The sequence below is a fragment of the Pseudonaja textilis genome, chromosome 1 (genome assembly GCF_049901715.1).
Source record: "Pseudonaja textilis isolate UNSWEBS1 chromosome 1, rPseTex1.2, whole genome shotgun sequence".
In the NCBI taxonomy this organism is placed as follows: Eukaryota; Metazoa; Chordata; class Lepidosauria; order Squamata; family Elapidae; genus Pseudonaja; species Pseudonaja textilis.
The window spans coordinates 51,098,341-51,317,868 of NC_141990.1; the positions used below are offsets into that span (position 1 = coordinate 51,098,341).

At 37.5% G+C, this 219,528-nt stretch overlaps 3 protein-coding genes across 7 annotated transcripts; all 3 read right to left on the reverse strand.

Moving 5' to 3' along the window:
* Nucleotides 1-308: 308 nt before the first annotated feature.
* TLR5 (toll like receptor 5) lies at nt 309-37,983 on the reverse strand. 4 transcript variants are annotated; one of them, XM_026695697.2, is made up of 3 exons: nt 37,322-37,878; nt 18,378-18,514; nt 309-5,888 (listed from the first exon to the last, which is right to left on the reverse strand). In XM_026695697.2, exon 3 carries the CDS (start codon nt 5,868-5,870, stop codon nt 3,288-3,290), a length of 2,583 nt encoding a protein of 860 aa, XP_026551482.2. In that variant the 5' UTR covers nt 5,871-5,888; nt 18,378-18,514; nt 37,322-37,878; the 3' UTR covers nt 309-3,287. The 4 variants fall into 4 exon arrangements, with proteins under 4 accessions (XP_026551482.2, XP_087790169.1, XP_026551484.2 ...); XM_087934043.1 differs by lacking the exon at nt 18,378-18,514 and adding an exon at nt 32,476-32,624; XM_026695699.2 differs by lacking the exon at nt 18,378-18,514 and having other exon boundaries at nt 37,322-37,983.
* A 9,315-nt stretch (nt 37,984-47,298) lies between these two features.
* Nucleotides 47,299-114,294, reverse strand: SUSD4 (sushi domain containing 4). 2 transcript variants are annotated; one of them, XM_087934059.1, is made up of 9 exons: nt 114,036-114,294; nt 113,069-113,269; nt 84,187-84,399; nt 78,435-78,608; nt 73,008-73,196; nt 55,560-55,751; nt 54,956-55,100; nt 52,603-52,985; nt 47,299-49,192 (listed from the first exon to the last, which is right to left on the reverse strand). In XM_087934059.1, the coding sequence occupies exons 2-9, from the start codon at nt 113,232-113,234 to the stop codon at nt 49,164-49,166; spliced, it is 1,491 nt and encodes a 496-aa protein (XP_087790185.1). In that variant the 5' UTR covers nt 113,235-113,269; nt 114,036-114,294; the 3' UTR covers nt 47,299-49,163. The 2 variants fall into 2 exon arrangements, with proteins under 2 accessions (XP_087790185.1, XP_087790177.1); XM_087934051.1 differs by lacking the exons at nt 73,008-73,196; nt 78,435-78,608 and having other exon boundaries at nt 47,304-49,192; nt 114,036-114,278.
* Nucleotides 114,295-159,221: 44,927 nt separating this feature from the next.
* LOC113433241 (calpain-8-like) lies at nt 159,222-210,027 on the reverse strand. The gene is made up of 21 exons (XM_026695694.2): nt 209,694-210,027; nt 206,125-206,194; nt 205,134-205,252; nt 204,309-204,442; nt 199,995-200,160; nt 196,764-196,841; nt 195,542-195,627; nt 188,633-188,707; nt 187,138-187,298; nt 183,469-183,644; nt 182,961-182,972; nt 179,879-180,090; nt 176,822-176,858; nt 175,305-175,370; nt 172,702-172,759; nt 171,654-171,718; nt 170,788-170,856; nt 169,968-170,046; nt 161,287-161,403; nt 160,222-160,280; nt 159,222-159,480 (listed from the first exon to the last, which is right to left on the reverse strand). Exons 1-21 carry the CDS (start codon nt 209,928-209,930, stop codon nt 159,457-159,459), a joined length of 2,100 nt encoding a protein of 699 aa, XP_026551479.2. The 5' UTR covers nt 209,931-210,027; the 3' UTR covers nt 159,222-159,456.
* Between the last annotated feature and the right edge of the window lie 9,501 nt (nt 210,028-219,528).

Here is a 219,528-nt window from a genome sequence, read left to right on the forward strand (position 1 = left end):
TGTTCCAGTTTCCATATTCAATAAGATTAATATAATTCATTTAAAACACAAAATACTTATTTTCCAAACAGGCTCCACATTGTTTTACTGAACCGATTTGACATGACACGACTATAAATGTGTGTCTTCCATTTCAATGAAAATCATCACGAAATACTATTAGCAGTCATTTAAAAAGAAGGAATAAGAAATTTTCAATCTTCAATCAAACCTTAGGAGATACTGTATGTGTGGCATAAACATCACTGAAATGCTGAAAAACTTTCCTCTTGTATCTTTGCATTAGCATTTAGAAATAACACCCTTGCTTGTTTTGAATCCTTTAATTATATAAAATAAATATACACCTCATTATATAACATACAGTTAAAGTCATAATATGACAAAGTGAAAATCCAAAATATCCCATAAAATCAGTATTATGAAAATAATATTTTAATCAAAACACTTTACACTTTGGGAAAGTTATTGGAGAGAGAAACTGCCATTTCGCTCCTTTGGATCTTTTGAGGTATCCCAATTTGCACACTTAAAAAAAAAAAAACTGGAACAGCAGGAGAATGCCACTCAGAAATTAGTAGTACCATAGTAGATACTTCAGTACTCCAGATACACTCCTGTTGGTTTAAGATCATAACCCACCCTTCTATTTTCAGGGTCCCCCAACAAGGCATTAGGAGGGAGGCGATCTACTTGTGGGCATTTCTTTTGGTGCCCACCAGATGCCCTACCTCCCAGATTGTTTCTGTTAAAGAAAACTACAGTAGTTTTACCATGGAAAGCTAGCATGCTGGAAAGCAAAGGGCCAGCTCCCCTCATTCTGTGCTACATACAACTTGTTCTTCTCCAAGTTAAAAATCCATCAGGGTGAGAAAAAAGGCATTGACTTCTCTATCCTTCCACTAGGTGGATGTTCTCCTACCCTGGATAAGACAGAAAGCTCTGTTCTACATGTCTAGCAAAGATGCTGAGTAAACTAGCATTGCTGGAACAAATATTCTCTTTCCATTAACTGGGTTTCCATGTAGGTTGTTTAGGAAAATCACTTCCAATGTGAGAAAGGGAGCAGATAGTTTCTTGATGAAATGAATATTATTTTTCCCGCACCTCCAGCTCTCTCAGGTGGACTATTCTATACCATTCTTCAGCAGTCAATTTAACTTTTGCATTTCAGAGAGAAGAAAAGGGGCACATTACCATATTCCAGCTATTCTTTTCACAGTCCACTTACTGAACTTGTGCTTTCTAATCACCCATAGTAAGGCTAGCTGAAATATTTAAGACTTTTTTTGAGATCAAAAAGCATATCAGTGAATCACATACCAATTATACATCTATTGGAAATGCATAATGCCTCCTGATACCAGTTAACTAGTCATGTACTTTGTATTAACAGAGGCCAAGAATGCTGTTTTGCGTTAAACACTCCATATTTAAATTAATTCAGCCACATGTAAAATGATCTGGTATCATTAAAAAAATTAGTTTGAACATCGCTTGAATGTTAGAAGAATCTGTCATCTGTGAAACCGAATTAAATTCTCATGCACACCTGTTCTAAGGTAGTTAATATGAAACAAATTCTAGAGGCTCAAAATAGTTTTTTTTAAATAACATGTTTAAATATTTACTAACACTTTAATATGTATAAAATGAAAATAAGAATAATATGTAAGAGGTGAATACTGGGTTTCACTCTACTAAGGACTAAATTGTTTAGCCACTGAGACAGTTGTAACTTAAACCTTTATTATATATTTTCTTTCTATTCCATTCAAAATAAACAATGTTGGAAGGCCCTGCCTCAGAAAATTATACTATTGAAATACTTCGAACATTTCCCAAATTTGGCTGGAATTATGGTAGGTGCAATCCAACAAATCTGGACAGCTAAAGGAAGTCTGCATCAGAAAATCATGTTGGGATATCTTGTACACATGACCAAAACACACACAGAACAAAGGGGAAGAACTGGCAATGATGCAATCCTCCCTGGTGAGTGCTTAATTTCCAGGAATGAATAATTGAGCCAAAGGAAAAAAACAAAACCCAACAACCATCTTGATGGAAAGTGACCTGCTCAGTCAGATTTCAAAACATTGCTCTTGAGAAGAAATATGCGTGCAAAAACAGCTCTGCCTGAAAAAATGTACATTGAAAAAGTTTAGCCATTCCATATTTCAATTATCACTCTCTGCAAGCTTTCAGGATAAGCATGCACCCTCATCTTATACACCACACACTCCTGCGACCCTGTTTTTTTTTAAGTTGAATATAAACAAACCTCTCCATGAACAGGAAGTCTAAAAAGGATGGTCCCTCAAGACGGGAAAGCATGTGAATATCTTAAACTGAATCTGCAGGCGCTGATTGCTCAATGCACAAAGAAATTCGCATACTGTATTCATTACAAAATGCTGGGGACGGGGAGGAATGTCTTTATCTTAGCTCCTAATAAAATTAAGCCTCTATTTGAGTGTTTCTCAAGCTTAGCAACTTTAAGATGTGTGGAATTTGCAGAATTCTGGGAGTTGGAGTCCACACTTCTTAAAGTTGTCAAGGTACTGAATGTTTGCACAGATCTATTAACTGAACCCACCAAAGCAGAGACTGCAACATCCCCCACCTACCTATCCTTTTGGGCTGAGCAACCTTAGAATAGTCGCATTAAACTGCACTATTCCTTTATTTCAGCAGATATACATGTGCAAGAGCTTTCCAAAACAGTACAGATGGTCCTCAACTTACAACAGTTCACTTGTGATCATTTGAAGCTACAACAGTAGCTGCCGCATCCCCATGGCCATGAGATTTACATTTGGATGCTTGACAACTGACTCACATTTATGACAGCTGTAGTGTCCCAGGGTCATGTGATGCCCTTTTGTGACTTTCTGTCAAGCAAAGTCAGCGTGGAAACCAGAATCACTTAACAAAAGTTAACAACTGCAGTGATTCACTTAACAAATTGGCAAGAAAAGTCATAAAATGGGGCAAAACTCACTTAACAAATTTCCCACATAACAACATAAATGTTGGGGTCAATTGTGACTGTAAATTGAGGACTACCTGTATGGCTTCCACAACTTGGCTTTAACGCTATAATAAGTAAACTGACACTTTACAGTGAAAAAAATAAAGTCAAGTTTTGCCAGAAGCATCAATACCAGATCCACCTAGCTCATTGGGCAGAAAGAATGGCTCACTATGATATCAGAATGAATTGATACATTATCTGGAAAGTCAGCCTTCTTATGACATTGCATGGTGGCCAGGAACCACGCCTCTTAGGAAACCGTTACAACCTTCAATTCTAACTCAGGGGACTTCTTAATTTTCTTTTCCTTCATTATTTGGTGAGACAGTGTGCTTAAAAACCACTCCAAATCTTGATGGTCTTCTGGCCATCTCAAATACTGCCCCCTTTGTAAAAAGGCCCTGATTGGTTGATATTTCATAAGCTGATATTGAGAAAGAGATCCGGCTACCACCATTATAAGAATATCCTCCAGATCAGAGAAGTACCTGCTCTGGGCAAAATTAAAGGCTTCCACACACCAGCCATCCTTGAGAAACTGTCTTGTGACCACGCAAATTGTTTTCCTGCAGTTCCAGACAGCATCATGAATATTACTGATATGATCCTCCCCAGGCAGGAAGTCTCTGTCTTCAAAGCAGAGTGCAAACCTGTTCTTCTTAGAAAACTGAGAATCTAGATGCGTTATCAAGGAACTTTGGACCCACTCAAAGTCTTTACTGCTATAGCAAAGGTAAGCATCATACTTGTATCCTTGTTGATCCACTTCTGGTGGAAGCTCCTTCATGAGGAATTGTGTCAGTGTTTTATACCAGCGGAAACAAACTCCTCTAAAACGAGTAAAAACAACTACTGCTACTAGAAACACAGTTATGCTAACACAGGTCAAAATGAAGAGTGACAGCTGTAGAGGCTCCATGAGCTTGTGTTCATTGCAGTTCTCTGTATCTAAGACATGGAGAGGAACGTCAGCGAACTCAGGTGGTCCAGAACAAAATATGTTGTTGCGTGAGCCATCTAAAGTAACATTGGTTTGGTTTAGCCACATAATAAAGTTGCTTAATAGGCAATTACAGTAAAATGTGTTATGGGTGATATCCAGCTGGTCTAATGTTGCAAAGAGCTGAGGATCAGGGTAAAATAGCTGATTTGATGACAAATTAAGAAATTTCAGGTTTGTAGGAAAGGCATCTTGAGAAATGGAAGTCAATAGGTTGTTAGACAAGTCTAGTGTCTTGAGTGACATTAGCTCACTAAATATACCCTCTGGGATGAAAGTAAGGTAGTTGTTATTGAGATAGAGAATTTCCAGGTGGGAAAGTGCTTTGAACACATCCAAGCATAAACCTCTCTCCCATATAAGCTTTAGCATGTTGTCTCCAAGGTCCAAGTAAATCAACTGATTGTCTTTTGCTATGTCTTTATATTTGAAGCAATAGGATAAACGATTATTTCTTAAAGCAAGATATTTCGGGCCTGGAAATTGGAGAAGTTCATAAAGATCACCCAGATTTCCCAATCTGTTTCCTTTCAAGTCAAGAATTGTGGCATTTATAAATTGTATTTTCCAATAAGATGTAGTCTGTATCCGGTTGTCACCTAACATAACATTGATGAGATTTGGGAGAGAATCTATTGTTTTTAAAGCGTTATCCCTGAGATCCACGTGTTGAAGCTTTGGTAAGGATTTGAATGGATCTCTATCAATCACTCCAATGTGATTACGTTTTAGATCTATCTGAATCACATTAGGAAGACCTTCAAAAGTGTCCTTAAAGAGCTCACCAAGCAGATTGTTTGATAGGTATAGATGCTGCAGATTCTGAAGACCAAGAAACGCTCCGTTCCAAATTTTATTTATTTTATTATTATTTAGATTCAGCAGCTGCAAATCATGGAAATATTGAAATATTCGCGGTTGAAGAGACAAAATCCAGCCGTTTGATATATCAAGAAGGATGAGGCCACTGTCATTAAGACCTGCAAATGTATTATTATCAGGATCGGGAAAATTATTAAATCCAAATGATGCACCCAAACCATGAGAGGAAATATTCAAACCCAACAATGGGGACCCTCTAATAGCTGCACAGAATCTCTGTGTTAGAGTTGTACCCCAGCCATTACCCCCAACATCCAGTGTTTCTATGTTAACATTTTTTAAAGGATTCCCACAAGTTGCCCAATTCATGTATCCTTTATACAGATTAGTACTACGAAGGTTAAAGATTTTGAACCTTGCTCCTTGGAAACTATTAAGATCCCCTTCACAGATAGATGCAATAGGGTTTAATTTCAAGTCTAGAATGTCCAAGGATTTCATGTTATAAAATACACTGTGAGGGCGAACATGAGTGATTTTATTATATCTGAGGTCCAGATATTCCAATGAAATCAAATCTCTGAGGTAATCCTCTTCCAGAATGGATCTATCAAGATTATTTTGATACAGTTGAAGAATACGTACTCTAGACAAGCCCACAAAAGCATCAGGGTCTAACACTATCACTTTGTTGCCACCCAAATCCAATTGTTGTAAGTTTGGCAAGTTCCTAAAAGCATCTTTTCCTATGGTTAAGGGAAAGCGTTTTTGTGTCCCAAGGAATAAAATCTTCAGTTTTTCCCTCAGAGGGAAAGAGGTTGCATTAACTTCTTGGATGAAATTGAAGTTTAGGAATAGAATAACAACATCTTCAGGCACAGGTGGCACCCACGTGAGATTGCAGAAATTGTAGAAAGCTATCGTGTTTTCCACTGAGCAGCTACGACTTGCGAGTATTTCTTGGCACACAAGCACTGTTCCAACAACAAATATCATGTAGTAACAAAACATCGTGCTCTCAATCTGTGCCTAGGGGGAAAAGATGGGGAAAAGAAAAGCATTATCTTTTGCATTGGACTACAGAATCTGAATTAAACATAACAACATAGGTTATATATAGAGATCAAAGCTGATCTAATATTTTTTTAAAATGTTATTACGAATTCATAAAAAAGGATGCCATGTTAGAAGCGATCCTGCTTGTTTTCCCTTGCATCTTGTTTACATCCCTTGGTTATACAAAGTATGCTACTTTGGAAAAAGGGAAAATTCTGCATTTTCATTACATCCTAAGAAGAACATTATTCAAAATGAAACTTATCAAATGGTGTTTTCCTATTTTCCACAGAAATAAATTATATTGTAGCTACCAGTCACACTTTTCATGTCATTTTTGAGAGGAAGGCAGAGAAAAAAGATCTCAAACCCATGGATGTGCCACTTTTTTGAGCTCAGAGTTTCATTTGTCTCTTGGGTGTTATGCTAGGGCCTCATTTCACAAACAAAAAGGAGAACAAAACTACATCTGATTTACTTTCAATATAATGTAATTTGAATTAGATGCAGTAGTTATTCTCCCCACAAGTTTGATAATTTTTCTATTACTGATGGACACAAAATTGCACAAAATTACTGACTTTTCAAAGAGCCCGGAGATCTATTTTCAGGACTTCCAGGAATAACACTTAAGTCTGGAAACACAGGTTGTGGACCTGTATTTCATAGTACATTTGTTATTGTTATGTCCCAACTTTCTGAACAAGTAACGCCTAGGAGAAAATGTAACTCCGGGATGTCCTAACTATAAACCACTCTGATTAATTTTCTAAATTCGCAAAAAAGCCACTCATCCAAGATTTATTAAATTGCATTTGGTTTTGGACAATTCACAAATACTTGTACCTATCTAAGCCTTATTTAATTATTTGGTGGATAAACAAGATAAATGGTTTTCCATGCCGACACCACAGCAGATCACAAAGCTAAACAAGTTTAATAATTTAATAGAACACCACTAAGAAATCTGAGGGCTGAAGAGTAATTTTGGAAGTTATAAAAACATCCTAAAAAAAGTCAACAATAGCCCACTTCGATGCTATTGCCAAGAACATATTCATGGTGCCACTAGGAGTTGGATTTTACTTGAGGGAAATGTGGTGTTTTGGTTTTTTTAACTTTTGAGGGCATCTGCTTTTTTGTTGTTTTGTATTTGAATAGCAGAATAACAGAGTAGAAAGGGATGAGGTGTCCTAGATGCTGTTCAAACAGTAAACCCTGTACTGTTTCTGACAAATGATTGTTGATTAAAAACCTCCAGTGTTGAAGCAACCACAACTTCTGGCAGCAAGTCGTTCCACTAATTAATTTGGTTCTTCCCTATCAAAACATAATTCTAAGACTCCAGGGAGATTTCTAAATTCCCAAAGCTTTCGCTGCTACCATCAACCTTTTCCTGATTTGGAAATAGTTTTCTTTTCTCCTCTGTTTCTTTCTCTATAAAGATGTCATTTGTTGAAATGTGGAGAAGGCATAACCAGAATCACTTTTTAGATACAACATTTAACAGTGAATCAAATGAATTGTTATATAATTTGAAAAGAGAATTATTAATGTGAACACATAAAATTATAACTTATGATAACTTCAGCATCTTCCCCCTGGAATTAACTAGTGACAGTTCTGATAACCCAGTCATCACAGAGCCTTTATCATATGTAATAATCATATATAATAATCATATATTATTATAGCGAACATCCTATCCAAATCTCTCTCCTTCAGCGCAGCCACACGTTTGCATATACTACGCTTCTTAACTGACTGGCATTTTCTGAGCGCCCTCTTATCCATCTTTATTTCCTTGTGCAAGTTAGACAAAGACTTACACAATTCATGATAACAACGATCTAGTTGAAGCCTCATCTGCAAGATTTACCTCTGTAAGAAAGAGACTTCAGCTCACAATTTCTTAGCAGAGAAGATGAGGGGATAGAGAACTACTGTCTTGAATGCTAGTATGTGAGGTGGAGGACTGTTTCTCATGACCTATATTCCCCTTCTTTTTTTCTTAACAAAGCTTTGCCACTAGAAATACAATTCAAGATTCCTGATTCCCACATGGAAGATACATGTGGTTTGAATGCCTTCCTAAAATGCCTTAGATAGATTACAGCACTGAAAATATGAGTTGAGTCTCCCCACCTCCAAAAAACCCTTCTTATGAAAAGAGGAACATTTATGTTCTGCTCAGCATGCATAACTGACAACTTTGCAGAAGTCCACAACAGATATCCAGCAGTATTGGAATGCTGCTAGTTTAATGTCCCACAGAAGAACAATCTGCAAATGGAGATGAGAGGCACACCATACATAGCCAGTTATTTCTGTTTGTTCAAAGTCGTCCACCTTTGCTTAAGCAACAAGATAATTAGTACAATGTGCCCTCTTGCTCATAGTGTTGTGTTGTAGTTTGAATCAAAATGACAGAAGAATGACATAGATTTACATTTTATGCAGATCAATGAACTTAAGAATGAAACACAGCAGATTTGAATCAAGGAGTGAGGTCATGCTATATCACTTTCTTCCACAAAGAGTTGTTTTTCCAGTTTCAAGTTTTTTCCATCATAGTGATGGAGAAATTTGCTTCACTAATATACATCAATTCATAATAAAGCTAATCTCACCACACTTTTTTATTGAAATCCCCCCCTTTCCCTTTTAGATTTCAAATAGGAATCACCCTTTTAACACATTTATCTGAGAACTTGCAAAGGGGGAAAACATTCAAGGAGAACATGGAGTTGAAAATTGATCAGCAGGGAAAGGCTTCAGCCCTTTCACTCTCTACCCTTCACTCTCTACCCACTATGTTGATTAAAAATCATAACCCGATAAGCTGATTTTCTAATAAAATAAAAGTGTCATTTGTATGTGGTATGCCTCAGGCTTACATTATAATAATTTTTCTGGTAAGAAAGTGGTAATGAGAATTATCATTAAAGCTGCTCAAATTTGACAATAAAAAAAGGTGGAACACAGTCTATTTTCTCTCAAATCCAAACATGAGTAAGAAAGTAATTTATGTCTAAAAGCTTATAATTTTAAAAAAAGATGAGGGTGAAAGAAGAAAGGCTTGAATATATATTTTTTTCTCATGATTGCATGCCAGGTCACTAATCTATAATAATCAGAACTGAAATTTATGAAATTTGTTAATATTTGTTGCGATGAAGATGGTAAGTCACTTCTTTATATATTTTTTCTTTTTTTTCTGTTTTATTATTTATTATCTATCTATCTATCATCTATGATGAGTGGTGGTGGTGCAGTAATTAGAATGCAGTATTGCAGGCTATTTCTGCTGACTGGCAGCTGCCAGCAGTTCAGCCGTTTGAGTCTCACCAGCTCCAGGTTGACTCAGCCTTCCATCCTTCCCAGGTCAGTAAAATGACTCAGATTGTTAGGGGCCATATGCTGAACATACACTGTAAACCGCTTAGAGAGGGCTGTAAAGCACTTTGAAGTGGTATATAAGTCTAAGTGCTATTGCAATCTATCATCTCTATTTATTCTATCTATCCATCTGTCCATCTATCTATGTCTATTTGTCTGTCTGTCTGTCTATCCATCTATCATCTATCTATCTATCTCTATCATCTATATACCATGAGCCACGGTGGTGTAGTGGTTAGAGTCGGGGTAGGATGCTATCGCTTCGGCCCAGTTCTATAGAATTGGTAGCTCTGAAGAGCAGCAGACACTGAACCAGTTCGCTGCAATGACCTTTTGGTCATCTTTTGGTTTGGCCCACCTGCCCGCCCAGGCTCTTGGCTGTCCTTTATTTCCTGCTTTTTCAACCTCAGCTGCTTTGCGTGGCACAGCTGAGGTTGAAAAAGCAGGAAAGAAGAGGCTTTTCAAACATTGTGCACCAGTGTCCAGGCAGCACAGCTGATGGGTTTTTTTGCAAATGCTGTACATGCGCATGCAAAACCCACTCTCACTGAACGGTTGAATCCCACCCCTGGTTAGAGTGCAGTACTGCAGGCTACTTCTGCCACAGCCAGCTTGCAATTTGGCAGTCTGCAACCTCACCAAGCTCAAGGTTGACTCAGCCTTCCATCCTTCTGAGGTGGGTAAATGAGGATCCAAATTGTTGGGGGCAATATGCTGACTCTGTAAACTGCTTAGAGAAGGCTGTAAAGCACTATGAAGCGGTATATAAGTCTAAGCGCTATTGCTATTGTTATCTATATGCTATCTTTATTATTTTTATGTATAACTTATGGCAGTGAACATATCCAACATATCTTCCTCTCCTATTTTCCCCACCAGAACAGCTTTTTGAGGTGAGTTGGGCTAAGCAGACTCCCCCTTTCTAGCCTGGTGCCTCAACGAAATTGGTTATTCTTTCATCATTTAAAAATTTGTGTTAAGTTTTACCACTGTAATAATAATCTTTGATAAAATTGTTATAATTGTTATAAAAAGAAAATGGAAATATATTTTTGAGAAAGAATATTCAACGTAGGTCAACTATGATAAAAATCATCCTTTTAACATCAAGTAATGCTAGCAAACTCTCTCCAGCTGTCTTAAAGCAGTGGGAGTCAATATCAAGCAAATACTGCCCAGGGAGTTAATATAAAAGTTGCAATATGGAAAAGCAAAGTCAGTCAACAGTTTTTTTTAATCCCTTTCTAAATTGGCAGATGATTCATAAACTGCTTCTGAGTTGCTTCTTGTTCACAGTTGCTTTGATAATCTCAGAGAGGAAGAGGCAGCCATTCAGGAGGACCAACAGCTGGGAGTCAAAGGATTGCTTGAGATACTATCAAGCAGTCAAAAATGTTACCCACACAACAGGGGGAAAATGGCAAATAAAAGAAGATGGACTTGCAGTGGGATTATTGTTATAATGCACCAGAAAAAGGTTGAGACCTTTGACCTAACAGTGCTTACAAGCATAGAATTTCTGCAGGGTTTTTCTTTGAAGCGGTTACCAGTGATGCAGGACTTATAAATTGTGGAGAAAAATATGTTGAGCTTTTTATGCTCTTTGTCAAACCAGCTTTTGATGCTGTATCTTTGATATGGTGCCTATCTATTTTATTTTTATTGGTTAAAAAAAACTTCTGCAACCTCAGAATGGCTGTTATAATAGGCCAGGATGTGGTTTCCTGAATGAGACCTGAAATAGAATAGTGATTATTTAGAACAGATCATTTTTCTGTAGTAGCTTGGTTCATGTGCTTCTTCTCTTGATGAGGTAAACTCAGAGATGGCCTAAGTACAAAGAAAACTAGGTGGAAAGCTTAAAATTTAAATTTAAGGCCAGTAGCACATGATCATTATTTGGATGGGGAGGAAACATTGTTTATTAGACCAAACTTTGATAATTTTTACCCAAAGCAGAAGGAAAGTCTCCCAGACTGTCAACTGTTCAAGGTTTTGTTTACAATAAATAGTTCCAATGAATTAGACATTTGTGCCAGTTTAAACCTTGCCAAATTACTTTTAACATTCTTTGAAAGCATGTCCTAAATGATTAAATGGCAGCTTTGATATTTTGTAAAAAAAAGCCTTATAATTTAATTCCCTCTCTAGCATTTGAGTTTTCCTCAACAAGACTGTATCATTAGCAAACGGGAAATTAAATGAGCCCATTTAATTTATTTATATTAAATAAAGTGACACCATTTTCCAAAACAATATTGTGATGTCATACACTTCAGTAGTTATACAGAGTTAAATACATTTGAAGAAGAAAGCATCTATTAGATATAGAACAATGTGTTTTAGGTTTCTAGCAAACAGTATTATTTCTGAAGAACTATCAATGTATAGTCCTGAAATTTAATCAGAAAGATCCACCAAAAACTTAATTAATCCAGAATAAACTTGTCCAAGTGGGAGTTATAGTCCCAATGTATCTGGAGGATATCACAGTGAGGAAAATTGGAAAGCTCATCCTTGCTTCAGTTAAGAGAGATTCAAGAGAGATTCATTAACATACAAGATGTTAATGCCTACTAACTTTATTCATCTATAAATAATTTGGCAATGCAGACAGCCATTCTTCCCATTTCTAGACAGGTAACAGACTGTCCATCAGAGAACTTGATTGGATTGTGCTATGAATCAAACTCTTCTGAATTAATGCAGATATTTCAGCCCAAGGGACTCTGGTCCTTGCAAATATTCTTCATTTGCCTTATTATGAACAAAGAGATTGGGTTACAACAGCCTCTCTGTCATGCCCCTGCTGGAGACTGACTCTGAGGAAGAGGAGGAACAGCCAACAGGGAGTGGGAGTGTGGCTCCAGAGGTGGTGGAGGAGGCTGGGGAAGGGCAGAGGCCAGCTGAGCAATCAGAGGAGGATCCAGGCCCATCCCCTAAGCATCCTAGGTCACTCAGGGAGGAGAGGATCAGGGAAAAGTGAGGTCTACTCAGATTACCATGATCGTCCTCGTGGCTTGCAGCTGGGAGCTATGTATATAAGTTTGTAACTATGTAGTCAGAATTGCTGGAGTCAAAGTTTAGTTTAAAGTTTTCTTTGAAAGAGTTTTATCTTTGCTGGCGTTCTTCCCCTGAACTCTCGTCCCTTATCTTTCTGGAATGTATGATAAATTATCTCGGCTTGCTCCAGAACTCTCTTCAATGCAGTTTGTTTTGGTTTTCTTTTTGCCTCATTATTTACTTTTGTGACTTTAAACTGTGCCTAATAAAACAGTGAAGTTAAGTTGAAGGCATTACCGGACTTTAATGTATGTTTTGGGTTATTTTGAGAGACTATAGGTCATCACATTTTGACTCCAGCCACCCCTTCAACTTATTTTTGCTTTTTGTGGAGTGACCATGGATCAGCTCAGAGCAGAGATTGTCCAGTTAAGCCAGCAAGTGGCTTTTTTGACTGCACAGGTGGCACAAATGCAAGCTGCCCAGCCACGCCAAAAATGCCCAGTGGCAATGCCAGATAAATTTGATGGTTCGCTGGCCCAATTTCCAGCATTTTGGGGGCAGTGCCAGCTTTACATGAGCCTTCGGCCTGAGGACTTTCCCACTGACTGGGATAAGGTGGGGTTTTTGATTAGTTTGTTGTCAGGCTTTGCAGCACGTTGGGCAACGCCTCTGTTGACGCAGCCCAATGACGTGTTGGACAATTACGCCGAGTTTTGCCGTCAGTTTCAGGCCATGTTTGAGGACCCTGTTCAAAGCCAAACAGCAAACAGATGTTTGAGAGAGTTGAAGCAGGAGCTTGACTCACTCATGGATTATATTGCTAGTTTTCGGGTGGTTGCGCAGGATGTACAATGGAATGAGGCAGCACTATTAGACCAGTTCCAGGTGGGTTTGTTGTCAGAGCTCCTGGATGAGTTGGCGTGCACTGAATGCCCTTGCACTCTTCATGAGCTCATGCATCTGTGTCTTCATATTGATGCTAGACTTCAGCAGCGACGGGTGCGACGACAGAGACCGTATCTGTTTCCAGCAAGAGGGCACCCTTGGTGGAAGTGCCTTTGGAGGAACCCATGCAGTTGGGGGCTGGCCGCCCTCGCCTGACTCAAGTAGAAAAGGATAGACGTCATCATGATGGTCTATGCCTCTATTGTGGCAATCAAGGCCATTTTGCGGCCAAGTGTCCTATTAAGACATCCACAGCAGCTACGCCTGTGGTGGCAGGAAATGAGCATCTGTCGACCTATGGGGGTCTGTAGGTCAGGGTGTAAAGTCCTTAAGCCCACCATCTTCACCAACCTTGCCATCCTTGCCACCTTTGACATCTCTACCACAATTGTTATTGGTGAAGCATCTTGTGCTGACAGCAAGTGTGTTCATGCCTGGTGTGGGAGCAGTGGAGATCCAAGCCTTGGTCGACTCAGGGGCCACAGCCAATTTCATGGATGCTCATTTTGTCAAGCAGTGGTTCATTCCTCAGCAACAGGTGTCCCTGCCAGTAATGGTAGAGACGATTGATGGTCGGCCCCTTCGTTCAGGACCTGTGGTTGCTGCAACCAAACCCCTTTGCATGCGTATTGGGCAGCATGTGGAGGAAACCGTGTTCTACATTACCGCAGTGCCTCATTTTCCGGTGGTGCTGGGTTTGGAGTGGTTACAGGCCCATGATCCACAGATTGTCTGGTCGTCTGGAGCTGTGCAGTTCCTTGATAGGAAGTGTGTCAACCATTGCTTGAGCTCCTGTGCAGGGAGTGTGGCTACGCCTGTGGACCTGGAACTACCTGCGGAGTTGGTGGACTTTGCTGATATGTTTGGGGAGAAGAAGGCAGATCAGTTGCCTCTGCATCAGGCATATGACTGTCCAATTGACTTGTTGTCCAATGTAAAATTGCCGGTGGGTTGGATATATTCCCTGCCAGAATCAGAGTTGGCCATGTTGCGGGATTTTATTGACAAGAACCTACGGAAAGGGTTTATCCAGCCTTCTACCTCCCCATTGGCTGCACTGGTGCTTTTTGTAAAAAAAAAATCGGGGGAGCTACATTTGTGTTGTGATTACCGCAAGTTGAATGCAATCACAATGAGGAATCGGTACCCGCTTCCCCTCATCCCTGAACTGATTGAGCGGCTTCGTCAAGCTAAGACCTTTACAAAGTTGGACTTGTGTGGGGCCTACAATCTGGTTCGCATTCATGCAGGGGACGAGTGGAAAACAGCTTTCCAGATGAGGTACGGGCATTTTGAGTATATTGTGATGCCTTTTGGATTAACCAATGCCCCAGCTGTGTTCATGCATTTTATGAACGATGTTTTCCGTGATTTGTTGGATCAATTCATAGTCATTTATTTAGATGATATTTTAATTTACTCAGACTCCCTGCAGGAACACTGGCAACATGTGCGGCTGGTGTTGCAACGTTTAAGTGATAACCACCTGTTTGCTAAATATGAGAAGTGTCAGTTTGCACAAACCACGATTGACTTCTTGGGACATCGTATTTCACTTGCGGGGGTGGAAATGGACCCGGAAAAGATATAATTGTTGCAGGCACGGGAACCTCCACAGTGGGTTAAGGATGTGCAATGACTGTTGGGGTTTGCGAACTACTACCACAGATTTATTCCCTGCTTTGCTGCTTTGACTGCTCCCCTTTCTAATTTGCTCAAGAAGGGGGAGAAGTTCCATTGGGGTGCTGAGGAGCAGGCAGCTTTCGAGGAGTTGAAAGTCGCTTTTGCTTCCGAGCCTATCCTCAAACACCCTGATCCAGGCCAGCCATTTGTGGTGGAAACAGATGCTTCCGATGTGGCTGTTGGTGCGGTGCTCCTCCAGGCCTATGCTCCCACAGGCACCTTGTTCCCGTGCGCTTATTATTCCCAGAAGTTGTCAGCTCCAGAGTGCAACTATACAATTTGGGACAAGGAGCTATTGGTGGTTAAGATCACTTTTGAGACATGGCGGCACCACCTGGAGGGGGCTCATCACCAAATCGAGGTTCAAACGGATCATCACAATTTGGCACACCTATGTACAGCTCGGACATTGAACCAGCATCAGGTGAAATGGTCCTTATTCTTTGCTTGATTTGATTTCTGGGTGACCTATGTTCCAAGTGGAGGGAATCAACGCGCTGACACCCTATCTTGGAAACCCAAGTATACCCAAAGGGAGGATAAAATCTTGCCCTGGACGGTGATTCTGTTGGAGAGGTTTGCGACCACTGAGGAACCTGTGGACCTCCAAGTGAGGATTCAGGAGGTGTAGCGGCAGGACCCATTTGTGGCAGCTCGACGTCGAGAATTGGATGAGAATGAAGAGACTCTTTGGGAGTATATTGGGGACCTGTTGCAGTTCCATGATCGCATTTATGTGCCTGGAGGTCCTCTTCATGGCCTTATCCTACGTCAATGTCATGATAGTCCAGTAGCGGGACACTTTGGGGTGTTCAAAACACTGCACCTCATCTCTAGGACATTTTGGTGGCCAAGACTTAAACATGATATGTCGGGATATGTGGTGTTCTGTGGGATCTGTCGCCAAGCCAAGTATGCTCCTGGTGCACCCCCGGGTCTCTTGCAGCCCTTGCCCACGCCAGAATGACCACAGGGGGCAGTTTCATTGGATTTCATCGTTGAATTACCACCATCGAATGGTGCCACAACCATTTTGGTGGTGGTGGATATGTTGACTAAAATGGCCCACTTTATTCCGTGTGCAGATCTTCCATCAGCCAAGATAACGGCTCAATTGTTTATCTCCCATGTTTTCCGGTTGCATGGGTTACCAGAACGCATGGTATCAGATCGGGGGGTACAATTTACGGCATGCTTCTGGCAGACCCTACTTGCGAAACTGCAGGTTCAGGCATGTCTGTCATCTGCTCATCACCCCAAAACTGATGGGGGGACAGAGAGAGTGAATGATATTTTGGAGCAGTACCTCTGCTGATTCAGCAATACTCAACAAGACAATTGGGTGGAAGTGCTGCCGGTGGCAGAATTCGCTTATAACAATGCTCAATATGCATCTACCCATGTGCCCACTTTCTTTGCTAACTATGGGTTTTATCCATGACTTTTTTCTTTAGCCCCATCTGATTCCCCAGTTCCAGCAGTGGATACGTTCTTGCAGGAGTTAAAAGCTGTGCACCACAGAGTCTGCTATCAACTAGAGAAAGCCAAGGAGGACTATAAATGGTTTGCAGACTGACATCATCGCAATGTTCTGCCTTTAGCGATAGGTGATCGGGTTTGGCTCTCTACTTGATACTTAACAATGACGCGACAATCGAAAAAGCTCGATCACCGTTACTTAGGACCTTTTTCGGTCGAGGTGGTGATCAATCCTGTGGCTTATCATCTCTCCCTGCCACAGACGATGCATATCCATCCTGTTTTTCATTGTTCCCTGTTAGTCCCTGCCTTGGCCGACAGTCCGCATAGACCAGCTCCATCACAGCCAGCCCCAGTAGCCCCTCTGGGAGAGGAGGAGTACGAAGTGGATAGCATCTGAGATTCACGCCAGTTGTGAGGCCAATTTCAATATTTGGTGGCATGGAAAGGTTATGGACCAGAGGACTTCACCTGGGTCGATGCCACTGATGTTCATGCTCCTCGTTTGGTTTCATGCTCGGTTTCCTCAATGTTCTCATCTGCCTGGTCCCGAGCAAGGGGGCCATGTGTGGGGGATAGTGTCATGCTCCTGGTGGAGACTGACTCTGAGGAAGAGGAGGAACAGCCAACAGGGAGTGGGAGTGTGGCTCCAGAGGTGGTGGAGGAGGCTGGGGAAGGGCAGAAGCCAGCTGAGCAATCAGAGGAGGAGCCAGGCCCATCCCCTATCCATCCTAGGTCACGCAGGGAGGAGAGGATCAGGGAAAGCGAGGTCTACTCAGATTACCATGATCTTCCTCGTAACTTGCAGCTGGGAGCTATGTATATAAGTTTGTAACTACATAGTCAAAATTGCTGGAGTCAAAGTTTAGTTTAATGTTTTCTTTGAAAGAGTTTCATCTTTGCTGGAATTCTTCCCATGGACTCTCCTCCCTTACCTTCCTGGAATGTATGATAAATTATCTTGGCTTGCTTCAGAATTCTCGTCAATGCAGTTTGTTTTGGTTTTCTTTTTGCCTCATCATTTACTTTTGTGACTTTAAACTGTGCCTAATAAAACAGTGAAGTTAAGCTGAAGGCATTACTGGACTTTAATGTATGTTTTGGGTTTTGGGTTATTTTGAGTGGCTATGGGTCATCACACTCTCAGCTCACAACATTCTGTTGTAGACAACTGCAGTTTGTGGTTCTTCCTTTATCCCCTGTCTGCTTCTTCCTGAGGTTTTAATTATAGGGTTCTTGAGACATAGGCTCTTGATTTGACTTATGATTATATCTTTATTCCACTTTCCTCCAAAAAGTTTAAGAAGACATATATAAACTCTTTAGTACATTTTATTTCTATCCAAACCTGTAAAATAAATGAAGTTTAGGGATAGTCACTGAACCACAGTGAGCTTCATGGGTGATCAAAATCTCAGTCGTCCTGGTTCAAACCCAATCTTTCTATATCATTTTGGCTTTCGTAACATTGGATTATTGAACTATTTTTAAAATTGTTTGTATACACGTATATTCTCTCTCTCTCTCTCTCACACACACACACACACACACACACACACAAGTATATGCCTTTGATCCAATCTTGACTCTTGGCAACTGACTGAGCAAGTGCTGCAATTTTCTTGGCAAGAGTTTTGCAGGTAATTTGCCACTGCCTCTTTCTTAGGGCTGAGGGAGAGTGAATGGCCCAAGGCCACTCAGGTGGCTTTATGCCTAAGGCAGGACTAGAACTCATGCTCTCCTGCGAGGAGGTCAGGTAATAAGTAAAACAGACTGGCCCCAATCACCTCACTCCATATTACATCTTTTCAGAGCATATAGATGAGTTGTATGTAATGGAACATAAAGATTCCTGGTTTGATCTAGGAAGATTTTCAGGCAGTTTCCATTTTTATTTTTTACATTCACTGATTCTCATCCACTTGTAAGAGGAAAAAAAAATCTCTAAACCTCAGAAAGCGAGATGCTTTCAGGAAGAATGCTGAGTGGCTAGGACAGAAAAGAAACAATCCTGGTTGTACCCATCGCATAGTGACTTCCACTGTGGCGTCTCTGCAAGTTTTGGTCTAGACTTTAATATTACCCACCTAAGGAAGGAAAAAAAAGACAAGGTTCACTGTTAATGAACAAAAAAACAAAAAAGAACATCCGTTAGGATCTATGATTTGAAGTGCTTCCCAATAAAGCCAATCTGGATTTCTTTTTAGTTTTGTAATTCACAAATTTAATTACTTTTAAAAGAGGTTTTTTAAATCTGTAAATGAGCTATACTACATCTCCCATGTCTTTGCCAGGAAAACATGTACTCTCAATGATCCCTAAATTACTCTGGATGCCACGAAAAATGCCTTTTGCTTCAAAGACTGCTCTTGTCTTCTTATTGGTCTTCAGAAAATGTTGGAAAAGACTTCCACTTAATGTTGTTACCAGTCTTCAGTTTCTTTTAGATAGCTATATTTATGTGATGTTGGCTTTTACAGAAGTGCATGAACATCAGGTCAAGAGCTTCTGAACAGCAATTTGGGCATCTATTCAACTTACATTTTTCATTTTAGTCAAGGATAGGATTTAGTTTTGTCAAACAAAAAATAGAAATAGGAAGGAAGGAAAGAAGGAAGATTAGTATCTGAAAAGGCAAAAGATGTCTACTGTATAATAAACACAAATTATTCATGGAAATCTGACTAATTCACAAACTATATTAAATCTAGGACTTCTGTGCAATTTAGTAAATCTTAAACTGTGTCATATGTGTGTGTGTGTGTGTGTGTGTAATTTTATTCATATATTAGTTTAATATCTTACAAATGTATGTATGTATGTATGTATGTATGTTATTAAACTAATTTTGTATATGAGTAAAACTATAGTTTTTCTGGAGTAAAAGGCAATTTATTTTTGGGTGTAGACAATACTATCTGCCTATTGCAGCCTTGTAAGCAATCAAAACCATTATTTTTAAAAAGTGTTTCACACAGTGTATCAAAATACATTCAAATTTCCTGAAAAAAAATTTTGGGGGGAAAATTTTATTTGGGTTTTCACAAAAACAAAATACAAATAAAACATCTTTTTTGAAAATAGCATGGTCCCAGGGTATTACTTCTTCATACAGACACAAAACTCAATTTCATGCTCATTTTTATATTCTATTCCATATCTTATTACCATTTTATATTTTCTACATAGTTTTTCGCCTCTTTTAATTTTCTCAACTTTGTTTTACTTATCTCAGTTCAAATCATTATATTTATACTTTTGTCTGTCCTGTTACAATTTCACATTATCTTTTCTTATTAAGAAAATTTTTCCCTGTAGTTACCAATTAGAGTATGACACCTTTATATCCTTTAATTTTATCCATTCAAGCTCTTATTTAAGCTTCAATGTATAGCTTTAAGATTATAGCATTCAATATAATAAATAACTTCCAATCAAATTCTGCTTGGTACATTCTTAAAATAGACACTATATTCTTAAAAAGAAAAAATTATATATATATGTAAATAAAACACATTCCATTCCAATTCAATTCTATCATTAATATGCATTAAAATCTTAACATCTTTAACATTTCTTTTCAGTTAAATATCATACTTCCTTGGGAACACTTATAAACTTTCCATAGTTAATTCTTTTTTTCCCATATTTCTCACTTATATTTTTATAAATCATTATTAATAATTAAAAATGTTCCCTTTTAATTTTCTCAATCATTTTAATTCATTTATTTATTAACAAACATCCCACTGCATTACAATAAATATTTTATCCATCATCATATTTTCTAAAGTTATTTCTATTTGTAATATAACAAAGCTATCTTATATACCTTTGCAGAATCCCTTTTACAATTAAATTTTCACCCATTATCTCTAAACAAACTTATGGTCACAATCCTTATATCTTTTCCCTGTTTCTCCATTTCTTGTTTCTGTCTTTTACAACTTCTTTTCTTTGCCTTCTTCCCCCTCTTCTTTTCCCTCCCCTTTTTACCCCCTCATCTCTCTACTTCTAACTCTCTCATCTGTAATCCCCTCTTCTGTTGCTTTCTAATATTATACTTATCTTTCAAATTGTTCTTCTTCTTTTTGGTTGTTTTTTCTAGTCTTAAACTTTCTTTCACTCTCTTTCCCCCCTTTTCTTTTTTCCCAACACTTAAAATTATTTGATCATTAAAGATGGCTTCTTCTTTGTCCCAATCTTCTTCTTCTCCAAGCGTTTCTTGTTGCTTCTCATAGTTCCAGATCTCCATTTCTAAGAATTGAAAAACAAAGCCAAAAGAACTTCTCCCTTCTTGTGCGTCTTTTTTCCATTTTTTAAGTTCCGTTTTCAGTTCTTCTAAGAGTGATACCATTTTTAAAAGCTTTTAAACAACCACCCAATTAATTTTAGTCATCTAGATGCAAAAACCAAAAATCACCAAGTAATCCAAATAATCCAAGGCTGTTTCTACTTGCTTCTTTTTTCCACTCTCTCTTCCTGTGGTTCTATTATTTTGTTACCAAGTTTCCATTAAAATGTATCTTTGAGGAATCTTGTTAAAATTTCACTGTAAGTTCCTTTTAATTACAGTTCCATTCCTTAATTCCAGGCAGTCTCCTCCATTTTTCCAGATCCTGCCTTCTATTCTTTTTTTTTCTCCTTTCCAGCTTTTAAAAACTTTTAAATGTCCAGAAATCTTTATTATCCCCTTGACTTTTTTTTTCAGCTTAGATGCCTATGAATGTCAAAGTGGGTTTTTTTTCAGTTTCTTGCTTAAGTCTCTTAGCTGTCAGTATAAGGAAGGGAAGAAAAAAAAAACCTAATCCTTTTCCTTCTCTCTCTCCTTCGCAGCTTCAAAATCTTCTTTGGGAACAATGTTGTTAAGTTTAAATTCCAGGGTACCTTATTTGTTACTTTTGCTGTTTGACCCGGTCAACCAAAACTTTCTCTTATCTTCCTCCTGTACATTCTTTTCCGGTTGAGTTCTTCTTTGTGGTGGCCATTTCTGACCACCGCTACAACCGCCTTTGGGAAAGGGAGTAATGGCCAGCTGGGGAGGAGAGATGCGGCTCTCCTCAACCCTGCAGGCAGTCTCCCCCCTCTTCACTACCTCTACGGGGTGGCTTAGCCACGAAACCAGCCGGCTCGGGGCGCTCCAGCAGCGAGCACGGATCAAAGCCTCGGAGAGATGAGGTTTCAGTCTGTCACTGAAGAAGCTCAAACCGGAAGGGCTAAATTTCCTGAAATGTTTATCATAGTACTTCTACAAAGACATGCAAAGATAAGGATTTACCAATAAAGCCACTGCTGTAGTAGAACTCTGGGCTCACTGTATTTGTGATAACTACAATTGGTTATCAATCAATCAGAATAGAGCTGGAAGGGACCTTGGAGATGATCTATCACAACCCACTGCTGAAGCAGGAGACCCTATACCATTTCAGACAGGTGGCTCCTGTCTTGGACCTCCAGGGATGCAGCACCTACAATTTCTGAAGGCAAGTTGTTCCACTTGTGAATTGTTATCTGGGTAGAGATTCTGTTCCAAGTACCGCCCCCACCCCCACCCCCCAAAAAATTCTGAGAACCTCATGCTTTATTTTTATGAGTTTTCAAACCATCAAACTGAGATGAAATGCTTGAAAATGTGTTAAAAATTCTTTGGGTGAAATTCTCCCATGAGCTGTTCAGAGCATCCAGTAGCGAGAGGTGCTTCAGTCTCTGCATGTCTAGGCTGGGATTAATTTGTGGAATGCTCCTCCTCCTCCACGGGACTCCTCCCCAGCATTCCCCAGTTTTGGCTCAGCCTCATTGTGGATAAGCAGTGCTTTTTGTTCTTCCTTGGCCGAAACAGGAGTATTACTCAGCAGGTTTGGATATAGTCCAGTTCATTTTTTTCAGGCTTTTAGCCTCCAAATCACTTTACGATCACCTGACATTAGCTCTCTCCATCTGGTCATTGGAGATCATTTGCATTTTTGGGTAGTACTGTTTCACGCCCGAAGTGGCAGGCAGCTTCAGCATTGCTCCGAGCCTCCCCCACATCTGCTTGTTCTACCCCGCCATTGTGAGTCCGCATTGCCTTTCTCTATATCGGCAATAGTGGCGTGGGCATTTTTGCTCTCATCCAAGTCATATCATTTGAGTTTTCCCCTCAGAATGCCGTCTTGGTGTGGAAAGCAGTAAGAATTATTTCCACCCCTTCCCCCGCCGTTCCTTTTAGCCACAAGGAGAAGCCGTCAGAGGCATTTCCCCACATGGCAGGAGTTTGTTGCTGGGAAGCACGCATGTGCCCAAAAAAACGGCCATTGTTTTTGCCTTTACTTTAAAAAGAAACAAACTGCGTGTCTGCTCTATTTGTAATCGAGCTGTGTGAGGTAGTTTTCCTTCCCGATCAGAGGTTTTTCCTTCTGATAACCTAAGGAATTATTACACCTCATTTTCTAATTAGATTCAGGGCCATCCATGTATTATTGTTGGCTTAACCCTCACAGCCTTACCCAGAGGCACAACAGCGAGCATCCAGGCCTGTGTCCGCCTGTGCAGGGAAGCTATTGAAGGCCTCTCTTTATTATCTTGGCCTTTCAAGCATTCTTAATTTGGCTGTTTGGATATTCACTCTATCAAGCTGTTTCTTTATTAAATTAAATACCTATCTATCTACCTACCTACCTACCTATCTATATCTATCTACCCATCTACCTATCTATCTATAGATATCTATCAATAGATAGATAGATAGATAGATAGATAGATAGATAGATAGATAGATAGATAGATATTGGTGACTTTCATTCACTCCAATAATAACAACAACAACAAAACAACAACAATAATAATATAATATTCAGTATTAATATCTTAATAAGGAAAGATATTATTACTGTGATACGACTCATTATATACATATATCTTAATTGAAAAAAGAAAAACCCAGAGATAAGATATTATCAGGGCAACCGGTCCCTTCTTGGATCAGGCCCCTGGGCGTGCCAACTGCCTCAACAGTATCGCTGTGAATAACAAGCAAACTGCATCTCTTTCAATTCAAAATGGCAGGCAGTAGTAGCTCTCAACCCTCAACATCAAGCGTCAAAGCTAAATCTCAGCACAAATCCAAGCAGACAAAAGGTCATTCTAAAGCTTCAGTAAAGGATGCCAACAGGCGCCATAAAGCATTAAAAAACAAATAGATAGGTGTGCAAGGGAGGCACACAGGGCCTCACAGGACCTTCTGCCCCCAAGTCCAGTACCATCTAACTCTTCCCACCCTTTTCCTCCCCTAGATTTCTCCCTCTCATCCAGACACAGCTTGATTTCCCAGACTCAACAGGCCAATTACCTGGAACACAGACAATGCGAAGGGCTCCTGAAGCTACATTCACTCCGATGGCTGCCGGTCTTTGACAGGATGACATTCTTCCAAAGGAAGTTCCAGAGAGAATGAAGGCGTGGATGGAGCTGGCAATCCACCAGGGAATTGCAGCAGGTCTTCAACACACAGTTCTGACCAGGGAACACCCGGTAACCACTGACTATGATTCTCAATCTCTAAGGTTGTTAACCAGATCGGAGCAACACTATAACCAGGTACAGTTTCAGGGGGACATGCCCCTCCAGGGGCTGCAGGAGGAGGAGGAGGAGAAGGCAGAAGTGGATCACATTGATCAAATGGAACAGATTGGGTCAGGATCAATACATGACAGTGACCCGGCCCTGTCAGAAGCAGACCCCCTAGAAAGTGGGATGTCTGAGAATGAGGGCCTTATTCCTGATCAACCGGTATTTTCAGGGTTATTCCGCCCACAACTATTCAGATCACTTTTGTTTAAGGCAAAAAACATTGCACACCTGAACAAGTTGGCCCCTTCTACCACTCCAACTCCTTCAGAAGTGGGACCAAAAGATCTAATTTACAACCAGAAGTCGAGGCAGATGTGATTCCAGTTCCTCACATGTTTTCAGACCTGGTACAGAAACAGTGGGTGTCTCCAGCGGTGTACCCTGCCCCACGGGATATGACAAGAAATGTTTTAATTTGGCCCCTAATTTCTCAAAATTGTTGAATACTTCCGAGGTAGACGAACCTATAGTGGGATTAGCGTCCTTGTCCTCCATTCCCAGTGAAGCGTTAGAGGCATTAAAGCCGGAGGAAAAATGGGCCGAGCTTGCCCTACGCAGGGCCCATCAGTCTGATGCATGGGCCATCAGAGCGGCCATGGCCACTTCCTTCTTTACCCGTGCTTCTCTCAGTGGCTCCGTCTCTTATGGGAGCATGTCCCTAATTCCAACATTAGAGCACACCAAGATATTACAAAACTTATAGCAGCCACTGAATTCTCAACTGATGCAACTTATCATGCAGTCAAGTTTTCAGCCAGGGCCATTTCCTCACATGCCACAGTGTGACGCTTACTATGGTTAAAACATTGGCAAGCGGACATTAAGCACAAATGCAAGCTGGCTTCATTGAAGGCCCTGCCTTCAACCCGCTGCTAATCGAAACCCGAAACAAAAAGAAAATTCTACCTTCTCTTTTTCAGAAGTCAGATTCTAGAAACCCTCAGTCCTTTCGGAGGGGATCCTTTTGGGCCTTTTATCAGGGATTCTTCTCACCCAGATACCAGAGACTCCCATCTTTCATACCAGGGCAGCAGTCAGAGAGGTCTGACTTTGGGGATAGGAACAGAAGGGGTGGCCAATCCAAGAGATCCTTTTGAGGAGCAGGAAATAGGTCTTTTTGGCATCCAAGATAACTCCCTGGACCCGGCTCCCGTTGGCGGATGCCTTAAATTATTCATGGACCAATGGGACTCCTCAACGTCGGATTCCTGGGTCAGAGACATGATCAGATTTGGTCTTGAGCTGGAGTTTCAATCCACTCCCCCTTTTTCATGTCATGCCCTGTTTCCAGAGATCCAGTTAAACATAATCTTATGGAAACAGCTATCCATCATCTACTGGACATACGAGCCATCCAACCAGTAGCTACCAATCAATGAGGGTGAGATTTCTATTCACATCTTTTTGTTGTTCCCAAAAGTTCGGGGGGTGGGGGGTGGAGAGCAATATTGGATCTGAAATGTCTCAACCATAGTATATTGCAAGTTTAAAATGCACACCGTGCAATCTATCTTAGTTTGCATCAGAAAGAGTGACGTACTTATGTCCATAGATCTGATGGAGGTGAACCTACATATCGCTATTCGGCCTTCCCACTATAAATTTCTTAGATTCTGTTATAATAAGCACCATTTCGAATATGTGGCCCTTCCTTTCAGACTAGCTTCTGCCCCCAGGACCTTCACGAATGTTCTTGCAGCGCTAGCTGCTCATCTCCGTGATATCCCCATATGACTCCAGTGTTATCTTGATGACATCTTGATTTTTTAATCTTCCAATCATCAAGCAGAGATACACAGAACACATTACAATCCCTACAACAACATGGGTTCTCAATAAATTGGAAAAAGAGTCATTTAACACCATCGACTCGGTTAACCCATCTGGGGGTAGTCATAGATACGGTGGAAGGCAAAGTTTACCTGTCACCAGATAGACTAAATAGCATTCAGCAATTAGTTAAGGAGATCAGGGGTCTTAAGAGGGTGTCCCTAGTGGAACTATCAAAATTGTTAGGCAAGATGATCTCATGTGTATCTATCATCCCTTGGGCCCGGCTCCACACTCGATGCCTCCAGTGGTTCCTGCTCCTGTACCAGCGCGCCGGCTGAAGCAACTCCAAATACAAGGTCAAGGTACCATCAAAGGTCCTCATATCTCTCCTCTGGTGGACCAGACCAGTCATCAACAGAGGCTGCCTCTTCAAAGAGCCACACAGACTTACCGTCACCACCGATGCCAGCCTGTTTGGATGGGGAGCACACGTTCAATCGCTCACAACCCAAGGCCGCTAGTCTGCCATAGAACAGTTGTGCAGCATAAACTGGCTGGAGCTTCAAGGAGTACGCCTGATTCTCTGCAGCTTCCTTCCACAAGTACGCAATCAGTACATACTAATATTGACCGACAACGTAGCAGCCAACGCTCACATAAACAAACATGGGGGCACACAGTTGAAACATCTCATGCAGGAAGCAGAGTGCTTGTGTCATTGGGCGGAGAGCAACCTACTTTTCATAAGAGCAGGGCACATTTTGGGCCTGTCGAATACACAGGCAGACTGGCTAAGCAGGGCCATGATTGATCAATCGGAGTGGCGCCTCCATCTGACCCTGTTTCAAGAGGCGGTCAGGACATTTGGTGGTGGACCTGTTCGCTTCCCCCCTCAATGCTCAGCTCCCGAGATTTTTTTCCTGGTACCCCTCACAAGGAGTGGAGAACTTCAATTCGCTCCACTGTCGTTAGCCCCCGGGACTTCTGTATGCATTCGCAACACTTCCACTGCTTCCCAAGATCACTCAGAAACTGCTAGATGAGAGGGCGGAGCTGCTTCTAGTAGCTCCTTACTGGCCCAGGTGGCCGTGGTTTGCAGACCTCCGCAGTCTAACCATATCAATACCATGGAGAATTCGCCAGACAGGGTCTTGCTAACCCAGGGACCCCTTCAACATCCGGACCCTCAATGGTTGCACCTGACCTTCTGGAGGTTGGCAGAGTCATCTGAAGAGTGAAAAGTTTTCCAACAGAGTTATCGCCACCTTCCAAGCCGCCTGACACCCCTCAACAACTTGCATTTACAATGCCACATGGTCCAGTTTCTGCAAATGGTGTACCAAGTCTCGAATTGATCCCATCTCTCCATCTGTGGCTCAAATCCTAGAGTTCTTGCAAGAGGGACTTGACAAGGGATTATCACCTAATACGTTGAAAAGACAGGTGGCAGCCTTGGCGTCAGTTCTCACTTGTGAAGGTCTACTATCTCTTTCCCATCATCCACGCATATGGAGTTTCCTTCGAGGAACCACAAATTTATGCCCTCCAGTGGTACACCGTTATCCCACCTGGGACCTTAAGAAGGTCCTCGTTGCACTCACCAAGGGCCCTGTTGAACCCTTGAAATCGTCAAGTCTCCAATTTCTGACGTATAAAGTAGTTTTCCTTGTAGCGATCACTTCTGCTCATTGTATTTCGGAACTTGCAGCTTTGTCTATCAGACAAGATCTTTGTGTTTCCCATTCTGACCGGGTGGTCCTTTGTCCTGATCCTACATTTATTCCCAAAATTAACTTTGTTTTTCATAGGGCACAAGAACTGATACTTCCTAATTTTTGTCCCAGACCATCCCAAGGGTTGGAACTACAATGGCATAGGCTTGATGTGAGGCGAACATTGCGAATATATATTAACCACACAGCAACTTTCAAAAAACCGGAAGCCTTATTTGTGTCGTTTCAGCCCAACACTCAGGGATGCAAGTGCAAAATAATTAGTATTTAGTTCAAATAAAAACTGTATTTTACACATTGACAAGACATTAAATATCTGTCTCAGGCTCTCAAAAGAGAAATCACTCTGAATTCAGAACTAGTTACAGAGGAAAATATGATTAATAAGGGACCAAATGAAAATTGATTTCCCACTTTTGAAGAAGGTTTTCTCTTTTTTTTCTGGTTATGTATAATGATAATGGGAGACCGGAATTTTCTTGTTTCAATGTTCCTGGTTTTAAGTGGCGGGCTTATCTGAACATTTCCTTTTTATAAACAAGTTGAATAATTGATTATGTGCAATCAAATTGGCAATTTCTCACAACTGTAGTCTCAACATAAATGGAAGCTGTTATGCAGGCATTCTAATCCCAAACCTTTTCACTTCCTGACCTCCCTGCTAAGGTTGCAAGTATATTATTATATGAAAGCATCAGCTGTGACATTCACAGCCATTGGAGATAAGGGGCTGGCATGTGTGATGCTCTTTCCTTGAGGGCAAAACCTATATAGCCCAGAAGCAAGAGTCTTCAGAGAACTGAATTGGGGCTTAAAACTGCTAAGAACAGATAATAGAAATAGCAATAGCACTTACATTTATAAGCACTGCTTCATAGTGCTTTAGAGTACCTTCTGAGTGGTGCTCTAAAGCACTAAAGTGTCAGCATTATTTGAGTATTGCCCCCGAACTGGGTCCCATTTTACCAGCCTTGCAAGAATGGAAGGATGGATGAATCTTGATCCGGTCAGGATCAAATTCCTGGCTGTGGGCAGAGTTTGTCTGCAATATTGCATTCTAACCACTGTGCCATGATGGCTATTATGGTCATGCATGTACGGATGTCTGTTTCCCAGTTCCTACCTGGCAGAAGTTCCTACAGTGTGTTAGTGTAATCAACCAAATAAAGACATGTCACGGTCCTATCGGAACCTGGTTTGGAGGAGGAACTGGAATTGGGACCGTCCAATGGGAATGGCACATCTCCCTTGGAATGTTTGGAGAAGCCAGGGGCTAAGGATGTCGCTGTCCCAGGCCCTCAGGCATTGGGAGAGATAGATGACCTGATGGAGAACTGCCTGCCTTCACAGACACATTGGAGGATCAGCTGCTGACAGGTAGTGATGTTGATAGGTCACAGATTCCCTTCTAATGAGACATACATTTCTAATATTTTATATTTTGTATTTTTATCTCTTGTATTTTTTATTGAATACAATAAAAATAATAATAAATAATAATCTTTATCTTTATACTACAGTCACATGCAAAGAAGTTAAAAATCTCATTAAGCAAATTAAACATGGTAAAGTCCCTGGGAATAATATCCCCCCCGCCCCCGAGCTAATTAAATCCAATTCAAATTGGTGGATCCTGCTTTTCACATATTAATCGCACATATTAACCACAGCTAAGATTACAGGTCTTGGGGGAAGCTGTAATTGTTCCCTTGTGCAAAAAGGATGATAGGAATGCCGTGGTTGATTACAGACCAATTAGTTTATTGAACATGATTACCAAATTATATGCCATGTACCTATTCACCAAACTTCAAACTTGGATAAGATGAGGGAATAATTGACCCTGAGCAAGCAAGATTTCAACCAAAATGATCCATTGTAGATCGCTGCCCAGTACTTCAACATCTAGCAGCCAAATATACAAATCTGGAATCCTACTGTAATGAAGAACAATTAGTAACCAGCTATGACAAATATATATATATATATATTATTATTTTCCAACAAAAGACAAAAACAAAGTGGACAATTGGTTCCCACAAATTAGAGTATATCAAATGTTTTAATACTTGGGTGTAATACTTCAGACCTGTAGGAAATTATCAGCTCAGATAAATTATGCCATTTCTATTGCCCAAAACAGCATTCTAGCAATAACTAAAATTTAAAGGCAATAGGGGGCAAATTACATTCTGGCAACAATCAAACTCTTATGGTTTAAACAGTTGCCCAAGAGTTAGTTCTTGATTTACACCTACAATTGAGATCAGAATTTCTGTTATTAATTACAATTATGTTACCATGGGGGTGGTACAATGGTCCTAACTTTCAGGGTGAGTTGTAAGTCATTTTTTCTGAGACCACTGTAACTTTGAACTGTTGTTCAAACAAAAGGTCGATGCATACTTAAGAGGCTTATGAATTTCATTAAGAGTTAGTTTAGTACCCCAAAATGCACCCCTAATGCAGTCTTGAGGCTTAAAGCTAATAAGCCAAATATTAAGGTTCAGGTCTGGAGTAAGATCCTAATCTCAGGACTCAGAATCATGTTTGACCTACACATGTGATACTTCTGCTGTTGTTAGACAGCTACCATATTGGCACTGTACCTGTATAGAAGAACTTCACAGTCTTTGACTCTGCTGAGTATTTTGGACAATTAGCCCTTGAGGAGGCCAAATCAACAATAAAAGAAAGAATTAGGGACACTGATTGGCCAAATGATTATCACCAGTGCTGCCAAATCCTTTTACCAAATATTAGATAGATACAAGTCTTTTACTGCAAGGTATCTATACAATCTAACCCAATGCAAATATAGAAGGGCCTTTTCCAAAGCCTGCTTTGATGTCCTCCCATCGACTCTAGTGTCAGGAAGGTTTTATGGGACTCTTTATTTCAAGAGACTTTGTCCTTGTGGATCCAGTATGGGATACCCTCTCACATGTCCTCAAATGGTGTCCCCCAACATGTGCTTTGATCGCTCCAATCATTTCTAAATTTGGGGTTCATACTGATAAATTTTATGCTTATTACTTTTGAAGGAATGCTAACTCAATACCTCTTAGCAAGTGGTCAAATACCTTCATCAAGTAATTGCATACAACTTTTAATTAAATGTTTTATTTCTTGTTCCATTGATAATGAATTCCTACACCAAACTTTCTCTTTTCTCACTGTAAAGGCTGGTCAAAGACTGTACGAAACATGATTTGATTTGAAACTAAATTGTTACTTTTAAGATGCTATGGTGTCGGGCTTCCTTGCACACAGAGAACATTCAATACTCAGACAGGAATCTATAGACCGCTTAACAACCCCAAAGGTCTTGTGCCTATCAGTGGGAAAGATCCCGCTATAGAACATCTGTTCACTGGACATGCATATCAAGCTAATGGAAAATGTTATCTTTGACCACAGCTGAAGCACGATTATTAATATAATTTAAAAAGCACAATGTGATAAAAATGACAGGACCATAAAGTCAACCATCTAAAAATCAACACCACGATCAATTAAATGGGATTTGATATTCATGCAAACAGATTTACTATTGCTGCCATTTCCAATCTCTGCAATAGCCTCTATCAGGAATGAGTATAAACATAAATACCACACACACACAGCAACATACAGGCCACACTTCTCCAATGTTTTTTTTTTCTCAATCATGTTTTATTTAACTTAAACTAATGTAAATATATATATTTTGGTCCTAGGTCCTCTCTAATCCCTCACCGCTGCTGAAACTTTGATAATTACCTGTTCTTCATTACATTCATTGACCAACCAACATAAAATATTGAAATAGATTGGTAAGTCAATAGAAAAATAAGATAACATATCGTTTTTATGGTAACGTATTAACCTTTGCCAAATGTTCATAAACTATAAAAGAAAAAAATTGCAATGTTTAGCAAAATCAATATATTTTTCTTGGAGAATAAATAATTCAAGCAGAACAAATATAAGTGCCCTGAGAATATTATTATTAAAGGGGTAGAGTCAATGTTCCTGAAAAATTGATGGTTTAAACAGTGTTTTTCAAGCTTGATAACTTTAAGGTGTGTGGACTTCAGCTTTCAGATTTCCCCATCCACACATCTTAAAGTTGCCAGATGTGAGAAAAACAACACTGATTTTAAAACAACACAGTCTATCCCTTTAAGGGCTTCACCAATATTGACACAAAGTCTACTTACATAAGGAATTTCTTATATTTCCCTTCCATGACTGCCAGGGAAAGAACGTTAAAGCAGAGTAATTATAGTGCCCTTCTGAATTTTGGATCTCTACTTTCACATAAATATTAGGTTTGTGTGATGATTTACAGAAACATTTCTAAGCAGAAAGGCCTAATCCCTATGTAGAACCTATCGTGCAAGAGCTTGACGTTCTCAACTTCCAATAAGAATGCAATTCCTAACTGAATAATTTTTGCCATTTGATTTTAAATTATTGGTGAGATGCCATTGGCATCTACCAGACGTATCTGACCAAATGATTACTTTGCACAAGAAGCAAATAGATTTTACAAGAGATTTAGTCTCTACTTTAGTATTGCCACTTTACTGATCTAATATCATATCTGCTACACAGTTGGCAATCTGGAAAATGTTATGGAGAAGTGTGGATTGCTCATACTCTAAAAGAGCCACCTTGTTATACGAGCCCAATTGAGCCCCATACAGCAACCAGATATAAGAATTGGCTGTAAATAATTTTAGTGCCACAGGTATAAATTTTGTGCCTCTGGTGATAAGAAAAGGGTTTTACAGCTGAGGCTGATCTTAAGGTTTCATCGTTCAGGTGGGCACACTATCTCCCTGTTTATTTGGGGGCACGGGGAAATTCCTACAATTAAAAGTTTTAACTTGTTCTCTAGCTGCAATGTCCAAGCTTTGAGGTAGCTAGAAAAAGAGTGTTGGCCTTACCTGAAATTTGCATCAGCGGAAGCATCCTATGGAAGAAGGGTGTTACAAAGAGTTCACATGGAGTTGGAGGCTCGGGACAAGGAGTTGGCCTACCCTCAGGACATTTAGCTTGGGTACGTCCCATGCTTTGGATTCTCCGACCCGTATAACTGAGAAAGAGCATTGGCCTTACTTGAAACGCATCTTCTAGTTGTACGGGAGGAGATTCCAAATCCCACCCTTAGATAGTAAGTCCCAAGCACGGAATGGTCAAGAAAAAGTACCAGGAACTCTCCAAGTCAATCATCAGCCTTCATCAAAAACTGGGCATGCGCAGTGGAAAGGGGGCTGGACTAAACTTCGATTGACTCCGTCTTTAAGCAAGGAAGCAGGAGACAACTGCAATGATTGGCTTTCATAAGCTTTTGTGATACATGTCCTGATCCATCTGTCTGTCATTGATGATGAAACCTTTTGTCTCAATGAGCTCAGTCTAGATGAAGTGAACAATGCCTCCATTTTTCTAATGGGCCCACGCTTTGGATTCTCCGACCTGTACAACTAAGAATGGAAGGATTTTGTCTTGGAAGAATTGACCTGTAAGACTGCCTCTCTGAAATACAGGGGCAAGAGAAATAATTTCAGCCAGGGATAACAACAGTATTACTGCATCGCCTGTACACAGTAAGATAGAAATATGTCTATTAACTAGCCATAGGAAGATGGTGAAAAGCTTGCTTAAGTGGGTTCAGTTTGAGTTTATATAATGATAAAAAGTACAGCATCAGGTTATAGTCAATACAATACTGTCTGACGCCATCTCTCTACACGAATTCATTTTGTGAGACACAAGGAACCACTGCATCTAATCTTTAGTAGTGGGTTTCTAGGGGGGTCTAAATAGTAAGGCCAAGAGTCATCCATCAGTAGAAGAGTTTTTCAATTTCCACCTTAGCTTGTCTCTTGGGAATGAGTCAAAGTGAGCCTAAAGCCAATAAACGAAGCATGCAGTACAGAACAGGGTCTGACAGGGTATTTCTCAACTGAGTGCCATGGGATTTGATGCAAGGAGAAACAACCTGCCCTAAAACCTGCTTGTCTCTCCAAGATACACTCAGATTTGTACCAGTCTTGTAATTACCCTTCTTGAAGCTTTGCATACATTTTGCTAATTATGCTCAGGAGACTGACAAGGAGATAATCAAAGCTTATGCATCCCCCAGGACAGGCAGAAAAAATATACCTTCATATAACCCCCACCCCCACCCCAATTGAAAAAGAAAAGCAGCTTGGAAGACAATAATGGAGGGGGGGGACTATTAGTAGAGAATGGTTTAAAATCCTGTTCAACAGAAAATCAAGCGCTTAAAAATCTACACACACAAACATATTGGTGAAAAGTCTCTTTAGATTTATATTTTTCTCTGGTGGTGGTAGTGGGAGCAGCTGAGAACCAGTCTCATTTCTATGCATTAATAATACACCCCAAAGCACCTGCCTTTTTCCATCAATAAAAAGTAACCATATCTCCTTTTACTTCCGAAGGCATTGTTCTCCAGTCTAGCTGTTGATATGGCTTCGCATTTTATTATAGTTAATAATACAGAATGTATTCCATTCAATTTCGCTTCTAGGTGCAATCTGCAAGTATACATTATTTTTACAGAGCTATATCCTGTATTAGTATTCACTGAAACTTTGAGGACTTAAAACAGGTTTGGCAATTTTTTGGGCCAGGGAAATAAGGTATACCTGGCCAACCAACTTGCCGATGCAGGAGACAATCCAGTGACACTGCCAAAAGAGACAGGGTTTAAAAAAAACAGACCTTTTCCTAACAGGCTAGGCTGAGGGGAGGAGAATGGGAAGATTAACAGCAATAATGGGGGCAGATCTCCTTCAAGGGGGCACATTATCACTTTTAATTTTAGGATCTTAACCTGAAAAACCACATCACAAACATTTGGTAGTTTTGCTGCTAAGTTGCTGCTGTATTCTGTAATCTAAGTGGAGAGGAGTCCCATTGGCCTGGTGTGAGTGTTACAGTGAATTGCTTTGCCAATGAGATGGGCAGCCTCTAAATTTGATACATAAATAAATAAAACAGAGATACTGAGAACAGGTTTCTACCTACCCCCAAGCCTGAAATGCCCAAAGCAAGGTGCCCACTAAGCCATTGGAAACTTGAGAAAAATAAGTACCAGATTCAAAGTGCCTTGGCCTATGGAGGCACTGCCCTTCAACTGTTGGCTCTAGCCTTCTCTAGCTAAGCTATACCCAGTGTTTGGGAATCTTCCGCTGAGTTCAGCCTGGAGAGCTCAACACTGTGGGCCATTAGACCGTTCACCTTTGACAGAAGAGGGCAGAGGGAATGGCTTTAAGGACAGGAGAAAGAGTCACTAGGAGAAAGAGGTCAGATACAACGGCCAAGCTTCTCCTAGTTCACATGAAAATAAAGGGAACGGGGAAGTGCTTTCCAACTTGTAAGATTGTTACTATAACTTTACAATAAAGGTACTACTAACTTACATGGTATTGTTTTCCTAGTCTGGTCTACCCTGAAGGGTTGGCACTGACTCGAGAAGTAGGAGAAGGGGAATGAAAGAAATAACTCTTTTCTAATTTCTGAATCATTTCCACCCATGCAGTTCCTATTATCAGCAGTAATCCATGAGAGCAAGTGACTAATCAAAACCCAAGTCATATGTATTTTATACTATATGGTATTTAACTAAACCTGTTCATCTTACAAAAAAGAAAAACCTCCAATGCACAGGAAACTCCTGGTAACTTTACTTACACATCACCTACTGTTCATAGCAAGGATAGATACAGCAAGAGGCTTGCTATTGCTTATCTTATTGAATGTTCCCTGAACTAAAAAAATGATTTATGGGGACTTTTCATCAAGATCCCAAACCGGAGATGATAATATTTAAATTTTTGATAATGATTGTTTTTAAATATTTCTTTTATTTGATTATATTTTATTTTATTATATGTACCAATATGTATATGTACCAATATGTGTACCAATGGTACTATATGTACCAATAACAACTCCCCAAAAACCAGAAAAAAACAAATTACCCATAACAATAAGGAAGCTTCAATCCAAAAAGAATCACTCCGTCTTACATATCGGCAAAAAAAAAATCAGAAAATAAAATACAGGCTGAATAGTCAAGACCTTGTTGATGATCTAAACTCTGTCAAGGATCTTGGAGTACTCATCTCTAATGACTTAACTGCTAGAGCCCACTGTAACTACATAGCCAAAAAGGCATTAAGAGTTGTTAACCTAATCTTATGTAGCTTTTTCTCTGGTAATATTACACTAATAACTAGAGCATACAAAACATTTGCTAGACCAATACTTGAATGCAGCTCATCAGTCTGGAACCCACATTACGTATCTGATATTAGCACAGTTGAGAAAGTCCAAAAATATTTCACAAGAAGAGTTCTCCACTCCTCTACTCGTTGTAGAATACCTTATGTCACCAGACTTGAAACTCTAGACCTAGAAAACTTAGAACTACACCGCCTCCAGTCTGATCTAAGTATGGTATATAAAATCATACATTGCAACGTCCTACCTGTCAATGAATACTTCAGCTTCAACCATAACAACGCAAGAGCACACAATAGATACAAACTCAAGGTTAACCGCACCAAACTTGATTGCAGGAAATACAACTTCAGCAACAGAGTGGTCAATGTCTGGAATACTCTACCTGACTCTGCGGTTTCTTTCCCAACCCCCAAAAACTTTAACCTTAGACTGTCTACTATTGACCTCACCCCTTTCCTAAGAGGTCTGTAGGGGGCGTGCATAAGCGCACCAACGTGCTTACTGTCCCTGTTCTATTGTTTCTTTTATTTTTTTTATTTTTCTTACATGTATCCATGTATTCATAACTATATTTTTACTTCTACCTATTATCTTGTAAGCAATTGACAAAAATAAATAAATAAATAGATTGTTGTACACGGCCCTAAGTTACTTCTTGTGAGATTGGGGTAAATCAATAAGTGTTCTAGAAGTGCTTAAACCAATGAACAGCAGATATATCTTTGAGGGTTCCAAAATTATGCTAAATATTTAGATTAAAAAAGGACGTCAGGTAAGCTGAGTAAGACCAGGATATATTATGTCAGAATTTTACCCATTTCATTAATAAAACCTGGAAATCTGGTTTTGTGGACTTTATACAAAAGGACAAAAGATTGCAAAATTCACAAATGTGTATTTAACCCAGGCCAAATGACATTCAACTAACAGGACAGAGTTGTTTAAACTGCTGTGTTGCAACAATTTCCTTTTAGGAATTCACAGTTGCAAAATAATTCAATGATTATTGATCGTTTTTAAGAAACAGAGTTTTGTTTCTGAAGTTTCCTGGATCCCCAGGGGCTGACCAAAATGAACAAACCACAACTAGCCAAGCATTCCACTCTTTAACAGCCAGTTAATGGTTCTGGGTGTAACAGTGAACTCCAAAATGGGTAAATTGATTAAACAGTGATAGGATGGAAAAATGTATTATGTGAATACTTGTGCTCTGAAAGCAAAACCCAAAATTTTATCATTCATCTTTTGAGGGAGGGAGGGTGGGAGAGAGAGAGAGAGAGAGAGAGATGAAAGCAGAAATATTTTTAATATTACTGAGCAGGGCGGCAAAAGCAAAGTACTCTGGGAACGCTCAGAAGCACTGCTTACAGATCCTCCTGAGGCTATACTCTACTCCCACTGAAGAGAGAGAGAGAGAGAAAGAGAGAGAGAGTTTTGCTAGTGTTACAAATCTCTCTCTCTCTCTCTCTCTCATAGAGAACGGAGCCAGAGACAGACGATGGGCTCGCTTACCTGTCCGGGCCGTTCGATCGAACAGAGAAGAGGGACTCCCTATGTTGGGTCAAGTCGATATTCCATTTGTTCAGCACCGCCTATGCTCCCGTCCAGCAGCTGGCGATATTTTTCGCCCTCCCAGTGATCGATCGGCTGCCCGGCCCAATAAGGGTGGGGCAAAAGGACGTCTCACACCCCCTCCGAATTTGCATAGCGCGGCTCGGGTCTTCAGCGCTTACAGCAGGGATCCCCAAACTTGGCAACTTTAAGACTTGTGGATTTCAACTCCAGCTGGCTGGAGAATTCTCTGGGAGTTGAAGTCCACAAGTCTTAAAGTTGCCAAGTTTGGAGACCTGTGGCTTCGAGTTTGCGGCCCGGTTCTGGGGACGCTCATCTCGCCAAAGTCTTCCCAACCCTTCCACCTCTCCCTGGATTGTTAGTCCCGGAGACGAAAGAAATGAAACAGCAAACGCTCACGGCTGATCCTTCCTGCCCGTAGCAGCTTCAAACAAACAAACAAACAAACACACAAACAGCAATCCTCAAACATGGCTTTTCCGCTAAAGTCTTGCCCAACTGGTAACTTTTCCGATTACTCAACCAGTTCTTTAAAAAGGACATGTTTCTCCATGCTTAGCATAAACGCGTGGTCTTTGTAATTGGATACTTGTTTTGTCAACTTTCACCCGGTTGGTTCCTGTTTTTTTTTTTAACTTGGTCTCCTCCAGGCTAGCGTCTTTGCCCCTGTCCTCAATTTCCCATAATTCCCTTGGCCAAGCCTATCAAATTACATGGGTTCTCATTCTCATTAGACAGTGCTAAAAACAAAGCAAAGAAGTGCCTGCCAGATCAGATATTAAAATTTCAGATTGAATTGTCTGATCCAGGAAGGGATCCAGGAAACGTTTCTTGGAAGAAGCATCATTTTGTTCCAGAAAATAAAAATAACAAAAGAGTACCTGTACTTACTTTTGTGGTCATTAATTTTTTTAATTTTTTAAAAAAGAAAAAGAAAGAGGAAAGGGATCCAGTTGGAATGAAGCAAGTAAAAGGAAAATAAATGAAAAGATTTAACACTTACATAGAAAACTACCAAAGTTAAATGTTTAATTGCAGATTGTTGCCTAAACATGTATCTATTTCTAATAAGGCAAACCAGATCCTTGAAAAAATGTTTTTCTTCTGGTTCTCCTTTACTTAAAATTTTCTTTTTTGGCCCCCGGAAATGGTTAATTCTGAGAACTGTAACATCCCAATGTTCCCTACTGTGGTCCAGCTCTTTCTGTCTGATTGTGAAATAAACTCCAAGCTAGAAAAAAGGGAAGAACTTTGTTAATCTGAATTTGCACATAGCTGTATATGTGCAACTGGCATTTGTAAAAAGAGGTGAATTACGTGGCAGAGATGAATCAACATGTCTGCAACATGCCTGCAGGCTTCCGGGCATGCATGCAGCATGCAGTTTGGTGTACTGAGAATGCAGCTTTGCTTCGCAAGGGGATTCAGGGTGATTATTTATTTTTAAATTTTATTTATTTATTTTTGTCAATTGCTTACAAGATAATAAAACAGTTTTGAATACATGGTTACATATAAGAAAAATAAAAAAAATAAAAAAAATAGGACAGGGACGGTAGGCACGTTGTTGCACTTATGCACGCCCCCTACAGACCTCTTAGGAAAGGGGTGAGGTCAGTAGTAGACAGTTTAAGATTAAAGTCTTTGGGGTTTGGGAAAGAAACCGCAGAGTCAGGTAGAGTATTCCAGACATTGACCACTCTGTTGCTGAAGTCGTATTTCCTGCAATCAAGTTTGGCGCGATTAACACGTTTGTACGTGTTGTTTGCTCTTGTGTTGTTATGGTTGAAGCTGAAGTATTCATTGACAGGTAGGACATTGCAATGTATGATTTTATATACTATACTTAGATTGGACCGAAGGCGGCGTAGTTGTAGGTTTTCTAGGTCTAGAATTTCGAGTCTGGTGGCATAAGGTATTCTGCAACAAGTAGAGGAGTGGAGAACTCTTCTTGTGAAATATTTCTGGACTTTCTCAACTGTGTTAATACCAGATACGTAATGTGGGTTCCAGACTGATGACCTATATTAGTCTAGCAAATGTTTTGTATGCTCTAGTTATTAGTGTAATATTACCAGAGAAAAAGCTACATAAGATTAGGTTAACAACTCTTAACGCCTTTTTGGCTATGTAGTTACAGTGGGCTCTAGCAGTTAGGTCATTAGAGATGAGTACTCCAAGATCCTTGACAGAGTTTGGATCATCAACAAGGTCTTGACTATTCAGCCTGTATTTTATTTTCTGATTTTTTTGCCAATATGTAGGACAGAGCATTTATTTGTTGAGATTTGAAGTTGCCATTTGTTTGACCATTCTGATACATATTCAAGGTCTTTTTGAATGGTAGCAGTATTGTCTGTGGTGTTGAATAGCTTTACATCGTCAGCGAAGAGAACACAGTTGCTCTTGATATCACAGAGGTCATTTATGTAGAGTATGAAAAGAGTTGGTCCTAGAACACTGCCTTGGGAGACACCACTGTTGACAGGTACAGAATTTGATATGATGCTCCCAATTTTGACCATTTGTTGTCAAAATTTATCAAAATAAATTTGCCATTTATTCCAGGGATATCTGGCAGAGAACCATTGCAATACTGTGGGTATAGTTATATTTTAGGATTGGGGCAGGAGTATTCTCTAGTTGCTTTAGACTGTATTTGCCCGACATTAGAACCAAACCCAAAATTCACATTTCCCGCTTATTCCGTCTGTAGAGATTCTCAGTCACCCAGGTGATGATTGTCCCAAAGCTGCTTTTGTAGGTGGCAAACTGGACTTTCTTGTTTTTCCTTACTCTGTGTACTTGAACAAACCAACAAGGAATAGCTCTGCGTGCTCAGAGTGTGGACATTGAATGCTCCATGTTTTTTCTCCACGAAAAGCTGAATGCCTTACAGAAAAAGCAATCCATGTATTTCAGTGAAGTTCAGGTAGTCCTTGACTTATGACCACAATTGAGCCCAAACTTCCTGTTGTTAAATTAAATAATTGAGTTTTGTCCCATTTTACGATCTTTCTTGCGATAGTTACTAGGTTAATAACTGCAGTTGTTAAATTAGTGACACCGTTGTAAAGTGAATCTGGCTTCCCCGTTGCCTTTGTTTGTCAGAAGGTCATAAAAGGAGATCACATGAGACTGGGACATTGCAACTGTCATAAACGAATCCGTTGCCGAGCACCTGAATTTGGATCACATAACCATGGAGATGGTCATAAGTGTGAAAATTGGTCATGTCACCTTTTTCAGTGCCCTTGTAACTTCAAATGGTCACTAAACGAACTGTTGTAAGTCGAGGACTACCTGTAGTCAAGAAATATGCTGCAGACTAGCACTTGGTGGAGTGGTCATGAAGGCTTTGGAAAACATATTCCAATACTATGATGGGTCTATACCTACAAGGATCAGAATAATACGGCCAATACTATTTTCTATGGTACTATGAGATTGAAAGTTGGATTTTAAAATTAGCAGGATAGGAAAGAGACTCTTTTTTTTTTTTTTTTGCAATCTCTTTATTAAATTTCAACATCAAACATTAAAATACACGCTAACATAAAGGGGAAAAAATAACATTGAGGTTTTCGAAGTCTTGATATTGGAGAAGGCTCCTGAGAATAGTGGACAGCCAAGAAAACAAAACCTGGAATTCTCATTTGCAATACAAATGACCAGACATTAAATATCATAATTTGGACACATTAAGTGAAGACCTAATTCTCTGGAGAATATTCTCTTGCTCAGAATAGTAAAGAAAAGATAAGAGAATAATCAATAGCAACATGCATGAACTCAAGCTACATTGGTGCTAAGTATATCACTGGAAATTCTGAAGGACCCAGATTAGGGGAAGATTGTCATGAAAAAAATCTATGTGATCGCTAAGAATTGACACTGACTTAATGCCACATAATAAAACAAATTGCCTGTATATAATCAAAAATGTGGAGTTTCTAAACCTCAAATACACATTAGGGATTTAAACATAAGGGCCAGCATTTATCCCACTTTAATTCAGCTGGTGAGTTCTCCATGAATAATTAGATTATTATTAAAAATAGCTCTTTAAAACAGATGCTTGCTATATATATTTTTCCCACAGTCATGGCAATATATTACTAAATTTAGACTCTGAATTCTCAGAATTAATTTAGGAAAAAAATGTTTTCCTTGGATGATGTTTTCTTCCATCTATCCATCATCAAGTTTTGAAAGTTTCACTTAATTTTTTTTGTCCTGAAATATATAAACAGATATATTCATACGTGTATATTCATACATGAGTTTAACCTACCTACACAATTTGTTAATTAGTTAGTTTTTAAATAATTCATATGGCCACCCAACTCAAACATTGTGTCTGGGTGATGTAGAATTGTTCAAAAATAAAGCTAACAATCTATCAGAGCAGTGGACTAGTAGATGCAAACGCAAACACACTTGAACAGCACAAATGAGAAATAACAGCATAAATGAGAAAGGACGACTTTTGTGGAAATGGTAAGTCTCTGGACAAGGCTTTGTTGGGTTGGTAGTATCTTTTTTAGTAAGGTATAAAGTGCATCAAGTATAACATTCACCAGGCATAAAATTGCCATGCTAAGGTTTTGGGTTTTTTTCCTTTCAGGTTGTACTGGGGACTAATCCACAACAACATAGTCAGGGTTTCACTTGTTGCTTCCCTGGGGAATTCAACCCATTTTATAACATCTAAACAGAGGCTTCATCTCTTTCCTTACCCCATCCAGGTACCTCTTCTGTCTCATTGCAACCTCACCCAGTTGGACCCTCTCTTCCTCTTTCCTTTTCCTTACTGGCAACCAGTATCCTTCCCCTTTTCGTATCTCCGTCAAGGCTCTTCTTGCTTCCAAAATGTTGTGAAAGAATCTCAGACGGGTGCGATCAGCATCATTTAAAGCAACTTAGCTTTTTCATGTATCTATCTCAACCTAAAAGTGCTGCTTCCCGAGTTGGATTAATCTTAATCTCTGGATTACTTAAAATCTGAAGTACTTTATCCAAATCATTTCCAAAATTCGTATCACCTTAGTCTCCTTACAATTTTTTTTGCTCTTTCTGTTGGAAGGAGGAAAGGAAATCCATGTGTTTCTGTGTCTGTATGTGAAAGTGGCTTATCTAGGTATAAGCTGAGAGGAACAATTTTGAAAATTATAAACAAATTTATTTTGTAAGCAATTAATTTTAATCAGAAGGTATTTATTTATATATATATCCTGGTTTTACCCCTTGCTTTATTTTTGAGAATGTGTGCTCTGGAAAATGTTCAGGAGCACTGCAGAGGATTTTTATACATTTATAATTTTCTGCCTAAGCATCCTTTTTAGGAAGTGTCATTTGATATTAAATATTGACTTTCTTTCACCTAAATATGGTAGCAATCATTGTTGAAATCATTTGCAAAGGCAAATATTGCCTATTCACAACCTGTCAATTGAAACAGTCTAAATTTGATTCTTGAAGGTTTGTTCCTATCTACAGCTTTCATCTCATCCATATTATTTCATGTTTTTGACTGATGATACTATGCTTTAAACTCATGTACACATCAGTCTGAATTTTAACCTCTGCCTTATGTGACAGAAAGTAGAGAGGCAGACAAGTTTTAGTGATTTAAAATTCTAATCAATACATTTAACCTATGTTTAATGTCACAAATCAACACTTTACATCTCCAGGCTGCTTTACAGTACATTGGTCTGGAATAAGGATCTTGCTAAACTTATATTCTACATCCATCAGATTATAAAGACAGGTATATCTTTAGCTTTGCTGAGTGTTACAGTTTCTAAGCTGTAAATTCAAGTGCATTTATATTATTAGGCTTTGAAAGTCTGAGTATCTTCAGTTCTGGTATTATATTTTGTACATTATTTTTAAAAGGGAAATGTATTTAGTTTTCAAAAGCCATTATATTCACACAATCCAATAAACAAGCTTTTATGCAACCGAGTAGGTGGGGCTATTTGGTGTTCTTAATTAGCTTTTCTTATTAAGCTCTTTCTTTTTGGTACTCAACTGAGAGTTTCACTGAACAGAATAAGATAATTGGAAGAGACATTGGAGATCTTCTAGTCCCATGATGGCGAACCTATGGCATGCGTGCCGGAAGTGGCATACAGAGCCATCTCTCTGGGCATGCCAGCCATTGTCTGTTGCACTTCCATGTTCTGCCGTGTGCATGCATGCCAGCCAGTTGGTCTTTGCATGTGCGGGAATGCCGGAAACAAGAAGAGCAGTTCCTCAGCATGCATGCGCTCACCGGGAAGCTGAGCTTCTAGTTTCCGGCACGTGCATGCGTGCTGGCCATCACATGTGAATGCACGCCAGAAACTGGAAGACCAGATGGACGGCACACATGCATGCGCCAGAAACCAGAAGCTCAGCTCCCTGGCACGCTTTTCCAGTTTTCGGCGCTCCTGCACATGCTCCCGTTTCAGCACTTGGTTCAGCCAAAAAGATTCACCAATACTAATCTAGTCCCACTCTCTGCACAAGCAGGAGACCCTATACATTCTGGACAAATGGCTGTCCAATTTCTTTAAAACTTTCAATGATGGAGCTTCTTTAATATATTGGACAGCCATTTGTATAGTCGAGCACCAGAAGAGAACAGCTTAATAAGAACAGCTAGTTAAGAACACCAAATAGCCCTACCTACTCTGCTGGATAAAAGCCAGGCTTGTTTATGAACAAATGAAGCTTCAGACATTGCAGGTACAGATTCATCTGAGGCCCAGTTGTAATCCATAGCCACCAGGGTAGCTGTCTGGGTGATTTGTGGAGTGTTTTGTAGTTGACATTAACAAAGAAATTGCTGCGGGCACATGCTGTGCTGTTTCAGCTCTTCAGCACACCAGCTTGAGAAAAGTACAGCACATCAGTCTATAGTTACTGTAGCACTAAGGAAAAATAATCACCTTAATGGATGTAGATTTTAGATGTAAAATCAGCCATTTTTATTATAGCACAAAATCTATTATAATATTTAAAAAAGAGCTTAGTTAACTAGCCTTGTTAGCTTTCTCCCCCTTCCCCCAAATGTATTTCCAAAACATTTTGCTGTTTCCCCATTAAAATGTAGAAATGAGTCATCGTTGAATGATAACTTATGTCAGCACATACTACAAGAAAATCTTATTTTATGCATGTGTCTATTGTTGTCAGACATTTAATATGGAGTCCATGGTACTCTCTGAGCTTTGTTATTTGACTGCAGATATTTCATTACCTGATTAGTTAACATCATCATTGCTAGTAATTGTGGGGTTTGCTCTGTTTATACAGTAGCTTGTCCTGTATATATATAGTACTGTATATGCTGTATAGAAACAAGGAGCAAACCTCATGGCTACCCAAGCTCAAAGATCACCAAGGACTTAACAATTCAACCTGAGCTACATACATTCTCTTCTGTGGGAAGCAATGATCTATTATACAATATATGATATAACTATTAAACCCTATCAAAATGTGTCCAATACCATCTTATTGAAGAGGTTAATTAATAGGCAAAAATGGAAACATTCCAAATAAATCAAAGTGAAGCAGTGCCTTATCTATACTGCTTAAGCTTGTTAGAGGAAAAGGTAAAATATAAATTAATAATGTAATTACTTGTGCATCCCACATACCTAAAAAAGTCCCATTACTGTATTTGCTACAAATGGCAAAGGTGGCAACATGACAGACATTCACAAGTAATCATTCAGAAGCACCAGATAATAGGTAACTATGTCTTCAAATGGCTTAATATTAGATGCAGCAATTTGTTGAAGAGCAACAAGGAGAGCAAGTTAAACAATGTTTTTCCAATCTAAGCAGGAGTCAGCACAGTTCACAAAAATTTCTGAGTCAGAAGTACAATATGGAATAAGCAACACTTAGCTGCAAATTATTCACTGAAAGCCAAATCGTGCAAAGAATACTGAAAGGATTTCTTTAAACTAGCTAATGCAATGTTTGGCTGGCTGAGTGGGGAGCCTGAAGTCTATATATCTTAAAATGCTTAATTTTGTAAAACTGATTTAAACTGAGAACACATGACAAAAATTAGAGTTAGTGCAAAGTGCAGCATCAGTAACAAAATCCAAACCTGGAACATCAAACAGGGAACATGAACTCGAATCAGGTAGCAGGAAGAATCATCAAGAGACTGTATCTTTCCCAACCCCATTTGGGACTGTTGGCTGGAAATTCAGGGAGCCATAGTTCCATTATATTTAAAGGAAGCAGATTTTGTGCACTGTAATACAATTTTGTAAATGTAAACGTTTTGTAAGAATATGAATAGAAAATGAAGAATGTATGCCCAGTTTGAATCTTAGTATAATTTGATCTGCCATTTCAGAAGGAAAGCATTTTTTAAATTTAAAGAAGTATTTAAAGCGATATTCAATCAAGGATATGTTGCTCCATAGCTCTCATAGTATCATTATATTTTTCTTAAACGGTCTGATCACCAATGTAGGATTAGATCCAGAAAATGTTCCTCTCAGCGTGTTTTAAAAAGTGGAATGTATTATAAAAATGTATTCAATAAATAATAATTGTTCAATGTATATAGAAGCATGTACTAATATATTATTTACTGTATAATAGAAAGTTATCTAAACATTCATGGCTCAAAAAGTCTCACTGACATGTAGTGATAGCACTTACATCCCTTAGATTCAGTTTGCAAATTGCATGCAATTATCTTTATGGCCCTTTGAAAGATAACTTTAATAAAGAGTTTGCATTTTCAGACTTTGGCAGGGCCTTAGTACTGAACATTTCTGGGCTTATCAAGATAACTACCGGTAATTGAAAACATGCATGTCATAAAAGAAGAGGAATAATTATGAATAATTTAGTTGTAATGGAACAAGAGCTTTTTGTCTTCAACATTGTTCAAAATCAAAATAAATGTAAAAATTAATATGTATGCATTTCCCCCCCTAATCTGTTCTTTGCAACAAATGTAGGTCTTGGTTTATTTAGATTCTTACCAAGCAGTCAGAAAACAAATATTGAAAGAAAACCAGCAGTGTAACTGTGTTAAATATATATTTTGCAGACAAAGAAATAAAGGGAGACTAGTATCCTTGGAGCTGAAAGGTGAAAATGGAAGCACTATGCTCCATCCCCATTGGGTAGATCAGGTTGCCCTGATAGACCGGTCCACTGGAGAAAAAACAGCAGTGTTACTGTTTGAGGACATAACTTTCTGGTATAAGCATCCATAGTGTTTAGACATGATTATCCAACTTTTTGGCTTGGCTGAATCACATTAAGTGAAGAGGAATTGTCTTGGACCACATGTAAAATATGCAATATAGTTAATGTATATAAATAACAAATTTCCTTTATTTTTTATATGATCTTGTGGGGCAACATTACTAGCTGTCCAGGGCCACATGTGGCTGATGGGCTGTGGGTTGTTCATGCCCAGTTTAAGACACTGAAAGCAGCCACAGTTTTGAGCCAATGACGGAGTTTTCACTCTATCTAAGTGCTTATTTACATGAGCCATTATTCTGAAATGTTATATCTGCCATTGTCATCTACATATCCTGGACTGTTATTTACACTGTGGATCCTTCAGAAAAAAAAGTGATTTACTGAGTGTTTTATTCCCAGAAATCTTAGACTAAGCTGTACTGGCAATTTTATTAACTTTTGCAAGATATTACTAAAATATGAATTATTTAGGTAGCAGGAATGGTTATTTGAAAACAAATTTAAAAGGCACTAACAATTTATTTCTGTTTTGTCTGAAATAATCTTCTATATAGTTTATTGGTTTATTGTTTGAAGGATTTCAAATTTTAGAAAAACATTTTCCAATACTATAGCTTGAAGAATTGAGTGTTAGCATTATAAAATGTTTATTGCATACCCTTCTTGTCATGGTTGCTGTTAAATCAAAATAGCTCTAACAGTAAGATTCAAATGTCATAAAATGCATATAGTATATTATTTTTAATGTTGTTATAAAATGAAAGAAAAATTATCTGCAAGAGATGCAAAGCTCTCTCCCCCCCCACAAAAAAAAATCTTGTAGTTTCTAGCAGAAGAAATAAGAGAAGTAAAAACAAAATCAACATGATTGGTGTGGCTTCAAACATCTCTTTTATATCAATTTGACATTTACTGAATCCAACAGTAAATTTATCCTGAAAATAATATTTGAGTTTCAGTCCAAATATCTAGATTTGGAATCAAGAAGTCCATATTCAGTGGCTGAAACAACTATTTGACATGGCAAAGAAGACATTATCTTTCCCCAAAGCAGGTGGGTAATGAAAGGAATATATTTTTGATGGGAAGAGGGCACAAAAATTGACCAACTTTCTGAAGATCCTAGGATACTTAAAGCTGCTTTTAACCTCAAATGTGTGCTTAATATTGTTGTCCTATCACATCCTAAATTTGGCTTAAATTTCAGTTGTCATGACTCCTTTAGCTGCTTTCTCATAATATAAGCTTCTCTTTGTCCTGATTCTCTGTTCAGCAGTACTGTAAGACTGAAAGATGTGTCTATAGGCAACCTTATATAAAAAAGCAATCTTTTCAAGTTTGTATTCTTCTTAAGCATTTTATTTATTTTACCCACATCTTTAAATGAAATGAAATGAAGTTACTTTCAGCTATAATTACTGTATTGATAGCTCACTCTTTTAAAAATTCAGCCGTATTTTTACCCCATAGCAATGCTATTCTTTACACAATCCAAATGACTATACAGTAGAAAAATATATAATGAAAATTTATATATACAAAAGTTACCTGTATATGCAATCACTTCCTGATCAGTGTCACCCAACTAACAGCATTTTCTTCTGTGATATTCAGTCCAAAAGCACTCAAACAGTTCATACTCAACTTAGTTTTCTTGTTCTTTCATGAGAATAACCATTCTATAACGTTTAGATGCTACTGATCCCAGGTCTCATACTACATATCTGAGGATAAAGATTTCCCAACATTTGCTTTTTTTTAATCAAAACATTTCGTATTTTTATATGTTCCCATGTTCAACAAAGTATTTTAATGACTCTTTTCCCCTGGTCCCCATATGCAATAATTAGGAAGTATCAATATCTCATCATTTGCCTGGGACATATTGTGTTCTTTAGTTTACAGTATCACCTAAAGTACTGTTACTTAATTTCAATATAATCTTCAAGTTCCTTCCAATGAGTTTCAATGATTAAGCTTTTCCTTGAGTCCAAGGTTTTATTTCCTTGCAGTAAGTTTCCACCTTGAATTTCATGAAGAAATTTAGAAGTGACCCTCTTTGATTTCAATTTCAACTGTTTATTTCCCCCTCAATAAATTAAATTTGTAAATCATGGTCCATCATAAATATGAAGCAGCTTTGATAAAACAGAATTTACATTATCTGAAATACTTCTATTATGACCTTTGTCTACCTTCATTGGTGTTTTAAAACATCTGTTAAAGCTTCCTGCGATGCAGATACACTTGTCACTGTTCCACAAACGTGTAATTCTCCTGTAATGTTTAGTCTCATCAAATCCTCAGGATTCATTTTGTAAAGCTGCTGTTGAATAGCTGATGCTCTCAACCCAAAGTTGATTTAAGATATGCACACAAAATCTGATGACATAATGAGGAAGATTTATAAAAACAGAAAATATCCTTGCCTCCATCTGTAATCAGTCTTTATATAGAGATTCATACAGATATATAGATATGTATACATATGTAAATGATTTATTCCCCCACCCCAACAAGATATAAGAAATATTTGTGCAGATTAAGGGTCTTCATCCATCAATGGAATTTCTAGAAAATAAAAGAAAGAATTAATGGACTTTAATTGTGAACTGTCATATAAAATTGTCCTGCAATTTTATTGTATTATAACATATCAGCAATGATCCTGCCAGTTCTTAAGATAATTCAGTTAAGCAGAAATTCAGGCAATCTTGTGTATTTATTCTCTGCACAGTTACTTGTATAATCAGAATCAGTGACTTCACAGAATCAATAATTCAAGGCACTTTATAAATGGCAGTGTGATGAAGCAGTTTTCTGGCCAATGCATCTTATGGCAGATGAATTCTCATATATCTTAAATTTGGCATACAGATAGTCTGCATTTAGTGATCACAATTCAGTCATTAAGAAAAGGGTAGTAGTATGATCTTTTTTTGGTTTTCTTTTGAGTTTTAGACTTTCAAAGGTCAAAAATGTGAGGGCTGACTTAAAGCTACTTTTTTGTCATTGTCCATTTACTGTCCGTTGTCTGTATACTGTCCATTTAATTTCATTGCATTCTGCTTTGTTCCAGAATGTAAGGGATTTCAAGATTAAACTGTTTTAGGGCTTTTAGAGTAATTCTGTGTCTTTAGGGAAATTGGATATGTCGCTGCCCTGATTTGTTTGTAAAAATAATAAAGGATGAATACAAATAAATAAGCAAATAAACAAAGGAGAATATAAGCAAATAAACTCTACAGTTTCAGGATTCAAATGTTATTTTCTCCATATACCCATTTCAACTGGAACACAATGTGAATGATTAACTAAAGATTTGCAAGATTTGCTTCCCCAAATTTCCAGACTATTCCTGGAAATGGCTGGAGAAGCTCAATTTAGAAAAACAGACTATCCCTGAGAACACTCAATTCCTGGAATGATAGGTTTTGTGTAATTTCCTGTTTCACTTATAATGTATTACAAACATTTAATTTTCTACTTTCTTTGATATTGTAGAAGATGCTGTTAGACTACAGCCCAAATTATATTCAGCCCATTGAAATGTACATACTGGTATTAAGAAAATCCATATTCTGCAAAAAACATGATTTTTATAGGATCTTAAAATATTAATTGGATAACTTGAATGTTATGATTTTTTTAAAAAAAAGAATAATCTGGATGTAACTAGGATATCAGCATGACTTTTTTTTCATCCTGCTTCACTTCAAACAAATTTAAAAGTTATAAAACCAAGTACCAGAACTTTCTTTAGTCACCTAAATCCAATAGAAGGGAATATTTGTAGCTCAGCATTGAACTATGGGTTGGTCACTTTCCCCTTGAGGATACTTATGGAATTTAGATGAGGTGCATGGTGCTCCCTGAACTTTGTTGGCAGATATTTCATTGCCCAACTAGGTAACATCAGTGCTAGGTTTTTGCCTTGAGGTTTTCTGTGATGTGCTCTTATTTGCTAATCAGTGGAACAATTTTGCTTCCAGAAGTTGTTGGTGCTCCAATGCTGGAGGTTTTTAAGAAGAGACTGAACAATGATTTGTCTAAAATAGTACAGGGGGTTGGACTAGAAGACCTCAACTCTGTTATTTAATCTGAGGGTACGCTTCCATAATCATTAGCTATACAATTTTCCACCCATTTTCTTGGGCTATTTTCCATCCTAGCACTGATATTACCTAGTTGGTTAATGAAATATCTGCAAGAAAACAACTAAGTTTAGACAGCACCAAGGACCTCATCTAAATTCTATAAATATCCTCAAGGGGGAAGTGATATAGGTAACTTCAGCCCTGGCTTTCTCTGTAAATTTGCTCATGTAACCCCAAGATGACCCTGAGTATCTTAGGAGGATAAAAAACTCACCCACTACACTCCTATTGCACCAATTTTTATAAAAATGCAGCCCTTTTCTGGAAAATAATTCATCTGATTGATTACCAAGAATCTGAAAAGTTTTAAAGCTTGAAATATTTTGAATTCAAGTGGGTTTTAAATCTCTTTCTCCTGAAATTCTATCCTGAGCTGGAGCAAAATTGGACATTCCATTTTATTATGAGTGTTCCAACACTCCTCCAAGAAATGGAGTCTTAAAGACAATATTAATTAATAAAACAGCAGGTATAGATCCCATCTCATCATGGAGAAAATCTATGTGATCGTTAAGAATCAACTACAACTTGATCCAATTCTGTAAAAAATCAGAATGACCTATGCTGTACAATAAGTATAGCATTGTACAATAGGGAGTTGGACTAAAAGATCACCAAGTGCCTTCCAACTCTTGTTATTGATAGCATTGTAATTAATCATCAATCAATTGTTTCCATCTCTATTGGCATTGGCTGGAGATAATTGAGGGACAGACACAGTGGGAAGAGACTAAACATGGGCTTTATAGTAGGTTCACTGAAGGTCCTATGTGTACATAGAAAATAGATTGCTACATTCCAGAGTGTTAAAATTATCATTGTTCTAAATTCCTTGTTACATGAAAATTATGGACTGCAACAAAAATTAACTGGCAACCTACTTGAAAAGAAACCCCAGCAAATGCAAAATATACAGTAAGGCTATTCAGCCACATAGTGTCGCTTTGGAGACCGAGACAGGTGCCACGTAAATTTAATAAATAAATATTTCGCTTCAATACTGAATTATTGATTTTTTTTATCTTTGGAGTTTCTTGAGTTTTCAAGAACTCAACATAAAAATTTTACTTTTTTCATTGTCAAAATATAGTTTTTTTAAAAAAATTCTGGGTTTGAAATTTTTCAAAAATTGGGGGCACTCACAATATACCCTCAAAACTTCAAATAGGAACCTAACCATTGGAGGTTTTGGAATATGGGCTCATGAGATAGCCACATATCTTTATATTCTACACCTAGATAACTATTTTAAGTTCACTAATTATTTACTGATTCTATGAATAAATAACTGTCTATGAAAACTAGCCAAACAGAGTCTCCAACATATATTCAGGAACTCTGTCATGACAAAAACATTAACAACAATAAATCTGGTTGACCCATAGTATTGATTATGAACAATAATACTCGCTTTGCTTGTCCCAATTTTTTGAGATGAATCAGAACTGCACCTTATAATAGACAGAATACAATATTAATAAAAGTATTTCAGGAACACAATCAGACATTCAGACTCTGAATGGCATAATTAATTGGTGTCCTCCAATTAACACTGTATGATGAAGCAAACACATCATCCACCAATTCATTTCCTGCCAATAAAGGACAGATAGATGCTTGCTGGGTCGGCAGTGAAAATTTGGCTTATAAATAAGCTCTGCTAGGAAAAAAAATGGAGGAGAAGAGAGAGAAAAGCTAGAACAAAAACACAGACCACAGATCTGAGGATAGTTTGCTTCTCCCAAGCACAATCTCATGGCTTTTCCATATGGAAAAAAAACTGACGTAAAATAATCCTACATAAGGTTCAACATTCAAAATTACCATCAGCAATATCAATGCTTGGGCTGGTTGATGCAACTTCTTCAGTGGTGCTGTTGATAACATCAGTTCTGTCTGAGACAGGATGAGCTCCCATCTGACATGCAGAAGATGTGTATAAACTATGTAGAAGTTCTGAAGAGCCTGAAATGCTGTCACAGGTGTCAAATTCAGCTGGCAACCTGTTCAAATCATCTGGTCCAGGATAAGCTGGAGGATTCTGATCATCAGCTTGAAAAACATATCCCTGGCCTGCAGGGGGCGCACATCCTGATGCCAACTCATTTATGCCATTACTCACAGCTTCATCATAAGAAGGAAGCATGACAGGAACACCATCCACCACCACAAAGTCTGGGCCATTGTTGCAATTCTCTTGAGTATCTCTAGATCGGGAGGGGGGGGAGAGAATGTATACGTATAAAAATGATGTTGTGAATGGCTAAACATCCTTTGCTGAAACAGAGTTCTTCAAGAACAAAAATGTAAGCCATTTGAAATTCAGTTACTATTGGATAGGGGCCAATGCTCAAGTCTGTAAAGACCCTTCTGAATCTTGAGTCTATCTATCTTCCAAAGTGTTAGCTATTCCCCCAACTTGGTGTCATCTGCAAATCTGATGAGTTATAATTTTATCTTCTCTAGATCATTTATGAAGATTTTGAACAGTACTGGGCCCAGGACAGAACCTTGAGGTACCCCACTGCAAGCTTCTCTTCATGCAGATGTAGTTCTATTTAAGGATTATACACTGGATATGGTCGGTCAACCAACTGAAAATCCATTTGGTGGTGGTACTGTCTATCACACATCTTATTAAGATAGAAAACTGTAGAAAGTAGCAAGGTGTCATCTACTTGTCAAATGCTTTAGTGAAGTCCAAGAATACTATGTCCATAACATTTTGCTGGCCCACTTTATCAAAGATGGATATAGGTTTTGCCTGGCATGAACTGTTTTTAACAAACTTGTACTCATTTCCTGTAATCACCTTGTTCATTTCTAGGTACTCACCAATCATCTGTTTAATTATTATCTTTTCCATGATGTCAGGCGGATTGGCCTATAATTTCCTAGATCCAGGAAGTTGCAACTCCCTGGATCCTGGGCAGCGGTGGAATTCTACTAGTTTCCCTTCCATTTTGGTGATCGCGCACTTCGCACGTGCGTGCTGCATACATTTAACATGCATGCAACTTTCCAAACACCAGCTGAGGCTCTGCGGTGCCAATCAGCTGAGAGGATAAAGAACAGAAAAGTGCCGAGGTAGGTGGGAGGGCCGATTTTGTGCTTTTCTCTTCTTTCTCCTCTCAGCTGATTGTTGGAGCTTTTTTTTACTACTGGGTTCGGGCCGAACCAGTAGCATTTCACCACTGATCCTGGGAGTTGCAATCCTAATGCCACTAGAAGAGTCCTGCTTAGGGAATATGCTGTACATTTAAAAAACCAAAACAGATTTGGCCTCAAAAATGAAATAGTGTAGTCAGTGAAGCTTTTTTAAACTAGACATCTGCATTTGCTAGCAGAATGCTTTACCCACTAAAACATTTCATGCTTGTATGGGCCTACCTCCTTGTTGAACAAGGAAAAGCTATGTTTACCTTTGAAACTTGTAATTCACTTACTGTATCGGAAGTGTACAGTTTTGCTTTTGCAGCCAATGAAAGCAGTCTGTTTTCCATTGTAGAATTCTTGCAGTGCCTGTTTCACTTGCTTCTTCCCCACCCACCCCCAATCAAAGAGAAATGAATGGCTAAGTAACTGATCAAGGTAGACGTGCTTGATGGGGGAAATGAAAGCTGTACATTAAATTGTGAAAAGTTAGAACGAGTACATGAGTTTTGTATCTTGCTGGAATGTGAAGATGAATGAGAAGATGAATATAATACTTTTAAACACAAAATCTGATTATAAAATAAAGGTTACTATGGTGTCTATCACATGGAATAGGTGTTTGCTTAAAGAAATGAAAGTGTCTGTATATAAACAACTTGCTTCTGTCCACTTCTGTTATACGAAAATAAATGTTTTCTAGGTCAAGAGAAATGAAAAAGCAAACTAATAAGAGGAAAATGTTATTTAAAATTATATAACATGAGAAAAGTTATGGTCAAAAGTAAATATGTACTGAATACAAAAGTGAATGATTAGTACAGAATGAAATAAATATATTTAGATGACTTGGGAATATAAAATGAAGTTTTAATTATAAAACAAATATATGAAGAAAGAGTGAAAGGGCTGAAAGGAAGTGGGAAGGCCAAAATAATAATAATTGGATGCAACTGATGAGAACATTTTGCCTGACTCTGAAAAATGCAACACTACTACTTTAATAGGATACATTAATACTAACCTTGGAAGGAAATGTGCCTTAAATTTGGTTTGGAACATTCTGGCAAGAATAACTAACAGAAGTATTAGAAGAACACTAGTAGCAGTGAATGCCACAATCTTCCATGTTCGCAAAAGAGTTTCCTGGTTATTTGGCCAGGCTTGTTCTGTGAAATAAAGAGTAATAGGAAAACTAGTCACACTAGATAATAATGGCCTTTTATTGTACACAAGAAGAATCAGAACCAAACAACAAGCTAAGTTACAGAGCTACAAATGTAACATATATGATTGCTTACATTTATTTATGCTTTTACAAAATTATTTCCAATCTAATAAATTATCACACACGAAAGCAGTGATATCTACAGATGGAAACAGAAAGTTGATGGCCATGGTCGTGGGAGCTAAACCACACATTGTTTATATATCTATTGATGTTGCCCACATAAAAAAAGGGAGCAGGGTTTGGATTGGGACACCACCCGTGGATACTTCTGTTCTGAAAGCAAAGTAAATGCTACAAATAATAAAGTATTGTGGGGACAGTTTCAAGTCAAAACATACTTTTATTTGAAAATTTAATGTTTATATTAAATTTAATGTCCAGATTCCTTAGTTCTTACCTGTTTTGATACAGTATACTTGATATGATGGAAACCATTTTCCATACTGGCAGGTGATATATTTGTAATCATTACTGAGAGTGTAGCCAGGATCACAATAGAACTCAACCACAGTTCCATGGTTGTAATGTTCACAAGGCCGCGGATGGCAGATATAATCTCCATGAGTCACCATAGGAGGTAGCGGACAAACTTGGACATAAATAAAATATTTTTAAAAATGTGAGTTAATTATAGTAACTCCCAGCATCAACAGAAATAAGAATGTAACAATATTTCTACATAATGCTACCTCAGTCAAAACATAAACATATCTAAAATTTTAAGCCACAGGCACCAATATATTACACATCAACAGATTAATTTCTGAACAATGGCAGGTGAATGCTGTGAATAAAAATGAATGAAACAATTACAGTTGCTGAAAACACTGTTGTGCAGACATTAGCATCAGGTTTTATTTAAAATAACAGAAATAAACTTTGCACAAATTATATTCTCAGTATTATGCCTCTATTTCATTCTTACAATTTTATAAAGTACTTTAAGCATGCTTCACGTTTAGTCAATGAAATATATGCTAGAGTCTACAACTAACCGAAAGTGTAACATTTCAATAGGAGCATAAAAATTGGAAAAAAACCCAATCATTTTTATTGCAATAAACATTCCTGCACCTACTGAAACAAGCAACTGCTTAATTTAATTTAAAAATTCTTAATACAAGATATATCAAAATAGTTAATAAAAATTCTTAAACAACCCTTAAATTTCTGTTTAGAGAACTACATAATGAATGTGATCTACCCAAATATCCAAATTTCTTTGAAGTCAATGAAATTGTGGTGCCTAGTGTATTTGCTCAAATCTAACATACAAAATTGTCTTTGGTGAAAAGGCAAGAGTATTGGTTTATATTAGTGGCTTTGTTACCAGTATATGATGAAGAAGTAATCATCAATATTTACATATTAACACAACTCCATTCTAGTTTATCCAGACCAATGTTCTGCTATTTTCAATATTCCCAGCTAGCACAGTGACAAATTGCCAGCAGTAACTGGCAAAACCTTATATTAGTATTTTGTGGTCCTACATTGAAGCTTCAGAGACCTGCTACACTACCCTTTAGCGAAACCAGGAGTTATTCACACAAAGTGTATGCAAGACTGTACAAATGGTTGAAATAGCAATAGCACTTATATACTGCTTCACAGTCTCTAAATGGTTTACAAAGTCAGCAAATTGCTCCCAATAATCTGGGTCCTCATTTTACTGACCTCAGAAAGATGGAAGGCTGAATCAACCTTGAGCCAATGAGAATTAAACTTCTGAACTGTTGGCAATCAGCAGTCAGCAGAATAAGCCTGCAATGCTGCATTCTAACCACTGCACCATCATTGCTCATATATAACTCTTAGCTAGCTGTTTTTTACTAAATTATGTTTGGATCTGGTGAAAAGATTCTTTGCAGCATAAATAGTTCTCAATACACGCACTGGTTATTATTCTGTGGTGAATGTCTGCTTGTAGAGTAGAATTCATAGTTAACAGTAGGTACAACCAATTGGTAACATCAGGTTTGAAGCAGTTTCAAATTTTGTCATCATTATTCACCTCTGTTGATGCATAGGCTATAAAGATTTCATTCTCAATGGAATTGCATCGATTACTATCTTTGTAGCCTATGCATCAACAGAGGTGAATAGTGATGACAAAAAAAACCTTTTACATTGAATTATACATCATTATAAATGAAGGCCATAAAGAGGACTCTTCAAGTTAGCAGGTGATCTAAATGCACAGATTGGTAAATTGCAGCTTGGCTGGGAAGATGTCTGGTAGCATGAATAATAATTGGTACAATTAAATTCAATATTCATTTGCAATAACCTATTCAGGGACTGGCCTGATCATCAATTAACTTGGTAGTCATAAGCACTAAATGTTGCTTCTATGATCATTTATTTCCTAACAGGAAGCTACTTTAAGTCTGCTATTAATGATGTCAGGGTTTTGCTGAAGTATAGTCATGTCTAACCATTACCTAGTTCAATGCAAGATCAAACTGAAATCTGTGCTAACCTCTGATCTGCCACTCAGTTTCAGTTGAACTTACTGATCTGAATAATGCCAAGAAGCCATAGACCTCACACTCTGTAACCAAAGGAGCATTATGTCTGTGTAGAGAAGCAGTGATTTGAAGTTGGAAACACCATCAACATGGCAATAAGAATTATCTGCCCTTTAGGACTTCTGGTTTGAGTTTCTTCGGCGACAGACTGAAACTGCATCTCTGCACGGTTTTGATCCGTGCTCACCGCTGGAGTGCCCCGAGCAGGCTGGTTTTGGGGCTAAGCCACCCCATAGAGGTGGTGAAGAAGGGGGAGACTGTCTGCAGGGTTGAGGAGAGCTGCATCTCTCCTCCCCAGCTGGCCATTACTCCCTTTCCCAAAGGCGGTTGTAGCAGTGGTCAGAAATGGCCACCACAAAGAAGAACTCGAACTAGCATTGGTGGTAGTAATGTGCTAGGGTGAGTGGCTAAAATGCAAGCTACCACACTAGAAATAACACTTTGACTTGCTTTTAAATTGTGAGGCACCAGCCGCATTAAATCAAGACCAAAGATCTAGATCCATTCTCCGATACTGTATGTGAAATTATACATAAAACAGAGATTATTGAAATTACAGTATCAAAAATGGAAAAAATGGAGAAGCTGCAAGGAAGGTCTGTAGTGATTATATTCACAGAATCTATTCAGGCAGAAATGCTGTCAGGGAAATGGGGGTGAACATCAAAACCAACACTCCAAATTTGAGGGGAAATGAAATATTCAATATTCCATTGTTCTTTATGGCCATAACATTTTTTATATCTTGAATGTGTGTGAACTGTACAGTGGGCAAGAAAAATAATCATACATTTTAGATGTGAAGGTCAAATTGATGTCTACCACTTGTCCGCTTAGAAATTAAACAAGTTCTGTTGCCTATTATACCTGCCACTTCTGTCATACGATGAAAGCAAATTCAAATGGCTGTCATTTAAAGAAAATGAATGGAAACATAACAAATCTTCTTTACTGAATTTCTGTTACTAGAATCTATTTTCATAGGCTAACTTGTAAAAATAAATTATTCAACTGCCAGATGTCAAATTTCCAGTTTTAGGTTTGTTAAAACTCCCGGTTCCTTCCCTTCTGAGGAAGGGGTAATCTTGTCCCTTGTTCTCCCCATAGGCTGTTATGCTTATTTCATGGCTCTGTTACACAGTAAAGACCTACTGCATCAATATAAATAATACATGCACCAATTCACAACAGTGTATTTTAACAGAAATCACAATTCAGTAACTTCTCCCCTTCCACCTACTCACATAAATAATGCATTTCAAAAGTAATTCCAGCCCTCACTCTGAAAGAATACAATCAAACACTAAATGAATCTTCAAAAAGAGTTGATTGTAATGTGCAACACTCTCCCACAAGCTTTAAAGCATGGCTTTCTTTGCATTTTTACTGGTTAATACTGTATATACTGTAAAATTAGAGCATATAATTCACACAGAAAACTCTTCCAGCAGGAATCAACCTAAGGAAATACTAGAAGTTTCATCAGGAAATCAGCAGGTCTTAAACACTTTCCTTGTTTGGTTTAAAATAACACTGTAAATAGTTTTGGTCAAACAGATCTTTTTCAATAAGCAAATCACAGAAATTAACTATAGCTGATTAATGGACATTTTATCACTCTAGCAATGGTCTCCAGTCATTTCTCCTCTGTTATTTTTACATATTTTTTTTGCAGGTTGCAGAAATCTAATGTAAGTAACTGTTAAGTCTTCCCAGTGCATTGATTTAACAGCAAGTAAAATGAAAAAAAATTCTATCAAGAGATTAATTGCTCTAAAAAGAAAAGTTTAAGCCAAAGTAATGCCATCTCTAGTCATCCATAAATATTCAACACATTAGGGGCCACGATTATTACGACCTGAAAAGTAATATTAAGAAAGGAAGAGAAACAATTCTACACAGTTAATTTGATCTATACTTAATCTAAATAGAATAGGAAAAAAAATCAGACAGACATAGGAAAATTTTTGCCTTAGAATATAGGCCTAAATATGCTAGATACATTGGAAATTTATTGGAAGTTTTTAAAACATAAAGTGATACTATGTCATATTATAAGCCTTCAGTATCAAATATAAAAATACCAAGAATATATAACACATTGTACAATGCTGTAACAAAGAAATTAAATATGTTTTCTGAACAAGGAATTATATTCAATCTATCATAGGAAATAGAAATATGCCCTAAAACATAAAAATAATTAACATATGGAATAAGGTTGTGATCCACTGTGAATAATGGAAACTGTAACAGGAACAAAATAAGAGAATATAAAGTCATTATTATAAGATAGAAAGGTGGAAATTGGCTAACCAAGCCATTAAAACAATATTGATTCCATATTTATACCAAATCCATTAAATATTTATGGTAGGTACAGTATGTACTGTATATAACAAAGGATGTAACTCAGTAACATGTAATATAAACAAAATATAGAGATCTCTTCAGGTATCAATATGGAAGTGATTAAACTTTACTCTTTGGGGAAAGATGAATGCTTTCAATATGAATATTATTCTCAGATTAATTTATACTTTGAGAGGAATTGCAGTTTTACATGTGGATAATATTTTTAGAAAATAAATTCTTTGTTTAAAACATTTCTATGAGGTTCTTTGATTCTGAGAATAAATTTACAGAAAATGCAATTACCAATTAATGATGGAGCATCTGGCTTTCCAGAACTGGAGGTATAGCATCATGCTTACCTATTGCCAAATATTAAATATTAATTTAATATTAAATATTTTACTATTCAAAATATTCAATACAAATATTAAAGCCTACAATTGGTGTTTGTACAATTTTTGGATTTGGTAAACTTTGGAATATACATATATAACACCTTTGGTTGGATGGACAGTATTAGGATAAATATACTGTATTAAAACTCTGGTATCTCTGGAAACAGTTATATCAGTTAGAAAGTTATGGAATATATTATCTAATTTTTAAAAAGATATGGCATTTTTCCCACACCAAATTGACTTTATTGGAAAATCTAACTTTAAAAATTGGGAGAAACATGGAGATATAGAAAAATTGGACAGATTGGGGATACTGAATTAGAACCAATTGATAAAGGTATTTTTTTAACATACTCTGTATTAAAAGATAAATATCATCTATCAGATATAACCCAATGGTAATATTTACAATCACAATATTTATTAGCAATCTGTTTAGACCAGTCAGCATTTTCAGATTCAGAGACAACTGAGAAACTAGAACTTCTTCTTCTTCTTCTTCTTTTTCTTCAGCGTTTGTCTCGCGCTCGGGCGAGGTCCGCTAATGTCCTTGAGTACTGCTTCCACACCTCTCTGTCTGCCACGCGTGTCGGGTCTGCCTTCGCGATCTCTAGATCGGCCTTGATCGTGTCCATCCAGCGTTGTTTAGGTCTACCACGCGGTCTCGCTCCTCCGACAGTCACCTTCATTACAGATTTGATGATGGATTCTTCCTTGGCGCGGCTCACGTGGCCGAACCATCGTAGCCGGGACTGCCTCATGACCGTGGGGATGGGCACGACGTTGAACCGTCTACGCACTTCTTCGTTCCTGACGCGATCGAGTAGGGTGAGGCCTACCGACCATCGGAGCATTCGCATCTCCATTATCTGGAGTCTGCTTTCGACTTCTTTGGTCGTCGGCCAGCACTCTGCGCCGTATATAGGCCACGGGCGCACCACAGAGTTATAGATTTTCGCCTTCAGGCGCATCGGCATCTTCTTGTCACAGAGGACGCCCGTGACGGACTTCCATTTGCCCCACGCTGCATTGATCCTGGCTGCCACCTCAGTTTGTAGTAGGCCTTCTTCCCCAAGAGTAGTTCCCAGGTACTTGAAGGTGGAGGCGCGCAGTAGCTCCTGCCCGTTCACGTGGATGGAGCCTGTCATTTCATTGTCAGTGGTCAGGTATTCGGACTTCTTTAGGTTCAGCCGAGCCCGAACTGCTCGAGGCGGTCGTGCCACTGTTGGACTCGGTGCTCGAGTTCAGCCTTGCACAGGTTGGCCAGGAACACATCATCGGCGTAGAGCAGCGTCCATGGGGCGGGCGTGTACAGGTCGTGTGTGTAATTGTGTCCATCACCAGAATGAACAGCAGTGGTGAGAGAGCAGAGCCCTGGTGTACGCCGACGGTAATATTAAACTCCTCTGATATCCCAGCTGCCGCTTTACACGGCTTTTGTGACATCTGTATAGGAGTTGGACCCATTGTACGAGCAGCTCAGGCACGCCGTGATCTCGCAGTGCGTACCAGATGAGATCGTGCGGGACTCGGTCGAAGGCCTTTCCAAGTCTAGGAAGGCGGTGTGGAGCGGGATTTTCTTCTCTGTGAGCCTCCATCAGCATCCGCACACCGAAGATGGCGTCAGTGGTGCCGCAGTTCTTGATGAATCCAGCCTGGTTGACGCTGATGTCGATGATGTCCCGAATGCGCTTATCAAGGACGCGTTCAAAGATCTTCATAGTGTGTGACAGTAACCTGACCGGTCTGTAGTTGGAGCAGTCCGCTGGGCTGCCCTTTCCCTTCCAGATCGGAACAGTGGTGCTGCGGTACCAGTCGTGTGGCACTTTTCCCGTGGAGACGATGTTGTTGAACAGCTCGCACAGCCACAATGCCGAGCCCGGTAGTGCCTTTTTCCAGAAGTCGGCAGGGATGTCGTCTGGTCCTGTTGCCTTACCGTTTTTCATGGCCTTGATGGCGTCGGCGACCTCGCTGGCATAAATGCCTGAGACTGGGCCTTCAACTGGGTCACCTCGCGGGTTCGTGGGTGTGGGAACTCCTCGGTGGAGATCTTCTCGAGTATTGCCGCCACCTCTCCGCAGCGTCTCTGGGGTTGACGATCAAATTTCCCCTTTCGTCGTTGATCCCATGAAACTGGTCAATGTCCAGGGTCTTCCTGTGTCTGCTTTTGGCTAGGCGGTAGATCTCATTCTCGCCTTCTCGCGTGTTCAGCTTCTCGTAGATGTCATCGTAGTGGGAGCTTCTGGCTGTCGCTACTGCTTTCTTGGCTGCCTTTTTGGCCGTCTTGTATTCGCAGAGCTTCTCGCTGAGAAACTAGAACAATTTGTTAAATCCTTTAAAACTAAAAAACAACCTATTAGTTTTTATAGTTATTTGTTTTTGATAAATCAATTAGACATACCGATGTTTAAAAAATCAATGTAATAAACAATTAGAGATTTCTATACAGGGTTAAATGAGTAGTGTAGTTTAATTTAATTTATAATGCAGTGAAACTTGACAGTGAAGTTCACAGTGGCAGTAGAACTTTTTGTGGGAAGAAATGTACTACATTTCACACAGGTAGGTTGAAGGATTTTGTGCAAAGAAAAATTGTATTTTTAAGAAATGATGCCTTTTCCTGAATGAAATGGAGCTGTTTATCTCAAGGTAAGATTAAAATAAAAAGAGGGATATGCAAACTTTTGGTGCCCTTTAATAATAATAGAGAGGGATTATCCATTCAAAGAAAGGATTCAGTGAGGAGAAGATTGTCACATAAAGGAAGAGCCAAAATTTTAGTTCCCCCACTCCAAACCTTTCTTTAACTGTGTTAAATGTATTTCATAGCATACAAGATGGGGGTGGGTTATTTCCCTGCCATAAAATAGCAGAAGCAGCATCAACTATTCTTCATACCAGTGATAGAGATCACCAAAGCAGAATTAGGGGACTACAGCTAGATCAGCCTTATAAAATCAACTGCAGTTGATCCAAAATGCATCAACCCATTTATGTTTCTATGATCATTTCACACCCATTTTGCATGTCTTACATTGTGGTCATGAATAAACAATAAATAAATAAAATAATAATAATAAACTTTAAACAAAAAAAATAGCAAAAATCCTTTTGCTCCTGTCTACAACAACTTATTGCCCTGAAAATGAATTTCAGGATAAGTGCAAACAATACAATACAACATTGGTCTTTATTCTTATTATTTCTGCTGCATCAGGAATCTTTTACACTTAAAGGAATAACTTAAAGACAAATCACTTCAATATCATGAATAAAAAGGAAATTAAAAAATGGACAGAGTATAGGAAAAAATGAGGTGAAAACAATTTTTGAGGGGTCTTAGGATGCATGCCATCATTATTTCTAAAGGTAACATTTCAATAAGCAAGCAAAGTTTAGTAGGTTCCAGGGAAAATTTCTTTACTAATTAATTACACAGCCCCAGATTTCTAATTTAAGGATAAATAACAATTTTAAAAATAGCTAGAGTACAAGTGCCCCACTTCCTATGTATACACAATTACTTTAATAGCAGAAGCACCATTACCTTTTCCCATTCACCAATCTCTCTCAAGAACAGTTAACCATGGGAATAATAATTGTATATTTGTATCCTGAAGATCATAATGATCCCAACTGATTCTGAAGAAACTAAATCAGGCTAAATTTGGAAATTCAGGTTATTGCTGAACAGTCATAAGAATACTTGCTCAAAAGAAAGGAAAGATAACGGCAAAGCACCCCACTCCCACTTCTTCCCACTTGACAACTTGTATGTTCCTGGGATCAGGGTGGCAACTGGGACTGCTGGGATTAACATCCCTAAGCAATACAATCATGCGACATCACACTTTATGATCATACCAGTTACCAATGGGTTCCAGGCTAGATTGCCATCATAATCCACAGACTAACTGTACTTCCATAAATAAACCCATGTCCCATATTTCTATCAATTATCTGTTTGCATCAATGGGTTTATAGACAGCTTCAAAGCAGATTTGTCACAGCTGGGCAAGGATATTGATTGTTGCAATCATCTGATGCTTTTGTCTTTGATCCAAAACTAAGGACTTTCACCAGTGTGTGTGTGTGTGTTTTGTATCCACAGTCAAAATGAAACAGGGCAAGCTGTTGTCAAGACAATGATAAAGTCCACCTTGTTGACCTCTATTTCTTCAGTGGAGATATTGAAAAAAATTAAATTCAAAATAGAGTCCCGGGGCCTCAAAAGTTTAACTGCATGCAACAAAGAATTGTCTTTCGTAAATTTCAGTGTAACAGAAAAAGAATAATCCTCCTTTTTGTTAGTCCTATTTGGTTGTATTCTTATACTTAATTTACTTGTTAGCAAATATAGTAATTTGCTCTGGAGGCTATTCGAAGCTCCCACTACGATGACATCTACGAGAAGCTGAACACGCGAGAAGGCGAGAATGAGATCTACCGCCTAGCCAAAAGCAGACACAGGAAGACCCTGGACATTGACCAGTTTCATGGGATCAACGACGAAAGGGGAAATTTGATCGTCAACCCCAGAGACGCTGCGGAGAGGTGGCGGCAATACTTGAGAAGATCTCCACCGAGGAGTTCCCACACCCACGAACCCCGCGAGGTGACCCAGTTGAAGGCCCAGTCTCAGGCATTTATGCCAGCGAGGTCGCCGACGCCATCAAGGCCATGAAAACGGTAAGGCAACAGGACCAGACGACATCCCTGCCGACTTCTGGAAAAAGGCACTACCGGGCTCGGCACTGTGGCTGTGCGAGCTGTTCAACAACATCGTCTCCACGGGAAAAGTGCCACACGACTGGTACCGCAGCACCACTGTTCCGATCTGGAAGGGAAGGGCAGCCCAGCGGACTGCTCCAACTACAGACCGGTCAGGTTACTGTCACACACTATGAAGATCTTTGAACGCGTCCTTGATAAGCGCATTCGGGACATCGTCGACATCAGCCAACCAGGCTGGATTCATCAAGAACTGCGGCACCACCGACGCCATCTTCGGTGTGCGGATGCTGATGGAGGCTCACAGAGAGAAGAAAATCCCGCTCCACACCGCCTTCCTAGACTTGGAAAAGGCCTTCGACCGAGTCCCGCACGATCTCATCTGGTACGCACTGCGAGATCACGCGTGCCTGAGCTGCTCGTACAATGGGTCCAACTCCTATACAGATGTCACAAAAGCCGTGTAAAAGCGGCAGCTGGGATATCAGAGGAGTTTAATATTACCGTCGGCGCACACCAGGGCTCTGCTCTCTCACCACTGCTGTTCATTCTGGTGATGGACACAATTACACACGACCTGTACACGCCCGCCCCATGGACGCTGCTCTCGCGCCGATGATGTGTTCCTGGCCAACCTGTGCAAGGCTGAACTCGAGCACCGAGTCCAACAGTGGCACGACCGCCTCGAGCAGTTCGGGCCCGGCTGAACCTAAAGAAGTCCGAATACCTGACCACTGACAATGAAATGACAGGCTCCATCCACGTGAACGGGCAGGAGCTACCGCGCGCCTCCACCTTCAAGTACCTGGGAACTACTCTTGGGGAAGAAGGCCTACTACAAACTGAGGTGGCAGCCAGGATCAATGCAGCGTGGGGCAAATGGAAGTCCGTCACGGGCGTCCTCTGTGACAAGAAGATGCCGTGCGCCTGAAGGCGAAAATCTATAACTCTGTGGTGCGCCCGTGGCCATATACGGCGCAGAGTGCTGGCCGGCGACCAAAGAAGTCGAAAGCAGACTCCAGATAATGGAGATGCGAATGCTCCGATGGTCGGTAGGCCTCACCCTACTCGATCACGTCAGGAACGAAGAAGTGCGTGAGCGGTTCAACGCCGTGCCCATCCCCACGGTCATGAGGCAGTCCCGGCTACGATGGTTCGGCCACGTGAGCCGCGCCAAGGAAGAATCCATCATCAAATCTGTAATGAAGGTGACTGTCGGAGGAGCGAGACCGCGTGGTAGACCTAAACAACGCTAGGCCGATCTAGAGATCGCGAAGGCAGACCCGACACGCGTGGCAGACAGAGAGGTGTGGAAGCAGTACTCAAGGACATTAGCGGACCTCGCCCGAGCGCGAGACAACGCTGAAGAAAAAGAAGAAGAAGAAGAAGAAGAAGAAGCTCTGGAGGCTATTCAATACTATACTTAGTCAATTTTTTTTCCTAAAGAAGCATCTAGGAGATATTACACGAACACTTTTGCCTGCAATTTAACCAAAGCAGATGGCATCAGTTTGAAAGGCAAAAGACAATCTCTTTATTTTATGAATGTCAGAACAACATAGAAGACTGTGAATTTATGTGCCTTTTTCTTTCTTGAAGATTACAAACTTTAAATGAGTATAAAAATTACAAATAAAATATGTTACATTTTCCTCAGATTCAGATTAGAAATGTCATTACAAACCACTATAAAATTTCTATTCACATATACTCTGGAAATTACAGGATACTTTTTAGTACAACTCTTGTATACTGAATGGTACAAAGGACAAACAGCATTTTCTGCAACAATTTGACTTTTCATTCTCATTTGCCATTTTATGGCGCCAATCTATTTCATTTTTCAAATACAAATGTACAGAAAATCCTTAAGAAAAAAAATCTAAAGGAAAAACATTTATTTCTTAACAATGCAGAAGGAAGAATGTAGTTCTATATAGGAACATTTTATTGGGAAATGTGTTTTTTTCAGATCTCATTTGCAGTTAATCAATAAAGTCTAAATTGTTATTTCTTCATTTAAATAGAGATATATGTCTGCAAGAGTTTATAACAAAGGACCAGCTTCTTTTCTATACTTTTTATTAAAAGAGCATGGGAATAAAGAGCCAACGTTTTGAAATAAGGAAGGCAGAACCTCCCTCTCTCTCTCTATCTTATATGCTGCTCATCTCACCAAAGGCAACTCGAGGTGGACTAAAAAATCATTCAATAAAATGCCATATAAAACATTAAAACAATTGAGATTTTATATTTAAAATTCAGTTAAAATTAAATTGACCAAGGAAGGGAGCAAATCCACAGGTGGAAGAAGCTGGGTGTTATCTAATCCATTAGCAACCTCCAGAATGTCACACCCCAGGCCAGTTGGCAGAGCCGTATCTTCAAAACCTTTCAGAAGACTGAAAGGGTAGGTACAGATTACCCCTTTGGGTTCATGATATTCCAGAGGATGGGTGCCATGGCAGAAATGGTCTGTTCTGGATCCCACCAGCCAAAATTTCTTTGGAAGTATTTGGAAGCTTCAGCTGATACAGAATGCAGCTACATGGGTGATAAATAGTGCCAGTTATTTGGCACATATAACACTGCTGCTTTGAGGGCTGAATTGGTTGGCAGTGTGTTTCTGAGTGCAATTCAACATGCTGGTTGTTTTTAAAGCCCTTCGTGGTTCGGGACCAGATTACCTGAAGGACCATCTTTTCCCAGTTGTTTCTCATATCCAATCAAGTCTGGCAATATCCTGCCTCAAGCAAAACACAGACAGACACACCCAAGAGGCAACTGCAAACTTATTTATAACAATCAACAAAAAGCCAGGTGCCAACGCACTTGAGGTAACCAAGTTTCTATCAGTCTAACAATTTGCATTAATAAAGAGTTCCAAGTCCAGGGAGTCAGGCACAAGAGTGGCCAAATGATTCTGGAATCCAATGCACAGAAAGGGTTGTCGATCAGTTGTCAGGGCAAGGTTGGCAGGCAAGGCAAGGCAACGCATAGAGTCAGAGTAATAGATGGTTGTTTCCACTATCAGTCTTAAGTCAAAGCTCCTCTTAAATAAAAACATCCTGATGTTTCTCATTTAGGAAGGCAGGACTGGTTCCCTGTCATCATCAGACTCAGATTCCAAAGCCTCCATAACAGGCAGGTTGGCCAAGGAATCATGGCTGTGGAGACCAGGAGATGTCTCCACAGCCATCCACTTAGAGACAAACAACCTACTCTCTAACAAACAATTTGGTTTCAGAAAAAAATTATCCTGCAATCTGCAACTCCTACACTGCAAAAACATATGGACTACACAACTTGATCAGGACAAAGCAATTGATGCTATTTACATAGATTTCTGTAAAGCCTTTGACTCAGTGGTACATGACAAGCTAATCTTAAAACTAAAATCTTATGGCATCTCCGGACACCTGCATAACTGGATAGATGCATTCCTGTCAAACGGGCAACAAATGGCCAAAATAGGGAACACCCTATCAAATCCTGTACCTGTCAACAGTGGTATCCCCCAAGGTAGCGATCTAGGACCAACTCTCTTTATACTTTACATAAATGACCTCTGTGATCATATTAAGAGCAATTGTGTTCTTTTCACTGATGATGTAAACCTATTCAACACCACTGACAATACCGCTACCCTTCAAAATGACCTCAACTATGTGTCAGAATAGTCAAACAAATGGCAACTTCAAATTTCAACAAACAAATGCTCTGCCTTACATATCAGCAAAAGAAATCAGAAAATAAAATACAAGCTGAATAATCAAGACCTTGTTGATGACCCCGACTATGTCAAGGACCTTGGAGTACTCATCTCAAATGATCTAAGTGCTAGAGCCCACTGTAACTACATAGCTAAAAAGGCATTAAGAGCTGTTAACCTAATCTTACATAGCTTTTTCTCTGGTAAGATTACACTAATAACTAGAGCATACAAAACATTTGCTAGACCAATACTCAAATACAGCTCATCAGTCTGGAATCTGCATTACATATCGGATATTAATACAGTCAAGAAAGTCCAGAAATATTTCACGAGAAGAATTCTCCACTCCTCTACTTTTAGCAGAATACCTTATGCCACCAGACTTGAAATTTTAGACCTAGACAACCTTGAACTATGCCCCCTTCGGTCCAATCTAAGTATAGTACATAAAATTATCTACTGCAATGTCCTACCTGTCAATGAATACTTCAGCTTCAACCACAACAATGCAAGAGCACACAATAGATATAAACTCAAGGTAAACTTCACCAAACTTGACTGCAGGAAACACGACTTTAGCAACAAAGTGGTCAATGTCTGGAATACTCTACCTGACTATGTGGTTTCTTCCCCAAACCCTCAAAACTTTAACCTTAGACTGTCTACTATTGACCTCAACCCTTCCCTAAGAGGTCTGTAGGGGTTGTGCATAAGCGCACCAATGTGCCTACTGTCCCTGTCCTATTGTTTCTTTTTTTTATTCATATCCATTTCATGTATTCATAACCATGCTCATACCTGTTATCTAATACTTGCTTGATAAATAAATAAAAAATGTGGCTTTTCTGGATAGTACATGCCTTCTAAAATATCCTACCTCCTGAAATTAGGATGCCCAACCTCATGATCTTTCAGAAGGCCTTGAAAACCTAGCTATGTGCCCAGGCCTGGGGTTCCAAGTGTGGAAAGAACACTGTTTTCTGGCTATGTTGAAGCTGACAGATTATAGTATCTCTTGGTTGCTATTTGTGTTTAAGTGTTTTTGTACTGTGTTTTAACTATTTTAATTGTTTTTATGATTGTTTGCCATGCTAGTCACTCATTTTAGATGGTAACTTTACAAATCAAATCAATCAATTAGTAAAGTCAACTTCAAACGAAGCCTGATATCTGCCAGTTTACACTGATGTATTTATGTAATCCAAAAATTATAAAAATCGGAAGGATGTGGAGAGGTCAAATAGAGTAACTTTCTCAGTGCAGAATATATTAAAGTATTTTGCAGAGATGGTTATCTCATCTCTATTTAATGATCTGCAGTAAAATGCAACAGGGCTTCACCAAGCAACCTGTCCCACTGGTTGATAGCTCTTACAATCACGAAATGCTAAAATCTAAACTGGATCAACTTCTCTGCCTTCTGAGCAAAATACCTGCACCCTACTCTATATGACAATCTGATAATCTGAAGACTGCTATTATACTTCTCTTCAACATTTACTTCTGCAGATAAACATATCAGGTTTGCTGAACCATTCCTCACAGGACAAGATTTTTAATTATTGGTTCACCTTGTTACCCTTTCTTTGAACTTCCTCCATTTGTCAATGTCCTTTTTAGACTGCTATGCCTAGAATTAGAAACAGTATGTCCAATAGGGCCTGACCACAATTGATTAAACTGGTCAGTCTTTTTGTAATGCATGTTATTAAAAACGTTGATTAGCACAGAAACCAGGACAAAGCATGTAGCACTTCACAGTACTACTCTGGAAGCTGATGCATTTATTATGTGTTCATTCAGTTATGAATCCATTTAACAGTTACATCTTCTAGTCCATAGGTACCATTTTACTAATGAGGGTATCATTAAATAAATAACAGAAGGAGGAAGAATTAGAAAGCTGTGGATAGAATAGAGTTAGTGAGATCTTCAGAAAGATAGAGATGAAAAATTTAAAGAACAAAAAGCAGTGTATAGAAGTGATCTATGAATGTGGTGGAAGCAAGGATGGTTTGTAGGTGACAGAAGATACAGAAGGCATAATGAGCAGTGTAGGTATAAACTAATCAGTTATATTACCTTTTCTTATCTTGTGCCTTCAAATACTTCAGTTTACTATTTCTTATTCTTTTCTGCCCCCTTCCATAACACTGCTTACCCTGAAAATGAATAGCATGATGGATAGATGCATATGTAAATTTCATTTAGAAGCCTGGTTAAAAAATTTTAAAAAAATTTCAAGGCCATAAATGAACTATCTGTATGAATTTCTAAAAAGGGACAATTACACAATTTAAAGACCAGAATGGAAAGATAGCTCTATTATTTTGTGTTTATACTAAATATAGTATACAGTATAGTAAATATACTATGCTATATTTTGAAGGAAAGGGAAAGAAGAAGAATGTTTTTGGCAAATCAAGATGATGCCAAAATGATACACATTCAATAACATACTCATACAAATGATGCTATTATAAATTTGCATCCGAACATCTGACCCAAGAACATATGTCAGAATTCACACAATGATATCATTACACAAATATCACTACCCCTACTCTCATGGATGTATATCAACTTATACAAGAGGGTAAATGATGATACGTGTTGTGACACAATTTCCTTTTTTTCTTGTGATGTCATACACAAGAATGAAAGGATAGAACTGGAATTGTCGAGTCATAATGCATGTTTTATAATTTTGGTACTGTTGCGATTAGGTACAGACATTTTTGTCCACCTATTTCTATGGAATTCTATAACACTTTTTTTTTAAACTCTGTTCCAAAAAGTTTTCACATCTTCTTTCCTCACGTTCCCTTTCCATTAAACTATTTTCTAATACTTTTTTCTAATATATACTGTGACTTCCTAGTTTCTCTCTACATTATTTGAGCTATTTGCCCCTTTTTTCTATTTTTCCCAATATCCATTCTGACACTAGCATACAATAGTCTACCCATATTCAGAATAATTAATCATCCTTGTATCTTTTGCTAATTCTCTCAGGTTTTTATCATAAATAATTCAATAAATTGTGCTTTTACATTTATATTCTTATTTCCCATAAATACATATGAATAGACTCATATTTGAAACTAACATAGTTTTTCTAAATATATACTTACCAAACAATCACTATTCTTGTTTATTCTTGGATCTCTGAATGCCCCAAATATTATTTTCCCCTACTTTCTTGTTTTGATCGATTCATATCATCTACCAGAATACTTTTTTGTTCCCAAATGATACTCTTCAGAATTTTGCAGTGTTTCCCAAAATTCACCTGTGATTCTTCTATATCCACAGGTTGGTTACTATAATCTATTTGTGATTTTTTTTACTTCGATATGTGCCCCATGATAATTGGGTTTACACCAATTCATACTTTCTGACAATGATGTTGTTATGTCTTTGGGACTGGTTGGAGTCCCCAACCAGGTCCGCTGTTTGAGCGGGAGCACCAGCTGCTCCCATTGGCTGACACCGTTTGACAGCCGGCTATAAAAGGCGGCTGTCAAGCGGTATCAGCCCTGTTGCCGCCAGCTAACCTGCCTAGTTAGAAGGCAGACGCGGCAACCCTTTATTCTTGGAATAAAGCCTTTAACGTTCACTCTGGCTCAGCCTCGTATCTCCGCCGCTCCACAACAGATGTTATCCTTTTATTCCTAATCAAACCTAAACCTTCGTTTTCCTGCACCTATTTATCAACTTTACTCCACAAAATCAGACCACTTTCATTCAGATATGTCCTTCTGCTTTCTTTTAGTTTCACAGACATACATCTCCATTTTCCTTTCATTAATCAATTAATTCATGCAATATGCATTTAATTAATACATATTGTAAGCAAGTAGTTTTACACAATTTCAAACAGCCTAGAATTATTTTTAATAATATATACATACATAAGTAGGCCTGAAATTTTATATTTATTGAACTGAATGTAGTACTTAATTCTAAGCAGACATGTACTGTATATAATTTATCTGTAAAACACATTGTTTATGTACTGAGAAAAAGACTAAGATCAAGTAAAAAGTTACTAGACCAAGTACAACTATACTGAGATTTTATCAGTATTTGTCTGAATATAGAAGATGTTTTACCTTCCACATCAAGGCACCTAGGTGGACTATCTGACCAGATAAGATTATACATGCACTCAAGGAACTCTGCACCTTCTAATTTATCTCCAGGAAAACACTGAAAATATATCATTGATCCTACTGGGAAGGAAGACTCGAACTGAGATATATTAGTGAAACTATGAGGAAGCAGCAGTGGTCTCAGGCAACCTGCAAATTAAGAAAAAGTAGGTGTCTTATTAGGAGGTATTTATTTTTTAAAATAGCTACTTAGCAATAAATTTAATATAGATATTCCTTTATCTGAACAGCAAATTAATACTTCTGCTGATTCATTTTTGAATTCCCTCATTCCCATCATATATGCTAGATCATCACTTCTAATTGTTCAGCATACACTTTGTAACAAAAGTACTAAATTCAGCATAGGATTATTTTAATATACGATTTTCTACATTCTTTATTCTGGCCTTTATTTGGTTTTTCATTTAGATTTCTGAAGTTTCCCAATCATCTTTGAGTTTGGTGGCCTTAGAAATCTAAATTTTTTAAAAAACAGTACCTATTTAAAACAATTGTTCCTTTCCTTTGAAACTGTTATGCTAATGTTACTATCATTAGTATTATAAAACTATAGACATAAACAAATGGATTTTTAATCTATTTTAACCCATTGCAATGGTTCCGATAGTCAATATAGAAGCTTTTCAGTTATTAATTACTTACAAAATTGCATAATGTGTTTTTCTAGGAGAAAACATGATTATTCCAGGAAATACTACAGAAATTGTGATAGCTACATATTACTCCCAGGACATGAACAGATGGGCTTTTGTTCTGGAAAAAAATAATCCAAATCCCAGGTTATTTTATACATATTTAGAACTAAGTAAAACCTTCCCTGTCACAAAAAACCACAGTATTTATTTAACTCGTGTTTGGATATTTTATTAAAAATATAAACAAAAATCATCTAGAGCAGAAATCAGATTTGCACAGCAGAGAGCAAAATGAATCAGATTTACTCTGATTTTTACTTTCTTAATTTATTTAAAGCAAGATATTTATACACAGTATGGCCACATTGCTCCAACAGAAAATCTCCAGTGCTGTGAAATTGAAAGGTATGTGAACAGAAGACTTTCCTGGCAGACTGAGGATAAGCACAACTTATTTCTAGTATATTTTCCATAGATTGCCAGTGTAGAATATAGCCCTGATATTGCCTATGATCTCTTATGCAAAAATCAATAATCTCAACAAGATTAGCCACCTGAGGAAATTGTTCCTCTTAGATACCAACTAATACTCAGATCTTGGAAATATGTGGGCAAAATGTGTATTCTTAATCCCCATGCTTTTTATGGTTTTGTATTTTAATATGGATGAATTGAGTGGATAAGACTGCAGTTTGCAGGGAATTAAAAAAAAGGCAAACTACTTTACAGTATCTATCTGCAAGACTCTCTCATCTAATTTACAGCTGATGAGAGACTGCAGATATTTACTCTAAGTCTGTTGAAGGATTACCATGTAGTTTCCTATTTTTACAACAAAATTCACCGATAGTTTCCTGCAAAGGACCATAATTTTATTCTAGTGTCAAAAGATAGTCATTCTCTCAAAAGAAGAGACTTCTAAATCATGATTTTACATTGATCATGATAGTGTAGCAACATCAGTCTGGTTGTTGTCCTAATAGTTTTTTTAACAACTCTTCACAGATAGCCCTCAATTTATGGCAACAATTGAGCCCCAAATTTCCATTGCTAAGCAAGACACTTATTGAGTTTTGTCCCATTTCTTGCCACAATTTTTAAGTGAATCACTGCAGTTGTTAAGTTAGCAACATGGCTGTTAAATTATTCTGGTTTCCCCATTGACTACTTGTCAGAAGGTCACAGAAAGTGATCACATGACCCTGGGACACTGCAAACATCATAAATACTTGACAGTTGCCAAGCGGCCACATTTTTCATGTGACCATGGAGAAGTACAATGGTCATGTGAAAAAATGTCACGAGTTTTTTCAGTGCCGTTGTAACTCTAAAAGGTCACTAAATGAATGGTTGTAAGACAGGGGCTACCTGTAATCCTCACTTATCAACCACAATTGGAATCAACTATTCCATTACTAAGCAATGTGGTCTGAAAATGAAATTTCATGTGACCATGTCTAGTTTAAGACATCAATTCAGACAGCAGTCATGAAGCAAATCACTTGTGGTTGTTAAGCACAATGTCATGTGATCGCAATTTACAATTTCCTGCCATGTAACCGTGAGATACTATAGTCGTCATAATTGACAAGTACCAAATTGCAACCATGTGACCAGGGGATGTTGCAACAGCTGAAAATTTGAAGACCAGCAAGTCTATTTAAACGGCACCTGCTTCATAAATTGTAATCCAGCAAATGGCTATTTTACATGCCCACATTATATACAGTATCAGCAACAACTGTAGCACCTATCCACCTATCTTTTAAAACTACATATTCATTCAGAAAAATAGTGGAAGGAAGCTATGGTCAATGCTAAATTAGTTAGTTAACTAACTAACAAGATTTAGTTAGTTAAATAGTTGAACAATGCACTAACCACCTCTGTGTTACAACACATTTCAAAAGAAACCAGAGTCTATCAACTTCACATTTTCACCATTATGCTACTAATATCGGAGAAGAGGGGACTCAACTGCAGAAAGTGTTAGTGGACTAACACTTAGGTGATGGTTAACCTACTTATTCACTGATTCAGCTAAAAGCATGACTTCAAGAAGTATTTTCCTGAAACTAGAAAAAATCAAAAGAAAAAATAAATTTGTGAGGAAGTAAAATTGGTTAAATGGGGCAGCATCCTTGCTTTCTGATTCCCCCCAGCAACAGACCCCACTTCACTCACATAAAAAACAGAAAGAGATTTGAATCTTTGCTACTCTCCCAATAAAGTCTTTATTTCAGTATAAGTACAGAGCGATACATAGTAGGCAAAACATCTTAACTCCTCCAAAGTGTTGAAAATTGGCTTCAACTATTTAAGAAAGTAGTTCTTGATAGTAGATAATTCAATGGAATAAAGAAATGCACATTTAGCAGGAATTGCTAAATGCTTATTTTGTTAGGGATTATTAGAGAGCCCTACAGGGCATGGGCCAGGATACCCGAGGAACTATCTCATTCCAATAGGATGGGCCCACTGTGAATCCTGTAAACTAAGGAATTTTGGCTGGTGGGGTCCCAAAGATCCTTCTCTGCCATGGCTCTTGCCATTCCCACTTTCCTGACCTTCCATAAGAGCCTGAAGACCTTGCTGTGCTAGTTGGTTTTGGGCCCAATGGGGGAGTGTTACACTGAAGATGGTTAATGGACTAAGAGTTAGATCTCACTTCACCCCCTGCACACACTCTTCCCTCCCTTCCCCTCTTTTTACTATAATTTATAATTTTATTGCTACTGGATATATTTATATAGTTTTATTGCTTCTAATGTTGTAAGCCTTGTGTTGAGATAGGTGGCAGACAAATTTAACAGACAATTAATAATAATAATAATAATAATAATAATAATAATAATAATAATAATAATAATAGAAAATAATTTGAAAATTAAACACACTTGAAGGCAGAACAAGAAACAACAAATGGATACTAATAAAGGAGAGAAGCAAGATATAATTAAGGAGAAATTTCCTTATAGTTAGCACAATTAATCAGTGGAATGGCTTGTCTTCTGAAGTTGTGAGTGTTCCATCACTAGAGGATTTTAAGAAGACATTGGACAACCATTTGTCTGAAACAGTATAGGTCTGCTTGTATGATGTGACTGTATTTCACAGTTTCTGTTGCATCATTGTAAAGAAAATTACTAATAAAGCATCATAATTTAAAATTTTTAAAAATTATAGAGAAACTACAAAAGAGTTAAACATTGACAGAAAAATTGGAAAGCTGATCAATTTTCTCCCTCTCAGATAAGTCACTTGAAATATTTAAGTACTGAGTTACTTTAACATTGTGGGGTAAAGTTACAGGGACATTATAATTTTGTAATAAGATATATATTCTGTGGTACAGACAATAACAGTTATCCTTATGCAACTGAATCTGAAGTATACACCCAAAGTAAAATAGCTGCAGTCAAAGCTGCAACTTATATACCCACGATTCATGAGAAAAGAAAATTAAGAACTTCCTTATTATTCCCCACCTGAAGAATTTAAGACCTAAAGTCCATTGTTTTTTTATCTTCAAATCAAATGTATTTGTTCTACCAATCTTTCAATAGCAACTCATAGGATAAAGAATTATTATACAAAATATTTAATGGTGGAATAAAAACAAATTCCCCCTGTCTAAATATACCTTGTTCCAAAACACAGAGAGTAAGTGGATACTATGGTGCTTGCCTCGCTAACAAGAGAAACACAAATTATAGTGGCATGATATGGCATAAATGTAGTCCAGAAGAACCATCATTTTCTTTCAGACTTTAAAAATTCTATTTTACCCTGTTTGTTTTATAAGAAAGGTTCACGTTTCTGTATATTTTACTATTTTGGGTAATTTATTAACATTACTTTTGAAGTTAATGTTTATTTCTCTCATGTATTTGAGGTTGATGTTTATTTCTCTCGTTGTCTTTTTATTTATTTTATTGCATTTGTGTTTTGTTATTTATATTGAGAGCTGTCCTTTGCTGATATAGAAATGGGTGCCACCAAAACAAAATTTAAAAAATGTCATAATTATGGATGTTTATTCGTTAAAAGTGACAAGAGAGATAGAATTCAATAAAAAAGAGCTTAGTTCCCCTGGAAAAAAAAGTTTGTATGTCTATGTGTTTGATGGACTTTCTTTCGTATAATATATAGCTGTATTTGATTCAGGATTTTCTTATTTCTGCAAATGAATGAACTGGATCAAAGGCAAAAATAATTTGAAATTTTATGACTCCATGCTATATATTTCTTTTAGTGCTCATTATCTGGAATATGTAGGATAGCACCTTCAGTGAAGTTTTATTTAGGACTACAGATGCAAGAACAATTTGTAACCTACTCTTAATGTCAGAAAGTTTCATTTGACACCAGAACCAAAGAAAATAGATAATTATCCTGATTTTAATTACTTTTCAATTAAGTAATGAATTAGTTCTTTAATTGAAGGAAAGGATTCAATTAACTTGACAGCTTAATTATTTACATTGGCAAGTTTAAAAAGAAATTAAACATACAAAACATTTAATTTTATCTCTCAAATGAAGCAAACAATAGACTAATCACATTAAAATGCATTTTGGCCATTTTAATTGCAAAATATCTCTAATAAAGGTAATGCTGTTCTAGAAACTATAGTTAATTGTCATGTCCTTAAGATGCAAGCCTTGTGCCCCCCTTCCAATCTGTCACTACTCAGATCTATAAGGTAAGATGCTCTAGTGTACTAAACCTTGGCAAATGGGCAGATTATCCCATGTTCCATCATCTTGACGTATTGATACCAGGGTGGCCAAATCAGAGAAATGGATCTGGAATCCTTCATGACAGCTGATTATTAATTTATTTCCAGTTCTGTATGTCTTGTTCTGAATCTCGGCATCTTCAACAGTTGGAGCAAGCCAATCTGTAGCTTCATAAAAAATGTATTATTATCTTAAATTTGAAATGTTGGCTAATGTAATGCAAAAAGTTTTATTTGTATGCAGGTAGTCCTTGACTTACAACAGTTCATTTAGTGAATGTTCAAAGTTACATGGCACTGAAAAAAGTCACTTATGACCATTTCTCAAACTTATGACTGTTGTAGCTTCCCCACGGTCATGTGATTAAAATTCAGACTCTTGGTAATTTGATTCATATTTATGATGGTTGCAGTGTCCCGGAGTCATGTGAACAATTTTTGCAAACTTCTGACAAGCAAAACCAATGGGGAAGGCAGATTCACTTAACAACCATGTTACCAACTTAACAACTGCAGTGGTTCGCTTATCAACTGTGGCTCGAAAGGTCATAAAATGAGGCAAAACTCATTTAACAAATATCTCACTTAACATAAATTTTGGGCTCGGTTGTGGTCATAAGTTGAGGACTACTTGCAATTTTCCACACTATGCTACATTTCCTACACTATGTTAGGAAATTTACCATTTTTTTCAAAAAAGTGATTTATTATTTGACCATCAATACTGTATCAGGATCAGTATACAACTATACCAGAATACATTTATTATTATTGTCCATTTCTTTCCCCCCATAAAGAATTGGTTAAAGCATTTTTTTAAAAAGAAAAAAGAAACAAAATTTGATATATAAACATATTTATAACAATATAAAAGCAGCAAACAGAAAAACACAAAGATTTAACAGCATAAACGAACAAACAAACAAATGAAATTGAGTCGTATGTGAAACTGACAATTACTGTAAAGATCAGTTTATTTAATTGCTGGCAAAAAGACACAAATAAAGAGGAAGCTGACCCATCTCCACGTGTAGGATTCTGCCACAAGAAACAGTTGTTCTTAAATAGCAGTAAAGTTCAAATAACAGGAAATTACTACTGAATTAATTATGTGATTTAAGCTAGTAATCAGTACATTAAACTATGCATATAGCCAAAATGGTAGCCAGTAAATTATCTATAATAATGAAATCATATATAATATACCCCAGTCACCCTAGTCAAAATAACAGCAGGATTGTGCACGGGTTGAAATTTCCTGGTAGTTATCAAGGGCAGCACCAATTAGACCATTTACAGCAATCTGTGTGGGAAATAACATTATCTATTTACTGAATTTATGCCCCATATTTCTTTTAAGCAGCTTGATGCGATACAAGAGGTCAATTTTTTGCAGCTGCTAGGATATACAAAAGATACTACAGTAGTGAGAATTTATGAAAAAGATACATGCCACGAAAAGCTAATCCATGCTTGTTTTTATTTATTTAATTGACAGATTGGCTGCTTGCTTCAGTTGTAACCAGCTCTAAGATCATTGGCTCCTGTGTCCTTCTTTAATACTATTTTATTTATTAGTTTATTTGTTTGTCAAACATTAAAAGATAGCAAGTGTAGGTATGAACATAAACATGAATGAAGGAAGTAAATACAGCGTGGTAGGCACGCTGGTGCGCTTATGCACATCCTCTTTAAGGACCCCTTAAGAATGGGGTGAGGTCCATGGTAGACTGTTTGAGATTGTAGCAATGGAGTCAGGTAGAGCATTCCAGGTATTGACTGTTGCTGAAGTCATATTTTCTGCAATCAAGTTTGAAGCAGTTTACCTTGAGTTTGTATTGATTGTTTGCCCATGTAGTATTGTGGTTGAAGCTGAAGAAGTCGTTGACAGGCAAGACGTTGTAGCAGACAATTTTGTATACTATGCTTAGATTGGACCGCAGGTAGTGCAGTTCCAGATTGTCCAAGCCCAAAATTTCAAGCCTGGAGGCATAGGGAATTCTATTGTGAGTAGAGGAGTGGACTACTCTTCTTGAAAAATACCTCTGAACCCACTCAATTGTGTTAATGTCCAATATACAGTGTGGGTTCCAGGTGGACGAGCTGTATTCAAGAATTGGTCTGGCAAAGGTTTTGCATGCCCTAGTTAGCAATTCAATGTTACTGGAGAAGAAGCTTCGCAAAATTAGGTTAACGACTCTTAATGCCTTTTTGGCAATGTTTTACTATTGTTTTACTCATCACATGTTTTTACAGAAGCATTCATATTTTTCTATACAAGTTGCATTTTTGATATTTTTATGAGCTAAAACAAGGAGGTCCCAATCAATCAGTAACTTGATTATTTTACCAATGTTTATAATTACTCTGATGCATATTCACTATTAAATAACAAAAATAATTAATGCTTGATCATTATAGCCATTCGGATAGCCAGACTGAAAATAATGTAAAAAACCAAATTATTTTTAAATGTTTAAAAAAAAGAATAAGATTGCATTTTAAGGGATCAATGGATAATTTGTTCTCTCTCCCTACTAAAAAGAAATTAGTAGTATGTTTTCATTAAAAAGTATTTGAATAGATTTTACTCCCTGCTGAACTATATCTGATTTATCAATTATTAATTTCATTTTCATATTTCTCCTTATTACCTTTCTCCATTGAGTAAATAATAGATCTTTGTGGAGTAGTGTCCGACAATCTAGGAAAATTATTTAAGCCAAGAAGTGATAATTTTGCCCAAAGCATTCAATGTTCTTCTCAGTTGATTGGCAATTATAATTATATAATTATTCAGGTTTTGCATGAGGAAAATCTCTCTCTTCTTCTTCTTCTTCTTCTCTTTCCTTACCTTCCCCTTCTCCTCCTCTATGCATCTATGGTAGGGGTGTCAAACTCGCGGCTCGTGGGCCATATGTGTCATGCGCTGGCCATGCCCACCTCTGTTTTAGCGAAAGGGGGGAAAGTTGTGATACGTCACATGAACAACATGTCATTGTGAATTTGACACTCCTGATCTATGGTATTATTAAAAGGATTAGAAAAAATAAATAAATATGTATATTTGTATATATCGGTCAAATGACAGCTACATGCATGTTGTACTATAAACAGTCCCTGGGTCAGCAAAATTCACCAGACAGTATTTAGGTTGTTAAAAGTAAGGATGCATATATCATGTTTTTCTTAAAAATCAATGTTTGCTTTGATCAATTATTGCAGTAGTAAATTTGATTTGACAGAAACAGCAATTATAAAAGGTAAAATATAATAAAAAACAATAAACTTAACTAAATGCTTCCTTAAAGAGCAACTTTTCATACCATTTAAGAAATAATTATATCTAGATCACACCAAGTTGATACATATATATAACTGGGGTTAAAACCCATAACTATAAACCAAATGCTGCTTCAAATAGAAGTTCTAAAGCAATGCTCTTAACAAGAGAACAAGTGGGAAGATTGCTATTTAAGAGGTTGATTCTTAAAATATTCAGGCCCCAAGCCATGTGATCCTTTCAAAACCAAATAGCAGCAATTTGTATTGAGCTGGAAACAGATTTAGTGTAAGTAAAATAAAAGAGATATGATGTGATCATCCAGTCTTTTGCATCAAATATCAGATTCTTTTCAAGAGAAATCTCATATAAAGTGAGATGCATCTGGAAGGAGCTATTTAAAATTGAGTAACTGCAACATGTGTTTTTGTTAGAATGGCAGCAAATAGGAAACCAGGTGAAGGTGGAAAAAAGAAATACCAGAAAGAACAAAGAGCAACCTGAACTACTGTACAAATCTGTTATTTTAGGAATGTGAGTCCTCAAAATAAATTGACTTAGACAATCCATTTACAAATGGTATTTTCATTTTATGCTTATATACTTCTGTCTCTGAGATCAGATAAAGTGAATGAAAGAGCTTGTATCATCTGTATGTTATTAATATCAGAGCCCGAATTCCCCAAAACTTCACCCAGAAATTTCATGCAGATAATAAATATATGGAACTTTTGGAACATTTTATTGATTAAGAGCAAATAGTCCCTCCCTCACTTCCCACTCAAGTAGCTTTGCCTGTCAAGAATGAAAGAAATAACTTACACAATGCTACCACCCATTACCCCAGAACAGAACACAACCGAAATATTTAGCAAAATCAGTAGGATCCCACTCTTTCAACTTATTTCCAGAGGCCAGTTATACATGATAAGCTTCAAGGTAAATTCTGTGTTAAACCCAGAGTAGAAAAGAATCTAGCTTTATTCTACATCTCCCACAAATTATTTACTCTTACTTTCTCCTTTGCTAAAAAGATGAAAAACGTTAATAGTTCAGCCTGCTTCTAAACAACTGTTTGCTAAAGGATGACACCATAGACCGCATTATAGTTAAATGATGGCCCATTTCCTGGCAATGCTGAGCTATATAGACTGATGACCATATATATATTACAGATAAAATTGTGACAGACTCTAGAGGAGAGAGAATTCAAAATGAAAATACATAAAAATGAAGAAGCTTTATGGCACCCATTTTAAAAATAACCTTGCAGAATTTTTGTGAAAATTTCACATATAAAATATGCTTAGTAATTTTATTAAAATATGTAAAATATATAATCTGCTTATGTGATAAAAAGATAATGCTTATTCTTATTTAATATGGTTGATGCTAAAAAGTTTTGTTCATTATATATTTACTTTTACAACTAAAATATCACACAATAAAGATGAAGTATTACATTTATGCCAATAGCAAATTCATTCCCGTCTAGGGTCCCCTCATACCTCAGGGACATGCTGAACTAATATTAATGGTCACAACTCTACACATAGAGCAATGCCTGAGTTGCCTTAAACTACTTCAATACACTGAAAAACAATTCATCATCAGAACTTATCCTGAACATTTTGAACAGAGTTTCTTCTATTTGCGAATAAGCAGTCTTTCTTTTCTATATGTATAGTTTTAATGATAGCAACATCACTAATATTAATACAGCAAATTAATACAGAACACAATGTTTAATAGATGTTGAAAATTTCATTTTTACATAGACTGACATGGATAATATATTGATAATTTCCATGTCTAACTCTGCTCCTCTCAAAGATTCCATAATAAAAAAATGTATGTAAGAAATAATTATGCAGAAAACAGCACCCATATATATGGTCCTAATACAGAAATAATAGTTTTAAAACAATTTTATGTGCCATTCCTTTTAACTTCAAGTTAAATTTACAACATTCCAGCAACACATAACGGATTTCATATTCTGATTAACATCTACTTTTATTATAAGTTAATCATCCTTTTCTTAAAATAGAACTTCAAAGTTATATAACTAACATTGGAAGAATAATTAAATACTAATTTTGTATTTATTTTATTTGGATGTACCACCTGCATCTTTAATCTACAATTTTCCTATTATATAATTATAAAATATATCACATTTGTCACATACAAAAGTATTTTAAAAACAGCTTCTTTGGTAATAGCTTCTGTTTGTGGACAGAGTATTTAATGAATTCTGATTTTTAGTGTCAAAAGAAATGCATATTTTTATTTGACTCAGTGATGCCATCTCTTTCTGAACAAGCAGTATTAAAATAATTATTTTAAAATCTTCTCAGAAATTATAGCACAATCTCATACACCAGAAGCACAGTGATAGTATAACCATGGAGGTTTTTTTACAAATGAAATTTGCTAACAGTAAGTTAGACTTACCTTCTTGTAGGCACACAGGTTTATCACTTGGCTTCCAGCTTAGGGAACCATTAAAATGTCTCTCACAAAGCTTTTGGGATGGACCCTTAAGCCTGTATCCTTCTTGGCAATGAAACCGGACAACTGAACTTTCAAAGAAAACACCTGTGCTGGGCATTTTATATCCATATTCAGGGAATCCAGGATCAGAACAAGCATGGAGTTCATCAAAACCTACATCAACAAAGATATAAAATATTTATGTTCAGTCAAACAGTTATACCCTATTCTTTCTGTCTCTAGTATTTGCTAAACTGAGCTGAGATACAGATTTCAAAACATAACTTGCATGGAGTATTTCCAAAGCTAATGGGTAGAGCCTAAAACAAGATATCTCAGTTGATTCCCAAGCATGTGTTTAACTTGCCTTTTGCACACACACAATGCACATTATATTTTTATCAGTGGGGGAATTCAAATTTTTTTACTACTGGTTCCGTGGGTGTGGCTTATTTGGTGGGCATGGCCTGTGGTCATGTGACTGTGTGGTGTGGCTTAGTGGACATGTGACTGGGTGAGCATGGCTTGGTGGTCATGTGACTGGGTGGGCGTGGCCAACTCAATGTCACTCACATCAAGGGGTGTCTCACCTGGCCCCTCCCCTCCCAGCCATTCCTTGTCATCCAGCCTCAACTTATCTATAGTTCTGTAAAAATGTTGTTCACCTTTTTTGACTTTATTATCTGCATACTATAGATGTACTTTCATGGACCACTGAAAGGAGGAAATGGCTCACATGCTTTACTCAAGAGTGTGATAGGCAGCAGGCTTTTACGGGGCTGCCACAAAGAAAGGGGGACAATGTATTTTCCAAAGAAGCAGAATGCAAACAAGAAGCAATGGATGGAAACTGAACAGAGAGAAGCAAAACTAAAACTAAGGAGAAACTTTCTGACAGTGAGAACAATTAACCAGTGGAACTGCCTGTCCCTAGAAGTTCTGGGTGCTCAAATCACTGGAAGTTTTTAAGAAAAGACTGGACAGCCATTTCTCTGAAATGGTATAGGGTTCACCCCAAGGTCCCTTCTAAGTATTATTCTGACACTTTAACCAGGATTTCTACTCAGAGTTTGGCATCCTCAGTTTTCTTGCCTGAGCTGGGGGTTGGAATAGAAGACCTCCAAGGTCCCTTTCAACTCTTTTTAAACACGTGTATTTTATGCTCTGGACTATTGACATTGAATGCATGTAAACCCTGAAAATATGTGGTAGCTCTGGGCAAAAGAAAGGCAGAAAAATCACTCCAGGTGTAGGGACAGTGTAAAATATTAACACATGATAAATAATGGAACAATTAAAAATAATAGCAGAGTTTTATCTCTCTCTGTTTTCCTATTTTTTACTTTCTCTACCTTCCTCTTTCTTTCTTTCTTTCTTTCTTTCTTTCTTTCTTTCTTTCTTTCTTTCTTTCTTTCTTTCTTTCTTTCTCTCTCATACACACACACACACACACACACACACAGCACTTAACAGACAAGCATTTTGGAAGCAGCTCCTTTAAATTTCTCCAAAGCTTGAGTTGATTCTTTTATGTTGCAAAAGTGCTCCAAGGCTCCATTCACACCCACACCCTCTGTCAGACTGCACCCCTTCTCACTCCAGCACTTTAACTCATAAGGGGAAAGCGATACTTGCAGCGTTCATGAGGAATCCTTGGAGAAGTTTTTTTAAAACCTGCTTCCAAAATGCATTTCTTTTACGTTGCAAAAGTGCTCCAAGGCTCAATTCACCCCCACCCCCTCTGTCAGACCGCACTCTTTCTCACTCCCAACACTTTAACTCACACAGGGAAAGTGATACTTGCAGCGTCCATGCCTTTCTTCCTTTCCCCTCCCCCCAGGGAGAAAGAGAACGTGGGGAACAGAAAGCTAGGAGAGCGATCGCAAGTGAGTGACTGGGGGACCTGGTTGGAGGCGTGGCCAGCCAGGGATTGCCACCGGTTTGGCGACCCATGCCAAATAACCGCTACCGGTTCGCCCGAATAGGTGCGAACCGGTCGAATAGCACCTCTGATTTTTATAGCACCAAACAGTGCTTAACATTACTAGCATTTATTTTAATTCTTTTAGTCTTAACTCCTTATGACCACATGAAGAAGTCCATCCACATTCTAGGCAATGTTTTTGGAAGTGATTTGCATCACCTTCTTAGGACTGAACATCTGGCCCCAAATCTCCCAGCTGGCCTCTATTCTAAAGTAGGACTATGATTCAGATCTCCAAGCTCCTAGTCTCGCACTTTAACCATTAGACTACAGTAAATTGATTTCGAGCAATAAAATACAAAATAGCAAATTAAAAAGTTAGCAAACACAGACAATATAAAACCAGTAAGTTGATAAAGTACAATACTTTTTACACTAATCATGGAAATTTATCATGACAATTCAGCCATTTCTGAGCTTAACTTCATGGAAACTCTTAACACAGCCAGTTTGCCATTTTTTTCTCCTGGAATGCTTTCTCTATTTCCACCCTAGACTACTTCACCAGTATTCTCCGAGGACTTTCTATTCAAATAGTAACCAGGTATGATTCTACCAAGCTTTTTGAAGTCAGCCAAGATAAGATGAGGAACCAAGAGTTTCTATCCACCCAACTCAATCCAACAAATTGGACATGCTGCAGATCCTGTCAGCAAGAGTATCAACTGATGGGAACTAGAAGATGGTTTTTTTTTTCCTAATGTAATCCATGGTGGGCTTCAAAAATTTTAGAAAAAGGTTCTCTGCCCAGTTGTTGGGTGGGTGTGGCCAATGGTGGGCATGGCCTAGTCAGCCTCCTGCACCACAGCACGGGGGGGATTTTTGCCCTCCCTGGGCTCCGGAGGTTCTCTGGAAACAGGCCCCATTTCTAGCCTTCCCAAACTTCCAGGAGGCCCGTTTTTTGCCCTTCCCAACCCTCGTGCATGCCCTGCACTTACCTGCATCCAAAATGGGCCACGTGGGGGCTCCTGGGAGGGGTGGGGTGGGCAGAGCCATTCAGGAGTGGGATTTGGGGGGATCTCCAAACTGCACAGAATCTTAGCTAGGGGCTATCGCGAACCCCTGCAAACCCCCAGCAGCCCACTCCTGATATAATCCCTGCCTTATGGAATATCCTCCCCACAGAGATTAGAATGGCCCCCACCTTGTTGTCCTTTTACAAGGATTAAAATTTAGCTGTGTACCTAAGCCTAGAGCTCAGAATGTGTTAATGGTCTCAATGCTGGTTTTACTTTTAGTTAATCATCATTTGTATTTATCTATTTGTATTTATCTTTGTGCATGTTTTTACTGTTTAATTTAATTGTTTAATTATAATTTTAGAATTGTACACCATGGAAAGTTTATAATTGTTCCCATAGAAGTATGATATTTAATTGAAAAGTAATGTAAAAAATGTTAAGACTTTAATGAATATTAATATTAATGATAGAATTGAATTGGAATGGAATGTTGCTTTAATTATATACATCTATAATTTTTTTCTTTTTTCAAGAATACTGTGTGTAGTTTAAGAATGTACCAAGCAGAATCAGAATGGAAGTTATGTATTATATTGAGTGTTATAACTTTAGGGGAAAGATAAAAAGGTGTCATACTCCAATCAGTAACTACAGGAGAAATTTTGTTTAATGAGAAAAGATAATAGACAATTGAAACAGGACAGAAAAAAATATATAAATATAATGATTTGAATTGAGATGAAATTAATAAAATAAAATTGAGGAAATTAAAAGAGGGGAGAAGCTAGGTAGAAAATGTAAAATTGTAATAAGATATGGAATAGAATATAAGAATGAGCATGAACCTGAATTTGCGTCTGTACGAAGAAATGTAACCCGGGATTATGCTGCTTTCAAAAAAGATGTTTTAATTATATTTCTTTTCTTTTTGGGAAAACTCAAATAAAATTTACACACAAAAAAAGAACTATATTAAGGCAGCACATAAAAATATATTAATTTTAGAGAAATAATGATACAAGTTTTATAGATAGTGAAATAGGTGGTATTAGCAAGAGAAAGAACAAGGAAGTGTGAAAAGCCAAAACACAAGGATCATCTATTGGTCACAAAGTCATATTTGCCAACAAACCTAGTCTTTCTTGTAACAAAACCACAAGCTAGGGAGTTTAGCAAGATGGGTTTGTGACATCCAGCCATCCTAACCTAGCAACAGAGGAGGGGGAAAGTTGTGTTTCAAGTAACCAATGAATGACTGACAAGTTATATTTCTGTGTTTTGCCCCTTCTGAAGAAGTATATAGGCATGTGCTGTTCTATAAGAAATTTGTTCAGAAGTGACTCACTAAAATACTCTGAACCTGTTTGTGCAAATAAAATCAACTTATTTTTGGATTCCAAGGTCTGAGTCTCGTAATTTCCTGCAACAATATGAATATTACGCATCCCTCTTATAAAAGCCTGTTTGATTGGCCCCTAGCATTTGATTTTTTTTTTCCCAGGCTTCAGTTGTTTCCACTCAATGCCTAGATGTACAGGTCTTCTAATTTTCTTTTAGCCATTAAATATTTGGCCCTTTTGAAGAGAAATTTCCCTATATGGTGGTCCCAGTCTCAGATTTTATTTGAGTTAATGATTTTGCTATTTCAGCTACATTAAGGTATGCAAGTCAGCCAGGACCCAATTTTTTAAATTGATTAATTCAAATCAATATTGTGATGAATTGTTTATTCACAAAGATTATATGCAAAAATTTACAAATCACCAAATCAATTTGAAAACATTCAAAGAGAAAATTTTATTGCATTGTTTGAATCAAATATTTGTACAGCCCCTAGGCTTTACAAGTATTTTATGCATGTTCAAATTTTATTCAAATGTTATTATACTTATTCACAATAATCTAATGACCACAGAGTTATAACAAGTATGTCATGTGGCACAATCATGGAAAGCATGCAAGATTTCACTTCCGTAAAGTAGGAAAAAGAGATTGAGGAACTATCTTTCAAACTGAGTCAATTATCGTTAAGGGCAATGCCAAGTTTCATTTTCATATATGCAATTATTTATTTAGCAATTGTGTCTTTATGAAACTTATTGAAATATGTATAGTGCTGTTTATAAAGAAGTGTAATACAAAATGAAAATAAGCATTCCAGAAAATGAGGCTATTAAACTGAATATTTGCTAAATACCAAAACAATTTCTTAACTGACATAGCAGGAGAGCAATTGCTGTAGCAGTAAGAAAGAAACCTAGAATTTTTTTTTAAACCAGATATGCAGTTTACTATTTTAATTATGTCTTAAAGAATCTGCACACTAAGCATAAATGTTTTCCATTCTGTATGGTTGTGCATTTATTACTGTGTTGGTGTTACTGCCTGGTGAAACATTTCAAACAGTCTGTATCTCATTATTTAAATATGAAAAAAGAAATGAAGCATTTACTATTCATGTGGATGACACCTTACAGAGAACCTTTAATTCCTATGGACCACATAGAGCAAATGATCTGGATATACAGTATTTGCATATACATATATTGGAATATATAACAGAATATACCTACAACTAGTAGGTGATAAATAATGATGGTGCAAAGTACATTAGTAGAGCAATATATTGTTATTAGCACTGGTGATAATCCAGTTCTGCATGTTCACTTTAGCTTTTCCCCAGATCTAATACTTGCAATCTAAGTTATGTCAATTTGTAACTTAATCAATATGATTTGCTATTTAACTAAGTACTATCACTATGATCTGTCTGAATATTTGTAAATGCAGTAGATCACGGACAACAAAGCTATGCTTCAACTTATTAAAATAATTTTTATTACAAGAAGATCTTACTAAGATTTTAAAAACTACAAAAACATAAAAGAAATAGCAATAGCAATTATTTCCATTTCAGCTCTTCCATATTGTATATTATAATTTTCTTCTTCCTATAAATAAATCTTTTAAATTAATAAATCCTGAAATCACAGTTCATTTCTACCCATTTTCAGCAAAAATTTATAAAGACGTTTCCAGTCTTTTATAAGTGTAATTCCCTCCTATGATCAAATAAGATCATAGTTTGAATTTTGGGTTTTACTTCTGCTATGACAAAGTAATAGAAGATTTTTAAACAAATCATTATGTTAGGAATGCCACAGTGTGAATATGCTATATATGCAAATCCATGCTAAGCCCAAAAATACTTTTGTTGGCCTCAGCTCAAGAATGCTTTATACAAAAGAAACAGCAGGCAAATACAAATGATTAACATATACAACTTGCTAATACAGGAAACTGGTGGGGCTTAAGATGAAATCAAGAGCATAACAGACTACAAAAGGATTTATCTTTCAATGATTTTTCTATGCACAGTTAAGTGAAAGATTTAATATAGATTTTAAAGATACCAGAAATGGAATGCAATAATGAATTGTGTACAAATGATGAACATGATGTGATTGCTAAAATATATAAAGATTTGAAACAGAGGAAGAGCAACTTAAAGAATATACGGTGAAATGGCAAAGATTTTGGTTTCATATCCAAGTGGATCAATGGAAGAGAAAAATACTGTTTAAAAAGTCAGAAATTCACATTGTCTTACAATTTAAAAAGATTTTTTTCAAATATGTATCAGGTTGAAAACCAATAATCAAAAACACTTTGCCAATGTGAGCCTAGGAATGAAGTCAGAAAGATCAGACTAGTAATTTCAAAGACAAAGAGCAGGCAAAGTGAAAAACAAAAGGACAACACAGAGTCATTCCTAACTATCTAGATCACAGCTGTCAAACTCATGGCCCACGGGCCGGATGCATCACACACCGACCATGGCCACACCTGGTTTAGCGAAGGGTGAAAAAGTCCCAATATGTCACATGACACTGCCATGACAATGTAAATTTGACACCCTGATCTAAATATATCCTAATGAAAGGAAGGCCAGATCTAGCCTATAAAAGTAGCAAAGATAACAAAACAGATAAACACGTAACCATGTCAGACAACCAGACAACCAATTCAAAAAGATTTATAACCACCTGACTGGGCCACCAAGGTACAGAACCTGCTGGAAGAGCTAAATTCCTACAGCTTTAAAAAGCTCAGTAGAACTGAGACCATATGAATCTAGGGCGAATGCTGTTTTACAGAAAAAGCACATCTCTTGATCCCACAAGATGGCGATGCTTAACAGCTAGGGACTGGAGTACACCTACTTTTTCAGATGTTACAGGTTTGGCAGAAGCAATAAAAGGAAAACTATCTTAAAGATGCCCATTCCTAAGCTATGTAGGAATCCATACTTGAGTTGCTTCAGGAATTTCATACACCTCAAAGAGGAAAAGAGTTACATGGACTATAATTGCCTGCATTCTGGAATTAATAAGGGCACTGTATTATCAAACAGGAGGTGATTAGGGTAAGAGTGCTTTGGAGAGAGATCTCTCAAGCCAGCAAATAAGCAATTGGCACAGAAAATAAATTGGACCCGCAAATTTTACACCAGTTCTGCCTGGTGCGATCCTATCCTTAAGATGTTCCATTTGTATCTCAACCCTTATAAGGATTCAAGTTGCCTTAAAAAGGGTTGCCAGGTGGCATTCTGCAGATGCAATAAAGGCAGAAAACAATTATATTTTACTAATCATTACAACAATGTTAATTTGAGCTTGTACAAGGGTTCAATCAGACTTATTTCAGACAGGGATAGACAGCCTGTGGCCAAGAACCCTTAAACTGCATGCCTGCCTAACATTAAGTTAAAAACTAAATCAAAAACAAAGCCAGCTGCTTACATACTAAGACCTGAAGCATACTTCCTGAAATAGCCAATGGCAATACATGAAGCTACAGGACAATGTCTGATCCTCTAATTAATGACTTTTTAAAAGCTGGCATTGCATCTCAATGGGCTGCTCTTTAAGATCTTCTTTCTTTAAAAGCTAGGAGAAAAAGCTTACAGTTCAGCATTAGTTATTCTACTTTACTCTATATTGTTTAAAACAGTTCTCCATTATGCATGTTATAAATCTGCAATGTACCTTGGACTTCAACTTTTCAACAGTGTAGTTCACCATGTGGACATAAAAAATATTCCCTTAGATTCTAAGCTTGTTATGTAGAAAAACATTCTATTTCCAGCATCAAATCATTATATTTCAAAATTTTGAAGAGCTATTAAGTACCACCAGAGGCAGCCCCCTTTTAAGGAGAAGGGGAAAATCTGTCGCACAGTGACTTAATTATCACAACATTACCAGTGAAGAAGCATATTTCTTAAAGGGAAAACAAAGTATATTTCTTAAAGTGGAAACAAAGTAACACAACACATTAAAAACTAATGAATTTATTGTCATATAAAGTTCATTGTTTTCTTTGAAGTTCTTAGAAGATGTGCACACAGTGTGATAGAAGGAATATAATCACTGCAGGCAAAGAAAAATGAAATGCACAAGACAGAGATAGTGATAATTAACTTTTAACAGCAATCATTTACAAAGAAATGCTGGATAGGATATGCATTCTTACTCTGATGAAGTGATTAACACATGCTTATAATTCTCCCTACTTCAGGAAACAGAACTGAACATTTTCTTGAATTCTATTTTCTATATTGTTATAACAGCTATAGTTTTAAAATGTGTTGCTCAATAATTAACGTGCTTATAACAATAGATGCTACTGTTACGTACTTAGAAAATCATAAATGCAACATGTCACAACATAAGAATGCATTTTTGCTGGAGCATATTACATAAACTATATAGGACATTATTATCATATTTTTAATGAATTCCACGGCCAATTCAGTCGTTTTGACTCAATTTGTTTGTTATAACATTTACAATGTGATCTACTCCAAATTGGCATCATATTTTGAAGACACCATAATAGAAAAAAATAGCTAACATTTATTAGGACTATCCATCAAATTCTGCAAATCATACCAGACATAATTAGACTTAAAGCTCACTTCACAGCTAAAATAAGATATGCCAAGTAAACAATGGTTTACTGTATTCTGCAACTAAGCCTATAACCACTTAGAAATTTTTGTGTATGGAGCTCTATAAATAATATAATTGCATATTATTTCCCTGTTTTTTCTTCTTTATGCTTGTCTCCAATAGAGTTAGTTCAAATTAAAAAGCAGAGTGAGTTCACATCTCAAGAGAAATGGATAATCCCACTGAAGAAGTTGAAAACAAATCAAGAAAGCAACTTCTCAGATCCTGAAATCAGTAATACCAACTACTAGAATGAGGAGTCAAATCCTATAAGTTGTTGAATATAATGGTCTGGTTAAAAGCTGAAAGTTCCAACACTGCTAGGGATGTAACACCGCTAAGCTCTTTTCATTAAGACTTATAACATAGATGCAAGAATCAATAGCTCATTTAAGAAAAGAGCAATTTAAAATAGGAAACCAGAGTGTAGGCTGGGAATGAGGTTATTTTGTCATTCTTTCCCAAGCTCCAAATGATCTACAAAAATATATGTCAGTTTCCATATTACATGCATTATTTGATTAAACTTAGAAACAATCTCTATATGAAGTTTGATGAACCTTGTTCTCCTGAAACCAGCCTCATCTGAGCTTTCAGTCTGCCTTCCTACCTGGTCCATGGCATATCTTCTACAGAGATAAACCTGAAGGTCAACTCCTGACCGTTATTAATAAATACTAAGCTTCCGACTTTGCTATTATGCTAATGTAGTATTGATACAAACAAATCTAAAGAATACACGTATAGCAATAGCACTTAGACTTATATACCACTTTATAGTGCTTTACAGCCCTCTCTAAGCAGTTTTACAGAGTCAGCATATTGCCCCTAGCTGGGTCCTCATTTTACCCACTTCGGAAGGATGGAAGGCTGAGTCAACCTTGAGCTGATGAGACCTTAACTGCCAAACGGCTGGTAGGCGGTGATCAGCAGAAGTAGCCTGCAGTACTGCATTCTAACCACTGCACCACGGCAGCTTTGGGGACAGGTCATAAGTAGCTTTTTAGAAGTCTGTTGTAACTTCAAATGATTATTAAATGACTTGTCATAAATCAAGGACTATTGTATTACACCAAGTTCTTTCTTCCTGGAATACAAAGAAGACTGTCATATATAGAGAAATATTTGGATTCCTCACAATGTATGCATTTCTATTTTAGCTATCTAGTTGTTTTATTTGGGTTTTCACACATACAAAATACAAGTAAAACATCTTTTTTGAAAATAGCATGGTGCCAGGTTGAACTTCTTTATACAGACACAAAACTCAATTTCATGCTCCTTTTTGTGCTCTATTCCATATCTTATACTATTCTACATTTTCTACATAGTTTTTCCCCTCTTTTAATTTTCTCAATTTTATTTTGATTATCTCATCTCAATTCAAATCATTATATTTATACTTTTGTCTGTTCTGTTTCAATTTCATATTATCTTTTCTCATTAAACAAATTTTCTCCTGTAGTTACTAATTGGAGTATGACACCTTTATATCTTTTAATTACATCCATTAAACTCTTATTTAAACTTCAGTATATACCTTGAGGTTATGACCTTCAATATAATACATAATACATAGCTTCCAATCGAATTCTGCTTGGTACATTCTTATAATACACACTACATTCTTTAAAAAAAAAGGATTATAAATATATGTAATTATAAACCCTCATTCCATTCCAATTCAGTTCTATCATTAATAATCATCAAAATCTTAACATCTTTAACATTTCTTTTCAATTAAATATCATACTTCCTTAAAGACAAATATAATCTCCATAATTAATTTTTCCCTTATTTCTCTTCACATATGTTTTGTAAATCATTAAATATTCATTTTGTTACATTTATTTATTGACAAGCATTCCCAGTGAATTACGATAGCTATTTTATCAAACATTTTAATCATGCATTGTTTCATATTTTCTAAAATTATTTCTATTTCTAATATAACAATACTATCTTATGTACCTTTGCAGAATCCCTTTTTCCATTAAATTTTCACCCATTATCTCTAAATAGGCCCTGTTTTTTATTGTCTGTTTTAGCCTCTTGTTCCACATCCCATATCCGTTAGAATTGGGATGAGCCATAAATACTGGGAAATAAATATGTGAGACCACACTGCTTGTTGGCCTTGCAACTGATGCAGAACAAGGCCTGCGAGGAGGTCAATGCAAAGTATTCAAGCCTATGCCTCATGGACTGGAAAAAAGGCATTAAAAGCAGCTGTCAGGAAAAGCCTTTACTCTCTTTAAAAAAGAGGCTGCTGATGATTGGTAGATTCCAGCTTAGTGCTATGGCCTGGATTCAGTGCTTTCATATCCTATATTGTTAATTATTAAAACCCAACTGGTTCTTTCTCCTTTATACCAAAATAATGATTCCTGCTTAGAAGTCATGCAGATCTTGGAAATCTTTGGTCAGAATTGATAATGCCAAGTATTTATTTATTTTATTTATTTTGTCAAGCAATTATAAGATAACAGGTATAAGTATAAACATAGCTTGAATACATGAAATGGATACACATAAGGAAAAAAAAAAGAAACAATAGGACAGGGACGGTAGGCACATTGGTGTGCTTATGCATGTCCCTTACAGACCTACAGACAAAGGGGTGAGGTTAATAGTAGACAGTCTAAGGTTACAGTTTTGGGGGTTTTGGGAAGAAACCACAGAGTCAGGTACAGTATTCCAGACTTTGACCACTCTGTTGCTGAAGTCGTATTTTCTGCAGTTAAGTTTGGTGTGGTTAACCTCGTGTTTGTATCTATTGTGTGCTCTTGTATTGTTATGGTTGAAGCTGAAGTATGCATTGACAGGTAGTACATTATAATGTATAATTTTATATACTATACTTAGATCGGACCTAAGGCGGCGTAGTTCTAGGTTTTCTAGGTCTAGAATTTCAAGTCTGGTGGCATAAGGTATTCTGCAATGAGTAGAGGAGTGGAGAATTCTTCTTGTGAAATATTTCTGGATTTTTTCAACTGTGTTAATATTAGATACATAATGCAGGTTCCAGACTGATGAGTATTGGTCTAGCAAATGTTTTGTATGATGTAGTTAGTAGTGTGATATTACCAGAGAAAAAGCTACGTAGGATTAAGTTAATAACTCTTAGTGCCTTTTTGGCTATGTAGTTACAGTGGGTTCTAGCACTTAGATCATTCGAGATGAGTACTCCAAGGTCCTTGACAGAGTTTGGATCATCAACGAGGTCTTGACTATTCAGTTTGTATTTTATTTTCTGGTTGTTGTTTTTTTTTTGGGCCAATATGTAAGACAGAGCATTTATTTGTTGAGAATTGAAGTTGCCATTTGTTTGACCATTCTGATACATAGTCAAGGTCTTTTTGAAGGGTAGCAGTATTGTCAGTGGTGTTGAATAGCTTTACATCAGGCTTGTCCAACCCGTGGCCCAGGGGCTGCATGCGGCCCAGGTCGCCTCGTAATGCGGCCCAGTGCCCACCCCAACCTTCGTGCCAGAGCCAGTGAGGAGGAGGAGGAGAGGCAGGCGCGAAGCGGGGCGAGGCGAGCGCCAGGCCAAGCAGCAACAGAAAAGGCGGGTGCCGTCAGAGCGCCACCTCCTGCTGTTGCTGCCTCCACTTCTGCCCCCGCCGCTGCTGCTACTTCTGCCCCCACCGCCGCCGCTGCTTCTGCCTTCCAGTCCTGCCTCATCCAGCTGGGCCATTTGCAAGAGGAGAGGTAGGCGCGAGGCAGGCAAGCTTTCTCTCCCCCGCAAAATTTGGCCAGAAAATAAACGGTGATAAAAAAACCGTGATAAAAAATAATTTTTAATAAATAATAAATAATAAAAACATCTCACTAACTTCATTTCCAAATAAATTTAATATGTTAACTATGTTTTCTACGGTTTATTGGATGATCAGGTATCGTTACTGTTATTTTATTTTATGTGCGGCCCAAACCAAATTTTCATCTTCTAATGTGGCCCAGGGAAGGTGAAAGGTTGGACACCCCTGCTTTACATCATCGGCAAAGAGAACACAGTTGCTCTTAATATGATCACAGAGGTCATTTATGTAGAGTATGAAGAGAGTTTGAAGAGAGTAATGGGACTAAATAGCCTGAATTAGTACAAGGAATTTCCTATGTCCCAGTCAGTCTTGTTAAGGAGAGGAACCTGAGAAGTACTCACATATTTTTATTTTGAGCAGTCTCTTTAACAAGCTAAAATATATAGTGCAAATTAATATGGTTAAAGGGTTTTTATTTGAGGGTTTCTCCAATAGGAAGATCTTAAATATATTTCAAATTCTGTTTCCTAAACTGACCCCAAGCACAACTGGAAGGCATCCTACGTTTCTAGTTGCAATTGTATAGGATTAGCTTTAATGACAGTGTTTAAAAGTTCAGAAAATAAACTTAGTAAAGCAGAAACAATGAAGAACCAACCAGGTTAGTCTTGCTTTGTGAGAATTAAAAAAACAGATAGTCAAATTGACATATATACATACTACAACTGTATCAAATCTTGTATCTTCCATGTTTTCTACATTATATACAAAGCCGTGAAAGTGAATGTTAATTCTGGTGATTCAAGAACCGGAATGGATGCTTTCCTAACAGTACCCATTGTTCCAAATATAAACTAATCCATAGTTGTCATTAGTACATAGTGCAATCAGTGTGAATTATGGTCACAACATGAAACTGAACTGTTTTGCAGTCAGAGAATGTTCGGATCCACCTACAGAGAAATGACTCTAGTTCTCCTCCTACAGTAATGTTTATACATAATTCTAAAGAGGTAAGAACAATAAAAACATGAAGTGAGACAGCAAAGAACACCTACAGATAGCACATTTAGCTGTTGATTCACTATATTCTTTCTTCACTGCAGAGGAAGCTTTAAAAATAGCATGGTTATAGTTAACCTCTTCAACTTTTTTCTAGGGTCGATGCACATGAAACTTCCATTTTTTTGTTCCTCGTGTAAAAGTTGATTTTTACAGATACTGTCTAATCAATAATGGGAGATGGAAAAGATTCAGTATTTTTAAAAACTATATTTGTTTTCAGCTTGCGGCATACATTTATTTATTTATTGCCTCTAAGCACTACAGAGATAGCAGTTATAGAAGAAAAACAAATTTTTCCTTCTATTTATATCTTAGCCTATCAAGAGAATAAATAGTATTTTATAGTTTGGTTTAACTGTCAATGCTCATGAAATGAATTATTTGATTTATATGAGACAGTCCAGTGATATTTTCAAGACTTTACTAGACAGACAGTTTTACAAGTGGAGAGATAATAATAATTAGATAAATGTTATATGTATATAAAAATATTGTTACATTTTAAGCCCTTTAACTTCTACGCAAATTGGTTAATCACATATTTTACTTTTCCATAAAAACAAAACATATTAATGAAGAGATAAAATTGTGGCATTGATAAAATCAAACCACTGGATTTGACAAAATCTTTACCAGTCAATTTGCAAAAGTCAGCTTTACTTGGAACAGCTTACATCCTTTAATATTATTCAATAAAATATCTGCCTTTCCCAAATCAATTAAAAATCAAATCCAGTCTAAATAACCAAAAGTGCAACCAACCATAATAATAATTATGAGCTGTCAGGATGAAGCCTACAAGTACCTGGATATTTTAAATTGGATAATATCAAGCATTGGCAAGTTAAAAATGGGCATTGGTAGAAGTTACCATGAATGCCCTTTCTATCTATGCTGCGAGAGAGCCCAAGATGGCTTGATTCCTTCCTATGACATCATTTAGTTGAGTCTGTACTAGGATATAAAAGCCAGCTCCCGGGAGAAACCCCAGCTTTGGCAAAGATAATTGACAGACTGAAAGGTGTCTCTGAAAGCCCAAAATAAATACAGAAATATGTCTTACCCTCTCCGGACGAATCAAGGGAGGGGCTGGGCTCTCTCGCAGCATAAATAGAAAGGGCATTCATGGTAACTTCTACCAATTCTCCTCCATGCTATATTGAGAGCCCAGGATGGGACATACCAAAGCTTGCATGTCCATGGGCAGGTCCTTGTCCGGCTCATCACACCGACTGTGGGACCACTCATTGAAGCACCTGTCTGCTGAAGGCTGCAGTTGCCGAGGCAAAAGCATCCAGACGGTAGTGTCTGATGAAAGGAGATGGGGATGTCCACGTGGCTGCACAACATCTCCTCCAAGGATACTTGGGTCGCCCAGGCAGCAGAAGTGGCCGCGCTTCTGGTAGAGTGCGCCGTCAGACCTCGGGGAACTGGAGGGGCCGCAGCTTTGTAGGCCTGCTCAATGCAATTACATCTAGCGTGTGCCATTGCTGCTCTAAGTCATGGTGCGGGAGAGGACAGAAGTCAGGCAAAACAATGTCCTGGGACCTGTGAAACCAGGTGTTAACCTTCGGAATAAATGAGTGGTCCAGAAGAATAACCCTATCATTGTGAAAGGAATAAAGGTCCTGTCTGATGGAAAGCGCAGCAAGCTCGGAAACCCAGAACCGGAATGTCAACAGAAGGCACTTCCAGGGCATTGTCCAGAGCTGCACTGACATTGTAGAAACACTTATCCAGAGAAGATGGGAGAGGACCTGCTGAAGGAGAAGCACACTGTTCCTTGACCATGTCCAGGAACAAAATGGGAGAAGGTAAAATCTCTGCATGAACTACAGGCTTGGAGAAGAGCGAATCCCCTTGGCTAGAGGGATTTCCTTGTGGCTCAGGAGCCACTTCCTCTGGCAACAGCATGGCAGTGACCAAGGCCTTGCTGAGTAATGTCCTGAAGAGGGTAGGTTTGAAGACCAATGCAGAGGATGTCTGCTCTGGGCGAGAATCCTCTTCCTCTGAAAGATTTTGGTCAAAAATCTCACCCTCTTCACACTCTGAATGAGAAGAGTAACTGTCTTCAGATGGTGAAGGCCTTCCTTCCTCATCAACCTTCTCCCATTCTGATAGAGAAGAATGGACCCTGAGGTCCTGGGGCCTGTGTATATCAGGGTGATGAGGCAAGGAACTTATGGATTGAGAAGGGAGAAGGGCCTGAACCATTTCCAGAGGGTGAAGAGTTTGCTTGAAGCCTTCGGCCAATCCCTGCCTAATGGCTAATGAGACAACATCTTGGATATCCCTTGGTCGATGCTCAAAGGTAGAGGCAGAAGGCCAAAGGCCCGCTGCTGTGGGAGTGAAGGTGGCTTCAGGCTTAGATTGAGGAGAGGTTCGAGGCCTGGAGGGAGGGGAAGGAGCATAGGGCACAGAAGCCTGTTGGAAATAAGGCCCAGATCTGCTTATATCCTGAGGATCTGATTGTACAGCAAGAGCCTCGGGAGACCAGGATGGAGGATGGAAAGGCTCATAGATAACTTCTCCTCCCCTGGGAGGGCTTGTTTGGGGCCCATGAGTATCACCTGAAACACGCTGTAGTTGCACTCCCTTCTGTTGAATAGGTCTGTTGAACTCTCTCTCTAGAGCTGCATATCTGCGCTTCTCTGCCTTCAATTCAGCCTGAGTTGCCTTCTTAGGGGCTAGAGCCTTAGCTCTGATTTTAGCAGCCACCTCCCTCTGGACTGATTGGGTGCGTTGTCTACGTCTTTTTCTCTTATTGGGCTTAAGGGACTGTTCCACTGCGGGGAGGGGGAAGCTCTGCCTGAGCCTTATCTTGCTCCATTTGTAGAATAAAGGCTCTTGCATTGGAAAGAAACTGTTTAGAAATTTTTCTATTAAGCCTCTTAGGGTATAAATGGCCCCCAGGCTTACAAAATGGCCGCTCACCTCGTGGTGGAAGGCTTCAATCCAAGATGGCCACTGACTACAGGAAAACAGGCTTCAAGATCGAAGAATTGCTCCTTAGGCTATACAGAGCCCCGAGCAAAGTCAGCAAGGGAAAAATGCAGCAACCAGCCACATAATCAGCTGGCTTGTGCTCTTATTAGTTTGCCGAGCTTGCCTGCACAGAGCTCTGTAATGCTGCTCCCAACGTTGCAGGAGAGAGAGCCTTGCTCTCCTGGAAGAACAGCTGCCCTGGGAGCTGCTTGAAGCGAGGAAAAAAGTACTGAAGATCGCTGTGAGTGCTGTCTAACAGAACACTTTCAGAGACACAGCTACTGACTGAAAGGAGCTGAGTCAAAGGCTGGGGTTTCTCCCAGGGGCTGGCTTTTATATCTTTGTACAGACTCAGTTAAATGATGTCATAGGAAGGAGTCAACCCATCCTGGGCTCTCGGAGCAGCATGGAGGAGAATATGATTACTAGAGAATATATGCAAAGAGTGAGAAAAAAGCTACATGTAAAATTGAATAGTACAAACATCATAAAAGCTGTCAATACATGAGGCACATGTGTGGTACAATACACTGTTAGAACTATTAACTGGACACAAGATGCACTGGACAGTTTGGACTAAAAACAAGAAATCACATGACTATTCACTATACATCCCTATAGTGATATACAAACTGATAAAGTCTTGTCTCATAACATATGGTTGTGTTTGTAAAATTTGACAAATGGTTGAAAAGTAAAAAATGTGAATAATTGTTTCAAGAGATATAGAAGAGAAGACAAAGAATTAGAGATCACAAAGTATCTGAAATATGAAGTTGAAAGATTATGGCATAAACTGGCTATGATCATTCCAGTGGCTATGGCACACTGAATGCCATAGCAGAAAAAATCTTCAATTTTTAGAAAACTTAGAAAATATGCTCGTTGACAAAATTTCCATCTGTCAATTAAAAAAGAACACACTGCTTGGATCCACATGTTTTCTATGCCCATATGATGATATTCTAGGTTCTAGGGATAAACTTGTTATGTATGAAAGCCAAGCTAAAGAACTGGCAGCTGTAATTTCACATTAGGTATATAGCAACAACTTGGGAAGGGAACTCGATATGTGGACAGAATTGCCAAATCCAATTTAAATATCTTGTTGGCAGTGTGACCAACCATATAACTAATGTTACAGTAGTATTATTTAAAATTGTATGAAGTTATCACTCAAAAGTTCTTCCCTTTTTAGTAGTATAGGTTAGTTTAGAATTTACCATTCCTGGTCAAGGTGATAGTGGATTATAACTGAGTAATTCCAAATACTTCTGAGTGAAACTGATTTACTACTTTCATTTAAATCCAGTTTTGGACTGGAGCATCAGAGAGAGAGACTACATTGGTCACTTGGATTATCTGCTGAAAAAGCATGATGAGGAAGTTGTGATCTTGTTTGTGCTCTTAGGTATCTTGGTAGTTTTTGACATCATCAACCATGGTATTTTGTTGAACTTACTTAGGGAAGAGGAGGCACAGCTTTATCGTAGTTTGGCCCCACCTCAAAAAACTGGGGAAGGGGATTACTGTTCTATTCTTGTATCCCAAGATTCCATTATATCTCCAGTGTTTTTTAACATAACTATAATGTGGCTGGGGATGATCACTAGGAAGAGGGAACCTGGATGCCATCTACATATTGATAGCACTCATGTCCTAACTACTATCTTCAAGTGTGTTGAGATTCTGTTTGGATCATATTGTAGACTATTATCTAAAATTAAATCCAGACAACACAAGGGCATGTCAATATGGGTAACACTTTCCTTATGGCAAAGACTGTAACAGCAATCAGTGTGGTTACATTGTCCTAAAGGAACAAATTCAAAACTCAATGTTACTCTTTGAACTTGCATTGTTCTTGGGTGCTCAGGTCAGTATAGTAGTCTACATCCTGCTGCAAATGCATGATCAACTTCTTTCCTCTTTGGAGAAGGGTATTTGGATGCTATTATCTATATGCTGTTTACCATTTGAGTAGATTACTTATCTTTATTTTATTTTGTGCTTATAACATGAAGCAAAATCACATGAGTGTCCAGGCTTAGCTTACACACACTTAGCATAATATATAAGCCACTGTGTAAATATGGGAAACAGAACTGAGAAGATCAATCAGTCCGTATCTGCAAGGCTGGTTATGCAACAATAGGTTTCATTATTTCTTGCTTTGTTTTATTTTCAAATCTATCTTATTCATTTCTGTATCTTCTCCTAACAGAAAGACAAGGTGTAAATTTAGTAATAAACAACAAAATACTAAATTTCCTGACAGTTAGAACAATTAATCAGTCGAACAATTTGCCTCCAGAAGTTTCCAACACTGGAAGTTTTAAAGAAAAGATTGGACAATGATTTGTCTGAAGTGGTATAGGGCTTTCTACCGGAGCAATGGGTTGGACTAGAAGACCTCCAAAGTCCCTTCCAACTCCATTATTCTGTTATTTGTCATTGCAGAATTTAATAGTGTAATGCAAGCCAGATTTTCAGTTTCAACTAAGTATTTGTGCAAGTGATAAAGGTAGAAGTTGCATGGTGCCAAGTCTAGTCTTTATAATGAGAAGGGTAAAGATGGTAAAATCCAGCTTTAAAATTGTCTATGGGATGGCTCATGAAGTGGGAAGCCTAATGTCAGATTGCAGAATTCCCTTTTTGTGCTTCTGAATGGTTTACCTAAGTGTAACAGAATTTTGAGTCTTCCAATGTACCATTCTGAGCTACAGTGGTGTCAGGCCCAAGGAATACCACGTAACTGACACTTTCTGCATCCTGCAAAAGCTGTAACTGAAAGTTTTCCTGCAAAAGCTTGGGTTCTGCAGGTTTTTTTTCACATGTGAAACTGTGATTATATTTCATGGGCTGATATTTCTTTTCTGGGTCATAATGATGAGCCTATTTTTAATCACTGTCACAGTGCTGTGAAGAATTTCTTCAACTTCATTCTCAAAGTGTGACAACAATTACAGGCAAATTTCAACTTGTGAAGCTTTATTCTCTCCCATCAGCTTGTAAGGACCTCACAAACCTGATATTGAAGAAACTCAATAATGTGATCCATACATTTTGGTGAGGCACTAACCTTGGCAGAAATTTTCCTTTGAGTGCCCTGTTAATTGTCCATCAACTTTTTCATGTGAAACTCATAGTTTGCTATCACAATTGTCCACTTTGTTTTTAATCACACAAATAAATTACTTACATTTTGGTCTAGCAAAATACCATTTTTATGTCAGTACAGTTATCACATGACTTTGTGAACAATAGTGATACAACTTTTTCTCACATCACTGAAGGAATAGATGCTCAAGATCATATCAGAACTTCAGACATCTGTTGGCAATTTATAACATTGGAGGTATTACTTTTCATTCATCACTCATATGATTCAAAGATAAAAAAACAGAACAGATTTACTATGTATATTTCAAATAAGCATACATTCAGCAACTTCCTGAATATTCATATGCCATAATCATGAACATGAACCCATTTGCAATTATTTTTAATATACATTTAATATATTCTCCAGTCTGCCCAATATAATATCTACAATACAAACAACTAATTACCTAAATGTTTGCAAAAAAAAAAACCCAAACAAATTCAAAGAGCACCAAGGACCCCTCACAATACAAACATTATATATCTAAAAACAGGAATGGTTTTTAAAACATTTAGTGAGGAAATAATTGAAAATTGAGGATTTTAAAATCTTTTCTCCTTTCCCAAAACTTGTAAGCATATACTAAAGGAATTTTCTTGTAAGTACCATTTATCTGAGCAGCAGAACAAAAAGCAAACAGCTGCAAATGGACTCTTAGATGGTGTTTAGAAGACAAATAGGATATGAAAGCTTTGAAATATCATAAAAATAGTTTAGGTCAAGGCTGTGCTAATCTTAACTTTTAATCATTTTTCATACTGTAGTTTGAACAGTTGTATTCCTTCCTTTTTTAAAAAAAGATACTAAATTCAGACAAATATAAGCAATTAGAGAGTGCATTCATATGATGCGGAGTCATCATTGAAAAGATGACTTTTTCAGTAATATATTTGAAGGCATGGCATTAAAGAAATTGATAAAGAAACAAGTAGTTTGGTTTGATAAAGAAACAAGTAATTGGGCTTTAAATCATGTATGGCTTTAAAACTGCTTGCTGATAAGCTCAGACACATACTGGGAGCCAATGCATGTATGATTATTAGGAATTTTCATAATGCTCTTAATTAAGCAAAATCAAGGAAGTCTGAATCTAAATATGAAAATCCAGTATCTTAACAGCTGCATGATTTTGTAGCAAAGTCTAAATTTAGACATAACTTAGCCATGCACTGCCATTACACTTCTTTAATAAAATGTACTGTTTATCATAAATATTGGTGCATCTGTGAATAATTTATAGGCATATTGGATAAATGGCTCTTAGCATAGTAAATAATTCCCCTTTGACAGATTCACAGAACTAAGGTATGAATGACATTCATTCCAAATTAAACATTTTTATATCAGCTTGAAAAGTTGTATGCCTTATGTGACAGCATAAGATGTAAAAATATGCTAACATTGGCATAATAATTAAAAAGGGCCAAGAGATTTCTATCTAAATCACAAGTATAAACAATTTTGGTAATTTTTCACCTCTTCTTAATTTATAGCCAATGAATTTTTCATTCTACATCCCATCTTGTGTATAAACTTATTCATAAAGCATCATCATTTCAGACCTGGTGCTAGAAAGAAGTTCATTAAGAATTGCCAGTAATAACACATATTTTAACTTTGATCAAATAGATCTTAAAGTAATATCACAGAACTTCATTTCTTTTCATTTTTTTAACCCCTTCTCACGAGATTCACCCAAGCTTTAACAAACCTCTTTTGCAAATCCAATATAAAAGTATTAACTAGATCACTGTCTTGATTTATTATTTGTAATTCCTTTCTGATTTTTAAAGTATCAACTGATTTCTTTTGCATGCCCAATGAAATATCTTTTTTCATATCATCCTTGCAGCTTGTGATTTATAGATCCATTTTCAGTGCTGGTGCTTCATTCCACTCAGCCTCTGTCTTATCAGATAAAACTTATTCTTCTTCTGCCATTTCTTTCACATAAACTATTCACAAAAGTATACATTGCAGATAACACTCTTGATATTAACTTCTGATTCCATATTTCCAAAATATCCATCAGCATTTCCAGTGTTATATTTAATCATAATCAGGTTTATGTATTCTTCTCATTTAATTAAAGCCTTTAGTTCCCTCTAGTGTTCAAGATTTTAAAATTGTTTACATCTTTTTTCTGTTATAGAAAAACACGCAAATCAACTTTCCCATGAAAAGAATTCTTTATAATTAACTCCAAGATCTTATTTAAAATTTATCTGCATGTTCAATCTATTTATAACTGTATAAAATCAAAGTCTTAATTGCATTTTTTTCTATTTATTTCATTTAAAAAAAAACAATTTTAAGCTTTTAGTTAAAATTTCTTTCATTAAAGTTTGAAAGCATTTACCTAGTATTTTCAACCTTATCAATCCAAAAGTTTTTAATAGCTGAAAAGAAGTTAGTAAGCAATTTCCAAATGAGATTAGAAAAGGAAGTATGGAAATGTAGTGTCCTTTTAAAGGCACCAATTATGGTTTGAATAGGATGGCTATTCCAAGAATTCCTAGTGCTCAAAACTGGTTGTAGATTGCTGTCTTGAGGTCTCCTCATGAGTAGCAATGATCTATAGCACTTGTAGGCGATCTCCCATCCTCTTAAGATGTATGGTGGCTCAGTGGCATAATGATGTTGAAGATGGTCTCTGCTCCAGCAATTCAAATCCTAGCACTATGTAGCATGGTGAGCTCCTATCATTCGCCTCAGCTTCTGCTCACATAGCAGTTTGAAAGCATGTTTTATACAAGTAGAAAAAAAGGTACCACTTTTGTGGGGCGACAAGCCAGAGCTTTGTATGGCAGTTAGAATCCTGCTGTCACTTCCCGGAAGCAACACCCATTTGTGAGGCAGCTTTGGTGGAAGGAGAAGGACCTTGGAAGATGCCACAGGAAAAGCCACTTGCCTTTTTCTCTAGTGTGAAGTTAGCTTGCCTATTTTGGTATGCCATGGAAAGCATGTAAGCATGTACCCAACAGAGCTGGTAAACAGGTCGCCAACTATTATTCTGCATTATCGTTGTAATCACCTGGCTAATGTAACAACACCATATGCTAAATAAATAAATAAATTTCATCACCTCTTTGTTAGAGAGGTATGAAGAGCCAGTCTACTCACCAGCTCTTCATTCTTTATAGTCATTGCCTCTGCTTTTCACAAAGCTGTCTTCAGTCCATAATTTCTTCCTCTGGAAGCCCTGTGTTACAATGTCTGTCTGAAGCCGAAATAGTCCAAGAATAGCTTAAGGTGCTCCAGTCTGGATGTGAAGTTTTCTCTACTTTTCAACATGTGCAGAGCAGGGAACATAGATGTGTTGATACATGCCAGGGAGGTAGCTGGAGATGACTGCATTCCATTCCATGCCATCAATCTTGTGGCTCCAAGTAGTTCTGTTAGTTTCCTGTGGGATCACCCTCTTCAGTCTGGTTCCTGTCCCTCAGTTTTCTTTTGGCTGTAAGAAAAACAGGATCTCTTGCTTCTGCAGCCATTGTTTTTAAAAAGTGGATTTGTGAAATCTAGAGCACAAAGCCTAGAAATCAACCAGTCTGTGTCTATAATGGATTGTAATTGAAAGCGTAAATTGAAAAATTCATCTCTTGTACTTCTGTAGCCTGCCTGGCAGGGAATTCCCTTCCCTCCTTGCTCCCTCTCCTCTCCTTATGTTGCTAGGATAATTTACAGCTTCTCCACCAATCAACACAGTAAACCCCTTTTCTCATCTATAACACTTCAGTAGCACTTATTCACTGGCTGAACCTTGTCTGCACAAATCTGGAGGACCACTAAATACCAGCAAAGAGAGAAGCCAAAGTTTCAAGGAATAGCAACAAACAAATCATTCAGCAGTGCAGTGGGAAAGAAAAAGAGCACAGTGCATACAATGACCAGGGAATTGCATATTGCCACTAGAGACGATCTTTCACATGCTGAATGATGTAGGGCATGGTTGGAATTTCAGCTGAGAAAACCATCTTCCACATCAACCAGCCCTCAAAATGCTACACATTAAAGTTACATGGACAGCAGCACAGCACAAACCCATTCAGAAGGCTACTCTTTGGGAAGGCTACTCTTTGGGAAAGGGTACCCTTTGGGAAAACAAGATTTAGGGTGACACCATTTCTTGATGACTCCAGAAAGGAAGGGGAGCATATAAGCTAGCTATATAGATGTGACCAGGATAAAAACTAAGTGGCTCATTTCATAATGAAATTTTATTTGAAAAACAAATGCCAAAACCAATAAGCAACTGCTATTCGATACACAATTTATGTATATTTTCTACAAAATATTCAAAAAGGATTCCTCTACAGTCTATTGCACTTCTTTATCAAATCTGAAGGGCAAGAATATTACCACGCTGAGACTTTTTCTAAAATAGATCCAAAAATTCACAGTAATAATAGTCTCTCACACTTCTCAAATGCCATTCCCCACTTAGAAATCCCAACATTAAGTTACTCATTTCAAAGACTGTCACACTGCTATGTCTCTAAACAAAGTAGGTTACTGGATAACTGGATAACTAAATGCAAAGCACATTATTCACATCAGCCAGCAATGTTGTGGAGCACATTTACTTCTGTATTAGCAGTAAAACTAAGAACTAGTACAAAGAAAGTGATGATGAAGAGCTATAATGACCTATCCACAAGCACAGACTTGCAGTGAGCCCTATATACACACGTAAAGAAAAAATTAATGTACATGACAGAACTTAAATTCTGAAAGTATGTTTTTCTACATTTTAAAATACTGTTCGTTCTGAAATTTTCCAGAACATTCTGAGTATAGTGTATGTACACATAACTGCACACATGTTTTATTTGTCATGGAACATCACTCCCTGAAAACATACATGTTTGGTTTTGTTAATAAATCATAGTTTATGTGTTTAGGATTTATGAAAGACCCTGGCAACTACAGCTTCTTTAACACAGTATCACAGTACTAATAGGTCAAAACAATCTATGGGGTAACCTGATGAATGAAATTACTCTGATGCAAAATAGTATATTACAGAAATTTGTTTCCATCCTGTATTCTTGACACTTATTTTGTATTCTATAAAATATGTAGAATATTTAAGAAAAAATACTTTTTTATAGCAAAGAATTCAAACGTTAATAAATTCCAAATTCCCATTGTTAAAACATCTGGTACTTTTTTGTTGTACTTGTTTTAGTATTTCTCTTTAGTTGCAAGTTTCTTTGCCTTTATTGTACACTGTACTTGCCTAGTTCTTACAGCAAAATTTAGCAATCCATGATGCAATGAGGGTTTTGTTTTTCATCCAGCTTTATTACAGATCCTGACTCTGGTTAGGGCCAAGATGAGATGACTAGCCCAAGGTCACCCAGCTGGCTTCTGTGCCTAAAGAACCCAAGTCTCCATATTTAATCACTATATGATACTGGGTCTTATTTAGGCTCTTTCGTATTACTGATATACAGATAGCCCTCGATGATAAATGGGACCAGAATTTCTATTGCTAAGCAAAGCAGTTATTAAGTGAGTCATGCCTGATTTTACCATTTTTTTTTTTTGCAATGGTTAAGCAAATCATTGCAGTTAATTGAATCTGTTGTTAAACAAATCCAGCTTCCACCCATTAACTTTGTTTGTTGGAAGCCGGTTGGAAAGTAAATGATGATTACATGACCGTGGGACACTGTAACCATCATAAATTCATGCATGGTTGCCAAGTGCACAAATTTTGATTACATTATTGTGGGGACACTGCAATAGTCTTTAAGTGCAAGGTCCAGTTGTAATATTTTTTTCATGCCTTTGCAACTTTGAACAGTTGCTAAATTAATGGTTACAAGTTGAAAAACTACCTGTTCAGTAGTCTTCCAGCATAATTTCTGAAAAATTTTGAAATAAGAAAAAGTATGCATGTCCTTGTGTGCATATATATATTTGTGAGTATATATATGTATACATACACATACTAACATAGATGCCATTATATTCAAAGAATTCACAAAGTACAGTAAGCAGAGGACTGCCATATGCACAGAATGAATAGTGGCAAAAGATCTGTTTTTAAAACTGGGATAATATATATAAGACAGAATAGGATTTCATTCCCAATTAGAAGATTTTATTCCTTCAAATATTGAACTCTGTCCCAATGTGCTGACAACTTTGCAAGCAAATAGAGCATAAAACTCCCACATGATTAGATGAATCCTGAACACACACTTTTAAAGAATAACATATTTGTGCATGCACCTGAAAAAGATAGGAAAGTAACAAAGGCTTGAAAGTGCACCCATGATCTAGCAAAAAATTAGCTGTACTTTCTGGTTCAAATGTAGGAGAGGAGGAAGAACACGAATGATTTTGGAAAGGAAGGGGAGAAGGAAATATCTGAGGAAAATGGACAACAAAAAACAAAACAAAGTGGCATTAGAATCTGAACAAGCAAATGAGAGAGAAGACAAAAGCATAAATATAAAAAGAGATGGGGATGGGGAAAAATTAGAGGTTTTGGATAAGGAAAAAAGGCTCCAAGATGCAACTAATAGATTCTATATGAAGCTGAATTGTTTAATGCAAACAACATTCAAGTGGTGATTATATCAATGCTTTCAATGCAAGAGATGCTCTGAACACATACTCCATCTTACTATGGGACCCTCTGCATTTTTATACAACTGGCCCAAAGAAAGCCAAACTATATCATAACTAAATTCAGGGTGCTAATATATCCTAACTTTACTTTTCTGTAAGCTGAAATGCTTGTAAATTTTTTGTTGTTGTTTGTTTCCTTGGGTATGCTGCTGAAATACTCAAACAGCTTTTGAGGATACTTTGGGTCAAAGCTCAGCTGACTTTACAAAGCTTAAACTCAATTCGGTTTTAAGTTCAGGCCTCATTTCACTGTGATTTCATCAAGAAGCATACAAAAACCCTAATTGAAAAAACATAAATGAACAATGGGGTCAACTTTTTGAGTATCAAACCTTCAGGCTGCTGTTAAACAAAAGCCAGTCTATTTAATTTCAACATAAAAAACTGCATCTGTGTTAACCTACATCACACCAGAAAGCTACACAACTCCTTCAACTAACAGTTTTCTTCTCACTAAATGAGAGGTTCAACATGATCCAATTAGGAAATGATTTATGGTCAGATTGTTCAAAGCATTTTATTGCACTGAAACTAAAAAGAGTTTTGTTTTCCTCACAATCAAATTCAAATTAAGGAATGCATTTCATTTTAGTTTTAAAATGGCCCCAGGAAGAGCTGTTTCCCTTCTGAGTAGCTCAGAGAACATAGAACATAGGCAACCCTTAACATTCAAAGAAATGAGGGTTAAATCTTTTTAGGTGTTTCAAAAAGAGAAGTCTGCAAATATGATATCTATCAGATAAAATGCAACAAGTAGTACAACCAACAATACTATAAAATAAAAACACATAGAAAAGCCAGCACTGATCAATTTAGCCCACATATTAAAAATCAACAGTACAGTTATAATATCAGAACAGCTTAATAAAAAAGAACCAATACAGGATTTAGGACCTTGGACATATGAAGTATCTATAGTAACCTCTTGTCCCCTTGTGAGGACAAGGCACTCTTTTGGTCAGCTAAAGCAAAGATGGACAAGTAACAACAGCCACAGTTACTGAACTTAATAGACAGGTTGATTGGCAGGAATAAAACCAGTCCTTGATAGTGATAGTGTCACAAGCACTTGGACAGCTGCACTTATGACAACTGAAACCTTCTAATCGTCTTCACTGTGGCCCCAGGTAGCTTGAACTGCAGTACTATATGGATATAATATGGATAGGTAAAGTATATATTTGGGACACTTGCCAACATCATTTTTAGAGACTAAAACATTCCTGGATGAATATTTTCACTTTAGAAATACTTGGAACTCAGGACAGCATGATTAAACAAAATGAGGGCAGTGGTATGATTTCCTTTTTCATTTTATAAAGTAGGATCATTCAACTTCCAAGTCACTCAACATAAAAATGCTTCCCAAAAAGATGCAGCAGCTACTTATCAATGTCTGGCCAAATAAAAGAGACAACCACTAACTCCTAATTATTCTCTACATGAATTTATGTAGCCTTATCCTTTGGAAATGGACAATGTACTACAATATTAAAGCTCAGTTTTAAAAGAAACCCAATTTTAAAGAAAACTTTGCACATGAGTGTGTCCCAAATACAATATTAAAACTAAGTGGAATTTTATAATCATTGGAGGATTTATTAATGTGGATTGAAAGATAACTTTTCTGCAGCATATATACCGAGTTTTTTAATACGGAGAGCAAAGAAAGAATTGTTCCAGAGAGGACGAGTGCATCCATCTCTCTCTCTCTCTCTCAAATAGAAACAGAATTATTGCATTATTTCTTACTTTCTAGTGAGAAGCATCAGAGAAGAAAATGAGGATGAACTTTCCTAGCCCTATTTTGAGTATCTTTGAAGGGTAACAATTCTTTTACAGCTTTCTACATGAAGTATCTTCTTCTGCGGGACTTTATTTATTTTAAGGAGGACCTTTTTAACTTACCTTGGTAGGATGTAGCCATTTAAGAGGTTGCTCCTCCAACGGATTTGAATGGGAGGAAAACACCTTTTTACCTTCAAGCCTTTCTCTTTTCACAATCCATTGACTGGAGAAGCAGCAAGGCGGGCAAGGCTGTGGGAGGATGTTTCCCCGCTTCAGCATTTTGTGCCCATCAGATCAATAGCCAGAGGCTGCCTCCTCCGGCGCCAAGGAGGACCTGCCTGTCAGAAGCAGCCTGAGCTCTCTCACCCCCTCCTCCCTCCTTCCCCATAGCTGGGCGTTTGATTTTTTTTTATCTATATATATTTTTTTATTTTGCTACCTCTTGTCACATGAACCAGCCGCTCACTCACCGCCCGTGATCTGTGCAGGGCCAAAGCACAGCGCCAGTTGGAACCACAAGACCACCAGGGAGAGTTTAGACTGGCAACGCTGAAACAGCGGTGGAGGCGGCGGCGGCGGCGGCGGCTGCTCCTCTAGGAACGGATCCCGGCTGTTCGGGTTCATTCCATGATACATCTTTCATCCGCAAAGGGCATCCGGATTGAAACGGTCTGCAAACAGAGCAGGCAATCTGCTTTAGCTGGGGGAGGCGGGAAGGGGTTGTTTCCTCCGCGCAACTCCCCCCCCCTTGCTCCGATCTAGACTGGGGGAGGGGGGCGCCACACTTTTCTTGGGCTTCTTGCCCGCAAATGGAACCGAAGCCCCCCATCCTCCCCAGCCCCAGTTACCCCCATTCGGCTCTTCTGCGCTCCCTGCTGGCAGGATGGGAGCACTGCGGTACAAAAAGAAGAAGGGGAGGAAAAAAAAAAACCGGTCTCCTAAAAACAATTCTTCCCCCGCTTTTCGGGTCTCCGGAGATGTGACGGATCCACGTCGCAAAACGCAACGCAAAACGCAATTCTTCTTCTTTTTTTTTCCTCCCCGGCACAGGAAAAAGAAAAAGAAGAAGAACCCGGCGTTAACGGACACGCCGGACTTGTTTCCACGTCCCCCCTGGCTGGCGCTCGGGTAGATAACAACACGCCCCAGTTTTTCTCCAACTGAACCCCCCCGCCCCCCCCCCGCAACCACCTCCAGTTCCTCCGAAGAGAAGCTTGGTCATTTGCAAAAGAACACCCCCGAGTATCTCCTCCTGAGGTAATATTAAAAAAAAGAAGAAAAAAAACGAGAAACGGGACGGGGATGGAAGCAACGCTGCAAAGTTCACGTCGCACCTTCTTTCGCCCCCAACCCCTCCTTCGCCTCATCTTTTTCGCCTTCCCGCCCCCGCCCCCGCCGGCTCTTACAGGGGACCCTTTAGGCTAAGAGAGTCCTTACCTTGAGGGCTCGCCTGCCTGCATGGAGCCTCCGTCGTTTTTCCCCAGCCGGGGCGCACCGCCACTCTCGGCCGGTGCTCCCGCCCGGCCGCCTCCGCCGCACTGCCCTCGGCTGCTTTAGCGGAGGAGGACGGAGAGACACTCGCGGCGCGCGCCACCGCTCGCGCTCATCCTACCTGGCTGCAGGGGTGGGCGGGGCGAAGAGCCAAAGGCCCTCGAGGCTCCGGCGCCGGCTGCAGCGGCTGCTGCCAATGGGAAGGCGGAGCGTGCACCTGCTCCTTCCCGGGCGGGGGTGGCTGGGTGGGCGGGGGGCGGCCGGGTCTCTCCGCCAATCTGGCGGGCGGAGCGCGACAGCCGCGCCGCGTTTTCCCGGTGATAAATGAGCCACGGAGATGGTAGCGACAGCAGCAACGTAAAAAAAAAAAAAACTTCCTTACCTCAAAGTATGGGCGTTTGGGAAAGAACAACAATATCTGGGTAATAATAATAATAATAATAATAATAATAATAATAATAATAATAATAATAATAATAATAATAATAATCATCATCATCATCCAGCCATTCCATGTTAGGCAATAGTATTATTGGCTGCGCTTTAGCGGTTGTCTGAATAAGGCAAGCCCAGATAGAATGACTCGAATTACAGAAGAATTCTCGTCGTCTCCCTTCTTGCTCTGGAGGTTGAATCCTGCATGAAAGGGTTGCATCGCCTCTTGGAAAGCGCAGCAGGATCCAGATGTGCACTTCTCTTGAGTAGACATGCATACTCTCTCTATATATATATATTCCCCGAAAAGGGGGATTGTTGCCACCTTTCCCCAATTGAATAGGCTGATGCACGAATGGGCTGATGCTGGAAGTTCGGTGTTAACTGAGTCCTGTGATGTACACAATGTGTTTATGTAAATAAAGTATTTGGTTAAGCATCAAAAAGCCTCAAGATAAAACGACTTCATAATCAGAAGTGCACTCTTGTGGGAGGGACTTCATTTGTTTTCTAAACAATAATTCCCCAAATTAAAGAAGAAACTAATTAAATGCATAAATCTCAACTCTTGATCCCTTCAGTTTTACTTTTTCCATCTAAAAAGAGTAGCTGAAACAGTGAATTAAACGTTACAGGCCGAGAAGATTCTGTAATCTGGTGGCTGAAAAAATGTCCCCTAATTGAAGTTAAATGATGATTTGTAGTATGTATGAAAATTAGACTCAAATGGAGTAGTTTGCCTTTAAAGATATGCAGGCAAATATCATTTTCCTTTTTGAGTAGTTTATAATGTTTATTGCATATTAATCATACATATACATTATTCATTTTGAAATGCTTTCTAGGATATATTTTTAACTTAGTTTTCTTTACAATTTGATGTTTACAATTAAAATGTGGATTTTGAATGAGTACTATAATGATTATTTGTGCAGTGCTAATAGCATTCCAGCTATGTGGACAGAATGTATGATTTCCTAAGGTATGAAAAAAAGGGGGGTGGGACCTTTGAAATCTCACAAAATCAATTTGTAGTTATCCAGGTTGAGATTGTGGTGATGAACAGTTGCAGCCCTTCTGAAAATCATAAACAACATACACAGAAACTGGAAAAGATGAACATACTTCTTTCTAAACAATATAGTATGGATATAGCAATCTTAATCAACTGAAGCTTCTAAATACTGTACCTGGAACTATTAGTGTGAGAATAGTTGAAAAATGTTTCAGGTTTTCAACTGACCCGGGATGGGTAAAGAAGAAGGGGGATTTACTATAGGACAATGGTAAACATTGTCTTCAGAGAACATCAGGAAACCACCACGGCCAACCCTGGAAGTTCATGCTGGCTTCAATCCTTGATCTTCCAGAGGGCATATTTTCATTTGAACCCCAGTACTTCTCCCCTTCCATTCCCCCTCCAGTATCATAGCTTCCCTTTTATTTCTTTATTTTTCATCTTAAACTGCAATTTTGGAACATTGCTACTTTGTTCCCATGCTTTCTTGTTACAGACTGAAAGAAAGTTACAGATTGTTGCCTATTGTAGCATCAGAACTATAATATATTATCAGGAAAAAAAACTGGTGGAGGGGGAGAGAGGGTCTGTGTTGGTGTCAAATGGACTACAGATTATGCATGAACCAGCAATCCTGGACTAGGTGAACAGAGAAAAAATGTCAGGAACATTGGAACCAATTCAACTGTAGACTGCATTTTCAAGCTACAGGAATGGGAAGAGCAATAATAATGTTGCCCTAGTCAGGCTACAGGAGTGAGCAGGCCAAAAAGCAATGAAATAACCAATGAGTTCAATTAGTAGCCATGTCCAACTGACCATCAGCCTAGCCCTGTTACCAACCCTTTCTGGGGGAAAGAATAGGAGTGCATTAACTTTAGGCTGCACTGCTATGTATTAAACATAGACAGGTAACAACATAGATTATTATTATGCCAAGAAAAACAAGAAATATAGCAGTATGTTTTCTCACTTGTATAGTTGGACATGTAAAACCCCTAAAGTACAATAACGCATAATACAATTCAGAAAATTTTAGGATTTAAGTTCGAAATGAAATCACAACTTTCTTACAGATATAATGTCAGAAGAAAATCAACAAAAAACATAATTTAATGGCTGCTCGGAGCAGCAAGAATAAATTTTGCTCAACATTGAAAGAAAGGTACAATTCCAATAATATCTGATTGGGAACTTAAATCTGGAGAATACAACAATGGCAAAACTTTGATACAATCTGCAGCAGTTCCTTTTCAATGTTACACTCAATTATGAAAGAAAAAAATCCAATCATTTTATGCTTGTAATATCAATATCTTAAATTGTAATTAATATTGATATATTTTGTCTCTTGTCTATTTCCCATATTTGTAGTTTTCTAAATAGGATATCAATAATCTCCAATTAATATTTAAAAACATCACTGTCTTGAAACAATATAGTGTATCAAGATTTGTTATAACAGAAAGAAGGAGGAAGAAATATATCATTTATAGGATTTATGACAGTATTCCAACTGTGCAGTGTTCTTGGATTTAAAAGGGAAAAACTGCTTGGAGCACACAGAGACCTGATATAGCACCTATCAGTTTAAAACAGCTGTGGGTTTTTTTTCTACATCTGCAACACAACCCCAGGAAGCACACATCTGATTTAAGGAGTTGTCAACAGGTGCTACAAGTGTTGCCATGCACACTCCAAAGAACTTCCCTTTGAATCTGAAGCATTGCACAGCCCTACAGCACAAAAGTCATAAATCATAAGGATTTAAAATTTCTGATGATAAGATGCAGAATGCCTATCTTCCAGACACAGGTGCTTTGTGCAAATAATGATGAGGATGGGGATGATAAGGATGATGATTGGTCCATATAAATGTAGATTAAATATATACACCTGAGCAAACATTCTCTGGAGAAATTGTAGAGTAAAAAGCATACTCAAAATATAGGGCCCAATAAAGAAAACTGTATAAAGTGTATTTTTATAGAGACAAATAAGGCTGCTAATATCTCAGACTGAAATGCTGCACTGAAACAGTGGTATCTCAAGATTTACCAAAAACACACATTGATGTAAAAGGAGGAAAGAAATCCTTCCTTCCTTCCTCTGTTTGACACCTGTGCTCTAGGGAGATGCCTTTGGATGATGGCCTCTACTTTAATCATAGAATGTAAGATAGAGATCCTGCAGTCTAGACTTTTATTGGCACAAAGTAAAAAACAAAGTAGATAAAAATGTAGTCAATTCTATAGCTCCACTTCCTAGATCAGACATGTGAAGCATATAACTAAGAAAATCAGCCCTTCATTCTTTGGATGTTAGATCAAAATCCTAAGATAAGAATAAAATAATTGTATTAAGGAAAAAGAGGATGAAAAATTCCTTTTGCGAGTTTAATTCTTTACATGCAAAACAGTAACAATAAATATGTAATTCTATTAAAATCACAACATTTCCAAAGACTCTTCAATCAAAATTCTATAAAGGAAAATTTTAACTTGGGACAGATCACTGAGTGGAAGTAATATAGGCAACTGCCAGACAGAGATCCAATAATCTTAAAACATACAATACTAAACTTCCATATATAAGATAAACGTTAGAAACAATAAAGATATTGACTAGTACACAAAAATATTCATCTTACTGTGGTATTAACTAGATATTTATGTACTATATGTCTATCCAACTCACAGTTCCTTTTGGATCAGAATTCTCTTTCTCATTCAATTCTAATTTTACTTTGATTTTCTGGAAATTTGGGAACAAGATATCTTCTTTCAATCTTTGGCACTTATTTTATTCGTCAATTGCTTTCAAGATAATAGGTATAAGTAAAAACATAGTTATGAATACATGGATACATATAAGAAAAATAAAAAAATATAAAAAATATAAAAGAAACAATAAGACAGGGACGGTAGGCATGTTGGTGCACTTATGCACAACCCCTACAGACCTCTTAGGAAAGGGGTGAGGTCAATAGTAGACAGTCTAAGGTTAAAGTTTTTGGGGTTTGGGGAAAAAAAACAGAGAGTCAGGTAGAGTATTCCAGACATTGACCACTCTGTTGCTGAAGTCATATTTCCTGCAATCAAGTTTGGTGCGATTAACCTTGAGTTTGTATCTATTGTTTGCTCTTGTGTTATTATGGTTGAAGCTGAAGCATTGACAGGTAGGACATTGCAATGTATGATTTTATATACTATACTTAGATCGGACCGAAGGCAGCATAGTTCTAGGTTTTCTAGGTCTAGAATTTCGAGTCTGATGGCATAAGGTATTCTGTAACAAGTAGAGGAGTGGAGAACTCTTCTTGTTAAATATTTCTGAACTTTCTCAACTGTGGTAATATCAGATACGTAATATAGGTTCCAGACTGATGAGCTGTATTTGAGTATTGGTCTAGAAAATGTTTTGTACACTCTAGTTATTATTGTAATATTGCCAGAGAAAAAGCTACGTAAGATTAGGTTAACAACTCTTAACGCCTTTTTGGCTATGTAGTTACAGTGGGCTCTAGCACTTAGATCATTAGAGATGAGTACTCCAAGATCCTTGACAGTACTCTTGATCCTTGACTTTTATCCTTTCAGCCTTTCTGTTTAAAATCTTCAATTTCAAGCAGACAAAAATTCTTTTCCTGGACAAGGAGAAAATGATGGAGGGGGGAATCTCTTCCTCTCTAGGTGAGAAGAAGTACATTACGCTCAACCAGATCCTGGTTTGGAATAGCAACAGTGTCTCTTGGCCATCTGCAATAAGGCTGGGAAAGTGCTGCACTCACAGTAATTGTCCTGAAAGTCTCCTTGGGGAGAATGTTCCATGCCTCGTTTTTCCTTCCTGATCCCACTCTATGTGAGGATGGGGTCATATGATACAAAGCAAGCCTAAAGTCATAAGGGAATGCAGTCCAGTGGCAAGTAACTCGCTCGAAGCTTGTAAACTTTTTGTGTTTTGAAAGCATTGCTAAAATACAAAAACCTCAAGTGGAGGCACAGTTAAGCATTCAACTTGCAAATATAAGAACTGATTTATAGTGACAGCTGGTCATATTTAATTTCTGGCATGTGATGGAGTCAAAACATCAGAGAGATTCATAGTACTCCTTTTTTTCCTCTGGATATTATGCAGAGATAAACTCTGGAGATGGAATTAACCTGATGCACACAGTGAACATTTGTGGATGCAGAAGAAAGTGAAGATTTTAGCCAGGAATAGATTAGGAGGGTGGTAACATTCAGATGGTTTTCATGATCATAACAGCCATAAAAGCAGGTTGAAGGCAATGCCTAATTTCTTTTGCTGATCTAAAATGTTGGAATCCAGAACCCTGACCCCAAGCTGCTCCAGGCTGTGCAGCCACAAAATTCCCCTCAGCCTCATTCCATGTAAAAGAGAAAGAAAAGAAAAGAAAAATTCAGATCCTGGCAGGTTGCAGCTCTATCGTCCTAGTTGAAGAAAAAAAAAAAGAAATGGACAAAACGTACCTACTGGTTGACCTGGATTATGAAGGATACCTGCAAAGTAATCAAACGAGCATTACATGATCTGAAACTCAGGTATGGGAGTGAGGGGAGGGAGGCTGGAGTTCCTTCCATTAGAAAAACAGTCAAATTCCTCAGTGCTTTTTAGAAGATTCTGCCACCACTGTACTTGCTATTGAAAGATGCAAAGATTGAGACCTGTCCGCTTCTCTTCTGCATATAGACATACTAACAAATCAAAAGTAGAAGCAGTGTATAATTACTCACCCTCAGGACCTAGTAATGCTCAAGGATCAAAACATTGGATTGAAAATGTCTAATAAATTAATAAACCAGAAAAAGTGCCAACTCCAATGGAAAGCAGAAAGATGCTTGTGGAGAGATTTAGCAGTAAAGCCCTGAAATTGTTTTTGAATCAGGTTCTGATCTGAGACCTAAAATGAAGGTAATATTTCATCATGCCTTGTCCAAGGAATAGTTATCAATAATAATTATCCACAAGCTTCTCCCGAACTCTTAAGCATAAATCAGATCTTTCTAGAATAGTTCCTCAGATAATGCTTGGTTTTTAAATGTCTCTTTTCCCCTTCTTTTTTTTTTTTTTTTTTTTTGTAAATCACATTTTTCTAATAGAAAAGACTACCTTTCTCACAGAAGCTGAACTACATTTTATACTTTTGCAAAGAAGAGTTCTTTTCCTAGGCTGTTAATTATTCCTTTTTATTAAAAAGACTCTTTGTTCTTCTTGGCAATTAGTATTCTGGTCTGAATATTTATATTACATTGAAAATGGAATCTCATTTTAAATGAAAAAATTCAATCCCAGAAGAAGGAACCAATATTAAACCAATTTTTCTTTCCTTCTTTATTTGCATAGGACTGCATGCATGTGTGTTTGAAAATAAAAACCATTTATTTTCTGTGATAAAGGTGATCAGATCCTATAGTTATGACACTCTTTATATAGTATAGTAATCAGGTAACTCCTGGAAGCTAACATAAACTTTGAAATAAATTTTTAGCTTAGTACTGATCTTTATTCTTTCTTTCCTTACCTATATATTTGGCACCATACCAGAGTATCTGTAGAGAGGGCATCAGAAAGGCAAGATGGTAAGACACAACTATACAACAGAAGCCTGTTTTTTACATATATGATGCATGTAATATGGAAGAAGGATTTCAGTGACATATTCGCACCTCCATGTTGACACACACACACATCCTCTGCAGATCCTGTACATCGCATAGGTGGAAAATTCATGCAGCAAGATATCTTCAATGCCAGTCAGGATAAAAACCGGTTCTTGAAAGCAGGCATATAGCAAGATGGTTAAGACAGAAATGTTTCCTTTTCTCCTCTCAGAGCCATTATATTCCTCCTCTGCATCCTGTTTTCTATAATATCTTAGAATACCTATTTCATGTACCTAAGTTTATATTTCTTGAAGATTTTTTTTTTCAAATAAATGTTTTGCAACTGGCTGACATTTTGATGACAAAATATTGTATCTATAGAAACCTAGGTATTCTAGGCTGCACCAAATCCTAGTAGGTCAATCAATAGTAACTGAGTCTAAATATGCTTGGGTAAACACAAGTCCATCATTTGACAAAAAAATAAAAAAATCTCAAAAGACAGACTCGATGGACCACTAGGTCTTCTGCCATCAGTTTTCTGTTTTTATGTGGATGAAGGTGGAAAAGATATTGGCCAGGTTTGTCTGATCTGCAGTCATATTGCGATAATAAAATTAACTTGCAACCAACATTGGAGAAGCTTGTCAAGAATGATGGGTTCTATTCCAATATATTCAGAAGGATTCCAGGTTGACGAAAGCTGATCTGTATGTAGCTGTTAAAGAACATATACATTCTCAGTAGAGATCACATTTATACACTGGGAATTTGCTTTCACTTAGAAGTTAAATTATATTATAATAAAATATAAAATTATAATATTACTAATCACTGTCTCACATTTTATTGTAATTTACTGTAGATAAAATAGACATATGCTTACTTGCTTGCACAGAACTCATGAAGGCAGGCATATCTTCATATCCCGGGGTCAACATTCATTGTGAAAGGAAATTAAGAATTGTGTAGAATTATGATATTGTGTGCAAAATATTACTTGAGAACTTAAAAAATGACCTAGACAGCTTTCCTAAAGAAATCCCTATGCTCATCGGTTAGAGACTGTAATGTCAAGGCAGCCACATCTCTGCTTCAGATAGAGCAAGCTACTGGAGTTATGAGATGGAAATACATCTCCAATATAGACATTGCATTTTTTATAGCTCCCAAAAACAATGGTACCAATACTGCCTCCAAGGCTCCAGCTACAAATTTGCAAGCATTCTTAATAACATGAATTCTATGTTCCTACTATGCTCCTATATATTTGAAAAGGACAACATTCATAAAGTGAACATTGTAAAAGAAAAGTCATTATCAAGCTAGCAACCCATCTCAAACCATTTTCTAGAACAAAGATTCAAGATGCAACAACTGAGAATCTGTTTGCTTCACTAAGCCAGGGAGAGGAGGGGGGCAAGATGTCCAATAAGGAACTTATAAAGTCATATACCTAGAAGAAGGGGAACAATTTGGAAAGATTCATAAACTGAAGTAGGAATGGAAGCTGAAAAATAGGAGATAGTATCACATTAAGGAGAAATGTGAAATGCTCCTACTTCTAGACAAAGAAGCAAAACTGATGGAAAGGAGAATAAATGTTCAGGATTCTTAAACTCTTCTCCCCATGCTACAATAGAGTAGTTCTTTAAGGAAACTATTTCATAATCCAAGAGACCTGTTTGGACAAGAAGAGAGAAATGAGCCTTGTGGCACTTTGCATCCATTTTATCTTATTATTTTATCATCACATCTGTGAATTGCAATCAACCTTAGGACAGCTGAATATTATAGCTGTTCTCTGGACAGCTCAAGATGAACAAGGAGAGGGTAAAATAATACTTAGGTAATTTAAATGAATACAAATTTGCAGAGTAAGATTAACTACATCCTAGGATACTGAAGTAGCTAGCAGAAGTGATCACAGAGTTGTTAACTGTCAGAACCTCTGGAGAAAAGGCAAAATTCAAAGAAGCAAAGAAAAAAGTTACCCCTTTCATTGAAAAAAAGAAGGAGGACTTGACAAATTACAGACCTGTCAGTTTGAGATCTGTACTGGGCAAGGCCCTTCAGCAGAGTATTGAACTGCATGTTTGTAAGCACTTGCAGAGAAATTCAGTAATTAACAAAAGTTAGCAAATCATTCCAGACTAACCCAAGATGGAAAATGAAGCTGGCCCTTCAGTGATGGAAAGAGGGAATTGCAACTCAGGATAGACAAGGAGAGGATGAAAGAACACTTAGCAATTTAAATGAATTCAAACCTCCAGAGCCCAATGAGTTAGATTCTAGCATTTCTACAGAGAGAATCCTAGAAACATAACTGATTGCAGTATAATCTTTAAGAAGCCATGGGAGAGGAGAGGACTAGAAGCAGTGGGCTGATATAGGGAAGTAAATTCAGATCAGGGATTAATTCCCTGATGAGAAGAGCTATTGGCTAGTGGGATATGTTGTCTCACAGTTTCGTTGGAGGTCCTAAAATAAAAGCTGATTAGTCATCTGTCTAAAATACTTTATCAGATTTTTTCACCAAGCAAAAGTTAGACAAGATGACTTCTGAAACAGCTCCCAAATTTATGATTCTATAAATCGATTGATTACATGAGTCAAAGAGTTATATAGTAAGAGCTAAATAGCTTACTTACCTGCCATCATGATGTTCCTTGACAAATATAACTCCAAAAGAAGTCAAAGAGGTCCAGCAGAATAGTTATTTTGAAGTCTCTCGTCATCTCTACCCCTGAGAGTAATCAGTAGTCACAATCAAGTCTGCATGTTCCATTGGTGTCTTGAGTTGTTGTCCCTTTTATGAACACCACCCACTCTGTTTTCCGGTTTTGGGGTTTCATCATTAAATTATTTCTATCTTAATTCTATTATTAAAACAATATCTTCCCACTTCTTTCTTCCATTTTCTTTATTCTCTTTTATTAATGACCCCAAACTTAACTAACCTTTATATATTGGCTTGTAAATAATAAAAAGAGCATCACTACCTCTATGTCTTTGTTAAAAGTATGACATACAAGCCCCAGGTCAGTACTGGAAAAGATTCCAGGGAAGCTATAGCACAACAGTGAATGACTTAACCAGATAAACCTCCAAGTGCTTCAATGACCCTCTAAAAGGATGCAAATGACCAGCTGTCTGCAAGGAATATAAACCCTTCCATTCCCCACTATCCTGTCAGAGCTGAAGAAGCTTCTTGGATGAGAAACAAAACGTCTTCAAAGAAAAAATAAGAAAGTCCTGTTGGGACAACCATGACCTGGATGACTGAGAATCTCTACAGACACCTGAATTCACTTACACTTTATTGATTTCTATAATGGAATGTGTGGATGACCATGGCTGATGAGGAAGTGAGAGCACACAATGGAAGAAACTTTTGATTCCAAGTTCTTCCTGAGATCAGCTGTCCTTGAATGGTATCATGGATAGCACAGATTAAGAAAGAAAAGTGCTTCCTCACCAACTTGTGTATCAGAGGCATTTCTCACCCACTCCAATGTAATACATCCATTTTCGCAAGCAGTCATAAGATAACTATGCAAAAGAAAATAAATGAATTGGATTGGGGCAATAAATAGTTGAATATTATGTATCAAACATTATTTTAATGCATGGGGAAAAAACAACATGTGGACAAATTATTCTACATCTTCCCTGCCAATTCTCATCAGTTTGATGAAATAAGTTTAATTTTGAAATTGCTTCCAAAGGAAAAATAGATATTGGTGAAATTCTTTCCTGTGATCTGTAATTTCCCTGGCATCTCAAAATTCAATTAAATCCAAAGGGAAAGCTTCATGAGGATGCTCGTCCCATTGTGCACTTTTTTCATTATGTGATAGCCAGGGAGGCTCCAGAGTAATGGGAAAATGCAGACAGAATATCAACAGGAGCACTGGGTTGCCTGCCTCTTCTAAGAATAAACAAAGCTCTGGAAATCACTACAAAACATCTGAAAGATAATTGTAGGGATCCTGCAAATAAGGTAAAAAAATAATAGAAACCATTGTGCAGAGGAAGAAAATGTTTGAGAAAATGCAAAGCAGATTTCAATACAACAATAGCAAAAAATGATTAGGTGGTTCTGATAAGCTGCCCATTCTATTAGATACATATTAGATACATTGAAATTCTAGACCTAGAAAATCTAGAACTATGCCGCCTTCAGTCTGATCTAAGTATAGTATATAAAATCATACATTGCAATGTCCTACCAGACAATGAATACTTCAGCTTCAACCATAACAACAAGAGCAAACAATAGATAGAAACTCAAGGTTAACCGCACCAAACTTGATTGCAGGAAATACGACTTCAACAACAGAGTGGTCAATGTCTGGAATACTCTACCTGACTCTCTGGTTTTTTCCCCAAACCCCAAAAACTTTAACCTTAGACTTTCTACTATTGACCTCACCCCTTTCCTAAGAGGTCTGTAGGGGGCGTGCATAAGCGCACCAACGTGCCTACTGTCCCTGTCCTATTGTTTCTTTTCTTTTTCTTATATGTATCCATGTATTCATAACTATGTTTTTACTTATACCTATTATCTTGTAAGCAATTGACAAGCCAAATAAATAAAATAAAATAAAATAAAGTAAAATAAAATAAATAAAATAAAATAAAATAAAATAAAATAAAATAAAATAAATACATGTTCTCAAAAAGATTTAGTATTGGTAGCAGGCATTTGAGAAGACTTTCTTTGCTATGCAAATAGAGAGGAAATAGTCCATAGTAGTGATTTATTTTGATAAACATGGGATGGAAGAATACAAGATTGGAACCATCGAGAAGTAGGAATTACGAGAAGCAGCAGCTGTCTTCCAAATAATCTCTTCCCATAAGGCAATATTATTGTAGATTCATTCTCACTTCTGTGATTAGCAGTACCCTCTATGTATATATCTAAAGGGAGTCTGCATGACTCTCTGAAGATTAGCTATGGCTTTATATGATAGAAAAAATCAGTGAAGGTCAGAAAAGGTCTCGGCTTTTGTGCCATACATGAATACCATTTTGCTGTTACAAGGTATTAGCATTTATAAAACAGCTGGTTCCTCAAAATCTTGCAACCATTAGCTTAGGTATTAGTGCTATTTTCTGTTTTACAAATTGCAATCTGCCACAAAGCTGGCTGCTTCTATTCCCATTGAAAGGCTTTTCTTAGATACATGGCACTAGTGACCAGAAGTAAGAACATTGGACAAAAGGGCTTATGTGTATGTGTGCATTTGTAAAATGTTCTAATGCTACTGCAGTCTTTGTGGGGATTCTGAAACCCGCCCAAAATGTGCCATTTTTTTTCTGCTCTGCCATTTTTTCATGCCCCTTACTCATCTATGTCTCAGTTATCAAAGTTGTATCTGTATCCTCTTCTCTTTTCTTTCTTTTCTTTCTTTCTTTCTTTTGCTTATTTGTGTATGTATTGTGACTGGTTTTAATTGTAAAAATTAATAAACTATATTTAAAAAAAAAAGTTGTATCTGTATCTGTGTATTTTCTTGATATGGGAAGCAATATATTAATAGAATGAGGACATAAATAAAGACATGCTACTAGTTTTAGTCCTTAGAACTAATTATACACAGAAGTTGCTCATCCACTTACTGACACAAATACAAACCTAGAGAATTTCAGCCTTTAACATACATCAAGCCTTTATTTTCAAGCTTAATAGAAGTTTGAACAAGTTTGGCTTAGGGTCTTTAAAATCATAGCTCTCACAAAAACATTTTCAGATAATAAGATGGACTTCTCAGTCCCTGTTCTCAATGCTCTCAATATACAAGTGGGTGGATGGGGTGTGGGGGGGTGGGAGAGAGAGAGAGAGAGAGATCTAAATATATAGTTAGCTCTTGGAATTAGGAGAACTGTGTGTTCTGAATAGGTTTGTGCACTCCATGAGGTAACATAGTCAAGGTTTGCAGGTACTCCTGGATCCATAATTAGAGACCAAGATTACCTACACGGATAGAAGCATCTATTACCACAATACGTTAGTATACCAGGAACTCCTTTTTGGATCTGGTTAGTCAAAGGAATATGGCGTTCACTGATAACTTCAAGTTGTTCTGCATTCAGCAAGGCTACTCATGAAGGAGAAGCATGAAATCAAAATCTATCATTTGTGCAGAATGCAGAGGCTCAAGCTACTGATTAGGATTTCTTCATCCATAACTGATAAAAGATCTGCACTGTCTGCCAGTCTGCTACCAAGCAACATTCAAAATTTAATTCTAAAGAAAGAGAGTCATGCACAAGCAATCTTAGAATTGCAGCTTTTAGGATCATACAATAGAGAGGACTGCTAGATTACTTCTGCCATGCTCCCTGTGAAGGGCTTTTCATGTACCATGAAAGATAACATAACATTTCTTTATTTACTTACTTTTATGTATGGCTTGCTTACTTCCTATAAAACTGCAGAAATTGTGCTAAAATTTGATTGGTTCCCTTCTCTAGTACCTGAGCAAAGTTCATGTATATGCAGACTACTTCAAAATATTAATCAAAATATTCAGTTATAATTTTCTGTGGCTTTATATAGTTTGAAAGAAAATTTATCCCGGAACATGCTCTATTAGCAGGACTTATTAAAAAATATAATATACGCTATATTAACACCCTTTTCTACAAATGATTCCAAACGGAATAAAAACAGGTGAATCCCCTCAACCTTAAATACTCTCTGGATTGAAAATCAACACAAAGGCGGTAGCACTTGCTGCAAATCTCCAACAACTATAACACACATGAAATGGCATCATTTGCAGTACAACCTCCCTTTCTGCTGGGTTTCGTGCACCAAAGACCTTACACACCATTTCTAAATCTCAAGATTGTCTAGTGCCAGAGAATTGCCAATACCACCGTATCTTGTGCCGGAATGTAGGCTCTTTTCAGGCTTGGTTAGGAAGAGACTCATTTTTCCTTCACTCCTACATGTTCTCTTGTCCCAGAGAAATAAGTAGATTTAGCCACCCAGTTGTCTTTTGACAGTGTTGTTTGTCAGCAGAGAAGAATATATTGGGTTCTTCATATTGCTAAAACACCTGACACTTTTAGCTCCAGCAGTGAGCTGCCAGATGGCTTACTCTGATTAATTGTCACTCTTAGTTTCATTTGCAATCAAGCCATTAATCAATTCATTTTGTTTTATTTTCAGACAGTCTTTGTTTTAATTCAGCTTTTTCTATAATTTCATATCCAATGTTATGTCTGCAACTGAATTAATATTACTTATTTATCCTATTTATTTTCTTATCTTTTCATCAGACTATTTTCCACTGATGGTGAAAGTAGCTTACAAGAAGACAGATGCAGCTCTGGAGAATAAAAGCAGTACAAACAGAAAATGCAAGCCTGCATCCCCCGGGCGTAGCAAAGCATATAAAAATAAAAGTATAACTATGCTGAATCAGGCCAAAGCTGATTGTAATGCAGAATTTGTTTCTCATGGTGGCCACACAAATAACAAATATTCTACTAGGTATTCTACTCAGAAGCAGAAAATGGACAGATACCTTTGTCCCATCTATTGCCCTGCACCGGATACTCAGAACCATGCTGGTAACATTGGACCTTCTAAGACTAATAGTTCTCTGGCAGAACTATTCTCTATTCCAGTACCAGTCTAGCTGAATGGAGAATTCTGGGATTTGAAGTCCAGACATCTTAAAGTTGCCACGGTTGAGAAACACTGCTCTATGCATATAATCAATCCTATTATAAAGCCATCCAAGATATTGGCTAGCATGATTTCTTCTAATGCTCTATGTGAAGACTTTGGGGAGGGGGAGATGTGTTTCTAAATCTCTTTCCAGTCAGCTTCATTGGATGATCCTGATTTTCTAAGACAAGGAAAGTATCTTCTCCCAATCTACTTTCTTCATATCATACATTATTTTATATCCCTTGCTCATATTCCCATGCCTCGTTTCAAAACTGAAGACTCCTAACTGCATAGGTGAGCCCCTTGATCATTTTGTTTGCCTTTTCTTCTTCTGTACTTTTTGCAGTTTTATTATATTTTTCAAACAATCACCAATTCTAGTGTTCAGGACTGTACATGGTATTCCAGATATGTATGTACAAAAAGATATGAATAAATTCATAACAATGATGGCAGCTTTATTTCAGTCCCTTTCAAAAAGATCCCTAGCATGGAGTTGACATTTTTCCATGATCTTTTTCCTGGATAGTTCCAATCAAAACTCTATCCAGTATATATGTGACATTTGGGAAGTTTGTTCTAAAATCTACCCGTTTAAACTTACTGAGATCCTAGAGATTCACAATCTAGTTATTGTTTCTCTATAAAATTACAAAACAATGCCCTAAGCAATGCTTAAAGTTAGGAATCTGGTAGCACGTTTTCTGACTTGCACATTTTATTAAAAGGTATATATTTTTATGAGCTGCAGCTTACTCCATCAGATACATAAAGTGAGTAGACTGATGTAGGGTTTAAATTGGAAAGAGACATGTCAGTTATGCAGAGAAGAGACAAATTCCCTCATCAGTTAATAATTATAATGGGTTAAAAGCCCACTGTATTTATTGTGACCTTTCTTTGATCTTAAAAGAAGACTTAAAATACCTGAAACCTTTTGATGTATTCATTCAGTGATGTGGGGGTTAAAGTTCCTTTAATCAGACTATGGAACAAACCCAGTTGTCTACACCAACATCACAAGTCTCAATCAATACAAATACAAGATCAGAGGCACATTTATATACTATCCCTCTGATGTGATGCAAGCCATTATTTACCAATATGTCTCTCTGGATTCTATGTAGGGCAAACAGGAAAAAAAAATTCCTCAGACAATGGACATAAATTTAGCATTAGGACTCAAAATAAGAATAAATAATATCAGAGCATTTCGGTTTTTCAAGATACTCTATAGCAGATCTCAGGTGATTGTTTTGGTAAAATGGGACTTTAACTCCATTATCAAGAGGGATGTTGCTGAACTCACACCCATCAAAAGATTTCAATCTCAGTTTCAACAACAGTGGGTTTTTAAATATTACAATTATTAATTGATAAGGTACTACTAATCAGTTTCATATGTAGCCTCTATCTGCATAAACAATCTGTCTTCCCCTCACTTCCTGCCCCTGCCCCCCACATTTATTTAAATATAAATAATAATATTTAATAATTTAAATATTATATCAGTCTAGTCACTCGAGACATCTGGTGAAGGGACCTTCAGTTCACAAAATCTCAAGCCCTTTAATAAAATTTGTTAGAAAAAAATGTTATAAGACTTCTGCTTTTTTGTTACCACTAACTAACATAGCTCTCCTCCTACGAAGTTAAGTAGTGCTTAAGCAATTGACTTCAAATGGCTGCTATGGGATAATAGAACATAAAACAGTCTAACAAAGAATACTCTAGAAAAGCAGTTTGGGGTACTGGGAATCAATTACAAAACAGAAACATAAAAGACAGAAATTCCATGTTTTACACAATAATATGAAAGAATTAATGTTTTGTGACCCATTTAGCCACAGACTTCTTGTATTATGGGATAATCAGAATTTAAAAATAACATACAAATCTGTTTTGCGGATAAACTGAACCTTGCAACATTATTACTTTGGGTCAACTCCATTTTCAAGAAAAAGGAGTTTCCTTCTTTTTAAACTATTCCAAAATTAAAAAGCAAGTTTATACATCTGAGACAATTTCATGGGAATTTATTCCATTTAAGTATTTATTATTAGATTTATTTAGGATAAATAATATTGCTGCATCAGAGAGGTTGGAGGTTTTGGAAGAATTGTGAAAGGAAATGCAGTCCTCTCCATACAAACTTCTTTTGCAATTTAAAAATCACAAATTAAAATAGACTGGACAAAAATCAAAGTGGAACAAGAAATGCCAAAATCTAACTCTTTTCTGTCTGAAATGTAATGTAATCTGTTTGATCAAATTAAAAAATTACTTCACCCAAAGATATTACCTTTCCAACCCACAACAGTAAACAAGCAAAAACCACAGCTCAGTTGGGTACCTAACTACAAATGATGCCACTTCTTGTAAAGTCACTAAGTCTATTTTCTTAGAATTCCTAGAAATTCAAACCATGGCAATATCTGGCAGCTAATTTTGGTGTATTGTGCTCACAGAATAAACACAGAATAATCTCTGATTCATGTTACTGCCTACATTCTTTATTCCCAGCTCAGAAATGAACCTGGTGAAGATTTCTTTCTGACAAAATTAACTGTGTTTCATAATCTTGTTTGTAGAAAGTTGAAAGGACAGATATCACATGACCTCCAGATAAAGAGCTTGAATGTTCTTTCCTGCCAATCCATTGAAGGGTCACTTTAAATGCCAGAAAATTAATTTCCTAGAAAGTATAATGTTTTACTTACATCAACATTTTTGTCAAACTTTGCCTGCTCATCTTCCTTGGAAAATAACCTACAGCTTTTATTTTTGTCTTTTCCCAGTTGGATAAATTATAAAAAAAAATGCTACAGCAGTTTGTAAATCCGAAGGAGGTCATCACCGAGACTACCAGACTGCTTACTAAATTTTAGCTTTTCCTGTTAAGAAAAAAAATTATCAAAGCTATAATAGTGCATCTATCAATGCCTGTGACATTTATATAACTACATTTTAAGTAGCAATCACAGTAGTTATAAAATACAACTAAGGGAAGAACTGTATTTTTCTCAAGGACAAAACGTAGCTGTGAGTGCCAAGAAACACTATTTTGCTGCATTTAATTTTTTACTGAGGAAAATTTCTTAAATTGTGGATTATATATGAATATCCACAGTACACATTGAGCATTACAAATGGCTAGGAGAGAAGACGCCATACCTCAAGATAGACCTATGTTTTCCTTGCAGAAAAGGCCAGCTTACTCCCATAGTAACACATATCTTGTCTTCAGATGATAAAGTGAAGGATCAGATGGTAATTTAAAGGGCTCTTCTGACAACAATGAACTATACAAATAATGATTTTGAGCTGATTTAATGTACCTTTCTTTGATCTTAAAAGAAGACTTAAATATACACAAATGAAAAAGTTGGATTTCAAGTCATTCTAGAGATTTTATTTCATAGGTGTTATTGTATAACTGAAAACAGTATAAAAATTCAGTGAAAATAATCAAGGAGATGGAAGAAAGTTATAGCATTTGCTTATGGAGAAAAAAGATGTAAATTGAAAACATATTAGAGATGCACAGAAGCACACATAGTGTAAAGAAATGAATACAGGTAGTCCTCGACTTAAATAGTTCATTTAGTAATGGTTCAAAGTTACAACATCACTGAAAAAAGTGATATGACCATTTTTCACACAACCGTTGCAGCATCCCCATGGTCACCTGATCAGAACTTAGACGGTTGGCAACTGACTCACATTTATGATGACTGTAATGTCCTGGGATCGTGTGATCATCTTTGGTGACTTTCTAACAAACAAAGTCAATGGGTAAACCATATTATTGAACAACCGTGTGGCTAACTGTGACACAAGAAAAATTGTAAATGTTGCAAAACTCAACAAATGTCTCACTTAGCAGCATAAATTCTGGGCTCAATTGTGGTCGTAAGTTGAGGACTACCTGTACATGATTTTCTTCTTCTTGGATCATTCAATGAAGTACAACAGTGGGGAAAATTCATTTCTTTGTACAGCATATTCTTTGACATATCCCACATATTAAGACAGTAAGCAAAGCATCAATTGCTGGCCTTATTATTGAGAAAGGAGAGGACTTGGCCAATGGGTTAGTAAATTTTACACTGGCAATACTTCTCTGCCAGATCAAGTAATAGTGGATTGCAGCTCAATGCACTAGTCTGTCTGTACCCCGGGAAGCCCCAGTTTTTAATTTAAGTTTATGCATATACTTCCATTTCTGGAGAAGCTGCATGAGCTGTGGTGGCTCAGTGGTTAGAATTCAGGGTTGCAGGCTAATTCTGCTGACCGCTAGCAGTTAGATTCTCACCAGCTCAAGGTTGACTCAGCCTTCCATCCTTCTGGGGTTGGTAAAAGGAGGACCCAGATTGTTGGGGGCAATAGGCTGACTCTGTGAAAAACTTAGAGAGGACTGTAAAGCACTGTGAAGCGTTACATTAAGTCTAAGTGCTATTGCTGTATATCTGTATACACTTCATCTGTTGTTGTTTTTTTACTTTACCCTCAAAACTGTCCCAGGATAGTGGTTAGTCCAAAGCCACACAGTAAATTCCACGGTTGGGTGAGAACTTTCACAAATGTGTCTCCCTACCTAATACATTAATCATAACTTATCCTGAGCTTGGGGTACTTTGGGGTCAATCATTATGTCTCACCCATCAAATCAAACCAGATTATTTAGCTTTATTTTGGAAAAAGCCTGGTATGCCATGACATAACGCCATGATGGGCGAATTTACACATCATATTATGGCTTGCTGCAATGACCGTCTGTCCTATTACACAGAGTGGTTGCAAAGACAGCATTGCAAAAAGGAGTATGCTGCTTTCTCTCCTGGAGGAAAATCTGTGTTATAAATATAACAACATCAAATAACATTATTAACAATAGCCATGGAAATAATAGTTATGCATTATGTGAGGCTAATCCAAGGCTCTGGCTTCCATGTAAGAGTAAATTCACACTGAAGTTAGCTGGTGTGTTTTCCATTAGAGTAGCCATTTTTGCATTCTGCCTGCCTGCTTCCTTCACAGTAGGTCAAGGTGGTTACATTTATCATTGCTTTGTCATCAGAAATGAAAAATGAGCAAGGAAGAAAGTATTGAATGAGGAAGAAAAACAGGTGAGAAGAGTCACAACCCTTCCCCCTCCCCCAATTCCAGAAACAGATTAATTATTTAGAGAAATCAAACATCACAACTGTCTGGCAGCTTGCAATGAAGATGCAGATATTATTGCTACATTTTTTTCCTGTTTTTTCAGAAGCATAATTATAAATCTGGAATTTAGAGAGAATACCTGGCAGAAAGATTTTGGAAATGGATTGCTTGGTATACAATGAAGGTAAAGTACAGCAAAGTGAAAACTAAAGAATCATTGAGCAGAGAGGAACAAGGTGGTAAATTTCCTACTTGAGGATTTAAGATAGATTAGCATTTGCCTCCACAGTATCTTGTGTCAGGCTTCTCCATTCTGGTACGTCCAGATGTGTTGCAGCTACAATATCCGCAATTCTGAAGTATTGGCTGGGATTCTTCAGCCTTCCTATAGGGGAGGAGCTGCCGCACAATCCATCTGAAGCCGATTAGATTGAGAAAGGCTCCATAATTGGCAGCATAGGTTCCATCCCATACCCTAACTGGACATGCAGAGTGTCATTACCCCTTTACACAAGAATGTCTCTGTGCTCTTTTTCGTCCCCTTGCTTCAAGAAGAGATATTTATCAAGATTCTCCTGCAGTGTTTGTCAGAACAATGAACTATAAGCAGATATGCCTAATGATGCAGATGAGTATGACACTCTTGACAAGGCTGATATTTCATCCCTGGAAGAGTATGTGTTTGTCACATTGCTCGCCATCCTCTCTGCCAGAAAGCTCAACCTGAGTCCTTTGGATTGAAGCTGCTTTGACAATGATTCTCCCAACGAACAGTGAGACTTCAGTTAATGTTTGGTACTCTGGCCAGTTCCACATGCTGGCTGGGTTCACACTTCAGCTGAAGTGATGGTTCACTTAAATCATAATCAGTTGAATAAATCATAATTAGATCAAACTCGTGAAATCAAAGTCAAAAACAAGCCATGTTATGAATTACCACTTGATTGCCTGTTATATGTGATTGGAGCATTGCTTCCTGCTAATTTAGCTAGGGCAGTTTCAGGGCTCATACAAGGCAGCCATTGTTCTGGAAAAATGACCCTACTAAGTAGCAGAGCAAACAGGGAGAGCAAATGGGAGTTTTGTGTGGGATTTTGATAGGGCTTTGTGGAGGAGAGTCTCCTAATAAACTCTGATCAATTTGGACTGTGAAGGAAACTTAGTGACAATCTTCAAGGTAGAGTCAAGTTGAAAGGGACCTTGGAGGTCTTCTAGTCCAACCCCCTGCTCAAGCAGGAGACCCTATACCATTTGAAATAAATGGTTGCCAACTTCTTAAAAATCTTCAATGATGGAGCATCTATAATCTCTGAAGGCAAGCCATTTCATTGATTAAATGTTCCAAGTGTCAGGAAATTTCTCCTTAATTCTAGGTTGTTTCTCTCCTTGATTAGCTTTTTATCCTGCCTTCACATGCTTGGAAGAACAGATTTACATCTCCTCTTCTTTGTGGCAGCCCCTCAAATATCGGAACATGGTTATCATGTTACCCCTTGTCCTTCTTTTCATTAGATTAGACATGCCCAATTCCTGCAACCATTCTTCATATGTTTAGCCTCCAGTCCCCTAATCATCTTTGTTGCTCTTCTCACACTCTTTCTGAAGTCTCAGCATCATTTTTATAGCTTGGCAACTAAAACTGGACACAATATTCCAAGTGTGATCTTACAATGTTTGTCCTCCTCCCCTTAAAATTACAGCTGCTGGGAGTGTAACCATCTTTCCTTATTGGACAAGGTAAAAGGGCTAGAAGAAAGGGTTACTACAATATAACAGCAATAGCATTTAGAGTGGTATATACCACTCCATGTTGCTTTATAACCCTCTCTAAGCAGTTTATAGAGTCAGCATATTGTCCCCCAACAACCTGAGTCCTTCTTTTACTGACCTTGGAAGGATGGAAGGATGAGTCAACCTTGATCTGGTGGGAATCAAACTGCTGGCAGTTGGCAGAATTAGCTTGCAATACTGCATTCTAACCATTGCACTACCATGGAATATATCAGGAAAGAGAAGGCTTTCTGAAAAGGACAGGTAAATCTACTCAGGAGGGACAGAAGTGGGAAGTGAATGCCAGAGAAGAGACAAAAAAAGGTGGAAGTACATAACTCGGAGGATCAAGAGGCATTCAATGCAGATACGTTCAACTTTAGGTTTGCACTATTACATGAGGAGTTCCTGGCAAGAAATGGGGCTACTTCTCACAAATATTGGGAAGAATGTGTTTGGCTTGGGCCTCACCAATCTCATCAGAAAAATGTTAAAGTAGAACAAAAAGTATCAAAACCCCAGGAGCAAATATAGCACCAAACCACAAGACAGGCAAATATGACATCATAGGCATCAGTGAAATGTAATGAGAGGACATACATCATGAGGCAATAGCCGTGGAATGCTAGAATTTATTCAAAAGGTACATTCTACAGAAAAGTGGGGAGTGCTGGGCTTTACACAAAGAAAGAATATGCCAGCATAGAAATTCACCAATTCATGAAACCCTGTTGAGAATAATTGGATTAGAATAAAAGGAAATAGAAACTTGTGAGAGTTTATTATAATCTTTCAGGGAAAACAGAAGATATGGACAACCCAACTTTCAAAGAAGCTTTCAAGAATGACACTGGGAGATTCCAGCTATTCTGATGTCCAGGATTTATGGTAAAAGATGGCAGACATGATGGTGCGATTGAAGCTCCATTCATTTCTTATGTGCACAATACAAGCAATACCCATTAAAAATGAGACAAGCTTCAACTGCACCATCGTGGCTGCCATTTTTACTCTTTGATTACACCTTGTGGACACCTCTGCTGACAGAAAAAGCAAATGATTTGTTGATGTTGTATGATACCTTATAACAGTTGTTTCTTCCTAATGATCAAGTCTTCTTGTGAAGGAGACTAAGGCCACAATAGGTATTAAATAAGACACCTAACGTCCTGCCCTAAAATAATAAACCAATTTTGAATGAATCCCACTTCCTCTTATTATGTTGCTGTCCATCAATTATGTCTTTAGAAGAGCCCTTTTCAGACACCAAAGCTTTGCCCACTGTTACAGTAATCTCTTGCACCAATGCACTGTATCACAATTCAGAAATGCTGAACACTACTTGGGATTACAGAACTGAGCAATGTTGCTCAGTTTTGTTTCTACAACTGGAAAAAACCCACCTCAGTCTGTCATAGATTTTTTTCTTCACACTTTCAATGAGGGAAATATTTTTCAGTCTTCATAAAATTCCAGTGAGTTAATGATTTTCTGAACTCCAAACAGAAAAAATAATAATACTGGCCTCTACTGTAGATTAGTTTTCCCGAGCAAAGGTTGGTGGGAGTGACAAAATGAATATGGAAATAGGTTTTTTTTTTGCATTCAAGACGCTTCCACAAGTTTCCAAGACCAGGAAAGAAATTAACAGGCCAGGCTGAACATTTCAGAAATCTAAGCACATAGAAGCAAGGCTAATTTGATGGATGTCGTGTTACTTGACTAGTTCAGGTCATAACTAATGGAAAAACATTTTAACGAGTCAGGCTAGCTAATTTCAAAATGTTTACTACAACATCTGGTGTTTCCAGTTTCTACCATTGGCTTGATCTCTGGAGTACCCTATGCTAACTATTAAAACTCATCACTACTGCACACTGGTATTTGTTTACTTGCTAAAGCAAGGTTACATAGATATGTCTCAAAATAGACAAGTGCATTGTTATGCTGCCTTAGTCCAAATAATATATCAAATAGAAGGATGCAACTTCTTAACCAGTAAATACTGGGAAGTGAGAAGCATTTAAAGCTCTTTAAAGGCTGAATTCTATGGATTGGGTAATTGGTATAGCCACAAAGGACATTCTCAGATTAGATGACTTGAGCTAGGCTGCTTCAAGGGTTTGTCTTACTTCTTTTATTTCCTTCTCTATGAATAAAAAAAAAGTTGCAGTAAATGGGGCTTTTTAGGAAGATCCAGTTATTAGTGAAGAGACAGAAGTTTGGAAGCTCAGTTTTGGAGTTTCTTTGCCCCAAAGCTCTCATATCAGTACTATCTGTATTTCTTTACATACTAGGTTAAAAGATATTAAAAATCCATAGACATACAGCATTAGATCTTTATTTCACTTAATTGTTTTGTTCTTTCACGTAAGCCTTTGATCTGAGTAAGATTGATCGATTGTACCTTTATGTAAGCTGCTTTCCTGAATCACGGAAAGCATCCTGATATTATTCTCATAAAATACTAGAATTTGGTTGGGCTCCGAGAACACAAGCCTTCTCCTCTGCAATTCCTGGTGGATTCTCATTTGTTACCTTACATTCCATAAAGTGTGCAAATCTTACAGTCCAGCCCCACCAATGTTTACTGAAAAATAATTGATTTCAGTGGGATTTACCTGTTCAGATGTTCAGCATACTTAGTGATAGCTGTCTCCAAATAAGAAAAGTAAGTATTTAAATACTAAATATAAAGTGATGGGCAAAGGATCCGTTTCCATATTGTTTTGCCCAATGTCTCCTTGGCATGTGCATTAGAGATGAATTTGTTTGACCCAAAGCCTCAAGATAGGGATTTCATGCCCCATTTCAACAAAAACAAGAACAACATCTAAACACATACTGGAGATAATCAGATGGTCTGGAAATTTCTGCAGGAGATGATTGTTAATTAGTAGTAAGTAGAACTAGCAGGGCTCTGACCATTCAGATTAAAGATAGTTTGTTGATTTTATAACAGTTTTCAAACTTTTGGGAGGAGAGTCACCATTTAAAAATTGCTAAAGTTTCCTGAGAGACCTCTTAATAAACTTATTTTTTGCTCTCAAAGCCAAAAGTCCACAAGATTAACATCGGATCAACAATTCAGAAGTAAATAATACCCAGTCAAGGAATTGCCAAACAAGCTAACTGCCAATAGCTCAACCAAAGAACCATCTAATCCACTCCAACCAACACTGACAGGGCACACGACACTATGAGAGTAAACTCTACTCCCTATTGATGATACCTAATTTGGATAACAAAACATTTGCAAGAAATAAAAAAAACCCTAACCCTAACCCTTTAGAGTGGCATATTATCTCCCTCCCTCTCTCCCTCCCTCCCCACCCACCCCCACCCCCACTCCAGAGGTGGTATTCAGCTGGTTCTGACCAGTTCTGGAGAATCAGTAGCAAAAATTTTGAGTAGTTCAGAGAACCGGCCAACCGGCCAGTACCATCTCTGACTGGTCCCGTCCCCATCTATTCTCTGCCTTCCGAATCCCAGCTGATCGGTTGGGTCTTCTCTTGTTGGGCTGGACAGGAGAACAGAACTGGGAAACAGGTTAGTGGGGTGGGGAAGGAATGGGATTTTGCAGTAACCTTCCCCTGCCATGTCCACCAAGCCATGCTCACCAAGCCACATTCCCAGAACTGGTAGTAAAAAAATATGAATCCCACCACTGACACACACACACACACACACACACACACACACACACACACACAAATGTTCTTTCTTTGTCTCATCACAAGCATTGCATAAAAGGTTCAAAAACATTCTGGTTGCTACTGATTTTTTTAACCCATCACTTGTGTCTGAAAGCTGTTCAGAATTACTATTATTTGTGAACGAGTAGTACAGAAAAACATCACATTTCTCCAGGTACCGTGAGTTGCTAAAGGGGAGGAAAAAAAATAGTCATTGCATCTGCTTGTTGCAACATTTGTATAACATCAACATTTCTCATAGGAATACAGGGTAATCCTCAACTTACAACGATCCATTCAGCATCCATTTGAAGTTACCACAGCAATGAAAAAAGTGACTTCCAACCAGTCCACCCACTTATGACACAATAACCCTACAGTCACATAATCAAAATTCAGATGCTTGGCAACTGGCAGGTATTTATGATGGTTGCAGCATCCAGGGATGTGATCGCCATTTGCAGCTTTGACAACCAACTTCCAATAAACAAAGGCAATGGGGGAGGGTTATGGGGGAAGCCAAATGTGCTTAATAAGCATGTGGTTCATTTAACAACTATAGCAAGAGAGGTCATAAAGTTGGATCTGACTCACTCAATAACTATTTTGCTTAACAATAGAAATTCTGGTCCCAGTTGTGGTCATAAGTTGAGGACCACCTGTATCTTTGTGGTTTTTCCCACTGGCCCCACTCTTTTCATTTTTCTATCTCTCAGAAATGTCCAGGGAGTTTTTTTTTAAAAAAAGGCAAATTAGCAGCACAAACATCCATCAAGTTGCTGATCCTTTTTTGTGTCCATTCCATCACATCTAAAAGCAGTCAAGTTTTTATTATTATTTTGCTTTTTGTGTTTGTAAATTGAGATATGGAGTGTCTCTTTAATAAACCACCCCAAAGATTTCTCTGGTTGAAATGTCATGTTCTGAGCCAACAGAGTAAGTAAATTTATCTCAGCTTGGCCTCTCCAGTTTTGTTGGTCTCAACCACAACTCTCCAGTTGTGTTGATCTCAACCACAACTCCCTGGATCCCATCATGATTGGGAAGGAAGGTGAGAAGGACATTTCAGATTCTCCCTGCCAGATTCCCAAAAAGAAACTCAATGGGGAAGACAGCAGGAAGTTGGTACTCCTGCTCTCTCTGCTTTTTGTAGGGAGTAGGGTTGGCATTTCCAGGTTCTTTCTATTGGACAGTAACATCTTCTGGGACCTAGAAATGGTGGCTTCTTGATCATAGCACCTGCCCTAAGGAACAGCATCTCCCCAGTGGTGCAGATGACCTCAAACCTGTTGACATTTCACAAAATATTAAAAATGTGGTTGTTGCCCCAGGCTTTGAGGCTGGAAACTTAAGTAATTCCTGATTGACTGGGGCAGGGTTAGCGCCAGTTTCTGGATTAGCAGGACAATAATTTTTAGACCACACAGATATAATATTTGGTTCTGAATATTATTTTTCATATTGTGTTGTTGGTTTTGGTTTTAACACTCTGTTTGCCACCTACAGTCACTGCTGTGAGATAGACAGCTCTATAAATTGTTTAAATAAATGAATAGTGAAGTAATTTTTAAGCCTCTTTTCATTTCAAAGTGCATATCCAAGCACATCAATCAACAATTTAAAATGCTTAACTTGGAGTGACTTATTCACAGCCTCTGCATATAAAGGAGGCTTTGAGGAAGGACTAAAACAAATGAGCAGAATTAAAGCATGGAAAGGGATTTCAGGTACCCTGGATAGTAAGAATAAAATAGGCAGCACTAACATTTACATTAAGAATATTCTAACCTGAGACCATATATATAGACATTTCAGTGAATGTCTCCAAAGAGACAAGCACCAATAGGTCAATCTCCTGTATAAGTAAGGTAAGCAATAAGTAAGGTAAGCAATTCATAAGTACTATGAAGCATCCAATTTTCCTCCTTCTTTGTAGATCCCAAATGTAATTGTAATTAGATGATAAACTACAGTTAATACAAATGTTTTTTTCATTCTGGTTGGATAGGCAGGAGTGCAAAATAAAAAGTAAAATAAATGTTAGGTCTATCTACAGTATATCTGTATTTATCTCTACATCTACATCTAATCTACATATCCATATCTATATCTACATCTACATATTTATACATTCATCTCATTTGTCATCTATTTTTTAAAAGATTAAAGTGTAGCCCTCTACCACAAAAAGGTTTTCCACTCCATTATAAATAATGGCAATCTTATTCAAACACTATCTGTAGACTCCTAAAGTTGGAATACAAATAATGGAACACATTTTCACTGCTGTATAAACTGGGTTTTTATAACATATTGAATTACGATGAAACAATGTAATGAATTTTGGATTCAGCATGTTACAGAAACCCAACCTGTCTTCCTTTCCTTTCCTTTCCTTTCCTTTCCTTTCCTTTCCTTTCCTTTCCTTTCCTTTCCTTTCCTTTCCTTTCCTTTCCTTTCCTTTCCTTTCCTTTCCTCTCCTCTCCTCTCCTCTCCTCTCTTCTCCTCTCCTCTTTTTCCCTTCCCTTCTCTTCTCTTCCATAAACTGCCCAATTTATACACTTTGAATGATGTACAACAGAGTAATAAGGATATTCTAAGGAACACAAATAAAACCATATTAAGAGAGCGAAAAAATCCTACCACTATCCCAAGATGAGCACTACCACGCAATAGGCCAGAAAGATTGAGTTTGGAAGAACTGATCTGCTTTAACAACCCTAGAGAATATTAGTAGGAAGGCTGCTGTGCAAGAGTTCAGGAGTAAAGAGTTCTACAACAAAGGGAACACAACCAAAAGGGCTGCTTTCTCATCAAAATCCCTTTCATTGCCTATGGGTGAGAGAAACTTGGAGCATTCTTACGAGGTGGGCAGATTCAATCTTGGCAAGGCAGAATGTAATTTTACTCAGTGCTATACTAGAGAGGCTTTGGTAGGTGACAATGATCACTTGGATTTGGGCCCAAAATTGGGCCTATTGATAACCAGAGCAGGGGCTTCAAAAATAGTGTTATTGTATTCTGGCCAGGTTAACCCACCAGCAATCTAGCCATTGTGTTCTAGAGCACTGTAGTTTCCGAGTTGTCTTCAAAAGCTACCTACTGAAAGCATGTTAGGTTAATACAGCCAACTGGGGAGCAGGATATGAGTTACAACCACACAAAAGCATTCTAGTCCAGAGCTAATCAAAGTTCCCCTAACTATCGCCTCCAGCTACTGCTTGAGCCTCAAATCCAGTTCATCACATTACAGTATAACAACATGTTATTTGAATATGATAATTTATTATTTTTAAAACCTCAGATTATAGTTTAGTATCATGCTGCCATATGGAAATCCAGCCAACTATCTGTGGATTTTGCATACATTGCAATGTCCTAACTGTCAATGAATACTTCAGCTTCAACCATAACAATACAAGCGCACACAATAGATACAAACTCAAGGTTAACCGCACCAAACTTGATTGCAGAAAATATGACTTCAGCAACAGAGTGATCAATGTTTGGAATACTCTACCTGACTCTGTAGTTTCTTCCCCAAACCCCAAAAACTTTAACCTTAGACTGTCCACTATTGACCTCACCCGCTTCCTAAGAGGCCTGCAGGGGGCCTGCATAAGCGCACCAATCGTGTCTACCATCCCTGTCCTATTGTTTCTTTTTATTTTTCTCATACGTATCCATCTCATGTATTCAAAACTATGTTTATTCTTATACCTGTATCTTGTAAGTGATTGACAAATCAAATAAATAAATAAATTAAATAAATAAACTGGTTCAAAGATTTCTCAGTGCCAAAGAAACATTTGGGGGGAGGAATCCCTGCACCAAGTGAACTGCATCCTGAATGAGCAGCTAAATATGTTCAGTGAATAGCTTTAACTTGCCCTACATTTCTCAATTCATTATATAACTCTGAGACTTCAACAGTGTTCCTTCCTTCCAGGCACAATGTCTCTCTTCTATCACTTTTATTTTAAGCTCAAGCCTGTAGGGTATACAAAATAAGCCTCCTTGCCTGCCTGGAACTGGATATCCAGCTGTGGAATCCAGATTTTTCATTATGCAGCAGTAAAGACTTTTGTCCCCACTAGGGCAAACTCTTTGGGCTTCCTTTTAATGTCATGAACTAATGTACTAGATCTATAATACCATATGCTGATAAAACACTAAAGTGTTAAGTAGTCTTTCTCATATTTATCAGATGATGGCTCAGTAAGAAAAGATGAGGCTAATTATCTTGTCCTGTTTCTGAGGTTTTGCTGGGCTTTATTCAAGAAAGCTGGGTCAGAAGACCTTTGATCTTGTCCAGCAAGCCTGTTCTTTTCCACTATTATTTCTCAGTTGCTATTAGCTGCATGGAGCTTTTTCCATAATCTGAAGCTCCATGCATCCTGGCATTAAAGACAGAAATAGGAATAACCACTTTTTCACCCGATTTCTGAGCAGATACAGACATTTGACTAATAGAATAGGCTGCTGAATTAGACAAGGGTTAGTCTTAGCCACCAAAGCAATTCTTATCCTTTAAAATACACGTGAGTAGGAGAAAATCAGAAGCTTCTGGGCTCTTCTGACTTTGATCCCCAGATTATTATTCATAGTGCAATTATTTGTGGTTGCTGGTGCAGGTATTAAATTCTGGCATACAGCTGCTAATGTCTCTCGTCTCTAAAATCTCCTTTTCACCAGCATTTGTTTGTACTGACTTAATTGGAGGATTTTAGATTACAAACTGAAACATGACATCTATAATAATTAGTATATCATTTCATAGAGATAGGGGACCTTTTCTTAACTTCATGGCATTTGATTATCTCAGAAAGCTAAACCAGCTTGAGGTTGGAGCAACACTAATGACTCTCCTTGTCCGTTGATAAATTCTGCCTGGCTTATGTAGCAGCTGGGACCTGCTCTTCTCATTTTCCAGGAAATTAAAAGAGTGGCTATAAAGGCAGCTAACTGATGCTTCTCGAAAAACTTTAGTGGAATCAAGAAATTCTAATGAAGTTTTTACCTTCGTCATACTGCCATTGGCAAAGAATTTAACTAGACCTATCCTTTCTCACACTAGTGTGTCATCTGCTTTATAAAATATTGCATAGAAGTGGAACCAAAGGCCTTAGGCCACTCCAGATATTTCCCCCACCGAATCCTCAGAATTATGATTTTTTTTAAATTTAGAGAGGCTAGGAAACACAAAAGACACTCTACGTAGCCAAATGTAGTTTACAAATTATTTGAGACAAGCCTTGAAAGTTGAAATCAGGGTTTTAAAATACCAACTTTAAATAATAATTAAACAACCAATACAAACTCAAGGTAACTGCTTCAAGCTCTATTGCAGAAAATATGACTTCAGCAACAGAAAGGTCAATGCCTGGAATGCTCTAAGCAACTCCATTGTTACAGCCTCAAACCCTCACAGCTTCAACCTCAAACTCTACTGTGCGCCTCACACTATTCCCACACTATAAAGGGGGTGTGCATAAGCACACCAGCGTGTTTACCATCCCTACCTTACTGTCCCCATTTATCTGTACTTACTTCCTTTGTTTATGTTTATATCTATACCTGTTATCTTGCACATGTTTGACAAATATGTGACTATTGAGTTAAGGTCCTCTAGTGGTGTAGAAGTGACTTGCAAGAAAATTTGTACTGTCAACAATTTCAATTACAAAAATGAAAATAACTTTTCCAAATGGCCAGTTTGTTACAAGATTGCTATATCTTGCCAGACAGTGTTTTAATTCAAAATTTCATGAGCTGTGAGAGATGGTGCCCACAGAAGGAGAAATGGGGTGATGGACTATAGTGGAATATCTGTTTCCCAGGAAGAAAGAAGCACATTTCAGCAAAGGGAGGGAGCCAAGAGGCAGCCAAGACCAGAGATGAATAGGAGACAGAGGAAAAGAGTAACCACTCCTTAGAATCTCTCAGGGAAAAACCATCAGGCTGGCAGTCATAAGGGTTTGATCTTGCACACGTCTATTTGCCTTGTGTAAGCAAATAAAGAACTGAATTATAGCTGAATTCCATGTTGTTCTTGGGCTTAGCCTGACATGACCTTTGGCAATCTCACAAGATTTTTGTATTATTAAATAAATAATACAACTTTAACTTTAAAATAAAGTAGGTACACAGAAATTTTAATTTATGGTTCTGCTGACACTTTCTAGAGTATCACATCTGTTGTATCCACCTGGTTTCTATGCCCGCCCACAAATATTTTACATGACCACACAATGGTTTATATAATTAGGAAAATTAGCTCATACACTGAGATTGTCAAACACAATCAAGCAACATATCTACGAACACCTGGAAGCAACATATCTATGAACACCTGGAAGCAAGAAAAGTTATAACCAGTAGTCAACATGGGTTTATCAAAAACAGATCATGTCAAACAAATCTTATTTCATTCTTTGACAAACTGATTAAATTAATGGATCAGTGAAATGCTCTGGATATAGTATACTTGGATTTTGGTAAGGCATTTGACAAAGTAGATCACAATCTACTTCTTGGTAAGCTAGAAAAATAGACAGCATCCCCATCAGATGGATTGGTAATTGACTGACAAACCACACTCAGCGTGTAGTCCTTAATGGAACTACATCTACATGGAGAGAAGTAAATAGTAGGGTACCTCAAGGTTCTATTTTAGGCCGAGTACTTGCTGATATCTTCATAAAAGATTTAGATGAGGAAATAGAAGGGGAACCCCTCAGATCTGCAACAATATTAGATAGTAGGAGTTGCCAATACCCCAGAAGATAAGCTCAAGATCCAGATGGATCCCAACAGATTTGAACACTGGGCCCTATCTAACAAAATGTAGAGAAAAGCAAGGTTTTACACTTAAGGAAAAAATACCCCCAAATGTACAAGTGCAGATTAGGTAAAACTTGGCTCAATAGCAGTAAGAGCAAGAAGGATCTTGGAGTCCTGTAGACAATCACTTACTTATGAGCCTGCAATGTACTACAGCGGCCATAAAAGCTAATGCAATCCTAGGCTGCATTAATAGAGTGATACAATCAAGATCACATGAAGTGTTAGTACCACATTATAAGACCACACTTGAAATACTGCATCCAGTTTTGGTCACCACAATATAAAAACAATGTTGAGATTCTGGAAAGAGTGCAGAGAAGAGCAACAAAGATGATTAGGAACTGGAGGCTAAAACACATGAAGAATGGTGGTAGGAATTGGGTATGTCTATTCTAGTAGAAAGATGGACTAGAGGCGACGTAATAGCAGTATTCCAGTATTTGAGGGGCTGCTGCAAAGAAGACAGACTCAACTTATTTTCCAAAGCACCAGAAGGCAAGACAAGTAGTAATGCATAGAAACTAACTAAGGAGAGACTCAATCTAGAACTAAGGAGAAATTTCCTGACAGTGAGAACAATCAACCAGTAGAACAGCTTGCCCCAAAATTGTGTGTGTTCAATCACTGGAGGCTTTTAAGAGGCTGGACAGTCATTTATCTGAAATGTTATCAGGTCTCCTGCTTGAGCAGAGAATTGGTCTAGAAGATTTTCAAGGTCCCTTCCGACTGTGAAGTTCTATGAAAGTTCTACAATGAAAATAGATTTCCCTTATATTTGGAAGGCACTTGGTTGGGAAAGCTTGATCTATGCTGGCTGGCAAAGGGACTTCAATTGCTTCGGTGTTATGAATCAGAAGCTATGTATATCCATAGATGATTGTTTGAAATATTTAACTTCCAACTCAGCAAAGTGTGATGAATCAAAATACTCAATACAAAATGTACTTCCTATTTGTGAGGGGAATACAATCTACAAAATTGAAATAGGTCACCTTTATTTTTTCCATGTATAAATGCTCATCCTTAAACTATAAAGTTAGCTTATTTTACATTGTTTTACATTACATTGTTTAACATTAGTTAAATAGCAGGGCCTGCCAAATTTGAGAATTGATTATGCAGTTGGTATTACTTAGTTAATTATTAAATTTCCATGTTAAAAAGTGATATTATTTAAATCTGAATTATATCCTTTATGTTTTAATTTCTGACTAATGATAGTGATAATTGTTGCCTGTTTATTGATTAAAACATAGAGGACTTTGGTTTTAAAATAATAGGTTTTGTAACTTTTATGGCCATATCCCAATCACTCATCTGAGTCTACTGGATTAGAAATCAGAAGTCCTCAGAAACTGAGATAAAAACCAGCCTTTTTCTGGTGGGGGATTTTAAAGTATGTATTTTAACAACAAAGGACAAGGAAGGAACCTGTAGATCTTTAAACTGCTTGGATCTTCTGAGGACCAAGCCACACATTCTGCTCTGTACACCTCTCCCCTGTCACAGACCTTGTTATCTCCTGGCTCTCTTTCCTTCCAGCCTGTCATATATTTAGCTGCTACTTTGGAAGCAGACTTCTTGATTTGGATTGCCATGTACTTCTGTCCCTTCATCGCTTTTAACAGCTGTCTATTGAACTGCCCAAGGCCCCGTTTCTGTTCTAAATCCAGCTTTCCCAGCCAGAAGCCTTCAACGAACATCACTTTCATCTGGCAGCATTACCATTAACATCTCCAGTTTTTAAGAAATGGAATGTAATTTCCCTGTTAACCTCGCTTCTTCTAAAAGCAGATTTCAATTCAATACAGGTTTCCAGGGGAAAATATTCCTTTCCTTAGAACGCAGAGCACAGAAAAATCAGCAAAGTAGCAGCTGATGTCATTCATGCATCCTTCCCTGAAGATGTAAAATACTGTAATGACTCTTATGAGAGAAAGCCACTTCAGTCAGTCGGCATTCATTCCTACACAAAGTATAGTTGAACAAGGGGTGGGGAAGTAACAAAAAAGTAATAATGAATCTGACCATCATCTAAAGATTTCTCAACTTTGGCAACTTTAAGATGTGTAGACTTCACCTCCTTGAATTCCCCAGGTAATAAATTGGCTAGGGAATTCTGGAGGTGGAAGCCCACATACCTTAAATCTGTCAAGGTCAAGAAACACTGATCTAAACCTTTCTAGGATTCACACGCTTTACTCAAATATTCAGTATGGTGATCCATATCTGTGAAAAATGTGTTGCAATGTTATTTTCATGTTGCAATTTGCACGGAGAAGGAAAAGATGCAAAGAAAGGGGTGGCAAGCACAATTGCAGTTGTGTCATAGCCTCATCTGAAGAAGAGAGACCAGCGATCTCCATTGAGTCTTTTGAATCAACTGAGCCAGGGCTGAGCACAGAAACAGTTCTCATTAATATGGGACCTTCTCACTCTAAGAAAGATGGAAAGACAGCAGAGAGTCACTTACAAGAAAGAAAGCTTTTGGGTGAAATTAAAGATATGCTCTAAATATAGCTGGTTGGTCTTGCAGCCTCAGGAGCACAACTGAATTAAAATAAGGAAACTTATTTAAAAGCCTGTGCCTCAGCTAAGATCATTTGTGTTGAATATATGAGCATCTGGACCCCAATTTTCGTCTCTGGAACCTTGACTAGGATTAGAGCTACTCTGACAGGGAGCAGGAGGCCCAGTTCAAAAGAAACCGTATATTTAAAAATGTTCACAATCAAGATCAGTTGTTCTGTATATACATCTTAGTTTGTTCTCATAAGTGTTGGCTTCTGTTAGGACTAGGGAAGCAGCAGGGGCATTGACGGAGGGTCAAAAAGACTACCGTCCCTGTCCTATTGTTTCTTTTATTTTTCTTATATGTACCCATTTCATGTATTCATAACTATGTATACACTTATACTTATTATCTTGTAAACAATTGACAAATCAAATCAATAAATCAATGAATAAATGAATGAATAAATAAATAAATAAATAAATAAATGATGTGATTGAAGCCACACTTTTTGATTGTGTGTTGTATACAGTATATCCTACACTTGAAAAAGGGATGGGGGCTTTGTACAGTCATGGGAAGCAATCCAAGTTTATCTGAGAGGCTTGCTGAGCCCCCCCTTGACTTTAAATTTCAGATTGACTCGCTTTTTGCCTCTTTTATGACTCTGAGCTGTGAATAACTTTTTTGGAATTAGACCTCAGTTTACATAAACTTTTGTTTTGTTTTGTTTTGTTTTGATAGGAACTCCGATATGAGATGGGATGAATTTTCACCAAGACATGCAAATTCTGTGTAAACAAACATATGATCATGGCTAAAATTTATCCTATTCAGACAAGCATTTGGTTAGATTGGTTGGAGATTAATAGCAATTGTTTTATCCACTTGTAAATGTATACAGAAATGTTTACTGCAAGATTATTTTTATTGCGTGCCAACTGGAAGGGACATGAACCAGCGAAAACAAAAACAGTTATTAAATAAAACACCTCCTGTTGTCCTACCTGATATGATGATCCATTTTTAAAAAAAAAAAATCAACGTGACCTAATCTTACTAGGAACTTCTCTAATTAATTTTAAAATGGTTTACTTAATGGAATTGTAAATGATCAGGGTTGTGTTATCTTGTGTTATACTTGACGACAGGTCCATTAATTTTATTCTGCCTGAGGGGGTGATTCAGAAAAGGCTGTAGTTAAATTGCAGCCCTGTGTACTCCATGGGTAATGTATTAATTGTATCCTCACATTCTATAGCCAGCTTTTGAGCTTACTTGATTTCAAGAACATAAAGCAATAAACACAGTCTCTCCCTCTCACAGACACACACACACACACATACTCGGTGATGAAAGGTCAGCACATAGTTATTCATTCTTAACTGGGTGCAGCATTAATCAGGATTTAATTTCATCAGCCAATGTTTAATACAAAGAATAAACGGTGTTTGTTCTTTTCTTGTTATCAAGCCATGTATGCCACATAACATTACATTCCATGCAATGCAAATTGCCTGGAAAGGAAACTCTTTGCAGTATTATTAGTATCAGAAAGAACAACCACAAAACCTGCTGGGATTAGAAAAGGAGACAGAGGGAATTAAATGTAACAGCTGTATATTCCAATTTTTTTATTTTTAAGTGGGAAGGACAATTAGTTGTTTGTATTTGGTGGATTGATCAAGGTGATCTCATTGTCCCTGCAAATTTTAATAGAAAATGTTGAGCCTAGGATTTCAGTAAATTTTTATACCATAATTGACACTCTTTTTAATAATGTAAAATAAAATGGTTGGTATCCTAAGGCACGTCAAAGTGGCACTTAATAGTGGGCTGGTTTTCAATGGCCTGAAAAGAGAAGTGATGGCCTATTTGCAATAGGAGCTGAAATACTAGTAATGGCATGATAATCATCACTCTGATTTGGGACTGAAGAGATAGATATAGCACTATTTTGTTTGTCTTCAAGAAATTATTTGATGATGAAGAATCTGCACAACATTTAATGGAGAATAGAAATCTTTTGCACTGCTAATTTGTGACATCCACACACCTCTTACCCCATACATGATTTTCATCAAATCAATATGGGTGTAGCTGAAGAATAGCAATAATACAAAGCAACCCCTACCTTAAATGTAAACACTTAAATGTAGAAATTTGAGGAGGGGGGACAAGAATGGATTTGCTGCCAAAACTAAGTTTGTGTCTGAGTGCAAAAAGATGAAAGGATGAAATGGCTAAATCAACTCACCTTCCCACCAATATAAGTGCTGTTGTTGGGCTAGAAATAGGTGGCATACCAGAACATGAAGCACAATGGACATTATTAAGGAGAGAATAACCTGCAACATCTCTATCATTTAAGCTGCCCATAACTTTAACAAGTCCTGTTTGTTTGTTTGTTTGTTTGCAGAGTTTTATATAAATATATTTATATGTTTGCTTTCTTGCTTAGTCCATTGGATAAAGTCAGGAAGAAAGATGTATTGTATGAAAATAATAATTGGCTGAAAAGTTAGGTCTGACTAACCAGAATACTGTTTTATTTTTCTCTTGTGTTTGTATGAATAAATGTAGCTGTGCAATTAAATGAATGCAAATTCTACCATCCACAACAAGGACAGTGAATTTGAGTAATACCAGGGAGGAAAAAAATGCTACAATTCAAACAGTAATGGACAGACTTGATATAAAGAGCCAAATGTATTCACACAAACAATGGTTAATTTTTAAAGCACATTGCTAAAACTCTTTTGAAATTTTCTTCTTTCTAATTGTTTGAGGCCATATGTGGTATATAAGAAGTCTACAAGGTATAAATTGAAATGAATCTTGAACTTGCAATAGCATGGGCTAGAAGGAAAGTAATGGCAACCGGAAGAAAAAAAGCATACTTAAACATAGTAATAGAGGGAATAAGCATAAAGCAAGGATCACAGTTCAAATATCTAGGAACACTTTCATTGAAGATGGTAAAATGGATGAAGAGATTAACATACAACACAGTAAGACAAACCAAGTACTGGGACAGCTTGATCAACTATACAACATAAGGCAGTACCAATCAGCACAAAGAAGCATCTCATACAAAGCATAGTTCACCCCTAACCCTATGTCACCAGTACCAAACATGAACACTTACTGTTAGATCGGGTAGATCAGTCCACACAGAGGCGAGACCAAAAGTGAACATTCAGCTCTTTATTCAGTATACAGTTCTGTACAAGACCTGCGCTACTCGGCAGCCCTTCATATAGGAGCTGTCTGAGGCGCGGAGGTCAATGACAGGGCTTTGAATCTCCCGCGATCAGCTCGGCCAATTGCAGTTGATTCTAAGCGCGCCAATCACGGCCGTTTAGTTGTCCAATCAGATTGCGGCCCATGTGGACCAATCAGGTTTCAGGGTTTGGAGTATGCTAATACAGAACACTTACAACAAAGCATAAATGAAAATTAGTCACCATGGAAATGAAATGTTTAAGGAAAGCTGCTGGAATGACCAGAAGTGATAAAATCAGAAATGAGACCATAAGACAAAGAATTGGCATATAGCCAATATTAAATTACATACAAAAACAGCACATAAAGTGGTTTATTCACTTGGAGAGGATATTGTGGGATTCCATGCTATACAAGGCATATACAAAAAGGACGAGAAGGAACATGAGGCAGACCTAGAAGAAGATGGAGAGACAATATCAAAGATACACTACACTATAGCAATATCAATTAACAATGACCGAGGCCATCAGAAGAGCAAGATCCAGAACTTGGTATCTCCCTCTACATCCAAAGCAGAAGGAGGAGGAGGCGGCTAGTTGAAACAAACGAAAGGCAATTGGTTATTATTAGGATGATTGATACAACACTACTCCCATCAATTTTTCTATCATAATACCTCAGCAGCCAAGATTTTTAAAAATAATTTGAATCTGCTTAAAACAGAGCTAACAATATCTACTGCTAAAAAGACCACAGTAATGCACATTTTAATTGGTTAGAGTGATTTCTCTGGATAATGAATAAGGATTCTATGGCACCATTAAAGAAATAAATATTACAATTTTAGGAGTATGAGCGCAAATTGAAGCTCAGTATTAGCACACTTTTGCCCTTCATCACCTCTGCTATTAATGTTTTCCAGTAAAAATCTATGTAGTTTTTCCTTCCAACTAATTTTTTCTCATGTGATATTTTGATACATAAAATACTGGAGAATAAAGCATGTGCATCTTGCATGGCATGAAAATTACATTTCTGCCTGACCATTTATTCTTGCTAGAAAAAATGGCTGGAATTAAGCAGCAGGTATGTATTTGAAGTAGGAACAAATGTATGACATTCTGAAAGGATACATCATGGCTGAATTGTTGTTTGAGAATAGCAGTTCTATTCATTAATAAAGAAAAAGGAGTTATGTTGTGATCTTGTACATCACTACCAGATGCTGAGGGACTTGCTTCTCTAGAAGATAATAAGTCTCAGTTCCATTTCTCATTAGTGACTCTTAATGGAACGCTACCCCTACTATGGTCTTAGGAAAAAAATCTGTCATAAAATATTTTCTTGACTTGAGTCTCTTCATTCTCCTCTTTGTCTTGTTATTGAATAACTTTGGGAGAGCTGTTTAACAGCACTTAAATCATGGCCTGAGGACAGACAATTAAGCCAGAGGTTTAAGAATGGGGGTAAATTTGGGGTTGCCTGTCAGTGTTGATGAAAAGAAAGGGAAAAGGGAATGGTGAATGAAGACACCAGAGGGACAGAATTGTTTTAAATAATGATCATAAATAACTTCTTAAAGAGGAACATTTCATCTTTTTGCAGTAAAAATAACAAAGTGTGCTATGGCTTCCCTGACCAATAAATCTATTATCACAAGACATTAATGTTCTGAGAGAGGAGAAAAATGGGACAATAGAAGGCGGAGAAATGAACTGCTTTAGTGACCAACATGAGGTAGCGCTTACTGTGACACCGATATTTCTGCTTCAGATAGTTAATTCATGTAGTGTGATTAAAAAGCCTTGAACTATTTTTAATCTGTGAGAAATGGTTGAATCTTTGAATGAATTTCAGCTCTGCTGTTTCACAATCTAATTGGGTGTTTCAAGTATTATGGAGAATACATGGAGAATGTCTGAAAGAGAATGGAATGTTTCCCTCCTTTTAATAAAAAATAGTGCCATTGTTTCTGAAGTTTGACTTGTGCCCATTTATTCCACTTACGATGTTTTATTGAAGGCTGATTTTTGGCTTACCAGTTGCAGCTGTGGCTAGGGAATATGCACATTAGAATAAAATATTTATTTGAGCTTTCCATGCTTATTCCTGCTTTGGTTTAATTCCCAGACTTAGTTCCTCAAAGTTTAAGAGTTTTAAGGGATGAATAGCAATAATGGGAGAGAACATAAATTAAGAATTGGCCACAGAAACCATAATTATTTGTTCATCTGCAAAATAGAGGCTGGATTCATGTAGAACATTAAGCCATTATGAGGTCTGTTTGCTTTTTGCTCAATGAGTCCATTCTTCATGGCTGACATGGGCTACTAGGACTTTCTCAACAAACCATGTTTAAAGAGTTATTTGTGAACCAGACTTGAGAGAGATCTCTAGTCTTAAAATATGTCCATTACTAGTGGAGTGGAGAGATTACTGTAAGAAGAGAGATGAATGAAAATGTCAGACCGATATAGCTGTAGAGGGAAGGTTTAGGTTGCATTTATACTGTATAGGGACCAATATATTTGGTGGTAATAGTCATTAAGCAGTAACCTTTGTTAATAGATTTAACAGCACATTCTTATTTGTGTTTTTATTCAGTAATAATTATGGTAATTAATTGGATTAATTCTCAAGCACACATATTGAACATTGCAATTACAACTGCGATCTGAAGCCATTTCTTGGGTAATAAATTCTATTGGCTTTAATGGGCAAAGTATATTTCTGCATTAACTTAGAGCCCTGGTGCATATTTCAACCCGAGAATTTTATTCAAAACAAATGCACCATGGAATGTAAAGGCAGAATGTTGCTGAATATAACTACTGTAATAGGTATGACTGTAATTTTGAGTGTTTGGTGTAAAAATTAATCTATACCTTAATGAGATCTTAGCTATAAAGTCTCTGAACTTCATAAACTCAGGAACATGTGGCAGATATGGATAAAATTGGCTTTTGTTTAATCTGATTTATTTTATATCACTCTGAAGTAAGTTATTCTCAATACTTACCCAGTTGGCTCTAATAAATAAGTAAAGAAAGCAAAAATGAACAAAAACAATTTACCCATTCCTCAAGGGAAGTTCATAACTATGAATGAAATATGCACTTAAAATCTATTGCATAGCACTTAGTCTTTAGGCAAGTAATTATTAATTTAAAATTAGCTATTCAGATCTTCAATTTTTTTTGCTAATAATTTTAATGTTATGCACTTGTTCTGCTCCTTAAGGATGGGTTCCTGGACTATCTACTGAAAGATTCTTTGATTGGTGCTATTTATAAATTAAAGTGAAAATTAATGCTTAATATTTTTTTCAGCTCATCTCCTTTCCTTGATTTAATTTATTCTTGCCCATATTCCTTCTGAAAGCCATGTTTTTCCATCATCTCCATTTGTACTGTCACTTCTCTCTGAGCATCCAAAATGTGACACCAGACAAACAATGCAATATCTGATGAATCAGTGATTAGGTCACTTTGTGCCAGTCAGGGGTTTGTTTGTGGAGTAAGACACAATGCTGTGCCATAAATCAAAATTTACCGATGACAATGGCTGGGTTCATATGTGAATACAATCTACAGATCAATTTTTAATACACTCTTAAGATATATTATTGTAAGTTGACTCCCAAATCAGAAAGAAGGAGCTGCCACTGAGAAGGAAGTAAAGAAGCTAGAAAATCTATTGATCTGTTCCTTTCTAATTTGTACAGTTATCAAGCTGTTGGGTAACAGCAGTGAGAACTGAAACCTCCCCGTATTTCAGTGTTTCAGTGTTTGCATCCCTGTCCAAGTCTGAGCACAGTAAAAAAAAAAAAAAAAGATTTGAGTATCATTAAAGGAGAAATCTACCAAAGTCTTGGCTTTTGATATTAAGAAAGTAAATTAAATAGATTCTTGCCTATATCTCAGTGCACTGGTATGGAACAGTGCTTGATTTGAAGAATATACTTAAATATGAAGACTGTGTAGAGAGGAACATTCAAATGCAAGAACAAAAGTGTATTTCATTAATATTTTAAAAAATTAAATACAATTAGCAAAAATTATATTATTATTTTTTGAGATTAAAGATTCAAAGCTTCTTTAAAGGGTCTAGAGAGCCCTAAACCTCAGAATCTATCCCTGTAGCTCAGAATCAGTTCTAATTTTCTGAGGCAGAAAATTCAGAAGCATCACAATAAGTAGCTTATATAGTCTCTGCTTGAGAGGTCATTACATTTCCTCAAGACAGTCTGCTCCTCACACCATTAGGAAGTTCTTTCTAATAGACCAGAATCTATTTCTTTCTTTGGTTCATAGCCTGCCCATTTAAAAACTATACAGTCATTGCGTTTCCATATATAGTAAGACTTGAGAGGTAGGGTGAGGTATAGAATTTAGTTTCCAATTATCTATTCAGATCCTAAGAGATTGGAAGTTCGTGTGTGTACCCTTCAGCTCACTCCATTCTGCTACTGTATGCCTGAAGCAGCTTGTATGCATTTTGGGAGAAGCATCTTTTAAAGCTAAGGCAGAAGAGAGAATGATAAGCAGCTGAGTTTGTCTTGTGAGGAAAAGACACATGCAGCCCCAATCAGTTTCTCCTGGATGTAGCCTCAAGAGGAAAGGGAAAGGAGATGCAGTGAAAAGGATTTGGTTTTCAGCAGTTGTTGACACCAGTGACCAAAGCACCACTGAAGGAGCAGTACTTCCTGTCTTCCAAAGATAAGGGAGAATGGAGTGCTGCACTCTGCTCTGCGCATCCAAGTGGGCATGAGGGAGCCTAGAGATAGATGTAGAGAATCATGCAATTAAAATAACCTGCCTAAGGAGGCTGAGAAGCAAGGAGAAAGAGCTCCTATTTTGTATGTTTGAATCTAGTCATATCTGCCAAAGGATTTTTAGATGTGGGAGCGGAAGAGTAATTCGAGATTGTTTCTTGTGTTGCAGAACTGGACAGGAAAATGGGGGAAAGAGATCCCTTAGTCCTGAACAATGCTGGATAATGTTGTGTTAGTTATACTCTCCATCCAGGCTTAATGGATGAATTACAGGCAACCTTCACTACTTACTCAATCATATCCTTGAATTATGGGAAGCGTTCAGTGGTGGTATGCTACCGATTCGGCCTGGTTCTGCTGAGCCAATAGCGGCGATGAGCTGCGGAGACCGAACCACTTCTCTCTGCCACTCTGCTGCTTGGTCCACCCTCCCACCCAGGTTCCCATACTCACCTTTATCTTCTGCTTTTGAAACGCAGCTGCTTTGCGTGGCACAGAAGAGTGCTGCGCGGCAGATGCTGAAACGACTGGGAGAGTGCAGGCTTGCAGGAGGCGAGTTGGAACGCCTCTGTGCCTGCGCAAATGCCTCTGTGCCTGTGCCTCTGTGTTTGGCATGCGCATGCACGCAAAGTGCATGCACGCGTGCAAAGTGCGCCCATCACACCACGCCCACTGAACTGGTGGTAAAAGTTTTTGAATCCCACCACTGGAAGTGTTCTAATCTAAGCCTAACACAGTGCTCTTAGGAATGGATCATGCACTTTTGTGCCTGGCTTGACTAATTTTCAAAGTCTTATTTCAATTCCTGAAAATCAATAACATTTTGATATGGGAAATAAATTACAACTATAACATATAGCTTAAACATTCCAATTTTTACTTCTGGAATAAAATAATTTATATATTATTGAGCATTATAAAAAAACAAAATTGTTCTTGCTAGATACTGTGTGAGTCCTATTTGTGTTAACTTTGAGCCAGTCTCTCAACCTAAACTTACTTCAAGGAATTACTGCAGGGAAAAGGTAGAGGAAGGGAGAATATGTACATTACCAGGATCTCCTGGAAGAAATGTTAGACAAAATTATAATGAATGAATGAATGATTTGGATGGATTTTTCAACAGCCTAGAGCAAAATGGTTCAACCCAACTAAACTCCAGTCTGTATTTGGATTTCTACTAAATTCCTTTCCTGATTTTCCATCCTTTGGAGTCATACACTTTTTAAAGTACTTTCTCAAACACGGATGGAGTACAATGAAGACAGGAGCAATTATAAGGATATTATATTTTATTTCACATGATGGTAAATGTTCATTCAAATGAAAATGCCCCTATAATAAAGGTAGCTGGGATGAATCAATTCCAACACCCTTGAATAACTTCTGAAAGACTCCCTTTTTATTGTGATTTTGCTTTATGTATAATTAATATCATTTTAAGATTCTGATGTATTTTATATGCTTTTCAACTGATTGTGCCTCGCTCTCCTTATGCTGCTTTTTCCCATTACAAAGATTTGATTTGCTCTCTGTCAGTGGTGTCAAACTGGTAGCCCATGGGCTGGATGGGTCACACATAGGCCACGCCCACCCCAGCTCCATGAAGGGGGGAAATGTCGTGATATGTCATATGATGACATGACGCCACAAATTCTATGTGGTCTATGTGGCTTTGTTCATTTTAGCAGATTCTCCTAGTAAGAGTTATTTGTATCTGTGATTTGCTGGTCTTAACTTGCTGTATCAATCAGATTTTTAAATTATGCTTTCCTTTGCACAATTCCTTGGTTTTTCCTGTGAGGAGGCCTAATGGGATGGTTTAATTTGTTTCCCTTTCACAACTTACTAGGATTCTTTTGTTTTTTGATTAGCCAAAAAGTAGTTTCAGTAGTAGGATATTTTTTTATAATCCTTCTTAATTCTCATTATCCTTCCTTTAAGGTCTAGCACTACTGTGCTACATTGTTCTTGTTCTTGTTGTTAGGAAGGTCAGTTTCTGTTTGGGGGTTATTCTAATCTCCTGATCCTGTTCAGATCTCTTCCATTTTGTTTCATATATTCCAATATTTTTAACTAAACGTCACATTAGACTTTTGCCAATTATTTATGCTTTCGGGTAAGGCTATCTGGCCCTAAGCCCGTGATATTCTCCAGCTCGTTTAATTTTCATCTTCCTTCTCCTCCAGGATGGATGATCTCCCAGTTTGGAAAATAGAAATACTAGATATTTTATAAATCAGTTTCTATTCTTAGGCAAGGCATATAGATTTCTGATAGGTGCAAAATGTAGGCAAATGAATTATTTTTATATAGAAATAAAATTAGAGATGAATTCAATTTCAATCAGTTTTGAAACATAGATTTCATGACACATATTGTTTATTAAATCAAAACTGCTAATGTGGCTATGCTTGCTATACAATATTTGTTTCTATGCATAATTGTTTATTTTATGTTAATTTTATTAAATTATACACTAGAGCCTGACATAGTTCCTCATATTTTGAGAAGGTCATGGAATCAGCTTTTTTCTCAGAAACTTCATGGTGGAATCGTAAGTTTGTCCAGTTTCCAAATGATTGCCAAAAAATAATGCTTATTTAGATCAATGCACAACACAGCCACTAAGGGAGAGAGAGAGAGAATATAAGAATTAGGATAATACACAGTTGCTTACTTAAAGTTTCACAGAATTTACTATTGCGATATTTCCTCACTTGCTGGTAGAGATCTTTTGAACATTGAACCAAATTTATAATCAATTAACAAGTGCTAGGCAGCCCATAGTCCTTTTACAATCTCCAGGGCTCCTTTTGATTGCAGCACTAACATTTAGTAGTGCTATTATCAAGTCTTTTTTATAAATTGTACAGTCTTTTTTCTTCTGGTCATCAACTGCTGTAATACGTCTTTAGTGAAGGCACCTCTTTCTTTATTTTTCATTATTGTTTTCTTAATTATGTCAGAGTACGGCTTTTCTCAGTGCTATTTGCAATATGCTCTCTCCCCAGTTACAGCTATCCACCTTATCAGGTCTGGCAAAGAAGGCATACTGCGGGTTCTGCTTGCTGGGGAATTAGATCTGTCTGCTAGGTCAGGAGTCTCCAACCTCTGGGTCGCAGCCTACTAGTGGACTGTGAGGTGTTTGCAACCGGGGCACAAAAACAGCAGGTGAGTGTGTGTACCTGTGCATCCCCAAACATGAGCAGCAGATGAGCACAGCAGGCACGCACACTCCATTTGCGTGAGTGGCGGGCTGGTAAGCATTGTAATTGGAATAACTTTGCAGTTATGGTGATTTGATAATAATATCATATTATCACTCTGTAATATTTTAGCCATACAGTTTACTAAAGCAAACTTACCTCTGTCAAAGAAAGCTGAACTGCTCCATCCTTATCCTTATCTAGTATCTGAAACATTTCTGAGCAACGAAACAAAAGCAGACGTTAGATTTAATGTGTGATAAGCCAAAAACGCATTGTAAGCCAAAAATGAATAACTAAGGATGAACGGAGGTAATTAAAACCTGCCCTTTGGAATCTTTAGTTAGACTATTTCTAGATATGGTTTTATACAATAATCATATATGTTTATATGGGGAAAAGCAAACTGGAAGGTTTCTTCTATAATGTGCCCAAACTCTTTTCTCCTTTTGTAAGTTTTAGAATTAAGATGACAATGTGAACTTCATTTGACTTTTTTTGTCAAAGAGCAGTATTACCTAAAACCTCTATAAAGATCTTCCAGTGCAGGGTTAACTGAAAAGTTGTATCATTAAAGTAAATTGGGTCAGACAGACTAATCAAGAGAACAAGAGCGATTTCATCCAATAACCAAAACTAAAAGGCCCTGAGGAGGATGTTGCTCCTAACTTCAAATGTAGAGATCAGGCAGGCCTTGGGCTTTAATCAAATTGACTCACTGATTTGTTCAAGTGGAAAACTTTTAACTTGGATGCCATTGTGTATACATGAGGTTCTGTGCATGTATTATATAAATTCTCTGTCGTGATTTCCCCTTTTTAAATATCCAAAAGCTTTCCCATATATTATAACAAATTGCTCTTCAATTGCAAATATGTTGGACCTTCAAACTTTTAAACAATAACACTGATCTCAGAATAAAATATTGCAATCAGTATCTTAGGTAGCTGCTATTAGCTCGGTTGGAACTTTATAAAAGAATAATGTGTTTTCAGTATGTGCCTGTATCAGCTTTACCAGATAGAATGTGTCTGGGAATTTGCCCTGTTTAGCTAATGTAATATATATAATAAATTAGAAACATTTTACAATAGCTTTCTATCACTGACACAGGTATTTTTGCATTCAGGTGAAAAATCTTTCACCTATTAGTAAAAAATTCTTGCTAGGTGATGTAAAACAGGAGCAGATTCCCCCCCACCTTCTTCTTTCAGGAATACTTACTGAACAAGCATTCTAGACGAATCATACAGGCCACAAAGCCATCAAAGTCAATGGCCAGCTTACTGCAGGCATAACGAATAATTATACTTTGCTGGATTTTGTTGCTGAGAGTGAAACCTGTGGAGAAGGAAAACACATAATTAAAACATGGGCATGTGACTGTGCTGATCTCCATGATTTAATTCTGCCAGTTCAGTACAGTTTAGACTGAACAACGTTTTTCAAAGTTGACCACTTTAACATGTGTGGACCTCAACTCCCAGAATTGCCCACTCAGAATTTTAGATATTCTGGGTGATTATTCCTCCTGATAGGTATGTATATTCTTGCAAAACTGCCCCCAATATGAAGCTCTTCTGATAATTTGGGAATGCAATTATTAGGACTTTCAGCCAGCCGGCCACTGTTGATTGGTTTTTATAAGTTCTGAGGTATAATACACCCAGACGAAACCAGATTGAGGAAAATATGTTAATTTTAAAAGTAGGTCTTACTGGGGTTTTGTAAGACTTGGAGGCTTGTGAGTAGAATGTTTACTTTAGTCTCACTTCTATTTTTGTCTCCACTGATTTTTGTTCACTGAATGCACCAGGACAGAGGCATGAATAGGAAAATGTAAAAGAATGAATATATTTTATTAAATGTATTATCATCAGCTGCAGGTCATTTCATTAAATGCATGGGGTGGTCCAAAAGAATGAAAATATTCTTGGGATAAATGTATTGATGAAGATTCTAAGTCATCCAGGTAAAGTTGTTTGAGTGTTGAGTCATGGCAACTGGATCGCTGCTCATCCAAGCAGCTTCATCAGTCAGAGCAAGTCAGTTAGGCAGAGACTTGTAATGTACCAACTCCTCCCGTACCAACCTCAGGGGTTTCTTCCCCAAAGTGCATATCAGTATGTCAATGAACTCCCTAATGTTTTCTCTGATGGATGAAGCTTCTTAATGGAACAATGAAACATCTCACACCAACAAGAAAATAAGCCCAGTTATCATGACTCAACTTTCAGTATACTTGGGATACTTATTCTTACTTTATTATTTGATTTTGTTGATTGACAAATATAACTCAATTGATTTATTTTAAATATTGAAACAAGCTTTGAATAGATTATGTTCAATCCCTGGTGCAATTGGCCAGTTTCTTGAATCCAGTCCACACCATGTCCACAAAAGCATTAGTCTGCACTGTCAGAATATGAAAAGCTAGAAGGAAATTATACCTGCTACTAGCCACCTGGGGGTTACATATTTTAAGAAAGGTTAGGGGCATCTATGTTTAGGGCTCATGGGGCAGCAGATTTCCCAGGAACATACTTTCCTCCTGACTCATGAAATGTGGGAAGTAGTCAAGGGGGCTGTGTGGATGAGCCTTTAGTCTCTCTTGCACACTTAGCACTGAACTCGATCAAGCAAAAATTCAGGGGGGTAACATGTTGTGGAAATTCCCCATCATTGCAGTATGTTCTATGAACTAATTATCATGTTAATTCATAGTATGATTTATTATGTAGAAAGAATGTAGATAGAAATCATGATAACTTGTATTGTCAATCTGAATTTAGGATACTGCAGAGGCAAGCCAATGCTTTGGAGAAAGGTTCATTTTGCAAATTGTAATGGTGGAATCATTTTTTTTCCATCACAGTACAACAATAAGGTGAGAAAGCACACCTGTTAGCATTTTCTATCTGCTGCAGATAGAAAATTTGGGGATTCAGAGTCCTGGAAGAACAAGTGAAGATTTTCAGAGTGTTCATCAACTGTTATGCCTCGATATCTCCAGCTCCCAATGTACTTGCTATATAAAGCTGAGCATTTAGGAATTCTAATCCCAACCCATCTGAAGAGTGCTAGGCTGAGGAAGTTTGCTCTATAATATAATATTTGCTCTATTATCTCACATCTTTTCTTCTGAACCAGTCATGGACCTTAAACTCACCCATCAAGTCTTGAAGAGGAATGCATCATAAGCTACTTCACAGGATTTTCTCTCTTCTTCTCTTTGAAGGATAAGTACCTAATTAGAGTAGCTTTGATGCATCCAGTCCAGTGAAATGGGACCTCTGGTTGCAGGGAGTCAGTTTCATACAAAACACACTTTTTCCAGTGTTTGAAGCTTAATTTAAGTGCCAGCTGCAGCTATCATTTGCTGGTCTAGATAGTTTACTGAACGTCAGCATTTTCCCTCTGGAGAAACTCTTTTTTCCCCCTGAATGGATACTTTTTCTCTGTACAAAGAGTTCTGAGGCACTTTGAAGATAAAATACCATTAGCTGTTAGGGCCTAGCTGGAATCCAATGCGTGAATTATTCTTCTTAGTTGGCAGAAATATATACGTCTAATTGATCCAATGATTATGATATATAAAGCTACAATATATTTCCACTCCGTCACTCTGTTCCAGGCACTAATTCCAGGAAAAGTGGAACAGGGCCATTCAGGCTGGCCCTGCATCCCAATGTGCACTGATTTGCTGTACTGAATATGAATATGAAGTGGAGCTTTCTTGCCACCATACAAAAGAAAGTGCACAAGAAAAGTAAGCAGACATCTTGCTTGCAGACCCAATTTGGGGTCATTGCTTAGAACATTTGAAACATATCATACTAGAAGTTTATTTCACTGTAACCCAGGGAGGTGTTTTTTTTCAATGCATGATATACTATATGAAAACTGGATGCAATTAAAAGGTTAACAAAGTATTTAATTAATTTAATAATTAGGAGCTCTTTTTAAAAAGCTCCTAATTATTAAACTGTCGTGTAGTCCTCTTCCGGTTTGCCAGGCTTCGGTGACAGCAGGGATTCGCGTCTCTCCGCAATCCCTGCTGTGCTAGCTGTCTTGGTGCCTCCGATCCTGACGGATCTGGAGGATAAGGCTGCCCTGTTGGGGTAGCTGAAGATAGGGGGGATCCGGACAGGGGTTGAGGGGTATCACAGACCCACTCCCCAGCCGGCAATAACCCCCTTTTCTCAAGGCGGTGGAGTGGCGGTCTTAATGGCCGCCACGAAGAAGCCGGCAACTGGATTAAGAATGCGCAGGAGGAAGAAGAAGGAAGTTTTAAAATGAAAGTTTTTTCTTGGCTGAACCGGGACTTTAAGGACATATCTAATACCTGGAAAATTACTATTTTTTTTGACGCTACAATGTTCCCAATAGAGGTTTTCAGCGGCGAAGGAAAGTGTTGAAAAGGGAAAGTTACTCTCCCTCCCTTATGGAACTAACAAATGGACATGGAAAATCTGCTTTCTAATAGAAGGTAAAAACTTAAAGCCCTTTGTTACAAGTGGGAAGGCAGAGGCTTGGGAAAAAAAAATATTTTAAGACTTTGTTGGAGGAGATGCTTTGAAGATAAAGAGATTAGAAGCTAACTGCAAAAAAGATTTAAAATACAGATTGGGGTTTTTTTTTTCCCTAATTGACTTTACCCCTGGAAGAGAAACTGTAAAAGGAAGAAGTTTGCGCTTTGCCTGGACTGTTTGATGACTTTGGGATTTTGGGACTTTGGGGAATTGTTTTAAGTTTGGAAATATTTGATTGGCTTAATAACAAGAAGAGGATACAGAAAAAGAAGAAGAAAAAGTTTATAATGGCTCTATCTCTCGATGAACTAAAAAAACAATATCTAAAAATAAGGAAAGAAGGCAAGGACGCTATGGGAGAAGCCCTTTGTTTTCTAGATATGGGGCTTGCTATGTGTCAGCAAATTAAACAATAGTTGGAAGAAGCGGAGGAAGAAGAAGCCATTTTTAATGAACTAAATGGTGTGATTAAGAAAGAAAGGAGAAAGAGAGGAGGGAAAAGGAAGGACTTAAGAAATGAAAAAATATTTATGAAAGAGAAAAATAAGATGCAAAAACAATATAATGTCAGAAAGCAAAAGGAAAGAGGAATGCAACAGAAAGGGGAAGCCAAGAAGGCAGAGGTTTGGAGAGGAGTGGGTAAAAAGTCTAGGTGGGCCAAGAAAGAAAGGGAAAAGCGGGGGAAAAGTTACAAAGGTATAAAACAAGATGGGAAAAAGAAAAAAAATTTTAGGGACAAAGGGTAATGTATGGTTTTTTGTTTTTTTGTTTTAAAAAAACAGGGATTCTGCAAAGTACACATGATAGTATTGTAGCAGTTGTATTTGTATTACAAATAGATAATTAGAACTCTTTAAGATTTAATAAAAGATTAAAATATTAAGGTACAATGTTAAAATGTTTAATAATGAATGATTTTAAGTTTTAATAAAATATTAAAGGGAATGTTTAAAATATTAGTTTAAATATAGAGTTTAATCGGCCAATGTGTTGATTATTATAGACTTATTATTGTAGTATTTGTTTTTGAAATAGTAGAATGTACTAAGCAGAATCAGATTGGGATTTAGGTGTTATTTCAAACTTCAATTTAGGGGAATGATAGAAAGGCATCATACTCTGATTAGTGATTTCAGGGGAAATTATCCTTTTTTTATATTGGGAATGAGATAGATGTAAATGGAAAAATGGACAAAAGATATAAAAATATTGTTTTAAAGCAAGATGAAATATATAAAATAGAATTAAGAAGAGGGAAAAGTGGGGAGGAGTTATATAGCAGATATAGAATGGTAAACAAGATAGGTAATGGTATATAAGAAGAGCATGAATTTAATTGAAGTCCATACAAAAAGAGGTAATCTGGGGCCAAGTTACTTTCTAAAAGAAAGTTTTATGTTTTTGTGTTTTATGTGTGTGTGTTTAATTGAGAATTAATAAAATCTCGGAGGAAGACCAGATGAGAACAATTGTAAACAAGCCAGAGGAAAATATAAATGTGATGATTGAATAGCAGATAAATTAGAAAAGAAATGTGATTGAATAAGAGTAAAGAGAAATAATGTGAAATTTGTTAAAGGGAATTTACGTGTCTACATGGAAATGGGATAAATTACAAATATGTGATATAAAATAATGTGTTACCTGCCTTGTAAAGATTTATAATGGAAAGAGGTTTTATGTTTTCAATGTCTAATGATGTTTTGTTTTGTTTGTTTGTTTTTAAAATCAATAAAATTTGCTTAAAAAAACAAACTGTCATGTAGTGAACTTCAGAGTGAGACAGATGAATGACAATTGCATGTTCTGTACTCATAAGGAGACACATGGGCTCCTGCAGAGGGAGGCAAGCAATAAAACACATGTGGGAAATAACTGGTCATATATTTTGATAGCTGCATGGAGCTCCTTTGTATATGAAGGGCCCTGATTCAGAGATCCATGTATACAGTTCTATGGAAGAGTGGACTGTATCTTTTTTTTTATTTATTTATTTATTTATTTATTTTATTTATTTGTCAATTGTTTACGAGATAAGTAAAAGTGTATACATAATTATGAATACATGAAATGAGTACATATAAGAAAAATAAAAGAAAAATAAAAGAAACAATAGGACAGGGACGGTAGGCACGTTGGTGCGCTTATGCACGCCCCCTACAGACCTCTTAGGAAAGGGGTGAGGTCAATAGTAGACAGTCTAAGGTTAAAGTTTTTGGGGTTTGGGGAAGAAACTACAGAGTCGGGTAGAGTATTCCAGACATTGACCACTCTGTTGCTAAAGTCGTATTTCCTGCAGTCAAGCTTGGTGCGGTTAACCTTGAGTTTGTATCTGTTGTGTGTTCTTGTGTTGTTATGGTTGAAGCTGAAGTATTCATTGACAGGTAGGACATTGCAATGTATGATTTTATATACCATGCTTAAATCAGACCGAAGATGGCGTAATTCAAGGTTTTCTAGTTCTAGAATTTCAAGTCTGGTGGCATAAGGTATTCTACAACGAGTAGAGGAGTGGAGAACTCTTCTTGTGAAATATTTCTGGACTTTCTCAATTGTGCTAATATCAGATACGTAATGTGGGTTCCAGACTGATGAGCTGTATTCGAGTATTGGTCTAGCAAATGTTTTGTATGCTCTAGTTAGTAGTGTGATATTACCAGAGAAAAAGCTACGTAAGATTAGGTTAACAACTCTTAATGCCTTTTTGGCTATGTAGTTGCAGTGGGCACTAGCACTTAGATCATTAGAGGTGAGTATTCCAAGGTCCTTTACAGAGCTTGGATCATCAACAAGATCTTGACTATTCAGCTTGTATTTTATTTTCGGATTTTTTTGCCAATATGTAAGACAGAGCATTTATTTGTTGAGATTTGAAGTTGCCATTTGTTTGACCATTCTGATACATAGTCAAGATCTTCTTGAAGGGTAGCAGTATTGTCTGTGGTATTGAACAGCTTTACATCATCAGCGAAAAGAACGCAGTTGCTCTTAATATGATCACAGAGGTCATTTATGTAGAGTATGAAGAGAGTTGGTCCTAGAACACTGCCTTGGGGGACACCACTATTGACAGGTACAGAATTTGATAGGACACTCCCAATTTTGACCATTTGTTGTCTGTTTGACAGGAATGCTTCTATCCAGTTATGCAGTTGTCCAGAGATACCATAGGATTTTATTTTTAGTAGTAGTTTGTCATGTACCACTGAATCAAAGGCTTTACAGAAGTCTATGTAGATTGCATCTATTGTTTTGCCCTGATCAAGTTGTGTAGTCCATATGTTTTTGCAGTGTAAGAGTTGCAGATTACAGGATAGCTTTTTTCTGAAACCAAATTGTTTATTGGAGAGTAGGTTGTTTGTCTCTAAGTGGAGGATGATGGATTGGTTAATAATTGATTCCATGACTTTACAGGTGACGCAGCATAAGGAGATTGGTCTGTAATTTTCAACTAGGCAAGGGTCTCCCTTTTTGAAGATGGGGATGACTGTGGCTTGTGACCATAGGTTAGGCAAGGAACTGGTCCTGAAAGATTTTTCAAAGATTATGCTTAGAGGTTCGGCTATGGCAGTGGATAACTTTTTTAAGAGATAGGCACATATTCCATCCGGTCCAATAGATAGGGATGGTTTTAGATTGCGTAGTGCTTTTTCAACATTGTCTTCTGTAAAATCGATATGTATTAGATCACTGTAGTTATCTGTGGTTCGGCTAGGAAATGCTGGGCATGATCCATTGCTGTTTACAAATACTGAGCCAAAAATGTGTTAAAGATGTTGGCTTTAATGGTGTCGTCGTTGCAGTCTTTACCATTAGGTCCTATCAGGGGTGGGATGGACCTTGAATCTTTTAGTTTGTTGTTTACAAAATTGTAAAAAGCATTGGTGGAATTGGTGCTTAGAAGGTTTTCCTCTTGTTTAATATGATAATTGGTGCATTCGGTCTTTATTTGGTGGCATAAATTTTTGTATCGGCTTTTGAAATTGGCAACGTGACCAGATTTGTTTTTCCGCCAGAGTGATCTCTTTTTGGATTGAAGTTTCCTTATTGTTATGGGCAATCTGTTTTTTTGTTTTGTTTTGGGAGTAGTTGTTGGTACATATAGTTTGATGACTCTTTTGACTTCAAGTAAAAATATGTTGTAATGGTCTTCAACAGTATTGCATCCATTGAATAGAGATTGCCAATCAAGGGATGAGAGATCGTTGTTTATAAGATCATAGTTGCCTTTTTGAAATTATAATTGGGGATCACAACATTGTGGTGTTTTTGTGTGGACGTATGTTGAGACAAAAGTCAATCATATTGTGGTCACTGCTGGAAAAGGGTTCTTTAGTTTGTATTCCATAAATTAAATTTAAACTATTGCAGAAGATGAGATCGAGGCAGTTGTTTAGTCTAGTGTTGTTGGATATTAGCTGTTCCAGTCCCAGATTTGTAACAGCATTGTAAAAGGTTGCATGTATGGTTTCAGTTGTACATTCATTTAGGGTCCAGTCAATATGAGGCAGATTGAAATCACCAAGAAAGATAAAAGGGTATGGGCAGGATGCTGCCCATGTTAGTAGTGTATTTAGCTTGTTTACATGTTCAATGTCATAATCAGGTGCTCTGTAACATAGTAAGAATCGAATTGTGATATTTAAGGATAGTTCACAGATAATGGTCTCAGGAAGAGCAAGGGTTAGGGTTAGGGTTAGGGTTAGGGTTAGGGTTAGGGTTAGGGTTAGGGTTAGGGTTAGGGTTAGGGTTAGGGTTAGGGTTAGGGTTAGGGTCCAAGCTGCCTAAATGCACATATTAAAAATAGCATATTTGTCAAAGAGGGGAGCAGCTGCAGGACAACAGAGGGAGGTCAGCTTTAGAGGAAAGACTAGGGGAAAATATTCTTGGTCCAAGTAAGTATGTCCCCCTACTGTCCTATCTACAATTATGTCAGGAAAAAAACCACTTGGTGACAGGCAAAATCAACGAATCAGATGCAGAATGAATGAATAACCTTTTCATGGACATGATGTCATTTATTAGCTGTCAAGTTGCCCTGACTTAAAAATGTGTATGTTCTAAATTGTCACATTTCTTGTTAGCATTCTTTTGGTTGGTCACATAATCACCCAAAAATTTAGATTGGATCTGACATTTTTATCCACCCATCAAATCCTTCCCAAGGACCTAGGGTAGGGGGATAATGTTGAATGATGACGATGGTATGCTAGGTTGTTATGATCTGCAGTCATTAAAAAATTACATCCCATAATTCTTTGCAAGCCAGTTGGATTCTGCTGCAGATTCACAGCCATCTTTTCTAGATGAATCAATGAGAAAACATTTCCTGGAGAGAAAAGGAGGGGAAAAACTGACCATTCACAAACATACCTGCTTCCTTGAGAGCATTTCTCATTTCATGTGCATCTATGGTTCCAGAATAGTTTGTATCTACTTTTTTATAGATTTCCTAGACCAAAAAAGAGAGAGAGAAAAGCTATTGTCAGCTCTTTCAGCCTAACTGTAGATATATCAGGTCAGCTAAGATATTAATGGCTGGTCCAACCAGGCAGGAGAGATAGTTGTTTCTGTTAAGACTGAATGGTGGAGTGAAAATTCAATTACCTCATGACAAGCTGTGTGTCCTGGGAAGTGATTCCCATAACTCAAGTTGCTTACAAGTCAGATGATGAAGTGGCCTTTGAGAAATAACCCCCTTCTCTGCCAAAGACTGTGATGCAGAACTGAGGGAAATACTTGAAAGGAACAATAGACAGCTCTTTTTTTCCCAGCTCAAAAGATTTCTTATCCAACTATACATTTAAAAGCTATTCTGACCTGTTAATTTAGTAGGGTATTTTTCATTGATATTTTTCATTCAAGTTGCTGGCATCTTTACCGATGAAGATATGTGATTAGTTGTCCTACCAAAATTTCATAGGATTTAACCAAGTTGTCGGCTGATCTGCAAAATTAGCAACACAGATCATTTCCTACCCTCTCTTGCTGACCTAAGTGCCAGATGTAAGACAACTCTATTCAATTTGGAAACAAAACTAATAAGATTTTATTCATAGCATGAATAAAATGTATATCTCAGAACCACATGCTTATCTCAAATTAGTGCTTTACTGCTCAGGTTTTTTTTTCTTCAGTTTAAGTAATTATCAAAGATGACATCATATTTAGGAAGGACTAGTTTGCTTTTTACCAGATATTTCTGAATCTTCATCCAAAGGATCTTGAATTCTACAAGTCCCAGGGTACCAGTTCCATGGTTCTGGATAGTATTAAGGTCTAATTCAAAATTTCAAACACATTTTTCTTAATGCTTTTTTTAATATTTTTAAACAAGACATTCTGATCCCAATAAAAATGCATAGTTCATGTAGGCACATAATTCTGTAATTTCACCACATATAAGATAACATTCTTCCTGTTGCTACTTAAAAATAATAATAAAAGTGGGTTGATCAGACCTGGACTCAATTTGAAAAATGATTATAGTGCTGTAGAACCAGATGGGTTGTATTTTGGGACCAGGAAGAACCAACCACCCTCTGAAAATCTTTTCGTAAAAGACAAACATTAAAATCTACTTTCTAGGTGCTCAAGTCCATTTGGAATTTATCAGATTGGAAAAGTGGTTTAGGAGTAATGATTACAATCCTGTCACTATGTGATAAGTGAATTTTTAGAACTACTTATGATTTTTCAGACCTCTCTGTTTGTTTTTATTATGTACACACACAAAAAGAATATATGTGACATGAACTCATTACAATTACATTTAGATGATGCAGAACAACATGGGTAACAGTTGTTTAGTGCACAAGAGATGATTGCAGAATTCAGGCAGAACATGAATATAAGTCAGCAAGAAAACAACCATGCAGCTGATAATAAAGTTTTAGTATCTTTGCTACTAGACTGTTTAAATCAGTATTCTACTTTACATTTTATGCCAACAGCATAAATGCACCAGATGCACCAGAAATGAGATGTGTAAATCTTGGCTTATCTAGGCAAAAGTTCACAAGGGAAATCCAGTGGAGAAAGGTGACATTTAAAAGATACATCTAATAGACTGATCATCTCCCTGCAGGTGTTTATGTTGAATCCATCACTTTTAATGTCTATTCCTATACAATAAAAGAGACAAAAAATGTTATTCAAATATTTTTCTGCATCCCATGGTAACACAAGACCTTCAGGCATGTTAATCTCTCCAGTTGAAGCAAGAAAAAAAGCTTTTTTATTAGCCCATTTTGAAGAAAAATACCTTTCAGAAGAAAGATCACATGAATACTGGTGTCAAGACAATTACCTAGCAATTTCCCATTTCATTACAAAAAAGTTTTAACATTATTTTTGGTAATTTTAACAAAAACAAAAGGAATTTGAAGAGATGACCTAGAAAAATTTTACCTTGAGTGTGTGTGTGTGTGTGTGTGTGTGTGTGTGTGTGTGTGTGTGTGTGTAAAATAACTAACTTATTTTCTTGCCGAAAAAGCTCAAACATTCCTAGGGAACAGATTAGGAATAGGCATCCCAACGGTTGAGATATGCCTTTTTGTCACAGGCATGCACAGACAACACATTCCCTCCCAATGATAGAAAAAGGGTTTACTTCTTTAAAGAGAAACAGAATCTGTGTGCTGAATCTGGAAAACAGTTCTATGGCCCTAGTACTCTCAGAAACAATTCACTGGAATCCCAGAAAACAAGAAGTCCAGGAAAGGTGAAATAGGAGAACAGATATTTTGAGGAGTATTGTTTTTGAAGGAAATTGGTAACTGGGAATTTCTATTAGATGATAAAGACTAATATGTCCAATTTCAAAGCTGCCTGCCTCCTTGATTCTCGGCAACTTACAAATAAAAGAGAAATATTACACATAAAAAGAGAAACCCTATAGCCAATAAACAAGTTAATTTTGTATTGGCCTGGAGCGACTAATAGGATGTTATACTATAATCTGTTCAGAAGGTTCTTTTAAAATCCTATGTCATGTTTTAAAAGGTCAAAGTCATTTTAGAATTTTTAAAGTCAAAAGGGATGCTTGAGGGATCAGGGAGTAGTTCTGGAAATTCTGCATTATTTCCTGAAATCAGTTGCAACTTACTTTTTGTTATGACTCTATTCAAAATGGTCTGAAGTTCATTTGCTGTCAATTCACAGTCCTGCATAAAAGAGAAAAAGTAGAGATCAAGGAGACATACACACAATAAAAAGCAAGACAGCCATGGCTATCATACATACCCTTATCCTTTGGTTAAATTTCAATCTGAAGCAACATCACTAGGAAGATTCTGTAGTCAGCCAGAATCAAGTTTCATTTAGTACTCCCAAATCCATTTCTTTGCAGCTAGGATCCATTAATTAAATGAGTTTAGTGTATATATTGGTGGATCCTCCTAATCAGAATAGCTGGAGATTTCAGAAACCAAGGAATGCTTTATTTCTGTAGGTTGGGTGAATGTATGCAGACCTTTTGCCATGAAGATGTCACAATCATGTTACTCACTTATAAGAACAGCTCTATATTCATATTCGCGAAGGACATGTATGTATATATACAGTATTTGCAACTTGGCTTACTGGAGATTGGTATTACAATGCTATATTGCTTTGTCTTTGACTCGTAGGCTATTTGCTGATTGAATTTGTCAGTTAAAAACTAGTCAGCTGGACATCATAATAGGCTCTTTTTTTCAGTCCAATCCAACAGACACATACACTGTTCAGGATTCAATCCAAGCAAGCAGCTTCCTGAACTGAACCTCAAATGAGGCTGCTTCCTTTCCATAATGTTTCATACAACATGCATGCAAACATACATGCATTCATCAATATAACACACAGGATGTGATGGCGTTCAGAATATTTTTTCTCCAAAATTTCTCCATCACCTTTATCTTTTTCCTAACTGGAAATGTGAAAGAAAACCAAGGAAGAAAAGCAGAAGCAGTGCAAATATCGATTAACAGCAGAAAGAACAATCACAGAAGAAACTGAACTTAAGAAATCATATTCAGAGAAAAGGTTAATCAATCCCCCTTAACCATAATTTCCCTGGTCCATTTGCTCTCCCCTGAAGTTAATTCTCTCACTAAAAATTATAGTAGTTAGGCTAATATGTCATGTATTAGCCTAACTACTAATTCTGCTTAGGCGGGTTGAAAAAGGACTACCACTAGAAGATGAATAAATGTGGGGAAGACTCTAGTGGATGACTAAAGGGGACAGTGATGAGGGCAATTGACTGCTGTACTAATGGTATTAGAGACTTGAAATTGTAGTCCTCTGGGGTAGTATCCTATACAGAAAGTGTATTAGATGCTATTTATTTCCAAATGCAGTTCAGGCTGCTGGTTTTCAATGTTATCAATGCTATAGGCATGGCTGTATTATTCCTTTAAATAAATTGTGACCACCAAATTCTTGAATACAGCTCGTCCGTCTGGAACCCACACTGTATATCAGACATTAACACAATTGAGTGGGTTCAGAGGTATTTCTCAAGAAGATACTCCATTCCTCTACTCACAATAGAATTCCCTATGCCTCCAGGCTTGAAATTTTGGGCTTGGACAATCTGGAACTACACCGCCTGTGGTCTGACCTAAGCGTAGTACATAAAATTGTCTGCTACAACATCTTGCCTGTCAATGATTTCTTCAGTTTCAACCACAATAATACATGGGTAAACAATCAATACAAACTCAAGGTAAACTGCTTCAAACCTGATTGCAGAAAATATGACTTCAGCAACACAGTGGTCAACGCCTGGAATGTTCTACCTGACTCCATGGTTACAGCCTCAAATCCTCACAGCTTCAGTCTCAAACTGTTTGCCATGGACCTCATCCCATTCTTAAGAGGTCCTTAAAGGGAGCATGCATAAGCACACCAGCATGCCTACCGTCCCTGTGTTACTGTGCCCATTTACCTGTATTTATTTCCTTTGTTCATGATTTATGTTCATACGTACACTTGTTATCCTGTACATGTTTGACAAATAAATATAAATAAATAAATCTAATCTGATAGAAAAGGACTGCCAAAGGACTCCACCAAACAGGGAGGTATGACAAGAGAGAAGGCATTCTCAGTGATTGTTCCCCTCCTTTGGAACAACTTCTCCTCCAAAGAATGGCCCCAAGGAAAGAATAGCCTTTGGAGATGAGGAGCTGAAATATGAATTGTATCATTGGTGACATTGTTTTGTGATTTCTTTTGTATTCTATTGTGATTATTTGCATTGTATTTTGATCCTATTTGCATGCTATCTAGAGCTTCTGGGAGCAAGGCAGTTGGTAAATCTTATCATTCAGCAAATAAATGTTCTGGCCACATAGCCCTTTCGATGTGAAGGCAGAAAAAGTTCTTCAGAGGGCAGAGGTTGCCTGCATCTCCCTGAATACACGTTTTCCCAGGATTGTGTTGCAGCTGCAATGGGCACCTAGAAAAGGGTGCAATGACTTTAAGGAGTTGCTACATGATTCCCTCCCACTACATACCCCAAAATTATTTTTACTTTCACATCCAAAGCACTGCGTCACCCTGTTAAGCAAAGCAAATGAAGGAAGATTGCATGATACCTTGCCTGTAACTTTAGGCTAAAAACACTTGTTGATATGAATTAGTGATACAGATCTGTTAATTTAAAGTTGAAAAATATGCTATTTATCTAATCTTGAATATACATTTATATCTGTCTCTTACCTCCCCAGAAAGTTTTTCGAACAGACTTTTGAATTCGTTGTCTATATCCTTGCCTGTAACTTGAGGCTAAAAAAATGAAGAGATTGTAAATAGAACACTTTTACTAAGGAAGGTGATGGTTCTAGTGAAGAACCCTGAGGCATTTTGACTAAGCAGGTATATAGCTTGCAGGAAACATTCACAGAGAGTATAAGCCATAACAACACTAGTTAAAATAGCCCAATTTCATTTTGATGACATATTTTATATAGTACATGTTAGCATATACCTAGTTTTGTTAAAGTCTAGACTATCGAGCTGATATCTCTTCTATTTTCCATCCATCGGGGTACTTTGGTAAGGAGAAAAACAATTTTGACTGAGAAAAGTGAGTTATAATTCCAAAACGTATTTGTTGTGAAATCCCATAAAGCAAGGTATCTCAAAATTTGTGGTATCAATTTAATTTCTGTGAAAACTGACCTATATAAATATTGATGGCATCAGCCAAACAAGCATGCTATTTTTATCAGTGGCTTCCTAAAGTGGTGAACTTTACACTATTCCCTCTTCCTGGCTCTGAAGCAGGGGTGAGATTCTACCAGTTTGCACCTATTCACTAGAAGCAGTTTTTAACATTCTAAGCAGTTCAGAGAACCGATTGTTAGAAGAAATTACTGGCCTAATCCTGTAAGGAAGGCAGGAAGGAAACATTCTGGTGTTGCTTATAGAAACTGCCTCTCTGTTAACCCTTATTACATTCTTGGCAGGACTAGGCTTCCTGTCTCAGGAACTTCTCTGGAGTTTTTTTCCTCTCCTTTGCTGGTACTTTGCTTGTGTGGAGTGACCATTCAAAGTTACAATGGCACTGAAAAAAGTGACTTATGACCATTTTTCACACTTACAACTGTTGCAACATCCCCACCATCATGAGAAGCCAGGTGAGGAGATGTGTGCCTTGATGTGAGTGATATTGAGTTGGCCGCGCCCAGCGAATATCATGACCACCAAGCCACACCCACCAACTTAGCCATGCCCACAGAACCAGTTGTTTAAAAATTTGAATCCCACCCCTGCTCTGAAGCACCTCCACCCACACTGGACTCCCTCTTCCTTGTCAGCCCCATACATGCAGAGCCAGAGGTTCCTATATTCCCATGACTCAGATACCGCAGTGTCTACCCACCTGCCTTTCCTCACTTATGGACACCAAGAAATTTAAGGAGACTCCTCCTTAGATTTGTTCATCCCATCTACCTAGATGCAGCAGAAAGTTTTGAAAATAGCACTTGTTGTAATTTCTTTACCTTCAAGAAATGCAAGTGTGCAGATACCTCTCAGTCCATTAAAAACAAAACTAGGACAGATATGTTTTTATCCAGCCTTTTAATTTTTCAGTTTCCTTTCCTAATAAAGAGTTCTTAGATGTGTGGAACATATACACTATTTGGTAAACTTTCAGTTGGCCTGATAAACTGATTGCTTTTATATGGATTTCAAAGTAAATATGTTAATTTGAATCTGCTTAGTTTATTTACCTCATATGGATTAACAGTGGCAGTGTCCCCGATTTCTCTGTAATTAAAGAAAAAAATTGCAATTCTGGTGACATAGTTTCAAAAGGCAATAAATTAAATAAAAACAAGCTACACACTTGAAACATAATCCACAAATTTCAAAGTCAATTTAAAAGAATAGTAGAATGACATGGAAGAATGACTATTAAAATATTCCATCTGTGGCTCTGGATAGGATTCCCCAAGCAGAGTTGGTCTGTAATCTAGGGGTGCTCTTGGATTCACAGCTCTTGCTTGAAGAGTAGGTGACAGTTTTGGCTAAGAGGGACTATGTGCCATTTATCGCCTTTTCCTTGTTGGCATTGCTTACTGTATGCATGGCTTTTATATGGATAAAATTCCTATTTGTATTATTGCAGCATGTACTTCATAGGGCTGCTTTAGTTAGTTCAGAATGCAGTAGTTCAGGAAATTTGATTTGGCCCAGTGAAACTCTGTACTGACTGAGGACTGCACTAGTTGCCAGTTTGTTTCTTGGTTCAGTTCAAAGGGCTGCTGGTATTTTAAAGCCCTTCATTTCAGGACCTTGGCATCCATGGGACTGCCTTCTCCTAGAGATCTTTGCCATCAGTTGTGATCTCTAAGAGTGGACCCTTTCTGTACTGGCCCTCAGGGAATGTCATATACAAGCACCACACAGAAGGGTGTTTTTCACCATTGCCTCCTTTTCTGGAACATTATTCTCCTGATATCAGTCAACTTGGTTAGCCTTTCAGAAAGCATTTAAACTCTTTCGGTTCAATGGGCCTTTGAACAAGAATGCATTTGTTTCCTTTCCAGAAGGTGAATATTTATATTGATTGTGATTGCATCCCTGTGTCTAAAATCAGTATTTCTCAACCCAAGAAATTTAGCAAGTCCACATACCTTCATGTTGGTAAGGCTGAGAAACACTGGCCTAAACATTTGAAATTGTCGGTGTTTCCAGTTCTTAATCGATGCAATATGAGAGTCATATAACTAGCATCTAAATCTAGCTATGCAAACAAGCAAGCAAATAAGCTGAAGTCACCATTTAAAGGCATTCTAGTTCTGTTGTGCCAGCTTGACTGCTGCCTGACTTCAAAGCTGGATGAGAAAAAATAGAAACTGAAAACACTCCATCCCTTCCCAAAAGAAGGCAGCAAGATAAAGAAGACTGACAAAGATTCTTGCAACTTTCCCTTCTCCTGTATATATTTGCCTGAAGTGAAGTTTCTTCTCTGATGCACTTCATGAGGGTCTCAAGAAAAGGATTTTCTCAGTGATCACAACATAATTTGAGGTTAAGCCTTCTAAGCAAGAATTACCTCGCATTTCCTACAGGATTGTTTTAGTGATCTAACTCTCATTTTGTTTGCGATCTTAAAAAGTGAATTGTTAGCAATGTGTATATTTAATACAGAGTATTTGGTTTAAAGCCTCGATTGCATTTTTTAAAGCTACAATTGTTTTAATTGTATTTTTTGCTGTTGTATTTTGTTCGTTTTATTTTTGTGAGTCATCCTGAAAACTATAGATATAAATATTTTGAAAAAAATAAAAATAACAGCCATTGTCAAATTATATCATTCCTACTTAATACTAGTGTGCTCAACTGCCATTGTTTGCCTTTCTTGCTACCTATAATTTCCACCTAAATATAGACTTTTCATTCTACTCTAAAAAATAACTTTTCTCAAGCAATTTGACCATAGTCAGAAGGAAGAGTCTGAACAAATTCAGATAAAGGGAATTGTGGTATTTTTCTTAATTTTTAAATAAGCTTGGAAACTAAAACTATTATCTTAATTCAAAAGGAAGGGGGAAACAAGGTGCTCTTTAGAGCTCTCCACTCTCACTTTTCCTCTCCAATTCAATTTACATCTCTTTTCCTAGGGATCAGTGTGCCTTTGCTATTTCCTCTTCTGGTCCTCAGACTTTTTGTACTCACTCTCCTGTTGCCTTGTAATTCATTCTGCTTTTTTATCATTTCTCTATCCAAACTGTTCTAGCTGTGAAGACACATTACTCCATTTGTTATAGAAGAGATGGAAAAAGATAATGAAGACTGATAGAAAGGGATGCTTTAGCAACATTAAGTTCCTTGTAAATTACAGCCCACTGTAACTACATAGCCCCAAAGGCATTAAGAGTTGTTTTTCTCCGGCCGTATCATATTACTGACTACTAGAGCGTACAAAACATTTGCTAGACCAATACTTGAATATAGCTCATCGGAATGGAACCCAAATTATGTATGATATTAATACAGTTGAGAAAGTCCAGAAATATTTCACAAGAAGAGTTCTCCACTCCTCTACTCGTTGCAGAATACCTTATGCCACCAGACTTGAAATTCTAGACGTAGAAAACCTAGAACTACGCTACCTTTGGTCCAATCTAAGTATAGTACATAAAATCATATATTGTAATGTCCTACCTGTCAATGAATACTTCAGCTTCAACCATAACAATATAAGAGCACACAATAGGTACAAACTCAAGGTAAACTGCACCACTTGATTGCAGGAAATACAACTTTAGCAACAGAGTGGTCAATGTCTAGAATACTCTACTTGACTCTGTGGTTTCTTCCCCAAACCCCAAAAACTTTAACCTTAGACTGTCTAATATTGACCTCACCCCTTTCCTCAGAGGTCTGTAGGGGGCGTGCATAAGCGCACCAACGTGCCTACTGTCCCTGTCCTACTGTTTTTTTCCTTATATGTATCCATTTCATGTATTCATAACTATGTTTATACTTATAACTGTTATCTTATAATCACTTGATAAATAAATAAATAAATAAATAAATAAATTCCTTTAAGATTCATATATATTTATAGAATTGGGATCCTGTGGTCTTCTAGATAACTCACATGACAAACCCCACTATTCAGACTTCTGCCCATACTGGCTAGACTTCACAGGAATTAGAAATCAGTTATATCTGGAAGATCACAGATTAAGTATTCCCTTCCAAATATGCACATATTAAACAACTTCCATGCAAAATGGCATGACACTTTTTGGCATGTGGTGGTAGAAGATACATACTGAGCTTTAATCTGTTTCACAGAGAAGATCCTAAGGCAGAAGTGTCCATCTTGGAAAGGCTGAGAGGTGTATGGCACAATAAGATATTCTCCCTGTGGCAGGTGGAAGCGACTTGATGCTTCACGCAAGCAGACCTCCCGGTCAAAATAAACTACAGGTTTATTTGTTGAGAAGAACTCTCTGCTTAGATGAACATCAGCTTGATTTTCTAACTAAAGGCAACAGTAAGAGTGAAAACATTAATTGCACACAAGAATCAAAATAGAGAGCAGGACAAATATTCCTTTCAAGCAGATACATAAGTGATCATGCTAGGACTTCATTATATAACTTGTCCTACTTATATATACTAGGCAGGCATTTAGCTTCATCTTCCATATTTACCTTTCTGGACTTCTGGCATGATTGACTAAAGTTGAATATGACTGCAGGATGATAAAGTTATTGCCTTTTCCTTTTGGTTGGAAAACTGAATTCAACATGGATCTTAAATATAACTCTAATCAAATATAGTTAACATCATATAATACAAAACTCCCTGGAAAAAGTCTGGATGGTAGGAATACTAAACCTAGACCAGTAATGGCGAACCTATTTGTTGTGGTGTGCCAAAAGTGTGCGTGTGTGCAATAGCACATGTGTGTGCCATGACCCACAATGCAATACAGCCCACCCTCCTGCGCATGCAACCCCCCCCCACCCCCTTACCTGCACATATGCAAGCCTCCCAGCTGATTTTTGGCCCGTTTGAGGCTGTTTTCACCCTCCTGAGGTTTGAGGGAAGCCTCTGCAGCCTCAGGAGGCTGAAAAACAGGCCTGGAATACCAAAAGTGCCCGTTTTCAACCTCCGGAGGGCCTCTGGAGCTGGAAGAGGCCGTTTTTGCCCTCCCGGAGCCTGTTGAAACAGGCCTGTTTCAAACACGGAAACTGTTTCAGTATTTCCAGAAGGCCCATTTTTCGGCCTCCTGAGGGCAAAAATAGCCTCCCCTAAGCTCCAGAGGCCCTCCTGAGGCTGCAGAGGCTTCCCTCAAGCCTTGGGAGGGCAAAAACAGCCTCAAATGGGCTGAAAATCATCTGGGAGGCGTGTGCATGTGCAGTGAAGATAAGTTTGGCTGGGGCTCGCGTGCCCGCACAAATGGCTCTGCATGCTACCTGTGGCACGCGTGCCATAGGTTCACCATCACAGACCTAGACCATTGAAAGCTATATAAACACTGGAGTATTGATATGCTTTTTATCTCTGTCTGCATCCATCTAGCAACTATCTAGATTCTTATACTCTGGTAGTGCTAAGATGATATTTTCAAGATTTAGGCTACAAATAAAAACATATCTACATATCTGTCTACTTGGGATTTTGAGTGCTAATGTTCTTTCAGTTGACAGTGTTATTGGTTGGTATATGTGTTTTTCTCTCAGGCTTTTGGTTTTTATATCCTAGTTCTGTACATCTATTATCTTGTGCTGTCCCAGCCAGTCTATGGGAGTTGGATAGTTACGTAGGAATTGTGAGTTGTCCCCTTAAGGGAATGCATCATGCGAAACGTAGTTGAAGGTATCCTGGGAAATGTAGTTCATGTCATGTGGCTACATCTGCAATCCTGGTTGGTCACTAAATTGACCCTCGAGGGGTCGAGGGAGGTTTCGTCCATTCTTGCCTGCACTACATGGACTGATAACAGCTTTCTTTCTATCGCTACGTGATGGGTTAAGGAAAATAACCATTTTTAACCTGCAATGCTGATATACAAAGGATTGGTCATTATAGAAGAGCTTCGTCACAAATGTGAGTTATGAAGATACCTGATGTACCAATAAATGTACTTTGTTATGGGTGTTTTGTAGAATTATCTATCTGCATCTGCATAGCCACAAATCCATCTCTGTGTATGAGACAGAGCAGAAAATGTCTTGCATACCATCCTGGGCTCATTTTAAAAAAGAAAGTGATTATTATTATTATAATTGGTAATAACAATACCAAAATCAAATATATATTTTGGTATTTGGCTGTGTTGTTTTGGCCAGCAGTAATAGCATATAGTTGGCCTCATAATAGTCTGCAATGTTTGTTTCCACACCATTTTTCTTTACCATTATCCAATCATTTTCTTCTTACAGAATGATGAATGGGAACAAACTGTAAATTTACAGAAAATGTGAGATGATTTGCTGACTGCAGAAATACTTTCTCTTGTGAAAATGTCAAAACACCCATTTTCAAAACTGATTTTTCTGACACACTTTCCCTTAACTTAAATGTTCATCCAATCACTGATCTTATGGATTATGAGTTTTTGTGTAACTCATAATATAAGTCTATTCCAAAAATATGGATGAGTTATAAAACAAAATAGCTTCCTCACAAAGACATTAAAGTAAAGAAAACAATGTTTAAAAATTACTATATAAGCTTGTTTTCTAAGGAACAACTCATAAAGGCAGCCAAGCAAACCAGGTGAAACTTGTTTAAAAACAAGGTACTTTCTATTATCTACTGTTAGGATATCTATTAATTATTAGGGTCACATACTTTACCTCATTTGATAAATTAGATCACTTGGGTCAATTACTTGAGAGTAAGGTACTTTGGTGCCCCTTCTCCTTGCAGATATACTGTATTGCATTAGGCATTTAAATTAGAGATAACATTCAATGCTAGTTTATGCATTACACTTTTTTGCCATTATCATATTACAGAATATGCCCACCATGATTTTGTGACATGTTTCAGTATACAGAGCTAGTGCATAATTAGTATAAAGCAAAGTTTTGACTTTTGATTCAAGAGTATATCAGTTTCTCCTCCACTTAGTCAAAAACAAATATGCTTAAGAGAGAAAGGTTAGTAAAATAGATGCCAGCCTAAGTTTATGTTGTACTTTCTGTACTCTCGGAATATGTGCCTGAACAGCTTTACAAACCATATTTCATATTTTTCCAAGAAATATGAATTGTCCTCATATATCACTCAGTCAATTGTCAGTCTAGAAGCATCAAGATTTAAGAAGATGATTAAAATATTCAGTTCTGGCAAGAAGTAGCCATTTTTCATGATTCAGATTTCCAAATGTAGCGTTACCTCTTTGGGCATCTACAAGACATAAAAGTAATCAGTTGAAAGATAGCAGCATTGTCCCTATCACAAATAGCCAGACAATAAAATACAACAAGCCACCCTATACAATACAACATTAATCTGCTGTTCTCCTGATGTGTTGGATTTCAGTTTCTATAATCCCTCAAAGCATAACCACGGACTATCAGAACTGAAAATCAATATGTTTGGGGGACCACAATTTGGAATACCTGAGAAGCTGAATATTGTACTTCCTTTCCCCCACAAATCTATTTTTTAAAAAATTCTATCTTAAATGACAGGAGTGAGACACACCAAGTAAAAAGTGTGTTTGGTGGGAAAAGGATATATCTTTCTTTGTGAAAATGAGCAAGAATGCCCTAGTCTAGACACCAGCAGTCTAGACCTAGCACCATTGCCATCCCAAACCACCCTATCAATATTTGGCCAGAATCCTGTATAGTATTGTTTTTGGGGGCAAAAGTACCCATATCCTAGGAAGTAAAACAACCTGATAAATGCAGTAGCCAATCTTGAGCCAATCTTCCCCCTTCATCTTCTGTCGTCTGCGATTTTTCTGCATCAAACCTACTATCATCGTGCAACAAGGCTCACATGCATTTGCTTCCTGATCATCATCTGGCTCCTCCAATTTGATTTTAAACTGGGGGTTGGTCCAATATGTTGCTACAAAGTCCAAAATATAAATACAGATAAAATTGTCATATTTGGTAAACCAAAAGAAAGATTTTTTTCTTGTGCTGGCCTACCAATGCTCACTCTTGCTAGAACTGCAGGAATAGCTTTTAGGTGTGAACCTAATTGTGATTTCCAGCTTGGCTGTACCATTATATTTATACAGTTAATGTTTCTTTCTCCCATCTCTGCCACCTCTGCTATAGCATATGCTCTGCTATATATTTATTGCAATAAGCAAAATGCAATTGAACTACTGAGAGATATTTCCTAAGGGAGCAATAAGCAGCTGAGAACAGCTATGGTTATTAACCTCAGACAGTTATTTATCCACAAAAGACTATTATTGGCATACTCTGTGGGGTCTAATGCTCAGATGTGGCTAGAAAATATTTATAATCTCTCTCTCTCTGCTCATATGTTGTTATGGCTCCACTTTACATACAAAAGTACAACATGATTTATCAGGGATCTGGAAAAGAATATTGTTATCATTTGATACCCAGATATTGGCAAAATGCCCAGCAATGTAAGAGATGACATGTACTGTATATGCAGAAAGGACTTCTGCAGGGTGATAGAGCTCCAATGGTCACTGTGTGCATTACACATTTGTTTATTTCATGAGATCAGATTGAGGATTAGCCTACCTAGAGACTAAAGTCTGAAAGCACTGTTACCTTAGTACCAATCATGTCTCCAGAAACAATGCTGCCGTTTTTGCACCTTTTTTCCCCTTTGATAGAGGTAGTGATGGTGATTTTAAGTAAAATGGGTACATCTGTCCTATCAGCGTGATTTTGAACAAATTACCTTGTCTGTGTTTGCCCACTTCTGTCCAAGATTATAAGGAACTTGACAGAGTTGGATGAAATATAGAGAACTAGATTTGTAAATAAAGGTTCTGCTTAGATATCGGTTTGTCCCAAGTTATGCCTGAAATCTCACATGATTCTATCAGAGTCTTTATGAAATTCATTTGTAAAGCATCAAAAGAGCTTTCATTTTATTTATTAAACTTCTATGCCACCCATTTCACCAAGGCAAAATGTTGGCAGTATCGATGAAATTTTAGAGAAAATTTAGGGAGGCATCTCTGCATGTAGCCTTTCCTCAAGTACCCCTCAGCCACATCCCAATGGAAATGAAATGCCTGGTCACCCATGGGCACTGATGCCTTCTTTGCTGGATTCAATTTTAAAAAAATCATCTAAGACTTGGCTGGATGGTAGAAGGTTGAAGGTTAAGGCAAAACATCCGATCCCCTAATTTGTTGCCCAGAAACTAGGCCCTGTGGGGCTCAATGGCACATTTGGTCAATAATGCAGTGAGAAAATTACTTTGGGCTTTGCTGGTGTATCTAAGTGACTACCGGTATATACAACCATGGCTTAATAAATTAATTCAGTTACCTGGATTTGCACAACAAATCCATAATCATACCTAGCTGCTTCACATAACCAACTATAAATTAGATAACTCCATGTTAGCCCAATACATTATGCAAACACAGCCAATGTGGGATTCAAATTTTTTTACGGCTGGTTCTGTGAGTGTGGCTTAGTAGGAAGGATACTGTAAAATCTCTAGTCAGAGGTAGTATCTGTCGGTTCTCCGAACCACTCAAAATTTCCACTACCAGTTCTCCAGAACTGCTCAGAACTGCTAATACCACCTCTGCAATGTATGCAAAACCTTTATTATCTGTAGATGGAAACATCACTATTAAAATTATAGACATTTTTTCTACCGTTGACTTCTTTTTTCCAAGTGCCATGGTATCATTTTCATGCATTTAATAGTTTATTAATTCTAGCAAATATTCAACTATCCGAGGTTGAAGGATTTGATCATTATACCTTGATGAAAGCCATAAAGCTTTCTAAAACTATTTATTTATAGTAGCAGACTTAATCAAGAATTGGCTCTTTAAAACTGACATCACATTTTTATAATCCATTTTGAAATCATTTTAAATGTTTAATTAACACACCATGTTGCTATTCGTTTTAATTATATATTTGAGCTAGAATTCCAAACAGCAAATGATTTAGAGATTAATTTAGCATTAGATAAATAAAAATGAAACTGTTTTGCTAGATGGTTGAAATATACAGCTATGATGTTACATGTTATGGATTGGTAATTTTTTACTGCAATTATAATTATATAAAAAACTGAATGGAGCATAGAAATAAAACATAAACACTTTGCTAGATGAGAACAAATATGCTAAGCAATAAAAATAGCACACATGAACAGTATGGAGATTCCTAAAAGCTAGGATGTATAAAATCCCTGAGTAACCAGCAGTAATACACAATACATATAAATTGTGAATCTTTTATATTACCTAATCACAGCCAAAATTTAGGTCACAATTTGAGCTCTCAGTAGTTATTGTATATCATTGTGCATTGCCATACCTCCCCAAAGAGTTTTCTTATCAATGATAGATACAAAGGCTGCATGAACCATGAGCACAGGCTGGTTTCTTTTTATTTTGATTTGTCAATTGCTTACAAGATAATAGGTATAAGTAGATACATAGTTATGAATACATGAAATGGTTACATATAAGAAAACTAAAAGAAACAATAGGACAGGGACGGTAGGCATGTTGGTGCGCTTATGCACGCCCCCTACAGACTTCTTAGGAAAGGGGTGAGGTCAATAGTAGTCAGTCTAAGGTTAAAGTTTTTGGGGTTTGGGGAAGAAACCACAGAGTCAGGTAAAGTATTCCAGACATTGACCACTCTGTTGCTGAAGTTGTATTTCCTGCAATCAAGTTTCTTCAAGCCAAAAGAGGCAGACATATAAAGCACTGGGAATTCATTCTAAAGATTCAGGCAGTAGGATTCAGTACCTTATTCCCTGTGTCACCAGATGTGCTTCCAACTTTAAGGAATTACTGGTTTAACCTTTGCATGCTCCTCCTTTATTTTCATAATGACCAGAGAACATTGTGCAGCTCATCAGCTAAGCCAAATCCAGTAAATTTCAGAGATGTTAGCGACTCTTACTTGCTTAGCAACAACTCACACTCTCCCCCTTGCTTGCTGGACTCAAAAATAAAATAGGGTCATCAGTCTATTTGTAATCATATTTCTTGCCAACATCAGCAATCAGCCTCTTCCACTTTGGATGTCAAACTGTCTGCTCTTAACTGGACCATAAAGAATTATAACTTGGCCAAAATATAAAGCTGGGCCAAAAAAACAATGAATTCCCCCTGGAATAAAAACAACTTGCATTCATTTCAGGAAAGCAGTAACTCTGGAATAGCTATTTATGGATGGGGATTTTCCAAGGCAAAAGCAAAGAATTAGGTTTCCTTGAAACCAATGTTCTTATCTCTTGTACTATGGTAAAACCATTAAAGCAAAACCTCATTCATTGATTTAAATTACCACAACGGCTTCCCTAGGGAGATCACAACACAATCTGCATTGATTTCTGCAGTGCAAAATTGGTTATTGTATACCTGGATAATCTGGGGAGCCACCAGCTGTAGAACCACTTTGCCAGGTTCCATGGAATAGTTTCATGTTCCACTTATGAGCTTGATTGCAGATCAGAGGATCTGGAGACAAGTTGCAGATCTCAAGATCTGTAAATTGCTTTTTAAAATCTGAGAAGGACATCCTGCCACCAGAAAAGAAGAATGTACTGTGACTTTAAAATTGTGGCCCTCAGCTGGCGATTTATACACCAAATTGGGATTCAGAAGTAATCTAGAATAGATCAGTGGTTCACAAATTTTCTGGCTTTGCAGACTGGCAGCGGAGGTAGCAGGGAAGTGTGGAGAGGGAATAGTTCTGTGCAAGTACCAGTTCCAAATGGGCCACAGCCTGGTACACAGGAAAGTCACTGAAATTTTAAGTTTTAATAAACTTACTCTAAATAATAAATATAATAACATATGCATTTTTCCTAAGACAAATGGACTTTCCTTTCTGTTGTAGTGAGTCTTATGTTACTTAATACAGTAATTGATGGGATTTAAGATATGAAAGTTAAGGATTGCTGATCTAGAATATTACTATTCAGACAATTCTTATGACTATACAGAAACAGCAGACAGCAGCGAAATAAAGGTCTGAAACTTGTAGGCATCATGCTTAGCACATGGATTCCCAATTATCCCTCTTCATAAATCTGGTCATTTGGCTGTCCTTAGCATCAATATCATCTTCTTCCCATTCCTCACAACTGGAATCTGCTTCCTAGATGATTTTTCAGACTCCAAATTGTTGGGCATCTCTGAGCATGGATTGTTCAAATCCACCTTTCTCTTTATAGTATTGCTAAAGAGCACATGAACTAACTACTCACCACAATGAAGCAGTAATAAAGAAGTATAACCGAATGGAGCTGAAATGGTGAACAAGAAGGACCCCAGCGGATATTACCCCGACTCGTAGGCCTGCAGAATTTGTGGCCGGCTCTGGTGAAAGCAGCCTGCCAGCTATGAAAAGCAACTGGCATAGAAACTCTCATTGCTCTGCTGCCTGTCAAAACTTGGAAACGCCAATAATTTAATGTGTACTACTCATTGCTGGATGTTTCATTTTAAAGTTGTTCACAACCAAGCATAAGGGGAGAGCACCCATTTTTGTCTTGATAGTGATAAATGAATGAGTGCCTTAATTTTTTTCCATGCTCCACTACTAGGACAGATATTATTAGTTTTCTCTTGGAGTCATTGTATATTTTCTCCTGAAGCTAATAAAAGCCATTACATGGAGTATGACTTTAATCAGCAATGTAGCATGGCAGAAAAGAATGGTATCTTCTTCTCAATGTAGGCTTGGTAACTATCAGGCCTCCCCATGTTTATTACTTTAATGGCAATTTTAAAATGGAAGATGCAACCGCAGATGGTATATTTAACTCCACTTTAGTTCCATGTCTTCTCATCACTACATAGATTTTAAAGCACATTCATCTATCGACTGCTAAAAACAGATATTTCTCACCAAAATTCTCCATCAATTGCTTGCCTATGCAGAGTATTCCTTTGCTTAAGATCAATATACTTCCATTCCAGAGCACTGTAATGAAACAAGGAGAGCACATAGTAAGATATGAATCAGGGATGTGTATTAGTGTTTTAAAGCACATCCTCAAAAATAGTATCTTCTTAACAGAGATTAGTTCTGACAGGCAGAAAATCAACTTAGCAACATGGGATATACAAAAAAGGTATTTCGAGTATTGCATTTTTCCAGATATGTTCAAGTGGCCCAGAAACACTCATGAAAGAAGCATATGTGATCAGATATTTAGTTAAAAGCACAGATGAATGATGCTATTTAATTCTGTGTGATATCCTCATGAATCAGAGATCAATCACACAACTGGTATATTGCAGAATGGCCTTTCCTTTTAATTTTGCGCATCTGATGTTGCTGGCTGATATGAGAATCAACAAACCATGTTTGGTTATTGTAGACACCTAAAATAATTAATCACTATTTTGTTGTTCCTAGGGTTGTATATCAGATTAAAAAGATAAACATATTTAGATTTCAGATTTTTCTTTTCAGAAAATGTACAGTTTTCTTCTTGCAAATGCTTTGAAGGGAGACCAAGAATCCATGATTGGAAGCAGCCATTATGAGTTGACACATTTAGGATATCAAGTGAAATCTTCTGTGCGATGCCTGAGCCTCATCTAAAGCATGACTTTATTATTTTTTGTTGCCTTTTTTGGAATTCATATTTTATCTGAATCCTTTTTTTAAAAAAATATGGTAATCAAAACTGACTACATTTATTGAAGTGGGATTAATCTGCAGAATAGAGTAGAACTTTTAATTCTCATGATTTAAAAACTGTTCTTCAATTAAGGCTACTTTAAATTACTTTTGTCTTTTTGGCAGCTTCACGTTACTGATTCATATTTAGCATACACACAATTATGAACTTAATTACAACTTTTTCAGATGTATCATTGCTAAGACTAATCTTATGCTTCAAACAGAGAGTTGGGGGAGATCTTTTCATTACTTTTGTAAAACACTCTTCCAAATGGTTCATAAAATCCTCCTGACTATTTTTCCCACTTCCAGCTTCAATGGAGAACTTATTCTTTCAGTCTTTCTGAAGCACTATTCACTTACTATAAGAATGCTTTTATTCCTTGTCAGTTGTCTTCCAATAATAAGGTGATAACTAAGGCTTCCACCCAGGGGTGGGATATGACAGGGTTAACTGGCAGTTCGGGATTTACAAGCTTCCCTGCACACTGGGAGCCGCGCACCTGTAAATCGTCACCAGCAGGCTGCATGCATAGACGCAGCCTTTGAAACAGCCTCTTTTCCTACTTTTTTTAACTGCAGCTGTGCCTCGTTCAGCAGCTGAAGTTGAAAAATCAGGAAAAAAAGATCAGGTAAGAGGTGGGCAAAAACATCAGCAGACATAGAACTGGTTCTATGACTGCTGCTCTTCAGAGCTACCGCTTCTACAGAGGTGGACAGAACTGGTAGAAACCCACCCCTGCTTCCACCTTAGTTTTAAGTTATTAAAGTTTATTTCCTAGAGTTTCCTTCTAGAGCTACATAGCTCTGCTTGTCACCATGAGAATGAACAGTTGTCACAATGATGGAAACATTTAGGATTACATTTCCCAATCCTTTCTCTAAAAAATGTATTTCATGAAATCTGATTGACATATATCCACTTCTCTTCCCTGCAGGACAGAAATATCAATCACACTACATTTTCTTTTCATTTCTTCAAGACTTCGACTTCTGGATGTCCTGCCCAACAAGATCTACTCTAGACTTTGCCAAAAAGAATTAAAACCTTATTTCACCAGGACCTAAAAGCCAGAGCCTTTTACTTTCAGTGTTATAGAATACCTTCTAAATCTTTTTCCTCTGACAGTTGACCAGAAACTAGTCGTCTTTTTTGATACATGTAACTAATCTAACATTCTAGGTGTTTAATTTTTCTCCTAGCAACCTTGTCAGTTTGCACTTCCTGGAAACACAGGCTTATCTTTGGGCAGGAAAACAAATAGAACAATTCTATGTACATTGCAGGTCACCAATACACAGAGATTTTCTTTTATTTCTGTGGATGCTGTTTCTTCATTGCCAGTTACTAGTCCTTCTTTCCTCTTATTTCAAGAGTAAGCAATGTGGTATCCATGGGTACCAATGTATTCGTAAAAACTCGGTAGGTACCCCATCTGAAATTTATAAACTAATTTTCTTTAAGAAACAGTCAATAAAAATCTACTGCAAAACAGAGCACCTGTCTCTGGAATCATATCTATTGACAAGATTGCTTTGGGTACACTTGTTGTGCTAAAGAGAATCTGGGCAAAATGCAGGATGCTAGTTCATCTTTGGGTAAATAAACATTTTGTAATTTGGCCAGGCTTAAAGGGACAAGCATTTTGTGGAAGAAAAATTGTAAGTGTACCTATCATATACCACAAAATTCAAATAGTACTGTATACAAAGGGCTACTCAAGTCTAAATAATAAGGTTTGGTTACTGGTCATTTTCTAACCCTCACTGTTCATTTATAACAGAATAATAGAGTTGGAAGGGACTTTGGAGGTCTTCTAGTCCAATTCCTTGATCAAGCAGGAGACCCTGGCCTATACCATTTCAGAGAAATGGCTGCCTAATCTCTTCTTAAAAACCTCCAGTGATGGAGCACCTACAACTTCTGGAGATAAGCTATTCCACCAATTAATTATTCTCATCTCAAAATATTTCTCCTTAGTTTTGGGTTGGATCTCTCTTTGATAGGTTTCCAGACATTACTTCTTGTCCTGCCCTTTCACATCATTTGGAGAATAGGTCCAACCCCTCTTCTCTGTGATAGCCCCTCAAATATTGGAAGACTGCTTTCATGTCACCCCTGATCTTTCTCCTCATTAGATTAGACATATCCAGTTTCCACAACTGATCATTGTGTTTTAGCCTCGGTGCTCTTTCTACAGCATGGATATTAAACTCCTGATGGCATGTTGTCGTCACGTGACATGTCGTGACTTTTTTCCCCTTTGCTAAACTGGGGGTGGGCGTGGCCAGCACATGACGCATCTGGCCCACGGGCCGCAAGTTTGACACCCCTGTATCTAGAATCTCAACATCTTTTTTTTTATAAGGAAAAACATCTAATTTTATGAGGAAAGTTCCCACTTTAAATTGGGGTAATAATAAACTTCTACTTTTCCATTTGTCCATTCCCTATGATCCCTTCTGGGGAACCACATATCTTAATATACCTACTAAATCTTTGTATACAAGTTCTATTTATTTAGCAGGATGCAATCACCCAATCACATACAGTGAGAAATCCATCAATCAGATTTGGAGAAACCAATCCAACAGCTTATTTTATCCCATAGAGCTGATTGCATAGATAGCCAACTCACATAGCTCTGAAACTCAATCTCCACATGCTTGTTTGTTTATTCATTTATTTTTTTAGCTGCCTCAATCACTGAAAAAAACCTTGGGCACTGTATAAGAAAATCAGGATTAAAAACAGAAGTATAATAATACAAGAAAATATACTGCTTGGGAAAACAACAGTGCCCTAAAAATAGTCACCAACCAGGAGTACCCATCATTCTGTCTCAGATTATTTTATGTATAGTCAATTCTTTAGTTAATGAGCAAGAAGTATTTCTCTGGCCTGTAAGCCAGTCTTTATACAGTGAGCCAACTCTGCTGCATTTAAGGTGTGGTAAGCCTTAAAATTGCATACTTGACTGATTTTCTCAAAACAAAAAAGCTTTAGATTAAAAACTTTTTTTAAAATAAAGTTTTATTTGGGTTTTCACACATACAAAATACAAGTAAAACATCTTTTTTGAAAATAGCATGGTGCCGGGTTGAACTTCTTTATACAGACACAAAACTCAATTTCATGCTCCTTTTTGTGCTCTATTCCATATCTTATACTATTCTACATTTTCTACATAGTTTTTCCCCTCTTTTAATTTTCTCAATTTTATTTTGATTATCTCATCTCAATTCAAATCATTATATTTATACTTTTGTCTGTTCTGTTTCAATTTCATATTATCTTTTCTCATTAAACAAATTTTCTCCTGTAGTTACTAATTGGAGTATGACACCTTTATATCTTTTAATTACATCCATTCAACTCTTATTTAAACTTCAATACATACCTTAAGGTTATGACCTTCAATATAATACATAATACATAACTTCCAATCGAATTCTGCTTGGTACATTCTTATAATACACACTATATTCTTAAAAAAAAAGATTATAAATATATGTAATTATAAACCCTCATTCCATTCCAATTCAGTTCTATTATTAATAATCATTAAAATCTTAATATCTTTAACACTTCTTTTCAATTAAATATCATACTTCCTTAAAGACACATATAATCTCCATAATTAATTTTTCCCTTCTCTTCACATGTTTTGTAAATCATTAAATATTCATTTTGTTACACTTATTTATTGACAAGCATTCCACTGAATTACGATAGCTATTTTACCAAACATTTTAATCATACATTGTTTCATATTTTCTAAAATTATTTCTGTTTCTAATATAACAATACTATCTTATGTACCTTTGCAGAATCCCTTTTTCCATTACATTTTCACCCATTATCTCTAAATAGGCCCTTTCTCTATATTTTGTTTCTGTCCTTTATAACTTCTTTTCCTTTCTTTCTTCCCTCTCATCTTCTCCCTTTTTACCCCCTTGTCTCTCTACTTCTAATTCTCTCTTCTGCATTTCCCTCTTCTGTTGCTTTCTGATTTTATACTGATTTTTCACTCTATTTTTTTTAGTTGTTTTTCCCAATCTTAAACTTTCCATTCTCTTTCCCCCCTTTCCTTTCCCCCCCCACCTAGGATTACTTGTTCATTAAAGATGGCTTCTTCTTTGTCCCAATCTTCTTGTTCTGCAGGCATTTCTTGTTGTTTCTCATAATTCCAAATCTCCATTTCTAAAAACTGAAATACGAAGGCAAAAGAACCTCTTCCTTCTTGTGCATCTTCTTTGTAATTTTTAAGTTCCATTTTCAGTTCTTCTAAAAGTGGAGCCATTTTCAACAGTTTTAAACAACCACCCGATTGATTTTAGTCATTCAAATACAATAACCAAAAATCCAGAAATCAAGTTATCCAAATAGTCCTGAGTTATTTCTTCTTATTTCTTTTTCGACTTTCTCTTCCTGGGGTTTTTGTTGCGATATTTCAGTTAGAATGTATCTTTTGGAAGTCTTGTAGAGATTTTGCTGTAAGTTCTTTTTAATTCCAGGCAGTCTCCTCCCTTCCAGATCCTGCCCTTTTATTCTTTTTCTCTCCTTTCCTGTTTTCAAAAGCTTTTGATTATCCAGAAATCTTTATTATCCCTTTGACTTTTTATTTTCAGCATTAAATGCCTATTAATGTCAAAGTGGATTTTTTTCTAATTTCTTGTTTAAGTCTCTTAGCTGTCAGTATAGGAAGAACAGAAAAAAAACCCAAATCCTTTCCCTTTTCTCTCTCCTTCGCAGCTTAGAAATCTTCTTAGGGAACAATGTTATTGTTTTTTTTAATAGTTTCAATTCCAGGGTACCTTATTTGTTGCTTTTGCTGTTTGACCTGGTCAACCAAAACTTTCTCTTTTTATCTTCCTCTTGCACATTCTTTTCTGGTCGAGTCCTTCTTTGTGGTAGCCATTTCTGACCACCGCTACAACCGCCTTTGGGAAAGGGAGTAATGGCCAGCTGGGGAGGAGAGATGCGGCTCTCCTCAACCCTGCAGGCAGTCTCTCCCCCTCTTTACCACCTCTACGGGGTGGCTTAGCCCCAAAACCAGCCAGCTCGGGGTGCTCCAGCAGTGAGTATGGATCGAAGCCTCGCAGAGATGAGGTTTCAGTCTGTCGCCGAAGAAGCTCAAACCAGAAGTCATCTAGATTAACAACTTTTGTCAAAGCAGCTATATGAAAGAAAGGGTTAAACTCTCCCTCTCTGCCTGATGCAATTCTAGTAATTATCCTGGCAGCTGCTAATTTGATTTTTTTACAAGCATATTAAATGCAAATATATCCTTAATGTCATGTCTAATTTGGCTGTGTGTTTATTTCAGCTTGGGAAGAATCTTCTTAAAAAGATTTGTTTTATCATCTGTCTCTGCTTTTAGCAATGAATTTCTTGCTATTACCAGATATAGTTAAGAGATGCCTGGTGTAAGTTAATAAAAAGTCCTGCTCACTTACTAATACTACATTTTCTTTATTGGATGTCATTTGATTGACTGTTCAAATATAATTTTTGAGGAGTTATACAAAAAGGCCAGAAGGAATACCAGATAAATAATACATTTCTTTTGTCTTCACTTTCAGTACAATGTTCCACAAAATTACATGAATATCTTCCCTACAGGGAAATCCATAGGTTTGTTTATCTTTGTACCTGACAGCTGAGTAGCCCAATGACTGAGCTGACATCATGATTTGTTGAATAACTGATAACTGTTGCATTCACATAACACTCTATTTCTTAAAACATGGTCTACAATTTCCAAGTATTTCCAAATCAATTTCTTGATTTCCAATCAAAGAACCCACATGATGTTAGTACAGTGTGGAACCCTAGTTGACATGGAACTGAAGTATAGAAACATAAATTTAAATCCTTTCTTGGTCAATGCACATTTTATATTTCTATTTAATCTCTAGCACAAGCCAGCTGTAAGATTCATATGGTATCCCAAATATGTTTTGTTGAAGACACTCAACAACTAATGAGAAGTCTATTTATAGTAATAATAATAAATATATGATGGTATAATATTTTATACAGAATCACAAGCATTAATAAAGAAAATGATGTTACAGTGGTGATCCAGAACAAAAGGGAGAAAAACAGTAATAGGAATGTACTTATCACTCCAGGCTCCTGTCCATTCACATTCACCCCATGGATTTCTGATCCTGATTAATTCCTCCAGCCAACGACGATAAGTAACCTATTAAACCCCACAAATATAGTCATTGTATTGAATTATTCTACACATTGCCTGTTTCCCCCCCCCCCGCCTTCAATTATACTGCACTGATTGTTTTTCATTAAGAATAAAAACAATTCTGGACTTCTGGAACCCAAGAAAGTGGAGAAGATCTCTGTAGCTTGAATTCTTGCCACTTGTTGATAGTACTCCCTCCTGGCTCTTTTAGACATGTGAGGCCAGACCTGAGAGACAATTAATGTTTTCCTAAGGAATAGCATTTGCCATCTGCCTTGAACAAGGTGGTAAAGTACCCTCTCCTGAAGAAGTTTTCCTTCAATCTGGCCATACCTGATAATTCCCCAAATTTATCTCGACAACTAGCACCTTGAATTGCACCCAGAAGATAACTGCTATTCCCTTAAAACTCTAAAACACAGTCCCAAGATATGTCAAGCAGTGCTTTCCTATAGTTGAATCTTATCTTAACATCTAGAGAGCAAGTGGGAAACCACCTCTTGAAGAGAATGCAGGGCATTGACTAGATCAGCAGTTCTCTATCATTTTTGGCACCAGAGAGCAGTTTTGTGGAAGACAATTTTTCCATGGACCAGGGGAGGGATGATTTCAGGATGCAGGCAGAAGTTGAGTAAGCGACACTTCATCTGCATTTATCAGGTATTGGATTCTCATAAGTAGTGCACAACCTAGATGTTTCACATGTGCAGTTTATAGTAGGGTTCATGCCCCTATGAGAATCTAATGCTTGAGGACCTGAGGTGGAGCTGAGGTGGTCATTGCCAGCATTGGGGAACAGCTGCAAATACAGAGGAAATTTCACTCACTCGTCTACTGTAAATTGTCCAGCAGTGCAGCCCATTTCTTCACTATACTAGTCTGTGATTTGGGAGTTGGGGATCCCTGGACTAGATGATATTGTATATTCTCTGTGATAACCCCACTCTGGAAAAACTCCTTCCCTGAACTCAACCCCAACTTTCCCTGTAAGGAAAAATTATATCATTCCAGGATTTGTGCCTTGTTAATTGCCACCCAGAATCTTTCAGGATAGGAGCAGGCTAAAAATAAATATAAATAAATGTTTTACTGAGCTTTAATTTGGTTGCAAATTAGGTTTTGAAAATTTGTATCTTTACCTCTTCTGCTCCAGTAACAGAATAAGCATGGCGTGAGAACAGCTGCTTACTTGTTTTTTGTACTTTTTCACTGGTATTCTAGGAAGAAATTAAAATTATTGTCATATTAAAATTATTGTCAAAACATTTCTAGTTTCAGTGCACACTGTTTGAAAGTCTTAAAAATCATAAAGTTGGAGAATCATCTAGCCCAACTTCCTTCTTAGAATTAGAAATCGCAAGCTTAAGCATCCCATAAATATTTGAAGCTCTCCAATGTATGAAAGCCTCTTTATTTCCATGAAGTGACTTTAATAACAAGATGTTCCTACTATTAAGATGTTTCTTAATAAAATTGAATTGTAAAATTCCATTAGATCTAATCTTATCATCTCGATGTAATATAAGGACTGAAGCTGGTGAGGCAGAAACCATCATATCTCAAGACAGACAGGACCCACAAGTAAAGATGGAACAGATATCCCAATCTCAACACTGGAAAGAGAAACAGCGAAATTTCCTTGAATTGTTAGGGTTTAGAGACTCCAGATTTATTATCTTTTCTGTGAAGTTGGGCAGACAACTAAGAGCAAGAGTTGGTCACCTTTTATACAATAGATCCTTAGCAGTGGTGGAATTCAAAAATTTTTACTCTCGGTTCTGTGGGCATGGCTTGGTGGGCGTGGTGTGGGTTGGTGGGCATGGCTTGGTGGGCATGCCAGGGGAAGGATACTATAAAATCTCCATTCCCTCCCCACTCCAGGGGAAGGATGCTGTAAAATCCCCATTCCCTCCTCACTCCTGGGTGACAGTTTCTGCAAAATCCCTATTCCCTCCCCACACCACTAACCTGCTTTCCAGCTCCCTTCTCCTGTGCAGGGCAACAAAAGAAGACCCAGCCAATCAGCTGGGACTTGGGAGGCAGAGAATAGATGGAGGCGGGGCCAGTCAGAGGTGGTATTTGCTAGTTTTCTGAATTACTCAAAATTTCTGCTACCGGTTCTCCAGAACTGGCCAGAACCCACTGAATACCACCTCTGGTCCTTAGTTATTTGAGAAGTGTCATTAGGTTCTGACACCTATCAGCAGAAGTCCCAGAAGTCCAGATTGTATTCATTTGGACAGGAATGTTTGTTAGGTGAAGATCTTGAACTTTTCCTGACTTGAGTGAACTGCCTCCACTTCAGCTTATTATCACAATACAAAGTCCACCACCGAGCTCTGAGAGACTCATGTTGTTGGTGGCTCTTTGCAGGGAAAAGCAGAAGCAGAAGGAGAAGCAGAAGTTGATGCAGGCTGCAGATTGTGTCAGGGCTTTTGCACCTGGGTATCAGGCAGGTCCAGGATGGGCCAGTATGAAATCCTCCTTGCAAAGCAAGCTTGTCAGCCTGAATCCACAGCCAGCAGCAGCCTAGACTGCTGAAGCAGGGCAGGCTCGCCAGGAGCCTAAAGGCTAGGGAGCCAGCAGCGGAGGTAGCCAAGGGGAGAAGAAGCAAACCAAAGACAATAACATAGGTCAGTTGAGATCAGAGGCCAGGGACGTGACAGAGGTGTAATATAGTGTCTATGCTATAGGGGCAGCCAAAAGGGCAAAGATAGAGTGAGATGGGTGGATGAGGGAAGTTGAAATGGAGATAGTTCCTGCAGGACAGAAGAATGAGACCATGGGACACTGCAATTGTTGTAAATGTGGGCCGGTCATTAAGTTTCCAAATTTTGATCACTTGACTATGGGAACACTGTGATGACTGCAACATTGAGGACCTTTCATAAATCCATTTTTTTTCAATGCCATCATAACTTTGAATGATCACTGAATAGATGTAAACCAAAGGGATGTATTTCCTTAAACTAAACTGATAGTCAATAGGACATATCTAAAAGGTAGCACAACAACTTTTACACTGATTGAAGAGGAAAAACATGTGGATTTGGAAAGCGTTCCGTTTCACAAGGGTAAAAATCCATGAATTGCCTGGGTGATTGTAAAAGGTGGATTTGCTGTTTCACTGCAATTTTGCTGGTGGTTGTACTTATGTTTTTGTTATTCTAAATGTAAACAGTTTCATAATATTAACAGAATATGTTGATTCAAGCAATCCATCAGCTAGATTCTTCAGCTAAGAGCTGCTCAAAACTCTAACATCATCGCAAGGAGTTGAACTCTCTTCCTGTATTGATAAAAGGGGGGATTCTTCCCTGCCTTCCATGTTGCTGTATCATTCAAACTATCATTCAAAATAGAATTCCATCACACACTGATTTTTCAGAGCAGGACTAAAATAAATAGTAACAGAGGTAACATCTTATTTTTTTTTCATACAGGCACATATACAATTACACATAGCTAGCAATTTCTTATAAAAGAAAGCATTTCCAAAAGCAGCAATTTATACCAGAAAACATCAGGGGAAATGCAGTTTGTATTGAAACTCCTACGCATGCATCTATTTCCCCAGGTTTTCAAAGTTATGTTTGTGAAAATAAACTTGTCAGATTTAAAATATCTGCATTAGGTCACACACTCAGTAAATGACTCCCACAAGCTGACAACGTCTTCTGAATTGTCTGCAAATAGTGAGTAAACAAAGGACAGCAATGCCAGACTAAAGTAAATAGCTACTGAGGACTCAATCTTAATCAAAATAGCAAATTTCTTGATCTGTGGAAGTACATGTTGCTTCCTCTTACAAAGAACAAGTGTATTCCTTATTGAGGGCAATAGAAGAATAGGATGACAGAGAATGAGGTGGCTGGATGGAGTCACTGAAGCAGTAGGAGTGAGCTTAAATGGACTCCAGAAAAGGGTAGAGGACAGGAAGGCCTGGAGGAACGTTGTTCATGGGGTTGCGATGGGTCAGACACGACTTCACAACTAACAACAACAATAATTCCTATTAATCTGATCCAAAGTTAACTGAAGTCCATACAAACTCTCTAATCTATCTGACATAAATACTTGCTAAATTAATGTTTCATCTAATTGCAACTATCAGCAGCCTGCAGCACTGTGGAGAAAGTAGCACAACACATCATATTTTGTCAATGGCCTCACTAATTACAATGGTGAAATTGGTGGAACAACAACACATAAGTCATGTTTTCTGCACTGCTTTAACCAAGTAAGATACTGGACATCAAATCAACTTATCCATTACATTCTCAAGATCAAGCTGTAGTGGACTGCATAAGCTGTCTTAATAAGAACGCAAACAAGGACATTAAAATAGAAAAGAAAAGTAACCATCTTACAATGAAGCAGCCCAACAATGAACCAGCTTGCAAAGCTTTTTGGATTATTTGATACAGTTTAGGGGGAGCTGAACTATGATTGTACGATTCACAGATCCCACCAGTACAATCTTCAAAAGCTTCTGTCAAGGTTCCATCAATCAAAGCCTCATAAGAACCATTCAATCTACATTGAAGAAATAAGAAAAAAATGATTTAAAAAACAGTTTATTTTTTTGCAAGCAAGCAACAAAATAAATTGAACAATTGTATGACCAATTAAATCTTTTTAGTAAAACAAATGATTTAATGTTTTTCCAAAAATTACTGTTTTCCAAACAGTAGTAAACTCAGACAATGGCTGATAAGTAGAATTACATAATAATTTATGATCCATTCCTTATTGAGAACTCCTGTCCAATATGCCCCAATATTCAAGTGAGTGTTATCAGATTATAGTGTAATGATATGTGTGTGCATGATATATATATATATATATATATATATATATATATATATATATATACACACACACACACACACACACACACGTATCATATATTATATATATTATAATTATATTCATTTAATATTTTGATAGATTACTGAGTATAACTATCAGAGAGAAAGAAAAAGGTTGTACAAACAGAACACACATTTTTACTATTTCTGCTATGTAACCAGGGGTGGGATTCAACCAGTGTTACTACCAGTTTGGCGACTGTGCACGCATGTTTTGCGCGTGCTTCACATGCATGACACGCCTGATGCACTGAAGCATGCATGTAAAAAAAATATCAGCTGTGCCATCCGGACAGCTGAAAAGCACTGCAGGCAGGTGCGCAGCATTTGAAAACCCTCTTTTTTCCTGCTTTTTCAACCTCACCTGTGCCATGCAAAGCAGCTGAGGTTGAAAAAGCAGGAAATAAAGGACAGGTAAGAGCCTGGGCAGGTGGATGGGCCAAACAGCAACAAACACAGAACCAATTCTGTGTCTGCTGCTCTTCAGACCTACCAGTTCTATAGAACCGGGCAGAACCGGTAGCATCCCACCCCTGTATGTAACCATTCTCTTATCTAACCTCCTAAAAATTTTCTCAAAGCTTCTGTTGATTTGTCCTCTGGAAGGATGTTAACATTCACATCAACATACCTTCATTTAGTGCAGCTCAGAATGTCATGGTTTTATGCCAACAGGGCTACATAAATTCTTATCTCACCTCACATGAGTACAAACTAGTAAATCAGGATGGAAGTTATCTGTGAGTATGAATGCTTCTAACAAACAAAATTTTCAATCCTGAACTGAGGAATAAGTTGGAGTCTGTAGCCTAAAGGGCTGCTTTAAACTGCATGGTTCTATAATTATATGAATCTACTGGAATCTAAAAGAAATCAGATTAAAAAGTATCTTTCTGGATTGTGTATGTGTGTGTGCGTGTGTGTGGGTGTATGTGTATATGTGTATGCAGGTCTTGGCATGTTCAGGTCTTTTCCCATGTAAGATTGAGAGCATCTTGGCAACGCTTCGATGAGGTCCCACTTGCCATCTTCAGGCTGGTGCTTTCGGCTTCGTGCTTGTGCAAGCAAAGCATGATAGGAGCTGCCGTCTCCCTATATATACTGGTGGGGTGGTTGGCTGTGTTGTCATTTCTTGATTGGTTGATGGAGTTGATGTTTGCAGATTGGCTGGCTTTTTCATAAGAACATGTGTGGCTGAGGTATTGGCTGTGGGTCTGTCAGCCTCCTGTGTTGTAACGACCTGAGTAATGGGCTGTGTGATGACCTTCTGAGTTCTATTGTTTTGACATCCTGGGTCTTGTGCTGTAATCTCCTGGGTCATAATGACCTGGGTCATGGGCTGTGTGATGACCTTGAGTTCTATTGTTTTGACATCCTGGGTCTTGTGCTGTATATGTGTATATGCATATATATATGTAGGTCTAGGTGTGTTGAGGTCTTTTCCCATGTAAGATTAAGAGTATCTTGGCGACGTTTCAGCGAGGTCCCACTCACCATCCTCAGGCTGGTGCTTCTGGCTTCGTGCCAGTGCCAAAAGCACCAGCCTGAGGATGGCGAGTGGGACCTTGCCAAAACGTCACCAAGATACTCTTAATCTTACACGAGAAAAGACCCGAACACACCTAGACCTACATACCTGTACCATGAAAATCTACGAAAACATATATCTATATTTATATCTATATCTATATCTATCTATCTATCTATCTATCTATCTATCTCTGTTGAGATTCTAGAAAGAGTGCAGAGAAGAGCAAAAAGATGATTAGAGGAATGGAGGTTAAAACATATGAAGAATAGTTGCAGAAATTTAATGAAAAGGACTAGGATACGATAGCAGTATTCCAGTATCTAAGGGTTGCCACAAAGAAGAGGGGGTCAATCTATTCTTCAAAGCACCTGCAAGCAGGACAAAAAAACTAATCCAGGAGATAACCAATCTAGAACTAAGGAAAAAATTTTTTGACAGTAGAACAATTAATCAGTGGAACAACTTTCCTCCAAAAGTTGTGAGAGCTCCAACACTGGAGGGTTTTTAAGAAGAGATTGGAAAACCATTTGTCTGAAATGGTATAGGGATTCCTGCTTGAACAGAGGGTTGGTCTAGGAGACCTTCAAGGTCCCTTCCAACTCAGTAAATAAAATCTCTGTTCCTGAATTCTGATTAAGTTAAAGAACTCTTGAATGTTGTGAAAATTACAGTTGGTAATCTTGTTAAAACACCTAGAAAATGGAGATATAAGCCAGTTAGCTGGAGTGATTGTCTTAAATATGTTCCATAGGAATGTACACTTCAGGTTCTTTTGATTTCTGAGGAGCAATAAAGTGGTTCAGTTGATAATTAGAGCACTGGTAGAAGAAACATTGGGCTGATCTGGCCAAGCCAGAGTTTATTCTTTGACAGAAAATAGAGCAAACATTTTTTTCTTTTTTTGCCATCCTTGCATCAACACTGTTGACTAGTTGAATTGCTGATTACATCTGATCCCAGGCTGTAGTGAGAAGCAGCTTTGGGAAGACAGTGATAATACAGGCAAACAATTATCCCCATGTTTGATATTTTCAATAGATATTCTTTGAGAATATGAACAAATTAGTAGGAAGGACATATCCGGGGTAGGTTTCTACTGGTTCTGTCCACCTCTGTAGAACCGGGTAGCTCTGAAGAGCAGCAGACATAGAACCGGTTCTATGTCTGCTGATGTTTTTGCCCACTTGCCCACCCGGGCTCTTACCTGACCTCTATTTCCTGATTTTTTCAACTTCAGCTGGCATGCGAGGCACAGCTGCAGTTAAAAAAGCAGGAAAAAAGAGCTTTTTGAAAGGCTGCTTCTCTGCACTCAGCATGCTGATGACAATTACAGCCGCGCGTAGACAGCTGCAGGGAAGCACATCATAAATCACCAAACCTTGTAAATGACCAAACTGGTAGTTAACCCTGTCGGATCCCACCTCTGGGCATATCCATATTAGTTAAAGGAGGACAGGCTGAATTATGAGTTCACTGTACATTGAAAGAGGGAGGAAGGAAAGAAGGGAAAAAGATAGCAAGAGAAATAGGCAAGAGCATATTTGTAATTTTTAAAAAAATCTTCTTTGGCTACTCTCATTCTAAATAATTTCCAGCCAATCTCAAACTTGCAGTTTTGAGAATGGTTCTAGAGTAGGAAGTGTGAATCTTATACTACAACATGATTTTGTAATTTTACTTAATTAATTAAATTTTATTTAATTTTCTGCATCCGTTTCAAACTATAGTAGTCCAATCCATTTCAAACTAGTCCAATCCAGTCTCGGGGAAAGAACCAGTATATGCGTTCGTATCTATGAGACTACTAGGGGAGATGATTTAAGGGCTGAATACATTAATAGTTTTATATTTAGCCATTTCCCCTTTTTTAGTGAATGCCAAAGTAATGTGAAAGCCCTTAATTCATTGCTATTTTATATTCCTCCCACTAATAAATGCATTTTGTGTGTATTTCCCTTAACACATTCATATCTGTACACAGGGAGCTGCATCAGAAATTTCTGAGAAGGTGGAATACCACTTTGCATATTAATTTGGTACTTTTTATCTCAACAAGAACTGAATTAATTTTTCGCTCATCCTAGACTATATTCCCTGAAAATATATGCCATAATAAATGTATTATTCTTCAGAGTGCCACTCAAGACTGTTCACTGCACGGAAAGCATTGAATTATACTTAGCGCAGATTCATTAGTATCATTAGACACAATTCACAAGCAAGCTATAATTAATAGTCTAGAGCTATTAATGGGAACGGTCTCAGAATTAGCCACAACTTACTTGGCGTAGGCTTTCTCCAATAAGGCAGCCCAGAACTCATTGCGTTCTTTTGAGTACAGGAAGACTAGTTGTCCATTTTTGGTGGGAAGCCGGTCATCAACAATAACATCCAACCATTCTCCATACTGCCAAAACTGGCCACCAAGATAAGAAAAAGACCCATGTAGTGGAAAACACCAAAGGAAAATATTTCAAGAAGAGTTCATTTGATAAAACCTTTGGAATTAATGAGCCACCTTTATACAGATGTTTATCTTTCTTTGCAAATACCTGCTAGATTTGCAATTGAAGTCATTGAAGGAGTTGCAATATAATGACTAACAGAGGAAAGAAAAGGAAACTGTTATCCCTTTCAGCCCGCCTTTCTATCTAGTAATTATCATCTTTTTCCCCATCTTCTTTGGCCCTTTTTAATTTCCAGATCCAGAAATCAATTCAGTCTTTTTTTTTCTTTCAGTAAAAAGCCCATACAAGTTTTCCAGACTTTCAGAATCATTGGTGGGGGTATTTCTCTAAACCGAGCAGTCGGCTTCACCATTTCTGCAAATTCAGTTAATCTTATAATCCAATCTTCCACTTCAGGTATTTCATTATTTTTCCATCTTTTTGTATACAATAATCTTGTCACAGAAAAGGAAATTCTTGTCAATGAGATAAAATATAAACTACAGTATATCAACACAAAGGTAGTAGTTATCTGATGGGCAGCTTTCTGCCTTTTCTGTGATGTTACTAGATTTATCCAGACTTTCTCCTACTTTCTGTCTCCCCCTCTTTAACTTAGTATTATCACCAGATATATATAGCTTAAAATAGAAGTGATACCTTGAAATGAAATATCCCAGCATAATCCTTCTGGAAACTCTGATCATGGGGAACAACCCACTCTAAAATTGCTTCATTTAGTGTAAGACTTGCAACAGCTGCCAAAAGCCAACAGTCTCCTGGAAACATAAAAGTTTATGAAAGACATGAATTAACTGAGCAATTCCTCCCTCAAAGCCATGTAACCTACTAAATAAGGCCAAGCTAAAATATTTTGACATCCAAGGGCCAATGGTGTATATCATGAAAAAGAAATAAACATCTAGCTTTTACTACCTAAAAATTTGACCTCTATTACAGATTGTCAGTGGCTTTTGAATGCATCATGTAAATGCCAATATGGAGGGAAAATTTGTTAGAGGCCATAAGAGTGATAAAACAACATTTAAAACAAATAAGCCCATCACCTGCCATTTGAAGGCTTTAATGCATAAAAAAATGGCACACAGGTGTCTTTAAATGCACATTTACAGAAATTGTATTATTCTTATTGGTGTAAGTATATACAGTATATATCATCCAGTCATAACCTATTATTGGATATATGCTCTTTTACAAAAGTGGAAAGTGTTCTACATTTTAAAGCTCCCTTGTAAGCTTACCAAGCTAAGTTCAAAGTTTCTTCCTACTGACAAAGAAATAAAGTTTAATTAATTAAGATCCTGGAGACAGTCTTACTATATTTCTTTGCATTAAGTATTCTGTCTTAAGTTTGAAAGAATATTTTACAGAAAGGTAAGTTGACAAAGGATTGCTTTTTGTTTCAATGACTAATCAATGGGACACACACAAAGCAAGCAATAAAGTCAGGGTTTAAGCAACATTTCACATTGTTATTCCATGTTTAGAGTGTTTGAGTCATCAAACAAAATAGCACATTTATTTACTATTTGCATGTTTGTTTTTTGATTTCAGCACACAGCAGTTCAGAATATGTTGCAGTTCCCTCTTCCCTGAAAAGAGAGAGAAATAGTGGCTTTTCTCTACTCACCCAGAGCCCCCTGACAAATATCTGTATGAGTGGCTCCTCCCTCAATGAACTGGGGGTTTGGGACCAGTTCCTGAAAATAATGGATGAACATTACAACTGGATTTTGCACCTCACATTTCTTTACAGTTTCACAGAAGAAAAACTTGATTAAAATGTTTTAGCCTCCCTCACCTGTGGTTGTTTCCTAAGTTTGAGTTGTTCCTACAAAACCAATGATTTACTAAACATTTATTTCAACCATGAAAAGGGGACTCTTGGTTCTTATCTACTGAGACAGAATGATTACTGAAAACTATGGACCTTGCTGAGAGTGCAAAGTATTGGATAACGGGGACTTGTTGTAGTCCAATCGCTGAAATGGACACTGATATGAAAAACTGCTTAAAGTAGAGTAGACTTTTGTAGGATGCTGTATATGCCAACATGTTGGAAAGATGATTTATCTCCATATCAGCTCATACAAATGGTAAACAATATTTTTTTAAAATTAAGAATACCAAAGTACTATACACCCTATCGCCTGTGACATGAGCAGTGTTTGTCAAATAACGATATGCTTACTTAAGCAGAATGACCATTCTGATGGTCCCATCCACAACCTTGCCTTCTCCTCCTTTTGTATGCCCCAAAGGTCTGCCTTGAGTGTGGTGACAGTACAACTGCGTAATAATTATTTCTTTCTTCTTCATATTTGAAGGGTAATCCAGTTCCTGCTACCATTAATAAAACTTGATAATACTATTATTCATTTTTTTGTAAGAAATAATTGAAAGGAATACTCAAAATTAAACACACAGGAAAACACAACTGAAATTGATTTACTTTTCAGTTGAATCTTCTACCAGTGAAACAACCATGAATTTACCAACATACATACACTATCTACTATACATACATACATACATACATACATACATACATACATACAAGATTTCTAATTTTAATGTTTAAAATAACATACAAAAATTCTGCTAAAGTTTTAATTTTATCCATACAAGATTCTCCACTAGGGCTCAGATAGGAAACCAGAAAAAATGCTCTTTCTCTGAGCATATTGTCTACAATTTGAATTGAAAAGCATACCATGTAGTAAATAGACTGTTGGGTACAAAAGGAAGCCTGGATGGAATAATTTCAAGAGAAAGACTGAAATCGCCAATTGTAGAGAACAGAAAGATTAGATCCACATTGAGATATGTTATCAGATCTTGAAGAGAATCAATGTACTTTCAAGAGAGACCTAAGCCAATCAGGCATTTATTATTCAGAGTACTCAATTTCCAGATAATTCTCCACCACCACCAATACTACTTTAGCAACCTTGGCATACATACATTCAGTTTAGTGCTCAGGTTTGCAACAAGAAGCCTTTACCCATACAACTACATGCATGTTAAAGTCTCAACATCTTTTTTATGATGTGATGATCAAAACTGGATACAGTATCCCTACCTACCTCTAAATTTTGCACTGTGGACCCTAACTCATGGATGATGACAAAATGAGTGCCTCTTTGTCAGTTTCCCTCCCTCTTATTCAAGACAAGGAGCAATTACCCGTATTTGACCATGCTGACTGAATTGCCATGGATATTGAAATCAAACATACCTGATGGAAGGGGCAATTATCAGGGAAGAACTGTTTTTAATGCAAGCCTCAGATCCAATGTATTGATCAGTGAAGCATGCATAATCAAAAACTTGGTTCTAGTGCTAGTTATTTGATTTAAGAAAAGATCTTAATGAGAATTATTCTACGTTGAAAAAAATGATTCTACAATTGCAAATGTTATGATACGCTTCATTAACACTGCATTCTTAGAAAATGGAGAAATTTAATTCAGAAATCAAACAACAAATAAATTATTCTTTCGAGCAGTTATTTTAATACTAAAATTAGAATCTCACTACCTTTCATTTCCTACCTCCTTCAGAAAACAATTGCATGATTGTTATCATATACATTTTCATGTTCGTTTCTGAAATATTACCAAGTAAATGGCGAATATTTCAAATGATTGTTTAATAATAAATAAAAGATGCATTTTTGTTTTATAGAGGTTCACTGCTTATCCATGAGTAAGGCTTTGAAGCTTTCTCCCTTCATTTTTGGCATTTGGTAATGCACTCTCAAAATCTGAAAATGTATTCAAAATTACAGAGAGTTTTAAGAAACATCAGAAAAATGTGAAGCACCAAGGACTGCATATTTTCATTATCATTGTTTTTGAACTATTATCAAGTGAATGGAGAGTATGTGACTTTCAAATGAACATTTAGTAATAAATAAAATTGTATTACTTATAGAGGTTCGCTGCTTATGCATGAGTACAACTTTGAAGCCTTCATTTTCCTTTTGGCAATGCTCTCTGTATATCGGGAAATGTATTCAAAATTATAGAGAGGTTTAAGAAACATCAGTTATACAATTCAGAACACAAAAACTGGAGCTAAAAAAAGCACACAATGACTGTGCACAAGTTTGAAAGCACCTGCTGACATTATATATTAATAAATAGCACAAAAATATATAACATTCAACACACTTAAGGCTCTGTACTGAATTGTTACAGATATCTGCAAGATTGTTCATGTGGATTGTAAAAAGGAAAGAAAATGAAATCAAATTTGAATTGTGTAGCTGTGGATTAAAAAGAAGAAAATATTATTTTTTAAAAATAGCATTTGTAATGCTTTCATCATTCTTAATAATAAATAAGTTTTTAAAAAGCTATTTTCCATTTCTGGTGGCTTTGAAAATGGGACAAGTGAGAATTCATAAAGACTAACTATTCTGGAACTCTGGAACCAATCTAGAGCAATCTAAATGCAGTTCTGAAATAGCTTTCCAAATTCTGACTATTAATGATGAAGATCATTATTTTCCATAAATGGAAAACAGTTATTTAATATTTATTGCATGGAAAATATTCATCTAAGAGAAAAATTACAATAATAATTGTTTAAAAGTAGGGAGGTTATTGTAAATCTGATATTAATGGAGAAAGACACAATGGAATTATATGACAAAATATATAAAAATGGCAAGAAGCCATAATAAACATGTTTACCCATTCTCATTCAGTGAAGGCACACTGAAGCTATTACTACCTCTAAAATACTTCAACTCCAGTTGATTACACTTGCCTCAGAAGTGTCCAGAGCATAGAAAGAGATCCTAAAAGAATAAATTTCCAGTCATTTTCAATGGTGAATGTTGTCAACTGTCCTTTATTCCAGAGAGTCACAGCCCAGGGAACAAAATAAACTTTAATTATTTTCAGTTATATTCCACACAATAAAATGATCATCCCTTAATTCAAACATACTGTCTTTCCAAAGACTTTCAGATGTTTTGATTGACACCCTAAGCAACTTTCCAAGAATAAACTCTGCCAATTTGATCAAGGCAAAAGCAAAAGTTGTTGCAGAAATATTAAAACAAGCCTTTTCCCAAGGTTCAGAGATTTCCTAAAACAGTACAGCTGTTTTGAATTTGAGTGTGACTCTTTGAAGCAAACAAAAGGTCATTTCTAATCAGCAAATTATCAACAGAAACAATATTCTTACCTGGGGTCGTTTCCAAATAATCCCCTGAGTTTTGGAAGAATAAGGTCCCAATTCTTTATAGCCAAGAGAGGAGGAGCAGGCAGGAAATTTTTCATCTTTGAAGAGAGTCCCAGAGAGCAAACATTGCTTTTTTAGGGCCTCAAAATCCTGGTTTAAGTATTTTACAATATTTCCACTGGATCCTAGGCCATCTAGGGTGGCTTTTTCCCTGGCCAATTTGAAGGCTACAGCTGACATAGTTCCCTGTGAAATGTTAGGGCACAAAGGATTTAAAAGTTAACAGCAAAGAAGAAAGTATGCATGTGAATGGCCACGGAGAGGTGGAACAAAGAAATATCTGACACAGTCCAGTGCCTCTAAAGAAAAAAAGTAACATGCTAAGGTAAATAAGTACACAATGCCAATCAGTAAATGATAAGAATATACGATATTCTGCATTCCTCTGATGTTAAATATTGTCTTTCTCTTCCTCCTCCCTTTCTTTTAATAGTCATCCCCACCCAAGCCTTACATTCAGGCTCCATAGTCCTCCCTAAGTTATTACTAAGTGCTTATTTTTAATGTGGGGGAGGAAAATATCAAGTTTATGACTAAAGAGTAATAATATGAATTGTAACTCAAATGTCAGTGAAATGAAAATTAATTTTTGTCCCAGGCTCATACTTTTGAATGCTCAGTGCAATAATCAAAGGCCAGAGAAAAACTGTGGTTCCTAAACCTAAAATGCTCAGTGCCCAAAATCCAATATAGAGAGATAATAGACAAAATAAGCAATAAAACTTTTCATTAAAACCTACTGTTACTTTTAGGGCTAATCCTTCTGATTGCAAACATCCAACTTGTAATTGTATTCAGCTAATAGCTGATGGCCCCTTACTCCTGTAAAATGTTTTTTTTTAAATAAAGGACTTTGAAGGAGTCTCTCAATCTTGACCAGGCCTGTCCCGTGATGTCCTGCAGACCATTATATATATTTGTCTCTCAGTCCCTTTATTATGTCTACTTTCTGGATGGCTAAGATAGAGCTCTCTAAAATATGGTCCCAAGGTCTAACCTTAATTATGTCAGTTTCTAAAAGGGAACATCTGGTTTTTCATTCAGTCATTATGGAAAGACACATTTTATGGACATAAAGACACAATATACCTGACTCCAATAAGGCAGCTGCAATTTAATTTTTGAATAAAACATTTGTATTTCATTGTCTGGATATTGGATCCAGCTTTTTCTGAATGGTTTATTAGCTAGGTTTAGTTTGGCCAATCCGTTCATATATTTGGTGTGAGGAGTAAAACTCAACTCCAAAGTTGTTGGAAGCAAAACAAAGATTTGAAGTGTTTGCAAAGGCTGGTGGAGCTCAATACACATAGGTAAAAGATCACACCCAAGAAATGAAAAAGTATACTTTTATAATCATCCTACACCCGTCAGTTTATGCCACATTCCTTTCCAGGCCCAGTTGATAGGCCCAGTCTGGCCACATGCTTTCCCACCCCTAGAATCTATTATCACCCCTAAATGTTTAAAGTTAGTTAAGCCCTTTATTGTCAGTTAAACCCCAACCTTGCTAAATGTTCACCCCCCCTCGTGTCTCCCTTATCGGTTCCCCTATTTCACAAGAATTGCAACATAGCCATGGAAAAGAACATTTCCCAGGTGAAAGAGAAAAACATCATAGCAGATACATCCCACAGGCTTGACTATTTTCTTTGTTCATGGAGACTTGAGAACAGCTAAAAATGGTACAATGTATTAAATGCTCTCCTGCCAGTCCTGGTCTCTCAGAGAGGACTTTTCTTGAAAGTTAAGGCTTATGGGAAATCATCAGCAATACAATTGAAAAGCAAATTTAAACATGGCTGTACCTTGGATATATAGTTCATAAGCTATATGCTAGTCTATATAATAGAAAATTACAACTTGTTATATTTATCCCACATTAGGTAGCAGTGAAACAGTATACTCTTTACGTTTAACAGCATATGTTTAAAAGAGACAGCCATTTTAGTAGGAAGCCTGGCTAAGAAGCTTTCAGAGTCTGCCAGACATATACGTGCATGTGTGTTTTACTGTAAATTAAAAGTCTGTATAGTAGTCATATCAAAATTCCTTTCTTCCCATATTTTATAGGTATACCTCATATGGCCACAAGAAGTGTGTGTGAAAATAAAATAATCAGAGTGATGGAGTGTCCTGCATGGTTCCTGGTTCTACTCCATTGCTTTAAGTTCATTCTTCATGCAGAAAGATATTAACTTCTTTCTAGTAATCCTCCTTTCTGGCTTTGTATAACATATACAGTATAAATAGGGGGAAATTGTTTAGTATCATTAAGGATGTTTTGGATTCAAACTAGTCCTCTTTAACTAGAATGATGACTGGGTTATAGTTCAAATAGCATGCTCATCATGTTAAGTGGTTAAGTGGAAAGGAAGAATAAAATAAACGTAACTCTTTAAAGTATGGCTCCATATTCTTTAAATGTATACATATGGAAACATGGCTGAAATAAACACACATCTTCTAGCACAGGGGTGGGCAAACTTTTTGGCTTGGGGGCCACATTGACTTTTAAAATTTGACAGATGGGCCGGGTCAGCACAAGATTTTTTGGGAATTGCCCCCCCCACCCTTCCCCCCCTTCTTCTCCTCCTTCCCCTCCCCTCGGAGGCCCCCTGAGCCAGGAGTTGCTATCGCCGGCGCAGCTCCGCGCGGCTCCAGTCCCGCATTGCCTCGGGAAGGGAAAGGCAAAAAGGAAGAGCCGCGGTGGTGCTTTGCAACGGCAGCAGCAGCACCGGAGGCTCAGGCTCAGTGGCTCCTGGTTTTGCCTTTTCCTTCCCAAGGCAACGCAGGACTGGAGCCGCGCGGAGCTGCGCCCGCGGTAGCAACTCCTGACAGCCCTAGACGGACACCTGAGCGGAGCCCGGGCGGAGGGAAAGCAGTGGGCGTTCCCTGGGCGGCGACCTCAGCCCCGCCACCAGGGAAGCGGCTGCCCAGCTCCGTGTTGTGTGTGCGATTTTATGGTGCGCGGCGCGGCGTCTCTTTTGGCCAGCCCCAATTTTTTTTTCAGAGGGGATTTTTTTTTTTCAGAGGCAGGCCGTATTAAAATGACCAACAGGCCGGATGTGGCCCGCGGGCCGTAGTTTGCCCATCCCTGTTCTAACAAGAACAGGTTGTCTGGTTAATTACTCTTGTCCAGGTACTTAGTTTTGGTACTTGCTTTTGTTGATGTCAATTGATAGCTTACTGGAAGTGCAGTTTAGCAATCTATTGTTACACTGTATCTCCCATAGTTTCCAGCCTCAGTGGATCATGGATTTTGGTTAATGGTTGAGGGATAGCTGAGACAGTGAGAGAAATAAAGTTAATTTTGGAATAGATAATCACCTATGATTATTATTGATTATTAAAATAAAATACTTTCCTCAGTATGAAGTGAAGAAAATTAAATATAAGGCAGGTTTGCTCTCACCACAGCATGGTTTATTTAGAAGAGAATTTTATGGCATACAAAAGGAGGAAGAGACAGGGCTGTAGGTGAGGCAATCAGTGGGAAAGAAAGAAAGGAAAAAGCATGTTTGTCACAGAATACCACCCCAATGCAACAAAATACTCTTTAAGGCTGTTCTCTCAGCTATCCTGCCTCCTTCTTGAATAGCTATTATAAATATTTTATAAACAGCTTTCCCCCTATTTCCAGTAATATCTGAGGTAGTGTTTAGTCAGAATTTGTCTCTGTCATTAGTGGACTGCAAGTGGACTACAATCTTTTGTACGGAGGTTTCTTCTGATCAAAAATCCATTTTAATTCCCCCTTCTATAGGTTCAATACTTTAGCTTGCCAAATTCCCTGCAAATTGCAGAACTATTTTCAGATTTAAACAACTGAAGCTACAGAATTCAGGGAAAAAAGATCATCAAGATAAATGGTGCTAGCAAGAATCAGCTTCCATGAAAAAAAAGATGCAACGTAAAATTATGTTATCTTTCACCTCTATGTAAGTTAAACTAGCTGAATTATTGTGAATTTAATAGTGCTTTTTTCAATGCTAGAAACCTCTAGTAGTAAAAATTGGTTGGCTGGTTAAACAAAATATTTTAAATTAAAATTTAAAAATTTAAATATTTTAAATTAGTGTTTCTTTCATTTACCTTTCCTTTACAGTTCTATTTTTTCAGTCTACTACCTACTCTATATTCGACCTCTTTGCACGCAGGTTTATTGTTTCAGCTTCTCTGATGTTCAGGGTAATTTTTCCCTCTTCAAATTATACCATTAATTTGGTATTTATTTTTTATCCTAGTAAAATAATAGTTTTTAACAATTGTATTGAATAATGGGGATGCTCACGAACATTCCTTGAAGATCTCAGAGCAGTCTCTATAGTTGTATAAGTTTCCCTCTCTCATTTTAATATCTGAACTGCCATTTTCTTCTGTATGTTGCCATCCAGATGCCATCCAGATTTATTCAGATATGCTGTAAAATTACATTGTAATTTTAAATTTCTATCAAACACAGCTGTGAGATATATGAGCTTGAAAGAGAATGAATAATGTTAAGCCAGGTACAGATTTGAATTGAAGGTATGAACTGGGTAAAGATTTGAAACAGAAGAAATTACATGGTCAGATAACAAAATGTCTGCAATCAAGCTCAGAGAACACCAAGAACATAATTCAACCTTGAGCTGCATATGTTCTCTTCTGTTGGTTCAGTTAAATCTTCCTTCATCCCAGCTCTGTGTTTGAATCACCACACCATATTGGCTCTTCGATTGCCACAGTATATTCTCTTATTATTCTTGATTTTTGATGAAAATCTTTCAAGTTTTCTGAACTGTTTTAAGCACCTTGCCTTGATCAACATATCTGGGGAGAAAAGGCTTTCATCCTTCACAAACTTTTATTGTGAAATGGTCTTGCTTCTCAGAAGACATTTTCATACATCACATTTTCCCAGAGCATACAGGGACTTTCTAAAAGATGTAGTCAGCAAACTAAACCTAACAGGCTTCACTTCATAAGTAGAGGTGTTTGTGTTTTTATCCATTATATGGAGATTCCTGTGTGCAAGCAAAATCTTCATGTGTAACAAATCTTGTCCTTTGCTGCTTATCTCATCTAGCTGTTGCTAGTAGTAACAACTAAAAGTAAAATGATGCACAAGCACCACCTAGAGGTAATATGGTACAGTAGAAAGAGAGGATGCATTAATTATCAAGGAAGGATGTCAGCTCTTCTGGGTCATATCTGACAAAGAATGGACCTTTCAGTATCCATTAAGAATTATCAGGAGAATTACACTGCAACTAATTAGTGCCACGTTTAACATTTGAATGATAATTTTCAAGATGGCTCAGGATACTGATCTCTCTTGTTCTTTATAAACTTCATTCTGTTCACTCACCAAACCAGCTTTCCCCAACCACACACATATATTCTCATATATTCTCCAGCTAATATGGCAGCCACCCAGATGGAGATCAATATATCTACACAACACAAAGTTAGGGAAGATTGAAACAAACTAGACCAAGCAATAAAGTATAAGGAGTGGTTTTGCTAATGGCTGCTTAGGGGTCCCTGGTTAATTCCTTATATGCCAACTTGAACTAACTTATTAATTTATCAGCAATTATAGCTTTTCCTTTAGTAAGATCTTCAATATATAAAGCACAGAAATGGTCTTCTGTCTCAATTCTCAATCTTCTAATAAATGTGTATCTTGTGCTCTCTTATTACCTTATTTTCTTCAAAATAATATATCCAGTCTTTCAACCAACAAAAGGGTTAACTTCAATTTCTGCAATAAAAATAAAAATTGGTGGCACGGTGTATGCATTATATTTTTTTACCACAGTGACCTAGATCATGTTTTTCAACCTTGGCAATTTTAAGATATGCGGATTTCAATTCCTAGAATTCCCCAGTCAGCATGCTGGGAGTTGAAGTCCACACATCTTAAAGTTGCTGAGGTTAAAAAAACAAACAAAAAACATTGCCCTGGATTCTAGAAGAATGGCCAGTGCATAATCAGTCAGAAAATGGTATGGATCACATTGGACAGATATTATTAGCATACTGCTGTTGTTAGTGTTAACTACACATACACACAAATAGATAAAAGGAAGAAAGTGCTTAAAATGTTATTCATGTATGCAGTACAGAATATTAAAAAACACTCTTTGCAGGAGAATAAACCAAGGTTAGCTTCAAGGACTTCATGAGTCAGCAACAAATGATGAAAACAATTGCTTTAAATTTCCGGTTGGAACAGAATAATATTAAATTGGCAGTGGTCGTGCTTCAGCAGTTTCTGGCAGCAGAATGCCACAGAACTAAAGGGGCTTCTCTTCAGAAAACCAGACTGAAAAGTAAGATGGCTGAAAATGGTAAGCAACTTACCATTTATGTCGAACAAAGAGGGTTTTTTTACTGAATAAATTTGTCCAAGTTTTAAAGCATCTCTGATGTTTTATAGCAGTCAAAAACCTAACTTGTGACATGTCAAGAGCAGACAGAAATGATGCTGTAGGAATGATCAAAATAAGAATACGACAATTTGCCGTAGCCAACTCGCCCTGGTCAACTTGCCATGGCAACTCACCACAGTTGTCACCTAGTGACTGCTAATCCCAATTGTAATCGGTAAGATAGGACTACCTGTCTTATATTATCTCACAACTTGCAGAATAGATTATTAATTCTGTTATCCTTCAGATAAGACTTCTCAGCCTTTCTGGAGATTCTAGAAACTTGCCCTACAACCTTTGTCTTACAAAACACGTGATCAAGAGCCACTGGTTTTATCACTAAGTATTGTAAGGCTACTTCCTCAATAATCAGAATCAGAATAGAGCTAAAAGGGACCTTGGAGGTCTTCTAGTCCAGCCGGTCAAGCAAGAGATCCTATTCCATATCAAGCAAGTGACTGTCCAGTCTCTTCCTAAAAACCTCCAGTGATGAGGCACCTACAACGTCTGAAGGCAAGATATTCCACTGGTTAATTGTACTCACTGTTAGGAAGTTTCTCCTTAATTCCTGGTTACTTTTCTCCTTGATTAGTTTCCATCCGTTGTTTCTTCTCCTTTCCTCTGGTGCTTTGGAAAATAAATTGACTCCCTCCTCTTTGTGGCAGCCTCTCAAATACTGAAATACTGCTATCATGTCCCCCTTAGTCCTTCTTTTCTCTAGCCAAAACAAATCCTGCAACCATTCCTCATAAGTTTTAGTCTCCTGATCGTTAATCTTCTCAGTTGCTCTTCTTTGAACTTTTTCCAAAGTCTCAACACCTTTTTTGTAATGTGGTGATCAAAACTGGATGCAGTAACCTAGGTGTGATCTGACTAAGGTTTTATAAAATGGTACTAATACTTCATGTTTTTGATTCTATGCCTCTGTTTATACAACCAAGGATTGTATTAGCTTTTTTGGCTGCCACCGCACACTGCTGACTAATGTTTAAGTGATTATCCACTACAACGCACAGTTACTGTTTTTGAGCCAGGTTTCGCCTAACCTATACTTGTAGCTTAATCTCAAATCTTTGTTTGCCAATCCCTCCTGCAGCTGCCAGGTTGCCAATCTTTTTGCAATTCTCCCCAAATGCACAGGAAAAATCCCAACCTTGGTGTTTTTGGCATTCCATAGCCTGTGCTGTTTACTTATAATTTTCAGACATTAATCAGTCACTATGACACTGCAGAAATAAATGGCCACTATTTTTTTTTCCTAACAAAAAATTAATTCTAATTCTTCACCTGCCTGCATTGTCTTCTGGGACTTCTGTCTTTAGCTGCTTCAGAACCGCTAAGCTCTCTCTCTGTTATAAAAAGTAATCTGGCATTCAAAAATGCCAAGAATGTTGCAGTTGCATGGACAAATTATAAAAAAAAAAGACTGGAATTTGGTAACCTCACCCTTCCTTTCCATTGCGCTGAGTTGTCATGTTATAATCAGCTATTAGTACAGTCTCTTCACTGTAACAGATTTACAAATATGTATTACAAGTTAGAAAGCTAGAAATGCTAATAGGCAGCTGTGCAAGCCTATAAGTGAATTATGCAATCACAATGAACAAGGTGCTTGTAGTAGGAATTCTTGACAATATCAGCTTTTAAAATACTCCAGAACTTCCCTACCCTAAGCAAAATCTGCAATAATACATCCTACATGCTCACTATTTTTGAAATATTGTGGCAATTTTATTTATCTGTAGCAAGCATTTATAATGGCATTCTTTATCACCAATAACAATATTCCATTCCAGGTTAGCTACATTTTGAATGAGTGTAGTCAGATATAATTCAATGTGCCCAATGCATCCACTCATAAGCCATGCTTTAAAAGCCAGAATGGCTGTTTTTGCACAAGCCAAACAATCCATATTTTGGCTTAATGGGATGTGTCATCCTAGTTGCAATCTAAATAAATATCAATATATAACAAAGAAAAAATTATGGGAAGGAAGTTCATGTCTGACTTTCTAGTTGCAACCATTTAATATGACCTCAGGGAATTTAAGAGAATAGCTTTTGGGATTAGTAACAACACAGAAGTCCAAATGCAGACACCCAGTAAAAGATATGGCACAAATGGCAAGTATCATTTGCATGATAATAATATGACATGTCATGTCATTGTCCCCTTCTGAGCCCTATTCCAACAGACACCCACAGGCCGCAAAAAGGGAGGCATATTAGCTCTGCTTCATTTATTTTTAGCAGAATGAGTTTTAATTAATCCAGAATGCAGTAGGTCCCTAGGCTAGCACATGTAACACCACTGTTAAGTGAGCTGCACTGACTTGCCAATTGCTTTGGGTTGTAATTCAAGGTGTTGGTTATTTCCTTTAAAGTCATTTATGTCAGGGATCCCCAACACCACCAGGAACTGGGCTGTACAAGCTAGCAAAACCTCATTTGTGTATGCGCAGGATTCAGGCATTGTGCAAAACCACACATATCTGGTCCATGAAAAAACTGCCCTCCACCAAACTGGTCCCCGGCACCCAAAAGGTTAGGGGCATTGCTTTATGGCATGGATATCTATGGAACCATCTTTCCTCAATGGGATTGGCCCGCCCCACTTATGCTGATAAAAGGGGCCTATTAAGGACCCCACCTCCCAGTGTTATTTGGTAGCAGCTGTAGCGTGTTGGCCATCTCTGGGAGTTCCCAGTCATAGTAGGAAGTAAAAGCTTATTTCCTTTGTCATCATTCCCCTAAATTTCCTAAGAACTGTTTTAAAAGGGAACAGCAGAGCCACCATCTAGACAATGAGTTGCTCTTGGATGGAATTCACAGTTTCCAGCTTTAAGCTGCTCAATTATCATTTTTTTGGGGCAGCAGTTGTCCTTCCCAACTGACACTACCTAATGCCAAAGTACCATGTGAGCTTTTGGTTGCACTCAGCAGGACTCAGCTTATCTTTCCTTTTTCAGTCAAAGGATTAAAACATAAAAACATTGTAATAAAATGAAACCTAACATAATGATAACAACATCACTAAATAAGAAACTAAGGCCTGGGAATCAAATACCCAACCATAGGCCAGGGTGGGAAAAGGGTTCTAACTTATCTTAAACTTGATAATACCAGACTCCATACTGATGATGCTTCCCCTAGCAACTTCAAAGGTATTTTTCATAGCAAGAATGACAATATGAAACTCTGTGTCACACACAATAGAGGGCCCTAGTGCATGACTTTTCTCTCCCAGATTGAAATACCTTCAGGAAAAGGAAAACCTACTGATAAACAAAGCTTCCCACTCCTAATCCTCAGAGGTGGGTCAACCATGATATGGCAGTTTCTATGTACCAGCAAATACT

What these genes read in the sequence shown, in the direction of transcription:
- SUSD4 (XM_087934059.1), bottom strand. Translation starts at nt 113,234, where the DNA reads ATGTATCATGGAATGAACCCGAACAGCCGGGATCCGTTCCTAGAGGAG. An exon ending in CCCTGCACAGATCACGGGCG is followed by an intron (nt 84,400 to 113,068) that starts GTGAGTGAGCGG and finishes TTGTTGATGTAG; the next exon opens with GTTTTGATGAACTCCATGCT. An exon ending in TAATCTGCCCATTTGCCAAG is followed by an intron (nt 73,197 to 78,434) that starts GTTTAGTACACT and finishes CTTAATTTGCAG; the next exon opens with GTTGCCTGAGACCACTGCTG.
- LOC113433241 (XM_026695694.2), bottom strand. Translation starts at nt 209,930, where the DNA reads ATGTCAGCTGTAGCCTTCAAATTGGCCAGGGAAAAAGCCACCCTAGAT. An exon ending in CTGGGATATTTCATTTCAAG is followed by an intron (nt 204,443 to 205,133) that starts GTATCACTTCTA and finishes CTTGGTGGCCAG; the next exon opens with TTTTGGCAGTATGGAGAATG. An exon ending in TCGAAAAACTTTCTGGGGAG is followed by an intron (nt 172,760 to 175,304) that starts GTAAGAGACAGA and finishes TCTTTTATGCAG; the next exon opens with GACTGTGAATTGACAGCAAA.